Source organism: Trachurus trachurus, assembly GCF_905171665.1.
Source record: "Trachurus trachurus genome assembly, chromosome: 10".
In the NCBI taxonomy this organism is placed as follows: Eukaryota; Metazoa; Chordata; class Actinopteri; order Carangiformes; family Carangidae; genus Trachurus; species Trachurus trachurus.
Genome location: NC_139894.1, coordinates 9,869,066 through 10,157,423, shown reverse-complemented (window position 1 = coordinate 10,157,423; position 288,358 = coordinate 9,869,066). Strand labels below are relative to the sequence as shown.

Genomic DNA, 288,358 nt, shown 5'->3' with positions numbered 1-288,358 from the left:
TTTCTCGCAAGAACTGTTTTAATTTTTAATTCTGTTTTAGTTGCTTTGTCTGTTTGGGCCTTTGGCCGACTGTGTTTGTTTTCAAATAGGCTATACAAATAGGCTACATTTGACATTGTGTGGATAACAAACATCCTCTATAAACTGATAAAAAACACCATTGTATGGGAAGTTTATTTTCTGCTCCAGCTAAGATAAAGCAGACTTTACATTGCAACAGTTTCATGTCCTGTCTGTATTAAAATATAATGATAAGCTCACCACTGTTGACATTGACACCATATTACTAGAGTTGTCATTGCAGTGTTGCACTGTGAGATATGTTCATGTTGTCATATTGTGTTCATTTCTTGGTGACCGCTACAAATTTTGTGAAAATCACTGGTACGCACCACATCAGAGCAGATCGGTTCAAACGAGTGGTTTTTACATGAGTCTGTTTTATGTCATTGTTGAGTTTTTACATGATTTTGCCTCCATGTGATGAAGCACTGTGACGTGTTCTGACACCGATAAGTCAAATGCTTCTTGTCCTGGATCAGCTAAAACATGTCTTCAGTCTGGTATCCATTAACAAATTGCCAATGACAGTTCCAGTGTATTTGCCATTGTGATATAGATTACAGACATTATGAACATGACATAGAGGATTTTGTGCATCGTCCAAACTCTCGGTCATTGTTTCTCTTCATGTTGTTGTTGCCTTACAGCTTCTCTGAAGATTTTTCTACACGTTGCCAAAGATAATTTTAATGTTTCCAGTACGTTTCCACACAAACAGATCCAACAATTACATTTAGTCATTTTTCAAGACAGTTTCAAATGCAAGGTTTATGTGTTTGTCATAGATAATTGATCTTAAACTGAAAAGCTTTTGGGCTGATTGTCAAACAAAACAGGAAATTTTAAGACATGATTTTGAGCTCTGAATCATTATGATGCTCATTTTTCAATATTCCCTGACATGGGTTAAATGATGAAAATGATCTTTTAGTTGCAGCTTAAAGCCCAAGTTAAAACTCTTGTGTTTGAAACAGAGGAAGATGTATGATGTAACAAAGCTCAAAGTCTCTGCTCTCCATTACAGAACATGTAAACCCACTCACTGACCCGTATGTTTGGTACATTTCCTCCCTCCAGTCTACAGTATATGGTCACTCCCTTTGTTCTCTTATATTTCTCATCACTGTAACCTAGAACTACTTTTATGGACATCGCAGCAGAAACACATTGCCAAAGGGGCAGGAGCAGTTTATTGCATCTACAGGTTCAGATAAGGTTTTTTTTTTTTTTTTTTTTTTTTTTGAGAAGACCTTGTAAAAGCGCTCAGCCCTCCCAGCATCCTCCAGGAGCTTAGTCAGCTTATAGAAACAACAGCCCACTCCGCACCGACTCCACGTAACCCAATCGCCCATCGAGGAGAAATATTTTTGCAGCCTTGCTATCACAGTTGACATTGGCCCGATCAAAAACCAATTGCACCATGTTACGAGGTCGAAGCAGAGGAAGCGCGTCTCTATTGAAAATTGACGTAGAAAACAGGCGCGCCGCACAGCGGTGAGTGGGCGGCTGTTTTTTTTCTCAAGGTGTCGCTGGATCTTCCGAAAAAAGCACTTCCACCTTCCTTGGGTTGGGTTTGTGCAGAAACATGTGACGGATTGATTTAGCATGTGTCGCTGTCTGCGCTGCGGTGATTACAAACACAGTCGCAAAAAGTCTTGCTTTGTACGGACGGTGAGAACTTCTAAAAGTTTTCGCTGCTTTTTTCCTTTTTGTATTATTAATCAGCTGGGAGCACTTGATGTCAAGAGCCCGGGTTATTACACGCTGATTACAAGCTTTTAGGGGTGTAACGGTATATGTATTCGTCCCGTGCCGTCACGGTACGGGGGTCACGGTTCGGTGCACACAGTCACACGACGAATACGTCTGAATGAATATTAAAAAAAAAAAAAAAAAAAGTCGAGTCCTCACTCCAATCTAGGTGGCGGTAATGAGCCCCAAAGCTGCTACAACCGTCATAACAGACGAAGAAGAGAAGTGATGAGAGAGTGAAGTTAGAGGAGGAGAGCTGTCTGCTGCATTTATCTCACCGTGGCTTCTCAATGAAACACAACGGCGTCGGCGGCGGCTCGCGACCATAGACTTTGTCCGGTCCACCAGACAAAGTCCGTCGGCGATGTTTCACGGATGCGCGCTGCGTCGCTAGAAACGCATCAAACACGTAGCGCATGTTTACCCGCCTCCCCTCCCACATGTCAATCACTGGTGCAGGAAAAAGACAACTTGTGTGTGTAACAACTTATCCCGCTGCTTCTAAGCCTCTTGAGATGAACACAGACAGGACCAGAAACATCACCAAAGCAACTGGCATCTAGTCTAAATTAACTGTGTAAACCAACATTGATGTTAGTTTATTGTTTTTTTGTTTTTTTTAATAATAGTTGTCAGTTGTCAAGTGCAAGTTTTTTTTTCCTCTAGAATTAATGAATGGCATGATCTTAATGCACTTGTTTAATTTTATATTCTATTTTTTTTTTTTTATTAAACTTTTATAACACAAGACAAGATTTTAGTTTTACATTCAATAGTGTCTGTTGTACCGAAACCGTACCGAACCGTGACCCCTGAACCGAGGTACGTACCGAACCGTGACTTTTGTGTACCGTTACACCCCTACAAGCTTTAGTACAACGGTATCTATTACACATGTTTATTGAAGCCGTTTTCCCAAAGAAAATAGAGCCGTGGGGCCAACAGCTACAAAATCTGTACGATTATTTCAATGTATTTAAACAAGTTAAGCCTCAAACAATAGACGTGTTTACATTACATGCTTCTATTTCTTAATTTGAGTTCTTAAGTACAAGCACAGAAATGACTTTACGTCTGTTTTTCTCTTCCTTTATTTCCTCACACTCTGTGGTGCAGAAAACAAGACCACTGGGAGAGAAATGTAATCGCCCACACCTAGCTGAAAGTCAGACCTGTATATAACAACTTACAATCCCAGCAGTTTTTTTTTTTTTTCCTTTCGAAATTTGCTGATTTATCCACCATGTGCACATCCCAGTTCCTGAGACGGCTTTGCATAATATGGTATTTGACAGCCGGATGTGATATGAGGGAAAGGAAATAGGATAAAAAAAAAAATTATATATATATAAAAAAAAAAAATCCATTTCAGCCCTGGACTCTGAACTTGGAAGAGCTAATTCTTCTTTTTTTCATCTCCAAATTGCCAGGTGAAAATCCGTATTGGCTCTGGGCCTGACAGGATACAGTGAAGGGAGTGGGGTGAGGTGGTTGGGGGGAGGTGGGTAAAGTCTGCACTGTTCAAAAAGAGTGAGCTCCATTGAGTGGGAGTCCTGAAGTGACTTTTGATACGAGGAGTGTCAGTTATATCTCCCGGCTGCAGATGGATGAGGTCTGCTTTGATAGATAGGACTGCACCGAGCACCTGGACCACTTTTCTCCCCCCCAAAGAAAAACTCCAGAGAAATAAAGCTCAGGAGTTTATTACTACACGCATTAAAGTCAAAACTTTTGGCTCCTGGCTTATGTTTTAATGTCCACCTGGAACCGAGGCGCACAACGGTGAAACTTTTTCATAAAAGCTGCTCTTTTTAGAGTAGACGGCTTAAATAAAGAGAGGTGATGAAGAGGAAGAGGAGGAGGAGGAGTCCTGTCAGCTCTGTGTCTCACCACCAGTGTCTTTATTGAAGTAAAGTACTTTTATTATAACTTTTTTAATGTGGTTAGCAGTGATTGGCAGCGCTCCTCTGTCTGCTCATCTTCTAGTCATCATAACAAAGCAGGAATGAAATATCGAGGCCGACCGATAACACTGGGTATCTGCTCAGAGTCATTGACTTTATCATAAACACCACAGAAATGATATGTGACATGTTTGTACAACAGTTTCTCATTATTTAATTTGACTGTTGACAGAGCCAATGTGTTATAAACTGCAGTGACACCGGTCGATAACACAGGTCAGACTGCTTTCTGTCATTCCCACTGGGCTGAAAACAGCTAATTAGCTTCAAAATAACTTTCACCGCACCTGCTGCACAGTGGTAACTCACACTCGGAGGTCAGTTTATTACTGTAGGTACATCTAGTTAAAACAGCTGAAACTGCTTTGTTGATAATCCATTGTACAATCATCTAACTGTATTGAATAGGTGTTTGTGCCATTCAGCCTCATTGATATACAGTAAATTAGGTTAAATAATAGAATCATATGAGAAGAAACTAAACAAATCAGCTGTCTGAATAACTGATTTCAATACAGCACCAAAAACACCAGTCCTTATGGGTTCAGGATTAACCGTAGAAATGTTTCTGTATAAACAGGAAACTATGTTTTAAGATTAAATAATTAATATTTTTACAACTCATATCATTATATTGCAATAGCGCAATGAGATTGTATGTTGTATTAAAGTTGAAAGATATAAGATATTATTATAAGACAATGTTAGGACAATAAAGTTTGACATGATGTCGCAATATTGTTTTCTCTGTTGCAGTAATGTGCTTCTGTAATTTACGTATGATTTTATCTAATAAACACATGAAAGCTATTACAGATAATGATATATCAAGTGTAGTGTTGACCAGATCAGAGCTGCGGTCTTGAGCATGGTGTTGATCCATGATGTTTCATGAAGCAAATGTTTTAGTTTGTTCCCAAACAATATGCCTTTTCATTACCATAAACACTACACACTGTATGCTTATCACTGCTGATTTATTTGCCCTCTGTTTTTAATAGAGCCAGCAGCCAGTGTTTACAAAGGTTGGTGCAACTAGGGGTCAAAGTTGATTATTACTACTATTACTATACTACAAACCCTGATCACAATTTTCCAATTTCCTGAGAGAAGCAGGCGTCGAGTTAACATTTGAAAAATCTGATTTTCTGTTTTTCAATCTATTCCTGGAATTAACACGTAGAGTAAATCCTTTAGATATTCCTGTAAAACCCTGATAACAATCTGCTCTTACCGCCATCATGGATCAGTGATGTGACGACCACGAAAACTAAAAATCCAAGCACCGAGAAAATCTTAAAGATCACTGTACACTTAGAAACCCAATGCATGTACTCTTATGCCATGGGAGTGATTTGATACTATTAAGTAGATTTTTGCAAAATAAGGCACAATTGTCTTTACAGATCTCCCAAGATCCATTGCTTTTGGGAATGTGTGATAGTATCACAACCAAGCACTTTCAGATGGCGGGTAGCTGGAATTACTTCCAAATGGGCGTGGGGTTTTCCGGCCTTATCCCCCTTTTCCATACTTGTTTGACTTTTTTTTTTGTCTAAAAGGAGAGAAAACCAAACAGTGATTGTAGAGCCGGTTGAGGTCATTAGATAACAGGAGTTCCTCTCTTTCTTGTCAACTTTTCATTATCCTTTGGTTTTACAGCTGCACCTCTTCGCGTGATCTTGCAGAGTTCATCTGAGAACTTGAGGTTGGGCCTGAAAGCAGAGCAGGAGTCTGGTAACAATATCAAACAGCCAGTCGGGCTGCAAAGGGAGCTTTTTGTTCCCACCTCGGGTGTGACCATGTTGGCTTGATCTCCAATCAGAGCGCGACCACAATGAAACTGTTTTTTGTTTTTTTCTTTTTATTTATTGATAGCCAATACTGCATGAGGTCCACGCAGGGGATCTGCTGTATCACTGACATAATCAAAGCTGTGTGTGTGTGTGTTATTTTGCTCCTCTCTGAAAATAAATTTCACGGCACAGCCTCGTTGTTTCACAGGCGAGCGGCCGAGCTCCTGGTTGTTTTGTTTTGGGTGGTTCTCGGGATCGCCTGCCAGTGGTATCAACACGCTGAAAAGGAAACAGTCCGCAGGAGTACGTGGCCAATCTGGGCCCGCCGCGGGGTCCCCCCGGCTAAATAACAAGAACCAAATGTTTATGAGATACTTCTTTCTTTGACATGATGCCACTTGAACACGTCTTTGTGATCAATCGATCGGCCATTCGTCATAGGGGTACAGACTTGGGGCAAAATAAACACCCGCTTTTGCTGAAAGGTATTGACTGGTTGCAGAACATCTGTGAAACATTGCACTCCTGACAACCTCAACATCGCCACGTCTCGATAAATAACTGATCCAGAGCAGCTTCACGAGTCCAAGTTATGTATTTTTTTTTTACGTTTTTGAATAATTATTCAGCCTCAACAATAAATAAAGTGACAGAAATATCAAATGTTTACACGCTTAAATATTGCAGCTTTATGGAAGCTTTGCGGTGTTTGGGGTTTACATTGGTATTTAAAGATAACATTTCACATGCAGAGTTTGTCCACTGATGTAAACACAAAGAAAACATTGTTTAAACAGAACGGGCTCGACACTGTGAGGCGTTTAAAGACTTGGAGGCAAATCAAATCCGGTGCCATTCAGACCAGTAAAAAAGAAGCATCAGCTATAAAACCCTCCTCTGGAGCGACTGAAATTACCTTTCAGCGTTACTTTCTTAGCTTAGAGCAGAGCAGCAGCAGCTTTGATGGTGTGGAGAAACACTTGGAGAGTATGTGGGTCAATCCAGCTCACTGAAAACCACTGTGACAGTCCAAGAAACAAATCCAAAATGAACAGCACTTTGCATGAGACTGAAATGGATATACACACAGCACTACCAATGTGCTTCATAAAAATTCTTAAGAAAACAGTCCTGTGACCTCTCCTTTGAAACACGACTCCAAACTGTGAAAACCTTTATTTTGTATCTGCGGCATTCACCAAATTTGATTTGGAAGGAAAGTCTGAAACTCTGAGTTCTCTCTCTCTCTCTCTCTCTCTCTCTCTCTCTCTCTCTCTCTCTCTCTCTCTCTCTCTCTCTCTCTCTCTCTCTCTCTCTCTCTCTCTCTCTCTCTCTCTCTCTCTCTCTCTCTCTCTCTCTCTCTCTCTCTCTCTCTCTCTCTCTCTCTCTCTCTCTCTCTCTCTCTCTCTCTCTCTCTCTCTCTCTCTCTCTCTCTCTCTCGACATCTGAATTAATGCAACATCTGAGTCATGGCTCAGAAATGTATGGATGTCAATAGTTATGCCTTCAAGACATTTCTGACTGAGGTTTCAACCGCAGCAGCAAAAACAGAACATAAAACAGTAATAGTGAAGTATTTCAAATATATATACTGTACAGCCAGAGACCAGTTACGTAAACTGCGGATGCACCCCAGTACAACCTGCCCAGTACTCCATCCACTGGAGCAGTTGGGGAATTAAAGCTGCAACCTCCAATGATCCAATAATCTGATTTAGTGATTAATCTCCAAAATTTGTTGAAATTCCCCTTTGAATCAAGCAATAAATAAGTTTAAGAATAAATCACAGATACCGTGACATTCATGCTAAAAGTAGATCCTGATGCAAATGCTTGTAATGCACAGTTTGATATATTCTGCAATATATAGGAACAGGACAGGAAATTAAAACTTTTGCATTTCCATAAATTGGAAATCTATCTATGCTCTAAGGCTAAACACTGAGGCTGCGTTCAAGGAGACACTGTTTGCTGCACAGCGGGAGATGCTGGCAAGTCGTCTGAGCTCTGTGCCGTGTGATGAAAACTTTGATTTATTACAACTTGGATCATATTGTTTTTGGTTTTAGCAACCAGTTACATTGGTTATGATAACACTCTGCTTGCAGAGTTCAGAAGAAACACATAGTGATGTTAAATGAGCGTTTAACCTGAGGGAGAAAACTAAGGTGAGCTGTAAAAGCTGAGACCCAAACACCCATCAAAGTTTCCAGACCAACTTTTTTATTTTAACGTTCTTGTACTGGATTTTGCTGTAAATGTTTGAATTACCTGTGCAATTATGGATTATTGGGGCATTACATGTGTGCCCGCGCTTTTACTTTCTAATAAAAGTAATTAGCTAATCACACTGAAACAGTTTGGCTGGTTCACAATCTGTGTGATTGTGTGGCTGCTTGTGTTCCTTTGCCCCATCTGACCTCTTTAAAAGCAGCTTTATGTGTGGTTAATTGTTTCCAACACCATGACACAATGGACTGTAAATACAAACCAGCACCAACTCACGCTGGACAAATATTCCTCCAACTGTGACCTCACCGACGTTGTTTGTGTGTCGTCCTGCTCTTGGTTAGAAAAAGTCCATGTTGGTGAAGCGAGAAGAAAAATAAACTTAATGTATGGAAGCGAATTATTGCCATCGTCCTATTCATGGTTTGGAAACGGTGTCACTGACCAGGAAACTTCATAATTCATCTTCAAACCTTTTTTTCTCGATAGGCTATGTTTTCTATTATATTCAAAGCAACCATCAGATCAATCAATCAATCAATCAATCAATTTGTTTATTTTGGGCATGTCAATTTAAATCATCATCATCACACTTCATCTTAGTTCAAATAATACAATACACATGGCCGAAAGGGAAAGCGGGAGAAGCAAAAGCTTATCTAGTCCCGCCCCCATTGATCCTAACCCGGCCCACCTGTTAGTGGATATTGTAGGTGTTTCTTCACCTGAGGACTTTGTCTTAGTGTGCAAGTCGAGGTCCTTCAAGAAGGGGAGCTCGCTACTGTCACGGTGGGAAAATTAGTCAAAAACAAGACGGAAGAGCAACCATTTTATTAGCTATCGTTGTTGTTAGCATTGTTAGCTAATACCTGCTGATTATAAACTGCATTAATTTTCAATCTCTACAGGCAGAAGTTGCACAATACTGTTGGTGCGACTAATTTAATGACACAAAATAAGACTAAGTGTCTAATAAACAGTGTAATGTTCAGCTTTAATTCACAGTTAAAGCAGATATCAGCTTCACAGCCGTTTCGGCTAATGCTGCGTTCAAGGCAGGCTTTTGAAACCGTAAGTTACAGCTTCAAGTCACAACTACGACTTGGTAGCGTTCCAGGTAACCCGTAGCTCGTGTTTTTACCATCCTGTTGTCTGTGAAAGTTCCCTATAACGGCCACTCGTAACTTCCGACCCGTGAACTCGTACCAGATCGAACTGGTATGACTTCACAGGAAGGAAAAACACAAAGTACGAGTTTCTTTGAACGCACCATGAGTTAGCAGCCCCCGCCCTTGTCAGGCATCAATTGGTCCTCGTGCTACGTCACCACATTCACGCGCATCCCTTGGCTGCACACACAGCCCTTCATGCCGTTCTCTCTCCTCATTGGATAACACTTGTATCCCACAAGGAAAATTTTCTCCTCGGGTTACAGCAGAGCAGAGTGACGGAGAGACTCGTGTTTAGGCTGAAATACTTCATGTAAGTGATTGCTGACGGAAAATAGGACTATTTAGGACTTATATTAACAAAAACATTCCACTGATATCTGCTTTAATGCACAGAGTGGCCATCTTGGATTGCGAGCTTGAGGTTACTGAAATTCCCCCGAGTTTCTGAGTTGGAAGTCCTTCTTCAGGTGATACAGTTTGGACTTCTTATGGCATAGCCGACTTGGAACTTGGAAAATCTAACTTTCGAGGCCTTTACACTACAACACGTCAGCAAGGTGTAAGCACAGGTACAGGTCCGACGGTGCCAGCAGGGAAGCTGCAGGGTCATCAGCCGGGAACCACCCTTCATTGATGTTTTGCTCCATTATTCCCGGAACATGTCACTGTGGTGGAGCCAACGTTAGGGACGTCTCCCTACCGCCCCCTGCAGCTTCCCCTAGGACTCTTGTTTTCCCCACGACCTGTTCCTTTCTTTTCAATCAAAGCCAAAAGCTCGCTCTTTCCGCCTCTTCTACCAGCTCCTTGGAAGCTTTCTTCAGCTTTGGCCCTGACACTCCTACGTTCCTCAGGAACCGCTGGGTGGAGGCTCCGATGAACCCTCTGCAGCTAACCTCCACAGGGCAGGTGACGGTTGACCATCCCGCCTCTCAGCACTCGGCTGCTATAGCTCAGTGTATTTAGCCTTCTTTCTTTCGTAAGGGGACGGTCTCAGAGAAGTTGTTGTTATCTCGGTTGAGTCCTTGAGCTGCCGATCAATGTCCACTCTTTGATTCCAGTCAGCTCCAGATGTTAGTAATGATCTTCTCTACCTCTGGGCGATGTTCTGAGCCCCTGCTCCTTGTCCAACTAAATGGATCAGCTTCTGTGATGTTGCAGGATGTTCTTTGGCTGCTTCCAGCCTGCGTGCCTCAAGGACTTCTGCCAACTTCCGCAGGACCTGATCGTGATGCCACCCATTCCGACCCTGAGCCAGAGCTATCTACCTGCACACACTAAATGATAGAAATGTGTAGCACACGGTGTAAAAATCCATCCATCCCCTGACTGCATATTTACTTACTTGTTATTTATATGTTATGTGTCAGTCTTTCTTGTCCTTGTTTCCAAATCTATATCCATTCATATGTAGGTACCAAGAGTAATGAAAAAAAAAACACAGTCAGTAACCTTATGTAAATACTGACATAAAATAAACTAAAACAGATTCTGACTCTGATTCACCGACTGAATTCATTTTTACGATAGTGAGCCAAGTCTTTTTCCGTACTCTTGGAGAATAAAAGCGTTGCTCAAGTTTTAACTGATTGAACCGATGGTCCAATCTATAAAGAAGGATCCAAGTTGTAGTAAAGTTGAATCGTCCTTTAAACATGAGAATAGAAAGTAGAGAAATCAAGGCGGTTTTGTCACTCCATCATGAGCCACTGTTTCCATTGCTTGTGGTTGAGATTGTAGAGATAAAGGAAGGGGATGGTGTCGAAAGAAGGAGGTGTAAATGTTATACAAGTGTCCGAGGGCAACTGAAGGAGAAGTTGGCACACCTCAACTCTCAATTGACTCATGTTTTGTTTCTTAAAGCTGACAAGGAGACCATGAACCCAACGGAGCGGCCGGTCCAGATGTTGACAAAAGGTTTTTGGCGCAGCACAGAAATAGCGCCAGAAATCTTATGTCATGAGAACATGTTTCCAGGATTTCTCATGTTTTTGGAAATGTCACAGGGTTCAAGTGCATTTTGGGACAATAACCTCGACCCCCTTGTCCCAAATAAATACATCTGACCAATATTAACAAGCAACAACCTGACTGAAAGCAACTCATTGGTTCCCATTAGTTTTGACAGTCATTTAATCCTGTCAGGGCCCTCGAATCCTCCGTCATAATCCCTGTTTAATCAACTGGTCTTTAGCCTTCCCCAGTCATCAGTGACAGGATTATCATTTAGAGAGACACATCTGTGGCCAATTCAAGATGCTTGCTGTCATGTCAGTGACCCCGCGAGATGATACAGGAGATAAACTTGCCGCATTGAAGTCTCCCCCTCGGACGTAATCCTCTCAGATCTCAGCGCGGAACCACTAAGACGTATCGCATATCCGCTAATCATTTTCTAAATTGTTTATTGAAAATAAACGATATCTACCTTGTGTCTGGGAGACGGAGGGACTGAAGGGAGCAGGAGGAGGAGGAGGAGGCTTGTGGCTTGAGGTCATGTGGGGCGAGTGTTTCACCCATTAGATGCCGAACATTAGAAGGAGGCAGAGGCTTGTTAATGGAAACAATTATTGCTCCGGCTTCTTTGGTTCACTGACACAAATTCCCTCTGCAAAGACCTGCCTTGTATCAAGTATCTGTGGCGGCGCAGCAGCAACGTTGCAGTGCACTCCTGCAGGGGAGGCCAGTGCATTTAACAAATAAACAAACCATGACTGGAAACATTCAGTCATGTTGAAGGCACGTCGGCTCAAAAAAAAAAAAAAAAGGACAGTGATTCCTTTTCCTTTGCTTACCCCCCTCCTGTCCGGAAAACATTCATTTATGACATTAATCATTCCGCTGAGATGTTCGTGTCTCTTGAGAGATCAGGAGGAACAAACATTTGTCTACAAGTAGTTTGAGAATGAGATTAACCTGAATAACCTTTTCGTCTGGCGGCTCGGGAGATCTTTAGGTTTATTTTGGGGTCTCCTCAAAGCCGCTACAAATTTGAAGAGCAACAACAAAAAAAAAGGTTGGATTTGGACTTCTGTGTTTTGCCAGCACTGACGTTGTGTACTTTACACGGTGGAATAAAAAGAAACTGCCAGCGAGAGCAGCTGCACAAATGTGTATCTGGTAGAAATGTGTCATACCATCGTTGCAGTGAGGTGATTGATTTCCAGAATACAGACGGTTTGGACCGATCCTTTATCTCCATCTTACTGAAGTTATTGCAAACAGGCAGAAACAATATTTCAAGGCATAAAAAAATCAAAAAGGTCAAAAATCGGACTCCGACAGTTATCTCTCGCTCTAGGTTTTAATTTTCTGCCGTCATGCCTTAAAGCCATTACCGCAGCCTCTTGCCAAAACAGACACGGGACTCACTGCTGCATTCATGGGCTGTGTTCCTCACGTCGCCCACATCACAGTATCTCAAATGGTGCACGACTTCTCCTTCCAACCCCACACCCCTCCGCCACCACCCCCTTCCCCCTCGCTGGTTTCTCCCCATCATTTCATACAACATCTGGCGCTGTGGGGCCGGCTCCAAGCTCCGGTGGAGGTCTGTGTCGCGGCACGCTGCAACACATCTCTGAGAAGGACCCTCCGCAAGATGAAGACGGACTGCGCTGGCAGGTTCCTGCGTCTGAGCAGCCCGAGATGTTCGTCATGCATTAACATCTGTCCACAACTCGGCAGGATGCAAGAAAAAAAAATAAAAAAGAGAGCGAGAGAAAGGGCTCTCCTTTTCATTTGCAAGAGGAGAAGGGGCTGGTGCTCTGTTTTGTGTTTCTGTGCATGGTGGGGAATGGGTGCACTCGTGCTTGAAGACGATGATGCACTGCAGCATGGAAAGAGTTTGCTCCTGCGGTCACATCTTGGTACGAGAACAGTTGTGATTCATGGTTATTTTGCACACGTTTTGGCCGGACTACTGTAACACTGAAAATCCATACTGGTTTAATCTTGGATATCCTTTCCAGTCCTCCTGTGAGCAGTGTTCAGTAGTAGGAAGATAAGGCCCCCACTGACGTGTCTCAACGATGAGTTATGTGCGCAAGTTTTCGTTCGCTGGATGTGAGGAAGTGGAGTTCACCAAATCAGAGGATGTTCACGGTGTCTGTCCTTATAAACAGCGCAAGATTTATGTTGATTGGAAAAAAACTTCTGCAAGATAAAATAAAAATCTCAGCTCTCTTCCCAACTATTTCTCTAATGAAATTAGACTTCCCAGAAGTGGTTCTGTGGAATAATTACACACAGAGGTTTTAACGTGACAGTTAAATGACAGCTTTGGCTGTTGGTTCACTTCTGGCTGCACGAACCAATGTTTTCACAATCAGCAATGAATCAAATGACTGTAACATAAGAGGGATCAGTCAACTGAGACTTAATATCCAACTCCTCAGGTCATCTCAGTTCCCCTCGGCACTACAGAGCATCTTAGCATCTTTCAGCCTGTTGCTTCAGTTCAGAGACGTTTCCAGTGGCAACAGCTGCACAAGAGAGACTCGATCCTGCCTACTTAGCAAAAAACAGCCAACAGTTAAAGCTAGCGACCAGCTGGTGATCAGAGAACAAAATATTTATTGTTCAGGGGTTGGTTGAGAACAGAAAGACTCATCTCGGTGTTGATGACGCTCCATTTCTGCAGAAACATCTTCTACATCGTCCTGTTGATGGTGTTTTGAACAGTTTCTGGCACAAAGCTTGAAGAACTGGAACGACCTCTGGAGGCCTCCTCCGTCCATCTGATCTGTCATGTTATTCGTGCAGCAGAGTTTGGTTGGAGTGGATGGTTGTGTGGAAAAACTAAATGATTTGGACACATGAAATTTTCTCTTTTCATACCAGCTGTCTCTCCTAACCTTCGCCAAACCACTGTTCTTTTAACTGGACCGTGATGCTAAATCTAAAACCAAGTAGCTTCAGTTTCCCGAAAACCAACCAAACTTTTTTTTTTTCTTTTTTCATTTTATTCATAAATCGCAGATGAAATGATATTAAGGATTTTTAAAGGTCGTTTAACCTCTTTTAGGCAGAACATTAAAACTTTTGTCCTTCCAACATGGGTGGACAAATGAGAATCAAAAAAATCTGACCTAAGAACTCACCACCACCCGTTTCTACACCACATAAAATCATCAGGAAATGAATCACTGACCATTTTACAAGCTCTTTGATCACTAATTTGAGCAAACGTTAACTCATCTTACCTCAAACAGCTGGAAAGGTTTGCTGATTTGCTCAGTTTTATGTGACAATAAAGTGAAACCTACAGGTTTTTCTAGACCAGTGGTTGACCACTCAAAGTGGTCCTTTGAGAACCACCGGTTTAGGGGTCCTTCAGAGGGTTCAAGGGGGGCCCAGACTAATTCTCGAAATTTTACCACTTTTTTCCAGAAAAATTACTTCTTATTTTTTTTTTACGAAACTCCTCTAAATTTTTCCAAAAATTCACATCATTGGCCCTAATTTGAACGTACATTGACTAAAAAAGTAATATTATTCAGTCTTGGAACAAATTGTGTATTTCTGGTGTTTGTTTCAAAGTTTTGTCCAATGGGGGGGGGGGGGGTCTAATTTGTATCAGTTTAGAAGTCCTTGATGTAAAACAGTTTGAGAACCACTGTTCTGGTTGGTCAGATAATAGAACTTTTAAGACTTTACCATAGCTTTTAGGAAACTGTGTCCAGTTTTATTTACGGATTTCTACAGAAAATCAAAATAGTAAATGAAATGATGTGACCGTTGTGAATGTATTGTGAACATTTACAGGCCGGTTTACAGCACAAAGAGCCATAAAGATGGCGGACATGATGACAAATATAAAATGGAGGTTCAGATTTAGTGAAACTCTGTGGTTTGGATGAAAACATACAAGTGGAGGAAGAGGAGAGGAATCTACCTCAGTACAGCAGTACATTATTCTCCCTTGGTGTATTGGCTAATGTTGGCTAGCAGGTATTCCTGGCTTACAAGTGTCCAAAATACTGTTGTCCTTAAAGCAGAAGTGAGTGATATATTTGTGTTAATATAAGTCTTAAATAGTTATATCTTCCGACAGCAATCACTTACATAGAGTGTTTGGACTGAAACACAGGTCTCTCAGTCCCTCTGCTCTGCTCTGAGCCGAAGAGAAAACATTTATCGTATCCTACAGTTTTTATCCAATGAGGAGAGAGAACGGCATGCAGGGCTGTGTGTGCAGCCAAGGAACGCCGTGAATGTGGTGACGTAGCGACGAGGACTGTTATGGTGCGTTCAAGGAAACTCGTATTTTTCCGACCGTGAAGTGGTACCAGTTCGATCTGGTACGAGTTCACCGGTCGGAAGTTACGAGTGGCCGTTATAGTGACTTTCACCGGTAAAACAGGTCGGAAAAACACGAGTGGGTTGCCTGGAACGCTACAAAGTCGTAAGTTGTGACTTGAAGCTGTAATTTACGATTTCAAAAGCCTGCCTGGAACGCAGCATTAGCGAAAACGACCGGATCACTCACTTCTGCTTTAAGTCATTGAGTGCCAACCACGTAATTTCTCGTTTTTCGTTCCCATGCGTTGAGTGCCAAAAACAAGATTTTTCGTTTTTTGCTTTTTTTTTAAATTATGAAAATAGACACTTTAATACACATTATATGTAAATTTGGGGACTCTACGACGAGGAGAACTGAAATAGATGACGATCAAAGTCACATGACAGCTCATGATCTGGAAGTTTTTATCATAACTCGGCTTTTGCAAACGGAGTTCTGCATGTGGATGCAGCGCAGCTGCTCTGCTCTCACCCGCGAGGCTGCAGCAGCTGGGAGCTGAACCAGGAAGCTCTCAGCCGACAGTCCCGCCCGGTCTTCACCTCGAGCAACACCGTGTCCTCCCCAAAGTCCCCCCGCGGTAAAAATCTGATGGTCTCTGGGCCAAAGCAGACCGGCATCACCGACCCGTACCACAGAAGAACCGCGACCACCGGCGGGACCGGTCTTCCGGAGCTGCTGTGGCCGACAGACCCTCACGTTCCGCGGCGAGAGGCTGTGACACGGCACGGTGCGTCTGTGTTATTGTTGTTTAGTGGCGGCCCCCCCCCGCCCCCGCTGGTGGTTTTGTGAATAGAACAACAATTGTTGTATATATTTATCTTATACGAGCCCTTTGATCCAGAAATGCGAGTGTCAGAAGAGCGACAGGCACAAACAGAGCACCTTTAATAAAAGACGCTGTATCTCCTTTTCTAGAAAAAAAGGAGGGATTTTGGTGAAACCCAGCCATGTTTAGCTTGACTTTTCTCAGGAACGGAGGCACGTAGAAACAAACGGTTTGTGGTCATTTGAAGCATAAAGTTAAACCTTTCAATTGAGCTACAGTATGTGTTGGTGGCAATAATATAGAATACACTATGGCTCTACATAAAAAGTCAAAAATGGTCTAAATTGCCGGTACACTTGACTAAAACTTTGGAAAGGAGCGCGGCACTCAATGAGTTAAAAATCCACTCGAAGTCCAGGTGATGTTAGAAAAGATTTATTCCACAGGTGTCACTCAAGTATCCATAGACTTGGCTTTCTAAACAAAACAGGACGGGACACGGTAAAAAAACGTGTGTCTCCACTGCTAGCCTGGAGTTCACTACTCAGGTCAATGACCTCACTTCCTAGCGTCCGAGGCTGCTGACTCTTAAAGCTACAGTACCGCCAGCATTAAATTTAAAGGAATAGCCCGTTCTAGACAGAAAAGATGAACAAATAGCCATATTCAATTGAACTCACACATCAACGACTATTAGATCAATATATAAACTTCAGATCCAAAGTTACAGTACAAAATATAGGTAAATTACATAAGGAGAAATAAGAAATCAGCAAACCCATTATTGCCTCATACACTTGGCTTCACCTCTCTCTCTCTCTCCATACGAGCAGAAGAAGAAGAAGTGGGGTCTGGACTCGAGTCTCTTTCACCTCATTCCAGTAGAAATTTGCTCCCTCACCGACTCTAAATCTCGGGAGTTGAATGTAAATACGTCTGCTACCTGAAGTGACGTCCAGGCTTTGATGCCGGCTGCTCGGTAGCTTCCAGGCGTTGAAAGGAGATGAAGGAGACTGTCATAACAATGATAACGTAAAAATGGAGGAAATGTGGCTCCTGACGCGTGAAAACATACAAAATCAGCGAACTGGACACGAGCGAGCTGGAAGCACGAGACGGAGCGGTGGTTAGGTTTGTTTGAAAGTTGAGCGTGATGGGTCGGACAGTTTTTGGAAGAAAGTAACTCCGTGTGCTCCTCCTGAATGAAGCACAGAGGTTTTTTGGGGTTTTTTCTTACTGCAGTATCTTCATCCTCTGCCACTTTATCCTTTGCTACTGAGGCTCAGGAGGTAGAGCAGGTCGTGAAGAGGTGAACGCAGCGAGTATTGTAAAGTGCTTTGAGTGGTTATATAAATGCAGTGCAGACTTATAGTCCGCTACATTTATCTGACAGATATATTTACTACTAAGGTCTTACACACAAAACAGATGAGCAGCTCTCAAACTGCATTATTGAAGTGATTCTCAGCCTCTTTTTGAATCATGGGCCTTTATGATCAAAAGGTGGCTTTTATCTGTGAGTTGCTAAAGATGCATTTCTCTTCTAAAAATCTTGGTAACACTTTAATAAGTACACACTTTTAAGCATTAGTTAAGCATGAAATACTCAATTCATCATTTATAACACATCAATACTCATTAGTATGTTTATAAACACAGTTCAGATGTTTTAGTCATCATAAGCACTAACTATTTATAAACTACATACTAATGAGTATTCATGCGTTATAAATGAATAATTCAGTATTTATTAATGCTTAACTAATGCTTAATAGTGTGTACTTATTATAAAGTATTACCAAAATCTCACATAATTTAATTTCAGTAATTATTTCAAAAAGGGTAAAAATATAAAGAAACATTTCTGTCTCCGTTTCTTTATCACTCACATTTATCTTATGAATCTATAAAGTTAACCAGCTCCACCTGCAGTCAAATGATGCATCAGCGTTTATCGACATTATGTAAACAACATGTCGATCAGCAGCTGTTTTCTTGCAGAACAAATGTGTAATCTGTCAATAATTACAATTAAAGCCATGCATTCAAAAACCACCCACTATTGAGTCTGTTTGCACTTTCTCTTCCACCACTTTGCTGCATCTTCTCCGACACTTGCCGTAAGCTCTCTCACATTTGCATCAATGCCTCTGTCGTCTCTCCATCTCTGCAGCAGCGGGCCTGTGAAATGCATTGTGGTTGAGGTTCTGGAGGGCTGCGCTATGTCAAAACCAGGTGGTACACGTCTTAATGCAACGCGGCCCCACGTCAGGAGCTCGAGATCATCGCTCGCCATCAACCGTCTGCAGAGTGATTATTTATTATGAAGGAGGAGAGTGGCATACATTAAGTCAGACACGTGTTTATCTTCTTTTCTTTCTTTTTTTTAAATATCCCGACTGCCGGGCAGATACGGGGGCATTATCACAGAGATGTGTCCATGTTGGATACGAGAATCCTGACGAATGGCTCTTTAATGTGGTGGATGGCTCCCGCAGACCCGACTCCGAAAAGGAAGGAATTTTCTACTCGCATCCTTTCTCCCTGTCTGCATCTGACAGCGGGAGCAGCGGGGTAGCCTATCCATGGAAACTTCACCTCATGCAAAGATAAGAAAGAGGAGGGAGGAGGATGAAGGGAAGGGGGGAGGGGGAGGGGGAGGGGGAGAGGAAGGCGGTCTGCAGCTGGAAGACATTACGAGTACCAGTTAGCCTCGCTGGAGAAGAAATAGACAAGGAAGAAAAAGAAGAAACATGAAAATAAGAGACAACCTTCAGATATCCTCAGATGTTATTTATTAAAGAGGAGAAGCCCCCCCCCCATCCCTCCTCCACCTCCTCCTCCCTCTTCTTGCTCATTATTGGATGTTCTTGGCCTGGAGACCAAACTGTGCCGGATTCAGTCGTCTTTATGATGTGCACTGACTCAATAAAGATTTGTCAAACGCTTTCCTTCATTATCACCGTTTCATCACCTCTGGCTCTGATCACCTCACCGTCCCGTCCACAGCCGCAGGATCTGCAGCTCGCAGCCTCCGGAGACTTCAAGTGTTTTTGGAAACTCTATTTATAAAAAACTGTTTACAGCTCCTGTAGCTGCCTGTTTATCCTCCTTTGACCCAGGTGTTAATGCGTTTCTCCAGTTTCACTTTGCTTTGTACTGTCGGTTCTTTATTAAGGTCGCTGTGCTGTTTTTAAAAGGCTCTGTCTGCATAATGTTCGCACATAGACTTCTTCTCTTTTTTTATCTTCATCAGTTGTTTTTTTTTAAGGCGCTGGAGGTCAAAGCTGTTTCAAGACTTTGGAAGAAGCAGTTGAGGAAAACAAATAAACCAGATTTCATCTGACAATGAAGATCACGTCTGATATTCAGCAGCTCCAGAAGATTAACCATATGGATGTTCATGCTATAGCGAATTGTGAATGTAAATAAATAGAAAGTGTGTTATTCAAATCACAACAGCTATGGTCAGCATTTTAATCGCTGTGCTGCTACAGACATAGCCTGATGCATCAGCCGCTTACTTCATTACATTTCATATAGCGTCTGAACACGAGCCATAGGGATTCGTTTGCTTCCGGGAGGCGGTTGCTTACATTTGCTTCAACTAATCGCTGCTGCTTGGTGGTCACGTGTGCTATACACCGGTTAAGCTCATAGGTTAATCTTGAGCGCTTGAGTTCAACTTCATCGCCTTCACTTACCCGTCTGTTCGCTGATTGGTCCGTCCGCTCTGGCGGACGGAGCAAACCGAAACGCATTGCTAGTGTCCTGACTACATGTTTGAGGCAAATGAAATTTGCCGGAACCAGTAGGCGGCGCTAGCCTGGCTACTACAGACATGGCTTGAACAACAAATCATAAAAATCATATACATTTTGTCATCATCATCAAATTATCAATTTTATATTGTGTTTGACCGATGATAGAGTAAATACATGTACTGTATGGTCATTTCCACTGAAATCACATATTCCAATATCTGCCCAATGCAACGTGTCCTTTTTTTTGTTGTTTGTTTTTGCATATTGTGCAGCCCTTATTTATTTGGTTACAGACATGGTTCCAACTATACAGGGTGTGGTTGGGTGGGGTGGGGGGGTTGGTGGTCATGCAGTTAGAGCAAATCCCATGTCGGCATAGTCTGAAGCGGTGATCACCGGTTTGACTCCTTATCTATGCTGCGTTTCAACGTTACAAGACGGAGTTGTTGTCGAGGTAAATTCATGCAAAACAGTTGATGCACATTCCCGTCAGGGACAGTTTTTCATAGCCTGACTCTCGCCAGACCCTTGTAGTTCCGCAAAGCTACGCTGAGCTCCACACAAGGGTCTGGGACTGCTCCATAGGCGATTCATTTCAGAAGGCGGGGCCTTGTAAAAAAATCTTGTATGTGATTGGATAAACCACTTGTCCGTTATCTTGAATGACGTGCTACTTCAGCCACTCACTGCGAGCCGCCATTGTTGTTTGACTCAAACAGTCGCTTCAGTGCTACGTCACACCTCAGAAAGTCCCGCCCGGCGATCCTGATTGGTTCATTATTTTTTGCTCCGGGGAAGAAGTTTGCATTGGCCTCGAGTCCAGACCCTTGTGTGAAGCTGAGCGTAGCGCCTCTGGTGGAGCTTTGCGGAACTACAAGGGTCTGGCGAGAGCCAGGCTAAGTTTTTCAGCAAGCAGTCTCTGCATTTGCCTCTAAAACAACTCCGTCTCATGACGTTCTGTTATTATCTCATAGCGTGGTGAATGTGCAGGTCACAACTTGTCCACCAGAGCATTTTGGAGTTGTTGGATTGTGTATTTGATGAGTTTGATGAGGGAAACCAAGAAATCCCATTAGCCTCCGTAGCGTAGCTCTGAGCAGCTTGTGGCTCTGCTCCGCTGTTCTGAAAATAGCTTGCACCGACTATTAAAGGTAACAAACCTATACTCCTAAAACTATAGGGATTATGGTAATGGGCCAATTTGCCAAAATGTTGAACTATCCCTTTCACAGTCGCAGCACAGAGGATTGCAAAGCACACGTATCACTAAATGTACACACAAGGACCAACCAGCTCTAATTGAGTCAGATATCTAACCTCGCACATCCCAGTAAAGATGCACTCTGCTGTCCAACAATAGAAAAACTATAGTTACACAGTGAAGTTGCCCTATGTCAAAGCATGTCATTATCTAAAAGTGAAACTGGGTTTTTACTAAAAGAAGCACAACACTGTTCTCCAAGAGTGGAACCATGTGATTTACAGTCCTGTAAATATCTGTAGCATTGCACCACCAAACAAGTGTGAATATTAGTAAAGCTAAAGGGTTTCATGTTCGCCTCAAAGCGATACCACGCTCAGTAAACTCCCGTACAACAAAATGTACCGTACATGACGGTGTCCGCTGTTCCATGGCAGTGAGGCATGGTGGGAATTATCTCTCTGAATGTCTTCATTTACACCCAGAAGAGGTTTAATATCCCACTGTGAAAAGTGCGACCAAAGATTACCAGCCTCCATAATAACTCATCCAAATTTGCCTGGAACTGAACTTGTCAACACGTCTCCGTCTCCCTCCACCTCCTCCTCCTCCTCCTCCTTCTCCTCCGTCCTCTGGACAGCTCGGCGTTTCCACACTTCGTCTCGACATGTGAAGCTCGTATTATACGGGTTCTCCAGATGTACCCACAAGGCACCGGGAGAGGAAGTGCAACAGCCACGCGGTGATGATGAGGAAGCACACGTGGGCGTGACGGCAGCTCATGTGCTGTGTAACATTTTATAACGGCGAAGGCTTGTTCTCGCGGTGGAGAAAGAGGGCAGCTTCATTTCCTCACAGGGAGGCAGGCGTCTGAGGTCGGGCTCATTAGATGTGGGAAAGAGGCTTGCTTGGGTTTTTATGTGATACGAGATTAAAGAAAGGCTGAAACATTGACTTTGGAGGTAAAAAGAAGTTTAAGTGTTTCCGTTAAAAGGTTTTCACACTAAAACATGAACCAAATGTAACACAAGTGGATTTATTAAAGCAATATCAATAAATATGAGTATGAGCCAGCTGCTGTGTTGCTGGATAATCAACACAGCAGAATTGTGACAACAAATCTGAATTGTTACAACCTTATTGAGATAAATCAGTGGCACCATTTGGAGTCATAACAATCCAAGCTTGGTTTTCATTGTCGTTTTATCTCACTTTTGGTCCCCACCGACTCTTTTGGTTTTCTGATTTATTTTTTTACACGTGTATATAAATAAAAAAACATAAAAAACAAAAGGCGATTGTTTGTCTACTAATACCACTTGTAAAAGGAATTGTCCAAATGGTTACTGAATTAATATTGTAAAAGTGGTTGTGAGGAAATAATTTTAAAAAAAGAAATTGAAAAAAAACCCGAAAAAAAACATAGGCTATCTGGCTCTTTAACTGCTGGATCCTCCATGTTTAGCTCTTGATATTTACGTTAGCATTATTAATTGCTGTTAACAAACATCCGCTAACACCATTGTTGGCGCTTAGCTACAGTATACCACTCTTGGCCGCGTTTCCCAGATTTGTTAAGAAGCTCTTAGCGCTAAGTTCTTCTTTGGAGCGCTCTTAAGAACGCTGTGAAAGAAGAACGTGTTTCCCAGAGTCGCTCTTAGCTTAAGAAGATCTTTCACTAAGAAGGAAATGTAAGATCGAGCTGACCCACTCTTTCGAGTCTTCTTAGCGACTTTTTAGCACTTTTTCAAGGCAAATCAATATCACACTAAGCAAGATTTAAACAGTGCACATCGTATGTTTAAAACATATTAAATATGTGCCGAAATAAAAAATAGAGATAAAAAATAAAATAAGAACAATAAATAACCTAAATATGAGGAATAACGTGTGCTCTGCACATCAGGCACACAAATAAAATTAATCATCATGACTATCATTTATCATAATTTTTACGCACACATCCACGTCCCATATCTGCATGAACATCAAAAACACAGCCGTGCTTAAATCAACCCCTAGTGTCGCTGTTGCATCGTGTTTTTATGCAGTGGGCAGCTTCTTGGTGTGGTGGGGGCATCGCAAGCAAGGGTCAGTGTCACGGAGTGTGGCAGCCGTGACACCGATCCTCCCGTGCCATGTTATACTGGCACTAAAAAGACTGTCACGCATTAACACTCCACTGCCTAAATATATATGTAGCCTATATACATATGTATAGCATTGATCATTCAGTGATGATGAGAAAAGAAAAACGTGTTGACCACCAAAATAATTTTCTATTGGGTGGATTTGAACCCAGACCACAGCAATGCTTCAACTTGCAGTGGGGATACTCTATGAAGTGAGCTATTTGCTACCTTGTGGTTTCATCCTTCCTAGAGTTGTCTGGCTGTAAACCAGCCAGCCCCTGCGCACATTTTTATTTTCACACACATCAATCACATGGTCACGCAGCCGTCTGGCCGCATCTTTACGCGGCTGTGCCGTGTCACCTATACGGCCAGTCCGTCGCTGCCCGTGACCAACGCGGCAACAACAGCGGAGAAGTTTCTAATCAGGCCCGCCGACACCTGTGTTAACCCCATGTTTGACAAGTGGAAATCCCGTTTTCGGTTTATTCATCGCCCGTCGGTGCAGCTGCGCTTGTCACTGTGTGTGATTTATGCGCGTAATAGGTGGCGTGTGATATAATAATCGATTTGCCTGGCATCGATTGATTCAGTTTCAGTACTGTGATGGTGGTGGACAGCTCCCGTTAAGAGCTTCTTAAGAAGCTTCTTTGGCGTGATCTTAAGAAGGCAGTTAAGAACGCATCTGGGAAACACCCGTATCTTAGCGCTCCTTCTTAGCCGAACCCTTCTTAAGAGCCTTCTTAAGTCCTTAAGAAAGATCGAATCTGGGAAACGCGGCCCTTGTCTGTTAATTAAGTTAGCATGCTAGCTCACGTTTTTAATTATAACGACAACCATGATAGAACTACTACCCTCTTAGACACCATGTTTGCCAACAAAAAGAAAGTTACCAACAGGCCTTAGACCAGTAGCCTGCTAGCTTTGCCTTGAGGCTAGAAAACTCAGAGCAGCTGTTAACTGCCAAACTGGTGCTAATTTTTTGCAGATATGTCACCACAAGCTAACCTTGTTACATCACATGTAGTCAGTTAAGTCATGATAATCTACTTATTTCTTGTAATGTAATAGACATAAACACATAAAAACGTAACACTCGGATAATCATGCAGCTCGTAGGATCTGCCAAAGCATTACGACTTGTAATCAGGAGTAGATGTTGTTCTTGAAGTAGGCTATGTCTCATTTTGGATCAAAAACTTTCCTATTGTTTCTCCTGCATGACTTATTGAATGATATGTGTATCCACAATTAGATGACTGCACAGAGCGCAGCCAGTTTTGTCATCACCCACTTAAAGCGAACCAGTCGCCATGGATTTAGCGTCATTAGATCATCCTCTGGCAGAGCGCCATCCATCCAGTGTGGTGTCATAAAACGCAGTGGGCCGATGGTGGGAAATGATGAATTGGGGTGCAAAGGGGGCAGCTCAATCCCCTCTTCATCTCCAACCAATCCCACCACCCCAACCCCCACCCCAGTATAAATAGCAGCAAACATTGAGGACACATAGTAGATAAATCCACCAACTTACACATCAGTCCCCACGAACGCCGCGACGCGTACGGTTTCAATTCTCCAGCAGAGTTCGCTGCCAAATTTTTTACCGTCATACTTTGAGGGGACTGAGAGAAAAAAAATGGGGTCAGCGTCTCAAGAAGCTCTAGGAAAAGTCTGGGGGGATAAGGCACATTTGGGAGTTTGCTTTATGACAGCAATATAAGCATAGTGCGAGTCAGGTTTTATGATTTCTGATGTCATGTATTTCTGTTATGACTGTGGATGCTTGAGAAACGCTAAAGCCGTTTTACAGACCACTTTCTGTCTATATTTAGAAAAACATAACATACATTATGGATGTTGAAGGCCAAACTAATGAGCACGATATTAAGGTATATGTCACGGAAGGGGCACCAATTTCTAACACCGAATCCAAGTCTTTTGAAACTCAAACACACACCGGTTATACATTTTGAATGGTGGCTCTATATATTGTCCTTCAAAGACACTTTCTTCTGCATGAACTACTTTTTGTTCAAAAGGTTCAAAGAAACATTTAAGCTCTCTTCAAAGTGCTCCTCCGACATCACACACCTCTCCACTATCTACCTGTGAGCTTATCTGCTTTTATTTATCCGATTCCTACAGAAATGGAAGGTAACTGTCCTCGAATACAATTTTAAAAAGGTATCTCTTCTTGTCTATTTCTATTTTATGCTACTTTATGCTTCTACCTCATTGCTGTAATGACCCATGCCCTCTGCCCGTCAACCTGTTTTTGTCTGCCTGTCTTTCAGATACCTGGTGGGTGGGTCAGGGATTTGTCTGAGCCAACTTGCCATCACCTGGGCCTCGATGTTTGTTTGCTCCGGCTGCTGCTTCTGCTGCCAGTGTTTCTGTCTCACCTCCCCTGCAGGCAGCTGCTTGGTTATGATGCTCTACTTCTTTTCCTCTAGTTTGTTTTCATGCTCTTACAGCACTTACTATAAGACAACCACTGCCAACACCCATGTACATCCTGCCCCACTGATTCTACTGACATTCAGACTCCATGGATTACTGTGTGTTTATTTTGGATTTAAGTGCCCTCAATTTGTTTGATAAAAAAATGACTGAAAATGTAGCATATTTCACTCTTGTGAGATGTTATTCCACTCAAATTATTGTGTTTTTTTTTGCAGATTAAAAATGTACAGTAGCCTACATGCAAGATGCACTGTGTAATAAAAGGATGATAATGAGAGATAATAAGATTACACAGCCTATTATAAAGCTAAAATGTCATAATTAGCTAATTTTAGAATAAAAACAACACATTTTACAATTAAAATGACCTAATTAGCCAATCTATCGAAGCTGGCTAATTAGCATAGTAACCTGTAGAGCTAATGTTAGTGTTGCTGGCCACCAGTGGAGACAGGTGAGTAAAGGAATTCAAGTGTTTTGTTTATGATACATAAACTGCATTAATCAATATTTTTTTACATAACTGCTGGGCCTATTGATTATGTGAATCATGTTGCTCATAGTGACAAAATTAAATAGACTTATGGTCTGACTCTGAGGCTCCCTCAGCTCCATGTAGACGTAATTGTTTTCATTTTTACAGCTTTTGCACAACTTTTATGACTTTTGTTTTCAACACATAAAATCTGATAAAGCCACTGCACAGACATGGAGGAACTTTAATCAGTATGGACAAATGTTGGAAAAATGACTGTGCTCTGATCAGGCTGGCGAGAACAGTACATTTTCTGTGGTTTGCTGCTTTAAACATGGATCCATCCCATCCCACAGCCACATTAATAGAAACCGTCCATGGTGTGGCATTACAAAGACCAACAGCATCAATTTGTTTGACTGCTGCTAATTAACTGTGAGATTTCACTCCAACAATGGACTTTTATGAACTTCTGTGAGTGGAAACCACGAGGTGTAGGATGACACAGGCTATCTGATCTCTGAACACCAGCATCACCAACAAAGATCAGCTTTGTTGAGGAAAAAAAAAAAAAAAAAACCCAAGACAAGCTCTGGATGACATATATTTTGGCTGTGGGTGGGCTGGTGGCTTCATGCAAAATTACATGCATCCTACACAGCTGTCACTCACTGTGGACCTATAACACGGCTTTTATATGTTCGTCTGACATAGCAGTTTGTTAAACCTCCCCTCTTGGATCAAACCACTTCCTGTTGTTCGCCTGAGGCCGTCCAGGCTGATAGATTGCGATCTTGGGATTATACGCTTCCACTGTCATTATGCGTAAAATATTGGGTACTAAAGCTTACACGTCTAAGACAGGAGAAGTACTATCATGGGCAACTGTGTTTTAGAGAAACACGGGGGCCAACACAAAACATTAAATTTGACAGTGAAGAATGAAAATAGACCAAATATGGGGGAAATGTGGAATTACTGGAAGGCAACGCCAAAAAAAAGGTATGTTCGAGTTTATCTTTATCCGTCCCTTGAACATGATTATAGAGGCCCTCAACAACTGTGTGTCTTTAGCGTACGTTTGACCTTTTGCCTCACAAGCAGCATGGTAATCTTGGTGCACCACTTCGGTTCAGACTGACATGTATCTGAACAACTGATGGATGTCTTTGCTGATCCTCTCATTATCATTGTTACATGACTGACACCAGACGACTTCAACATACTGTCAGCCTACCTCTGTGTTTTAAGTTCCAACACTTAACATTGTTTTACATCAATAGAAACAAATGATATATAGTTGTGGTTTTAAGTACCAGAAATTGATATCAGATATGAACGACAACCCAAAATACACACCAAAGATCAAGACTAGTGTGGAGGTTATGTCCAGTAATTGATCATGTACTGTTTCCCATCTATTTAGTTTGCTGGATGTGTTGAACCAAAAAACATCTCAGCCTAGTTTTCCATCTCCTCTTTCAGCTTCTTTTTGGAGCTCTAGTAACAACAGGTTTGTGTCAGCCAATCAGAAGAGAGAATACTCTGAGACTCTCGTCTGATTGGCTGACTGTTTTCAGAGTGATCTAATAAAAAATAGAGCATATTTCAGAATAAAACGCTCAGAGAAACCAAATCCTGCAAGTTTTGGATGGTGGGTCCAGGTGGTGAGGGGGCGGAGCTTAGGGTGACTGCTTTGTTGTGACATCACAAAGTGACAGGAAGTCCTGACGGCTCAGTCAGGCATTTCTCTGTGGACTGAGGCTTTGATACTTTAACATAGATAGCTTTTTCAATCACACTACACATTTACATCTACATGTATACTGTATGGAGCTTTAATAATTGACTACCTTTATACTGTATGGAGCTTCAACACAAACATCTACCTTTATACTAAATGGGAAGTGCTGCCTCACAGAGCTGCTAGCATGGTTTTAACTCTTGTGTCTTGTTTTCCCATGTTTGCAACACGGCTGAAACAACATTAATGACCGCTAAACGGTTCTCAGTACTTATTTAAAATAAAAACCATTCGCAACTCCATTGCAATTGTTTTAATGATTCTGTCTCAATCTGGTTTCTGTTGCTCTCATGATAAATACTCCAACAAAATGACTCACTCTCTGCAGCACACCCCTATTTAAACACATGCACCAAACAACGAGCAAATGACTACACCAAACATAACAAGTACAGTATACGTCTGCATTTTGTTATGGAGGGGCTCAGCGAGGCTCACTCACCATGTCTATAAACCATTGTGTGTTTTTGTTTGACACACGGTGCTGGGAAACTCGACTTCCCGTCCCTTGATATTGGGATTGCCCAACAGGATTATTTCATCACCAATTTATAACCGTCTAATCCTGGAGATTTCTGTCTTGGCTTGGTGCTCCTTTCAAACAAACAAACAGAGCAGCATGGACACGGTGTACGGGGCCCTTAATCATCTGCTCCCCCGCCGATTCACCTCGATCTTCCTTCTCTTTCCTCATCAATGTTTAGCTCTTTCGGTTTTGTATGAAGGACGAAGCTCTCGTTACGCGTTCGTAATTAGGGGAACCGTCTCTAAGGTTTTGAATAGAATAGTGAAGGGATGTCGTCACAGCATATTCAACAAGTGCCTCATGTTCAAACAATGTACTGACAAACGAGAAGGACTGCATGTGGTAAAATAGGCCACATGTTGTAATCTTTAGTTTATTTAATAGAAAAGAAAAGTCAGAAATACGAGAACATGGTGAAATGAATGGTGACGGACGAGAAAGAAAAACCTAAAAACATCACATCAAGATGACTTTTACATTAAGCATCACACTTAACACTTGACCCTGGAGAGTGTAGTTCAACAACAATCCCAATTTAGCGTCCTCTGGAGCTTTCAGGCTTAACACGAGGTCCTCAATGGTTGAGTTCAGTCAGGCTGTCAGGTATTCCTGTCCATGTTGTATTGACGATAAGGCATTCTTAGTATTTTCTTGACATTCAATGCCACTATTCAAAATTTCACAGGAAAGATAGATATAAATACTTTATTTATCCCAAAGGAAATTCAGTTTTCCATTCAGAGATGATGGAAAATGAGTGGAGAAAGACAAAGAGTCAGTCCATGGTACAACATAAAATAGGGCGCACCCTTAAGGTGTTGTAGAAAATGCCAGGACAGCTGCTGAGCTGAAGTGAACTTTACTTTGTGTGAAAGGACCTTTAATTTGAGAGCAGAATCATGCAAACTACAAAATCTCATTAGTAGGAAAAGGTCTTTGCATAAACTTTGACTTGCTTCACAAGTTGATGAGCGTGATACATGAAAAAATGTTTAATAATCTCTGCAAACAGCAGCGGTTATTTATATTTTTACAGTTTGAAAAGGTGTTAAAATGAAAACAACCTCTGTCCTGTATACTTCACTATGTTTGTAGAGTATGTTGTTTTGATTTTCTGATTGTTTTACATGTTATAAAAAGGAGTTTATCGGTAGGGAAAGTGTGACTTTTTCCCTCAAGGTGTAAGTTTAGGTTGCTATTTCCAATTTATTCTCATCATTGAAGTAATTGATTTATGTTCTAATTGTAAATGTAGACTGTGGTGCATTATATATTTCACCCATGACCCGGCCAATAAAGGCGTCGTCTTGCAGTTGGCACGGCGATAAAGGAAACGGCTGTCGTCTCCAAAGTAGACACGTTTGGTAATTAGCACCTGTCTGCACATGCAGTGTAAGTGTGTGTGTGTGTTTTATGTGACTATCCACAAGCAGCTGTTCTTCTGGATCAACTGGACTGGAGATCCGTCTGGTTCTTTCAGACATGAGACTCCAGACTTTTTGTATTTAAATGGTGAAACCGAAGGAAAAAGTAGATCTTCCATTGGACACTTAAACTCAAAACCATCTCTGTTGTGTATTTGGAAGATGAAATTCTTCCTTTGTGTTTCCCTGGACAGTGTTTCCTAGCTGAGCCACAGAGGAGGGTTATAGTAGACTCATGTAGTTTTTTTTTCTTTAGTCTTTTTTCTTATGTTGAACCAAAACACTGGCAACAAGACCTCCCTGCGACTGCCAGGAAGGCTGCTGAAGCCTCATACTAAGCTTTGGCTAAACTTGAATGAAGTTTTGCCCGTCTTTGAAAGTAAAGTCACTTGAGGAGGTTTCACGTCAGGGTCAGGAATTATTGCAACAACCCGCCGTAACTCTCAATATCCATATGGCGTGCAATTATTGCTTTAAAATCGGCTTATGTTTTATTAATAATATAAAAAAAAGAAAAAGAAAACGTAAAAACTGTCTTGCTGCGCTTGTCCTGGACACATCCTAAAAAACAGGACTGTTACAGGAGTGAGGAAACTTTACTGGTCCTCACTGTCATGCGGCACTTATTGCCTAGACTAATAAGCACAGAGGGGTGATCCAACACAGTCAGGTTGATGAGCTTGTTGTGAATAATAGCCCTCAATTCACATATAGCAGACGAGCTAACAACTGCATCTGACAGACTCCAGACTGAGAGGAAAAGTAAAAAAAAAAAAAAAAAACTTGGAGTGGAGGGACTTCATGAGGAGGAGCCAGGCAATAAAAACGCAGCGAATGTATGTATTGGCCAACCTTGATTTAGTCTCTTAGCCATTACATTACTGCTCAAGGGCTCTCTGGGGTCAAGTCAGCAAAGCACAGAACAGAGTGTTTGGTCAAAAAATACAAAATGCATAAAATCAGTTGGAAGCTGAAACAATAATTTGCGTTAATTTCGCTGAAAAACCTCCTCTAAATTAACGTGCTGGACGCAACTCAAGGAGCTGCCATCCAAGCATAAGATATTTTTGGCGCAAGTTATTAAAGTGTGTTTCCACCATGTTTTTGTTTATTGCGCTCATGCAAATCGGCCGTTAGAGACTCCATTGGGCTTGAACTTTAACATGGAACTCGAAGCCGACTTTTCCCAATTGTTTGTTAATGTGGTTATAAATATTGAGAGAGGCCAATAACTGTGAGCTAAAGATCCATATTCCCATTTTTCCCCCTCCGTCTCTTTTCCCAGGCTCTTCTCCGAATGATGAACGGCGTCTTTTCAAAATAAAACGTACATTCCCTTTACACAGTGTGACATTAATTGAGAGATGAACTGAAAACTGAACTCGTGTTTGAGCGTTATTGGAGTTGATAGAGATCATCGGGCCTTTATTTGCAGTATGGCAGCGCTCTGCTTCAGTAATGAGCTGTGAATGCAGACGGACTGAGACTCCAGAGTGCGCACGTTCACAGTTCAGACAAAGGGAAATAGAACCCGATCACAATGAAATTAAATGACCTAGATTTTTCTGATCACACGACTGCGAGCTCGCGCAGCTTGTTCTGTATCCTCTCCAATGACCGCTTCTGAAAAAAAAAAAAAACTTTTTTCCACAACATTTTCCTCATCGTTTAACAGATTTTCCATCTTTATCCCCTCTTTGAGGAAATCACTCGTAGGAGCTGAGAGAGGGGGGGAATTCCCAGTATCCCGAGAAACACGAGACGCATCTCAGCTCACATCTGCATCCCCACATGACCCAGCATCCTCCTTGATTCTGTACGGTAGCTTGTATATCACAAAGGTTTTCCGTTTTTTTTTTTAGTTTTTCTTTTAATGGAGTGGAGCCCGAGTGGGTGAGTATGACGGTATCCAGTTAGTGCAGTGATAAACTTCACAGCCAAGGGCACAAAGTTCAGCGCTCAGATCCGCGGCCTGCGAGACATTACTTATCACCGCTCTGCTGAAAAACAGAACTCGCCCTTTAATGTGGCTTCTGCGATCACGCCAAGCTGCACAAAGCAGCCGTTCAACCGACAGCACCGTGCGGTTTCAGAGGAATCCCTTTACCCCCTACCCTTAAGCCTTCCCCTCAAACCCCCCCTTTGTCCCCTTTTTCTTCCCTCCCTCCTCCTCCTGGATGCTGCCTCGCCATTTCTTGGGGTACTGCAGATGTGGAGTTAGTGGCTGGCACCGGTTACAGTATATGACTGTGGGCTGCGAAGCCTCACTGTGGCAATCAGGGGTGCATTGGACTGGACTGCAGACACTAAGTGGGCTGCTGCCAGTGCTTTGAACTGTGAAAATAAATACTGAATAGGGCTACGTTGTGCTAGCCAGGCCTTGAGTCCTATAGTCATCTGTCTTGGTGTACACACCGGTGGGAGTGTTTGCCTTGGACTTAAGCCACGGCATGTGGTAGCTGCAAGATTTTTTTCACGCTGGATCACACTTTGTCGAGGGGCGAGTTTAATAAAACTGGCTGCCGAATACGAGGGGGCAAGAATTCAGGCTCATTTTTGCACATGTGATAAGTTTCCCCTCGCCTGTGCCTCCTCTCTCGTCCTTGTCGAGGATGAGATCTGCACAAACAGCCAACGGGTGAGAGTATCCCAGCGTCTGCTAGAGACGTTTGTTTGGGAGCCGAGAGAAAGAGAGAGAGGGAGAGAGGGATCACTGGGGTGAGAGGATGTGGGCCACGCAGAGGAAGGAGGCAAACGAAGCACCTGGGACAGGTTGATTTGGATGTTTGGACGTCGGAAGAGGGGAACTTGTCCGGCCGCCAACTGCTCTGTTTCCTCACAGAGATGAGGAGAACTGACAGAGCAGCGATGTCCGCCGCACAGTAGTTTTTTAAAACAAAGTGAGAACAGGAGGGTCGATGCCAGAATAAACCTACTCGGGTGCAGGTTCCCTCTGCCACCACCACATATCGCTTTATCTGCTGCAGCGCAGAGTGAATCCAACAAATCAGGAAGAAAACAGCACGAGAGACGGGATTAGACTTGTAGTGTTTGGGTTTAACTAGTTACAGGGAGGATTATAGGGTATTGCCATGCATACTTTGCGCTAAATACCGTACTCTGCAGTTTTGATTGGAATATCCCTCGGTGCTCAAATGTTAGTTTATTCGGTTTGGTAGCTGCACACACGCTGAGAAAACTCTCTACCGGTGTCATACCTCCAGTTTTGTACTCAGGTTTTGATTTATGGTTCTCTCCCTCGAGCCACATTTCACTCATCCCAAAAATGGATTTTTGCTATGAATGCATGCACTTTTTTAATTCCATATTACTTTACTACGCTAAAAGACATTCGCAGCTGGGAGTCGGCCAGTGCAACCGCATTCTTCTCCTGTTGGACACTAAACAGCTTCACTGGAGCAATTGGAATAATCCACACAACCCAGAGTCCTCACAACTGGCTTCATTTGAATTCAAAATGCAGCTGCATATGTTGGCAGTTTACATGGTCGAGTCCTACACCGGTGTTTATTTTACAGTAGTGTTGCATAGCTGTGTTTTGTCATGTGATTTCTACACTTTTTTTTTGCTTTTCCAGGCTGTTTTTTGTTATTTCATGGAAACATAAAATCTTTTTTGTTTAATTATGGAATAAACATTTTTGGAAACTCTGCAGCACTTGCTAATCTAAAAATATGTGAAAATATGCTCTATTATCCCATTTTGTGTGGTTATTGTGGTCCAACTGCTAAAAAAAACCCATCCCAAAAACAAGTAGAAAATACAAAACACACACTGGTACAACTAACTGTCACGCTATCTGTCTCTATGTGCATGAATGCTCGCTGCAATGTGAGCCACAAACTTGCACCCGTTTCTTTTTCTTTTTTTGTTTTTTTACATGAACCCTGTCCAGGCGGTTTTTGCATGTTTCCGTCGCACAAACAGACTCAGATCTGTCACCGCTGCTACTGCAAGATCACGCACAGCTTAAATGTCACTGGAGAACTCAGAGCACACTGCGATGCCAAGAGGAGGAGGCATCAAGTTCAATCAGAAGCTGATAGGAAACAGATCGGAGTCCAATTAGAAGAGTTCACATCAAGATCCTGGTGAGATTTTTTTTTTTTTTTTTTTCTCGGTACCAAGATGCATTGGGTTTCTTCTTCTTCATCCAGGATCAGATTGTCTTAGCTGGCAGACTTTGCTCTTTCTCCGTCTGTCTGGGACTCACTGCTGAAAATGAAATCTGAAATAAAAGAGACGCCTCCAACGGCCAGTTTGACTTTCTGCTAAACAGGTGTGGCAAAAGTTTCTCTTCACAAGTCTTCCGTATTTAGTACATTTCTAGAGTGCTGCTTGTGTCCTCTATTAAAAGACTTCATGGCAAACCATCAGAAAGAGGCTAAATGCTCAGATCTCTGACATGAAGGTGTTATGATAGAGATAAAAGCACCAGATGTTGATAATAAATCCATACAAAGGGAATATTTCCATGTGCAAAAAAACCCTATTAATATAAATGTCGGTGCTATTAGAGCCACAGAAATAGAAGTGTGAGATCCATCCAGTGTCTTGGCGTGAGCGCTGCAACTCTATAAACTCAAGATGCACAGGTAGAGCTGCAGTGGATCACCTGTTCTGCTCCAGGGTTCAAGTCCACGTCCTGAGAGTCCAGCCAGATTTATAAACTGAGTCAGAAGCAGGTGGCAGAGTCTCATTAAAGGAGATATTTGTACGTTTTTGTTGCAGCTACACAGCTAATATTAGCATTAATAGCCGTTTACTTACCAATTTAAAAGTAATGTGATAAAAACTAAAACTTTTGAAGTTGTGCCAAAAAGGTAAAATTTATGAAGTCAGTAAAAACAAAGTGTTGCAAACAAGACCATTAGAGGGTATTTTTTTTGTAACTTTCAACCATCACAGTGGTTGTGTGACAAGCACCAGTATAAAAATAAGCAAGTCCAGTTTGCGGATGAGATCAATAACACGCTTTGATGCTCACAAGACAGAAAAACACTGCACATCAGTTTATAATAGACGGAGTCAGGACCTTGGAAAGTTTTAATGGCAGCAGCCATTTTATCTTTTTTATTCCATTTCACTGTGACAAGAGCCTGGATCAACTCTGAGACCAGATGATCCACATTGTTTATCGTTTCGGTTCTTATTTGAATCAATGTAATTTGCTTTTTAAAAATATATTGTGATTGCAGAGACCACAGGTCAAACATCTCTGTCCATCTCCATCTTTATTCTGAGCTTACACAAATTAGCCAACATACAGCTCTTAGCAATCGTTAATGATTAACTGCAACATGTGGATATAACTTATGATATTTTAAAGTGATTACGAGGAGTTTCGGAAAGTGGAAGTGTTTTCACACTACATTTCCCATCAGCCTCCGCGCGCACGGTGAAATTCTTCGACCGGCGCAAGACGGACGAAAGCGAAAGCATTTGCCAAGAATGTTTTCATTAATCAAGAATGAAAGTCGGAGGTTTGAAGACGATCAGATACCGTCGAAGTTCCAACCATAAACGATGCCAAGTAGTGACCCAGCGGCGTTATTCCCATGACCCGCCGGGCAGCGTCCGGGAAACTAGGAAATTTTGGCCTAGTCAACCACTAAATATCAAAATAACCATAAAGACAATGATTTATTTATTGAAAATGGACCCATTAGCAAGTGTAGGTAATGTAGATTCATCAGCATTAATTATGAGACTCTTTCATAACCAAAAGCAAACTCCGCTTGGTCTCTTTAACTGTAAAAAGTAATAATCATCAGTAAATTTATTGCTGTTCATGGCCTTTTCTCTCTCAAACCAAACTAATTGAGGTTGATTGTAGGCTATATTGTTCATTTCTATTGAGAGATAAACCTTTGCGGCCATTCATCCTACTCGCTAGGTGGCGCTGTCTTTGAAAAACTGCAGTCCTATAGATGTCATCCTGCCATATTATTGGTTTTCCCCTTTGAGCCAGGTCTTGAACGCCATTTCTTTGCCTTAAAAACCAGAGGATGCAACAAGCTGCCATCCTCAAGGAGCGAGGGGCCCAATGTGGTTTTCATATCCACTCACTCAGTGACTTCATACAGCGACTGGGGACGCTCTCAACGTGCTTCATTACAAACAGTGATGGCGGGCAGAGGGGGTTTTAGTGGGGCGGAGAAACCCGACTCTGGTATATAACGGTAGTTTACCAAACCCCTGCCTGTTGTCTGTTAGGGAATCGAACGTGCGAGCAGCTGTTCCCGTGCTCAGGGACCACTCTCCAGCAGCAGACCGTGGTTGTTTTGTATGCCCGCTACAAAGTGCCAGGCAACGTTTGGCTGAACTCGCGCTGCCGCTAACCCTCTGCCACGCACGTGTCTTTGATTCCTGTTGTAAGGCTTGAATAGCAACATCTTCTCGACATTGCAGATGTTGGTCATTAATAGCACATGTCTGTCATCTTTTCCCTTTTCCCCCCCCCTGTATCCTAATAGCTCTTGAACTACCTTTTTTTTTTATAACACTTACGTTTCCTTTGTTTCTTGGAGGGACATCTGAGAAAGTGTTAAATGATTTAGTGCCTTGTTTGAATGAAGCTCACATGAGAAGAAGGGTATAATTTTGTCCTTGTGTGAAGGTTACGCCTCTCTTCATGATGACTAATGCCCATGTTACAAATGGTTGTTATTCAACTTCAACAATTAATTATGGAGACAAATGATAGGATGTGAGCAAGACTTTATAGTGATGCCTTCAAGGCCCCTGAGACATGCTCAACTCGACTTTCTTCTCCCTAATTGGTTCATTTTGTCGTCTTTCTTCTGCCTTTCCTCATTTGTAAACAGTATATGACAACAGGTAGGACTTTTAGGAAGTTTAAATAAGCTTGTCCTGATGTTTAGTACTCGTTCAGTTGGAGGTTTTCATTCCTCGGGATGAAAAATGTTTGTTATTCCAAAGAGAGCTTGGGCATATTTTTCCTATTATCATTATCCTACTGGTTGTGTTTACAGCTTTTGCATAATTGGCATGAGGTATGGTTACTTGAGACAACGGCAATCTTCGAAACTCATATACACTGTCTGCTTCGGTCTTTGTCAGCGAGGCCACGCACACGACTGTGTTTAGTGGAACGAGGGCGGGCGCGAGACAAACTACGGCAAAAAAAACTTCTCGGGGTTGAAATTAGACATTTTCCAGAGGAAGGAAACAGTGGGAGAAATCATACAACAAACATATTCAAAACACATGCTACAGCCGGCGACTCGGCAGAGAAAAGCCCTGAAACATGGCGAGCTGAAGTGGTTCAACAGGAACAGATCCATTCGCCTGGAGGAGTTGAACAACTGCAAATGAACAGAGGATTGTGGGTGCAGACTTTTAGGAAACAGTGGAATTAGCTCTGGATGAAAATGTGATCAAGAAGATACTGAACACATCCTTTAACTGGATAAACAAAGATGTTGCATGTTGTGTAAAAGTAGATGTCTCTATTAAAGCTTTATACGGTGTAAGGTAGATGTTTGTGTTAAAGCTCCATACAGTATAATGTTTGTGTTAAAGCTCCATACAGTATACAGGTATACAGTATAGATGTCCATGTGTAGTGTGATTATAAAGCAGCTCTAGGTTCTATATTAATACTGTGAAAGTATCAAAGCCTCAGTCCACAGAGAAATGCACACAGCCTGTATTCAGAAACTGAGCCTTAAAACCAGCCGTCAGGACTTCCTGTCACTTTGTGATGTCACAGCTGTCAATCTCAATCATTTTGGATTTGTTTTGTTTACCCATTGGCATTTTACCTGAAATCTGCTCTGCTTCTATTTTTTCACTTTTAGGAAACATGATTTATACATAATTGAGGGGCATGGCTGGTTTGAATGACAGGTGGGTGGGCATATGTTTGCCAAAAACAGTTTTTTATAAATAAAATACCATCTAAAACAGTGTGAGTATAACAAAACAGATACAGTATGAATTACTCTTATAATTCCAGTTACGCTTTGTTTAGCACATGTGATCATTTTTGTGACATTACTCAACTTTAAAAGTAATCACAGCTGCCATACGTTGATCACATTTTGTTCTTCTTTGTTAGATAATAGTTGATATATTCTCGATAGTTTGAAGCTTAAGTCTCATTTGCCTCAGAGGAAATGGTAACATTGAGCAAAAGAAAAACTTGGCCAAACTCTGTGTAAGGTCAGATCCAGCAGTGGAACCAGAGGAGGAGGTTGTAAATCAATGGGTTCCCAGCAGCACTGTTCAGCCTGTGACGACGCCATTTAAAACTGCTGGATTAAAAAAAAAACACTGCGATCACTGACAGAGGAAAAAGGTGCCGGGAGCTTTTCCCAGATGCTTCAGGTTTCATGACCGACCTCAAAGACACGAGGCCTCAATGTCTTTTGACACTGTTGCTCTGAAGTGCAACGATACAGGCCCTGCACGTAATTCCTGTTTACATCGTCATTTCCAGCTCCGTTTCACCAGAAACCGACTCGAGATGAAATGAACCTGAACTCCGCTATGTGTAACAACAGCATGTAAAGCGAGAGGCAGAAAAAGGAAAGAAAAAAAAAAGAGTACAGCATTTCATTTCCTGTTTAGACAAACTTATATGGAGACCACTCATTTTCCCACAAACCCTCAGTTTTCTCAAAGGCTGCTGCTTTTCTTCACTTCCTGAGGCCGTGAGGAGCTCGGCCCTCGACTGCAGCCTGACTAGCTGCAGCAGCCGTCGTCGGATTATCATCTTGTATCTCGTCTCTAATTGAATTTGTTGAAAGGAGCCGTCGGGAGAGATCAAGTTGGGAGCAGCAGCTGGCACGGCGAAGACGATGAGGACACCGGCTTCTTCCTGTCCCCGTTGGTTTGAATGGGTTTCCGCTAACCAGCAGCAGCGAGAGCTACTAATAAAGCCGAGGAGAGGTCACCGAGACTCTGAGGAAACCAGGCTCCGGAGAAAAAGACGTCTGTACTTTAAATCAGCAGTTTAAGCAATCGGCGAGGGCTCAGAGCCAGACTGTCCGGATTGTCTCCGGCTGTCTTCTGTCTCTTTCTTCTCTTTGTCTCTCACACCGTTGTTTTGAGTCCTCGATGCTTTCCCAGCCGCCGCGCCCTCACCACTCTCAGGGATGTTAGAACAACACAAGGGGAGTTATATCTGCCGCCATGCGTGAGCCCCGTGCTGTAGGTCGCCAAAGCCTCCGCTGAACCCGGGGGCTCGATCAGGTAGTTATGTAGGCTTAGCTAAATTAAAAGCCAAATATACTCCTGCCCCAGAAAGTAAATGGTTTTATCTGAAGCCAAACGGGCCGTGATCCCGTGAACTCATTATTCGCAAAACGCATGCCTGCCCGCATGCAATGCCACAAGGACACGCGCGCCATACGCCGCTCTCTCCCTCTGTGTGTGTGTGGCACCGTCTTGTACAAAAATAAAGCTTCTAATCACTCCGCTGAATAGGAGTTGTGTGCTCATGCTCACTCGGGATTTCCTGTGGTCTAGTCTCCCAATATTGCAGGGCTGGGGATCAACCCCCCGATCAGGAGGCCCTTATACAATGAAACATGTGAGATCTTTGGCACGCTGGCTTAGTCTCAGAGAACTGTGTCAAAAACATATTGTTTGGCTCTGGCAGAGGAGGCAGCAATAAAGACGGAGCATTACCTCGGTTATACAGTGGGAGATGCATCACATGCGATGGGAAACACCTGGTACGTGCAGGCTCGCCTCGGGGGGAAAGAGGGATAAGGCAACGAGCGGAGCGGAGCCAGGGTCAACAGGTGGATGCAAACGCACTCCAGAAACAGCCATCAAGGGTTTGCGTGTTAATGAGAGACGAGTGCTTTTTCTTCTTCTTCTTCTTCCTCCTCTCCTCCTTCTGGGTGACTCATTGAGAAACAGTCACTTCTGGTTCTCATTCCTCCTGAGTAGTTAACCCTTCCACGCGTGACTTGTGCAAGAAGCGGGGCCTCAAACAGATTTACTTAATGGCTCTTTCTGCTGTCTGTATGAAATTAGTGCTCATTTGGTTTCAAAGAAGCAGAATTAAGTGTGCGTTCCCATGCACAAATGTGGCTTAACCCCTTCTTTTGCAATAGTGTGTGTGGTTCTATAATGCAAAGGAGGTGCTAGTTTCTCCATCTATACACTGAAAACCCTACTTTCTATTCATTGATTCTTTACCAAAGTAATTACCTGGCAGCCTGGACCCGGTCTTTTTCAGTGCTGGGACCTGATTTTACAGCCTGAGCTAGAAGTTGACAGACTCCGAAAACTACTTTAAGTTTAGAGCAGCTCAGTTTCATCACCTCAAAAAAGTTCTTTAACGGTACTTAAGTAAAAGCCCTGGTGCAAAAAAATCAAAGATATAACGTGTCAGTCGGTAGAGTTCAGAAGTGCTGAGGTGCAGATTTTGTGCCCTGCAGACTGGAGCTTCCTGAGACTAAAGAGTCTTAGTCAACCAAGTTTTGACTAAGAAAAAAGAAAATCTAACTCCACAGGAAATGGCAAAACTCAGTCACACAGTTACTCACAGACAAGAGACGTGGTTCTTAGATAGAAGAAGATGACAAAAAATCATTCAAAATATACTCGGTAATCAAACAATAAAGAGGACACAGCGATGAAGCATCGTCATCAACAGCAGCAACAACTCTTTTATTTCATGTTTTACCATCTGCTGCAAACACAACTACTTGAGCCTTATGGCAGCTCTTAGGGGACACACTACCTGACATATCAAAACACACAGTAAACACAGGACTGTCTGTTACTGTAATTACAGATGTCTGGCAGGAGTCCAAAGTGTGGGATCATTTCAAGAGGGTAAAAGACGACCCCAGATATAGTGACACACAAACTCATCAACATGAATCATGGCTTATTTGGAAGTAGCTTGATGTTAGCAAGTTAGCACGGCCACTCACTCACTGACAGTTTTTACCACTGGTGGTTATGGCACATTTGCTATCACTGTTTCTTTTGTTGGTGTCAGTAACAGGAAGTTGGCTATTTTAAAGGGATAGTTCAACATTTTGGCAAATAGGCCCATTGCCACAATCCCTATAGTTTTAGGAGTAGATTCATTACCTCTAATTGTTGGTGCAAGGTATTTTTAGAATGGCAGAGCAGAGCCGCGAGCTGCTCAGAGCTACGCTACGGAGGCTCATGGGATTTCTTGGTTTCTCTCATCAAATACACAATCCAACAACTCCAAAATGCTCTGATGGACAGGTTGTGACCTGCACATTCACCACGCTATGAGAAAATAACGGAACGTTATGAGACAAAGTTGTTTTTGAGGTAAATTTATACAAAACCGCTGATGCGCGTTCCTGTCAGAGGCAGTTTCTCAGCAAGCAGTCTCTGCATGCTCTGGACAGACCAGGCTGGAGAAAGCTGGTTAACCTGGTTGGCTCCAGGCGCAAGAGAATTAAAGAAGAAGAAGAAGAAGTCTCTGCATTTGCCTCGAAAACGACTCTGTCTCGTAACGTTCCGTTATTATCTCATAGCGTGGTGAATGTGCAGGTCACAACTTGTCCATCAGAGCATTTTGAAAGAAAGACCAAGAAATCCCATGAGCCTCAGTGGCGTAGCTCTGAGCAGCTCACGGCTCTGCTCTGCCGTTCTAAATGTAGCTTGCACTGACAATTAAAGGTAACGAACCTACTGCTAAGACCTATAGGGATTATGACAATGGGCCAATTTGCCAAAATGTTGAACTATCCCTTTGAAATCATTGTTGCAGTGTCTTAGTATAATTAGTGTTAATTATATATTCTTTCTTATTCTAAATTATTAGCCACATAGAAAATCTTTGCTCCAATCTTTGTAATTGGCTGACTGATTTCAAAATGATCTAATAAAATTGTAGCAAATTTAAGAGACCAAATTGTGGGCAGGGTTTGGAGAGTGGCTGAGAGTGATCGCTGCTTTGTTGTGACATCACAAAGTGACAGGAAGTCCTGACGGCTGGTTTTAAGGCTTAGTTTCTGAATACAGGCAGGATTTTCTCTGTGGACTGAGGCTTTGATACTTTCACAGTATTAATATAGAACCTAGAGCTGCTTTATAATCACACTACACATCTCAACACAAATCTCACTTTACACTTGACCTTTAAGAATTAGTATAAATAAAGTCACTCTGATCAAGCTAAACACTTTTCCTAAATTAAACAGAATATTTTCAGGCCTCTTATTTTACAGAATAATGTATACCACTTGAATTTGATCTGCCCACCGTGAAATAACATTTAAACATAAACGCTGAGAGTTACAGGGGCAGCACAGAATAATACATTGTGATTCTCTCACCATAGACTCCATCAACTTAACCATAACACCATCTCTGGATGTGGCCACTGCCTCAGACAAATAATTCAGTGGAACCACAAGCAAACACAACATGTTATTTAATGTGAAAAAAGAGACATACCGCTTGCATATGGGATCCCCCACCACCAAGCTCCATTCCCAAAGCAATATAAAACAAACCTGTTGAAATGTTAACGGCACATGACTTTCTGTACACAGAGCTGGCCGAGCCTCCACACTGGGCTACTGTGCTCCAGTGCGGTGGGACCCGGTGGGACGATGGCGCTTCTGGGAGTTTTTTTTTTTTTTCCACCGAAACTGTCCGAACTACATTTCCTCTGTGCTGGGTCAGTGGAGCGTGAGCTGATGGAGTTTCGCGGAGGGCCTTGTTATTCCAATGCCGTTATTAATCTTTCGCTTTGAACTGAAAAATGATGTACAGACTGAAAGGTGCATGTTTGCTTTTGTCTGCCACATGTCAAGATGTTTCAACACATGCTGTACATTGGGCATTTTATTTTATGGTCACAGAGGAGCTGGTCTTTCTTTTTTTTTCTGACTCCATGATGTTGTTTAGGACTTCTATGGTAAGTTTGGACAATTGAAGAAGATGATTGAATTTCCTTCTTTTCTTCATCTTACAATAAATATTTGGGGGTTTTTGACTGTTGGTTGGAGAAAACAAGACATTCATTGTGGTTTCCACAAACTCTCTGATGGATGTTTTTCTCAATTTTTCTGATGTTTCATAGACTTAACAATTAAAAAAAAAGAAGTATTTGTAAGTTATTTGCTGCTGCTGCTATGAAGCCAAACATTAGCATCAACAGCTGTTTATTTACTGGCCTACGAGGAACAACGCGAGTTCAAACTTCACTCACCGACAGCTGTTGCCAGTGGTGGAAAAGCAACGGCAGTATATTAACTGTGGTCTGTATCACATCTTTTTCTTATGTTGACGTTAGCATGCTAAGCACTTAGCCTCAACCCTTTTTATCACTTTCCAGGCAGAGAAAATGTACAAAAAAGGTACAAATAACACTTTTAACCAATTAAGTTTGAAAATGATTTTCTTGATTCATGATGGAAATGATTGCAAATGACAATCAGACCATTTTAGTATTTTATTCATAACATATGTACATAGTTTAATATAGTGTATTTTTTTCCTTACTTTTCTGTGTTATTTTGCTCTTCTATTGCCCTCATATTATACGTATGTATGTCTGCGCTACTGGATACTTGCATTTCCTTAGGGATCAGTAAAGTATCTTTAAGTCTAATTTCTTATTTCTATATTATAATATTTCTTATTCCTGCATCCTATAGCGCAGTATTTCATTTTATCTGTTTATTCTTGATGCGACAGAGTTCCCTGGTTGAGTAAAATACGTACTCGGATGCAGTTACAACTTCCAAGGTCTTCTTCCAGTCGTCGAAACACTTTAGCTCGGCCTAATGAGTTTCACACGTCTAATCTTGACATACCAAAGACTTTTCCGAACTCCAAAACAACACCGCCGAGCTATAATAACAGGCCGAATCAATGAATTGACTTGTATTACCCTAGATGACACCCACAGAACCTAAATGGAGGGGTTGCATGTCAGGAGCAGCTGGCGGTTTACAGAGAGACACCTGTGCGGATTAGGCTCCGGTGTCCGGTTCAGTTACGTTCTCCCAGCGGCCCCCCGAGCCTAGACTGATAAATGACGCCCAGCTCTCTGGACGCATAGCTTACTGACACACATCTCACAGACATGCTACTCTGATTTCACAGTGGAAGTGGCCTGGATAGACCTAGATTGGAAATAGAACGGTTAGGTCATGTTGCTGATCCAGGAACCAGGACTATCGTGGTTAACTGTGGATTTGTTGCAGTCGTGTGCCTTTTTTAAGACGAGACTCCTGGAGGCCTCGGTTATTATTAAATGTCTTGGCTGTTTTCCATCAGTGTGAAAATCAATACCCTGTCGCTCACAGGTCCAAAGATACGTCAAAATACTATTCGACATCTAGAATGTATGGATATGCAAATGTTTTTCATTTCAGAGGGGTTTACTGCCCGACACAAGACGTCTCCTACTGCAATAAAAAAAAGTTGAGTCTTCATCTATGTGACCAGGAGGCTTCAGGTTTCCTACTGGACCACAACTGGCCTCCAAGCCACTTGTGATGTCACAAATACTGCTCAGAGGTTCATTGCTTTTTTTTATTGAAATAAAATTCCTGCCTGTGGGTTTGTAGTCTTTTTATTGAGCAGTTTTATTCTTTTTAATGGTGAATTGTTTCTTATATTTATCCGTTTTAGTTTTGGTCAGTGTTGTATTACAGTAGTTTCTTGTTTTATTAATCTAAATTATGTTGTTTATCTGTGAGAAAAATCACACTTATTATTTAAAGGATCATAGGGCAGGATTTGTGAGAAAACACCAATGCATTTTACGTTTTTTAAATAATAATGGGTGAGGAAGCGTTCAAAACCAAAAAGAACGAGCCCACCCGTGTATCTCTCCATTGCCTTGAACGGGGTCTGTACTGCAAAATGCGCTGCAATTCAGGGGGTGAATTTCGCGTGCTGGCCGGCGGACCTGACGTCAGCGCGTCCCCGACTGCCTTCGAATGGATCAATGGAATGGATACATGAAGAGGGCAACCGCGGCAGAGTGATTGATATAGTAACAGAGTGGCGACACTCCCTGTTCTATCAATTGCTCTGAACCACGGTGGATCTAGAGCACTGGAAAAGAGAGTAACGACACGCATTGGTTAAATGGAAGCGCCTCCTGATGGCGGAATATGGGTATTGCAAAAGCGCCCAAGAACTGACAACTCTGCATTGTTGGTGAATGAGTGAGTGTGGTATTTTCAATAATTTAAGGGCATTTATAGATTACCCATGTTAATAGCATCATTGAGGACCCTTTATAGTCTACTTGCCAACAATGAGTACCCGGAAATGTTGAGTACCCCAAAGTTTTATGTTAGAAATAGATAGTATGGGTCCCCAGTATTCAGAAACTGCCGGATGCTAACTTATATATATTGGACAATTAGCATAATTGACACAATTAGCATACATTAGCATAATTGCCTATATGGGCAATATTTCAACAAAATTGATTTGGCTGATCTGGGCAATATTGGAGTGGTTTTAGGGGTTATTGATGATGCTGAATCCATTTCTGACATTTTCAAAATCCAAAATGGCTGTCTAAACCGGAAGTGACCAGATTTTGAAATCCATCAAAAAACTGGCGGTTAAAATCTGGTCACTTCCGGTTTAGACAGCCATTTTGAAAATGTCAGAAATGGATGACATTTCTATACTGGACCGGGCGTAATCATCACATAGCGGTAGTGTAATAGGCGCCAGAAATCAAAAAGAGACAGATGACATGACGCAAACGACAATCACTGGCTTTTACGTTAGGCTTCCAGTGATTGGTTTAACAATCAATGAACTCAGCACGTTTAGCCTGTTACAAACAACAAGCGTCTTTATCTTTATATTATGTGTGTGTCTGTGAGAGAGAGAGAGAGAGAGAGAGAGAGAGAGAGAGAGAGAGAGAGAGCCTACAGTAAAATACCCCCCCCTCCCTCCTTGAGAGCAGATAGGAAAGACTGTAAAGAGTAAAACAGTGAAGTAAGTTAACAGTGAAGAGTCTGTGCGCGCTCCCGTGCCGGTGGCTTCGCAAAAGCTAAAAGGTTGGTTGGTGGCTCCAGGTGGTGGGCGGGGCTAGGTGACCACTTTGTTGTGACATCACACAGTCACAGGAAGTCCTGACGGCTCATTTTAAGGTTCAGGTCCTGGAGTAAGTTACATAACTTAACATTTGCATTGCTGTATGAGTGACCTCCATATGGAAACACTGGAGACACTTTGATGAAGTCTGTGGCACAAATAATGCAAAACTTAAGTAAAACTGAAGTACAAAGTGTATAATCCACACAGTCCCATTCATTCTGCTCCGCGTTTTTGACATTTATTTCCCTTTTCTTGCCTCTAATTATATACATGACAATAAAAGAGCAACAGGAAATATGAAAAGAGAAAACAGGGTTGACACGCAACAACAGCCCCTGACCAGACTTGAACCCAGATCGTTACGGTTTCTTGACATGTGTTTTAAACCACTGGGCCACCAGGACCCTGCTTTTGATGGTTTACTCGGTGGAGAGAAACAATGTTTGTCTTTGATGACTTTGTGCTGTGGTACCAATAATAACAATGATAATAAAGCACAGGGGTGGCATACTCACATGATCAACACAGGAAGAGCAAAACCACACCAGCACCGAGGCCGAGTGTTCGCCCCGTTCTTGAGGTTCAGTTCAGGAAGGAGGTGAACATGGCTGCTATAAAGCCACAGTCTGTTTGTCTTCAACATGTTTCTTAGGTGACATAAAGTTTAAACCGTTTGATTCACTGGAGGATTTCAGCGGAGAGGAAATTCATGAACCACAGACAGAGAACTGAAAACACTTCTCTGCATTCAAGGCCACAGCTCATTCACTTCAAGTAATAAGGTCAAACATCTTCAACACGTTGGATAATGTTAAACACAAGACCTTTTTCACTTCAAAAAAAAGCAGCGTAACATTTACAAATACTGTTTAAAGTGATGTTATCATTGTCTGTGATTCACCCTGATGAGACTATACAGACAAACAAAAGGCAGAGATTTGGAGGTCTGTGGTTTCACATCAGTACGGAGGAAGTTCAACCTTGATGCCGACCTGCTCTTTCTACAAAGCCAGAAAATTGCCACAGTGACAAGAGCTGAGGTTGCAGCTTGTGGGAAAGAGCACAATCGCTAAAAAGAAAAAAAAATGTTCAAAAGGTATTCCTGCTCATTCACACCAGACACACACACTGGAAAGTGTATTTGTGTGTGTTTTGAATCTCCTAGCTGCAAACCAATTTCCAAATAAGGTACAATCCACAAAGTTTGACATCTGAACTTTGAATTTCTCTTTCACATCCTCACAAGAGGCTGTGTGCCACGACGAAACCTTGAGTCTGCAGCAGTGTCCGAATCCAAGGTCTCATCTTTTCACCTTGGATAATCTTGTTTGTATTATTCTTAATCTATTTATCAAATGTCTTCTGCCAAAAAACTATTCCCAAAAAACTAATTGCAAAAGTCTGAGTCCTCGTCCTGAGTCCAACTCTGAGTTATCGGTGCTCGAGTCCAACTCATGAATCCTAAAAATGAGGAGCTGGACTCGGGTCCAAGCCCCGGGGTTAAGTCGTACAACACTGGAGAAAAGTATGTGAATCCGCAGGTCACAGTAAATTCCACTGAGCTGAATTACACTGTTGTTAAATCTGCTCCATCCGTCCCAAGCAAACAGTCTTCATCTCAGCTGTGCGTTATTAGAGGAAGTCGAGGCTCTGTCTCCAAGACCCGTCTCTGAGGTTACAACCACCTGGGATGTTAAAATCAAGGTAACAATGGAGCAAGTGTGATGAAGTCATAAAGGAACCAGTGATTAAGGTCTCGTGGGTCGATATGTCTCTCTGAACAAACACTTGCTGCAAACACTGCGATATATATGGACCTGTCATCGAGCCATCAGAGACTCTTTAGCGCTGAATTCCCCTCAAGTCGCCTCATGTGTTCAAGGACTTCATATTAATGTCGTCTGTAGCCCAGAATAAAAACGACAACTCTACTTTCTACTCTTTTTGCTTCACTTGCACTCGTCTCTCTGCTATTTTTCACAAAATATCCGTCCGCCGAGGAAGGAAAGAGCATTTTTTTCTTTACATGACACTGTGTCTGTGTATAATCTTTGCTTCAGCGCTTCAGATGCAGCCTGACTGACTGTGTGGTTAAAATGACACAGTCTTCGTAGTGATAGCAGGCATTAAAGGGATAGTTCAACATTTTGGCAAATTGGCCCATTGCCATAATCCCTATAGTCATAGCAGTAGGTTTGTTACCTTTAATTGTCGGTGCAAGCTATTTTTAGAACGGTGGAGCAGAGCCGTGAGCTGCTCAGAGCTACACTACAGAGGCTCATGGGATTTCTTGGTTTCCCTCATCAAACTCATCAAATACACAATCCAACAACTCCAAAACGCTCTGGTGGACAAGTTGTGACCTGCACATTCACCACGCTATGAGATAATAACAGAACGTTACGAGACAGAGTTGTTTTAGAGGTAAATTCATGCAAAACCGCTGATGCGTGTTCCTTTCGCCAAGCAGTCTCTGCATTTGCCTCGAAAACAACTCAGTCTCGTTATTATTTCATAGCGTGGTGAATGTGCAGGTCACAACTTGTCCACCAGAGCGTTTTGGAGTTGTTGGATTGTGTATTTGATGAGTTTGATGAGGGAAACCAAGAAATCCCATTAGCCTCCGTAGTGTAGCTCTGAGCAGCTCGCAGCTCTGCTCCGCCGTTCTAAAAATGGCTTGCAGCGACAATTAGAAGGTAACAAACCTACTGCTATGACTATAGCGATTATGGCAATGGGCCAATTTGCCAAAATGTTGAACTATCCCTTCAAGGATGCCTCGCAGCAACACAATCCAGTCAGCTTTTCACTATGGAAAAGTATGAGAGGCAAGAAAAGAGCGGTGAGGGAGGGGGGTGGAGGGAATTTGGGAGGAATCCCTTGACTAGTTAAGGAGTTAAATGAATAGTTAGAGATGACACATATGTGCCATGTGAACAATCCTCTCCCCCCTGCTCAAGGCTGATATATACTGTAAAAGGAGACATTTGAGACGGTTCACGTCTGCTGCGGTAGCAAACACAACTGAGGGGGCTGGGGGGTTGGGCTGGGGGGTTGTGTTGGGGGGTGCAATTCTCAACATAGCAGGAGCCCGTGATATGATGTCATGAGATTCCTGCGAGAGCCGAGAGCATAAATGAAAAACTACATAGCATGAGAGCGAACCCCCGAGAGTATATATTCCTCGTGTCACGTCTTAATTTTATGTTTCCAACGTGAAGAGACACAGAGAAACCGTCCTCCGGGGGGGTGCTGGTCCTGCAGGATCCACCGTTCCAGGATCGAGTTAGAGCACATCTGTTTCAGATGCAGAGCTAAGACTGTGGCAAATCATGGCTCGTTATGATTGGAAATTAAATTTATCGCAGACCATGTTTATTATGTATTCAGAATGTTTACGATATGGGCATAAATAAAACCTGAGTTGTCCTTAATTCTAAAATAAATGATGACCATGAGCAGCCCCGCTCTGCGCCCGCGGATCTTGTTACTCACGCTGGATTCTTCATTTACATATCAGGGGGAACTATTTTTGTCCCGCAGCATTGTCTGCATTTACATCAGCTAATTTCTGAAGTGTGGCAGGCTACCCTGCAAGTTTCTTTAACAAAAATGGGGCATCTGCTCTAAAATAAGAAAATAAAAAAATAAAATAATTAAAGTAAAAGTCTAGGATGCATTTAAAAGTTATCTTGAGGCAGAGACCAAAACATTTCAGAGGATGTAGTCATCTGTGCTTTGAGTTAAGGAGCACCAGTCTTTATTTCAGCAGCAGCATCTGTAGTGCTTCCCATGAAAGGCCTGAAGCTTGATCTGTTATGATAATCATGATAATGATAATAGGTCTGTCAATCACTTTAACTATTTATTGCAATTAATAGCAGGGGTGTCGCTAGTTAATCATGACTGATTGCAAATGAATCACACATTGTTGTCTGGCAGCATATTTGCTCCATCGGTGAATGCTTTAAAAGAAAATCACTTTAAGTTCCATTTTGAACAAATAAAAATGACAAATATTGTCCAGAATCTCTTGAAGGCATTTGGCAATGTGATGATAATATGAAAGATTTGTGTTCAAATTATTTCCATTAGTCTGAAAGTGTCTTAAAAAATAAACAGGTTTAAGGTTTTATATTGAATATTTCAAAAATTATGACAAATCTTATTAGAGATAACAAAACCAACATGTGTCTGTCTGTCTTTGACACTGGCGCCAGCATAAAGCCTTGAAAAAAGAGAGAGAAAAGAGAAAAAGACAATTTCCCCTTGTTGATTTCCCTAAAACAACTTCAGCCCAGGGGTTTCAATAAATGTTAATCAATGTCATGAATGTCGGTAGGCCTGCACGATATCAGCAAATTGTGCAATGACACTGTTCAACACTGCAATGACGATATGAGCTGCGATAAATAAGCTAATATTCAGGTGTGCATATTAGGCTAAACATTCCTTTGACTCAACACACTGTAGTACATACACCAGGCCTGTAGTGGTGCTGTAACGCTGGCTTTACAAACTCCAAATAAAAAGTTGTGCCAGTACAAATACAGACCTCGATGCCAGGTGGACGCTTTTCAGGCTGACAGAAGTCCGTTATATTACGTCTAGCAGTGTAGCTCAGGTTACAGGTATGAGGTGTATTAAACTTACTCAATCCATTTCAGGTAACCTTTTGCGATGTGTTTGTTTTGCATGTTAAAGGGATAGTTCAACATTTTGGCAAATTTGCACATTGCCATAATCCCTATAGTCTAAGGAGTCGGTTCGTTACCTTTAATTGACGGTGCAAGCTATTTTTAGAACACCTCGGAAACAACTCAGTCTCCTAACAATCCGTTATCTCATAGCGTGGTGGATGTGCAGGTCGCAACTTGTCCACCAGAGTGTTTTGGAGTTGTTGGATTGTGTATTTGATGAGTTTGATGAGGGAAACCAAGAAATCCCATTAGCCTCCGTAGCGTAGCTCTGAGCAGCTCGCGGCTCTGCTCCGCCATTCTAAAAATAGCAGGATGTCCAGGAGTCCTATGACTATAGGGATTATGGCAATGGGCCAATTTGCCAAAATGTTGAACTATCCCTTTAATATCGCAATGACGATGAAAATAAGATTAATTGGTCAGTACTCGGGATTGGCCGATATAATTCTTTCAGGGACTATACTGATACCAATTATTAGAAATTTGTGACCGATATTTAGAGCCAATATTTATTTACCGTGAAAAATTAAAATGTTGGTGTCAAAATTTAGAATAACACACCTGGGATTAGACTGAATACAGTTTACTGCTGGCTCACTGGAGCAGTCTGCTCCTCTTCCTTATCTGTGCATGTAGAGGCTTCAGTATTGATTGGCTATTGGCTATCACTTGTGCCATGTAACCAATCAGTGGAGGCTGTGGGCGGGACATTGTTACACAGCCAAGAGTGGTGACTTCAGGCATGGAGATGGATTCATCAGAGCCAAAGGAGTGAGTTATTTAAATTAACTTATTTTATTGGTTATCAGTGAACAAAATGTCTGATACCGATTATCGCAAAAATGCCAAATATCAGCCGATATTATCTACCATGCCAATAATGGGTTGACAGTCAGTACTATTAATCGGGGGCTGTTTTCATTGCTTCCATACACATTTGATGTCTATTTGTATGAATGCAACCACATGAAATGATGTTTACAGTCTGGAGCCCTGAGTTACACCACATGATCTCATCCTCTGCATTGTTGTCATTAAAACTGGTAATCAATAATCAATCAATCCCTGACATCCCTGATTGCAGCTCTATGGCAGAGGGGAAACTTTGAATACACAAACCATTATTAGTAGCAGTGGATGTTTGTGTTTTGTTTTGGTCTTTTTTCCTGAGCTTTGTTGACAATAACAAAAAAAAATACAAAGTACCTCCAGACTTATTTTCCAAACTTGTGCTAGAAATCAGACGGTAATAAACAGGTGTTGCGGTAACCCACAGGTCTGCTCGGCTTCCTCTCTAATGTCACAGCGAAGTAACGCAGCCGGTGCATGAGAATAATTCAGATGTGAGTCATCCTCTCTCTCTTCTACTCTCACAGTCACCAATTAGGAGGAAGAAAAGGGCCCTAAAACGCGTCGTTTATAAGTTCCAGTAGTGCAGGCTTTTAATTTTTGCCCAAGTTAACCCGTCTGCTTGAGTTAGACATCACTGTACAGTTCAGAGGACAAGCCCAGCGGGAGAGCCCCCGCCACAACAGAGCCCGGCCTTTGAACGGATTTGAAACAGTTCAGATGACACGGAGGGGGCAGGAAGTAGAATAGTGATGGCAATGCTCTTTAACACTGTAATCCTATTGTCAATTTCAAGGATTAATCTTCTTTCACTGCTGTTTATGTGTGTATGAGTGCATGTGTGTGCAGGGGTGGGGGATGGGGGGCGAGGACATGTCGACAGTTAATGGTCGAACCACAAATAATAAGAGGCTCACAGGCAATTACAGGTCAGTCCCTCTGAACCTTTGACAGCACCTGTTGCTGTGTAGGACAATTTTTTGTGTTGCACCAACAAAGCTCCAAAAACAGGAAAGAGTGTGGACGCCAGAAATAGTGCACAAGCGCCAGAAATGACCCCACGTACAGGAAATTCTTTATTTTCCGCCAGTGGGGGGAAGTTAGAGGAATTTTTTAGGAGTTTGTCTGCTGCAGCAATAATAATAGAGCATGTGAGATCTGTTTTTTTTTTTTGTTTTTTTTGCAAATTCATGAGGCAGAGATGCAGTGGAGGCACATAAATGAGTAAACATGGAGGTCATGTGCACACTTCTGTCCAACTGGCAAAATGATGGCGTTGACTTTCATATTCGACACATGAAAGGATGACTTCAGTTTATTATCCCCCAGATGTTGAGGTGTGAGGTCACCAGGAGACTCGACCCCTCCCTGGTGACCCACTTAGTCAGTGCTCAGTGAGTGAGGCCGTGTCCTGAAATCAGCCATCCATCCTCCAGTCTGAAAACACAGCTACAGTGTGAAGCATTTATCTGATCCCTGATCAGTTCAGCAAGTGGATGATGTTTGATCTGTATACAGTAACTGTATAAAGTTTGTCTGACTCATTCATAGCTAGATTTTATCCATGTGTTTATTGGTTGGTTATTTGCAACATTAGCTTAACTGTTATTGTCATGGCTATGGATGTAAACTAGATGGAGTGGAGTCAACACCGATTTGTTTGCAGGCCAAACTGATCTGTGTTCAGATGAGTGATTTGCAGCATTGTGCAAAAGTGTCTAGGCAGCACTTTAGCTGCTTTTGATCAATCACAGAGTGCCATCAGGGAGGCGTCTGATTGATCCCAGACTGACTCTGCGGCAGCACATGCAGCCCAAACACAGACGGTCTTATCTTCAGAGACCAGAAGAACAAGGGAGTCCTGCAACAGGAGAGCGGTAACAGGTTTTCCAAGACGTCTGGAACAACGGAGAGACCAAGAACATCGCAGGTGTAACCAAAGAACTGGGGAAATGGGGCAAAGGCAAATAGAAAACTGATTTGTTTTGGGGTTTTTCCAGTTTAATTCACTTCTGAATTGATAAATACTATTGATGACATCTCTACTTCCTTTCACTTGAGTTTCTGAAAACTTTCTCACAGTGCCGTGAATGGGAACGTGTAAAATGCGGATTAAAGCGCATCTGGATTTTATTCAGATATGAGATGACAAGTGGGAACAGGAACAGGAACAGGCTGGGTATCTATGAACCAATCAGCTGTTGTATTTTGCAGGTCAGCTGTACAATATAAATAACGGGGCTTGTTATTAAAAAAGTTATCAAACTTAAACTACTTGGTTAGTTTGTTGTGTGTCAGGTTATTTGTTAAAGCTTCCTATATGTATCGCGCTGAGGAAAGATGTCACACGTCAGCGTCTGTCTGTGATCTAACGCTGTCATAAAACAAAGTCTGGGTTCAATGAGGTGAGAAGGTTTTGCCAAAAATGGGAGAATAGCAGCCATTGTAAGCTGTGAGTCGAAGCAGGTGGAATGAAAATACATATTAATTTCATTTTGATAAGTTTCTGGAACGCATTAGTAACACTGAGAGTCGGAGGGGGCGGGGGGAGAAAAAAAATAGTACAAATACTCAATTTCACAGACTTTGTATTCAAAGAGGAATTACAGCCATTGTTTCAGAGGCCAAGTAGCCAAAACAGCTTATTACTCAGTGATTCAAAGGGGCTGGGAAACGACCGAACATCACATCACAGATGAAAGAAGCTGTGGGTGAGGGGGGATGGTGATGATGGCGAGGGGGGTGGGGGCGGGGGGAGGATCTGTTTTTGTCCTGAAACGAACAGGTGGAAACATTAACTGCAGTTGGCAGGTTGTGCTAACAAGCTGGAGGGTGTTTGGAGGCTCAGTGGGATGTGTGCGTCGGCACCGTGGCTAATTAATCACAGAGCACTGACACAGTTAAAACGAGGCAAACGACCGCGCTTCTCCAGGAACACAGGAATAAATGGGTGTTGCGCTCTTTTTTAATTGATTCCTCATTTTTTTCGCAGACTTCAAAAGCTTCGGGTTTTTAATCAGATTACAACTTCTGTGGATGATGATTCCAAATTTATCAGCCGCGTTAACAAATGTTAAATTTACTCCTGGAGGAGGAGGAGGAGCGCCGATCCGCCTCTTCACAATGTTGGGGATATAATGACCTGATGCTAATAATGCTCATAAAGAAATGACGGATAACCCCCCCCACACACACACACACACACACACACTATATCCCTCTGGGTTTTAAAATGCTGTTTTGGCTCAGATGGTCTTTCATGTCTTTGGGGTTCGTCCCACATTTATTCAAACGTAAGCAAACTTTTTTTGGGAAGAGTCACCGACGCTGCTCGGCGAGAAAGTCAAAGAGGGGATGGTCTCGCAGCACTTATTGAATTCCCACTTTATTACTTAGTTTACATAGCTTTAAATGTCCGCCATGGCAAACATCTGACATCCATTCAAACTATTTAGTTAACTGTGATTTAAGGCTAAACAAAAGCTGAGAAGGGGATTGGATATCAGTTGGTCTTGGATGTATGAGGCACATGTCATGAGTAAGCACTTTTATTTAGATAGCAGATATTTTTGTAAAAAAAAATGTGTCCAGATGTTGCATGATGATATGAGTTGGACCTTGTTTGCCACAATTCCAGTTGTTTATATGATCTTTAATATCCAAACATTTTGTTTATAGCGATTATGATTCAATTACCTTGCTGAGTTTTCACAAATCAACCCGTCTGCTGATGCTGGACCTCAATCAATGTCCATTTTATTTATTTAATTTTTTTCCCACTGGGGGGGCTGGCCTAGATGGATCTCCATTATCATCCTTATTTTTATTAAGAAATCTTCTTTGTGCATTTCAGTTGAGAGTATTTTTCCCGCTTCAAGGGCATGATTAATGATTAAGAAGTAGAACTTCTCATCTTTGAAGCTCTTAGAGACATCAAAGCTACGCTGCTTATTGTTAAACTTAGCTGTGCTTTAGGACATGAACCAACACTTGACTGCATTAAAAAAAGAGAGAGAGAGAGAGACTCATTGAATGTGAAGAGTGAAGAAAACTGGCAAGTGAACTGTAAGCTGTCAAGAATGTATTTCATTCACTATATTTACACCATGTATATTCAGTTGGGGGTTTAATGTGGTGTAACACTGATATGAGCACATAAATGTTTATAGTCGCATATACAGTGTTCCAGTAGGCGGTTAATGTTTAAGACCATTCTTAACATTAAATACAAGTCAGAAAAGACACATACAACATACTCATAAAGTAGCTACATGTATAAAGCACAAAAAGAGGGGAGCACTATAGTACAGTGGAAACTGCTTATATCCTTGTATTTATATAAAGAAAATATGAGCAGTGTATATTACTGACAATTTTTAAAGTTTAAATGTTGTACAAAGTGAGATTACCATTATAAACCAGGTCTAGGTGCTGTTCATGTAACTCTCAGGGGTTAAACTTGTTATTTTATATTTGGCAGTCCAATGGATTTGGTTTACATTAATCCATAAAAAGAAAACCACAAAAATATCCTGTTTAAGTTTGGAAAAGTGTTTCATTTGATGGTATGTTGAGACTAGGGTGAGTTTTTATTTTTCCAGAAACTCAAAGTTCTCATAGGGCAGCGTTTCTTTGCTCTGAATGACCTACATGGCCAGTTTGTACATCAATAACAACCAAGCAAGCCCTTTGGCAAAGTCAAATGCTCTGCTCTTTGTTCGCAGCGCATACAAGTTTTACTTTAACTTATCACAATCGAGCATCTCATCACTGCAGTTCTTTCTGCCACCGGGCATGAAATGTCGCGGAACAATAAAAAGGACTTAATTTAACTGTATTTGACACAGCACAACCCAAAAAAGAAGAGGACAGAGCTTTTATTTCCCCAGGCATCACAAATGGTCGACTGTGGACAACTGGAATAACTGTATTAACTACACAGCAATAGAAGAAGTGCTCAGTTGAGGAGGTAAAGAAGTTGAAGACAGAGTGATGGAAACCTTCCCCCATTCGTCCCAACAGATGGTCCAAGAGTTTTTCAATCAAAGAGCGAAATGCTTTTCTGATGCAGCTGCTCGTCTTTTGAACCGATGAGTCAACAGACAGTTTCACATCCACCCAAACCTCGAACGTCATCAACTGTTGAACACTGACAGGAAATGAATGGTGTTTATATTTGCAAAGATCTAGTCACTTCAAAAAAAGGACAACTCATACTGGATCAGAAAAACAAAAATCGTCATAGAGATTGTTTCTTCGTGATCAAACAAAGTATTTGTGGAACGGAAAGGTTTTTATGGTCCATTTTAGATTTATTTTTCTTTTTTTTTTTACTTTATTCCTCGAAGAAGAAATAACTTGGCTCTGGTTAAATAGGGCTGATCCGTGGGTTGCTGCAAGGGCACAGGTTTGGGTCTGACCAGGGCAAGGATGTACAATGTTTGAAAGCCCCAGTGGCCCCAGGTAACATCACTGATGATCACAAATATGTTTCTGAAAGTCATTAGCTGTGTCCAACTTCAGTGGCTGCAACCTTCGGAGAACAGCGGCTTTGGAGGCATCTCTGACGACCGTGTCGACCCTTGGTAAATTGGACAGTCTCGCCTTCGGAGAATTTCTTGATGGGTCTGAATGTAGTCAATGTCCTAACGTTAAACATTTGAGTGGCTCCTTATCTCGGGCTGTGCGGCTTGCAGAGATCCTGCTCAGCGGGCGACCGCGCCTCCAAGCCGGCCGCAGAGCAGGGCTACCATGGCTACAGCGCGGAGCCACCTCAACGTTCAATGGCTAGCATGCTAGGTGGCTAATAATAACGGCGCGCAAAAGGGAGGCCACGAAGGATAAGTGCAGTGCGCCCTCCTAGAACCGGCAAAGGAAGACCAGGTTCGTGGGACAGGCCTCGTCGCCGCTGAATTGGGAAACAGCTAGTGTATTAGGACACAAACACACCAGCATACACTACCAATCTAACATCATACTTGCAAAGCAACGTAGGCTTGAAGATAATGTAGTCTGACCTGACGGAAGTGTGTTGCTGCGATTAGCCTCTGATTGGCCGGAACGAGCCACCCAGCGGAAGTCCCGCCTCCGTGTTGCAGTTTTCACAGTCCGCCTGGTAAAGGGAAACATCAACAAACAACAACAGGAACCAAACAATGGATCTATTATACATCCATGTCAGAGGAAGAAATATCCGTAAGCGGTTGCCAACCGCCGTTAAACCGCAGACCCAAATCCAGTTTACACCTGGAAATATTTTGCAAGCGCACGGTTACTATGGCACCGACCACAACGTGATTGTGATTGTGAAGAATTCCAAACGGCAGAAGCGTTTTTTTATCGCAGAATCATAGGCGGACCAGCCAGACCCCACTTGGATATTGTACCTATTATATTGCAGAGTTCATAGAGTAGATTCACAGTAGATGAATAGAAACAGTAGCACATATTCTCAAGTTCTGATGTTGTTCGACTCCCCTGTCTGCACAGCAGTATTGTGTGATATCACTGTGAGTTGAAAGGATCTCTTGACACCAGGACCTTTTGCCGATTGTTACCTGCAGCCACATTTACCAGTGTGGTTTTGTGATTACATCAACTATTTGCAGGAGCATCATTTCCTTTCGCTGCCACCCAGTTTGTACCCCACAGGTTGAGCATCACGGCTGACCTGAGCTCAGCGTTCACTGCAGGCCTTTGGGGACGGAGACAATTCAAACCTCCTGGACGTTTGGACCCCCTCACATCCATCGGCTCTTCTCTTGTTTAGTCTCCTACAACAGACGGTTGAATTTGTCCCAAACCGACAATAACCAACAACAGACTCCATTAAGTGTGTCTCTTGTATCCACATGGTGCCCACAAGCATCTGCACTCACACTGGAATGTGTTTTTAATCCAAAATAAGGAGTCAAACAAAGGTCTCCGACCGATAAAAGTAATGCTCGGAGTAAGAGTATTGATGGTTGCCTAAAGGTTAGAAAGACAAGAAGGTCGTCCAAAAGGGCCGCATGTTTGAATCCTCCGAGAAAACTGTATGAGATGCATCTTTAGAACAATGAGAAAGGCTAAGAGCCCTTGAGCAAAGCACTTAAAGGAATAGTTCACCCGACAACGAAAAGTCAGCCCTCACAGAATCTGGATTAATCTCGTCACTCATGCCTGTGGTGAGTTTGAACAACGACCAAACCCAGAGCAGTTAGATACCTTTTTCTTTCAAAGCCAAGTCCTCTCTCGAAACATTAAAGTGATTGAGACCTGAATGTGAGCATAAAATAACCATCAAATATCTTTTAACAACAGTTACACAATGATCCAAGTGTGTTGCGTCCAAGCGTTTTTTTCTTTTGAGTCCAAAGGGCCTGAGATTAACTGCAGCATCTCGTGTTACCCTCAGAAACACTAAGTTCAGTGTGTCCATGATGAAACAGATATTTGTGGTGGTTTGAAACTACAATAACCTCTCTAATGGTGGAGAAGCTTTTCTGCATTTGTACCATTAATATTTATTGCTTGGTCAGTATTAGTACACAGGGTTATTCTGGGCTTTTTTGTAAACAGCTTATCCTAGTGCAGTATGTGCCATGCAGATAAAAATTTAACTTAAATTTGTATGATACATGTAAAGATGTGATATTGCCGGATTGATAATAAAATAGTAGGTGTTACTTCTAAGCTTCATGGATGAGTGACTTTACCATCCTAATCGCTGTCAAACTCAAACAGAGTTGATTTGCAGGTTTCAAACCACACTATTATGTCTGGTGGTCCACCATGCCTTTTAACTTACTGCTGCCATCAAAGTAACAAGATACTGTATATTGTGTTATCTTATGGTTAACTGTTTGACTATATGGTAGAGATCTAAAGAACAACTCTTGAGGAACTTGTGGCTGTGCTGGAAATATAATCTGGTTTTACATTGTTGTTCATTATGACCTTGAGGTTTCTTACAGAGACCCCAAGAAGTTTGCTTTTGGTTATAAAAGAGTCTCATATTAATGTGGATGAAATTAGATTACCCACAATTGTTAATGGGTCCATTTTCCATATTGTTTTGTCTCTATAGTTATTTTGATAATATTATTTAATGGTCGACTCGCCCAGCATTTCCTAGTTTCGGTTTCCCGGGCACAAGTTGGCATTGTTTAATGGTCGGAAATACGGCGGTATCTGATCGTCGTCGAACCTCAGATTTTCGTTGATTAATGAAAACATTCTTGGCAAATGCTTTCGCTATCGTCCGTCTTGCGCCAGTCCAAGAATATCACTGTGCACGCAGAGGCTCATGGGAAATGTAGTGTGAAAACACTTTGCTTTCCGAAACTCCTCGTAGTCCCTTTAAGTTTAAAGAAAACACAGGCAAACTGAAAAAAAAAACACAAACAAATTCATAAAACAAAATTAGTTTCACAACACAGCCACACATTTGCAAATACTCAACACAACAGAAGTGTTTCCAGGAGACAATAAAAAGTGGTGAACCCGGCTGGGACTTGTATGGATGTGCACATGTTATTCAGTTCTTTGATTAAATCCCCCCTGCCAGGTCTGTCATTTTTTACTGTCCTCTGGGAACACTTCCATTGTGTTGTGAGTCTTTGCACCGAATGTGTTGGTGATAAAAAAAAATTTAAAGAACAATTTAAACACCATGAAAGGGTTAAATTCATAACAATAAAGCACCACACTTTATCTTATAAGCCTCATTTGCATCATTGAGTTTATGAGCTGACCTCATCTCTGTCGTCATCATCATCATCATTATCATCATCATCATCAACAACGATAAACAGAACGATGCACATTTTCTCCTCACACAAACACACACTGACCACTTCATCCTTCATCCCCCTCTCCTGCTGGCAGCGACGCCACGTTCGGGTCAGAACTTCACCCCTAAAAAACTGAGGAGCAGTTTCCCCCCGGGGGCCGGAGCTAATAATAGCCCAGCTTGAGATCACTTCCACATCTAACATAAAATGTGGCTGCAGCGCGGTTACGATCATATCTGAGCCCGTTTTTTCCACTATTTTTTCTTTTTGCCATCATGAACCAATCTAAACCAAGCTGGGGAATGTTCCCTGGAATGACAATTAAACGAACAAAGACCAACCTGTGCAGTGAACCAAAACAAATGGGAAGAGTAGGTTGTTGCCAAAATCTATAACTGTGCGGTAACATTTTATGCAGAGTAAAAAAATAAAAAAATAAATGTTTTCATCTCGCATCATAGTAAGTGTGTGCGTTTCATTTTACAGTGTGCAGTCTGACATGATACGTCCCTCTCCACAGGTCACTCGGTGATGCGACAACTCAGGTCTTGTTTTTGTCTCTGATATTCCTGAGTCCTTAATTAAATAATCCAAATGGGATTAGGATGGCGGTCTTTGAAGTCCCGTGTTCTTTTTCCTCCGGTGAAATATCGAGACACGCTGCTTCTTTTGATCAGTGCAATCAAAATCAACTCTGGACTGGTCCCCGCTGTGTTGGACTCAGTCGAGGAACAGGAGCTTCCGCATGGCTTCATCTCCGCCGCGGAGGCCGAAGGGATTCCCTGATTCGCCGCAAAACGGTTGTTATGAGCTCATAATTGTAAACTGTTCAGCTGTTGTTTCATGTCTATGAGGTAATGCGTCTTTTTAATGACCAGATTGAGGTGAATTCATTTAACTGAGGTGAGCTTGTTCTTGCACTAAATTGGATGCGACACTTCACATCCTTTTTTTTTTCTTTTTTTCTTTTACACTTTCTCAGATCTTTAAGAAGAACAACAGCGTGTTATCCCCCCACCACCACCCATTCACCCACCCACCCCTCGTCTCCCGGGGTGCATCGGGGTGTGTATTCGTCCGGACATCTGAGCTAATTGGCGCTTTCTTCAGGGGTGGGGGGAGGTTGGGATTCTCGATCTATAGCTCGATTCACAAGCTTCACCTCTGGGGCTGTCGTGTGTGAGAACCGGCGTTTTCCAACTTGTTTTCGAGGCGAGTTCAAAGTTATTGAGAGAAGACGGAGCTTTGTGCTGCCTTTCATCGCTCTGAGGAGACTGAAAGGAGTGAAAAGCATCACCATGACGAGCTCAGTCATCTGTGAAAATAAGTGCCGCCGTATTTTCTCTATAATTAACACGTAGTCGCATGTGATGATGATGCAGGAAGATGTTTACGTAGAGGGAGGTGATGGTTTGAGTTTGTCATTTTTTTCCAAAGTGGCAAACAGTATAAAGAGGTAGATGAGTATAGATCAGCTATAGATTCTATATTAGTACTGTGAAAGTATTAAAGCCTCAGTCAAGCCTGTATTCAGGAATTGAGCTGTCAAGATCTATGCAACTTTATGATGTCACAACAAAGCACAGTCAAGCTCTGCCCACCATCCAACACTTGCAGGATTCAGTGATGAACTGCTATATTTTTCACTCAGAAAACAGTCAGCCAATCAAAAGTAAAAGTATTACAATATGGGACGTTTTAAAAATAAAAATGTTGAATATTTATGACCAAAAATGACCAATTCAATTCCAAAGTGATGGATTTAAATGTTTGGTTTTGTCCGACCAACAGTGGAAAACACAAAAATGTTCAGTTAAGAGCAGCAAATCAGATTTTTTGCTTTATTAAAAAATGATCAATTGATCGTCAAAAACACCTGCAGATTCATTCCTGTCAATCAACGAATCACCTTGTTGTTTCAGCTCTGATCTGATCCTCCTGCAGCAGTGAAGATGTGGGTAAGTTTGACAGCTGCTGATTGAAGGTGTTAATGTGCCATCTCATTGGATATTGCATGACAGGATATTCAGATTAACGCCTTTGTGTGTAGCTGTGTCAAACTCTTTCCACTTGTTTAATTTGAGTACTTAAAAAAAAAAAAAAAAAAGAAACCTGAGAATTCAGAACAGATTTCAGAGCTAAAAAGCACAGAGCAGAGTAACATTTTCTCATTTCACTTTTATTATAGAAACGCCTGGCACAGAATGAAACGAAGAGATGACATAATGAACTTGGGCATAAGGAAACGCTGCGGGCCCAATCAACTTTTACACGAGCACAAGCCCAGGTTAAGTAATGTGTGATGCATCAAAATCAGCCGAGAGTGCTCGCACATGGTGGAGTAACCGTGGTAGCTTTTGATGTCCTGAACGCCTTTGCAAGCTGATTAAACACAAGCTTTACAAGGCCTGTGAAACACTGGAGATGTCTCTCGGCAAAAAAAAACGGAACAGCATGTGGTGGTGTTGCAGTAATTAAGTTATTAAGTCCTTAGTTGAATGTCCATCCTCTGTTGCAAGGCAAAATTTATGGCCCAAATTAGATCCACAGCTTATTACAGCCCGAGTGGTATGGAGCAAATTTAGCATGGCGAGGAAGAAGTCGAGCGAAATCTTCTCAACAAGTGTATTTGTCCATATGGAGCTGTTTAAAGGCTGAAATGTGTTCCTTACATAGCGCGGCGCTCAAAGAGTTATGAATTACCCTGTGACATGCAAACAGGTGCACACGGGGCCAGAAATATCCTGCGACTAAAGCTAATGTTTACTCTGAGTGACTCACAGCAGGCATAATGATTATCATTCCACAACCTGTCCAAGATTCCTCGCACTGTATTAGCAACGTTACCAATCACTGTGTCATGCATGGTGTTGATATCCAATCAGCTCGTCTCAATGGTATCAAGATGTGTTGATCCCAGATGCTCAAACAAAATGAGAAAAAAAAAGAGGGGGAAATGTGGGTGAAGGGCCCCTAGTACTGAAATCTGAAACTTTCAGATTTTTTTTTTTTACCTCATCTTCGACTTGGCTGTTTCTGCTTATTGTAAAAATATTATGATTTATTCGTTTCAAAATTTCTGGAGTAATTTCATGAGTTTCATTTCTGAACTTTATGGTTTTTGGAAAATTTGGGTCAGAACTTGTTTTATAATCCAAAACAGGTGTTGGTTAAATTAAACAACAGCGTTTGCAGCAGAGCCTGGTGTGTTTATGTAAAGCAAGCTCATCCCGTCACGCTTCGCTATCTGTTCATCATTTCTCTGCACTGTGGAGAACAGGAAGGTTTCGTTTCAATGTCTGCAAATGTTGGAAAATACTGCACGAAATCCTTATGTCAATATTTTGACACCATCCTCCATAAGTAGCTGTTTTTTAAATGAAATGCAGACTCATCAATCAATATTCCAGCTGTAATGATCTGTCATAATTAAAACATCACAGGCCGGGGCCTTGTGCTGCTGCAGTCAAACTACTGAGCCGCTCTGCATTTGACACCACAAATAGGATAATCATAGATAAATGTTTGCTGCCTTTTAAAAGTGGAACTGCCAGTAGCTTTACCACACAACAAATCTGTGGATCTGAGGTCACTCGTTTTCAAAACACACAAATGGAAACAACATCAGCTCGGGATTAGGTTTGGATTCAGCTCTGTGCTTTGAGTTGCATTTGATGTTTTTTTGAAAGTGTGACAACGCTAATGAGCAAAGCTAATCTGACATTAAATCATTTATTCTATCGTGTCTCTGTACTTTATCCCTTATACTGTTTTAGGTGTTTGAGCCTAAATGTCTGTATGGAAAACAGCTGAAGAATAGTAACCTTTTTATATTCTTTTGCAACAAAATGAGGGCAAAGTAAAGTATTCAAAAGTTCACTGAACTTTTCCTAATATTAGATGGAGAAATCCGATCAGAGATCTGGTGAACAATCTATTTATCTATTTTCATTAATAAGATAAGAGATAAGATAAGAGGCCTTTATTGTCACTGCATTAAAATACAATGAAATTGCAACTGCCCATCACAGTGGTGGCAATGCCTTTATAATAGTGTTCTTGGACTTCTCTAAACGTGAAATTAATTTGTACATCAGCTGTTTTAGTATAGCTTCTATTAAAGGTCCTATTCAGTATAAAGGTAGATGTTTGTGTTAAAGCTCCATACGGTATAAAGGTAGATGTTTGTGTTAAAGCTCCATATGGTATAAAGGTAGATGTCCATGTGTAGTGTGATTATAAAGCAGCTCTCGGTTCTATATTAATACTGTGAAACTATCAAAGCCTCAGTCCACAGAGAAATGCACACAGCCTGTATTCAGAAACTGAGCCTTAAAACCAGCCGCCAGGACTTCCTGTCACTTTGTGATGTCACAACAGAGCAGCCACCAGGACCCACTATCTAACATTAAAGGAATTTGGTGTTAAACCCTATATTTTTACTCATCACTCACATTTGCATGGGAGAGATTCAAAACTTCCTCTCCACTGATTGGCCAAAGCCCTGCACACCTGGAGCCACCACAGCCTTATACTGTAGGATTTGGTTTCTCTTGACTTCTCTCAGCAAACAGTCCGCCGATCAAACCAAAAATATATTTTCTTATAGACATAACATCACACTTAAAAAAAAAACCCATAAATTTCAATTTCTAACTTTAAATACTTGACACTTCATATTAAGCCTTATAGACACATTTCTGTTGCTACATGGATTTAATGCTCAGAGGTTCCAAAAAATAAAGTTATTTGGAAAGTATCTAAAAACCTGATCAGTACCATCAGGCCTCGGAGCAGAGGGGAGTTTATTCCCTCAGACATCAGAGGAAGTAAAGATTAATAGCCGACACTTCCTGATCCTGCCGGTTGCTGTTCTGTCCTGGCTGCTCGCTCTTCCCTGCAGCTCTGATACAGCGCAGACATCACAACGTTTTTTTTTTTTTGTTGTTTTACACAGGGCTTTGTCACTGGAGTATCAGAGTTTCCTGCTCTCTGTTAGGTCCAGTGTTACCATTGGCATTCCCATGTGTTGACATTATCTCACAGCAGGCCGACATGCCAGCTGAGCCGCCGCTTGGCAGGACTGACCCCCGGACCCCGCCCGAGCTACTGGGGAGCTTTCCAGTTTGTAGCAGAGGTCACGTATCTTCTGGTGAATAGATTCATGTCTCCGATAAGATAAGCATGTAAAAAAATGGAGGGTTTTTGTGTATTTTGAAATCATACATGTTCACGTTGGTGTTTTAGGAGGATTCGAATGCCCCTAGAGTCGCTGCATATTCAAAAAAAAGAAAACCACAGAAACTTCAGCTCACTGTTACAACATAATGTATGGATGCTTGGATATAAAAGGGTGCTGGGTGCAGATGAATGCCGCCATGTGTCGGCCTTATTTGCTTTTTGACCTTATCTGTCATGCCAACATCTTAATTCACTCCTGCACAGCTGGAGTAACTGTTTTTACTGCACGATGGTTGTGCAGCCTCTGACCCCCAGAGATCCAGCTTTGTATCACTTTTTCATCTGAAGTGAGAAAAACTGACTTTAGAGGTTCCATTTTTTTGTTGTTTTTTTTAATGCAAATTTACTCGGTTGTCTTACAGCAGTTTGACAAAATATGCTTCTGCTGCAGAGGAATGCAAAAAGAAAAAACTTTCATTTACTGCATTGTGAAAGTCTCCTGGCAAAAGCTGCGATCGTTCGGTATTGCAAACGTGCTATTTAACTACACGTGGGAGAAAAATACAGAGAGAGAGAGAGAGAGGGAATTACAGAAAAAGGAAAAAAAAATATGTGAAATTTAGGAAGTAACGGTGATTTATCGTGACACCAAGCCCGAGGCGGAGCCATCGCAGAGGAATGTGGAAGAAATACTGGAGGTCGGTGTCAAAAACACGTCCAGGTTCTTTCAAAAAGCAGAGACAGTGCTGTAAATGATCTATTATCTCTGCTGTCTGGTTCACAGAGGGCAGGAGGTTAATCCACATGATGGAGTTTTAAAGATTGCTGTCCAAACATTAGACTCTTAAACTGATTTGCTTATCATCTCCAGGTATCTCTGCCCACATGCTCCGGAGCCTGCCAGAATAATACTGGGAGGCTCGGTTGCACGACGATAACATTTACATGTGTCTTTTTTTGCTGCAAACACAAAGTGCGGCCTGTGCAATAATATCTATATTTTTATTCTAAATCAAATAGATCTGCAAAACCACATACTGTATACGCCGCAAACTGCATCTCAACCTGATGACTAAACATTTTTGCAGAGAGTTTTTTTTTTTTTTTGCCTCGTTCTCCGGCTCCATATCCTCTTTGCCTCCTGCCTGCTCTGCTCTTCTCACTAAGGTTACCCTTGACATTTGGGGAGGGAGGTTGTGAAGTTTTTCATGGACTCCTGGGAAAGAGCCACACAGCCCTGGACAGGGAGGGCTCCTCCAAGGTGAGGGATGTAATGTGCTTTCCAGAAGTGATGAACTCTAAACTCTAAAACAGAGACACTGACGTGCGTTCGACGGCGCAGCAGCAAGGTAAATAGATTACAGTAAACCTTTGTTTTCACAGCGTTAAAGCATTAAAGTGACATCGTACCTGCACCGTCTTTGATCTTTAAAATGCTGCATATGAGATTTTCTTACTAATATTATATTCCTGACTCCTGCACATTCACCCTCATACGTTCACTTGATGTTTACATGTTCAACGCGCCTGCGACTGAGGATCTTATAAGAGTATTTTCTGCAGCTCCTGGAGCTCTGGTGCGCAGAAGAATTTGACTTCTGCAACAGCGATTTGTCCTTCAATCCACCAGCGCCCATATGGAAGAAATTGTTCAGCCGTCTGAGAGATTGAACACACAACGCTTTTTATTGTTAAGTCCCCTAATAGACCTCAGTGGAATCAAACCACGGCCGAGGCAGCATGTTTAGTATTATGCCATTCTCACACAACCGGCAGACCGGTCGCTGTTGTGTGGTTTATGTACACGCATGCGATTATATTTTATTTTAAAAAAGCAAGTCAGCTAAGTCGACTCAGATGGATTTCATTATTATGTGAATGTAGGATATGTACAAAGTTTGACATTTGACCTGCAGGTTCCCTGTCTGTGTCACAAAGTTCAGCAGGAAGCGGGTCAGACGGTGGTTATAACCATGAGGGGGTCATGAAGGTGGATGTGGAGCTGACCACTGATGGATGAAGTGCACCAGCATGATCACACAGGTATTTATGATATATTAGTTGGTTCACCGGCTGTCTGTCCATAAGCATCTATTGGTTTAAAGGGATAGTTCAACATTTTGGCAAATTGGCCCATTGCCATAATCCCTATAGCTTTAGTAGTACTGTAGGTTCATTACCTTTAATTGACGGGGCAAGCTATTTTAAAATCATCAAATGCACAATCCAACAACAACTTTGATGAGGGAAAACAAGAAATCCCATTAGCCTCCGAAGCGTAGCTCTGAGCAGCTTGCGGTTCTGCTCCGCCGTTCTAAAAATAGCTTGCACCGACAATTAAAGGTAACAAACCTAGTCATAAGACTATAGGCAATGGGGCAATTTGCCAAAATGTTGAATTATCCCTTTAAGTTTGAACATCAATGTCAACGTGACTTCAGAAAAGATGGGTTTGGCTTATGAATGCAAACATCTTATAGGATCGCTTAGGAGCTCATTAGACTTTGATGATAAAAGGTCAACTTCACGAAGCAATAATAAGCAATTTTTACACAAAGGGTCAAAGTTTTATACAATGATTCTTGATTAACAGAGATGTAACCTGGAACCAGTTTGAGAGTTGTACAACTGTGAGATTCAAGCTGTTTCAGTAAATTAAGTGCATGACTGAACCACTGGCCACTGATTGAAACATTAAATTTTCTTTCCTGAAGGTTATAGTGTTCACTTTTTAAGTGTTTGGCATCACAGAGAATATCATGTTTCGGTCCTTTAACCTAACTTCATTGGTGTAAATTTTAATAAAAACACCTGTTGGTATAACATAATACAACTCAACAGCTCCACAAACTGCAACAACCACAATTGACCCTATATTTGAAGGAGCATCTTCATTAAAAGAGGATTTATTGGAGACTATTGTATTAGGCTACATTCGAAGGTAGGTGTTCCTAATAAAGTGCCAACTGACTGTAGGGCTTCTGGTTTCCACTGCCAAAGTCTAAGTACAGGGCTCTTTAGTGGTTTCCTATAGGCAATAAATAGGAGCTCCGTCCTTTGTTTTTTGTTCTGGGCCGACTTGGTGAACTGGACGTTAATGCAACAGGATCACGGTAGCAAATGTACAAAAGCGTTGGTGGTGTGCGACATATTAGTCAGGATTAGACTGGTGTGCCAACGCTGTCAAAAGTAGATGTCAGCAAACAACCACCAATATTATGGGAGGTGCAGATGAGATTTGACTTTATGGGGTTTTACTTTATAGTTTTTTTTTTTTTGTTGCCAGTTTATAAAGCCAAGAGTGAAGCTCTGCCTTGAGAAGCTGTTAGGCCAAATAAAAAAAATCATTAGTTTAGCTTTAATAACTTTTCCACCCTGCAAAGAATACAACTCTGGAGGAAAAACAATGGATCCCCACAACTTTTTTTTGTGAAAGTTTATGGCAGAACATGGTCAGATTTATATAGGATTCTGGCACCAATTAGCTATCAGCTTCTGGCAGCTTCAATCTAAAACCATCACTGTCAGTATCAGCTTTCAAAAAATAACCTACTGGTTGAATAATTACTGAGCCTGGCGTGAGTGCATAACTTTCCTGGTTGTCTTCTCTACTGAGTTCCATTATCAGAGTATTGGAAGTTGGAAAAAGAGCAGGGAGGCACTGCACATAAATCCCATTGGCTGGTGGCAGCAAGGCCTCGCTGACTGTGTTTTGCCACTATTTCAGCTTCCATTTATAGTGTGGCAGCACTTCCTGCTATTGTGTGCCAGGAAAACCCAGGTCCTCTTGGCTGCTCTCTCTAATGTCCTGCCTGCCTGCCTCTCTTATCCAGCCTGAAACTCCAACACAGACATAGAAAGAAGAAGAAAAATCACACATGCACACATTGAGCTCTCTCTGGTGGAGTGCCTCTCAGCACCAGACAGATTTGTGAAGAGGGCTCTTGCATGGGCACAGCTAACAAAGTGCTTTCTCAAGTTGATAAAACCTGATGTTGAACTACTCAAAGTCAAACCAGCGGCCAAAGGTCCGTGACCAGGAAAAGTTCTGGATCCCCAAAGTCACTTGAGACTATAATTGAGATTGGAAACTTTTTTTTTTCTCCCTGATTTGGCAATAACTCCGGGGTCTGGATATCACAAACAGGCAGCCCCTGTCAGACACAGTATAGAGGAAGCATTTCATTGCTGCACCTCATCAATGTGCTGCACGGAGCGCGGATTACAGATTTAGACTCCAGGCTTCGCTCCTTTTCAGCTTCGTTCATGTCTCATCCATCTGAGCGAATGGCAGCACAGGCTCCCATTGTCTCCGACGCCAAGGTCCCAGAGTAGGGAAAACCATCAGGACACTGTAAATCATCTCTGGGGCTGAGTGTCAGCCAAAGTATTCTCAATTACTGGACCGCATCTCTGTGGATCACAGTTGTGGTCGACTCCTAACTGTACATGTCTTTTAACATCTCTCTTGTCTTTAAGTGGAAGGTCTGGCCTCTCAGCTAGAAAATGTGTTTTTGGAGATGATCTAATTACCGACTGAGACAGCTGATACTGACTGCAGAGTGATGAGGTGCAGCGGGCGACATGAGGAGGAGAGTCTCGGCTTGTGTTGCTTGACAGTTAAAAGGTGGGGAAAGTACAACTGAGATTCCAAGTCACTGATTATTTGTTTGCCATGAAAATAAAAAAACAAGTGTACAAAGGGACAAATGTCTATGTTCTGTCTGAATCGGTTAAGTAAATGTGTAAATGGCTTACTATAAGAAAGTACACAAACTGTCCGTGGAGGAAGTAAATATCCACACATTAACATTGACAAAATGATGAGTGTATAATATATCCATGCCACTTTTTCCAAAAGTAAAATCAAGTTTCACTGAAGCTGCTTGATCTGATTCCATGCACATCTCCATACGCAACGCAACTCAACACAACACAACAATATTTCAAACTGGGGTCCATCACAAGTTTCCAAAACAACACCCGTTTTATCAGTGATGGCATTTTTATGAGCTTCTTTCAAGGGGTTGGTGGTAAATAACAGGCAGTCGTCAAGTTGCACACTTGATGTGACTCATTTATGGCATCTGCAGAGCTTTACTTGGGTGACGGCTGCTTTGTATAAAACCAACAAAGACTTTGGCCATCTACAAAAATCAGACTCAAAACAATTCTAAGCTGCTGTTCAGATGTTTTGGATGTCTGAGCTCGCTAATGTCTCTTCTCCTGTCGGAGCAAACAACGTAATATTACCGGGTTATTGGGCATTTCACAGTTTTGAAAGCGCCACCTACTGGATCAGAGCCTATTGCACTTACCATAGACTGTACAAATTGAGTTTGAGTCATTATGTAATTTATAACACACATAGGCTACATGTCACTATTAGGCAACAACAATTACAGAATGAAAGAATGAGCGACCATGATGAGTAAAACAAGGTCACAGGACAAAGAAATTGCAGCAAATCATATTTAAATATTGATAAACAGGCTGCAGAGTGATATCTGCTGCAAGATACAGACAACCTGCTGTACAAAAGACAACAAACTTTTTTCCCCACTGCTTTACAGAAAATGAATGCTACATGCCGCCAAGTATAAGATAATGCTCTCCAGGGATTCTCTATGGTCTTATCTTTTTCTTCTCAGATACCATCAGGGACAGTGTGACCTGCAAATGCAGAAACATATCTCCACTTTACTATCACAAAACCTAGCCTATTGCCAGCATTTTTTTTTTCAATTCAAAACAATAAGCCAAAAAATGTATAAAAGTCATGCCTCTGTCACTGACCATTTATGTTTTCTTTTCATTTCCCTAATGGACAAGAACGTCTCAGTACAGCTAAACTATGTTATATTTAAGGGGTTAAACATAGAAAAGCACAAGAGCCTTTGTAGCAGCATTGCAATTTTTCATATCAGTTATTCGAGCCAGCCAACTCAAATAAAATGTAATAATTGTGCAAATAAAAATGTACAAAAAGTTCATATTATGTGTCTTAGGCTCTGACATTGTCATTTCCCACAAGTATGTATCAAGCTGCAGCTCGGCGGAGAACGGAGAAAATAAATTTCTCACCCCAAAACCCCATCACATACCAAGCCAGGCACCAGCCATTATGTACAATATACTACTGTACATGTTGGCCGGCAGCGCTGACCACACCACAATATGACCATTCCCCTGGTAGCCATCCGAGACCACAACGCAGCACTATAATGTGAGCGGTTCCCATGTGAGAGTCAAGCCACCATGTGGTCATTTCCCCAACAACTGCAAGATGTGCACTACAGTATGTTATCCACCTAACTGAGATGGACAGATAAATATCATTTTGGGGGCAAGAAAGAGAGAAGACAATCAAGGATATTGATGTAGCCTACAGTTAGCTTATTTGCAGCTCAACAGCAATGGCTTAAAATGTACAACAGCAGTTTAGATGTGGTGATAACATCACAGTAACACAAAGTGACAAATATATAAAAACAGCAAGCGTCTTCACAACCATGTTTTCAATTAGGCTACTCCAGTGATCTGTAACCAAGGCAATGGTCAACATTGCTAACAGTTAGCTAGCACATATGGTACCAGCACAACAGCTTAAAATGTAAAACAGCAGTTTAGATGTGAAGATAAAATGACATTAACACAGTGACAAATATAAAACAGGACATGTCTTTATAACCATGTTTTCAATTATCTGTATACAAAGCAACAGCCACTTCTAGAAACCTTCCTAACAGTTAACCAGCATAGATGCTACCACGACAACAGCTTAAAATGTAGGCTACAACAGCAGTACGGCCTGTTGTGATATAGCCTATTGCTTAATGCTAACAGTACAACAACAGCTTTAAATGTACAACAGCAGTTTAAATGTGATGAAAACATCACAGTAACACAAAGTTACAAATATATCAACAAAAAAAAACAGCGAGTGTCTTCCCAACCACGTTTTGCACAAAGCTATCCAAGGCAGCAGTCACTTGCTAACACAGATGCCACCAGCACAACAGTTTCAAATGCACAACAGCAGTTTAAATGTGATGTTAACATCACAGTAACACAAAGTTACAAATGCATAAAAGTTTTTTTGGGGGGGGGGACAGCAAGTGTGTAACCATGTTTTCCTCAAAGCTTATGTTACCCAAGGAAACCTGGCTAACAGCTAGCAGCACAGATGCTACCATCAACAACAACAACAACAACAAAAAACATATGCTCCACAACCGAGTTAGCCACAAAACACAGCAATACAACATGGCACACAATAACACCACAGCAGCATGAAGTCATAAATCAGCAGCAGCTAGCTTACCTTGATGGAGTAAAGCTGTAGCATCATCTCTGTAAATACTGGTAACTTCTTCAGGAAGACCAGTAACTCCAAACTTTTCCAACATGTCCGACAGGAGGATACGTGTCCCAAGGTGTGACAGCCAGGTGAATCTGAGGTCGACAGACAGGTGTTTATTCCTCCATGAAAAAGACATCCCGCAGCTTGTTTTTGACATGCAGGTTAATTAGCAATGGTGGCTAACGTTAGCAGGCAATGAGCAGCACAGGTGTAACTGAGGAGGCAGGTTAACCCTTTAGAGCGCCCGCCCTGCTTCAAGGGTGCGTTTGATTTAAGCAGCAGCAGCAAGTAGAGTCTGTCATGTGTGGCCAACCTGTCAGGTAGTCTTCAATTAATCACTTGGGCAGGTCTCAGTTTTTGTTGACGTTTTAGTCAAATAAAAAAATAATAATATTCAAATTCACTTCATAACACCTTGATGGACCAAAGAAACAATGGTAGCAGAAGGCTCCTCTCTCTTTGTTGCATACAGAAAGTATTCTATAGCTTACCCACAGCCATCGGACTTCATAATAATTCTTTGTTAAATAGATGAGCTTACGGACTTCTTTGAATTTCCCTTTGGGGATTATTAAAGATATTCTTATTCTTCTTAAATTAACCAACAGATTCAGATTACATAACCAATAATGTAAATAAATAGACTTATGATAGGCTATGCATACTACAATATATTAGACAAGTCCAGCAGTATAAAAGAAGAAAACTAATTTTCTCTCTTTTTTTTCACTTTTTCTCTTAACACCCATGCTATTAATTTTGAAGATTGTACAGTGTGACAGTTGAACAAGTAGCTATTGACAGTCAATGATAATGATTTAGTAGCAATAATAATTCAGTGTGTCTTTTCACGAGCCATTTCCTTTGGCTGTGAAATATAGTTTGATGGCAGTGATGTGATTTTTGAATAACAGAGGTCAACAATAAACTTTCATGATTTTCAGCTCTTTATTTTTTATGTAATTTTGCATACTAATGTCATATCATGATGTATATTGGTTTTGGACATGTAGACACATGAATAATACGCAGAACAAACTGGGAAGAGCAGTTGATGATATCTGTAATAATTCAGACAGTGAAGTCTGGTTTATTGTTGAGTGGAGGATTCATGTTTGGAAGGCAATCACCGATAAAATGTAGACTGACAACAAACTGATCCGAGGAGACCTATACTGATTGTTCCCTGGTTTAATGGCTTTGTGTCTGATTGAGAATGTGCATGTTTGCCATTTTCCTGATGATCTTCTTTGATTTTTCCACTAAAATTATTCCTTATCCATCGTTGTTCCTGCCTCGTAAAGACAGTAAAATTTACCAAGGCCCTGTTTGATGGAAAGTGGAAGTGCATGAAGTCACATTTCTTGGTTAATAAAGGTTATTGCATGTTAAGCAAAACCCTTTTTTGGATCAATGTAGGTTATGGCACAAAAACACTTCATTCAGCTTTTTTCTAAATGTTCTGTAAAACTCAAAGCGGTGATGCTGACATCAGCATCTACTGTCTCCAACTTTGATTACTTGAGTATCTGCTTGTCTCTGATGAATTATTTTGTTTTTGCCAGCAAAAGTAGCTTTCCATACTTATAGCCAGGGAGGACTTTGGAGGACCAGTAAACCTATCACAGCCCATTATATGTGCCCTTACTCAAGATAATGGCATGAAGCACAGGAATTTACTGCTATCTGTTAACCTCAGAGCCACCTCCATTTGCTATGTTGTAAAAACCTAAATGTAGACCATCCTGACTGTGGTACAGATGAACATTTGGGCCTGTGTGGGTTTCTGCATCTATACGGCGTCCATCTGATCAGATGATGTGTTTGCTGACACTGTTCAGCTAAAGACCGGTGCCACGAGTCCTTTGAACCATCTCATAAAAATACCTGAACTTAATCCAAGTTCGACTTGTTCAAGTGGTGGGTACAAAAAAAAGCATTAATAGATCTCATAATTGTTGCTATAGACTCTATGGCTTTCTGTCTCATTCAGAACTCCTTTGACAGTCCACACCCTGCTGCCAAATCTCAATAAATCTTTTTTCCAAATGGCTCGGAGCGCCCCGTTTCTCCACCTCGTCTCACCATCCCCAAAGACAGTTTTTAAGTATCAGCGTGTATTTTATATCTCAAAGAGCTGAAATCAAATAAGGAGGAAGATGCGGTATCCAAAGAAAGCAGATTGTGAGGATGGAATACGAACCAGGTGCAGAGTTTGGAGGGTCTTCACAAGACTCTCACCACTGGATTTAATTGCCTGGAAATATTCAGGCAAAGACTCCTTAGCCGACCTGCTGAACCCTCAGATGCTGCCTCTATTCTCAGAGCACTTATGAGTCTATTTGACATACATTTTTGTACAGTAGGATATAATGATGCCATTACTACAGCTGCATACTTGCGCAGATAATTTAAAATCAATCACAGAGCCCATATGTTCAGCTGCCGTGAAGGAAACAATGTTCAGTGTCTTGTTTTGAGATGTTAATAACTGCCTATCATAGAAGCTGCAGCTGGAAAGTACTTTTAGCCATGCACACATGCACAGTGCATTTGCACTGTTAGGCCAGTATGTAATTTTCTCTCCAAGAATTCCTCGTGTTTTGATTTATTACCATTGTTGCAGCACACCTGCCTCTGTTGGGATTGTCCGTCTTGTAAGCTAACTTAACCTTATTTCCAACTTGGAAGTTTCTGAATGGCTCACAAGGTCGGGTTAGCTTGCTACCATTTAGGAACATTTTTTTCTTTGGTGCTATACTTGCCAGCAAAGAAGCCAAAGTTCCACTAACAAAAGTGAGGAACTGTCAAATATTTATGTTACCAGGGAAAATACAAGCAGCATGAGAGCGACGTAGTTCTCAGAGGGTAGTCATCATGACATTGCGTTGACCCTATAGGACATTCTGGATATCTTCTGCGGAAAAACAAGATAAATCATACTTGCTTTATTAGATGGATGAAATCCAGTTTGATGTATTTATTGTCATTGCGCCATTTAAGTAAAACATGCAGACATAACAGTATTAAACTTTGTAGGAAAAGTGGGGTTGCATTAGTTGGGAGCATTTCACAGTCTGGTTTAATCGTGTGGAACTATATTAAAGGTCTCATATAGTATAAAAGGTAGATGTCCATTTGTAGTGTGATTATAAAGCAGGTCTGGGTTCTATATTAATGTGAAAGTATCAAAACCTCAGTCCAGCAAGAAACATGAACAGGCTGTGCAGTATTGCGAAACTGAGCCAGTTGTCAGGACTTCCTGTGGCTTCCAAAGAGGCAGTCACTAAGTGTGTTTTACCTAAAACCTGCTCGAATTTTTCATTAGGTTTCACAACCAATCTTAAAAAAAAAAGGGCCAGATCCTCCTCCCCTCTGATTGGCTGACACTGACCTGTTGATACTTAAGCTCCACAGAGAAGCTGAGAGAGGAGATGAAAAACTACACTGGGATGGGTTTTTCTTAAAACCATAAATATATCTCCTTATTGATGAAAACCACACAAAAAACTCAGGAGTAGGGCCTAAAGTACAAGATATTTGATACTGCGTATGTTTTTCTCTCAGATAAACAAAACAATTTAGATTTATAAGATAATGATGGTGGACTACCACATGTAACATCTAGAACAACAAAAGCACATGTATAATTCTGTATACAACACAGACCAAAAATCAAATAGATAAATATAAGAAGGAAGTCACCATTAAAAAGAATAAAACTACTCAATAAAAAGACAAAAAGCCCAAATTGGGTTTTAAAATCATAAAACACAACCTTGACTAATAAAAATGTAATTTTATTCAGTCTAGCAAAAATAAAATAGTCTAAAACCATGACCCACAGTCCCCAAGTTACAACATTGTTTGAAAAGCATTTAAAGAGATTCCCAAACGTTTATGTCTGACAAATTAAATAAACGGCCTGACATAACATGCAGCATCTAATTCAATATAATAAGCGGTAAATGGACTTCATTTATAGTGCTTTTATCCAAGTACAAAGCAAGATAGAGTGAAGGCTGTGGTTTTCTCTTTTTATTCCTGCAGCACCTGTGTTCTTGCCACACATGCATCAAATTAAGTTTATTCTGTTGTGGATCAAACAAGATAATATGTTCAAATTACCAGACTGAACATAAACCTGTTTGTCTCTCACCTGCTCAGAGCTCCAGCCACAAGATGCTGGACAATTTTCCAAGAATTCATCTCAGAGCCTGTCAAAAAATGTCATACGTTAAACTCTGATTCACTCTCACTGTGCCGTATCACATATCCAGATTTTGTTTATGCTTCATATGCACGACTGTGATGATTCTCAAACTATGGACGTATCCTTTGATTACCTTGAAGTACAACTTTTGATTTACGGTTTGCTGAACTTCAGCGGATGAAAGCTATCCAGTTGCAGGGAATCTTTCAGGAGACTGATACCGCCATTCAAACTGTAAAACCCTGCATTATGGAACCACAAAGGGAGGGTGAGGGAGGGAGGTTTTTATTCTGGATGTCATTTTATAGATCTTTCCAAAAGCTTCCCCACTCTTGGATTTTTAGCGGAGTGAGCTTTCCCAGCTGGAGATATAAAAGGGCTCCCACCAGCACGACCTGCAGTAATTGAGCTAAAGCTGTTGTGGCAAACTGTGTGGGCTCTGAGTCGACGCTCAGCAGAGGTGAGTGTATCAGCAGAAAACCTGGGTGGTACACTGAGAGGGAAGAGGAGTGCTTGTTTAGCATGAATTCCATTAGTTATTGACTCTTCCCTCTCTTAAGTATCACATGCAGGATAGCATTATCATCCCATGCATAAATAAGAGACTAAAAGCGAACCCTGAAGAGGCATCTGCTTACATTGGCAGTGACTTCGAGACAGAGCGGAGAGGTTCAGTGGCGGGTCAGCCATGATAGGAGCTTTGAAAAAGCAGGCTGAACTTCAGCATCTGCGGAGAAGCAAGGGATTTTTTTTTTTTGGTTCTTCTTTATGCATGATTTCATGGTGGCTGATGAGAAGGGGAGAACAATGTTTGGTTTGCTTTGATTGATCAACACGGAGAGGTGGTCTGGATTCAGTGTCCTAGACGAACACACAGTTGACCTCCACACAAACCCACTTGTGCTGGCCTCAGTCTCAGGAGGCAGACAAAGACAACTCACTGCCATCTATTTTCACCACACACTATAAAGAGGAAGGGTTCTCCAATAATGGGATGGGTTTTTTTGTTTTAATAGCTGCTAAAACACTTCAGAATAAAGACTCAAGGCGTTCCCTGGAAATCTTATCTGACTGATGTTTTTCTAAAATTATAGTGATATATTTCTCCTGTTCTCATGCAACTGAAGTGCAACACACTGATTGCAGCAAGTAGCACTGTGTTAATGCACATAGCAGACACTGAACACACAAAATAGCCTACAGTATACAGAGGAGGTAGCCATTACGCCATAAAAGCAGTCTGTCATTGTTGGCAAAATACACATATAACCATTAATAAAACCATAACATGCTGACTTTACTCGCGATTGTATCTCAATAGACATGATGCAATGCGGTATGTTTGAACTTGATGGATTAACCCTTTCAATAACAAACTAATTGTGACAGTTGACGGTCCTGTCACTATGCCTGCAATTGATCATGTGCCCTGGCTACTTGGCCACAGGGATGTCCATTTGGTCGAATGGCAAGCGTACATTAGCCTTACCCGGGAGACTGGGGTTCAAACTCCGCCCGGGCCCTCCTTCGTCCTGCCGCATAATGATTAAGCTAACCTCTAAGCTAACATGAAACTAGACTAATTAATACTTAGGCAAACCTCTATCTAAACTAACATCTAGCTAGATTCTAAAACTAACAACATCTTGCTCATATTTAATGGAAAGATATGGCCGTGGTATTGGGTAGATTTTCCCAAACTGTCCCACTATTCCTACAGTTTTCTGGCTGCACGTGTGCTGAACTCATTTTCTTGGCCTGTGCTGATCCACAATAAGTTCACCACCTCCAGGCTAACTTTGCTTTTAGCTGCACCGGACATGCAGGTTAGCCTATTTATCAGAATCTTCGACTGGGGATAATGATGACATTTATCTAGAGCATACATTTCATGCCATAAAATCAAACTGAAAAGGGCCATACAAAACTGAAAAGCTTAAGGAAGCAGTAAGTTGCAAGCTAATTCTCTCTGGGTATTACTTGTGACACCTTTGACATTGTATATGGTCATTTTAAACCCAGTATTAACTTTTTATATCCACATCATTATAACAGTCTGATTTTTAATGTATTTTTTGGGTGATAGAGTTATTTTATTTTCATTGAAACAATACCCCAAGTCCAACAGTGAAAGTTTTACAGCCAAACAAAACAGTAGAGCTAGAATCAAATGAAAGGACCTTTGCTTTTACTTTTGTGTAACCACACAACCTGCACCGCCCAAAACAACCCTGTGCACTAATCTATAAGGACACTTATTGGAAATCAGTGTGCTTTCCCCTCCACAACTTGGATGGAAATTACAATTAAGTCACTTCTTGGCATTTTAATGGCGGAATGACATCAACAGTGACCAAGGAAAATATTCAAACTGGAGAGGAGTTGTGGCTTATTATTGTAACCTTCCACGCCTGAGACTGGCAATTATAAATTGGAATTAGATGAATCGGAGCATGTAATAAAAGCTAAACTAGAAACCACAAGAGAACAAAAGATGTCTCAAAGTCAAATGGCAGGCCGAACCTCTGGCCAGACGTGTTGAAAGTGTGTGGGAAAAGACAGTGGAGAGTCACTGGATGTTGAGGTTTTAACCCTGAGGCGGCAAATAAGGAGAGCTAGTCCTCATGTAGCGTGGGAATGCCATCTTTAAACCTCATTATAATCATATTGTACTGGACAGGGGGATGAGACTGTAACCAACTGGTGCAGGTTTTGATCCTTGCCAGGTGACACACTGAAGCCTCAGATATGCAGTCTAAAATGTCCATTAGGGGTTAATAAAGGAGAGCAGCGGTGAGATATTGTTTCCATTTCTGGAGATTCCTGGTTTGTCTGATCAAAAACAATGTTTGAGAAGATGCTGGGAAAGAACCCTGATCCAACCTGATCCTCGCCTGCTTGTCTGTGTGTGACTTTATAACCCAAACCAGACAGAGTAGACTGTCTGCCCTTTATGAGCACCGCCACGCAGGACGGCTGGAAAACAAAACCTTTCAACCCGACGTGTGAAACTAACTCTGGCCACAGCGCTGCAGTACTTTCCCTCTCTGCCTCTGTTCCTAAATATAGATGAGTAAGAAAAAAATAAAAATCAATCCAGCTTTAATTTAATTGGCAACAGCAAGTCTAAAGAAACATTTTGTGGTGAAATAACTGCTGACGTTGATGATCGTGACCGGAGAGGTAAACTGGAGTCATTAGTTTGACGTGTCGCAGACGCCGTGCTGACAGTTTTGTGATACGGATCAAAATGATGCTGTGATGATATCACGATCAACTGGTTTCTGAGAGAACAGAAAATGCTGGTTTGTGTTTCCAAAATAAAAACACATGCGGATCATGCGTGCAAAAGAAAAAAAGAAGCAAATATTTATGAACCAGTTTTAATTAGCAAAGCAATTTCACTATGAAATTAAGCATCTCCATCATAACTGGAGCTCGTACGCAGAGAGGCCTGTACAACACACCACACTGAAAAAAAAATCCACAAAACGGGAACAAGAAATGATGTAGAAATAGCAACAATGTGGAAGCAATTTATGCTAATTAGACTTTTATTTATGGCCCAATAATTGGGTGCATTTGAATTGTTGATGATTCTTTTTCCTCCTTATTTTTCTCCCCGTGTTCCCCCATCGCTCTCCCTCTCGGAGAAGATCAAAGCCTGGTGCACTTGAATAGATGTTAATGGTGCATGGCTGTCGTCTTTTAGTCCTGAGTGGTTGCGATCTCTCCCAGTGAAAGAAAAACAGCCAATTCGGGGTCTACGAGGACACAATTAGCACAATTTATGTGCACCTTTTTTTCGTGATGGCACTCACCGTTTAACCCAGGAGAGCGAGGGAGATGTCGTAACTTTGGTTTTCATAACCTTCGCCTCCTTTTTTTTTTGTTTTTGGCCTTTTTCACTGCGTCTGAGATCTATAGATCAAACTTGCTGGCAGCAGCTGTGAGACACACTCGGACCCAGAGTGAAGTTAATTCAAAAATAACATGTACGATTCGGTAGCACTGCGGCGTGACATGATGGACTGCGTGATGGATGTTGGCATGAAGAGAGTTGCAGCTGAGAAATGAACACAACAGCAATCACATGCAACTCATCCTTCAAAAACGTCCCACCGGTCAGCCCACCCACAGAAGTTTTCCTCCAAAAATAGGGAAGCAAATCTTCTTTTTTTTCTTCCTCCTCCTCTTCTTATTTTTTCTTTTTGATTGTAGCTTTGCTTTGCATGGCCTTGCCCAGAGGCATTGCTTTTACAGTCCCTCTCCCTCCTGAATTTGAATGAGCCAAAAAATGGTGCAGCCCAGACTGAGCTGGGGAAACAAGGTGCATTATGTAGGTGGGAGGTAACCGTGCCATTGAGAGACAATTAGCATGAAGCCCAGACCTTTGGAAACGGCGCAGAGGCTGCCGAGAGCCGGCCTGACAGAATGAAAAGATTAAGACTTGAGAAAAGATAGCAGGGCATGGGAAAATCCAAAGGGAATCGGGCGACTGAAGTGGCCAATGAACAAAAGAGGGACAATGAGGCAATGAACGTTTTTTTTTTTTTTTCCCTTTCTTTCTTGGTGAAAATTAATGTGCTCCTATCAGCTGCCAAGTGTGTACGCATTCCTCCATACCTAAAAAGTGCCATTTGTTTGTACGTGACTTTTGTTTCCCGCTGCGTATACATGCGAGGCTGTCAGGAGGGTGAATGACGGTGAAGTGGAGGCTATTGCAAACTATTCAACTACGAAATTCCTCCAGGTGTTTAGCAGAACCCGGGGGAATCCGTCATTGGATCCTGGTTTAAATGGCTGTCATGTGTCAATGAGAAGCCCATAGTGTGTTAATGGTTTTAATGAGCCGTCCTTTCACGTGTTGCTGCGTTTTCTTGCCCTGGATTTTCCCAGTTTTGGTGGAGGTGGAGGTGGTGGTGGTGGTGGTGGGGCAGATAAATTCAATCTGTATAGCTGTGTAGCATAATAACGGGCGCAGCTCCATCGAAACTCTGCCAACTCCCAAGCCACCCGGCGCAGCCAATTTGAAATTTAGGAAACAGATTATCCACGCTCGTGTTGTGGATTGTGACATTTAGACTTTGCCATTTCCTACAGGCATCACAACTAATAACCATCCACAGGGTTTCAGGCTGGCCGAGAAGCAACGGAGAGGTCAGGAGGAGAGGAGCAGCTACAGCTGTTTTTCTTTTTTTGTGTATACAGTGTGCAAGCTGCTCACTGTGCTCATGCACCTCGATGTGTGAAGAGTTTACGTCCGGGCTTCACACCCTCAAAGCAGCAGATGAGGCACGAAACACTCGGGCTCCATAAACATCACAACAGCAGGCTGCAGGGAAATATGCAGTAATTACACATAGTGTACAGCAGCTGTTCCTGTGTTTTCCTCATACACTGAGAGGAGACTGAAAAAGTAACAATGAGTAAAAATCTCTGTGTGTGTTTGGACTGTTTAGTAGTTTCAACTAGAAAATCATTACAGTTGACCCTAACCCTAACCCTTGGACCTCTCAGGTCTTCTCTAAAGTTCACAGGTAAAATTTTGTCCATTATCTGTCAAGTTTGGGAAGAACTGGACTCAAAAGGCAGGATAAAACAAGAAGATAAATTAAATACACGGAGAACATGCAGGGAACAACACAGGAATCACATGAAGAACGCAGCGCATAGACAACAAACAAACTTGACAAAGGAAAAATATTGTGGTCTGCAAAAGCTTAAGCGAGTTTAAGGTTTTGTTCTACGACATAAAACATGACAGTAAATATCCTACCTGTGAATTTTGAAGCTTTTATGTGTTGTAAAAAAGGCAGTTGCTAACAAGTTGCTTAATACGACTACAAACCCTGTCTCCGCGATAGCAACAGGTGGTCACAGGGTAGTTGTTCACTATATAGTCACCATTGAATTCACTATTCAGTGAGTAAGAAGTAGGGAATGAGTGAGTGATTTCAGACACACCATCACTGTGGTAGGCTATTTAAATGTTTTTGCATGTGACATCTTGATATTTACACAAAATATTCATGTTACCTTATAAAAGAAAGCTGTCAATGTGCATTTCTGGGCTTCTTACTGTGTTTACATGTTTTATCCGTCTTTGTTTTTTGCTTTTTGTCTGTTTGAACTTTATGACTTCCTGCTCTTGAAAAGGTTGCTTTATAAATAAAGTTTTTCAACCATTTGTTTGAGGTCACTTCCTGATTTCACGTGTTTACCGTCTAACAGATTTCAAAAGACTTCTCAGGTTTGAGCTAAATGATAATGTCAGTATGCTAATTATACTGGTGACAACAAAGGTGAAGGTAAACTTTAGCAGGTGTAAAGTTTAGATCACATTCACCATGTTAAAGCAGAAGTAAGCGATCCGGTCGTTTTGGGTAATGCTGCTTTCCAGGTAGACTTTTGAAACCGTAAAGTACAGCTTCAAGTCACAACTTACGACTTTGTAGCGTTTCAGGCAACCCACTCGTGTTTTTCCGACCTGTTTTACCGGTGAAAGTGCACTATAACGGCCACTCGTAACTTCCGACCCGTGAACTCGTACCAGATCGAACTGGTACGACTTCACAGGTCGGAAAAACACGAGTTACGGGCTGCCTTGAACGCACCATAACAGTCCTCGTCCCTACGTCACCACATTCACGGCGTCCCTTGGCTGCACACACAGCCCTGCATGCCGTTCTCTCTCCTCATTGGATAAAAACGGTAGGATACGAGAAATGTTTTCTCCTCGGCTCAGAGCAGAGCAGATTGACAGAGAGACCCGTGTTTCGGTCCAAACACTCTATGTAAGTGATTGCTGTCGGAAGATATAACTATTTAAGACTTATATTAACACAAATATATCACTTATTTCTGCTTTAATGTAAGGATGGATAACAACAACCACAACAATATTGTTGAGTGCAGCCAGTGCAAGTGATCTTAACATCTCAGAGCTCATCACCATGGTAACCAACAACATGGACGGCCGTGTGTCTATCTCAGTTTGAGTGTTGTCCCTTTATCACGGCAGCGTTAACAACGTCAAACAATTTTTTGATAAAAATCAGAGCAGGGATGCTCGTCTATCGAACAGCAGCAGTGGTGATATTGTTGTCAGGAGATTGTTGTCATGGAAATAAAACCCAACTTCATGAAGCTCTGAGATGAAACTGTATCCTACCAGCTGTTTTCTCTCAGAGAAACACCATATGGACAACCACTGTAGTGTTACTGCATGTTGGCACAGTAACTAACCCTTGTCAGTTAAAGCAGCCCAGTAAGTTTATTGATCAGCAGTTTGACCATTAGGTTTGGATCTGATTATCTGAAGTTAAAGGGGACATATGATGGAAATGTCACTTTTTGAAGGCTCTTTAACATATATTTGGGTGTTTGTCTTGCCTTCCGGCCCCCAAAATTGACAAAAAAAAAAAATCTGTAATGTGCAGGCTCCCTAGGTTGAAATCCATGTGGTTTTACGAGCTGTTCCCTCAGTTGTCTGACAGTGATGTAACTAGGTTTCAAATTTGCATAATACCACTCCTACCTGGGACCAGTTAGGGGTGGGGCGGGGCAAGCAGTGGTTCATTTGCATTTAAAGGGACAGGCACTGAACCCAGCCGTTCTGAACAGGGCTGTTTTGAGAGTAGAACTGTGATGTTTGATCCTTGGAGTATTTTGACCAAAGCATGGCACCTGGAAACTATTTTAATTTGTGGAGAAGGGGTGTAATATGTCTCCTTTAAGCTTACAGTATTTGTTACCATGACACTAGCTCTTTTGTCTCATATTAAAAACTTCCAGCTTTGCATACTGTATAGCTAAATCACTGATTAATAACAGAAGAACAACAATTTCCAATGTTGTTTCAATGTTATTTCAATTGTATACAGCATGTTACCATGGTGATATACCCTGCTAAGAGGGGAACCACCATTGTATAACCATAAAATAAAAAAAAATAAAAAAAACTCTGGCCAAGTTAAACCTCATGTTCCTGCAGGTAGGAAACACATCCAACATGTTTGCTGAACCTGACAGATGCTCACACAGCGTTTTGGTGGGAAACTCTCAAAGTGGTTTGTTTACAGTAAAAACTCCACTGGGCGCCTTTTTAACAAACAGCCTGAACCCCTGTTCACCATTCACTGATCACTGATCCTTTGTCTTTATCATCATCATCCCCGCAGGGAAAAGCTCTCCTTGATGCAAACACACACACACACACACACACACACACACACACACACACACACACACACACACACACACACACACACACACACACACACACACACACACACACACACACACACACACACACACACACACACACACACACACACACACACACACACACACACACACACACACACACACACACACACACACACACACACACACACACACACACACACAAGCTGCAACAGAAAGACTCATAAACTGTCTTCATCATCCGTCGTAAAGCTGCATCACAATAGGAAAGTATAAACACTGAAAACAAACTCCCTGTTTACAGAGTGAGTAACATGTCAGTGCTGGGCTGTTTGAGGTGAACTATCCATGTGCTGCAGTGCTACACAGAAAAATAAACTCTCTTCACCCCTCCTGCTCCTCCTCCTGCACCCCCCCCCCCCCCCCCCCCCCCCCATCTTTTTTTTCTGCTGATGGGATCTGATTGTGGTTTGGACTGAACGACAACAACAGCCCTCCCTCGGCTCGTCGTGGATGTTTGTTTTGCTGAAGTAAGATTTTGGCAGCAGGAGCAGTATTGTTTTCAGTCCTCGGTATAATCTTCTCCCCAACTCAGCACAATAAAAGAAACGCTACTGTCCTGACCAAACCTGTGGCACACACACACACACATACACCCACACACAAACACACGCCCACACATTGCTACAGTATAAGCCTCCAAAATCCACAGGAAATGTGCCAAAATACAAGACTGAACACACTTCCCCTTCAAGGTAGAGGAGGACAGGTAAAAGCCGAGGATCTTACGGCACTTATTTATTTGTCGTCAATAAAAAACAAGTTACGAAATTGCAATATTGAAGCGTTCAGTTTCATTTCCTGTCGAAAATAACATAAGCAATGTGGATTCAAGCTGCACAAGAGCAATTAAATAATCCACTTCCTCAAGTTTAAGACAAATCCAGGCCAATAGTGATTAAGATTTGTGGTGCTGGGATCAGACGTAAAGCTTTTTTTATTTTTTATTTTTTATGCTTTCCATTAAATTGCAGCCGAGGCCTTCAAAAGTGGGTGTGAGGACGACGCAGTGGCTGGAGGAACTGTAAACATTTAGATAGCCAGTCCACCCACACCAGGCATATTTGGCCACACGGAGAGACTTATGTGTGTGTGTGTGTGTGTTATATTCTGGTCTTGAGGTTTGGACTCTGCTCTTGTTGACCATCATCGAGGCCGTGTATTTTTTTATCTGCAAGCCACACACATCATGAGTGATTCTTAGCAGACTCCTCACATGCTGTGGTCCGCCCGAACCTCGGCCGTGATTAAAGAGCATGAATTCAAAACCCCCCTGATGAAGGCACAAAGTTTGAAAAATGTCCACCCTCACCCTCATGGACGAGGCCGTAACAATATGTAACGTGTGGAAACAGTGACGCATCGGTCGTATCCAAGGTTGTAAAAAATAATGCAGATCTTTATTTTTCAAAATAAAATGACGCCACATGCTAAAGCGATTAAATAACAGAAACGACTGGTTCGATTTGACAAATGCTAAAATCTTGATCCTCTAATGTATCTCAGACTATTTTTCTGAACAGTGAAAGTAAAACGGCACAAATGTTTCTAACGTAAGCAGGCCGGGGTCCTGCAGGGAGTTCATTGCGGACAGGATGCATTGTGGGATTTGGACGAACCCCAGAGCTCACCGGGTGCAGGGGACACAAGGACGAAGGCGGAGGTTCAGCTGAGTGTCACAGATTCATGTGGTCAAATGTGCAGGAGAATAAAGAGCACAAAGAGACATTGAGGACACACTGTTGTCCAGGTGAGAGAAAGCTGTGGTGTGTTTGTCTCACTAGTGTGTGATGGATGTAAAAAGATGTGATGACATAATGACAGGGGAGATCATTTCAAAATAAGATTAGAGTCGATTACTTGCTACAGCTGGTGGAGTTTAATATGATGAAACCAGATATAAATTTAATCTCATTTCATTTCATAATAAAAAATTGAGTTAGATTATGTAAATATTGGCTGAATATTAGAAAAACCAACAGATGAGTGAGTTCAGTGCAGGTCTGAATGACTGAGGTCCAGACTGATCCTGGATCTGCTCAGTCTCATGATCAGATGTGGTGTTGCTCCAGTTTATTGTCATGTTGCAAACTGACATGTTTGTGTTAATATGATTATTAAAGAGCTGCAGCACTTTAAAGGGGACATATTATGGAAATATCACTTTTTGAAGGCTCTTAATATAGGGTGTTTGTCTTGCCTTCCAGCTCCCAAAATGTGAGAATTTACAAAAAAATCTGTAATTTTCAGGCTCCTGAGGTTGAAATTCATGTGGTTCCCTCAGTTGTCATACAATGACAAAGATCATTAGTTTTCAAATTTGCATACCGTAATATCACTCCTAATTGTGAGTACCTGTACTGGTAGAAGGGGCGGGGCGGGGCAAGCAGTGGCTCATTTACATTTAAAGGGACAGGCACTGAAACCAGCCGGTCTGAACAGGGCTGTTTTGAACAGATGAAAACAGCTGTGATGTTTGATCCTTGGGGTATTTTGACAAAAGAATGCCACAGACATCTCTCTAACTAAATTTGTGGAAAGGGGGGCATAATATGTCTTCTTTAAGGTTAATGTAAGTGTGTGAGGTTGTTGGTCTCCACATGTTGGCCCTGTGATGGACTGGACTCTGAACCAGACCTTGCCCTCTCCCTGTGCCCCCACAAACCTGCATGAGATAAGCGGCCCAGACAATGGTTAGATGAAGTTTCCTCACTTTCTGCAACATCTACATGTTCTCATCAACTGAACAAACCTAACATCCTGATGAAGACCATGTGATGAGGTCAAAGACTCGATGAGAGGATGTTGAGTTCAGATGTTTCCACGGTATAAGCTAAGTATTGAACTGAAAATATGAACTGATTTAATTTCTTTATACATTTCATTTCCTTCTTTTTTCCTGAAATAACAACATAATTAATTAGAGATGTGCCTGAAACCTCTGTCACACAGTAGGTGGTATCGCCTGGTATCCATGGAGATGCCCAGAGTCTCAAATCTGGTCATCTATGTAGTGAACAAGACATCAAGCTCATTAAAGCTGTGATGAAGCCTCCCTAACCTCTGCTTAGATGATGACAAGCACTATTTATAAAGTCTATAGATATAAAACTGTTGCTAAAGTGAATGATGTTTCCTTTAATGAACAGACTTGGACGTCGTCTTCTTATGTAAAGTTAATTACAACGTTATCTCAAGTCCAGATCTCATGATCAAATGTATGAATCTACTGTTTGTCCACTCAGGGCTTCCGTACTTCTGCACAGATGAAACATCCAGAGTCATTGTTAATCCCGCCTGGTTCAGTCTTCTGCAGGGTGGACTCGTGCAAACAGTGACTGTGTGTTTGTGTGTGTTAGTCACTGACCCCCTCCGCACCCCCACTCTGACCCCCCCCCCTGCTGTGTTCACTTTAACCACCGTCAGTGTAAACAATATCAACATCTGCTTTGTCAAAGCAGCAGAAAGCTGACGGGACCAGCTGGGACACTCTGCTCCTTCTTTTTCTCTTTCCTCCAGAAGGAGTGACAGCTCCGGCTGCTGCCAAACACACAGTGAGTGAGTTAACCGGCACTTAAGTCAGCAGCATCTCCCCGAATTAGAAAACAAAACAAAAACCCCCCGAAATCGCTGAGGCAGCAGAATGTCACCGGGGGGATCAGAACCAGATGTGCTGCCTCTCTCACTCTCTCTCTCTCTCTCTCTCTCTCTCTCGGTGGAGGCTCTGCCTGCCTGACAGTCAGCACAGTGACACCCGAGCCAGCAGGGCCCCGTCGCTGATGACGATGCTCTCTGTTTAGCATCCATCACACACTTCTATAAATGTTCTCAAGCTGGTGGCAACCAGAGCCGCGGTTAATCCAAGGCCCTCGACGCTGGAGCGAAACCACAGAGTTTTACAGCGATAGAGGAAGAAGGCACTTTTCCAAAGATGGGACAGTCATCGTCTTCCTCTCACACACACATATAAAAACACATACAAACACCCTCTCTCTCTCACACACACACACACATACATACACACATCTTTCCCTTTCATTTCCCAACAGCTCCGGCTGCTCATTGAAGCTTTCATGTGTGTTGAAAGGCACCGGCTGGCTGCAGTACACACAGCATTAAAGAACACTTATCGGAGACGAGCCTCGCAGCTTTGATGCAGATGTGGGACGGAGGAGAGCCCCCGAGGACCGGACGATAATGAAGTGGAGCGTTGATGTTGTTTCAAGCATTTGCAGAGGATGAGTCGGGCCATTTGTCCGTCAAGCCGCTCGCACGTTTAAAGACTCTGCTAATGAAGAGGAGGGGGAGGTAACTGTAAAAACCCTCGCATCTGTAAGGAGTGACAAAGGCTGTGTGATGGTCACATCTGGCTCTTAATGAAGGGCGTGTTCATGTTTTTATGTCTGGTGGTAAAGTTCATCTAGTGTCTTTGACCTCGGTGATTAAAGCTTTGTTGAAAAGCTGAAGCTAATGATGACAGCGTTAAAGTGTGACATCACCAACTTTACACATCAATTTCTGTCAGATTCAGGTGTAACACGACACCAACATGTGGACATGCAGATGGAAACAGGCAGGGTGAAAACAAAAGATTTACGTTAAACTCACGGATTTAACCACAGGAACACGCAGAGGGACAAACAGGAACATGACAACGCAGCGCGCAGGACAACCGATGAACTGAGGTTAAACACACAGGTGCTGCAATCAGACACAGGTGAGACACAGCAGGTAATGACAAGAGGAAGACAAGACTGGAACTTCAAAATAAAACAGGAAGATCAGAGACAAACCACGGCAGATTTAAGTTAATTGAAGGTTTCTTAACTCTGAGGAATAAAATCCGGTGTTATTTTATGATGCATTCACAGAAGTAGGATTTTAAAACTTCCTATGTGGATGAGTCATGAGAAACACCACCAACTCAGAAACTGCATGAGCTCATGATCCAAGATGGCTGCTCTGTGAATCATCAGTGAATAAAACCTGAACATCTAATGTGTCATATACTGACATCATTGTGCAACTTTTAACTGTTGACATTTTTCAAGTGCAAACAACTGTATCACCCACTTGTTACCAGAAACGTGGTCATTTTAAGCTCAGAATTATAACATCTGAGGTAAATTAAACGCAGCATGGATAAAAACCTGATCAATAAACTAGGTGAATGGAGGTTGGAGGACCCAACCCGAAACACTTACAGCTAACACTACTGTAGCATTACAGAAAACAAGTGAACAATTGACTGTCATTTGAATATTTTGAATATGAATTCATTTATTTTTGTGCCATGTGTGTTATATTCCATGTATATTTTGTAATAAGTGAATCTCAGGAGCTGCTGCTAATAGAGATCTGATTAAAGAAGAAAAAAAATAAGTAACATGGTAAAATCAATCCACACATTCTTGTTGATTGTAGGATGCAGCTTCCACATCTGGACCAATTCAAGCACACACACATAGAAAAGTCAATATGGGAGGATAACAGCTGGAACTTGCCCAGATGTGGGAGTGTGTGGGGCCAACTCAGGCCGAGGACCCAGTGCTCATGTTGAGCCAAAAGTTGAATGTTGTTATCTGAGAGTAGGGAGTGGATGTCAGAACCAATCTTTATCAAATCTGCTTCTTATAAAACCATTTAACTTCTAATACTAATACGACTAATGGATGAAGTTGAAGATGTATCAGGTGAAATCAAACTGCAGGGAGGTAAACTGTGATGTTTGGTTTTAGCTCGAGCTGAACACAACAATGACAGAGACTGAGCCACGTCAACCAAAGCTCTGCACTTCTTTGTGTATTTATTATGTGTGTAAGTCACCAACATGGGTGGGAAGATGTGCCAGATGTGCTCTGAATCATGGGAAATTTAAACATCTCCAGTCCTGTGACAACACGGCAACAGCTACACTCAATCTGCTCTAATAAAACCCATGTAATGCAGTCAAAAGCTCCAGAACAAGTGGACAAGTGGACCTACAGTTGAGACTTGTTTTGTCAGCTGCTTCCAGAAGATTTAAGAAAAACGAACCGTTAAGCTCAATCAATAAATAATTTAAGTCATTTATCAAGCAAAAGAAAGAAAAAAGCCAAACATTTCACTGGCTCCAGCTTCTGTAATGTAGGAGATTTGCTGCTTTTTATCCGTTTTATGTGAGTTTACTTTGGTTTTTTTTTGTGCCGTTAAAACAGTTTGAGGGAGTTTATCTCAAATATTAAAGATTAACAACAACAGAGATGATTGATAATGAATGAATGAATGAACGGCCTGAGCTGTGGTCCTTAAAGTGGATGCATGTGGTTCTTGAGGAGGTTTCTTTGGGGTCCCCAGAATAAGAAGGAAAAGAAAGAGTGTGTGTGTGGGGGGGTCATTTATTATTTATGAGAAACATAACGACAGGATGTGGCCAAGTGGGGTTTCAGACATGATCTGGAATAAAACATCTAAGAGCACAAATCTTATCGGGAAAAAACAAGAAAAGAAAAGAAAAGGGGGGGATCTGTGGTCTAATTTGTGTCAGTTTCAGGGTCCTTGATGTTGTGAAGACGTTTGAGAGAACGACGGGTTCTGGAGGAGTCAGCTCCTCCACTGGTTTTTCATTGATGAACATCTCTGCTGCGGTTAGCGAGCTGCCATGAAGATTTTCTGGAGCTCTTCTGTCTTGATTTTGATGGAAACAGTGGGAAATGAGAGGAGAGGAGGAGGATGACGAGGAGGATGGATGAGGGATGTTGTGATTATATACGACTCAGGATTTACTACCGCTTTTTTTTCTTTGTCACATATCTGACGGCTGGAATCATTTTTGAACTTCTCTTTTGTCTCGTCCACATTCGGATCCAACATCTATCAATACCAGCCAACGAGAGGAGGAGGAGTGAAGCGAAGTGAAATGAAATGTGTCTTCTGTTCCAGCGACAAATGTGCTTTTAATCACGAGCTGTGTGATTACGGCGAGGCTCGGGATAATCAATCTCTATAAACACGCTTTTCAAGGGGGAGGAGGAGGAGGATTTTTCTTTTTCGGGAGAAGAACTTTTCTGTTGCAAGGAAGTCGAACTCAGCTCGCTGCCACATCCTTTCATAAATACTGAGGAAACTCTTGAGTCAACATGGAAATCATCTTAATGGGAATTATGTTTTGATGACATTTGTGGATTCGGTTGGTGGAGGAAAAAAAAAAGAAGCTCATGACTCTTGTTGTGTGTCTGTGGTGGTGGGAGCTCCTTGGGAAATCGGCCGGCGCCTCTTTTGCACCTTCGTTCAAGATTAATATGTGCAGATCTGCAGAACACATTATGGCTGAAACCAGTTTGTTCCAAATTTGAGCTGATTTTTGCAACTCACACACACACATACGATCACTCTTCTGCAGAACGAGTGTGTGTGTTCCTATTGTGTCTTTTCTAACTCAACCCAGAGACAACAGCCATCTCGACTCAACTGGGAGTTTTACATATGTTGTTTTTGTTTCCCTATAATGTAGCATGCAATGTTCACACTTTGGATAAATATCGCAATTAATCCAAACACATCATAAGCTCCTCTGTCCGTTCTGTGAAGTCCAGCAGCAGCAGCAGCAGCAGCATCTGGATATCGTCCAAAAACAGCAGCACCCCCCTCCTCCACCACCACCTCCAAAACCATCTACCACACACCATACGCCCCCCTGCTGCCCCTAAGAAAATCAGGAAGACAGATTCATGTCAGTCCTCATGAGTGTTTTACATCCTATAGTGCTGTGGAACAATGTGCCCTTTGTGTATACAAGCTTGTCCTGCTCACCTATAGGGAGGAGGAGGAGGAGGAGGAGGAGGAGGAGGAGGAGGAGGAGGAGGAGGAGGAGGAGGAGGAGGAGGAGGAGGAGGAAGCTGCTCCTGAAGTCGCCTGAAATCCTGTCATGGGACACCAGAAGAGACGCTGTGAGGTTTATTTGAATTCACCTCCTATTTACTTGGTCCACCACCACCCACCTACACACACACACACACACACACACACACACACACACACACACACACACACACACACACACACACACACACACACACACTCATTACCATTGTGAATGTTGTTTCTACCCCAGCATCACTGCTCTCTCTCTCTCATACCCAGATTCGAGCTGTCACTCTTCGCCCGGTTCACGGCTCCCTGCGTTTTCTCTCGTGGCCTCTCTCCCCACGATGACGGAGGAGATAAGCATGTTACACACCGAGTCACTGAGCTATGACAAAAAAAAAAAAAAAAAAAAAGGTTCTGCTCAATAAACCAGATGTAAATAATTGCTAAAAGCAATATAAGCCTCAGCATCGAGGACTCTGCTTGATGTTTGGCTTGGCTCTGAAAGAGGTGGCTCGGTTTCGTTTCAGGTCCTAAAATGCCCTTTCGAAATGTTTTGTTTTGACTCGGTTTGGTTCAAAGGCGGCGCAGAGTGAGTCCTGAATATAGAACAACACCTTACCACGCAAATGATGAGGGGAGAGGAGGTCATCTGGCTATTTTTAAAAGAAACACCCAACGCTTACATGCAGAGATTTGGGTGAGATGCTTTACTTCTGCAGGACAGAAACAAGACTGGATCAAAACCCACTTTAAGTCTGCGCTGCGCTGATGGGTTCATCAAACACATTTAAAGACATTGTCAACTTCAGAAAGTGAGAGTAACCAGCAGGTGTTTAATTCTAACTCCCTCTGTTTGATAAGTAGAGTTGGTCCCAGACAGTGGCATTTTAGTTTTCAGTCACTTCTATTTGGCACTTCCTGTAGTCGTTTCAAAGTAAAAGCCCTCTAAAAAGCATCTCAGTGGGCAGGAACAATTTTTTTTTTTTGGAAGTTGCAGGTGGGATTCGAACCCAAGGCCACTGCAGTTTTAGGACAAAGCCTACATGGTGCATGTTCCACCAGGTCCCCACCAAGCATTTATTACTTAATGATCTAGTGTTGATCTGCTAGCTTATTTAGCTTAGCAGTTTGCTTTGACTTCTCTGCTCTCTGTCTTAGTTTGAGGTTTTCCTCTGCTTTTTTATTTAGTTAAAATGATTCACTATACTGTAAAGGTAGGGGAGAGTGGGGCAATGTGATACACTGGGTAATGTGAGACACCCCCTGTTGCAGCTTTACTGGTGTGCAAACCAAGCGCACCTTTACTACGTCCAGCAGTTGTCAATGGGCTGATTGCCTGCTGGGGGCGTGGCTTAGTTTACAAATGTTTGTCATTCATGTTTGTCTTTGTGTGTGAAAAGCAAGTAAAAAACCCAAAAGCAATGGAATCTGTCTGTCGTTCTTCATTGAGAAGTTGAATTTGTTATGCAACACCCCCTGTATTTAGAAAACGGAACACATTAATGTCTCACTTTACCCCACTCTCCCCTACTTTTTTAAGGCTCAGTGTACTGGAAGTGCTCCTCTGCTTCCCTGCATTTTGCAAGCAGTTGGGAAACCTGAGGGGCCGAGTAGACCAGAGCGTTGAGCTGCTAGCTTCTCTAGACTTCTCGACTTACAGTATTTGCTCTCTGTCTTATTTTTTTTTAGTTTTTCCTCTACCTTATTTAGTAATCCCTATCTCAGTGTACTGGAAGTGCTTCTCTGCTTCCCTGCATTTCACAAGCAGGGCCGGGAAACATGAGTGATTCAACAGACTCGCCCTGAGACTAGTTTTGTTTGGAAAAAAGTCTCTAAATCTAGTGACAATGCACTAAGTTGGCAACAGTGCAGCTCTGAACACCAACTAATAAAAGCTGCTCGTACCAAGAAGCGAAGAAGAAGTCAAACATGAGTGATTAAACATTCCGGTTACCAGTGTTTGAAACATGATCACTCAGTCATTCAGATTTCAGATCGTAGACCTGGCCCTGCTAAAAAAAAAAAAAAAAGTTCCTAAGCAGCTTTTAAATAAATACTTTTTTTATTCTGTTATTGGCTTTTTACAGGTACAAAGCATACAGCATGTTATAGTTTTATCAAAAGTGGAAAATACTGATGTTACATATGTAACAAATGTAAAAAATAAGTCTTCAATCTTACTTTCCCCGAAAGTAAGAAACATACATTTCAGCATATGAAAATATCCATAAAAACACAGCTTAAGTAATTTAAGTTAATAAACAGTACAAAAATGTAGAAACCATACATGTCAAAATAATGGACAAGGACACCAACGACAAATGACTCCATGATTTCTCATGAATTAAAAAAATTTACACAAGTTCATAGTGTTTTTAGTTGGGGTCATGTTTTTATAGGATCATCATCATCATCATACATCATCAACATTTATCATCATCATTGTTGCCTGAAAAACACTTGGCTGGTCAGAAAATGCAAATCTGTGACAGACAACACTACCCCTCCCCCCCTCCCTCTCCCAAAAAAACCCTCCTACTGAACTTAGGCCAGAAAAACAGGAGGAGGAAAAGTTCTTCCTCCCCCCCACACCTTGTACTGAAATCCTCAAATGTCTGTAAGGCAGGAGACTCGATTAATCCTCACTCTTGGAGCATTTAGCCAGTCTTCTGTGAGAAAACACACCGGGCGGGCCCAGAGACAGAGTGAAAAAGGGGGGTGGGGGTGGGGGTGGGGGTGGTGGATTACAGCGTTTGGTGGGGCCTGCGATACGAGCGTGCAAGCTCTACGGTGTACTTAACTTTCACACCGACGGCTGCATCCTGTCGCTACAGGTGCAGTCGGATCAAACACACATGCTTCCTTTCAAGCAAATAAAAAAAATTGAAAAGAGACGAAGACTGGGAGTTTTTCATTTGCTTTTTTACGACCCGTTGGAATTCACTTCCTATGAGCGTTAATATTATCGAGCGACTTATCTCTCAGCTGTGAATGTGACAGAAGTTTCTGGAAAAGGAGAGAGGCAATATCGGTAATATAAAACAGAAATGTTTGATCAAGATAATGCGAATGGAGCTTTGCAGTCACTAAATTGAATTCAGACGTGGATTTCTCTTTTTTTTCTGTCCTTTTTTTTTGTTTTTGAAACCATTCGGTGTGAATGGATTCGTTGTGATGAGGCCTCGGAGAAAGATGAATGCACAATTGTATAGTTTGAGTTTGGACCTAGAAAAAAAAAAGACTGGTCAACTGTTCCAAGGTGATGAAGTCTGTCATGTTGCAGGTGCCATTTTTCTGCCTTACTGCATTAAAAGTCGTCTTATTATTTTTGAATAATGTAAAAAAAACAAACAAACATGGAGTCCAATGCTTTCTCCAAATATACAGTCTTTCTTTTTTTTTTAAATGGAGAACATCACCATATTCTACAACATCATAATAAATAGTCTCATACATATTGCTCAGCTTCTCCTTCGTTAAGAATGGTCACCGAACCATCTCCACTGTTCATTTCAATGTCTTTTGCCGCCGCGTTCTCGGGAAGCAAGGCTAAGTCCTTGAACACGTCTACATAATGTCCGAAGCCGGGGCCCCAGTTCAACAGATTGTCCCAGTTGAAGCCCCCGGCTTGTTGGCCCAGCTTGTGGGGCAGGGTGTAGTGCTGGTCGGTGGGGGGCATCTGGGCGACGCCAGGCCCTCCCTCTGCTCTCCGACTGGAGTAGCGCCGCTGCTTGAGCCGCCCGCCGTACTCCTCGTCGTCAGCGTCTGACTCGTTGACTTGCGAGAGCTTGGGGACGCGGGAGCTGTAAGAGACCGGTTTGTCCCGGTCGTACTCCATCTCCGAGCAGGTGAAGGAGTCGTGAGAGTCACTTTCCGAGGAGGACTCCGGGGCCGGGATGCCGTCGGCCGGGTTGCGGACCCTCGACAACGGCCTGCGGCAGTCCTCCTCCGAGCTGGAGCGCCCGTGGTCGGCGCTGCAGATGCTGGGGTTGCGAGGGCGAGGAGTGTTCAGCCGCTCCACCTCCTCGATGGACAGCCCCACCGGAGGCCCCGTCTCCAGGGGGATCTGCTCGATCGGCTGCTTCAGCCGGCTGCTGGGCCGGGAGGCGTGGCCGTGGCTCGCCATGGTCTGCGGACTCTTGCTGCGCCGTCCCAGCCGGGTGGCGTAGTTGAACATGGGCGGCGGCTGGCACATGTCGTTGTGCAGGTCCAGCGGGCTGCCGTCCCTCCGGGCCAGGTTGAGCTCCCTGGTGGGGGTGTTCCTGTAGAAGGAGGAGGGCTTGGTGAACGGGGCGGGGGAGTGTCTGGACAGCGGGTTGGGGGTGGGGCAGGCGGAGTGGGAGTGGCTCAGCGGCGTGGACCTCAGCGCCTGCGTGTACTGAGGCTGGTAGGTGTAGCTGGTCGCTCCCAGCGGCAGCGGCGACTGTCTGGCGAAGCCCAGCGGGCTGTGTCTCTGGATGGAGAACTTGGGCGTGTGGCTGCGGAACTGTTTGTAGTGCTGGATGATGTCGGCGTCCGACGGGGCGATGCTGCTGGCGTTGTCGATGTCGTAGTGTTCGATGTCGGCCTCGGGGCCGGTGCAGGGGGCGCAGGGAGCGCTGGGGACGGTCTCGTTGTTGTGGGGGATGTCGGTCTCGTCGTAGATCAGGTAGGGGTTCTCCCTCTCGATGATGTCCGGCTTGGGGTTTCCCTCCGGCTGCTTCCGTACCGTCATGTCGTCTCCGTACGGCGGGATGTTGTCCGGGTCGTCGAACGCTACGTTCTCGCTGCCCTTCTTCTTTTTCTTCTTCTTCTCCTTGGGTTTCTTCTCCTTGGGTTCCTTTGGCACTTTGGTCTTGTTGCGGTCCTTGCAGTGGTTGCACAGGATCAGGCTGAGGACCACCAAGGCCAGGACGGTGGCACAGCTGCCGACGATGGCGGGCACGGCCCAGATGGGGAGGACCATGGTCTCGGCCGTGGGACTGGGGCTGCAGACGAAGCCGCCGTTGTTGGCCGTTCTGCAAACGGTACCCTGAGGACACTGGACTCCCAGACAGGCCACCAAGGTCTCGCACGTCTTTCCCGTGTACGACTCGGAGCAGACGCAGGTGAAGCCCGAGTGGGGGTCCGGCACACAGCTGCCCTGGTTCTGACAGGGGTTGGAGGTGCAGTCGCCGGGCGGGACGCACTGGTACGTGTACCACTGGTTGACGCACATGAGGCCGTCCCAGCACGGACTGCTCTCGCACAGGTTGGGACCTCTGCAGCCGATCTTGACGGACGAGCTGGTCTTGGTCAAGGTGACGAGGTTGTGGTCTCCGGAGAACGGCAGGTTCTCCCCGTTGTACTTCACGTAGGCCAGACAGCCGTCGAAACCTGCAGATGAATGAGAGAGAGAGAGAGAGAAACAACTGGATCAGATGAAGGAGAAACAGCCAACAGCAGCTAACGAGGACATAACAGGGGCCTGGAGGGAGATCGTTTCCGATGGACGGGTTTCCAAAGATGTCTGCCGACTCTGGATCGACTGCTTGTAAATAACAGAAACTGGGAGCTGTAATCAGAGCTCAAGGAATTTTGTTTAGATGGATAATTGGTTCAAGCTTAAGACCAAAAAAACAAAACAAAAAACGAGAAATTTCCTGGTGGAAAGCACCTCCTTAAAATATCCATATTTTAAAAAACGGGCCAAATCAATCATCAGCCAATTTGAGAGAAGAAATATGATTTTTTTTTTTTTTTCTAAAGCAGAGAATCCATCGTCGGAGCCATTATAGCTTCAAGACATACATCTGGGTTGGATGAATGTCTCTGTGCCTAATTCAATCTTTTGCATTGTGTATTGCCTAACAGCACGGCCTCGCTAATGTAAATAGATTTTTATTGAATTTATCCCAGTGCAGATTAAATCCATTTGTGTAGTTTCATTAGCTCTTGAAAAGTGAGCACACGGGAGAGCTCGACTGCTCCGACACACACACACACACACACTGAGGTATGAGCCGGTTTAACAGGCAGCCTGCCACAGATCTGCGTGCTCAGCATATGTTTGTTTTGAAATATGCCCCGGTCCTTGTGTAAAAGAGGTCGACAAATCATCCAAATTGCTCATTTTTACCATATTAGTCCATAGTATTGGGTTGGTTTTTCCCTCCCCTGAAATTCTTAAATTAACTGTGTTGCATTACCTCCCCGTGGAAACCCTCTCCTTCACCTTTTCCAAAATCTGCTCTCAACTCATGTTTCAGGACGTCTCATCGGTGATTTAAGCCCCAAACTCTGATGAGAGCCCATGGAAATAAGAACAAAAAACACTAAACGTTCCTTAAAAACTCAAGTCAAATTGAATTAATATTTGTTATTTTGCCCATATACGATGCTGTGATGCTATGAAGAAACGGTTATTCAACTACTGTAAATTTCATAGCAGGTAAATCTCTGTAGTGTCAAATAGAAACAGATTTCAGGCCGGTTCCATAGAGTCCTGTTGGACGGCCACCAAATATGGTCAGCAGTTTGAGCAGCGCACTATTAATTCATTTGGGGGAGAAAAGATGAAGTTTGTGCAGGATTTATGACGGCCCACGAGCTCATGAGTGCTGGGTCACACATGCTGCATGTGCGCACACACACACACACACACACACAAACACAATGGAGGAGGTTTCCATAACACGTGAAAACGCTGCTGCATCAGTGATAATTTACAGTGGGTAAAGAGTGGGTGAGTTTCTTGGTGTTTGAGAGCTTCAGCATGTGTGTATTTCACAACATGCACAGTCAGTCAACTATAGTGCAAATAAAACAAGAGTTTGACCTAAACCAAGTTTTTTTCTCCTTTAAATACGAAGATTTTTTATCAAAAAAGTACAAAAATCCATTAAAATGTTGTCTTGAAAATGCAAAAAAGAGCATTTGGATGATTATTAGACACTAAAACTGTATAAAACTCACAATAATGATAATAATATGACATTCTTCTGCTTCTTTGGACAATGCAAAAACCTCTCGTGTCAAATCTTTGTGTCTGTATCAAACCAGCCATCTTCCAATCAGAAGATAAATAAAAACTACTATAATAATAATAAACCCTCTTTAGACAGAAGCAGCGTCCAGTCTCACCTGCTGCTGTTTTCTGCTGAGCAGGTCCAGGTGGGATTCCTCCCAGGGAGAAGGTTAAAACGCCCAGACCTCCGAAGTCCTGCGTGGCGTGCTGGATCACCCGGTGGTGGCCGCCGTCCACCTGCATCACGGTGGCCGAGCCGTTCTTGACCAGCTGCAGCGTGTGCCACTGACCGTCCGACAGCACCGCTTCCCCCACGGTGCGCTCCACCTTCCCCCCGAGGCCTGCGTCCGAGATGTAGTGGACGTTGCCGTTCCTCAGCTGAGAGAAGAGGAGAAAGGAAGAGGAGGAGATATGATGAAGATGAAGAGTAGATGAGTCAGTTTTTTGGTGCTTTGATTTTCTTGGCTGCAGTAAAAACACGTTTTACTGGGTGGAAGACGAACAGGAGCGGCTTTGAATCAGAGCTGAAGTGCATGACAAATGATTTAATCCTATTTATTGGTCTTTTTTAATGAGATATATCACATTATGAAACCATTTAAATCACATGGTAAAAAGTTAAACTGGTGCGTTTTACTGCGGCAAAGTTTTTTTTTACAACGGTTTAAGATCACACACTGTGATGGACTTTGGTAAAACATCAGGAAATCTTGATAATAGTTGTCCAAACAAGAATGAACAACCATGCTAACGAATATATGGAGCTGTATTTAGGCTCCTCATGATCAATCAATCAATCAATCAATCAAGTTTATTTATAGAGCACATTTAAAAACAACCCAAGCTGACCAAAGTGCTGTACAGTTAAAATAAATAATATAATAATAATACAAATAATTTAAGTGATAGACAGAACAAAAGCAGCAACCAACAAAAAGATCAAAACAGTAAAACAAAGATCAAGAGGATTTTAAAGCTAAGGTGAGTTTTTAGCCTGGATTTAAAAGAGTCGATGGAGGGGGGTAAGTTGGATGCTGTTCCAGAGTCTGGGGGCAAAGGCTGAGGCGGTCGCTGCGAACATAAAGCTAATAAGTAGAGTGTTTATAATCTGAGTTGTTGCCAATTTGCACCGAAGAAGAAGTTCTGCCATCATTTTTTTTAAAGTAAATTAACAAACCAATTAAATTTTGAACTTGAATGTCTGAATGTTAAACTTTGAAGGTAATCAATCAATTAGTTTGACAGGATGGTAATACGCTGATACATGGATTCAAATGTGTAATCTACTCATTTACTCTCAGTTAAGTAACTATGGTAATAAGTTCCTGTGTTAACAGACATGTATCACAGATCATAAATTGATAAAAACATAAACTAATAAATCACCCGCTGTATTAAATCTGTGCTCTGATACGACTCTTAGTTTCATGCAATCGATAAATAACGTTCTCTGAGGAGACTTTACATAAACCAGAGTTGATAATACAAGTTTCAAAAAGTTTTTTTCTTTCTGATCATTATAATGACGGCTCATGTCGGCGTCAATCAAACTGAAGCGATAAGAGGAAGCGTCTTGATTCAGCCTCCACCACCACGCTGCCTCTCCAATCTGCTGCTGCCGCTGAGGTCAGAGATTGAAAACAAAAATGCAGCTTGACGCTCGTAAATCTTTTCCCCCAGCGGGACACACCACAGTTAATCATGTTCTCACGACTTGTGCGTGTGTGTCTATGTGTGTGTGTGTGTGTGTGTGTGTGTGTGTGTAGCTCAGTTATTCAGCCAGATGACGAACAACAAATTCAGGCTCATTCAGGAGGAGGAGGCCCTCGTCAGGACAGAGTGTGTCTCTTAAAGGAAACTAATCAAGCTCACTCTGGCATGGGCAGCAAATTTGCGGCTTACAACGCGTATGATAATCTCATATGTGCACTCCCCCCACTTCGATGGAAAAGTAATCCCACTCTCCTCCCTTTTCAAAAGACCCCAGAAATCAGCAATGATAAGTAGCTTCCGGAAGAATTGATTTAAAATGGGAAAAGCAGAAATTCCCCCAAGCCAAAGAATACTGAGTGCTCCAAACCTGGAAAACTAATCACCGAGTTTATCTATTAAACATCTTGTTTTTATATATCTCAGTATATATAGTTCTCCCTCTAAACATATGTACATATAGTGGATGTATTCCCCCGATGCCTCGGCCCTTTTTTTCAGCACTTATAATACTTTTCTTCACCGTTTCAGAGGCTGTGATGGTGATTCGATGAGCACCAGGAGCCGGCAAACAAAATCATAAGAGAGAAAGTCTGATACTTAAAGGTGGGGAGGAGGGGTTTGGTGGTGGTGGTGGTGGTGGTGGTGGTGAGGTCTAAACAGGAAAACTCTCTGGGCAGCTGCCCAGGATCAGTCAGTCGGCGGAGGAGGAGGAGGAGGAGGAAGAGGAGGAGGTGTGGGAGGGGGGTGCTGAACAGGATGAGAGGAGTAGAAAGAGGAATGGGACTAAAGGGAGGCGGCTGAGATGGACTCGTGTAGTTTTAGCTTATAGTTTGGACTGGGAGAGTGTGTGTGGTGATGATTTGTGGCGGAAGAGTTAAAACATAGTGAGCAGACGGACGGTGTGTGTGCGGATGTGTCGACACGTTTGTACTCTCATCTTACACACTGTACACACACATGATATCAAACGTTATAATGTCGGGATCCTGGGGTCCAGATATTCAAGGGGACCTCTCTCTCTCTCTCTTTCTCTGCAAACACAGACACACTCATACACACACACATGCTCCGTGAAGTGCAGATGCTTTTTGGTGACGCAACTTATCATCTGGCAGCCACATTGTTTCAACTTCAGTTCTGTCATCTCTAATAAATGGATGAGTCAAAGTTTGATTTGTGTCCTGGCACCGGCCGAGAACTGATCGTGATCACGAACGCCCTTTCAAAGTCCCCGCTGCGCGTCTGGCAGCTGCTGTTGATGATGATGATGATGCTAACGCTCTAACGCTGGCTGGTTTACTAAACAACCATAAGCACGTCACGTAGGTGCGAGAGGTTATTTAAAAAGCAGCATCAGTGAAAAACAGAGTCGACTGTGAACCGACTCCAAAACCACAAAAGTTTATTCAGAAAAACAATCTGATCCAAGTTGGATCCTCATCAGGGCTTCGTCAGTGCTGATCCTGATGGATCTGATGTGGATCGATGGCTTTGGCATCAGCGTGCACGGAGCTAGTTCACCGAACTTTAATGGTGCATGTGGCTTAAAGGAGATTTGTAATGCAAATGCAAAAAGCTGCACATAAGAGAGACTGTGCTTTGGTTTAATTTCAGTTCTTTATAAAAATCAGAGCCAAGATGTTTGTGAGAGGTCGAGCTGCAACCAGTTCAAAGGTATTAAGATGAGGCTTTTATTGTGAAGTGAAGTGCAGATTTATTATTCATGTTGCTGTTCTGCTGGATGAAATACAATGAAATGTACGTTATGTTGAATAAATTGTGGGCACAGATACTTCATTTGACCTCGGTTTTAAAAAAAATACAGATCTCTTGTACTGTACCTTCACAGTCGTGTAGTTGCTGCTCTCCTGCACGTGCAGCAGGGTGCCGGTCTTGCTGCGCGTCCTGAACTTGACCTCCAGGCTGCTGGGCCCGGCGGGGGTGGAGGGTCCGCCCTGGAGCGACTGCCTGAGCAGGACGTCGCGTTTAGGGCCCGGCTTCAGGGAGTAATCCAGACGGCCGGTGCCATCCAGAGACAGGGCAGTGTCAGCCGTCATGTCTGTGGGAACAACGGTTAAAAAAAAAAATCCTCAATCCTCTCTGACTTCACTCAAGCTTCAGAGGGAACTCTGAAATATTAAAATATCAAATATATTTCCACTCTGCTGCTGCTGCTGCTGCTGGCGAATGGACGGGTCCAAATGGTTTTCCTAATCCCACTGCCATAACCACAAATTGGTCTTCACATTCTCACCGGAGGTTACAAATATCTTCCTATGTCTGCAAGATGGAGGCTAATGCCCAGCGCAGACAACGTGCCATTGAGCAAGACACTAGATGTAAACCTATACTGTCCAGAGGTGGGAGCTTTAATAGCATTTAAATCCCTGGGATGCAAATAAAATGCTTTAAGGATTTAACTTGAAGGTGTGGATTTCAGCTGTGTAAAGCCCTTAGCTTAAAATTACATATAATATATTTTTCTACACATGCCATTCAGTAATTTGGTACAAACCAAACTTTATTGAGAAGCAAAGTGACTTCTCTTTCTAAACTGATGTCACTGTTATTATAAAAAATACAAAGACAAAGCTATTGTTGCTAATTAGCTGCTGGCTACTGCTCCATTAAAGCTAAAGAGTTTGTAAACAGTTATCTGGCAGGTGTTGATGTATATATACGACTTTTGAATAATTATAGAGGTTTTATTAGCCTGTTAGCAAACAGACTTGCTAAGCATATGCATGGCTTGTAAGCATTGCAGTGGTTATCTCGCTGGCTAGCCCTTTAATTATTCACTTAGCGTCAAACACCATTTATGTTGAGACCAACAGGATATTTTTAAAACTTGGGTCTCTTATAACAAAACTAGGATAACAAATAACGGTGACGCTTCGTTAAATGTATACCAGCTAACCAAGAAGATAACGGACAGCCTGTTCTTGTTCTTATCGCAGTTGTTGTAATAATAGCACAGACTTGTTTTTGGGACCTGGACTTTTCTGAACTCTGTATATTTTTTAGTATTTTTGCAGCTAAAGCACACAACGCTCCATTTGTGTCAGAGGAACATGGTGCTCAGTCTGATCCTGTGTTTTTCTGTGCTGCAAATCAAACCAGCAGATCTCCCACAAAATCAAACCTGATGGCGGACAGAGTAAAAATCCAGAGTGGATTTGTTGTGGAAATTCCCATTTTACTCAGTAATGATCTTGTTTGTTTCCAGTAATAATATGAATAACATTGCTCATACTCTTTCTTTTTTTTGCGACTTCCACAGAAGCTAGGGTACAACTTCTCTGGCAGGTTTTATGAGCCTTGAAGGTTTCTCCGGTCTGTTTCAGTCCTCTGGTGTCGAGTCGTTATATATTTAAATACACAATTGCTTTGAAATAAAGCTCAGAATGCAGCAGTGTGGCCTATATTAAGCTACATGGTGCAGTTTGATGACTCATGAGGGGAGGATCATAAATAATCATGATAGAAATATATACTCCTTAGTAAGTGCAACCTCAGCAATTAAAAAGACACTTCAAAGGCACATATATACTTACATTTCTCACAGTATTTGCCAGTGAAGCCGTCCACGCACTGGCACTGCTGCCAAGACCAGTGGTCCAAACAGGTGCCCCCGTGTCTGCAGGGGCTGGTGGTGCAGGCTCCTTCCAGTCTTGGACATCTACAGACACAAAACATACACAATCAAGACAGTCAGCTTGACAAGTCAGCAGCCGAAGGGAGGGGAGGGGGGTCCGCCACCGAAAAAGAAAAAAGAAACCCCCATAAAAAAAGAGGGGCAGATGAGCTGTGATTTCTCTCAATACAAAAAAAAAAACCTCATAATGGACCCAAGGGAATTAGCATATTAAAAGATCCATCCTCGCCTCGCTATTCACGGGTAAGACAGAAAAGTAAAAAAAAAAAAAAAAAAAATCTCTGGAATTCTGCTGTTGGTTTCGCTCGTCAAAAATCTGTCGTTTGTATGAAAAAAAAAGAAAAAACATCTTTTTAAAAACCGTTTGAGAGTGTGAACAGATGTCCCACAGCGAGAGTCGAGGAGGTTAGAGGAGACGGACAGATGACGAGGAAGAGGAAGGAGAAAGCAGGAATAGACGGGGTGGGGTTGGAGAGAAGAGGAGGAGAGGTGGGGGTGTTGGTGGTTGTATGTGTGTGTGTGTGTGTGTGAGAGGGGGGGTGGGTACGGACCTGTCAAGGATGCCACGCGATGCCAGCGCCTGACTGGGCTCCAGTGGGCGGCCATTGACGGCGAACTCCATGATGCAGCCGACAAAGTCGTGGGTGGCGACCTGACCGCGCCGATGAAGGACAGGTTCTATTGACCTGACGCCTCCCACAGAGAGTCTGTTGGGCTGCACGTCCAGGATCCTGCACACACACACACACACACACAGACACACACACAGAGACACACACATGCACACAAAGACTTTAATGCACAGAAATCCAAAAGCTCACAAATGCATTCAAGTCGTCAGAGGTATGCACGCACATACACACTCACACGCACACACTTACAACAGAAAGACACTGTGGGTCAGTGAGTTTCACAACAACATGCTCCCAAGACCCTTACAAAATAAACCTTGTGCAGACCTTTCTGGCCACTTCCTTGTCTGGCAAATCGATCTCTCTCTCTTTTTCACTCTCAAACTCACACAAACACACTAACACACACACGGTCAAATACACACAAAAACACATGCACAGTGTCAAGTTTTCCCCCCACAGGGCCTGGCTCGGAGCGGTCCGTGTGTTCAGGCTGTGATCATCCAGTAATTTAATGAAGGTTTACATCATATATTGTATATTTACAACAGATGACTTCATTTTTTTTTAACTTAGAGTCTCTGCCTCTTTTTTTTTTTTTGTAATGTCATTGTAAAAATATGTCGGGCAGCTCCATATAATATTTAAAGAAATTTGCTTTCATCCCGATCCTCCCACAATGAGGCAGTAATTAAAAAAAAAACAAAAGGAGAAATGCTTTGATTTTTTTTTTTTTAAACATCTGCACCGGATTCTCAGAAACTCTCATTCATAATGACAAATTAACACAAACTTATGACTGAACCACCAGAGGAGGTTCAAGGATGATCAGAGCAAATCTAAATGTCATTGGAGAAGCCATTATGCACCGAATCTCACCCTGGATCTTAAGATGAATATGAGGGGTGCATGTGAATTAAATTCATTCAGATGTTTGCTTTTCTCCTTTAAATTACATGTTTGTTTGTGGCTCGTTTTTACCTCTTAAAGAGATAAACCCATAGATTTTTCTGAAGTTAAAGGGGTAGTTCAACATTTTGGCCAATTGGCCCATTGCCATAATCCCTGTAGTCATAGCAGTAGGTTTGTTACCTTCAAATGTCGGTGCAAGCTATTTTTAGAATGGCAGAGCAGAGCCGTGAGCTGCTCAGAGCTACGCTATGGAGGCTAATGGGATTTCTTGGTTTCCCACATCAAACTCATCAAATACACAATCCAACAACTCCAAAATGCTCTGGTGGACAAGTTGTGACCTGCACATTCACCACGCTATGAGATAATAACAGAACGTTATGAAACAAGAGTTTTTTTTAAGAGGCAAATGCAGAGACTGCTTGCTGAAAAACTGCCCCCGACGGGAACGTGAATCAGTTTCCGATCAGTGCATCGGTTTTGCATGAATTTACCTAGAAAACAACTCTGTCTGGTAATGTTATGTTCTTATCTCATAGCGTGGTGAATGTGCAGGTCACAACTTGTCCACCAGAGCGTTTTGGAGTTGTTGGATTGTGTATTTGATGAGTTTGATGAGGGAAACCAAGAAATCCTATTAGCCTCCATAGTGTAGCTCTGAGCGGCTTGCGGCTCTGCTCCGCCGTTCTAAAAATAGCTTGCACCGACAATTAAAGGTAACGAACCTACTGCTAAAACTATAGGGATTAGGCAATGGGCCAATTTGCCAAAATGTTGAACTACCCCTTTAACTTCAGAAAAATCTAAATTAAACTGTCAAACTGTGTAGATATGAAACCAGCGATGACAGCTCAAAAGTAGAGCTGCTTTATTTTGCTTTTTTTTTAAGTTAAAGGGACAACGAGGAGTTTCTATTCGGTTATAAAAAAGTCTCGCATTAATGTGGACGAATCTCCGCTACCCACACTTGTTAATGGGCCCATTTTCGATAAATATATCGTTTTGTCTCTATCGTTATTTTGTTATTATTAGTGGCGGCGGAAACGCTGGTCGAGCCGACCAGCGTTTCCTTCGTGGTGAGTCATGAGAATAACGCCGCCGAATCGCCGTTTATGGTCGGAACTACGGTGGTATGTGAACCTCTTTGAACCTCTGACTTTAATTATTGATGAATGAAAACATGAGTCCGTCTTGCGCCCGGTCAAAGAAATGTACGGTGCGTGCGGAGGGTCATAAATGTAGTGTGAAAACGCTTCGCTTTTCCAAAACTCCTCGTTGTCCCTTTAAAATGTCCATCAGTTGATGAGAAACACTGTTGTTCTGTGTTGAATAAAACCTCCACACAGCCGACTGCAGACTGAGGGAGAGATTGTTGTCAGTTCAGACTGCGCCGAGGGAACAGCTGCAAGAAATTAGGCAAATATGTCCAGACCAGGTACATAAAAACTCATCAGTCCTGTTATTATTATTATTTTCCATAATTTTTTGTGCGAGACATGGAAAATGTCATTATTCATTGTAGTTTTTCCAGACGCTGGAGTGAAGTGAAACATCAACAGTGTTTTAACATGTACGGCCGGCCGGTCGGTCGGTTGCATGATGGATGATTATCTTACCAGTCGGTGTGCACTGCCACGTTGCTCACAGCACAGTAGCCTGGTTCCTGGTCCTCGCCACACAGGTCCACAGTCAGGGAGGCCGCCTGCATGACGACACACAGAAACACACATTAATACTTCAGCTGCAGAATCACAACGCTTCAAATTATTATGAAATTGACAAGTATTTGGATAACACTTCTGTCAGAGTGCGGTCGACACGGCTGCTTGCAGATGATGAGCGCTAACAGTCTGTGTCGGTCACTGCTGCTCTGTGGCATCTGGTGACCCATCAAACACTCAGTCAATATCAGTCACTCTGTTGCTGCCTCTTTATAATCAGGCTCATATGGGAGTGTGTTTTCAACTTGTGGTGGTTCAGTGTTAAAAAAAAACAAAACACACAGCCGCTTAGCAAACTTCACAAAACATTTTTTGTTAAGAAATATTTATAACGATGACGATATCACATTGGTTCGTGTGGATCTGCACTCATTCAGCCCCCAAAAGGCAGACTGTGTTAGATGTTACGATTTACTGATGTTCCTTGAATGCAACATCAGGTGCAGCAGCAGTGGAGGTTTAGTCACTGCAAAAAGGTGCCAATATGAGGGCCCCTATTCTCCTCGGAGGCCTCCTAACGGGGCCCCTCTGAGTCAGTCTGTGGTCTTTATGATAGTAATCAAAACAAATAACAGTAATTTTATTTCGGGTGTGTTTAGATAGTTGAGTTGTGGTGGAGAAAACTCTTTAAAACATGGTGGCTGCAGAACAACTCTTACAGTTTTATTTCATCTGAATAAATATAATGTGTTTTTTTTTCTTCTTTTCTTTGTTTGTTTATTGGATTTTTGCTCATATCAGAGCTGTAAATACGTCTGAACATACATCCAAGCTGGTAATTGACTAATTTGAGTCATGCGCTGGGGGAAAAAAAGTTAAACTCTTTTCCTTTAAAAGCTCGTTATAGATCTAATAATACGTACATGTGACCAGATTCAAACGCGCTTAAAGACGCCTCTTGTTCAGACGACGACGACGCCAACGCCGTGTCTCAACTTGACTTTTATTGCGTGCACATCCTCAAAAACCCACGAGAGCCTCCTCAGCCTCAGACCGAGAGTCTTCTCAGGGATCGACTGTGGGCACGGACGTTCGCTCCGGGGTTCTGGTTCCACCCATTCATTTCTCACCGAGTATTTGTGTAACTAAGTCATGTTCGACGGTTAGCGCGAAGCCTTTTGTCCACCGCAAGGCACGCAGGCCAATTATTTTTCATCATTCCATTACAGTGGCTGATGGGAGAGTGGCACAGAAAAATGCCATACATTACAGCAAACATTTCCTATTTCCCGTTAATGGCACTAAATCTTTTGCCCAGATGTTGCTTATTCTCTCTCTCTCTCTCTCTTTGTGCCCTGTGAGTCGGAACGACCTTATGAGGAAGAAAAGAAATGGGGCTGGTGAGGAAACTGTCCGGAAAAGTGTGTGAAAGTGTTGAAAAACCGGGGCAATCACGCTCCACCTCTCCTGGATCTTAAGTAAACACGGACCACACCGGCCCCGGATCTCTGACACAAATCATGTGGGAGTGCACGACCCCACCAAGAGCACACACACACACACACACACACACACACACACACACTTTCCCTGCAGCAAACTTGACACATATGCAGAACAAAACAAGACTAAAACACACACACACACACACACACACACACACACACACACACACACACACACACACACACACACACACACACACACACACACACACACACACACACATAGTGACAGCAGTGAGGAACAATGGGAGGTTCGTGACTCTCTGATGCTCCATAAAGAGCCACATGAACATTTTATTAATGTCTTTCGCTGTGATCAAAGACAGCACAGAGAGGCCATACACACACTGTACTTACTGTCAAGTGTCTTACACTGTGGTGGAGGAAATATTTAAAAACATTTTTCTCAAGGAGTCCAACCCCCCCGTCCCGGCATCCTGCCCCCTCCTCCTCCTCCTCCCTCTCTTGTTTGGAAATTAATGCCGAATGTAACACGAGAGTAACAAAGGGTGAGCCGTGTTTTTGTGTTTGGCTGACACTGAGGAAAGTGAAGAAAACACCAGTGGAGATGTTGTTTTAACTGTGACTAATACAACAGAGGGACCTCAGCATCGCTGTCTGCTGTGGTGCAGGCGCTGAGTAACCGATGTTATGCTTTTTTTTTTTTTTTCTTTAAATATAGTTTTGTGCTTGTTGCAAATAATTCCAGCTAATCAAACGCTCGTTGATTCGCTCGCTGGTGCTCATCAGGTACGGCCAGTCCTGATCTGTCAAACCAGATTTGCGAACAGACGACTCGGTTGTTTGATCTGACTTGAAGCTCTTGATTTAAAACAAACTACCCCGAGCTCCGGCTCACATGTTCTCAGCTGGGACTTTTTATCCAAACAGTCGAGGCTGCTGTCACACGGTCACGCCAACGTGTCATTTCTGCAATGTTTTTATTTCTCCTTAACAGTTATCAGGGCATGCAGGCCTGCTTTTATTTTCTATTATCCAGGTTTTAAGACTCCTGCCTTTGTCCTGTGACACAGTGGAGGTGCATGTGATTTACATTTGTGGAGCTGACAGCGTTGACAAATAGCATTTGAAAAACGTCATTTCTGAAAAATTGGGTCTGAAACCACTCAGATTTGTTCTTTTAGTAGAGCAAACAAAGTGAGATAAGAGAATTTTATAACTGAGTGTTTTTGCCATCATCACGTCAAGTCAAATCCTCATCTGTTCATATTTGACAACAGGATTTCAAGCTCAGTTGTGTGAAGACGTCTCTTTATTCTTCTGTGACACTTAGCGGAGACTGTAGCAGAAGGCCGGCGTCAGATCTGCTCATGGCTCATCTATGCAACTGGAACAAGACATTTAGGACAAGTTGGTATAGCTGGGGCTCAGTGCACAATAAAGCCTTAAATCATTGGTCCTCACCGGGGCAGGTTCGAGTCTGACCCGTGGCCATGTCTCTCCCTGACTTTAGTGTCTCTCTTTCACCGTGACTTTCAAAGTAAAGGCAAAAAAATTACTTTAAAATCTCAAACCTAACATGAAAAAGGAGGAGGCTGGGACCCAGTGACTTTGATTAAAGCCCCAAATGTGGAAAACAGTGAGAAAAAAAGCACTTAAATTGACTCTTTTAAAGAGAAAATATCAATATACTTTTCTTCAGAGATTAGATTTCCTCATCATTTCACTTGTATTTGAAAACTCCTCAAAAAACCAAAGGGACACTGGTCACATGTTGAGTTTTGGAAGTTAAGATTTTGACTGATATTTTGTATGATTTGAAGCTGCCAGCAGTTTCATGCCAACATCCTGCATATTTAAAAAGAAGAAGAAAAAAACATCTCTAAAACTTTCCGTTGAAACATTTTCCCTGTGCGCAATCAAGTCAAAGCTGCAACTCCACTTCTCTCCCGTCTGTATTTAAGACGTTTCTTCCTTATGTATTGGCAAACAGGGGAACTGGTGTGACTCAAACTCCGACACGAGGTCCTGTTGTTGGAAAGTTTGTGTTACATTTATTGTAGCGGACAATTAAAGTGCCTCAGACTGTGATTGTTACAGTGTCTGTGAACTCTCCGTTCCCTCTGATTACCCGGTTGGATGTCTCACGGCGAAGCGGTGCACGACCCGTGTCTGTGGTTTCTCTCTTGTTTTTGACGCTGGCTCAGCATTAAGGCTCAGGAGGAGCCGAGCACAGACCTCAGCTCCGACCACCGCAATGACCCGCGGCACCTTTAACTGCAAACAACACGACGATCCGGTTTTTTGCTTTTAACGCCACCTGTGGGAGTTGGCACTTTGGACCCAAACACAACCCACCGCTCTGCACGCCGTTCGCAGGGCACCGACAGAATCACGGCTCGCCCTCTACGTGTGCTGTATTCCTTTTCCATCCCGTCACTCTGCACCATCTCAAAACTGACAATTTAACGATTTTACCAGCTTCCTATGAAACTCCCAGCGCACGGTGAGAAATGACAGATTTGAAGTCCAGCAGGAGAACTACATTATAGAGGGTCTGACAGGGGCCGGGTCGGGTTTTCCCCCCCTCCTCCTCCTCCTCCTCCCTCCCTGTCTCTCTCTTTCCTTGCCACTGCGCTGCTGGCAGGGAGAAGCTGCTCTTTCAGAGCAGAGGAGACAGAAGTCCAACTTTCAGGGCCATTTTGGATCCATGTATTATAAATCACAACGGGCAATAAAATATAATTACAAACCATGAAAACCATCAAGCTGAGCTACCCGTGGTTTTGGGGGGAGTTTAATTATCATCCAATGGTGCAAAAAAGTAAATTTGGATGCAGCTTTCTGGTGTAAAAGGCCCCAAACATAAACGCTATTGAATATGCAGTGAGCGCACAGTTAAACTCAATAACATGTGGCGTTTCTCAGATTTTCCTCAATGTTTCTGCTACTAGACCCATAAGAGTTACAAAGTCACTCAATGAAAAGTTTTATGAGAATGCATGATGAGAAACCACTTAGCATGTGAGCTAATTCCTGTCGTATAAATAAAAGGCGTTTCTTACCATCCCGGCTCTCCTGGCGATGACGGTGTGGAAGTGCCCATCCGCCACTTTTATCATGGTCATCAGTTTGTACGTCCCGCTCCCCAGGTTGAAGGAGAAACGCATCCGTCCCTCGAAGATCTCCAGCGCCAGGAACTCGGCCTTGTCTCCGGTCTGGTTGTCGTGGTTGTACATGAGCAGCGCGTTGCTCTGCAGGGTTGCAAACTTAATGTATATGTAGTTGTTGTTGGGATCCAGAGACGGAAACTCCATGTAGGAGAGCTCCTCAAAGCCATAGCTGTTGAGTTCGCAGTGTTTGCCGAAAACCCCTGAGGACAAAAAACAGAGGAGGAATCAGGGAGGAGGAAGCCAATGAATGATTCACGGTGATAAAAATATCTGCAGATAAAATGCAATCTTCAGTGTGTTGCAGATATCCCTGCTTTGTTAATGCTGCCAGATCATAATCTTCAAAAAAGTTTAAGCAGGCTAATTAAAGACAGCAGCAAACACAAAGCATGAAGAATGGAGACACGAAACGAAATGACAGCGTCCACATTTGCTTAAGAAATCAAGGGATAACTTTTTTCTCTTCTTGTCCATCTTGCTTTTCAATTTAGCAGAGCTCACTCACTAACGCCCTGAAAAAAAAAGAAAAAAGTTTCCTACTATTACTTACCGAACGGACAATGACAGTAATATCCATCCACCCGATTCTGACAGGACCCGCCATTAAAACATGGGTTACACTCACAGTGATTGATGATGGAATCACACGTTTTGCCTGGGTTCACAGAACAACACAAATTAAAATGGATGGAGTGGCAGACAACACAGGAAAAACCCCCGAGGGGAACACAGTTCACTCCCCCCACAGGCCAAGTCATGCAGGCCTTTCATCACCTCGCAGCTGAGGAACTGCACTGCAGGAAAAGAAACCCAAAACAAATCTTTTAACCTTGTATGGAGTCTTAAAGTCTTACTTTTTCAATCAAAGAACCATAAAACATATAATTTGAAGGTGTAATTTCACCTGTTTTACTCATTCGAGAAAATTCCTTTAAACAAGTGATGCTATTTAGGAAGAGCTTGGATCGCTTTATCAAAAGATGACATAATTTGATCCAAAACAGCATCTTGAAACTTTCAGAGGGGGAAAAAAAAAGAAAAAAGAAATGATCTCACTCAATTGGCAGATTCTTCTCACTAACAATAATCAGATTTTCAAACCCATTTCAAAATCAAATTAGGTTTGGATAGGGTTGTTGTTTCTTTTTTTCTCACAGTGCAGAAAGACAAGAAAACAGGTGCATGAATGTACATGAGTCGTCGCCACATGTGCAGGTGAACGGTTTAACATCATGATAAAGAAGGTGACATTCACAATAAAATAATAAGACTCAGGGAAAAAGAAAAAGAAACAATAAATGACTGGGACATGGTACAACACAGAAAGAGACACTGACAATGAACCAATATATTTTAGGCTGTAAATCCCGAGACACGTTGCCTAATGGAGATAAATTCCACCGCCAAAAAACCAGGCGGAGCAAACAGGAAGTTGAGAGTTCACTGCGAGGGCATGCAAACTACTGTAAGTCAATAGGTGCATTTCTTCAGCAGAGACATCCATCTTGATGAAACCTACAGATCTGGGGTCATTTTTTATCGTCATAATAAAAAGGGACAGTAATGACTTGACTTGAGGCAAATCGCCTGCTTTGAAAATGTCTTTCAGATGCTGCAGTCGGCAGCTGGACAACATGCAGCCTTTAAATGACTGCTCTAAGTAATTCCACTTAAAATCCACTCCCCTTTTATCAAGGGTAATAATGCAGCGTATTAATTACATTTCCAAACTAAAAGGCCTGACTGGAGCTTTTATAAAGCTGCTCATTTGTCATACAACTCAAAACAAGAGCCAAATGAGAAATCCTTGATTAAGAAATCCTTCTGTATACAGTTGGATTAGAAAAGTATCTGTGTGTGGTCACGAAAAGCTGCATGCACACGAAGGCACACTGAGAAATGTGATACCGGTGAACTGTGTGTGGAGTCTGCGCTCACAAGTCTTGACTGGGGTCAGCTTCGCATCATCTTTTTTATTAAAGCAAACATGGCAGGCTGATACGCATCACAGCTGATACCCCCCAACTAGTAATCCGAAAACCAAACTGTTTCTGGCATCGCTGCTTGTATGCTATGGCTACAACACCTCCTGGAAAGAGTCAGAGGCAAATATTTTCCTTGGACCTAAAGCTGTGTCTGTGACTACATTACAGTGTGTGTGTCCCCATGTGCTTTTTTTTTCCAGGCCCAACTCGAGCGACTGTGCGGTCAGACATAAAACGCATATGTGTGTGTGTCGTACCTGCAAAACCGGACTTGCAGAGGCAGTTGAAGCCGCCGGGGAAGTTCTGGCACAGCGCTCCATTCTTGCAGGGATTGGAAAGGCATTCGTTGATGTCTCTCTCGCAGGCCATCCCGGTGAAACCTTCGGGACAGGTGCAGGAGAAACCTCCCACCAGATTGTGGCAGGTGCCGCCGTTGTGGCACGGCGACGGCTGGCACTCGTCGATGTCGGTCTCGCACAGAGCTCCTGTGTATCCCGGCCTGCAGCTGCAGGCGTAGGGCTGCAGGGGGTGGTTGGAAACAAGGATCACTGGGACACTTTCTTCTGTCTTCATATCGGGCCCGACACTGAGACGCCTCTTGCAGCTGCCTCCGTTCTGGCATGGGTTATGCGTGCACGGATCATGGTCCACCGCATCTATTTGCACCCCGCTCTGTCTATATAAAATGTCTTTGATACTCTGGAAGAATGTGGCCACGCCGCTGGGGTTGACATATTGTCCGTGGCCCCGTTTCACAGCTGCCATCAGGAAGGTCTGATTGTTGAGCTCAAACGCTCCATACAGCAGCACCCCCGTGCCCAGTCCTGCCAGCTGAGAGTTGGCAATGCGTAAGAAGCTGAGGTAGTGGTTTGTAAGGAAGTCTTTCACTCCTTGAGAGTTGAGTCTTATGAGTATGCTGTTGTCCACCGTGGCGTTGGTGAAGCCCATGAAGAGGACTCTGGCTGTGTTGCTGACTGAACCGTGGACGCCGTCGCTGCTCCGGACTGTCAGTTCAAACGTCCCGTCCGTCGATCGGGCTTTGGAGTTGAGGTTGCACGTTCCGGTGGGAATACTAAACAGACCGGAGGATGGAGGGATGAGGGAGCAGTGGAACCGGTCCTGAATATCGGGGTCTTGAGGTTTGACGTCGCCCAAGGAGCCACCAGGGAACATGTTCCCGTAGTAGTGGACGTAGATCTCCATGGACCTGGGTTCGGAGGGGTTGTCGTTCTGATCGTTTATTTTGACGTGGACGGTTCCTGTGGAGGACATCTGAGGAACGCCGGAGTCCTTGATCACCACCGAGAGGTAAAAGTCGCTGATCTGCTCCCTGTCGATCTCCCGGCTCGTCGTCAGCACTCCGGCCGGACTGAGGCTGAAGTAGCTGTTGGCAGAGCCGGAGCTGAGGAGGCTGAACAGGAAAGGCCCTCTGTTGGGTGCTAAATCTGGGTCAGAGGCTGTCAGCGTTGTCACCGGGGTGCCAGCTCTCTGGTTCTCCATTACTTCAGCGTAGGCGGTTGTCAGAGTCGGGCCGTTGTCGTTGATATCTTCCAGGTTCACTATCACGATGGCGCTTCCTGTTGCGGGAGGCGTGCCAGTATCCACAGCCAGAACAGTCAGGTTATACACAGGAGTCGTCTCTCTGTCCAGCTCCGCGGAAACAGACACTTGGCCGGTTTTGGGGTTGATAGTAAAAACATTCTTATCGAAGTCAGGAGCGATGGAGTAAGAAAACCTGCTCCAGCTCGGGACGGAGTCTGAGTCCTCGGCGCTCACGAAGGTGACCAGACCTCCTGGCGAGAGGCCTTCGCTGACCTGCACGTCGTACAGCTCTTGGCTGAAAACAGGGGGGTCGTTGGCATCGAGGATCGTGATGTTCACAAACACCTCGTCGATGTCCGCCCCTCGGATGCTTCCTGCGTTTTTGGCCAGCACCTTCAGCGAGATCTTTTCCTCTTTTTCACGGTCTAGAGTTCCCGTGACATAAATCTGGCCCGTCTTCCTGTTGATGCCGAAGCCTTTCTTTCTGCTCTTCCCGAAAATGAGGTAGTGAACCACTCCGTCGTCTCCCTGGTCCCGGTCGCTGGCGAACACTTCCCCAACCACTGTGCCTTTTGGAGCGGCTTCAGAGATTTCAAAGTAGTACTGTTTGGAGACGAAGCGTGGTACGTATTCGTTGGCTCCCTTCAGCTGGATGTTGACGTTGGCGAAGCTGCAGCGCTCCTCGTCTGGGACGTTGAAGGCCTTCACTGTTAAATGGTAGACCTGCTTCGCCTCGTAGTCCAAGAAGCCCTGGGTGGTGATGGTGCCCGTGTTTGGGTCAATAACAAAGAGGTCGCTGTCTGATGACTGGATCACATACGCCATGACGGCGTTGGCTCCCGAATCGCGGTCTATGGCGTTCATTTTGACCACGGTGGTGCCGCTGGGGACGTTCTCCTGCACGATGGGGAAGTACTCGTCGGGCTCGAACACAGGCGGGTTGTCGTTCACGTCGGTTACGTGTACTGTGACGGAGACGTAGCTGGTTTTCGCGATCCAGCCGCCGTCTGTGGCCGAAACCCGGAGGTCGTGCTGCTGCTTCTCTTCAAAGTCCAGAGGCTGAGCGAGCGACAACACGCCAGTTTTACTGTTGAGCACAAACAGACCGTTGTCGTTGCCTGAGGTGATGTTATATGTGATGAGGCCGTTCATGTCTTTGTCTTTGTCTCTGGCCGACAGAGTCCGGATCGCCGTTCCCACAGCGAGGCTTTCAGGTACGGTGGCCGAGATTTGGCTTTGTGAGAACTCGGGCGTGTGGTGGTTTTCCTCCGTGACTGCGATCCGCACCGACGTCCGCGCCGACAGAGGAGGATTTCCTTTGTCGCTCGCCGTGATGCCGATGAGGAATATCTTCCTCATGTCGGACGTGAGAGAGGAGGCGACGGTGATCCATCCGCTCGTTTTATCTAGTTTGAATTTACTCGAGCTGTTTCCTCCCGTTATCAAATACTCAACTTCAGAATTAAGGCCAAAGTCTTTTTTGTCTTGAGCTATGACTCTGATCAGTCTGGTGCCGACCTTCACGCTTTTGGTGACAGGGGTGAAGTAATCAGGGGAATCGAACTCGGGAGGGTTATCGTTACTGTCTACGATGTTTACCATCACCGTCGTCTCGCTCATCAGAGGCTTGACCGCCCGGTCCGAAGCCGTCACTATGAAGCTGTGGCGGTTTATGTTTATACTACTGGCGCCTGTTGAGTTCTGATACTTCAATTGCTGCTTCACAAATATCTCCCCGGTGCTGGCGTTGATTCTGAAATACTCCGACTGCGAGCGAATGAAATAGAAGATCTTGCCGTTGAATCCCTCGTCGGGGTCGGTGGCGGACACCTGCGTCACTAGAGAGCCCACCTCTGTGAGCTCGGGGTAGTCCAGGTAGTAGGAGGGGCGACTGAACCTCGGGGCGTTGTCGTTAATGTCCGTTATGAATATGGTGACGTCGGTGCTGACGGTCCAACCAGAGTCGTGGGCGGAGACTTTGACGATGTAATGATCCGTGTCTTCTCTGTTGAGAGGCCGGCTGATGGTTATATCGCCTGTGTTGGCGTTGATATTGAACGGGAGGCTCGTGTCCGTGATTGAGTATCGGCTGATGGCGTTGGAACCGGCGTCCTCGTCCGTGGTGGTGACCCTGGTGACGGTGTAGCCCACCGGGGCGTTTTCAGCCACCGTGGCGCTGAAGATCTTAGAAAACCTCGGGGCGTTGTCGTTCACATCCAGGACGCTGATCACCACTTTGACCACTGAGTTTTTGGGCGGCAACCCCCGGTCCGTGGCTTTGACCTTCAGCGCGTACTGAGCCGCCTTCTCTCGGTCCAGCGGCCGCGTGGTTCGTATTTCACCGGTCGCACGGTTGATGCTGAAGCTGTTCTCCTTGTTGCCGTCGATGATGGCGTAATCCAGCTGTCCGTTGGGCCCGTTGTCCTGATCGACAGCGGAGACCATCAACACGCGCTGAGGCGAGAGGTTCTCCAGGATCTCGGCGTGGAAAGGATCCTTATCGAACACCGGGTGGTTGTCATTGACGTCCAGAACCGTTATCTCCACTTTCTCGTAGGAGGAATACGGCGGGAAGCCCTGATCGCGAGCCTCGACCCAGAGGACGTACTTCTGGATGTGTTCATAGTCCAGCGGGTGTCTGATCGACAGCTCGCCAGACAGCTGGTCGATGTGAAAAGCGTAATCCAGGTTCCCGCTGGCGATGTAGTACGACAGCGGCCCGCCCCTCATCGAGGACCCGGTCACCGTGGTAACGACGTGGTTTGTCGGCTGGCTCTCGGGGAAGGTGAACATGCGCTCCTTCACCTTGATGATGGGGAAGTTTCCCCCGGTGACGAAGCGGACGGTCACGGTGGTCGTGTCCGTTTTGGGATTGGCGCCGCCGTCCTTCACTCTGACGGTGAGGGTGACCTCGGAGCTTCCAGTCAGCTTCTCGTTGGCCGTGATGGCGCCTCTGACGGGGTCGATCTTGAACTTGTCGGAGTTGCGCCCCGTCAGGGAGTAGTGCAGCTGGGCGTTGGAGCCCGAGTCCTCGTCGGTGACGGTGACAGCAAAGACCAGAGACCCTGAGGAAACAGATGAGAATAAATTCGTTTTTATTACATTTAGTGCAAAAGTTTAGTTTAGTTTATTTCGGTTTTGACATGGCACCTCATTGTACAATAGAAATTACAGCTCAACATACAGCAGCTAGACAAGGTGTAAGAAATGTGACAAAACAAGAAATACACAGATCAAAGTAAACAATAAGTAAATAAATAAAGTGTACAATAGCCATTTAGAGTGAAAAGGTGTAGGCTGAAACTGAATTGCCTTGTTGTTTACAATTACTTAAGGGTAGAAAACCAGCACGTAATTTGAATGAGAACAACAGTAACGAACGAGAGTTTATCATGTTTTTCACGCCCTATCACTGTTTAGACAAATCTGAAATGACTGAAGAGACATTACTATCTGTGTGTGTGTTTTGTGTTGCTATGTATTTATTCAGTTTTGGGGAATCACGGTGTCTAGAAAGCAACAGTGGCTGCAGCTGACCGGGACAGCTAACGGCAGTAGATAAGCTAACGGCAGTAGCAACGCTAACATCAGGACGTCAACTGTTAAAACCCTCCCGTTGTCGGACACATCGTGAAACTTTATGAAAATATATTGAGTCACTGAGTTATTAAAGTTAAACAGGTAACCGTTAGCCCGGCTAATCTATGATAACCATGACTAATTACAAAAATGTGCACACAGATATTAATGTTTGTCCAATCATTGGTGTTATAGACTTTACAAACATCAGATTAGTCTAAACGGTGATATAGTGACGTGAAAAATGACATAAACTCTCGTCTGTCACTGTTGTTCTCATGCTGGTTTTCTACCTGGAAGTAGTTGTAAACAACAAGGCGATTTTACAAATCAGGTTGTATTAAAAACTATGCAATAAACCGTTTCATTTTCAAGTCAAAAGTGCAGCTATGGTTTAATTTATAAAGAAAGAAAAACTTCTATTTGTTCAAAAGTACAGTAAAAGTCATTTTAAAAACCTGTAGGTGTCCTATTATTCCAAACAAAGCGCCCACACGGTCAAGCAATGACTCACAGCCCGGCGCTGACATTTTAATTACACCCTGTATAAGAGCACAGTGGCATTTCGCAGGTGCCTTTACAGTAAAGGGCGCGCACTCACCTGCAGCAGTGGAGGCCGGGATGTGGGTGACGTAGGGATGGTGGTGGAAGCGTGGTGGGTTGTCGTTGATGTCTGCCACTGTCACGGACACGGTGGCGGAGCTGGACAGGCCCTCGGGCTGCCCTCCGTCGGTCGCCACCACCAGCAGCTGGTAATTAGCCCTGTCTTCACGGTCCAGCAGAGAGCTGGTGATAATCTGTCCTGTGGCGGGGTTGATGGAGAACTGGCCGTGTCCTCCACTCAGACTGTAGCTGTGGGACGGATGAGAAAAGGACAAATTAGGGTGAGAACTTTTTCTCCCGTGAAGCCCATTTTCTAATTAATATCCTGAACAGTAATTTGACACTGTCATTTTCATTTCCTAACTACAACTAACCAGATCTGACAACACACAAAGTCTCTTGTCTCCACATCTTCTGCTGCAAATCAGTGACTCTCTCTTCTTGTGAATGTGAATTTCAATTTGTGTGAGTGTCACTCCTCTATAATGAAATCTAACAAGAAGAGAAAGTAAATCCAGAAAAGATGATAAGAGGGCTCTAACAGGTTTTTAAATTGATTTTAGTGAAGCCGCATAATTAAGATCTGTATAGGTTCCATATTTTTGTTAAAATGTGTCTTTGAGTCAATTAAATTATCCTTGTTACCTTCATTTAGAGGCTTTGGACTACTTTGGTTCCTGCTTTATGAGCACATGTCTTATTATAGCTGTTTCTAATGTAAATACAGGCTGACAGGTGATGCATGAGTCACTCCCCTGAAACAAGTCTCTCTACACCTTGTTTTTTGCTCCGTCACTGGCTGAAGCACCGTCACAGTCTGCTCTATAGAGGGCACTGTTTCAAGCTCCACATGAAAACCAGAGAGTTAACACAGAAACATGCAGCAATATGCTTATTAATGGTCACCATATTGTAGTGGCGTGACGTCAAATCACTGAGTTAACTGAGCGAGGCATCCAGCCTCATGTTGTATTAAATGCAGCAACTGTTTTCTGCTTCACTGCTCTCAGGGAGAGTCTGTGTGGTTTAGACTGCCACTGTCCTTTATTTGATTTATCCCATTCGGTTTAATTCATATTATAAAGGAACAGGCTACTTGTAAAGAGATAAAAAAGAAAAGAAAGATCAATAGCTATGAAACTATATATCACATACAACCCAAATAAAGTGAACATAAAGCACATACATACATAACATCACACAACATAAAACTCATCAGGACTGAGGGGCCGCAGTCTCTGGCTTTCAAACAAATATCATGTTTCACCCAGTATCTCACAAGTCTCCAGCAGGACCAGACGTAAATGTAAACTGACACATACATGTACACACCAGTGCATATTTTAAAAAGGCTTCTTGAAAAAGCATCCCCCTCCAGAGATGGGACGACAAATTACAGAACAACGTGTGAACGCAGTTTGGACACAGGGAACGGAGTGTTTGGACCTCGTCGTAAACATAAACCGTCCGCAGATGCTTGTGGTCTGAACGCGGTCCAGGGACAAAGTCCAGGATTAAGGACCCGCATTTAATGGGCTGTGAGAATCAAAACTAATAACTGTAGGGGTTAACCTGGTTCTGGTCTCCATTAAAGGGCCCAGAACCCCCTGATGGGCACAACTCGCACTGTCATAGACAATTAACATCCTCATTATCGTGTTTTGGGAAACTGGAGCGCAGTACGGTACCCCCCAATGTGTAACCCAGTGGGGTTTACCCAGGAGAGAGGAGGGGTCGCGCTCCAGTCAGCGTCCGGCTTGAGAAGAGACCGACCAGAAGCTCTTACACGCTCCCCCATGGAGCAGAGGGGTTGGTGGGGTAAGAAGAGAGAGAGAGAGAGAGAGAGAGAGAGAGAGAGGAGGGGTGGGTGTGAAAAAGCTGTGTCGTCCAGCTTGAGAACAGAACAGCAACCCAAACAATGACTTTGGGTGTTGACTACAGCGCCACACTCTCTCTCCTGACGCCTAAACTCCTGTCATCGGTTGCAACATCAGCCTGGAATTTCACAGAGTCGGTGATGATGAAGCTTCACCGAAACCGCGGGACAAAAAAAAACAAAAAAGGAAAAAACCTGGGTCATTTTCTCACTGGGTAATCAAAGCAAACTAGAATTGACCTGATTCTTCTCTGTGGTAACTGGAGGCGAACAAACTGTGACACAGACTGTAAAACTCAAAAGGCTCAACTATTCTGATGTGTGCACGGGGGATTTATTATTATTCCTTAATTTATCTGCCTGTTGTAAAGTCAAATTTGTGATAACTCTTCAGGTGAATTGTGTTTTGTTCCCTGAAATACATTTATTCAAACCAAGTAATAGTTTTAATCTAAAAATCTTAAAGCCGCTGTGGCTCAAATAGTAAAGTACTATCATAAAGGCTCTGACTCTGGTTTAAGTCCAACCTGTTGCTCTTTGCCTGCGTTTCCTGTCTTGTATCCAAATAAAAGCAGCCAAAAATGTTGAATTCTGATAATTATAAGACACTTCCATTGACGTTTCTCAAAATTTCATTGCAACGCTGTAAATTTCCCCATTGTGGGACAAAAAAAGGATTATCTCATCTTATCTTATTATTAAGCCCTGTTACTTTGTACAAATAGTTCCTTAGACGGTCAGAGAGATCATTTGTGTTTCATGCTTGATATAGACGTCAGGGCTCCACCGATACGTAAACAGTGACATTTGTGTGTTGCCACATCTCAATCCCAAACTCTGTAATTAAAGCATAAAAAAAGCAGCGCCACAAGAAAATATATGTATATATACAAAAGAAAAACCCACAAGCTACAACAAACAGAGATTTGAAGAGATGAATCATGTCTTTTATGAGGATCAAAAGTGGAAAACCCTGTGAAGTGAGGACATGTTCACGAAGAATTGGTTCTCAGGAGTAGAAAAAGGCGTTCCCGATAAATAAATGAATGAATAAATGAATGATCTAGAGAAGTGACAAGGCCTCTTCTTTCATCGCTACCTTATGACGCCATTGACGCCCACGTCAGCGTCCGAGCTGTTGACCAGCAGCACGTCCGTCCCCGTCGGGGCGTCCTCCGTGATGGTGGTGTGGAAGGTGGAGGAGGTGAAGACGGGGACATTGTCGTTCACGTCGTCCACCAGAACCGTCACCGTGCCCGTCCCGCTCAGAGACGGAGAACCTGTGAGGTGGAGGAAAGGAAGGGGAGGGAGGGGGGAGAGGAAAAGAAAAAGAAAGAGAGAAAATTAACTTTGACTGACAATGGCAGTTTAGTTTTTCCTCGAGGAAAACGAAAAAGCTAAAAAGAAGTGAAGGAGAAATCGCCTGAGTCGCCAGGACAGAAGCGATTCATTACAATTTCCATTCACATGACAAGACCTGAACATGGCAGAGTTTTCAGCTGACAGGATTAGAGACTCATTTCTGTGCCACAATGGGCTGGTGGTGGAGGTGGGGGAATTGGGGGGGAGACAGTGACACGTCATTTCAACACTGAACCAATTCATCAAAAAAAAAAAAAAAGGTTCAGTTGCAATATTCCTGCTGCAATTCAACTGGAGCGCTGAAATGTCTCTACTGGCCACCGGTTTGGGTTTCCATCACGGGCCGCCATGCACTGCCACATCGACACGCATCAGCACAGCACAGGACAGGACAGGACAGGCAGGACAGGACGCCGCGTCAAAAAAAAAAGAAAAAAAAGGGGGCTCAATGTCTCTGAAACTGAATCTTTCAGGCGTCCTTCATCCTTCCTGGGCTCCTGGACGTACAGATTTAATCTCCGTCCGTAGAGAGGAGAGGGTTTATCTATTTTGAGGTGCAGCTAGAAAGAAATGATCTATTTTCAGCCAAAAACGTCTTTTTTTTTTTTTGTTCCTTCCAGAGCGGGTGACGAAACGGGACTCGCCAAGCCCTCCCTCCCCAACACCAACCCCCGAGGGTATGGAGTTAAATCAATAGCAGATGAAAACATGCCGCAATGCAGAAAAACCTGAAGAGAAAAAAAGCGATTCAGACATCTGCCTTCCTTCATCTGCCTTTTTCTTCTTTCATAATCCTTCCTTAAACGGCACGTTCAACTCCTGGATCGACATTTCCAAACGTAAACACACACAGTTCAGCCTCATTACTGAAAGTCACAACACGACATGTTGGGGACATCACTAAAGGTATTTCTAAACTCTCCTTGACTTTGCACGTCCAGAGAGCACCTGAGGATCGAGGCTCTTCTTCTCCTACCTCCAACATGATGTTACCCCCCCCCACCCCCCACCCCCCCTGCAGCTCTGCTCCCCAGGAATCCATGAGAACGATATCTGCTTCAATATAACACCAAAATAAAAACATACACAATCCAGAGTTTGTGTCTCCTGCGCCTGTGTATACTCAGCTGTTGAAAACATTAGATGTTTGAACTCGTGTACCGTGTGTGTGTGTGTGTGTGTGTGTGTGTGTGTGTGTGTGGGGGGGGGTGGATTAATAAAAGATAATAAAAAACATTTGGACGGTGGCCACCAGATTTCTCTCTTAATGTGGAGCAGCGCTAAAACAAAACATAAAGAATCTGAGAGAAGAGGGTGTTGAGGGGTGGAGAGGTCGGAGAGGAAGAGCTTCAGGGACGCTGCAGCTCTGTTGCTCAGCCAGTGAGGATTATCTTATAAGTGAGGGAGAATCAGAACAATATGCTCATTATGTTCGGTGCCAATTATTCTCATTTGAAAGTCAGATGAATGATCTTTCCCCCTCAGTGTGGGCTCCTGAGACGACACACGAGCAGAGCTGATAATAGTCTGACTCCTCTCCATCACATTACATGTCAATACACGAAGGTACAGAGGGGAAACAATGGAGGACGCACTGAGATTCAGGTGCATTTACATTTAAAGGTCCCTATAGTGTATAAAGGTAGATGTTTGTATTAAAGCTCCATAGAGTATAAAGGTAGATGTTTGTATTAAAGCTCCATACAGTATAAAGGTAGGTTTCCATGTCTGTTTTGATTATTAAGTAGCTCTAGGTTCTATATTAATACTGTCCAAAAAGATATGCACATATAAACTGAGCCTTAAAACCAGACGTCAGGACTTCCTGTGACTTTGTGATGTCACAACAAAGCAGTCACCCAAAGCCCCGCCCACCACCACCTGAACCAACCATCCAACACTTTGCAGGATTTAGTTACTCTGAGAGTTTTATCTGAAATCTGCTCTACTTTTATTGGATCAGTCAGAAAACAGTCAGCCAATCAGAAGAGAGGCAGCTCGGAGTTTCCTATCTTCTGATTGGCTGACACCGATCTGTTGTTATTCCACCTCCAGAGAAAAATCTAAAAGAGGAGATGTAAAACTACTACTAAGATCTCAAAATAGAGTCTTATAAAACCACAAATGTGTCTGCTGCTTATGATCGACACTTTAAAATAAAAGACAGGAAAAGTGTGAAATGTGGGGCCTTTAACTTCCCAGATGTGAAATATTTTCTTAGCAACTGCAGTCTGGGTGAGAAAACAGTCGAAAATGTGCAGAATTAAAAATATAAACCAGGAAATATCGCTCAGTTTAGTTTAATTTCATGTGGTTTGTTTGTGAAGGACAAGCACAGGGAAACAATGACAGCTGCAGAAACAGGATCTCATGTACTGTGCATGTGTGTATACAGCCAAATCTTTTCAATCAGTGTCCCCTATATGGACATAGATGAGTCAAAATCAGTGCAAATAATCGTGAGCAGCAAGAACAGAAGATTAAATCTGACAATTGATTTAATCATTTTGAAACTGGTTTAAGTTTTCAACACTTCTACTGAGGTGTAGAGATTCATAGAAACAAGATTTAAACCTCCTTAAACTCTGCCCCCGCCTACTGAAGTGTCCTTGAGCAAGAAATGAAACCCCATACGAGCTCTGCAGCTGCTGTTCAAAAACCGCCAACGCTAAACTGTGGGGAAGAGACAGACACAGAGAGAGAGGGAGAGAGACTTTCCTCACAAAGATCAACAAATTTGAACATTATTGTGGGGTTTGGAGACCACCGCAGCCTCTTTCAGGAGGGCAGGGGGGGGGGGGGGATTCCTCCCAAAATGAGATTTGAGATAATTTACTGCAACATCACTTCGCTGCCCCGGCTTTACGATAATAAACAGCAGACATCCAACGTTGAGCTTGTCATGTGTCCAGGTTTTTCTGGTCAGAACAGAAGTGGCTAACATGCGCGTTCAGGGTAAACACAGCTGAATTCCAGAAGCAAAATAAATGACACAAACAGAGGTAACAGTAAACAGCGTTTTATCCTCCGAAAAGAGGTTGAGAAGCCATAAGGCACAGGCAGATCTTTTAGTGACTCATGACCAAAATGAGTCATGTCCTCTGCAGTTCGAGCGAAAAAGTTTGCTTTATAACCAAATATGGGAAATGTTTGAAGTGATTATGCATTTCCACCTTTTTCCACCGAAAATTTCTTGTAAACCAAATATTCCAAGAAAGCATCTGCGCTTCATCCGCAAAGAATAAAAAAAAAGCTGCAGTAACACAACGCAAGGCGGGAAATGTAAATTTCGGTAGCAATTTAGGTAGCAAATGCAGCCTTTACTATGACATCATCATCATCATTATCACGGGGCCTATGATGTAATCACAGGACCACAACATGTGGCTCAGAGCCCAAACAAGTGTAGTCAGCAGGATTACTTAATCAAAATCATACATACTTGATTGTGGCTTTTCTAATCTGCACACACACACACACACAAATTGGGTTGCCATAGCAACAGATTAGGGCAGCTCCTCCTTGGCGATCCTTTCTTTTAATTGGTGGAGGTCCAACCAAGGTGTCTGTATCAGTTTAAGTTGGCGGGGCGTGGAGCAAAGTGTGTTTGACAAGCAGCAGCTCGCTAAGACTGTTGTTGATCAAAGATGTTCTGTTGCCGAGCCGATAAGTGGCTCTGGGAGCTAAGTGGCTTTTGTCTACATACAACAACACACATACAGCAGAGAGAGAGAGAGAGCAAGAGAGAGAGTGAGTGAATGAAGAAATAAAATATTTGGTTTTGAATATGAAGCCAGCTGCTTTATTTTCGCCCGGAGTCAAAAAGCGGCCGTCTGTTGCACAGCGAGAGCGGCTGCTGCTTTTCAATGGCATTGTTTCGCCCTCACTAAGAGCGGAAGCCGGCCGAGCTACGAGCCCGTGTACAGTGTGTGTGTGTGTCTGTGTGTGTTTGGAGCACACACACACACATACACACACTCCTCCTCCCTTCAGGCGTTTCACTCTTGGACAGGATGTGATGTCACAACCTGTTTACAGCCTCGGGACAAGGAATGACCACCTCCTCCTCCTCCTTCTCCTCCTTCGCTGCAACAACCATTTGTGTGACCTTTGACCCGCACTGACCTCTGTCATCGAACGCATCACCGTGGCTGAGACGCCGTCGGCCGGACTAATCCTGAGTAAGACATCCCACCTGCCCCACCACCTCCTCCTCCTCCTCCTCCTTTCTCTGATGCTGCTCTGTGTGAACCCGCGCTGACCCCGGCGGTGGTGTTGTCGACGACGACCTGGCGTGCGCTCAGTCGGGAGGATTTCTCACATCTTTTTTTTTTTTCTCTCTCGCTGTATCCCTCCCTTCTCCCTCTCCGACTCTGTGCAGCCCCCGGGACGTGTCGCCGTGCCTTCTTCTTCTTCTCAGCCTCCTGGGGTTCACCGATATCACATAACCCCCTGGCAGCTGTCCCCCCCCCCCCCCCCCCCCCCCTCCTCCTCAAAAAAAACCAACCTCCTGTCCGATGTGTAAATAGTCCAGATCTATCTTGTTACATCGCGTGGGCTGACAGATTTAGTCATCAAGGAACACTATATCTTCAGAGCTATGCAAATGTATGTAAATGACAGTTGTTTCAAATAGCACCGGTCGGCGGTGAGACATTCCTGAGATGGCTCGGTGGCGGCCGCTAAATAACAGGGTCAACATCGCAGCTGGGGCACGCCGTCTGTTTCCGATTCTTAAATGTCTCCTGAATGCCGTACCTGTAATAGAAAGAAAAACAAACCTAGAGCACTTTCTATGTACAAAATAACCTCCATCTCCTCCTTTTTCTGTCTTTTTTGGGGGGGAGGGAGTGACTCAACAGGAGAGGAATGCTCTCCAAGAGTGCTGAGAAATGCCAGCATCTCCTCCAAACAGTCTTTACTGGAATCTGGCAAAGCCGAGGGAAGAGTGTCAGGGTCAATGATTTAGACGGCTGCAGCCTGGGGGGGGGGGGGGGGGGGGGGGGCGGGCGGGTGTCACCCCCTCGTGCACCGTGGCTCAAGCCGAGGGGGTAGATACAGTACGCCTATATCTGGCGCAAAAAAAAAAAAAAATGACATCATTTCGCCATGGAAAGAGAGCTGGTGGAAAGTTGCAGCAGCAGGAAGTCAGCTGCCTACCGGCGACTGCCATGCACTGTGGTTAGCAAAGTATTTTTTCCATTGGCAAATCCTGCCCCCAGACCCTTTGTTCTTCTTTTTTTCTTTTCTTTCTACACTCGTTCTGTAAATTTTACACTTTTTTTCTTTTTTTTTTATGAGGTTGCATACGACCGCAGTCTGAAGACACAGCCATAATGTCATCAGTCCCAATGAAACGCAGCCACGCCACAGGTAAAAAAAAAAAAAAAAAGTCCATCGCCGCTGCTTTCGTGCGTGGCTCCTCAAAGAAAAAGAAAAGAAAAGAAAGTGAGGAGCTATAAATGTTTGCATTCTTATGAGCATTCAGCCTAAAGAGCTGTAATTTGTAGATGAGATGTTGGCCAAAACAGATAAGGCAATCAAGGCACTACCTCACCTCTTGTCTGAAGTTTGTGCCATGAGCATAATCTTATTTCAGGGGTTAATCTGGGGTCAGTTAGGAAAGCAAACCGCCATGACCTGACACTAACTCTGCTGGTGATTACAGCCTCACATCGTCGGTATTTACCTCACGCCGAGAAGTTATCAACAAACTCCAGATAAACTGAAAAACTGAACATGTTTTGGAAGCGAATGCCACTCATCGCTTACACTCAAAGTGTGTGTATCCAAATTCATCTCATAATGGCACCACACACACAAGGAAATGGGGGTTTGGGTCCAGAGGAGCATGCTCCTTCAATCAGTAAAGAAAATAGTGGCCGTTGTGGTCCCGTGTTTCCATGAGGTGGTTTCTTCCCCCAGAGAGCTGCACCGAGCCGCTGAGCTCTCAAGTGGTATGGATACCATAAAGAGTAAGTCCGAGCTAAGTCCCGGTGATAACCCCGTCTCCGATGGGAAGACATCAGACTGATGGTATTCAGATAACCGTTTCTCTTTTTTTTTTCGTCTTTAACCTCATGAGCAGTTGTTACACTGTGGGATAAAGTAAAAAGATGCTGCATGGCGTCAGCCGCTCATCGTTTCACGCCGGCGGAGCTCAAAGCGCTCGGGGCCCGCACGAGGATTCCTCCCTGCTTTAATTGAATCTGGAAACACCATTACCATTTAATTAAACACAGCACAGTCTCCTTAGATCTGGGTGGTGGTGGTGGTGGTGGTGCACAAAAAAACAACCCAACCAGAGCCCTGCGTGTTTGAAATTTCACAATAAATAATACCAGAGGAAGGAGAAGAGGAAGAAATGAAGGCGGTTGGTTGTCAGTGACATTCGGTTTTTGTCTTTCATCGCTCAGATCTCGGCGGTTTGTTCCGCTGCGGATCACGTTTTGGGAGAAAATGGGAAGGACCCAGGATAACCCCTCCAGAAGAAGAAGAAGAATCTGCATCCAAAATAACAAGCTTTCCTCGCTAAACACGACCAGCTGACCATCTGCTGCCTCCTCGTCCCTCCTAAAGACCCACAGACAGTTTTCTCTCTAAGCCTCTCAGCCCCAGAAAGCATTGTCTAGCGTAAACATATGGCCGGGGTCTAAGCACCTTATTAGTGTACATTACCAGCGGACAAATCACATTAACCTCCAAGAAGGTGCTGCGGCCATACCTCCCGAACCGGAGGGGGGGCTCAAATACATGTGTTAATGACGATTAAGCTATCTGTTTTCTGACCTGCTGCAGCTGCTACGAGGGCGCTCGCTTGCTGTGAGAGCCTCGCAGGGCAAGAAGGGGAGTGGGGGGGGGGGTTGGTTTGTAGGCGACAGCAGCAGCAGCATCACCCCACCTCCTCCTGGGAAAAGGCTGCGAGCTGCTGAGTCTAAGCTGAGCTAAGAAGCAGGTTTGAGTGTGAGATAATCTCTCCCTTCAATATACGATGATTGAACGACTGATGTTTTATCAAACACAAGAGGAGTCATGGCTGCACACACACACACACACACACAGGGAGGGAGGATAAAGCCCGGGTGGTGTCCAAACAACTGGGTTCATTAAACCAGGAAGTCCAGGACAGGTTGACTCAGGGGGGGTAAAAGGGGGGAAGGAAGCTAGGGGAGACGGATGATTGTGTAAATTTATGAGACAGCCCATCTGTAGCCCGAAGCTTAGGGCTAAACGGTTAATTACGGTTTATGGACTGCAGCTAGATTGTGCTCTTAAGAGACAGCGTAAATAAAACATCATTACTCAGGGGAGGGGTGGTGGTGGTGGTGGTGGAATTGGCCCAACATGGAGGCTGAAAATTGACATTTTTCTGCCTCTGAGAACCTGTTGCTTTGCGACAAAGCTCCTTTTAATGCGACCCCGTCCGAGCACCCATGAAAGGCCCACGGTGGAGCCGAGGGTGTAAGGGTGCGAGCTGAGCTGTCTCCCACCGCATCGTCTGCCAAACACGACAGAGTAAACAGAGGTTTTCTCACAGTTAACAAGCAGCAGAGTGAAAGGGATATTTGAGCACCCAGCGCTCCTACACCCAGCAGCAGCAGCAGTGTACGTATATAAAAAGGGAAGTGGGGGCAGAATATTTCTAATAATACAGCAATCTCAGAGGCATTCGTCAAATTAAACCTAAAATGTTATACAGCTTGCAAAGTTATTTATGGAGTGCTACATCTGAATGCTTTTGCATAATTTCTTCCCCATATGTTACGAGTAGGGGTTTGGCGGTTTGCAAGGCAAGCGAGGGAAAGCATATTGACAGACAAAAAAAGAAGAAAAAAAAGAAAATGCAGTGTGTTTTTTCTTCTATTTCTTCTTTTTCTCATATTTTAAAGCCTGTGGTGAAATTTAATGAAGTGACTTTTTCTTTTTGTGTTGTTTTACTACAATGGGCGCTTTTATTTTATTTGCCTTATTGTTGAATATTTGGAAATCTCCATTAGGCCGTGCATCTGTCGACCATTCAGCGACTGTTTTCTATTTTACGGTGACAGAGCAGCAGCAGCAGCAGCAACATCGACGGATCATAACCAGCACGAGAGGTGGGGAGGAAAGAAAAAAAAAGCGCACACACACACACACACACACGCTGGAAGCATCACTCGCTCATAACACAAGTCTATAATGTTCATACATGGGTCATATAAATCTAAATATGACTTTGGAGAAGTGTTTAAGAGTGAGCACATGCACACTTGCACACTTGAGGAGCGAGTTAGGAACTGCTACGACTAGTTCTGATAAAATTAGCTTTGTGGGAACATGCTGTGCTAACCAGGGTCCTAAGAGAAACAGAGCAAATAAACATCATTAAAACCTGGATCTTGCCAGTGCTGAAGCTCTAATCATCCAACCCACACCACACCACCTTTTACTTTTTCTTTCTTTTCTTTTTAAAAAAAAAAAAAAAAAACCCACATTACTTACCAAAGCTATTTACACAAACATTCAGATCCAGCAATTGTTAAAGGGTGTATGTACCAGGGAGTGGAAAAGAGAAAACAGGCGATAGGAAAAAACTCTGCAAGACCACATTGTTACTGCAGCGTTTTTTAAGAGCTGATCCAGAATGTTACTGCTCTGTTAAAGTTCATTTGAGGAACCTGATATTTTATTTGGCTTCGTCCTGTGTTGCCACTAGACTGCAGACTGGCTCAAAAAAAAAAAAAAAAAAACCTTCAGAAATGGACCCCGTTAAAGATTTATAGTGGCAATGGCAGCGGACAGCGATGTAGCAACACTTCAACGCGGTGTTATCAGTGTTCATACAGGACCGAGGCTCCGAGGTGGGCAGATATACGTGTGATAATATGTGTGTGTATGTGTGTGTATGTGTGTGTTCAGGTTAAAGACCGGAGATTGACAGATCATTTATTCAGCCAAGGGGGTTTACACACCGGGATTCATGGGAGCCTTTTAAGAGAATAAAAGATTCTGCTTTTAATTAGGGGAAGGTCATTAAAATTCTTTATCTACTAAGCGGTCGTTTACTTCCCCTCATCCACCCGACCCCCCCCTTCCTCTCCGACTCCACCAGCCAAAGAGGCCGTATACAAACAGCCGCGCCGCGATGGAAGCTATGTGCTGGAGGGATGTGAAAGGGATTTCTATGCGACCGTATCCGCTGCAATAGACAAGGGCCAAGGGATTTACTGTGCCTCCCTCTTTAATAAATGTGACCAAACGCGGTGCATGTCGATGCAGCCCCGAGGACGCTCTCACCACCACACGCAGACTCTCGCACAAACTTGGGAGGCAGCACACGTGACTAACATGAAGAAGAAAATGCAAACACGCACACAAACACACAAACACATAAAAGAGAAAAAAGAAAAGAAAATGAGCATTAATGCAGTTATGCACAGACAGAGGCCTGCGCACACAACCTCACACGCATCACACGAGCTCGTTTATCGCTTCAGTTTAATCTAAACTTTTCATCAGTTCTGGTCAATTTGGACTAAATTCTCCCACACGAGTTATCCCAGTTTAGCTTGAATACTTTCATTGTAATTTGAGTTATTTAAAGATTTTAAAGAGGGAGGTTAATGTGTTGGTGTTTATTTCCAACGTGATTTAGGACGTCAAAAACTGAGATAAACAGAACTTTTAACACGAGACCTTTAATTTTAAAGGTCTTATATTGTGTTAAATGAGATGTCCGTGTGTAGTGTGATTATAAAGCAGCATTAGCTTCTATATTAATACTGTGAAAGTATTAAAGCCTCAGTCCACAGATGAATGCCTGTACACAGCCTGTACTGAGCCTTAAAAACCAGCCGTCAGGACTTCCTGTCACCTTGTGATGTCACAAAAAAAGCAGTGACAACACTCCGGCCGTGCACCAAGCCCCGCCCACCTACACCCGCCTTCCAACCTTGCAGGATTTGGTCTTTCACCTGAAATCCGCCTTTATTATCATTCGATCAATCAGCCAATCAGTGGAGAGGCTCGGAGCCTCCTCTCTTCTGATTGGTTGACACTGACCTGTTGTTACTTGAGCTCCAGAGAGAAGCTGAGAAAAGAGATGTGAAACTACACTGAGATAGTCTTTGGTTCTTAAAACCAGAAATATATCACTTTAATATTAAAGCAGAAGTAAGTGGTCCGGTCGTTTTCGCTAATGCTGCGTTCCAGGCCGGCTTTTGAAATCGTAAATTACAGCTTCAAGTCACAACTTACGACTTTGTAGCGTTCCAGGCAACCCACTCGTGTTTTTCCGACCTGTTTTACCTGTGAAAGTCACTATAACGGCCACTCGTAACTTCTGACCCGTGAACTCGTACCAGATCAAACTGATACGACTTCACAGGTCGGAGTTACGAGTTTCCTTGAACGCACCATAACAGTCCTCGTCCCTACGTCGCCACATTCACGGCGTCCCTTGGCTGCACACACAGCCCTGCATGCCGTTCTCTCTCCTCATTGGATAAAAACTGTAGGATACGATAAATGTTTTCTCCTCGACTCAGAGCAGAGCAGAGGGACTGACAGACCCGTGTTTCGGTTCAAACACTCTATGTAAGTGATTGCTGTCGGAAGATATAACTATTTAAGACTTATATTAACACAAATATATCACTCACTTCTGCTTTAATTATAATATAGCACTTTAAATATAACACAGAAAAAAAACCTAAAATATGAATAAAAATCATAAAAACCCAAATTACACAAGTGCAAACATCCATATTGATCATTAATTATAAGTAAACATCTGACTGTTGACTCCAGAAGCCTGACTCATAGCTCACATCTGGACTTCTCTGCATGAGGAGGACACCAGTAACAAACAAGACTTCTGGCTACATTTGTTCTAAACAGAAAAAGGTGGAACCAGTGTCCTCATATGTAAAGTTGTTACGGCTATCAGCGCTGATGAGAGCAGACGTGTTTAGAGAACAGAAAGAATGCTAACAAACTTTAAGGTCCCTTTCCTTAAAAAAAAAGGGAATCAGCTGCAAGAACCCACAAGTGAGCAGCTGCAACCTGTATAAAAATATGTTTTCTACAACCATGGATGCCGATTTAAAACCGTTCCAGCAACATGGCTTGGCAAAAGTATTTTACTGTGCGACTCTGTTGGAGATCTCATTGTTTTACATTCTTGCAGGCAGGCATAACTTGTATGTTGCTAAGCAGTGGCTTAAAAATCTGATTTGCCTGCAGCTGATCCAGATGTTGGCTGAACAGTAAGATCAGCCAGGGACCCTGCAGAACTCCCTGAATATCTGCCTCTATCTGCTCGACTGGTTGACTCAGAAATGTTGCAAACAACTTTCCATAAACAAGGACGAGAGAGTGAAAGAAAGAGGGGGAGGAAAGCTGAAATATTCCAGGTCTGATCTTCAAGTTTCCTCTCAACAAGACGCCTTGTAAAACACCTTAATGCAGCTTGTATGGATTTCAGGGAAAGGCTTGTGCTTAAAAGTCTTTTAAATAATGTCAGAACTTCGCCAAATTCACCCAAGCCAGAGCCCATTAGGAGAAACCAGCACCCGGTAAACTCTTTTGTTTCCATGCACTTCAGGACAGATTTCAGTCTGAGCCACAGAGAGAGAGCTCCCGAAGCTCCACTCAGGCCTCGATTAATGAGTTTACCTTCACTGAAACTACTGCAAAATGTCCCAGGAGGGAGGACGGGCCACATGCAGCACAGGCGAGGCGACACGAGGCCTGCAACCCCCGAAATGTGCAAAACAGTCAATGATCCATTTGTGGAACGAGTTAAAAGAGAAAAGAAAAAGGGAAAGCTGTGATCTATGTGATCAAAAGACGTGTTGCACTTGTGTTAAAACACAAAATTATCTCCTGTGGTCATGATGAAGTGTTTGCAGCAGCAGGACTCCGTCTGGGCTTTCCCATAAACACTAAAGACATGACAATACGATTCGATATATATTTATATATAAACACTTTGGTGCAGGTTTAAATCAGCGGCCGGGCAGAATAACACTTTACCAGACCCACAGACTCTTTTTTTTTCTCTGTTACACAATGTTTCAGACACAAACGGTAGCACGGGTAGATAAAGGCAGACTTCGACATGTTAAGATGAATGTCTGCGGTTGAAAATGGGTCATGGTAGACAGCAGAGTCGGAGACATGTCTGCACCAATCCACCTTCAACTGTTTCCTGCCAGATAGCGCCTGGGAGAACCATTTCCCCCCACTGTCTCAGCCGAGGCCTCAAAAATGTGAGAAAATGCTGCTGGGTAATGTGGCCTGTACTATGATTATGGGTTTTTCTTTTTTCTTTCTTTCTCTCTCTCTTTTTTTTTTTTTTTGATATTTTGATATTCTACCCCCAAATCCTTCTTTCTGCCTCTCACCAACATTGTACTGAAACGTCCTGTCAAAATATTTTGGAATTGTTGTCAGGGCTCTAAATATGGAGTCCCTCTGAAGCGCACAAAAAGGGATCGAATCCTAATTAGTATGTTCGCTTGTTGGGCAACTTTGTCCATGTGGCACAGGCCTCTAAACAGCATGTGAAGCAAGAGCAAGCTTGAGCAAGGGGGGGAAAAATATACTTTTATTCTGAAAAGCTGTTTGACTTTTATCAATATCCTCTTTCGGAAAAAAAAAGCTCCTCGCACTGAAACCATCATCCTCCTCCTCCTCTTCCACAAGAATGAGAATTATTCAAACACTTATGTCAGAGATTTATGTCGTGTATCTAACGTCTTTCCATGCAACATCCGTCCACATTCTCACCGAGACGCTTGTGCACAGTCAAAAATACACGAGCGTGATGAACGGTCACATGGTCAAAGTCCAGGAATGACACAGAACCGCCCTCAGACCATGACGGCTGTGCCAGAGCAGCTCGAGGAAACATATACTTAACTGGGATACCATGTGATTTGGCTACAACGGGGATACGCATGTACTCCTTTAACTGCACATTAACTGGCCTCTATGCAATAACAAGTTAACCTTTTATCTGGCTATAACAAGCTCTACCGCCGTATCCAAATAAACAGAGGATGCTATTCAATCGGGACCCGCTGAAAGCTCTGCTGGGGAATAGGTCAAAAAAACCGCCCACTGTTTCGCAGGCTAAAAACTCCTGAATGTTTAGGTTGTCGTTGCCACACAAGAAAGAGCGCTGTGCACACTGTGAAATCAAAATGCTTGTTTGTTGACATTGCTGTTAGTTTATGAAAATATTCTTTTTCAGCTCGGTTTTTGAAGCATGATTACAAAATATCTGTCTCGCTTCGCTGAGATTTCAACAAAAGCTCCATGTAAGGACTCGTGACACAGCGCTGAGTCCTCACCAGATCCGTCAGATCGGGCGATGATAAGTCGAATGTGGTACGAGTTCAGACATAAACAACTGAAACATGATGCTGCAGAGTCAGAATAAAAAACAAAAAAAACACATATTTTACTTAAAAACCAATCAGACGTCTTCCCTTGGCGCCGTCGTACCTGAGTCGGTGGCTGTGATCAGCAGGATGTATTTCCCCTGAGCCTCGCGATCCAGAGTCTGGGTGAGACTGAGCTGACCGCTGGACGACAGGCTGAACGCGCCCTCGTCGTTCCCACCGCTCAGCATGTAGCTCAGCTGACTGTTGGCACCTTGGTCGTCGTCTCTGGCAACAACCTGCGGAAAAAAAAACCAAACAGAAACATTTGCGGTTCATATCTTTCGTTACTTTTAAGATTAAGATTTTTTTTAAACTTTTGTATATAGTAAATAAAACTGACAGAAGACAAATGAATCTAAATGAATGAAATCTAACACTGACAGAGCCCAGTGGATGTGCACTTTAAAGATAATAACAGCTCCATTCTTTTAATTAACTAACATATTTTAATCAATATTAATTAAACATTGTATTCAGAACTTTTGCCTGTGACAAAGCATGTTCTAAAATAAGGTTTTTCCTTATGTAAAATTAAAGTCTAATCATCAGGAATATCTTGTACTGTACATTGTACAGTACAATATCAAAAGTGAAGATGCTACTGTTGAATATTCACTTTAAGAGCATTACCATCACGTGTTCTGTGTTGGATTATTAAGGGATTAAAACATAATCAGCTTTTAAATGTAGTAACGGTTTAACTCTGCTGTTAATGACGTTAAATCTATAACAATGCATCATGTTCTGGCTGTTGATGCGTAAAATCTTAATGTATAAGTATCGATAACTCTCCAGTAGAAGCAGTAAAACACAAACAGAACAATAATTCATATAATTCATTCAATAATTCAGTCTAGTCTATGAAAGTGTTGAAAAGAGAAAACTAAGTTGAATGTATCTCGAGAAGTAGCTTGTAGCTTGTTTTCAGGCTGTATTAAAATCGCCCTGAGATATTATCTGACATGAGCCACTGTGTCGCTGTTATTCATTTAAATTTTTAGTTTAGCCGTTTTTCTTTTGCAGAAGACCGAACGTTGGTTAAAATTCACACGACTCAGACCTGGCTGGGAGAGAAACTCGGTGTGCAACCTCCACCTCCACCTCCACCTCCCTCACTTAAGTCTTTTCCACTGGAGCAGCTGAGGGTTAATTACCATCACGGTGCTCAGCGGCACCATGAAGGTAATTGTGGAGGGGAGGAAGATCATTACTTATTCACTTTGTCTAATCAGACTTTCCCAGGGAACCCACAAAAAAAAACAAAAAAAAAAAACAGAAACGCATCCTCCGGCCTTTAAGCTGCTCTGGGGCTCAGGACACACACACACTCAGCATTCAGAGTATGAAACTCTTAAGAAACTTTACTCTTGTTTAAACTAAACTGCACCTAAACCACAAACCGGTGAGCCCAAATGCATTGTGGGTTCTTCCCCTGCTGTGCGTGCAGCCAGGTCGGTGCACAGACCTGCTCTTGTGTGGCGAAAACCCACCGCGTCTGGACCTTTTCCCGCCACATAACTGTGCTCTCATTTCCTCAGAAGGTACACATGCAAAATTAAAATGGAATCGCTCCGTCACTGGGAATCAGTCCTCGCCTTACTATTTCTTTTTTCTTTTTTTAAACTGTTGTATGGCTCATTTAGTCATCAGGGGCGGTTTGAATGCTAATTGCCTCGTCACGCAATTTAGTCGAGTTTCATATTTCGGTGAAACCTTATAAAGCCCTAATTGTGCAGAGCAAATTGCAGCCATATATCATGTCTTTATCATTGCAGTCAGGTATTTGTCATGGCATTTAGCAAAATAAGACCACCATGGTGCAGCACGCCGATGCCGCTCACATACCTGCGCTTATTAAGTTAGTATTACAACAAATTCGGTTATGGTATTAGTCTGTTTAAGGTCTCAGGACTGTCATTCAAAAAAGGCTCCTGTCTGTGAATGTTAATGACGCTCTAACCGGCTTAAACGTAAGCAAAATGTTCTGGCCGCAGAAAAAACAAAAACAACCGACCTGCAGGATGGTTTTGGGAAGGTTCTCCTGGTTCTCCTGGACGTTGACGGTGTACGGCGAGAGCTCGAAGAGCGGCGAGCAGTCGTTGACGTCCAGCAGCACGATGTTGACGGTGGCGCGGTCCACCCTGGGGCTGCTGCCTCGATCCGCGGCCTGGACCACCAGCGAGTAGGAGGAGCGAGCTTCGCGGTCCAGCTGCTTCGCCACCGAGATCACCCCGGTGACCGAGTCGATCCTGAAGTCGGAGTTGGCGTTGCCTCCCGAGATGGAAAACCGGATCTGGCCGTTGGTGCCCTCGTCGGCGTCGCTGGCGAACACCTGGATGACGTCGGTGCCGGTCAAGGTGTTCTCCTCGATCTCGATGTCGTAGATGTTTTGCGAGAAGCTCGGCGTGTTGTCGTTGACGTCCAGAACCATCATGGTCACGTCCATGGTCGAAGACAGAGGAGGTTCTCCTTTATCCGTGGCCACGACGGTGAGGGAGTAGTTGGAAAACTCCTCGCGGTCCAGCTCCCCGACCAGCCGCACGTCTCCGTCCACCGTGCCGATGCTGAACTTGTTGCCGTAGGGACCTCTGAGCGAGTACTCCACGTAGCTGTTGGGCCCGCTGTCGGCGTCCGTGGCGTGGGCCTTGAACACCACCGTGTCCACGGGCGTGTTCTCCTGGATGTAGGTCATCTTCTGCGACGTGAAGGTCGGAGGGCAGTCGTTGACGTCCAGCAGGATGATGGACACCTGGGCGGTGCTGGTGAAGCGGGCCATGGGAGGCGGAGCCAGGTCGTTGACGGTGATCACCAGGTTGTAGAAGGACTGAGTCTCTCGGTCCAACGCCTTCTTGGTCTGGAGGACGCCCTCCTTGGAGATGACGAAGTGACCCTGAGGATCTCCAGAGGCGATCTTGTAGAGGAGCTGGGCATTTGGACCTGGAAGACGAACAGAGAGGGAATTAGAAAGCATAATGTTTCATTGATGGTGACCTTCTAAAGCGACACTGGGTAACTGATCAGCTCCACATGCTATTGATCTTCACCTACTGTTATATTTGTCTTCATCTACTAATAGCTCTTTCTATAAAATATCAGCAGAGAGAACAAATATCTGTTTTGATTTGTCAAACCATTACTTCAAACTTCATATTTCCTCTTATTATGATAAAGAAAAGCAAGAAGTTTCATCTGTCACACGTTGGTATTTCTGCTTTAACAGGGACTAAAATGAGAATTTGACTTGCCGAGTCATTTTATGTCCAACAGCTTATGGCTGCAGCTCCCAGAAGGAGGTGATTTACACATTAAGCTACTGAACATCAACGAACCAGACTGACAAATGAGGATTTGCATTTTGCTTCCAGGCATTAAAATGTGTGTGTTGCTTTTCCCCACGGTGAACAAGACGAAACTGTGTTGGAGCAGACGCTGAAGTTTACTTGGATGCACTCTCTGGTGGTGCATCCCCCTACTTTGTCCAGCTCGTCTGACAGGTTGTATTTTTAAAATAAAGAATAGTGTCACAGTGCCAAAAAGACAAGAAACTCTTCAGTATGACCCCGTATTAAAAAAAGAAAAATAACACAGATAACAGACAGAGTGATGGAGGTCAAATGCTGATATTCCTGCCTGGAAACCATTGTTCCACATGTAATTGTTAAATATGCTGTATATTTGTCTGAATTAGGCACCTATATGCGTTATCAACATCCATTTCCACATATTGTACATGTGCGGCAGCTGCTCTCGCGCGTCCTCCAAGTGAACGACGCATTCATGTAGAGATGACAGATTGCTATCAGAGGAGAAACCACCACCACCACAAAAAAACCACTTCCTAAAACTGATAGTGGTGTTTTGGAAAAAAAAAAAATCCCCCTCACAACTCAAACGTTTTGTTTGAAATGACATAACCACGGTGTGACCGAGGGGAATGGACGCAAGGGAAGTATCTAACCTTGAAATCTGGCCTAATCCGCAGCTCTCCTCCACTCTGAACTTGGTTGAAGAGGAGAGGGGGGGGGGGCGTTAAAATGAGCTTAAATTGAGCGTCTGTAATTCAACTCAACGGGGTATTCATGTGGAAAGCGGCCGGCACCTTCCCACACTCCGGCGTGTATTTACAGTACACAAGTAATCCCTTATCAAAAGCCTGAGTGCTACTTCCACTCCAGTTTAGGCTACGCCGTCTAGAGACAAAGTCTGAGGAGGTTGAGGGTCAGGGCTTAGGAAGTGCTAACAATGGCGGTGTTTTATTTTGACAGTGGAAAAGCGGCAGCTATATATCTGAGAGGATGACGCGGTCAGATTATGTGGACGGTAGGAGGAAGAAGCCAGACTCTGGTTGAGAACTAGGCAGCATATTTCCCAGGAATGTAGGTCACTATAACCACATTAGGCCTGGGTGAAGCGGTAATTACAGCGGAGGAGAAGCAGCGGTGACTGTTCAAATACCGCACGGCACTTCACAAACACGAATCCCCCTACCACCTGAAACGCAGAAATAACTCCGGCCACTTAATCATACGCCGAAGACGTTGTGTTTCATCAACTCGGCCATGCGTGACAGAAAATAAAAATGAAAAATAAAATGTAGGTTCGAGAGCTCGCTGCGTAACCGGCTGTCATAACAAAATGACAGGCCTACATTAAATAAATCTTCTATGGCCAACTCACACTTGATTTATACACTTTGAAAAGTACATTAGTGCTCTAAACTTTCTTCCAGATATGTTTTCTCTAAATATACCCACATCTCAGGGATACTAGACCAGGATTTATCTTGATTAAACTGGGATTTATACTACAATTTAAAATATGACGTGTATTTTTCTTGCCCTAATGCAACTTATCTTGATTTGGCAGCTCAGAAAAATGTGTCTAAATTTAGTATATTGTTAAAAATACTTCTCTTTGAATCAAAGTATGGAGTCAAATCAGTAAAAAAAGTTCCTACATGTGGTTTTATTTCTGAAGAATGTCGAACTGTCAACCAACCTTACACTTTTAAAATATGATGTCAATAATAATCAAAAAGAACTATTGAAATATAAACAAAAGTAAAACTGGGGAATATTAAAAACATGATTTTATATAGGGATCTTTCAGATCAAATCTAGACACAAGCTTACCAAGAACAGAATAGTCCAGTACATGAGTCTGATCAATATTAGTTGATGTTGGTGTATTATATATACTGTATATTACTGATTTATAGGCTGAATTGTTCCCTATATTTGAAACTCTTTATGAATTTAAAATATATATATATACTTTTTGTTGTATAAATTAATGGTTGCTGTTTCATTTCCAGTCAAAATTAAGGTTCATATTTTGACGTTATCATGTATTTACAGTTAGTTTCAGCTCTGCGATGACATGTTACTCAACTATTATGATAATAAAAATGTCATATTTGTCAATATAAATTTCTAATTCTCAAATATTACGAATGAAATTGACCTAAAATCCTATTATTGTTTGTGTTCTTGTCTTTTCCACGTACCATCATCAGCATCTTTGGCCCCCACAGTGATGATACTGGACCCGGGCGGCAGACTCTCAGAGACGGAGGCGCTGTACGTGGTGGTGTTGAAGACGGGCGCGTTGTCGTTCACGTCCAGGACGTTGAAGTACACTCTGACCGTGCTGGCCTGGCCGCCGCCGTCCTGCGCCCTCGCCGTCAGGATGTAGTACTGCTGAGTCTCGTAGTCCAGGGAGCGCGTCACGTTGAAAACCCCCGTCACCGGGTTGAGGAGGAACGTCTCATCCTCTTCGTCCTCCTCCAGCGAGTAGGTGACCTCTCCGTTCACCCCTGAGTCAGAGTCGCTGGCCAGGATCGCCGCCACGATGGAGCCTGCGAGTCAGACAGGCGAGTTGTAACACAGAGGCGAGAAGTTACTTTTTTACTGCCCTGTAGAACAAAAACGCCTTTCATATATCTGCAGGGGGGGGTTTATTAGGGTTCGTTATTAATACCAGTGACTCACTAATCACTGCCAGTTTCTACAACAACATTATTTAAACTCACTCTGGAGGTGTTTAAAAGATGAAGATGTTATAATAAAGGGCTTTTTTACAAGTACTTTGCATGATTTTTTTTTATAATTACATCTTATTTGAGTATGAAACTCTTTGGCCCTGTCTTGTGATCAGAGCAGTGACAGGGATAAAGAAGCTGTGCCAGGCCAGTTGTCAGTGTTGCTGTAAATCCTGCAGCCTGCTGATAGATTTCCATATAAATCAAATATCAGTTACTGTGTCTTTGACCTATTAAACTCATAATTTCCCCCTTAAGGAAGATACAGAGGATTTGGGAGAGATACAACAGACATATAAAAGCAGTTGAAAGAATGCAAGAAGAAAAAGTTCTCGTATAAACGACTACAAAGAAGCCGCTACTAATAATTTAGGCTCCTGATGACCTTAACAGAGCCGGGGCGAGTGCAGTCTGAGGGCGGAGGGGACAAAAACATTGCATCTGACTCTACAGTCTTTTACCGTGTGTCTACACAGCTCAATGCTTTTTTAATTCAGCTGCAACTGGACACTCTCCCGTCGGTGATAGCACAACACCTTACCTGGCGCCATGTCTTCAGCGATGTCGAACGAATACGTGGAGCGGGAGAACTTGGGCGTGTGGTCGTTGACATCCTTGACGGTGATGTTCAGCCTCATGTCCGACGACTGCTTTCCGTCGTCCGCACGCACCAGGAGGGAATATTTCGAGCGGCGTTCCCGGTCCAGCTTCTTGGTGGCGATCAGATCCCCGGACTCTGGGTCGATACGGAAGCTGTCGTCGGCCCCGCTGACGATGGTGTAGGTCACCAGAGCGTTGGGGCCCTGAGGCGGAGACAGAAAAATAAAAATGTTATAGGTTATGGACTTTATCGAGTATAAATAAGTTAAAGGGATAGTTCAACATTTTGGCAAATTGGCCCATTGCCATAACAAACAACTCCAAAACGCTCGGTGGACAAGTTGTGACCTGCACATTCACCACGCTATGAGATAATAAGGGAACATTACAAGACAGAGTTGTTTTAGAGGTAAATTCAGAGACTGCTTGCTGAAAAACTGCCCCTTCAGCAGTTTTGCATGAATTTAGCTCGAAAACAACTCCGTCTCGTAACGTTCTGTTAGGGTTAGGGTTATCTCATAGCGTGGTGAATGTGCAGGTCACAATTTGTCCACCAGAGCGTTTTGGAGTTGTTGGATTGTGTATTTGATGAGTTTACACCAACAAATAAAGGTAACGAACCAACCCCTAAGAATATAGGGATTATGGCAATGTTTCTGAGCTGAACTGAGCACTCCACCATTTTCTCTCTAGTTTCCCACAATGTTGCCTCGACTTTGCTTCCTCTAAAAAAACGGGGCCAGTAGCTGAAGCTGTTACCTCGCTGAACTTTTGCTTCAGATCCACGTTCTCAGGCCAGGGGGAGAGAGGAAAAGCGCCGTGATTACAAGCATCAAAGCAACTCTATCTGGTAGGAAATCAGATTGTTTACCACACATGTTAGCGTGTCAGCAAGGTCTCCAGATCAAACCACCTACTTGTCTCGCATGAATGAAGCCCTTCACTGTGACTTCTTCACAGAGGGACACTCCATGAAGGAAGGGCTTGTGGGTTTTTGAGAAAGGCCGTGCGATAGATTACAAATCAAGATGGAGATACCAGTGGAAGGAGAGAGCAGATGTACAGGGATAAATACCGGCTGACCTGCACAAACACGAGATGAACTTCAAAACTAACTTGGATTGAAAGAAACTGGACAAACATGCTGACAAGACAATGTTGGAAATCAATACTGAAGATCTGAAAACTCAAAAAACTCTGTTTATATCAAATTGTAAATTGAAAGAATCGGAAAAATGATATTTTAATTCCACAAGACTTGGAAATAGTTCAAGATCATGTCACTAAATTGGTCTTTTGCTTTGCTTCTAAAGAGAAAATATGACTTTTAGGATTTAATGAGACAGAATTTGGTTGATGCAGAGCTCAGCAGGACAGTAAGAATACGTGATGCATCATTTATAAAACGTATATAAAAGTGCACCGGTCATACATAGAGACAGAAGAATACAAAAGGCTGAATAGCGACGTTCTGGTGAGACTTTGAACTTTTGGCGTTCCTCTATAAATGCAACTAACAGATCCCCTGTTACCTCGGACTAGTACGAGCGCCATGACACATGTGATAGCTATAGCGCCGAGGCTTTGGAAGAAGAGAGGTGCACTGAATGCGATATGACAACTGAATGAGTCCGACGACAGAGCTTGACATTTATATTTGTGCCGGGGACAATAAGAGATCAGACAACTGTCTCACTCGGTGTCTTCTGCCAAAAAAGAAAGAGCAACATCAAAAAGCTGCAGCTATTCACTGAGATTGAAGCGAGAGCTCCGGTTACAGCTGGTTAAGAGCGAAGCTAAAAGAGACTCTTTCAGCTATGCCTGATGTTTGTGTGATGCTTTTTGATCCCGCCAGGACAATGAGAGGGCTTACAAAGAGAGGAGCTGCACTAAGCTGCTGCTGCTCCATCTGCATATTGACACGTTTACTGCCAAGGTGGACAATGGCGCTCACATGACAATCAGTATCTTAAATAACCTGCAGGCATGCAATAACGCTGAAGGTGATGATAGCAGCTGTGCATTGTGATACAAAGAGACACAGTGTCTCTCAACTCGCTTTTAATTTGCAGCTTGCACAGCTACAATAACACAACTCTTTCTTTGGCAACACAAACACTTCATTTCAACCCATTAGCATAAAGATAGAAGTTTCCAAACTCCCTATTGTCACACAGCTTGTTGCTACTTAGAATCCTTGCCTCTCTCTTGACACTTGCACTTCCTTGTGTAGCAGGTTTAAAATAAAAATGGCTGACACTCCTGTGTTTCTTGCTGCTGCCCCTCAACTCCGTGGAGCAATTTTAGCATCTTTGTTTCTGTTTGTTTCAGTCAAAAAAACCACACAACCTGCTGACAGAGTTAACCACTAGCTGGTGAATGTAGAGTTGCGCTAAAGGCAGGCAGGAGGCTGGTGGAGACCCAAATAGAGTGAATACTGGACCCCCATTTGCCAAGATGTTGGCTAATGTTGTGTTTGTTGGTTGTTTAACAAGAAATGTCAAATGAATTAGCTCTGTGGGGAGTTACTATATTTGTATTCATTAGCCTAAGTGTTTACACTGCCTCAAACTGTTAAAAATATATATCAATGAATGTTTGGTCGCCATACAATGTTTTAAAGCTGTTATTCCTTGAGATGACAACATTGACTAAAAAGACAGGAGCTTAATCAGTTGATTTATATACAGTGTGAATACAAAGTATCAGCAGGCTGTGAAAGTTATAAACACTGTGTTAGCATAGGACTGAACAAAACCAAAGTAGACAGTTCTGTATTTTGCTTCTTTCCAGTTGGAAACAGTTTGATCAGATTCTGTCAGTCGTCAAAACACAATAGATATTCTCCGACTCTTGTATCTTTAACAGACTTTTTTTTGCAGAAGTGCTAATGCACCAAGCAGTCTGAACATGGCGGACATTGCCAAACGCTTTAGACGGAGTCAATATTGTAAGGCCAAGTTCATGACTTGCTCTTATCTCTTTCCCGTGGCCTGTTTTTACAAACGGATAAAACCTCAGTCTCCTTGACCTCGGCTCTCATTGCATTACCAGAGACCCGCTCTGAGATCCAGGGCCCATTAAAACAAAACAAAAAAAAGAGGGGGAGAGTCAAGGAGGATGGAGTGAGTGAGGCTCTGCTCATCGAAGGACCCTGCTGTCATCAATCAGAGGCTCCAGATCTGGCAATCCCATCAGCCACCTGGGCTGCTGCCCGGAACCCAACACCCATGGTTTGCCAATTAATTTTCTGATAGGGTTCAAAGGCAGAGCAAGGCAGGTGGGACAGGCCGAGCAGAGAGAGGGGGTGAGGTGGAGGTGGAGGTGGGGGGGCATTAACACTCATTTTAATGCACTAATTTCTCAGACTGGTTCCTTCTGTCTATGTTAAACTAACACATGTAATTAAGATGTTACACACACCACCACTGGTTGCCCTTTTGACCTCTCCACTCAAGAGTCCTGACTCCTTTACAGCTCTCTAAAGACAAGGCTGGTTGTTGGGAGAGAGAGAGAGGGGGGAAAAAAAGCAGGCTGACCAATTAAACAGCAGCGGTCCAGAGAGGAGAGTGTACCAGACTGGAGCAGAAGGAAACTCATTTAGCAGATGAGTGGTTTTCGGGAGCAAGGCTGTTGTTCCTATGAGAGGCAAGAGGTGCGAAGCAGACAGCGTCGGCAGCTTCCTGTATACAGCACCACCACACAGCGAGTTAAGCCAATCATAACACAGACTCCTGAAAAACAAAGCGTTGTCACCGAGAGGCTTTCATATAAAGCCTTTTGAACGTTAAGGGATGGCCCGACCGGCTGCAGAGCTCTGTGCGAGTGTGTGTATGTGTGTGTAAATCTGTTTCACAACAGCAAAAAAAAAAAAAAAAAAAACTACTTGCAGAGGATTTGTAGGCCTCTGGAACACATTACTTCTCATTTTGAGGCTGCGCTTGCTTTCAAAGACTCCCTCCTAAAACACCCATTGTTGCACTTTTCTTCATTAAAATAAAAAAAAGAAAAGAGTTTTCTTTTCTTTTCTTTTCTGTTTTTTTTTTTTTTACCTGTGACATATTTTCCACATAAGGTCAGAGCTCTACTCTCTAATAAAACCTTCAGTCTTTCCAAAAGCACAAAAGGCAGCATATTTCTCTCAAATGAGGTGAGAAACATTTTCAGAGAGGCCTGTACGAGACAAAAAAAGACCAAAGTTTTATATTGATTTTCTTTCATACCTCATGTACAGCCCCTTTCATTCTTAGTTCGGGGGTGGAAATGGGCACAGCAATGAACGGATGCGTAGAAACAGCATTTTAATACTCTCACACATGAATCCCACATGTAGCACTGTTAAATTGGATAGGATCATTATGATGTCTGAATTCAGCCCCGTCAGCTGGCCAACAGCTTGCACTCTTGGCTACTCCGCACTGGCTCACACATGTGGCTTTTTTCTCAACCCGGGGCTCCAATGCGTTCCGTACGCTTAGTGTCAGCGCAACTTAAGTTTCCTGCGCAAGGATGTGGGCAAAGACTTGGCTGCACCCGTTAACTGGCTTCGAGTCGGAGCTGGAATGAGGTGCAGGCTTCTATTTAGCAACCTATTCATGGCAGTGCTGAAGTTTGGAGTAAACATTTCTAGGATCTGTAATTCCTGCAGAGACTCGTCTACAGTCTCTTTAAGTGTCCCTGTGTTTTCTTTTGCATCCGACTGAAGGATGAATGTAGCTTCTTTTGCAAGACGTGTCTCTAGTCTGGTCATTTTTTGGGGAAAGAAAAAAAAAACGACATGCATATACTGTATGTGCATGAAGAGATGAATGCTGAAGTTTCATCCCAGCAACCGCAGCACAGGCTGACGCTCCTTTTCACTTCAGATGTGAGGAAAAAGTGAACAACTGCACAGTTTGATTTCAATACCATATGCTAAACCTTTCAAGATCAAAGCTGTGAATTCTTTGGTGCTGAAAAAAGAAACTAATCAAATAATGTCCTTAAAATCCCCCTACTGAAAAGACTGACCTGTTTCCAGGTCTAAGATTTACAGTCAATATACTGTTTCGATAAAAGAAAAATGGCCAGGAGTGGGACTTTATGTATGACTTTTTCTCACATCGGGAGTGAAGAGAAGGGGGTTAGGCAACAGCTGTGCAATAAAAAACGTGTGGCCTCATAAGTTAACGTTAAATTTGAGTCCATATTCCTGCTTTCTAATCTCTCTCCCCTCCATGGCCTGACTTTTTCCGTTCATTTCCACTGTGTCCTTTGGCATCGGTGAGAGGGGACCGCAGCCCTCGGAGATGCCGACAGGGTCTGCGTTTTCCTCGCTGCAGGATTTAATGTCCATATCCTGCCTCGAGCAGCTCGAGATGAAGGTTTTAACTAATTGAAGGTGATGCTGTGTGATGTAACATGAACTATACGGTGACCGTGGAGGGACTATCAGAGCGGCAGGGCGAAAAAAATCAATCGCGGGCCGCCGCCACCTCCTCCAGGCTTCACGACACCGGTGGCCTCGACACGTCTCAGATAACGTCAACACGTGAGATACAGTAGACTCTATCACATGTGTAGTGAATGATTGAAATTGAAAATATCTCAATTATAATATTCAAAAATTACTGTAAATCAACAGCATGTGACATAATGACAACACACCCCCTAACCTTCACATGCCAACTAGCTAGCCTTCATAACACATCTTTGACAATTCTCTGATGTATTATAAAACTTCTTTTCATTAACTAATGACTCCCACTTCCTAAGATGTCAGAAATGTCCTTCGCTACCTCCTGTGTTTTTATCAATGTTCACTCTGATTAATCACTAATTATCAAAATAGTTGCTGATTAGTTTCTGTCATCCAGTGACAAATTAAAAACATTACTTAACACTTCTAGCGCTTTCTATTTGACACAAGTGTTTTATATCTGATGTAAAAAAAAAAACACATAACCATAAAAACTCTTCCTGTGGCTCCACCCTGCACTTTGCTAACCCCTATTACACATACAGTAACTCCCAATCCACATATTGGTCTGAGAGCGATTGAGGCTGAAATGGGTGATATTTAATACATCTGCGTTTCAACGCCAGTGAGATTTATAAAATTGTATCAAATCAGTGGCACTTAATAAAAGGATACTGGAACAGAGTGGTCATGTTTTACTGCTCAAAGGCTTTAACAGGTCTGAGGTCATTGATCCAGTATCTATCTACAGTATCTGTACAGAGTCTGCATTATAATGAAGAGAGACATTTGCTGTCTTTGGCCCCGAATCTTTGGAAAAGTTTACCTCTTCAATAAAAACAATCTTCTCAAGACTCCCATCTATCTCCTCGTTATTCTTAACTGATGTTTTTACTCTTTTGTTTTATGTTATTTTGGATTTTATCACATTTTGTTTTTCTTGTGCCTGTTACAATCCCATCACTTTAATAATGTGATTTTGCAGCTTTGTTAAAAAAACATATATTCACTTAGTTACCTACTTTATCAAAATAATAATGTATGTGGTATCACCCTTTCCTTCATTATAAATATTACAGGCTTACCAGCTTCCCCAGGGACAGGAGCATTTTCCTACCATGCCTTTGAATAAGTGGTTGTTTTTTTTGTTTTTTTGGCATGAAAATGTTCCAACAAAAAGACGCTAAACGTCGACTTAGCTCTGTTTCAACACTGACAGCTACATTACCCTCAGAAACCTATTTAAATCTATAGTGATTTCTATGTCGTAGGAACAAAAAATTTAGAGCATATTTTTTAATTCAAATCACTCCCAGGATATCAATTCAGAAAGCAGCGGAGCGGAAAACGGCCGCAGAAAAGTACAAAAACACTGTCAGAGCGAATAGAAACTTGGGGAGCTATTACCTCGTCTGCATCCGTGGCTGTTAGCTGCATTATCTTGAAGCCATCTCCGACGTTCTCCTCAATGGTCACATCAAGGATATCATTAGGGAAAACAGGCGGGTTGTCATTGACGTCCTGCAGCGTGATCTCCACCTGCAGAGGAAGAATAAACACCACAGTTTCCGTTAAAGCTCTGCCAGACTCGGCCTGCTACAGTTGTTAAGGATGGCTGCAAACAAAATAAAAAAAATGAAAAAGGCGCCCATTACAGTTGACAGAGCCGCTGCACAATACAGTAAGTGGAAAGTTATTCTCTGACTCCACAGAGGCTGCAAGGGAAAAAGTGTGAAATGTGTATTGATTTTTAACGGTCAGAAAGACGTTATAGTTCTATTGTGCAAGTTTTGGGTAAAACAGTTTGTAAAATTTGCAAAAAGTACAAAACACAGCGAAAAACTTGAGGAGAACTACAGTGATTTTGCTGCTGTGAGCTTTGAGCTTGCTAGTTGATGCATGCAATTATGCATTCAACATATTAATATCAACATGAATAAAGAGACATAAATAAAGCAGGTGCTAAATGAAGTGTCTAGAGGAAAAAGTTAGCTTAGCCCGAGTTGCAATAACGCCAAAAGTCTAAGTGATTGGCTAAAATTTAGCATGGAAAAGCTACCTTTGATTCACGTATTTAACCACATTTAATTACAGATTCATTCATTAACACTGCTCATTAGTTCAAACAGGGCTGAAGAAGAAACAAAGGCATCTGTTTGTACTTCCCTACAAGGAAAAAATGCTATATAGGGTCGGAATTGAGCGATGAGTTACTGCGTAATTTGAAGGGGAAAAAAGCATGTAAAGTTTTTAAAACTGGAAAACAGCTGTAAAAACCCAAATTAGGAGGTGAATGCACTCCAGCTTGTTAAAGCCAAGTGTTGAGAAAAAGTCTTACCTAAGACTAATTTACCCACTTTTTCCTACCTGTTTGTAGAAAAAAGCACAACTACTGTAGATAGTTTTGCTAAAAGCTAACTAGCGGAGCTTTGCAGAGTAGCAGACACTATTAGCTATGCCTTTGACGGACGTTTGAGGTGGCTAAGCTAACTTTATATCACATATTTATTATAGATTGATCCATTAGTGATATATTAATAATTAGTTTAAATAGTGTCGCTCCATAAACTAACACAGAAGGAACTGATGTGTGGGTCTCTGGTAGGCCTCATACACCCCTGTCACTGGAGCTTATGGAAAACTGTACAATTCACAAATTGACTTGAGGCTCTTTTCCATAGAGACATACAGTGAGTGTAACAGTAGAGCAAACTAAACTGCAGCTCAGGGATTTTCACTTTCATGTCGTAGAAACCAAAATAAACGCACATTATTACTTCAGACCACAGACCCCCCATGTGGATGAACGTGGTTCCATGTTGCACTCCGTGATAGGTTGGATTTAATGCAAGACGCAGAGTGGAAATATGTAGATTTATCATTGTTATGCAATTTCAGAATGTCATTTACCTTTTTCTCATATATAAAAAAACCCTTTAAAGATCCCAACAACTCTCTGTCACCAGCTAGTGGCTAATACACTATATGACCAAAATTATATGGACACTATTCTTGCATGCTGTCTTGTTCCTTTTTGCTCTTGATGGCTCTGGCAAGACAATAAAATATTTTTGACAATGCTATTCTTCTAATTCTATGGCAACACTTAAGTGGTGGCTGTTTCCTGTTTGAGTGTAACAATGACCCACCGAACAAAGCAAAGTCTATGAAAAGACTGTTTTAAAAAGTTTACCCTGACCTCAACCCCATCCAGCAGCTCTTGGCTGACGAGGAAAACCAACTTTACACATGTTTGGCATGAAAACACACATTTGAAAAGCACAATAATTAAAAATATCTGATTAATACCAGAGCAATGGTTTTGTATTATATGTTTCCACAGGACTTTCAAGAAACCACCTAACCTATAGCAGCAGCACAATGAGACGATGCAGTTACACAAGCTCAGTTATGCAAATGTCTGAGGGAAAGTGGAAACCTTGGAGACAGTGAGAGTGAGACATTTATGGTTTCAGATGTTCTGCGTCTAGTGTGGCGATATTACATTTCCACTCATATCCCACAACTTAAACTGCGATCCCCTCCGCCTCATCCACTAACCCAAATATGCATTTCAAAGCCAGTAAACACGACTCGCTTTTGAATCATAACAGACATTTTGCTGCGCATTCTCTGTTTATTGCTTCTATAAATATGGAAAAGCCGTGTTTAAATTCTCCAGTGATAGGATCTCCATTAATGTTGACAGTGATTATGGTAATTCTTGTGCCAGGCATAAGATGCCCCCACCTCTCTTTCACAATCCCTTGAAACACATACACAGATGAAACTAGGCATTATAGCGAGGAGAAATAGGAAATGGGAAAAGAGCAGTTGTCAGAAGTCGACAATGGCTGCAGCTTTTTTGTATTTTGAGGCAACATGAGTTTCCCAGCAGGCATCTAGAAGCAGACAATGGGCCTCAAGGCCGAACGACCACCAACGTATTCATGCCCAGCTATTGACAGGAAAAGCAGACTTCACGTGTCCCACAAATCTGCTTTTGCGAACCAACAGAAGGAGGAAACTCTTCACAACAGCTGCTGCCGACTCCTTTGAGAAAAAAAGTTTAGATCATTAAGGATGACCCAGAATAAAAGGGGCTTGAGGGGGGGGACGTGGCTGAAATTGTGTCACACTGTCAAACTGAATAAAATATGCTCCTTACTGTTTACCACTGTGACACCGCCGCCGCCGCTATACTGCTGCAGCAGGGGCAAGGTCACAATTACGACAAATCTCATCACTGAACACGTATTCATTTGCGCCGGGACAAGGATGTTGTCCTCTTATTAAACCGACTCTGAGCTGGTGTCTGTGTGTCTGCATGAGTGGAGATAATTACGGAAGAACAAGACAGATTATGTCCGGAGCAGCCAGCGATGCAGAAGCCGTACAAACACAGCCACAATGACAGCGGCTCTCGACTCAACTTGCGCCTGAGCCGGGGGACCGGGGCAAAGTCAACAAACAATGAATATTTATCTCCCACCCAGTGTGTGTGTGTGTCCCCTTGATGTGTAAATAATGCAAGGCCCACTTCTGAGGAGTGAACTAATTAGGGTAGAAGTGCAGTTTTGAGAAATAATTACGCCTCATGCTTCCAGTTTGCATTACCCAGGCTCCCACGGGACGGGAATATATCAAAGAGCGTTGGTGAAAAATTCATTGGAGGAAGAGGAAGCAAGGTCAGGAGGGGAGGGGGGTTGGGGGTGCAGGCCAGAGAGAGGCAGTAAGAGCGGTTTTTGTTCCCTCTACCTGTCTGTGGAGGACCCAGACTGCCCCGGCTGAGGCAGGTGAAACACATTAGTTTACAAGGTAAAAGATTGTGTTTCACGAACTACTGTTTCAAGTTGCAGGTGCTGCTAACTGGCTGCCAGGGTTTTATTATTTATGGAGAGGTATGAATGATTCACGCGTCAAGTGGTTCCTGAGCGCTGTCGATTATGAGACCTTAAGTGATGGAAGGTATTTGTCCAAGAGGTTGAAGCTGGAGTCTCGGTACTCAGCAGTGATAAATTAATCCTGTCGCAAAAGATTCCCAGAGCTTGCATGAAATACGAAGGAATGACAGGTGGGATAATTTAGACGTCTGAGCTCATGTTATGTAATCTAGTCTCCTTTCGCACTCATAAAAGTTAAATTTAAAGGGCTAGTTCATCCATATTAGAATGAGACATTTTTCTCCATGCAGCTCTATGCAGATAGTTTTTCTTTTCTTTTTTTCTCTCTCTTTTGTGCAGAGGGTTCAATATATCCACGTCTGGGATTTCTGCAGTGACCCCAATATAATGGTGGTGAATGGAATCTCATTTCATTTGTGGGGCGAGAATCATGGGAAAGTGCATTTAAAAAAAAAAAAAAAAAAATCAAAAACAACTCGTCTTCCAGAAATAATGTCCCATTTATTTTGGATACTTTACAGACCTCACTGGAGCTACTTTTCTCCACAGATATAAAATCCTCTATGAAATCCGTTGATACTGAGGTCCGAGGATTTAAAAAGCACCACACATGAAACTCGGTTCACTTCTATTGACACTTGTCCAGCGACTTTTTATCCATAAGAAGATATATCTGTGGTTTTAAGAAGTTAAGACCATGTTAGTGTAGTTTACATGACCTCTCTCAGCTTCTCTCTGGAGCTTTAACCACAGGTCGGTGTCAGCCAATCAGGAGCGAGGAGGCTCTGAGTCTTTAATCTGATCGCTGGCTGCCTGTTTTCTGATTTATTGATTGAATATAAATAAAAGTTATTTCAGAGCTGAGTGGTGGATTCAGGTGGGCGGGGCTTAGGGCATTGTTGAATGTGTTGAATGTAAACTTTATGTGCTGCCATTCTTGGCCAGGTCTCTCTTGCAAAAGAGATCTTGGATCTCAATGGGACAAACCTGGTTAAATAAAGGTTATAATAATAATAGTATACTGTATTATTGTGACATCACAAAGTTGCATAAGTCCTGACAACTCATTTTAAGACTCTGAATAACAGCCATGTGCATTTCTCTGTGAACTGGAGCTTTGATACTTCCTCAGAATTAATATTGAAGCTAGACCTGTTTTATAATCAAAGAGGACATGGAAGTTTCACTTTATACAATATGGGAATATTCCCCTGAAGAACCATCAAAGCGTTGCTGCAGCTCCTTTCATTCACATTTTGTAATTCTGACACTCCACATTTATCCATCTTTAAAAAAAAAAAAAGACTTGCTACTGGAAGCAAAACCACAGACATCAAAGTACAGACTTTTACCTCAAAAGTATCAGGATGTACTGAAATAAATTTTCCGACGTGTGAGGAGAAACCAGAGTTGTGGTTACAGCTGACGGTGAAAACATCACCTGCATCATGGAGAGCAAACAAACTCTTTTGCCGTTTCCCCCCCAATATCTAAAAAGTGGAAGTAACCCCAGTTTTCATATGTTTCCCACTTTAAAAAAAAACACTTCTCATACTTGCAGTCCTGCCAAATCCTCTGCAGACAGAAGGACCAGGGGGAGAGTCACTGCAGGAGCGAGAGATGTATTATTTGAGCGCAATCCCGTGTAGGCTGTGCACATATTTTGTCAGTTACCGACTCAGTTGTTTTTAATAACCGGTAGAGGGGTCTGATTAATTAAGTGAGCGATGGTTTGCATTACAGATGAGTAATACAGTGCATACTTTGCTCCATTGAACACCATGAATCTCTGAGTGAAAAGGTTGAAATTCACATCATTAGCACAAACATTTCTTCCAAAGCAGAGCTCGCTGGAAGACAAAAAAAAAAAAAAAAACTCACACTCACACACGATGTGACCTCCGAGTGCAACTGATGCAACACTTGGCCTGTAAACGTTCAACTCATCTGATCGTAAAAAACCGGAGCAGGGTGCGCCGCCTCCTGCAGGAAACAGTCATTTCACTATGATTAAATGTCTCATTAGTTGCCGTTGACGAGTCGGGGTCGAGGGTTGGGGGGAGGAGGGGGGGGGGCACTATAGACTTCCAGCTCTCGTTAGACTCCGCGGCCTCTGAGATTGAACGATTCCACTTTGCATCATCCGCTTTCGCCCGATGTGCACACGAGCGCACGAGGTCGTGTTGAAAAAAATTTGGAAATCACGGATCGATTCCAAATATAACACTTCATCATAGAATCAAAGCCTGGATCATACGCTGTTAAAAGAAATGACTCAGGCTTTTGGCGCAGTATAAACAGTGAAATGGCACAAAGGAATTTTTGCAATGCTATAAAACAAAGTCAGCACCGAAAGGGCTTTTTGAAAACGTGCTGATTCAACCGATGTATAATAAATAAATAAGCAAAACCAATTCAATCTGAGGTATAATTTGATGTTTGTTTACAACGACATGATGGTTATCTACGGTTACACTGGGTCCGGTGCCTTGTGTAACGTGAGGACAGTGAGACTTTGAGGCTGAGGAGGGTTGAAGGAGCGCTGGTACAGCTTGGGCTGGTTAGCGGCGACGGGCAGAGAGGCAGGAAAACATAACCCGAGTGCCCGATTGCTGCGCCCCCCCCCCCACCCCAACAGGAGCAGGGGAGTCATCACCGAGCACTTCTCATATTCAGACGGAGAGGTTGCATCCCGTCCAAACTGCTGACTGACTGACTGCGAAACCTTCGGAGGAGCCGCACCCATGCAGGTCAGTAAGGACGAACGAGAACAAACTCCTGCTGCAACTGCTTCCGCAAAAGGAGAAAGAGTTTTTTTTTTTTTCTTCCCACAATCATCCTTTTACCCCAAAGTCCCTGCACTATTTAGGAGCCAGAGTACATTGTATGAAAGAAACTGTCATCCCCTCAACTTTGGGAATGGATTAGTGACCAGTGTCTAGAGAGAAAGGCCAGACCCCAGGTCTGTGTTTGCACTGCTGCTTGATCTGAAAACCGTACGGTTGGTGTCATCTGCGCACATCTGATGAATGCCCTGCTGTGTTGGAGAATTTGTAAAAGTGGGACTGGGAGTGATAGAGTGCCACATTGGACATAATTCATCCCCTGCAACTCGGGGAGACAAAGACCATTGTTACTTCACTTCATCTTCACTTCCCTTCCTACGTCTCCTTGTGGTCGTTCCGACTGTTTAGATGTAACGTCGTCGACTCTCGGCTTTAGATTTATGGAGTTTAAGAAATCCACGACTTCTCCCGGGTTCAAGGACGCTGGTAGAAATACTATTTTGGCTCCGACTTTTCTTTACAACAAAGGGAAACACAACTAAATAATTAAGACAAGGTCAAACTGATCTCTTCCGTACGGCTTCTTTAACACGTGTGCGAGTCGCAATGGCTCGATCTGTCAAACAAACGCCTGCAGAGTAATTCATCTCCCAACCGCAGCCCGTGAGGCTCGGCAAAGTGCAACGCGCGCTCTGGAGACAGGAATTTGAGCACGCCGGAGATGGGAATGCGCCCGGGAAAAGCAGACAAAGCTGGACGATAGCCAAACCTCAGCACACACTGCGCGAGAGAGAGAGAGAGAGAAAGAGAGAAAGAAGTCAGGATACGATCATACCCCTCTGCATCAAGCCCCCCCTCACCAAAAAAAAAAAAAAAACCTTCTGCAGTCCCATGGAAAGGAAAAAAAAAAAGAGCAAGAGAAAGAGACAGACAAAACAAAACAGGAGAGCCTGCAAACGATCACAAAGCACCTTGGCCTTATGTAACCAACAAGGGGAGAGAGAGGAGAGACAATGTTGGACAAGTGGTTTTTATAAAGGGGATCACTGTCCTCTCAGTGGACCACTTCACCGACCGTTAAAAGATTGTTTGTCTACAGCAGGCCCCTTCAAGCCCTCTGCAAATCCCTGCCAAGCGAGGTTCCCTCTGAGCATTTCTGGTGGGATATATAATCCAAGAGAACGAAATAACCCCACCAGGTCATCTGGACCAGCGCATTGTTTCACTGAAGGCTCGCGGGCGCGCAGACATCTCAGTACACAGGAGAGTGGAAACAAATCATGATGGATTGCCGTTTTTAATGGTCCCATATCCGGCCGTGTGCAGAGAACAACTGGGGTTCTTCTTCTTCTTCGTCTTCTTCTTCACCACCGTAACTCTTTCCCAATTACTCCTACCTGGGAGAGTTCGACGGAAAGTTTAATTAGACCTTGTGCAAGATCAGAGTAGAGATAATGGAGGCGAGACAAGATTTAGCTCTCCTTGAAGCCGGAGCACAATTCAAAGCCATCATCGGAAAATTACCATAGCCTATTAAACGCAGCACGTTTCTGCATCCGCGGATTATAAGGTTAGAAGAACATCAAAACAAGCATTTTCTCCTTCGTGTGAGATGAAAGGTAAAAAACAAAATAATTAGCCTATTTGTGAAAACTATGCTTTGAAGATGTAAGGACAGAAATGTATTTTGTTTTTTTTTATCAGTTGTCTGTCTTTCTTTTTTCTTTATAAGACTGTTTTTTAAATAAATGGAAGGAGACCAGAACTGGAGTCAGCCGTCTACCGGGCTGCATGTTGGTGCCACTGGCTCTGCGTCAGTCTACGGCCTTATCACTCCGCTCTCTCCACAATTACCTCCAATTACGGCATTCAAACCACGCAGACCATGGAAAGGAGCGAAACTGAGAAACACAGCACTTTGTAATTGCTCATAAAAAAAAACTCAAAATAGATCAAAAACTATTTGATTGTTTGGGTTTTTTAATCATTTCTGGGACTAAAAACCTTCAAAATTGAGATGGAATACACTTATTTTTCTCTTTTTTCCCCCAACACTGACGGCTGCGAGTACTATGTTGCCAAAAAACATTTTACATTCAGCATGAGATAAGCTCATTTGTAGTTTTCAGATAACAATGACAACTTTTCGGGGGCCTGCCTAATGCTAATCTAGATGGAAATATACGTTTGACATCGTTTTACATACGGATAAGGGGCGCGGGAATGTTTTTCCAGACTGTAGATGAGCGTGTAATCCTTCAACTGATATGAAAGAGAAGGAAAATCCCCAACATCGGAGATACGAGCTTCAGCTTTCACCCGACAGCTGCAACATAGCACGTCGCTCGGAGTTTAAACGAAGCAGTCGGAGCCGTCTTGACCTGGATCACTTACTGTACAGCATTAAAAAAAAACTGAGCTTACAGGTTAATGCATAAATAACGTCACACTCTGAAAGGGGTCATTTCTCACTTTAAGTACATGCACTTTTCTTTTTATACCTTTGTGTACTTCACTCCTGGATCACACTCATGCTTAAATAAGAGATCTGAGCGCCTCTCCGATCGATGGGCCAAGAGAGTCGTATTATTTTGATGCAAACTTAATTTGATTTGTCGGGAGCCGTCATAAATACGGTGAAAGCCGGGGGAATGTTGTTCCAAATGGCCCCGGTTTGTAACGTTCAGGCTTCACCCATCAGGAGGATTTGAACAGATAAACGCTAAATCTAAGTGAGATACAGTAGATATCAAGCATCTTCTTCTAAAGCCGCTGTTGGTTTCCAAGACTTCTAGGGGAGGCTTTAAAGACTATTATGGCATCCATTTCATAGTTGCTGTCAACCGGTGATAAATGCCTGAGATTTACAGGAGCTGGGGGGGACAGAAAAACGCATTAGTGGAAGATCTCTGTCTGGATTTGACCTAATTATTAAGAAGTCACATCTGTGATGACATCCCACCCCACTACCCCCCCAACAACCCCCAACAACCCCCATGCAACGAGCTAATTCTGCAGCCTGGATATCTAGGCTAAACAATTAGCCTACTGTAATGATGTTTGGAGCTGATTTGATTATCAATTCATTAGATGTAATTTCCATTCTGGTTATCAGACAGCATCAAAGATATGTTCTAATGTTGTTCCCAGACTTTGACCCAGCTGCTATAGTTATAGTTTTGAAATCTTGTCTGCTGTCAGTTTTGGGGCCAAGAAAAAGACAAATTGTTTCCACTGTCTATTTGTATATCAGCAGATTAGTGAGACTGATATGTAAGCCGGTTTCTATACAGACCATAAAGTCAGAACTAAAGGTGATGTGAACTCATCAGGTCACAAAGCTAAGACTGTTTACTTCATTCAAACAAACATGCGGAGAGGATGAATCAGGAATTTGTGTGTGTGCGTGTGTGTGTGTATGTGAAGGTTGGTGTGTAAACCAGCTTTAATCCAAAACAGGACCCGGGTTGTTGTGTGAAAAGCCCCAGGCACCCCCCGCAGCAGCAGAGTATGTGAAAAACACCCGAAAACATTAACAAAGGGAGGAGTAACAGGGTGGGTGGTGTGTGTATGTGTGTGTGCGTGTGTGTGTGTGTGTGTGTGTGAACAGGCGGGGGAGAGACGGTAGTCGTACTCGTGTCTGACCTCTGCTCCAGGAGGAAACCTGACAGCCACCCACAGCTCCTGCAGACCAAACTCCACGCACACAGGAGCCGAGGTGACGATGGAGGACGAAGGACAGAAGTTTAGATTGTGTACAACTGCAGCCTGTTGTTTCGTTTTTTTTGTTGTTTTTTTTCAGGGATGCCATGATGATACATTTTTCTCGGTATGAACATTTGATTTCTTTGTGCTGCAACAGTTCTGCACCATTTCATTTTATCATTACGCTACAAGAAATTCTCTTATAAGAATTCAACTATCTGCGGTAATGCTCCCTCGCCAAGTCTCAGTTGAAACGATCAAAACCCACAGATCTCATATTATGTTTTCAATCAGGAGCTGGAGCTGGGAAATGATGAGCTCAGTCACTGCTGGTACGTTTACAGTCAACAAATCCAGCCACCTCACACTTCTGCTGTTTGTCTCACTGAGACGTCAGAGCAACCAGCTGCTGTGTGACAAGTTGTAGCGTATAACCAGAAACTTACTTTACATTTTATGCAGATTAAACAATTGAGAGAGTGTGTTAATTATAGTTAGATGTGTTCATAGGTAGCTACAGTAGCTGTTCCCATTTAGACCTCCCAGTCACAATTAGGGAAAGCAGCACTTTTACCATGTTCAAGGGAAAACTAAAAGCATGGTTACAAGCAAACCAGACATGTGACCACCTGTAACCTGTATATAACAACTTCTGGGGCACCATTTGAGTTTCTATTTTTCAGTTAATTGTACACAATGTTTTTTGTGTATGTCATTTTGGTTCTAGAAGTACTTACATAATTACAATTATGTATAGGATCTACACACTTCTGCTTGTGCAACTACAATGGGCATCATGCAATACAACCTGTCCCTTTAAACTGATGTGCACTTTAGGGCATCGTGCAATACAACCTGGTACCTATGCACTCCTGTACTTTAGCACTTATGCAGTTTATCTCCCAGAAACTCTTATGGTCCCCCATTGAACGTGTTTGTCAATATGTTTTTTATTGTCATAGTCGTCTTGTTGTCTTTTTGTTGTCTACATTATTATGTGTACTGTCATTGAACTGTTTTTATGTATATGGGACTCCGGATGGAAATTAGCACTTTTGCTACAATCCGGCACATTTACATGTTTTTATGTCCGTTAATGTGAACTGTCCCATCCAAATAAACAAATAAAGTCAGTAAGTAAAAACCAAGTCTTCATGCTATCTTAGCTAACTGTCCCTTGTTTCCAGTTCTACATTGACCTTATCTAATCTCATCTAATCTAGCAAAAATCTCCCTTAAAGTCACATGATATACTTTGTTCCATCATCTATGACGCAATGTAGCCTTGTCTAGCTCTTTAATGTTTGTTTTATATCAGATTAACTGTGGTTTAGCCTCAGATGAACCAGTAAACCCACTGTTCGATACCTGCAAAGCTTCAAAGTAGCAGATACCTGTCGATGATAATAATACAACATCTCATAAAATCAGAGCTTCACACCATCTAATTTTACCCCCCATCCAGGCAACAACCCTTTCTTTCTTTTTTAGCCCCATCGTCATGAAGGCTACTGCTCTTTTTGGTGCGCCATACATCTGCGGCGGTCATTTAGGCCTCAGCAGGAAACAGCTTGGCAAGAAAACCTGATCTGAAGACATTCTGAGGGGCAAAAAGAAAGAAGTAAAAAAAAAAAAATGACGGAGAAATGTTGATGAATTTAACATGAGGTGGCGTAAAAAGGACTTCTGCCAAATAACTTGACAATGAGGGACAGTTTCCCCCCGCTGGGGCCATTCATGGAAACAGACTGGAGGGCCTCGAGATGGCTCTGCTCCTCTTTTCTCTTTCACACTCACACAGACGTACAAATGGGTGAAAATGTGAACCAATCACACGGTAGGATATGACAAGCGCATTCATACATGTGGCCGTAAAAGGCACCAAGCTTCCCTTCAGTGCCGCCGCAGCAGCACACATACCTCCACACGCACTTCTTCCACGCTACACGGAGGTCTAACAAGGCTCCACATGTTTAACTCTCTCTTATTATCATGAAGATGGGCTTTTTAGAAGTACCATCCATCTTAATTAACAAGCCATTTGTATGCACTTCAGCCCCCCCCGAGACAAAATAGCATGGGAAGAAATCCTGTGGCCAAAAAAGACAAATTCTAGGGCTCTAAGACATCATTAGCGGATTAAAAAAAAAACTTCAATAGCCTTCCCATGTTGCCTGCACATTTCATTATCTCCCACTGATTCCCAGCTTCATCCTTTTGCACTTTTATCCAGAACTTTCTCCGGCCTCGCTCGTCATTCCTTTGGAGTTCCACATAATTTGAGGCGCTCTCTTCTCAAAGTTAAAGCACGACGGCCATGACATCAATGCATCACTGTGTGGAAAGCAAAAAAATATGAAAAAATAAAAGAGCGACTGACGTATAGCATGTCGCTCTGCGGCTACTGAAATGAGCGAATATAATTTCTGCCTTCAGACGTCAAGCACGAACAAACAAATGTCACACTCAATACGTTCTGTTTTCTCTCACCGGTCCCACAGCATAAAAAAAAAAGAAAAAAAAAAAGCGCCGCAATAAGAGGAGTTGTTGAAAGATCACTATTTTATAGTGGCTCTGTTTTGGCAGATGTCTGGCGTTTTCAAAATGGTCACTAAAGAGTGTAAGTGTATGTGTGTATGTGAGTCTGTGAGTATGGGGGTCTTCCCATAGGGCATATGTCTGCAAAACAAAAAGGAAATGTTTCAAAAACAGCCTTACGGGTGATTCGCTCTCGCAGCCATCGCTTTTTTCTTTTCTTCTTTCTTTCTTTTTTTTTTTGTTTGGCGGCACGCTTGAACGCAGCTGAATAGCCAAGAGACAATTCGTCTCAATTCCCCATTCAGGAAACCTACAGAGACTATTAATTGTCAACTCATAAAGGGCCCATAGACGCCCCCATGAGAGAGGAAACAGCTCATACTCTTAAGACTTTTTTTCTCACTCTCCTCTTCCTTTCTCTTGGTTTCTCACTATCATCCATAACACCTTTAGGTTTTCTCCAGGGTTTAAAGGGTCAGCGCGCGAGGTCAGGAGGTGATGATTAATTCCGCAGAGCAGTTGCATTGTGGGAGCTAAGGTCAAAACCCCAGTTTAGCACAAGGGTGTGATTTGTTAGTTGACCTCTCCAGCAGCCCTGACATGTACTTTGTGCCATCGGGGGGAAGAAGACGAAGAAGAAGAAGAGGATGAAGCAGATGACTTCTGTTCTTCATTTCTATCACTTCTTCCTTTAAATAAATCCGCCAGACTTTTACCCCCCTCCAAAAAAAATAAGAGACAGACCGCCCGCCCAGACAACAGGACTTGTGGGTATTTGGGAATTTGACAGAAAGAAATACTCAGACAACAAAAGACCAATGCTGTCCTTCTCCTGCTCTGACTTGGGAAGTGAAACCAGCAATCAGCAATCACTCAAACAAAGGCCCCTCTTAAAAAACACCGAACAACCAAAAAGTCCGACAAAAGTTGGTGTTTTCTAGCCGGGGAGTTGTTTAGTCTGGGCGCAACAGCAACAACAAAATTCAAAACTCATTATCAATATCTGCGGCAAACAACGTGGGGATGAAACCTAAGATACACAAAAGTATCCGCAAAGTCACTCCACGCCCAGGCGAACACACAAACACAGCCCTGACAAGTGACATATTAATTCAACATTTACACAACATTTTAAACAGTGCGTCCAACGGAGAAGAGTGGCGGATCGTGTTCGGCACCAAAAATCTTCATGAGATATGTTTAGACAGGACAGCGCCGGATAACACAAATACACAAGTTTCTTCTTTGGGAAACACGCAAGAGAGGCTTATCTTTAGCTTTCGTATCCCAAGGCACATACTGTACGGTGTTATAGAATAAGATCTGTTTTTTTCTATGTGAGTGCACTGGACAGTTTCAAAAGGACGTCCTCCTCATAATTAAAAAAATATTTACCCACAAACTGTCTGCACCACTTTCGTGCCTTGTTATGGACTCCGGGAAAAAAACATCGGTACGACCACAAGCTGTGCCAGTATCACTACCATACGAGCGGTTGCGGACTCCACGTCAGGAAATCAAAACATTGGTCTGACGGTTGCACGTCATCCAGGGCAGTAGGGGGAAGAGAAAAAAGAAGAAAAAAAAGAAAGCGACTAAGGTCTAAGCCTGTGGACGTCTGGTCGGTGTCAGTCAGTGCAGAGGGGAGGATTTAAGAAGGGCTGCGCCAGGGTAAAAGGGCTTACAGTGTCACATATGATCTAGTCACCGACAGGAGCAGTCACCACCTTCACCTCCACCGGCATGCATGGACGTAACCAACCACTTGGCTCCACAAAAGGGTGAGAGAGGGAGAAGAGAGTTGGGGGAGGAGGTGAGAGAGTGGAAAAGGGGAATGAGGGCAGCAATTGAGAGACCAGAAAAAGACAAGTGAGGCCCTAAAGTCAATCGGGCCTCTTGTCTCTGCTTCTTTTCTCCCTCTTTATTCTCCCCTCCTCTTAACCTCCCTTTCTTTCCTCCTGAACCCCCCTCCACACTTTTTTTTTTTTGCAGCTCCCTCTCTCAGCTGTACTGCCGCCTTTGTTCTATGGTGTTAGACCAAACATGTTGTGCCAATACCAGCCCTTTTACTAAATATCACATATCATAGGTTGGATGCTTCATTCCCCAACCACAGCTACAATAATGACTCATCAACATCATTTTAAAAAAGTCAAGCTAATAAAATCTGTAAGTCTTTTTGAACAGTCCCACCCTCCTGCCGAACTAAGTGGTTTATATTTACATGGATCCCTCATTGTATTACGTCCCGCCTACATCCTGTTTCTACAGGAAATAAATCACATTAAGGAAGCAATACTTTTTCTTGCGACCTTAAAGGGGCACTCGTAAAAAAAAAAAAAAAAGGAGAAAAAAAAACTATCCACCTATGCACAAGGTCAACTTAGTCTTTTACTACCCACTGCATGTGAAAGCAGTTGCATGTGTGAAATCTGTGGAGAAAGAAACCCCGGATGATTTCCGGTTTAATCTTAAATTCGGTTTGAAAAAGCTAATATTTGATAGAGAGTCTGCAACTGGGAACATGGAGCTTAGGAAGGATGAGGGCATTTAAAAGCACATAACGAGGAAGAAGAGTCAAGAATTCCCCATGATGACCGGCTAAAACAAGCAAATCCAACCAGAATCCCTAAATATAACATGATAATGAAGACATGCAGCAGGAAAAAATGTCAGCTCTTGGCAAAACAAACATGTTAGAAACCTTCAATATCCACTGTCAGTCTCACTAATGTCATGTCTCTCTGGTTTTTACTTCGTCCAATCTCTTCCCTACCCTCGTGCACAGCCCTGCAGACTCCTCTCCCCTCTCTGGGTCTTAATTCCTGTTTCTATTTTTCCACTGCACACGAGAGCTCCTCTTTCATTTGAGATTCCTTTGACATGTAGCTCAGGTTTCTAGTAAATCCAGCAGCGGGCCACCACCGTTAATACCCGTTTAAACAATAGCCAGGTCATTAAGAGAAATAATAAAACAATCTACACCAAAATAAATGCTACTGTGCTTCCCAAACCCCCTCTGTGTAATTTAGCAGGCCAGACGGTCCCACAGTGAGGGGTTTATTTTCCATTACACTGATATAATTTCCATCTGACGCGAGGCTCGGTTCGTCGGTGAACCATTGAATCCTCGTCCTTTTCCCAGGCAGAGAAAGGTTTTTGCTGAGCACACACTCACTCACCTGCCTCACATTCACACAGCTACACACATTCACACCTGGGAGCTGCCTGGCCGGTGCAGGCACAGCCATCCACTGTTGGCAACTGAGAGGCTTTATTCAAGCACTTGTGGCTTGAATAAGCAGTTAAGTGCTTTTCTCAAGGGCAGCTAAATGTTATTTATTGTAGAGGTGTTTCTCATTCAAGTTAGTCTCTTCACGTTTTCCCAGTCAGCGCACAGATTCAAACTGTGACTGTGTGGTTCAAGTTGCTGTAGCGGTTTTTTGAACTCAGCACAATCATTTCATTGATTTTTTTTCTTACATATTCAAACGTTTAAGCATAGAGCTAGGGAAATGTGAAAATTAGAGACAAAGATTGAGCCCTTCTTATTTCCAGTCTATTTTTTGTTACAATAAAAAACAACAACAAAAACAAAAAAACATAGGCTACAAGTGGCACTGGAAACTTAAATTGCATATAAGTTAACAACACTAAAAATATAACTGAAAATGTCATTGTGCAAGTCATGTATAACCAATAACTGATGGTACTGGAGGTAAAGCACGCTTGACTTTTCCTTGACAGCAGTGGGCTAAAGTGGCTAATTTCCCTTATGTAGCAAGCTGCCCAAGCCCAATAAAAGGCTAGCTGTTGAGACTTAGCACTCTCTGTGGCTAGCTTTTTTAGTTGTAAGTAATTTATAACCAGATATTAATCATTTTTGGAACTGCTTATCTTTACAGTCAAGGGCTAAAATGGCTAATTTGAGGTTAGCATGTTACCTAGACAGCCCTCTTTCATCAGGAATCTGAGTTAGCAAGATACCTAAATACACAAAGAAGCTAACCTAGCACTTTCTTTTGTATATTTTAGCTTCTAAGTCATTCATAATCATTACCAATAATCACTGACTACATTGGTTTGGGGTTAAAACAAATTAAATATGAACCTTCCCTTTACCACAGTGTCCTGTAATGGCTGCGGGCTAACAAAAAAAAAGGAAGCTAGAGAGGGCGCTGTGCCTTTCACAGTCAATCTAACCTCACTATATAATACAGTTCTTTGTCACTGTGCATAAAGCAACTCATGCAAAAAAAAAATTATACTTCTGAGGAATGTTTTCATAGTTAAGGCCCGACACTGCCTTTCAGAGAGAGTCTTTCTAACCCTTTAGCTACCGCCACTCTGTATGTCTCCACATTGTCTAGGAATGCCTTTGCATTGCACGGTAGCCCTAAGACTTGGTAGGCCAAAAGAATCTCTCCAGGCCAGATGGTTTGGCCGGACAGCCAGAGGCCTGGATTCCCACGGAGGAAACACTGAAGCTGGAGCTTTTTTCAGTTACGCTTCGAGCCTCCCTGCCGCACTCTAATGCCATGATTCAAACTCATTGGGCTGCGTGATGTTTAATTGAACCACAAGCTGTTAATCCAAGGAAAGAAAATCAACTAATCCAGATTAAGGTCAGACAGACGGGGGGAAGGAATTGTCAAAAGCACTCCCTGGCCTGCTTGTTACCTTTACAGATCGGGCTCATTACTCGAAAGCCAAACATGCTCACGTGAAACAAACACCAAACGGACCGGAGGGGGGGGGGAGTTTGTTGCGCCGTGAGAAGATTTTGACATAATCTCACACCAATGACTGCTTGTTTGTTTGTTTTCTGCTGAACTAAGGATCTGAATCAGGGGGGAAAAGACTACTCTGACCCATGAATGGTGTTTTAACAAGAGGAGAGAGTTGTTAGGTGTGAGAGTTGAGCAGACAGAGGGTGATACGATAGCGTTAGCAGATGCAGTTGGCAGACATATCAGCTCCACTGCTAAAACCTCCTTATCTAAGACGTAACGCAAACACACACACTTTCTCACTCAGTACTTTTTCCCCGAAAAACATACGTCTACAGTTTATCTCCGTTTCTCTTTCACCGTCTTTCTTATCATCTCTCTCTCAAAAAAGAGGACAACCGGGCCAACGGCGTATCTTCATAAACGCGGCGTTGACAGGCAAAATTCGAAAATAGTTGCTCCGTTGCTCTGGTGACAATCCTGTTCTCAAGAGAAAATTGCAAGATTGTGTCATGTCTGTTCATTAGATCAATGCAACAGCGGGATATTTTGGCCCGGCGGTGTGTGTGAAAGCATAAAAAAGCGAATGCATCAATACAGCTGGACCTTTCTTTTACACTTAAAGTGGAGGAATCGACTTTGAATAATAAAAAACATTCCAGAAGTTTGGATCAGAGTTTAGATCAACTCGACCCTATTTGACTATTTATAAGCAACACACTGATTTAATAGTCACAATGGTGCAATTGTATAAAGGCATTTAAAAGTGTATTTATGTGCAGTGTACTAGTAAGCAACTTTATACAATCATAACTGTAATTCACCATATTTTCATTAAATATTGTCTCCTTATATTGTAGTTTAAAGGCCAGACGTGGCTCAATAATCCTCATACTGTGATAACTTTTCTCAAAAAGTTTCTTCCCTACAAAATAAAACTTTCTACACTTTGGAACAAAAACTTTCCATTCGCTAAAAATTCAAAATGAGTCTGAGTCTGAGTCTCCAACCTCAGATCAGCGGTCTCAGACAGTCCAATTGAGACACAGCCAGTGGGACTTTTTTTTTTTTTTTTTTTTTTTTAACTTTGAATGGATAAAACATTTTCTCACACAATCACAAATCAGTATCATTAGTTTATATTTCAGTTTTTCGGTTTTCCTTTGTTTGTAGGAGTTTATATGGGTCCATCAAGCCATCAAGACATTGTATTTGATATATTGTGTACATATATTTGATGAAAGCATGAACAGCAATTCTTATAATTCCAACTCCAGGTCCAAGAACTAGCTTTTTCAGGGACTTTCAACCGCTTCACATGGTCTTCATTTGGAGGTGGCTTATTTGTATTGGACTTTGCAGTGATAGTACTGTATGTTGTATCTTTTCTACATTTTCCTACTGATTCTGTACCTCAATTAACAAGTTTACTTGATCCCTCTGTGGTCAAACACTGACTCATGGTGTATTTCTGTGTTTGGAGCTCTGAAGGAAGAAATCTATTCTATTTGTCATGTTGTATACTCTACTAATGCCAACGATTAGTTCATGTTATTAATGAACAAACTTGGTTTACTGCGTCACTCTGAGTAACTGCGGACCATTTTAGCTCTGTGATTAGAGTGTATCATGCACAAGGCCAGATCTGAAAAGGTCTCGTGGCGCTGTGAGGTGCTTTGGATTAATCTGTCAAACAATGACAAATGGCATCAAGTGCTGTACTTTGCATTCTCTGGCTATTACTGCATACCAGAGGGGACTAACTAGTAAAAGAACCCAAGTATGTGGGGGCAAGACCATGGTAATGTAGCATACAGGCAGCCAATACTGAATGTAGACCCTTAAATGTAACTTTATGGTTCGTTCAAGCCAGTTACCATGGACAACACTGGTTCGCATTACGTATAATGTACTGTAAAGCTACATTGCAATAAATTAAAGCAGTAAACCTTGAAAACGAGCTTTGCAAAATTCCTTATTTAGCTGACTCAACTGTACATGTTCAGAAAACAATGTTAAGGCTTTAAGGTATGTCAACAGATGGTACGACTGCTCGATAATTTACAGTTCAGGACGGTCAAGCGGTGCTCCAGAGGCAGACATGGATAATGCATCCCACACTGTATCCCGTACGGCACTTCTCCACACACCACTGAGTGATTTCAGGTGGGCTGGACACTAACATTTATCCACAATGTCTACGTTTTTTCTTGGGGCAGCGGGGTAGAGAGAGAAAAAAAGAAGAGGGATCTAAATCTGACTAGGCAGCTGTGTTTGGGAAAGGAAACTATTTATCAAAATCGGGGATGATGTATGCCATCCTCTCCGTGCTGAGCCGAACCTTAGGGTGCGTCGTCTCATCTACGACCGGTCTCATCTGCAACTGTTCTCAGAGATCCATCACGACCCTCACAAGACAGATCCGGGCGCTCCGAGGCCTCCGCAATTAGTGCGTCAACAGCTGGGGGGACCATTAGACACTCCTGGGTGTTTGCTTCATCTCCTTTGTTTAGAAACGGCTGAACGGCATGGACAAATACGGGACCACTAATGAATGGTGTCTGTCACTGCGAGTGGGAACGCCTGGGCCTGGGGAGTCGGAAAAGGGGGAGAACGTTTTCTAAGGGGGACAATGTGAGATTTCGGGGTAGAAATGGCGAAGGAAAGGGTTCGGAGGGGTGGTGGTGGTGGTGGACGTAGGGGCTCGATGATGTCAAACAAAACTATGGAGGGCCTTTTGGAAAATGTTATTAAGATGTGTAATTTTTACAGATGTTCATTATTCTTTGGCCAGAGGTTAAGAAAATAAGTGGTATTACAGTTTTGCCGTTTTGTCTTTGGAGAATAGATCACTGGCTGAAGTCTTGACTATGAGCCATTCGAGGCCACTGCACTGTGGTGCGCGTGAGCCAATTAGACCCAAATGTGAACATATAGCACCGCACTGGCGAGATGAATACTCTATGTGTACGCTGAATGTCTATTCAGAGCACTTAAAGTAACCCAACGGGTCGTGTTACCGGTGTTTGGCTGGTTACGACGCTTCTGAGCTCAATCATCTGCATCGACGCCAAGTTCCCATCGCTGACATCAACGTACACGCACGCAGACTTTACAGGTAGGATCCAAGGAAGGCAGCACCGTGAAAGAGCCAGAGTGTGGGAGTCTGAGAACTGTCCACCTTATCTTAAAGAATTAAGATAACCCAGAAGTGAATCACTCAACATGGTCTAAACCTAATCTAAGCCCTGGGCTGACGTATTCTGCGTTATCTCACCTACACTCACAAACACATCGTGCACACACTCACACACACACACACGTATAAAAACAAACAATGATTACACATGCCATTTATCCTCAATAAGTCAAACTGAGGGCACGGTACAGTGTATGCACACATGATAAAACCTTTACCCCAAATACCCTAAATGTGGTTTAGTCTGCCTTTGTGGAGATAGTAAGAGCGATGAGATAAAGGCAGGAGTGTTGTGTGCACGTCGCTGCCAAGAGAACGACAGTCATCAGCTTTTTTTGTTTTGTTTTGTTTTGTTTTATTGGGCAGATTTCAGGTTCAGGTTGTAAATGTAATCCATCCAAAGAAGAGTGCACTCCTCTCTGCAACAGACTCCCCCTCGATGTTGTTATTGGCAAACACCGTGGAGCTGGCAATCGAAAAGAGTGATGCTATTTTCTGTTAAACAGTCGTTTTTCTCTTCTTTTTTTGTTTCTCTCTTCTCATCTATTCCTGAAATGTTATACAGTAAATATGTTGGTTCTTCGGTCGAATGTGGGCTAGAAATCGAAGGCCTGTAATCAGTTTTCCAAACCTCTCCGCCTTCGCTTGGCCCGGCTGTTTATTTCTATCTTGATGACATTGTCCAAAGTTGGTTCATGTGTAAGTATGAAACGTAAAGACTTCCAAATCCACGCTGCTGTATTATGATTAAAATGTATGTATGTCAGAATGAGCCTGCTCTGTGTTACCATCAAATATAAAACAGCAGAAATACAGAGTATAAGGATTAACCTTCTCTCCCTGTGTGATCAAGATCTATTCGCTGAGTATGGGGATGTCAAATTTTAGGGTACTACATCTTGGTCATTTTCCACGCATTCCACAAGTGTAACACAAGTGTATTTATACAGCGCTGCACGCTGGCCATAATCTATGACATGAAAACGAATGGGATAATTAAACCACTATTGACACTAATTAAACGTTCTCCAGCATCCAGATTTAGAAGATAAACAGAGCTTAGCCAGATTTAGTTCAAACTGTAACTGACTGTGGCCATCGTGTCTGTAAATCAGCTTTACAACCAGCATTTGGGATTTACAACCTAAACCAATGCTACTCACCACTGGAGGCTATATGCTCATATAATACATACTATAAGTGTGGAGATTAACAGCAGAGAATAAAAAGTTTGAATGCTGCAACGCCCCACTTCATTTTTTAAGAAAATATTTGAGATCCATGGTGGGCTCGTGGGGAGGGGAGACAACAGCTGGCTCAATTATCCATCACAACAGTGTTTATAAAAGGCAAAAAATAACCCAACAAAATAACTCATCCGTTTACCGTGATGTCGAGAGTCATTTATTCAGAGAGAAATGTGACAAGAGTTTTCAAATAGCGCCTTTTCCCCCATTTCAGAACAAGAGGTTTCAAAGGAGGAAAAGCTTTTAGCAGAGACCACTTTCACAAATTACTTGGAGGATTGTTGCATGGAAAAAAAAAGATGCTTCGGACTCAAGTGAGGAAGATCTGAGATGGCACCAAGAGTTTCCAAGGCAAACTCCACTTCTGCTTTTGCAATAAACTAACGCACAGCACAAGAAAAAAAAAGAAGGACACTGAGAAAGTGCAGCTGAGGCTGAAACCTTGCAACAATCCAGAATACGGACATGTTTTCTGTCTGTTTTTATTGTCTTTTGTACAAAGGACGCACTCCACTACTTTCCCTTCTTTGGTCTTTACTTCTAAATCAGGAAAAAAAAAAGAAAAAAACTGAAGAAACAAACAATTCCCTGAGTCACAATGTGTCTGAGACAATACCCAGTGCCACTGCTCAGTGTCAAACCGCTCGGGGCCACATCTGACCGAGGCGACACGAGGCTGAAGGAGGTCGTAAAGTTAAGTCAGCAGAAGGAGGGAAGGGAACGAAACACAAGGGTGGGGATTGTTGGAATCCACTGAGCGCAGCCAGCGCAGCTTCCTGTTATTTGTTTTGTAGTAAATGCTGAGTCTCAGGGGGATATGACTGACCGTTTACTGCTGGACACAAGTCGCCGTCTGTCCTCCGACCGGCCTCTGTTGTCTGGTGCGACAGTGTGTTTGAAAGCACAGGTATGAATGTAGGACAAACTGTGTACGTGTCTTTGAGTATTTCATGTTTCTGATCTAGGTTTTTTCACGTGTGTGTCTGTGTTTGTGTTGTTTTAAAAAGTGAACAAAGACTGAGGTTATATCTGAATGGTAAACACGTTCCATGTGTGCCACTGTATACGCTGCAATTCTACCTCCAGACTGAAGAGGAGGTTAATGAATGATGCTGCTGCTAATTGTGCTATAAACACATGCACATACGGAGAGAAGATGTAATCATGGCACAGCGGGCGAGATGTGCCAATCTGAGGAGCGAATGCAATAAAATCTGTGTTTTTCTGGATAGTTAACAGCCTTAAACTCACAATTACACATCAAGATGCTGCGGTGTTGCCCTTCACACTAATTAAAGTCTCAGTCCCTAATCTACACAGTGAAACTTGGGCTGTCTGCTTCCTATTGGACCTAAATTGGTCACCAAACTAACAGTGGAAAGCTGAGCTACAGAGCCGTTGGACATTATTCTCCAGCTGCGGTAACACACCCAACAGCCTCTGAAGTTTTAATGGTTAAAATTAATGCTGGTTATTAGATTCCAATCATCTAAAATCACACTTCCCTTCCTTTTCTTTCTTGTTGGCGACATAAGAGCAGGTTTCCTTCCGTTCAGACGGAGCAATTTACCGGCATTTAGTCTTCTATTGAAACCAAAACAACTTCCGCCCACACAGCAAACGATCAGATCTGAGTAAACATGGTTTAACGACACTTTCAGAAAACCAATAATGTGCATTAAACAACACGTAGGCTACCACACTGCTGCTGCTGATCTGTGCTGCAGAGCTGCTCCTGCATGTGCATGTGACCCTGAGACTCATCGTATCAATATGTTTACCAGTGATTTGACTCAGCTGACTCGACACCATGAAAACATAAAGAGTCATACAGATCCGCGGATCTACTCCATCGAAAGCTAATGGGCCGGGAACCTTTCCTCGGCTCATTATCTGGTTCTGCTCCTTCTTAGCAAAATAAGAGAGAGACGGGAAAAGGAATTAAAAATAGAGAAGGAGAAGACAGATCGCATAGGAAAGTTAAACTTATAAGTGGTAGGGAGGGATGTTGAAAACTATAGTATATGACACAGTGAGAAGAAACAAAAATAAAGAAATAGCAAGAGACAAAGTGAGAAATGAGCCGAAATGAGCGGAAAATGGGGGAAAAATGGAAGAGAAAGAAAACTGGAAGGGGCTGATAAAGCAAAGAAAACAAAACAGAAGAGTAAGAAATAACGTAATGAGGTGGACGACTTTTTTAAAAAATGAGGGAAAGAAAACAAAATAAGGACAAAGCGGTGCAGTGAGAGCAGGCCCAGAAGGACTGAGCAGACTCCACGGCGTGAGTTTTATTGTCTAACTATTTAATTGTAAATAACAGGCCAACGCGATGTGAACGACCATTCATTCGGCCAGACAGAGTGATTAATCCATGCTGGGCTTTGGGAAGAGTGGGCAATGACTGTGTGTGTGTGTGTGTGTGTGTGTGTGAGTGAGTGTTTGAGTGTGTGAAAGAGGGAGAGAGAGAAAGAGAAGGGTCTTTCTTTTCCTTTCTTGTCTCTATCTCACTACCCTGCAGGTCCTAATTGGTTAATTTCATAAACTTCTCAAAGGGGTGCTCACTGAAGCCCTCCCTCCCTCCGACTTATTGGGAAAAAAGAAAAAAAACAGGAGCCGGTTTAGCATCAGCGCTACCTGTAGCTCCTCTGGTCTTTGTTGCAGAGGGGGGATGAGAGTCAGACGGCGTCCACAGGGGTTCCTTCACAGGGAAATACAGCAGGGGGAGGGAGCCGCGGCGCCGGGAAGCTGAAGCTGGTCACTTTGCAGTGTTTTATCCACGGGAAGAGTCGACTATGACCTGCTCATTATTTCACTCTGGGCTGCTGCCGTGATATCATAGTTAACAAGCTGGTCGGGGGAAAGTGAGTAAATCACACGTAGTGAAAAGGTGCTATCCAACAACACACTGCCTGTTTGTTTTTTTTCTTACTGTGCCACTGCTCTGAGCTCCTCTCTGGGTTTAAACTTAGTCTGGTCGTGATCTCTGGAGATTTAAGCCATTATGAAACTGCAGTTTAATAGGTTGCACAGAAATTAGAGATTAGACGTAGAGATTAGTCGTTGCAGTGCCTGTTGTGCAGCTCTAGCTTAACTAGCTGTGTGACAAAACAAACGTCAGCTTGCTAATGAACTGTTTAGTTTGGAGTCTGGAGACAGTTTTATAATGATGTGAACTGGAACTGGAATAAAAATCCAACAATAAACAAACAAATTACACAAATATCATGTTAATAAAAGTCCGTAATGATCGTAAAGGTTAGCATAGATGGACATGTCCAATTTAAGCCAAAGTAGCTACATATATTTTTCCATATATCAATTCAAGAAGTGTTAAGAAGTTATATACTGTACAACTGAGTAGTCGTGTAAGGACTGCTTGTTGTTGAGATAAAGCTACTATGATGATGTCTTGGCTAACTGTGGCCATTATTTTTGGTTTGACAGTGTTTTCCATAAAAAGTTTTCAATTGTTCAGCTATTTCTGAAGTTTAATCACAGTTTCATCACAAGTTTGATTCTTGCTACTAAACTTTACAAGCTGATGGAACCCCTTATATATCACCACAATAAATTTCTATTGTGTGGTTTTCTCTTGATAACAGAAAATACAGATTTTTGCTCCAGCCGCATTGTTTTCATGCAAGGGAGTCATTTGGCTTCATGCACAAAAAGTGTTAATGTTTGTTTTCCAACCGACGAGGGAAGTTGTTTCTTCTATATGAGGCTGAAAATAGATTTGATATGCTTGAAATAACATTCAATGAATGAACCATAATTGTGCATTACCAAAACAGCCCACAATAATCACCCAATAATAACTGCAATAAATGGCCGCCATCAAAATTGGTGCGGCCAGACATTGAAACGTCTACATCAGTTACTTTGCCTGCAGGAGTCGCCATGTAAATGCTGCTCTCTTGGAAGAAAGGCATTATGGAAACCTCCCTATCACGGCTCGGGATCACAGTCTTTAAAGTGTTTTTGCTCCTAAAATGAGCGACTGAGCCGAAGCTCTGAGGTCCGTGTTTACACTCCCCCTTCAAGGAAAGTGGACCCTGCATGTATGTCTGGTCCAGAGTCAGGAGGAGATACCATCGAAGCCCCCTTTTTCTGTTGCATGCGACGGGCGCACCGCTGCCTTTCCACCCACCTTGACCGATTATTCCGTTCATTTATTTATTTACGTGATTTTTGCACCGCTGCATCAAGCTTTTTACAAGAGGAATTCCAGCCTTTGTATGGCGGAGGGCCCTTCGCAACAGATAAAAACTCTAAAAGTATAAACAAGCTCCCATTAGGGAACTGGCGGCCAACCAGCCCTTACCTCAAAGGGGATCTGTGTTATCTGCAAAGCTGCCTCGGCCCGAGTCTGAGTGATTCACTGCATGGGTTCGCTGCAGAGGACTTTTGAGATGAGCCAGGTCTAGGTGCAACCACGGTCTAAAGGCCAATCTGTCTCCATAAACTTGACTCGTACACCCCTCCCTCCCCTCCTCCGAATGAAAGGACAAAGGGTGTCAGCATGTTTGGATCCATGCGCGTCGTCTCTTAAAAGCAATCCTACACTTTGGGTATGTGTGAACTTTGCGTTTTAGGGGTGCATTAAATCAACAAGTATGAGCCTCATGGACCATTAAGAGTGCAGCATTCTCATGAAACAGCAAGACACAGACCTGAAACGAATGAATTTCCCTCAGGTGGCATTTGGCTTTGGGCTGTTTCACTTAAGGGTTGATAAATATTGTCTCGGGTTTGGTATTGAAGGGGATTTTAAATCGACCCCCCCCCTGCTGCCATGTGCAACACTAGAGGTACTGTACCGCTGCTGCCATCCATCAGCATCACCAGAGCAGTTTACAGTTCTATAAAAGTGTTACTGTGTCTTTGCCTATCTGTAAATCAGGTGTGCAGAAGACTGACATCATAAGAAACATAAGACTAATAAACCAGCGACCAAATCTGAAGGAGTTTCATAAATAATGTATATTCAGAAAGGTAAGGCAATAAAAATGGAGACTGGTGCACCATGGGAATGCTGTCCTGCTGCTGAGTCTTGAGTCTTGCGAAAGGATATTTAAAGATTTCAGCGAGATTCAGAGGCAAAGTCGGTTCGAGAAGAGATGGAGTTGGAACGTGAGCTGTGAAATGAGCTAGCAAAAAAAAAAAAAAAAAGGTTTGCAGGAGGATGTGTTTCAGTGAGGGAGCAGAAACACAAACATTCACATCTGCAACTTTCTTTCATCTCAACTTTTCCGTGCCGTTAGCCATGACCACTGTTCAACATTTGCATTTACATATGCGACTCTGCAAAAGCCATCTTTTTTTTTTTTTTTTTGCTTATTGGGGGCCGCTTATCAGTTGCTGTTCCCAACTCGGCATAAATCCTGAGGATTAAAGGACTTCAAAAAAAAAAAAAAAAAAAAAGGAGAAGAAGTTTTTGAGGGTGTAGGAGGAGGAGGAGGAGGAGGAGGAGGGTGGTGGTGGAGGGTGGAGGGAGGGGTGTAGGGAGGCTGACAGGATGAAAAGAAGTTGGGGGCCCATAGAAATGCTAAGGAAGTGGCCCTCTTTTTTTTTTTTCTCCCCCAAAGTTGCTCAGGGGTAGGAAGTTCCCAGCTCCGCCACTTCATTAATTCATGCTATTTAACAAGTGGGATTGTGGTGGGGCTTCTTCGGCCCCCTTCACACTGGAACCAACAACAGTGCCATCAGTAACTGACAACCCCCCGGGCGGAGGGGCTATGGCCTCCGGGGTCCACGCTGCAAACAGAGCCACGGGAAGCAGAACCTTGCCATTCAAGAGTTCAGCCTTTATTTGTCATCCCTGGTTTCTCCCCACCATACACATCCCCAATCATGGGCCTCCGGGGGTGGACGGCGGATTGGAGGATGAATCTGTCCTGTTTCCTATTAGGACAGAATAGAATAAGGAGGAGGGGGAGGATGGAGGGAGGGGGTGGGGGGTTGCTCATCTGAGGAATCAGTATGCTCATCCATAACTTCTTAACGTTCGCTGACCACAGGGTTTGTGAGATGCTGAGAGAAGAGGACGAGGAGGAGGAGGAGGAGGAGGAGGAGGAGGAGGAGGAGGAGGAGGAGGAGAGTCGAGGTGGCAACTGCCAGAAAAAGAAAGAAAAAGAAACAAAAACGAGCGATGTGCTTACAGACCAGATCATCCAAACTTTTGTGGCAGATTTTTTTTTTTTTTTTTGCTATGTTTTTTTTGTGGCTAAATGACTCACGGGGTGTTTTCTCTTCCAGGAGCAATGAAACAACAATAATCAAAGTCCCACTAACAAAAAAAAAAAAAAAAAAAAATTAACAGTCTTTGAAAAACGCAACAGCTCCGGCTCCATTTAGACAATTCTTCACAGATAGAGTTGATTATGTGCCACAGTAGAAACACAGAACATCAACAACTGCACTTTTGTCTGGCTTGTCGTCGTCGTAGTTGTTGTTGTTGGCAACTGAACCAGAGTCATGGTATTAATTTAAAACTAAACAAGACAGGAGAGATACAAGAAACTGAATACTAGAAAATGAGATAAACAATCAACTCAATTACTGTATGAGAGCAGAGCTGAAGCTGTGGCCGTGATCTAACTCAATGTTTCCCAGGCTGGGGGGGAGTCAGGATCCCTGGATGGGTTATAAAATGTGACCTGATCCAGCAAAATGAGTCACTGTGATGCAAATTTCAAAATTGAGATTTTGGTATCAATGTAAAGGGGAGAAAATAAGCTTTAAAATGATACCCTATCATACATTGGATAGTTTTCAATATATGGCCATTTGAATTATGATCTTTCACTCTCTTTTTCCGATTGAAAACCTGAGAAAACTGCGTTTAAACAATATAGAACATCTCTGGTTTAAAGGCCAGCGGACTCTGGGGTCTGTTCCTATACCACGTGATTACACACTGTCACAGAGGCACCATTCAATGACCCTCGGAAAGCAGAGAATCTAACAATTCACATGCTGCCTCTATCATAAATGTTTCAGAAGTTATAATGTTTTGTTGATGTTTTGTAAAAAGAGTGGGTCACAAATGATGACAATAAAGAAAAAACGTCACTCTCATGCAAAATTATATGATATATTTGTGACTTTTTTGCTTCATGCCATATCTTTTATTCAAATTCTTAGGTATTAGACTGAATCTGGGTCATCCACTCAGCGAATTTGTCAAAAATCAAATTGCGTTGATGCCTGTCAGAAGGAACATTACCCAGAATCCCTCTGGAGATGCTGCCTGCCTGGGCCCCACATCACAAGGTGTTGAAATGAGGAGGGGGGGCGGGGGGGTATGGGAAGAAATTCCCATATCTGTAACCACCACAGCCTGTACGCTTCGGTCGACCTCGGCCATCCCACGATCTGCTCATTTATTATATTGCGCAACCTCCGAAGGGGAAAGCGACCGAAAATAAACACGGCGCATAGTGTTATATAGGCGAAGTGACATTATCTGGAGTCTGCTATCTATTATGGTGAGACCATAATGAATGAGGGTTAAAGAGTACACGGATGATGTCTTCTCAGAGCCGCAGTCGGCCCAGATCAGGGGGGAAAGAAGAGGGGGTACGAAGTTGTAAGGAGGCGGCCGCAGGCTCCGATCGCGGCTCGGCCTCATCTCTTAATTACTGATATAGTTATTAAAGCGCTGCCGCCGGTGGGAGGGGGGGAGAGACCACCAGAGAAGGATTGTCCCTGAATTATCACAGTCGCCTTTCATGGCCGTGGAAATCCTCTAAAGGCCGGTGATTCAGCGTCACACAAGGCTTTTATCGTCGTCACACTGGGGCCCGCGAGGATCCCCACTAAGACCTACAAAGCAGCGCACCAGTACACACACACAAGTGATCACACATACACTCAAAACACTGGTGTGACAATATACATATATACACAGATCGATTATATAACTCCTCACAGTTTTGTCCGTGTTGTGAAATATTAATTGATTAAGTGATCAGCAGATTAATGGAAATAAAAGCGGAAACTACTTTGATGATCAATTCTTCATCACAGTCACTTTTTCCTGTGTGACCGGAGCTTTTTTTGTGTGTGTGTGTTTTCCCACCATTTACCAGATCAAACAGTTTGCTGATCAACGGAGAGAAGAATCAGCCGATTAATCAAACTAATGCTGCTTCATCTCTGATCGTGCTGTTGATTAACACCAATCTCCCACAATGCAATGCACAAAGGGGAAAGAAAAAGCTATTTACAGCAGAAACAAAGTTAGAAAAAGCTGCGGGAGCGTCAAATACATTTATCTTATCATTTATCCTTCTGATGTTAAATTGTCCAGAGTCAGAGTTTGAGTCATGTGCGCATTTATTTCTTGTATGCAAACTTCAAAAGCTGCAAAGATAGAAATAATAATATCAGGAGGTAGTTCAGAGTCAGACTCTGAAATGGGGATGGGGACGTTTAGTTATGAGCGTGTTTTCCACAGACAGAACTTTCTGAGAAGTTGAAGCATCAAAGCTTCACACAGACACGACTCTGCTGCGTCTCTGGAGGAGACGGCTGAAATTAATGGCACGGTTTCATTTTAAAGAGAGGTCATCTTTTAGCTGCAACAGATCTGAGAAGAATCAAAAGTGCTGTTTATCCTTCAGATGTACACAAAGCCGAATGGAAACGCTGCCAATTATAACACACCAACACACACACACGCACACACACATCTCTCTCCTCCTTTAGTAAACTTTATTCCTGTTGCACGGTGACAGATGTAGAAAAGAGTACGGACCATTTAGGACAACAGCTTCTTCTCTTCCATTTTCCTCACGTCTCTGTTTTAAAACATTTCCCAGGATGGGACACATCTTTTCTGAATGAAGTAATGAGCATTACGGACGCCGCTGCCCTCAGCAACCCCCTTTTTTTTTTCCTCCAACTGGCTGATGACTTTAACATACATGGATGGGTAGAATGGGTAGACGCTACTCCCCCCCCCACCTCCTCCTTAGCCAAACAAGGGGAAATGCCTGGGAATTACCTGTTGGACCCAAGAGATCTTGGCAAGGCCCCCATGCCAGGGCGAAAGGGCCGCAGTGAAAACACTCACTTTAACAAACAAAGACAGAGGCGTCTCAGGTCTCGGGGGCAAAATTCGCTCATTAATTCCACTTAGCTCGATTTTGCACGGTTTTCACTGAGCAATGACTGACAGAGCTTCCTACAAAGACAGCATTGAGACATCTTCACCGAAAAAAAAACGCCTGATAAGGGTTACTGTCACGCTGCAGCAGTAGCAGAGGAACTGCGACTTTGACCACCAATTTGGCCAGGAAAAAGTTTCCGATCTGCCCCCCCCCCCCCCCCCCCCCCTTACGAAAACTTAAAGCTAAAGAGCACGGAGTCCTTAACACACTTTTTCCAAATTAAACGCAATATGCCGTTACATCTGATTGCTGGAGCAAGCCTTTGCTCAGCTGGGTTAAGTTAACCATCAAGACGGGTCAGTGCTTTTTAATGTAACTTTGTTGCCAGGAAGGACAGCGGCCCGCAATTAATTGTCAAAGGGAGAAGCGGAAATCCTGCAATAAGAGTTTCTAGGACAGTCCAGACTTGTCAATAGGCTGTAAAATGAGATGGAAAGAAAGAAAGGAGGAAAAATTTGGCCGAGCAGATGTGTCGCAGTTCATGACTCTTTTAGTCTTTTCCCCTTCCCGAATTCTCTGCCCCTTCATTCACTCATTGTTTCATCTGAGTCATTTTGAAAAGTAATGGAGGAAAAGGGCTGATCAGGCGTCTCTTTGAAGGTATCAAAAGCCCCCGCGGGCTTGTGACATCTCGGCCTGGTAACACGTAATCTCGGCGGTCCCAGGCTGTGCCACTATTAGCGTGGCAGCAGCAGCAGCAGCAGCAGCAGCGGTGTGTGTGCGCAGTGCAGAGAGAGAGCCGGCCGACCCCTGTGCTCGCTCAAACCTCGGCTAAATCTGTCTGATTCTCATCAAACGCCGAGGAGGGGGAGAGAGGAGGCTGAAAATGGATGGAGGAGGAGGAGGTGGAGGGTGAAAAAACTCAAGCCTAGACTCAATACAGACACTGCACCACACAACTCGCCTGGCAGGCAAAGCTGTCACCATTCAGTTTACTCCAGTCCTCCAAAGAGACAAGCCAGCTACGAAAACAGTCTGCTGTTGCTGGTGCCGTGAATCATGAGAGGGGAGAGAGGGAGAGACAGGGGGTGAGGTAATCTCAACTTAATGGAGTATGATAAGGAAAAAGTGTCTTTACCAAAACAAGGCAGGGTGACAATTGAAAGGTTAATTCTAATGAGGTTATCTCAACTTTTTTTCTCTGTCCTCCGTTTTTATGCTTGTGATGAACGCTTGACCTCAAGTTTCTGCAAAGTTTCACTTCTCTTCAAGTGGGACAAGATATTTCTTTGCCCCTTTCGTGTGACCTATATATATATTTTTTTACCACCGCGATCCGTCCACCACGTTCTCTCGCTCGCTCTGACCGCTTTTGTATTTTTACCCCCCTCCCCTCCTCTTCAAGGGGTTTAACCCCAGGTCACCACTAACTTCTTAATCAGTTCAGCACATGACCGTTCTTTTCAATCCCTGCATACCAGGAGAGAAGCACTCCCTGATACAGTATATTACAATAAAGAGCTCAGGACCCAAAAATCGAGGGACCATATCCCCCCCATATGAAAGCCGGGGCCCTGATACATCAATAGGCAGATTTGGGTGTTGGGCGGTGGGGAAGGGCTGCCGAAGCACTTCTCCAGAAAATCCACACTTCAAAAGAAGCGAGTATTAGATTGAGAAGGGGTGTGTGTGTGTGTGTGTGTGTTCGGAGGATAGAGTCCCTCTACAAAGTCTGCCATGCCAATCCACTGTGGTCACCGAGAGAAAAGAAAGAAAAGGGGAAAGAAAAAATCTGAAGGGAACCGAGATGTTAATGTGTGTGTTCTCGAAATTCTTTGAAGGATACGACGGGGCCGAGTTTCAAACAGCATAATGGTTACCAGTTGGCTTATCATCATTTCTGATGTCTTAAAAAAAAAAAAAAAAAAGCAGAATTCATGGGCTGCGATCTCCCACTGTCAACGCGGTATGATTTCACAGCATCCGACTCTCCCATTGTGATCTCATTACCGCGCCTTTCACCAAATGTCGGAAAGATGGTACTGAGGAGCGGGCGTTGACTGCGCTGTCAGAAAGAGGAGCCCGGGACCGTTTCCTGGGTCAGTCAAACAGCTCAAAGGGTTAGAGGTCGGAAAGCGCCCTGAAAGGTTGGAAGCCAAGTCAGGAGGGGAGGTTAGAGTTCAGCCCTTGCAGTTGTATTTCTTTTTCCTGCTCATAAAATCCCACAGAGAGCCCCACTCCCCCTCCCTACCCCCCATCAATCCAACCTACAAGCACAACTAGCAGTCGCGCCTTTCATCCACCCATTATCTCTAATCATATAATTCCTCCTGTTTAGTATGTTCTCTTAATCTGTCTGCAAGATTACAGATTGAGCTGTGAAAAGCCACGAGATAAATTGCACTAACATGCAATGACAAACAACGGGATTAAGTCACAGCGATAAAAAATGTGTGTTTTTTTTTTAACTTAATTTCTTTTTTCTATATTATTCACTGTATCTGTAGGAATCTGTAGGTGAAACAATGACACGATGAGGTCAGGAACTCGCTTTGAGTTTGCACCTAAAAACTTCAGTGCCGCATTCTTCGGCATCAAATCATAGTCGAAAAATTATTTTTGGCAAGCCGTGGCGATATATTAGTTAGTGTTTTGGAACACACTGAAACACGCACAAGCAGAAATTATTCCATCCTTCACACAACCTGGACGTCTGCCCGGACTGAGCCCACATACAGTATTTATCAGCAGGGAAACAGAGCCAGTGCTCACTTCAAAGGAGAGCCTTCGATAAGACTGACCTGATAACCTTAAACTTAGACCAGTGTACTACACACTCTGAAGAGTGGCCAGGGCTCTTTTGGCTGACACAGACTTGTAAAAAACAACAGCAAGTGCCTGAGAGCAGGACTTGCCCGGCGTTGAACTCAACAAATGTTGGGTTTTTTTTTTCTTTTTTTGGACAGCTGCTACCTTTTGTTATTATTTAGAAAAGAAAGTTTATGAGTTAGGATAAGTACTAGAAATTTTATGTTTTGCAGATTCTCAGTGCTTTGATCTAAAGTTTTTATTCCTAACAGAGTGAAGCCTTTAAATCAGCAGTTAGCCATGCTAATGAAAAGTAAAAGGCAAGACGTCATAATACATCTGAGGAACACAAACATGTTTTGTGATACAGAATAAAAAATCTGATTCGTCAAAATGAGTCAAGTCACTGAAATTCAGGAGTTTAGTCCAGTTTTGACAGAGTAGCTGGAAAAACTTAAAGGTGACATGTTGTATAGAATGAGACTCATGTGTTTTTTGATTATAAAGCAGGTTAGGTATCAAAACACATGGTCCACCGAGAAAGTTTATGTATTAAAAAAACAGCCTTAAAACAAGCTGTCAAGACTTCTGTGACATTGTGATGTCATAATGAAGTCATGTAAATAAAAGAAACCATGCAGCAAAGCTCCACCCACCGCAATCCACCATGCAGCCTCTTGAGCGTTTTACCTGAAGTCTGATTTGACCACACAAAAAAAACACAACGGCCAATCAGAAGAGAGGCTGAGGGCTTCCTCTTTTCTGATTGGCTGACTGATGTGTTGATATTGGAGCTCCAGAGAGAAGCCCGAGAGACGCAGGTTTCATCACATCTTCCTGGAGACATTAATTAAAAGTATTTTAGGGAAATTATACAGTATCCACATCACATCTCCATGATTAGCTGTGAGTCGTGATGCAACTATTTGATGCACTGGAACGGCATCAGGAGCAATATTGACTCTATTCAGTGAATCAGTCATCAACCAGATGTGACTGAAACAGATTAAATGGTGTTTCTTAGTCGCTGTAGCAACACAATGTCATAAACTCTCAAGACCAGCACAGTTAAAATTACAGAGTCTTAATGCACAGAACGTCTGGACTCCTACATTTTCCATATTAGAACCAACAGAGCAAAGCTTTGTCAGAAACTTTCTACCCTGTAAATGCCAACGTCTTTCAACTTTGTCCCTCGGGGAATTAAAAGATTTGTAGTTTCTGTTTGATGGAGTTAGAAGTGATGTATATTAGTATTGGTATTGGATCAGTCCTCAGAAGTGACGACTACAAAATGATTATGTACCAATAGAGTCAATATTGGAAGAGGCAACGCAAGACCAGTGTGTCCCTACAGGCGAGGAAAGACACAGTAAAGTACTGGTCTACACCCACTTGAGAACATCAGTGAGGCTCCCTGTTTGTGAAGATGAACAAAGTGAAGAGCGCTCTCCTCCTCCCGCAAATGAAGATGACAAACAACCTCTGCACTCGGAGGCGATGGGACTCGGGAGGGAGAGTGTCAGGGGTCAGGGAATGAAACGGCAACACCTCTGCTGCCACTTGACAGGATGAAGAAAGAGCGGGAGACCGGGGGGTGGCGGGGTGTTTGAGAGAGAGGGGTGGGAGTATAGCACTTGAGGCCAGAATGGAAGACACAAGCCTCCCAGCAGCAGCAGTCAGAGGCAAGGGGACACAGGGGCTACTGTTCCCATTGAGGTCTTTGTCTCCCAAGCGATCTCTTGTTTTTCCTCAGCAAACCGTGGGCACAATGAAGGCGGCATGCTCCCCTCCCCTCGCGCAAAAGGGGCTGTCAATACTGGACCTATCAGACCCTGAATGGCCAAATCAGCCTTCCCATGAAAATCAAGTCAATGACCTGCTTCCCCCTGGCTCTCCTCCTTGTGAAGTGGGTGACAGCTATAATTTCAATAAGTAAAACAAGAAGGAGAAAGAGAGGGAGCAAGAGAGAGGGAGAGAGAGAGCAAGGAGAGGGTAATAAGGAGAGAGGGTAGGGAGTTTTCTCACATGTTGCTGAGGGGACTTTGCCCCAGACTCGGCATCCTCATATAAAATGCATTAATTCCTTCGCTGTGAGCTCACCGTAAATGATTTGATTGTGGCCGATTCGACATACTTTTCCAAGCTTCCCTGAGCGCCATTTAAAAAAAAAAAAAAAGAGGAAGGAAAAGAAAACACACACACACATAAAGAAAAAAAAAACATGACGCTGGGAATGCTAAGACAATTTTGAACCAAACATTTAACTTCAGCCTTCTGACCCAATCAAGTGGAAGAGAAGACAGGCTTTGTCCACCTTGGCCCATCCAAGAAAAGTTAAGGGAAAGGAGGGAGGGGGGGAAGAGAGGAGGAAAAGAAATGTAAAGATTTTGCCAAGCTTTTGTCACGCCTTAAGGACTGGCTTAGTCAATTGCTGTCAGATCAAGAAGACAGAAAGAAAAACAGCCGTGGTTGCCTTATATAAAAAAACACTTTCTCTCGCGGCCAAGTCGGGAGAGTCCCCATAGACAGAATTACACAGTTACTTTTAAAGGATTTGCATTTAAAAGATTGCGTACAGGCCTGAATGCGGGTCGTTTCCCCGTGACCATAGAAACACTAGAAAAGGTGGAAAATTCAGTCCGCTGAACTTTAAACGACTTTATTAAAGTGTCACTAATCAGACGTGAAAGACACAAGGTTTTAGTGTTTGGGCAAACTTACAGAAAACTTAAAAAAAAAAAAAAAAAGCTTAATGACCTGTTAAGAGCATTACTTTGAAAAGCCGTGTTGATGTCCCATTCCATAATAAAAAGAAAAGCCCCCGTTGCTCACGTCGTCGATGTCGGAGGAGGAGGAGAAAGAAAGGAAAAGAAAAAATTAATACCTAAGATATTCCAAGAATTTGACTTAAGTGTTGCGAGGGGGAATTCTGACATCAGGCCAGAGGTGTTGTAAAAACAATCCTTTAATACCTGCCTCTCATCTCGTTTCCAACCATTGTGATCGCAGCTATTTAAATGCACGCTGGCGTTTTTTTTTTTTTTTGCCCACTCGAAGCTGAACCTGCTTTTACATTCATATACAGGATATCACCGTCTCCGTGGGAAACAAATATTGTTCATCCAAACAGCCACCAGCCGTGGAAATGTAATCTAACAGTTTTGAGGAAAAAAAATACAAATTACCGATGATAAATGCTTGATTCAGAAACATGCTGGCGTGTACACCCCCCGCCCTGCCGCCAACCACCGCCACCCACCCTCCGTCTTCTCCACACCCCCAAGAAAATGCCAAATTCCTAAGCAGAAAATTGCTACCATTACAGTGTAATGGGATAACAACCCGAAGAATAATCCCTCGCTAACAATGCTGAGGTTTGAAAAGACTCCTGTGAGTCCTGTTTGGTGTCTGCCAGTGGAGCGCCGCATTTTACAGCCTCCAACCGGCGATGTAATCTCCGCTCAATGGAGGACCTGGAGAGAGAGCCTCCACACTGGGGTCTCTATCCGACCATCCATTGATCTATCCATCCAACCCCTAAAGAAATGATAGACCTCATTTCCATTCAACACCAAACCGCGTGAAGAGGTTGAGGGAGTCGGGGAAGAGGAGGAGGGAGGGAGGGAGGGAGGGGGGTCTTATGATTGGAAAGAATAAAAGTCTCAACAAGACAGGAAGGGATGGGGGGGGGGGGGGGGGGGTGGCAGGGATTTGGGGGTTGGTAGATGAATTAGCATCGGTGCTACAGAATAAAAAGAGCCTCTGATCTTCCCGGCTGGTCCTAATCATATACACACTAAATGAACCATCCCGGGACTTCTCCCAAGTTAATTTCGGTGCAAGAATTAATTAAAGCGAGAGCTGAGCTGATGTATGCAGAGCAGCAGAAAAACAACAATGTAAACAACACCGACAATGGGGTAATGATTGCAGGGGGCTAATTTGTGTCATAATGATATGAATTTGATTTTGTGAGGAGAAGAATAAGATTAATGAGCGAAACAAAAACGCTTTTTTTTTCTCTTTTAAGGAGATGAGAGGTCTCCGAGGGATATTCATTTCACCTCATTAGCATAATTCCTGAATAATGCGCTCTGCATTGTGATGCACCGGAACAATGTGCAGGAATTTCATGGTTTTGCTGCTGAGAACTGAGGTATCCTGATTTGACACCAATGTCATCCTGTTCTATTGCTCTGACGTCCAAATGTTATCCAATATAACAAAAAAAAAAAAAAAAAAAGCCTGAACAACCTTGCCTCTGACAAACGCACAACTAATGATTTGAATAATGTCTCAAATAACCAATTTCCCTTCTCGAGGTCAGGAATGAATGCTGAGGCCAAAGTGGACAAAAAGTCCTTACAATGTTCAGAAAACTTTAAACTAGTTCGTCTATGTACACCTTTATGGTAAGTGGGCCAACTCCATCTGCTGATGAAGACCAGGTAATAAGGCTGAAAGCTCCAGGACAGCTACAGAGCAGATCCTGTGCTGAGACTGTTTTGTTTTCCAAGATCAAGAACGAACACTGGCAAATAACTTGTCATGGCAACAACAGTTTTATCTGCACTTCAAACTTCAATGACATCAATGGTTAATAATTTTGTTGATGGTTGTTAAACTGCTCATCTCACAAGATCTTTGACTTGTCTTACACAATTATCCTTAACAAAGCCATACCACACACAAGAAACAGCCAATATAACTTTTATGAACTGTCTTTATGTCAATCTGCTTTTAATTCATGACAGAAAGAGACAGGATTAGGAGAGAGTAGTATGACAATGACAGCACCAGCGGACACCTTCTGTACATTTAACACAATAAAGTCAGAATTTACTTGGCGTCAATGTCAAATCCACTTCATCCCCCAACATCTGCCCCCTCAGTCATCTAACTCCCACGTGGGAAAAGAGGAGGTGGATACACAATCCTGGCTCTTGTGAGAGACCCGAGTCGTTGTTGTGTTAATACCGAACAGCACCATGTCCACATATGGAGTCGTACACTCGGGGCAGACGGGGCACTTTTGACAGTCAGGGGATCAAACTGGTTCCATATGACCACAGCTGGCATTACTCAAGGCCCGGGGGCAACTATGGCTTCCTCGCAGTCCGAATAAAAGGACTCGTGCAAACACGACAGCGGGAGTCGTGTATAAAGCCTGCGAATAAATCTTGAGTTTCAAAGGCGATCCGAAACCCGATGCCCATGCCCTATTACGATTGATTTCCATGCGGGGCGTTTAAGTCCTGAGGAGGATACTCGCAGTGGACTTGATCTCCTTCGATTAAAGCTGCTCTGGCTGGAATTTTATGTGTTAAAAGAAACAATCATTATAACAACTGGTGATGTATAAATTACATGTTTATGCTATAGTTTTCCATTCCCAGTGTCCTAGCACGTCAATATGCAACAGTGGATTATTTTACACAACCACTAGGGGACAGCGAAGAATCTTGAAAAGCGACACATGGTGGCTCTATCTATACATGTATTTTAGGTCAGTTAGAACAATTAATGCAAATATTGACTGAGATAGCTTTCAAATATTATGAACTAGTCAAACTTGACTTGTTTTTGTGAAACCAGAACAAGCTGTAAACACAATAGTGATGTGTCAGCAACATTAGCACTAAAATCAAATCAAATGGGTCACATTTTTGCTCTGTTTTGGTCCCCTGAGGAAAATCTGGCTCTTTGCAGCAGCGAGCATTAAGCTGTGTTCATTAAAAACCAAAACAATAACCTTAAAGGAATAGTTCAACATTTTCGCAAATTGTCCGATTGCCATGATCCTATAGTCATAGCAGTAGGTCACAACTTGTCCACCAGAGCGTTTTGGAGTTGTTGGATTGTGTATTTGATGAGTTTGATGAGGCAAACCAAGAAATCCCATGAGCCTCCGTAGCGTAGCTCTGAGCAGCTCGCGACTCTGCTCCGCCGTTCTAAAAATAGCTTGCACCGACAATTAAAGGTAACAAACCTACTCCTAAAACTATAGGGATTATGGCAATGGGCCAATTTGCCAAAATGTTGAACTATCCCTTTAAGCTGTGTTCATTAAAAACCAAAACAATGAGCTTAAAGAAGCTCAAACGCAACAACGACACTAACAATTCATTAGCAGGAGCCATGGATGAGGATGTTATGGTGATGACATTTGTGTGTTTCCTCTCAGAACTTGTAATTAATCATTACTAAAATACAAATAACTTGTCATCTCTGTAACTCTAAAACAATATCACATTCCTTCATGACAGGACGGAAATAGAGAGGTTCCTATTTTAATGTGTGACAGGATAATATGATGAAATCACACTTCAAACTTGAGGAGAGGGAAGCGAATGACGTCCCACGAGTGCGTCACTTAAGCGTCTCTACCGAGTACAGACGTTTTCATCAAAGAGCAGCAAAGTGCCGGCCTCCATAGGCAGCTCACGAGGGACAAAGAGAATATACTGCACTCTTTTACTGCCCGGCCTGCAGTGAGGCATGATGGGAAGTAATAACCACATCATTACCAACAGCGCCTCAGCCTTGTCAGACGTCAGAGGAATAAAGGAAGCATGCAGAGTTCACGCATCGGGCTGCCAGTCTACCGCACCGTAGGGCTCTGTCGCACATGTGGACGCTGCTCACACACACACACACACACACACATACACAAACATCCTTTGGCCTGATGAAACAACAATCACAGTTTCTAAGAGTTTATCCACACACTTACTGACTGACACACATAGCCGGTTGTTGAGCTGCCAAGACGAAGAGGCAGCTCTGCTTCCGCTCTGAGTTCTGCCAAGGCGGGGTCAAAGGTCGCATGATTCACTGGGAAGAGTCCTGAGAGTGTTGCTTTTCCATTGGATCACTCACTCATTATCAAATAACTGCATCAAATGGCAAGAAGCCTCAGCTGGACCATGTGTAAATCTGCAAGTGGAGGGATTAGCACCGGGGCAGCTGGCGTGACTGAGGACTGCAGCCGGTTTAGGGAAAGATCATGATGCGAAACACACTCACACACACACACACACACACACACGGAGACACACACTACACACAGCGTGCAGAGACACATGTCTAGCCAACTTTCTCCCTCACACACCCCAGACTTTTCTGCTACTGCCTCAAAGTCTTGTGCATGTGTAATAATTCACATTTAGTTCAGGACAAATAACCAGAGAACTAAAAAAAAGTCAATTCCAGAAAACACTACAGTACATCGGCCATAATGCATCTCTACAGTCTTAATTGGTCAAAAAAAAGTCTAGTTAATGAATATTGGAACAAAAGATGAAGTCGTTTAAAGTGTTTTTTTTGCGTGTGCAGCTACTGTTCTTGCCTAATTCTTATTTCATGGACACTGACATTTATTTCTACTTCATTTGTATTGGAAACAGCTTTAAACACTGCTACTGCTCTGAGTTTCTATAGGGAGCAATGACTTCATAATTTATAGATTTTTGCACAGTGGAAAGCATTTGAAGAAGATATTTAAGAGGTAAGAAGTTTCATGTGGTGCCTTGTTGTTGTACAGCTCTCTCTCATCTACCCATAGTCCTTTATAGCACTCGCTCTGCAGACCTCAGTATAAGTGAAACCCCACTAGCAGCGGCAGACCCCTGGAGCAGATAGAGACATAATGTAATATCTGATCACCCTCCATGTAATACCATAAGAACACAATGTCCTGGGAGAGAGACTTCATTACGATCTGTCTGTCAACAGCAGGGCAGCCAAGTTTAGACAAACTTTTGGATGATTCATTTTTTTCAGTGGGCTGTTTTTTTTTTTTTTTTCTTTCTTCCTTCTTCTTCATCTTCATCTCGGTGAGCTACGTGTCAGTGCCAGAGACGCCAAGCGGGATAACTGCAAAAAAAATGAGGAAAGGGGGCGCCAAGATTTGGTAGATTGTGTAAAAAGTATGCGAGAGCTGCGCTGTTTGGGGCTCAAGGCATGTAACTGTTATAAGAAGGTATGCATGTGAGTGTGTGCATGCGCGCACGCACACACACACACACACACACACACACACACACACACACACACACACACACACACAAAGACACACACATAAACAATGCAAAGGATGTCAAAATAGCTCAGTGTTTGAAAGGAAAGACCATAAAGTCAACTTCAAGGACGCCACTTTGTGAAATTACACCTCAACGTCCCCACACGATTGAGCCTGATGAAATTAGGCCACTTCACCCATTTGCATAGGAAAATCACAGGGTGGGCGAAAAAAGAGAGAGAAACAGAGAGAGGGAGAAAGGGAGAGGACTTAAAAAGAGTAAAAATAGCACATTGTCAACGAATGTAATCGAAACCAGAGCCGCAGCTTTCTCTTTCACGCTTTAAGAGCTCAAATCAGTCAGACTTTGCTCTCGGTTTGCAGCTCAAGACTTCACCAGCTTTGATAGAAACATAACTTCAGTCTGACAGCAGAGCCGACGGAGGGAGGGCAGCTCAGGTATACCTCCACTTGAGAGTCTACAGAGCCTCAGTCACGTTGACTGGACCCGCACTTTTGCTACCCAGAACCCTGCCTGAGCAGCTGGTTTCAATTAAACAGCCCCAAGTGGAGAGAGGAGGGGGGGGCGGAGAGGAAGGCCACACTCACCAAAATGGTTGGCTATTTCCAGCCAGGAGTTCTCTCTGCTCTCTGTTTCTGACAGCAGATCAGTTGTTCGAAAATTTGTGTAAACACGGTGTTTTGTTTGCTGCGCAGGGGCCAGGCCTTCCACCCGCTGCCATGCACGGCCATACAATACGGCATGCAAAGATGGAAATGCTTGAAGGGCGAAGCTTGCATCCAGTGTGCTTTATGATATTTCACTTTAAAGAAGAAGAAGAAGAAAAAAAAGATGCTTTAGGATTATTGCCCTGGAAATAGAGAGCAGCAGCGCCAACACAGAGTCCGACTCTGATCCAAGAATCTCTTCGAATGAGATAATAATCCTCCAAAGTGAGGCTCATGCTCCGCAGTTATTGTCTTGGTGACCACAAGCTATTTTTCCCCGAGACGTTCCACTCGGCTACATTCTCAAACAACCACAGCCTTTCTGTAAAACGACCCATGGGAGGATGATGTGTACGGGCAATTTAACGAGGGAGGAAACTCGTGTGCTCTGGACGACGTCTGCAAGGTGCTTCAGAGTCAACAACGCTGCGCAGAGACACCTGATGAGTAGAAGCACCTGTCACTCCAGAGAAAAGCTTAAAAAGGGTCAGTTCATGTAAAACTCCAAGAAATATATTTACCCTGTGATGCATATCTGGTGTAATTTGGCCTTCTTTGTCATGGAGTAATGGAAGAAACGTCCAGCAGTGTGAACTCAGGCTTTAATACGTTCACAGTATTAATAAAGACCTGGTTTATAATCAAAACAGACATGGAAATCTCACTTCATACAGAATGGGCTCTTTTAATGTGAAGTGAAGTTCTGTGGGTTTGAACAATGTCTGGCTGGGGAGGCTTGACTTTTAAATGACTTGCCCCTCGCTGGGTCAATAAACTCTCTGCAGAAGACGGGTACAAAAAACTGAAAACAAACATTTAAATCAGCTATAACAAGGGGGGGAAAACCCATTAGATCACACTGGATGGCTCAGGATATTTTCAAGGTCCAGGACAAGGCCAACAAGCTGTCGAACGAAGAGCACGAGTAGAGTTACGACTAACACTCTCTCTGCATGATTTGAACAAAAAAAAAAACTTAACAACTTGCATAGACATCGAGTGCAGGAAAAGTCATGCAGGGACATTTTGAGAGCTGAAATATTTCAATTTCCAAAATTGAAACCAGCTGCTAATCGACTGTGGCTTGGCTTATTCATCGGACTTAAGACCTGCACAGCAGAGAGCGCAGGAGAAGGCGCACGATTTTTCCGAGCTTGAAAAGCAATAATCACAACAAACACGGCGTGAAAACATAAAAAAAAAAGAAAAGAAAAGAATGCATTCGGTGCAAAATGCTAAATCACAGTCTGGTTAACCTCTGTGTAAAGCGAGCGGAGGGCAGGAGCTGCAGCAGATCTCCTGATGGAAAACTCATAAAATAAGAGGGGAGATAACAATAACACGGGCTCTCGCTCTCTGGTGCCAGTCTATCTTTGCTTGTCTCTCGTCTCTGACACTAAAGCTCTACTCCGGCTCTCCTCCTTCCCCGCCTCCCAGCTCCAACCTCCCTGCCTCACCCCCGCCCCTTTTCCTCCCTCCTTCCATCCTTCCCTCCTTCCCTCCTTCCTCCATCCAGCTCCTAAATTATCTGTCCGAGGCTGAAGGAGATACCCCCCCCCCCCCCTTCCTGCCTGGGGGTCGCTTGCTTACCACAGGCTGCCGGGGTGAGGGTGAGGGTGAGGTGTGTGTGCGAGCGTGCGCCTGAGAACAGTGCAGACGAAGCAGAAAACGCACTATTCCACCTCTCGTTTGATGTCCCAGGAGGTGGGAGGATCCGCGAAGGAGGCAGGCAACCGCACTAAATGTCACTTTGGAGGTGCCGTTGATGGACGGCCGGCGGGGAAGTGAGATGTGCAAAAGAGCAGGAGAGAGAAAGAAAAAGAGAGAGAGAAAAAGAGAGAGAGACAGGTCAACCAGGCAGCACAGTGAAGTCTGAGCTCTGAAAACAATGGAAATTTGCAGTGTGTGTTTCTGCATGTGGATGTGCTCGAGTGTTTGTTGACGCTAGAGAGCTCGGTAAGTCACGTGTAAGAACAAATCATTCTGTAGCTGGGATCCATTATTACCGCAGAGGAAACGTGCCAAAATCAACCCTCCGCTCTCCCTCGCTCTCTCTCCATCCCTCTCTAACTCCCTGCATTTTACAAGTGAAAGTAGTGGAACATTATTTTTTTTTATTTATTTATTTTTCAAACTTTCAAAGCTGGACAGACTCGGTCATATTTTACGGTCCCTTCACAGTCGGAGCAAGAGAGAGAGAGAAGTGATGAAGAAGTCTGTGCTGAGGCAGAGATCCGTCTGCAGGACCAGGTCAGGGAAAATGTACAATCACACTGTAGCTCTACCTGATCATTCCTACTCTCAGCTACTTCCCAATCAACCTTGCTGTGGTTGAGTGACTGTAAAGCTTGGAAACTTTAGATCACAGCTTCTGATGGACCTTTCTGATTGCAGCTGAAGGAACCCCTCCCCTCCTCTCCTCCCGGTGCAAAACGGTAAACGGCTCCCCTTTTGATCACGCCTGATTCTGCAGACCAAAGGAGAAAGGCATTTCTCGGAGGCCGAGATTAATACTATTTCTGTCGCACATTTGGTCTGAACATGTGCGCTTAAAGACGGTGGAATGACCCCCCCCACCCCCCCTCCTCCTCTCCCAAATGAGGCATGACAATCAAAGTCACAGAACAAGAGAAATGTATCTCTGATGTGAAAATAAACCTGATGATGCAAAACTCTGCCGAGCATGCACAGCTATGGCCACATCCATTTATTATTCTAACCCAAGGCCCTGTATTGACTTTGCATGAGGCAGAAAAGGGGCAAAAAAATGAAATGAACAAAAAGAAAAAGCTTTTTGCGGACAGTCGACCACAGAGCTGAGAGAGTTTTCTTTTAATATTTGCATACATTCCCCTTTATAAACACAATTCAGCGGCAAACCAGGTTTAAAAATAGTGTGTGTAAATAATTTTTTCTGTCTTAACCTGTTTAGAGAAGCAGTGGGGTGGGGTTACCACACCAGGACAATTCAGTTTGCCACAAAACACAAGACCATGATTTCTACAAAGTTAAAACAATACCAGAGAAATCTCAAGGTTGTTTATAGTTTTTTTTTCCTCTTCAGTTTACTTTGACTAAATCTGACGCTGCAAAACTCACGCAGGGTCCAAGGCCTGGGACTGAACCTCAATACACAACAGGATTAAAACACACCAAAAACTGCGAATAACAACTATAGATACACAAACCTGATTTAAACCAATGCTATGCCATCCATCCATCCATCCATCCATCCATCCATCCATCCCTCCATCCATCCATCCATCCATCCATCCATCCATCCATCCATCCATCCATCCATCCATCCATCGTCTATACTGCTGATCCATGCAGGGTCATGGGAGGGAACCAAACCCAGGTGACATAAGGCGACAGGTTGCCAGTCTATTGCAGGGTCATTCACTATTATCAAGCAAAATCATACTAATTGCTTGTTTAGAGATATTAAAGGGGCCAAATTGTGTCTGTGTTTCTTTAAAATGTTGATATCAGTGATAAAATGCTTTGTTTCTAAAACCAAAAACCATCTCAGTGCAGTTGTTGGCTGCTTTGCTGTGACATCACAAAGTCACAAAAGCCTTGACGTCTCATTTCAAGGCTCAGTTTCTGAATACAGGCTGTGTGCATTTCTCTGTGGATTGAGGCTTTGATACTTTCACAGTATTATTTGCGACCACAGACCTGCTTTATAATCCAGCCAACAACCAGGCAGTGTTAAAAGAAAAGCCAACCATGATAAACATGGATGATAAATTCAACTCAGCCATGTATAAACATCTGAATCTCCCCTACAATTAAGAAAAAATAAAAAGAATTTTATCTGCTTGGTTGGTTAGATATTGAAAATGAGTGGTGAATTATGGGATTTAACAGACTTTGTGGCTTGTTGCCAAAAAAATAAAAGTTTTGTTCTTCCATTACTAATGTGATGCTTGGCTTAACTTTATAGAACATGGCACAGCAGAACAATATGACCCCGTCTCTGACCTTTCAGCCAACAGCTTGACAAACTGCTTGTGCCAGTCGCTGCTGCTTTCTGGTGTGAGAAAGTACGAGACAGCTGGTTGGACACCTATGGTTTTAAACTTCAATCAGTAAGAGAGCTCTATAGGAAAAAAAAAAGCACAAAGCACAGTAACTTTAATATTCATCTAATGTGGTCAAACGAACTGGAGAGCAGCCAGAAGTGCTTAACACTTCTCCAAACAAAGTTCCACTGTGCCACAAAATAAATGGAACAAAACAAACACTAACAAACAGTCTCATGTAATAAAGAGGACGTAAACCACTAACGTCATTAAAAAGCCTCCAGTCTGAATCTGCAGAATGTACGGTACATCACAAAGTATCCCAGCGATCTTATTTGACAGGAACATAATCATAATAATCTCAATGAAGCTGAATTATTTTGACTGTGGCTACCATTTTAAGTTTTCCTGCACTTGAGAAGGAGTTTGAACTTGTGGTCAGTGTGCATGCATGGGTGTGTGTGTGTGGGAGTGCACTCCTGGCAGCATTTGCTTGCATGCATCTATGCATGACCGAACGTTTATCTAACTTTTATGGCGATTGTCTCGTAAAAATGGACAGACGCTCTGGGACAACCGGCGCTGCGCAGCACCGGCCTCGCTCACACACACACACACACACACACCCCGCAGGTTCACCCGAAGCGACCACCTACCAGGACGGCGCCCCGGCGGCAGATGCAGATGCGTCAGCTCCAGCGTGTCCGGCCAGATTACCGGGGTGAATTACAACCCCTTGTCTCGACTGGGGCGCGATAGCACCGGCGTTTCTTCGACACATGTGCACGAGGAAAGACGAGCGAGCTCAAAAACACGGCAATTAGACCATGAATTACAATACACAAGGATGCCGTTTGTTCTGCATGGTTCCTCGTCCAGTTCTTGTAAAATGGGCCTTCTGAGGAACATGAAATTTTTAATACTGAGCTTGTGGATAATTCAAATGTAATCAAGGCCTTTTTTTTTCTATTCAATTTGATTCGATAAGGAACATTGAAAGCAGCTCTTATGGGGGCTATCTGTAACACTGTTCGACCTTTCTCTGGAAACAGCACTCATCAATATTTCAGCTTTTATTAATACTCACACACAGACACTAATACACAAACAAAAACCAGCATCCGTATCATATTGTCCGGCTGTACATGACCTTCTCCTCCCGGACTGCTCGACCTGGCTGCCTGTGCAGGTTTTATATTTCAGAGCCTTTTTTTTTTGCCCCCTCCATTTCCTCTGATGCCCTAATCACATTACCCTCCAAGTTCATGTTGGAGGAGGTTCAGCATCACCCAAACACAGAGAAAGCAAATGAGGGAATGAAAAGAGAGAGTCAGACAGCGAAAGCAAAGAGACTTTGAAGTCGGCTGCCAATGAGATTTATGAATCAGACTGATCCACAACACAGAGACGGAGACCCAAACAGCTTCCCAGAGACACAAAACAGGGCAGGCGGACACAAAGGAGATGCAGAAGACACGGAGATACACGGCTTAACCAGGAGGAGGATGAACATAATGGAGCTCAGGCTATCCATAGCAACAAAAAGATCAACTCTAATTTCTATATCTGACTCAGCCATCTGCATTCCCCGACTGTGATGTACAAAAGCCTCCGGGGCAGGGAGATGGAGCCCCTCTTGCCCCCACCTTCTTAGGACATGATCCTGAGCCCTGTCCTCGCCTCCTTTCCTTTGCTAATATGCCTGTGTCTGCAGCTTCCCCTCCACCAGCAGCACCACTCCTCTTCCTTCATTCCCACAACTCCCAATAACACAGTCTGACATGTGCAGAACCCTCCCAACATAAAATCCTTCTTCCCTTCAGTCCACACAGCTTCTAACGTAACGTAACGTACATCCCTTAGCGGTGAGGGGAGAGTGGGGTGGGTGGGAGGAAAGGTGGCTGACAGGGGGCATCCACACACACTCCTAAATCTGCCACGGCAAAGACGCTGGCACAGACTGAAAAATAACAAGAACGCCTCCCGAATCGCAGGCCGGGGCTGCGCAACACTTTATCTGCGGAGGAAAAACAAAGGAAGGCCCGCTGAGCTGCTCCGGCTTTGTTTACTTTCAAGGGGGGGGGAACAATGCCTTTAAGAGGAGGGGGCAAGGACTGATGTTGCACTTGAGGGCCTCTCTGAGAAAAAAAAAACACTTAATTCACAGTGAGTTTAAGAAAACAGTGTGTAGCAGTCTGGTCTATAGGAGCTGAGGTGTCAGGGAGATTCCTATAATGTCTTCATCCTTCTGTGAAAGTATTTCACTTCTACACTCCATGAAAAACCTTCCTGTGTGACTGAAAAACGGACTTGTGTGCTGCTCATGAGTGACAAATGTAAACAGCTGACTACAGCAACAAACACACCACAGTTGATGTGTGTCCAGGAGTCTTTCAAAATAAGGTTCAGATCCTAAGATATCAAATAAGAAAATCACAAAGAGGAGTATTTAACAACATTCTTGCATATTTTGGCAGAAGGATACGAACCTACTGAAGCAGAGTGGAGAGGGGAGTTACACTGCAGGAGCATTTTGATACCGCTCATTGCTATGAGAAGGTCCTAATATATCTGTTGTGGAACTAAGCTGATTACAGCTGCAGGCTTATGATGTTTTAGGTGGAGTATCCCTTTAAGATCTGCCTCTCATACAACTATTTAAGTAATTCATTCTTCCTATATCTCCTTTTTAAAGTTAAATACAGCTACAGTGAACTGAAAACTGACCTGTAGAGTAATCTGTGACGGAAAGAAAGGCTCCCAGGATCGACCTCTGCACTTGTTTTCATCTGACATCTCCAATTAAAAACTAACTCCGCATGTTGGAAATGGACCAAATGTGTCAAAACAATGAGCCTTGCATGATAAAACTTCCTTTAACTAACAACAGGGGGAAAGAATCATTTCAAGGGTAAGTTCATGCTCAGTCACATGAGCAGATATTATCTTCCTCATTTCCCTCTAATAGCTGAAACCTTCAAACATGCTCTGCGCATCGCTGCCCCCGGTGCAGGTGCTTTGTCTCTGCCCGCTGATGTGAAACACCTGCTGTCACATCACTGATTAAGACCGCTGCCAACAGTGCAACCAACACCTGAAAGTTTCAACTCGCAGTCTGCCACAGGTGATACAGTGTGACTTTACCCAGTGTGAGTTATGGGAGGGGGAGATCGGAGGGGGGTCGTCACTGCAGGATGTGATGAATCAAAACCTCGAGTGAGATAGAAAACATCCTCCTGAAAACTATGAATGGAATCTGGATTCACGCACAATGGATGAACCTGTTGCCAAAACTTTTTTTTTTTTTTTTTTTTTATCAGCGTCTCATCATCTCCCGACCAGTTAGTGAGAGGAAAAAACAGGGATTTCTGGGAATGACGTCATTCGAATAGAAGTCCAAAACTGCCAGACAGAAGCTACTGAAGTACAACAACCGTATTTTACCGTCTTAAAGTCTCTGCACAACCACATGTTGGCTTAAAGAAACATCCATCACACCTTTAGACATGGCCCAGATACAGTATGAGACACAAGGGCACATACAGTACAGTCCTGCATGCAACAAGTGATCTGATCAGTCATCGCTGAGGTGCCAAACAGGTCAGGAAATAACCCAGAATCCTCTGTTGCGGGCCCAGCGAGGTCCTGTGTTGTTTAAGATCACGGCCATCGATAAAGCATGTCCAGCTAAACTCCCTTTGTTTGAGTGTTTCCAAAACATCACACATGGTGCATAGCTGAGGGAAGAGAAAGAAAAAAAATGCCACTTTTTCCCCCTCATGCATCCAATCAATGGGGAGAATGGGAAATGGAGAATGTGAAAGGGTCACAACCCCAGGGATGGAAATAATCCCCCGGTTGCTACCGGGTATATGGTGTATAAACACTGCACTGGAAAAACATTAGTCTAAGTGAAGGTTTACACTATTGTACCACAGAGCGCTTTGAGGTTTCATTGACAGAGGAGATCGAAATAGTCTGAGTGTACGAGTCCGACCTGTTCATTTGTGCTGTTAAAAATATAGCTATAAACGCCTGCCCACTCAGAAATATAAAAGAGAAAAAAAAGAAAAATACAGCCCATATTTCCAAATGTGGAAGGTCATTTGAATTCCTCTGAGTTATTAGATCTCACGCTTCTCATAGTGGAGTGATTGACTATTCAGCCAGGTGGTATGGTAAAGCCATCTCTCTAAGGGGTGAGAAAGTTCAAGCAAAGCATGAAAGCAATCTAGAGTTTAAAGTTTGGGAATGGAGCACCGCAGCGCTATATTCTCTCATTAGCCCGACAGTAGAGTCTGCAGGAAAGCAGATTGCCATCTTCGCTGCAGGCAAAGCGAGAGAACATTTGATATTCCCATTTGGCCCGAGCGAAACCCTTTAAGTTAACTTAGCTAACACGATTTTGCCAAGTAATCCTTGATTTCAATAATATGCGCGTTTGTCTCCAAATAACTGATTGCTGTATTGGATTTCAGATTCAATATCTGCAGTAGTTGAAAAGGCATCAATAACAACTGTCAGAGGCACCCCGCAAATCTAAAAGTCTTTTATCATTTCACATCAGGCATTTTTTTTTCTGAAAAGCAGTAACACAAAGCACATTTATGAAGAAAAGGAGAAGGTGGCACCTTTATTGGGCTCTGATGAAGTATGTGTGTCATCAAGCCTGTAATAACGTGGCATTTTAAGCCCCTGGTTGAAATTTCCAAAGCATATATAGAATCACATTTGTTTTTCATTTAGGCCTCGGCCACACAAAACTATGTTTAGACTTCCTGCACAACACTTTAGAGTATTTAACACCATTTTTTTAAGGGAGGTGCACAGCATAATGCAAACTCAGAGGACAGCTTAAGTTTCACTCTCTCTGCCCTCAGCGTCTTTTCACTGAGTCTTAAGAGGTCACCCAATTTTAATGGTCACTTATTGCCTGTGGAGCAGTTCCTGGTGGTATAAAGGCACCCCACAAGACCACCCCAGTGCCAAAATAGCCTCCGGCTCAAAGGCTCAAAGTAATACTGGTACTGATGATGCATACCTGGAAGACCATATGAATTACTCACTTTTTCATTTCTACTTGAGACACTGAGGAAACCATCACAGGCTTTGAACCTGAAACAGGAGCCTTGAATGATTTATGCCTACAGTGGGGAAATTAAAATTGCTCTTTTTTTTTCTTTTTTTGATTTGTGCAGTTCATATCCGCTGATAAGAACATTTCTGTTCATGAGAGCACCAGAGGAGGCTGTGGAGAAGACATGCAACACTCATTTCCCCTTGCCAGACTGCTTCGATATTAGAGGAGGCACATTCAAGATGAATTGTTATGGCTAGTATGTTTTTTGGAAAGGGGGAACAATAAAGTTATCATGCCAAAGAACAAGACCTTCTTACTGCCTGTCCAAGAAAATTATGATTTAATATAACGCAGAACCGTGCGTGAAAAAAGGAATTTAATTAATGAGCAGACAAATGCAAGAGGTGGCTCTGTTCTTTGTGTGACTTGGACAGTCTCACCGCCCGTTTTTTTTTTTTTTTTCCAGTTCTAACCTTGATCTCATTACACTTATTCCATCCAAATGTCTCTTGTAAATGCCAGTGGGTGAGTTCATGCCCTCTCCTTGCCAAACAGATCAAATAGACCAATAACACAAAATATAAGGTGGCTTTCCAGTACCTGTAGAGAATAGAAAAGTCAGCAGTACACTAACCTCAGCACGCTGTGTTCTGGGCTGGCTGGCGTCTGTCTCGATGGCGTACACATCCACCAGGTAGAGGTCGGAGCCTTGTTCTCGGTCCAGCTCTGCAGCCGTCTGTATCACTCCTGTGCTGCGGCCGATGGTGAAAAGGCGCCCCACGGCTTTCCCACCGCTGCGCACTGCCACGATGAAATACTCCACTTTGGTGGTGGAGCCGCGTGGGCTCGACGCGTCCAGGGAGATGACGTTGGTGCCCGGCGGCTGGCCTTCTTTCAGGATGGTGATGTATTTGGACTGGGAGAAAACGGGCCCGTCCAGTCCTTGGAGGATGACGGTCAGCTCGGTTCTGGAGGTCTTGCGGTCGTTGCCGTGGTCGGTCGCCGACACCGTGAGGGTGTACATGAGTCGGGACGGCACCAGCTGGGAGGCCAGGCGGATATCGCCGCTGTACCTGTCCATGATGAAGGTGTCCGAGTCTCCTTCCACCAGCTCGTACTCCACTTCCCCATTGGCGCCCTCATCAGGGTCAGTAGCGCTGACCGTTGTCAGGATGGAGCCGATGACTATGTTGGGCTCAGCAACATAAGCATTCGGCGATATGAAAGTGGGAACGTTATCATTCAGGTCCGTGACCCATATTGTGACGTTTTTCAGGGCAAAGCGGCGGAATTCAACAGGAACCGCCTGGTCGGTGGCTTTGACCGTCAGCTCAAACAGGTTGGAGAACTCCCTGTCGATTTCCCTGGCGGTATAAATGAGCCCAGAGCTCGAGTCGATGCTGAAGTGGCTCCCTCGTGGGATCTGCTGCACTATGGAGTACTCCAGCTGCCCGTTGATGTCTGCATCCGTGTCATGAGCTGTGATTGTCATGACTGAGGCTGAGACGGGAAGGTTTTCAGGGATGGATTTGAAAATGTCACCGGGGGTAAATATAGGGGGGTTATCGTTGAAATCCCTGACCTGAATGACCACGGGGATGGAGGAGGAGCGGGGTGGTCTGCCATTGTCCTTAGCAGTGATGTTGAGTTTGTAAAAGGACTGAGTTTCATAGTCCAGCCTTTTAACTAAGAAGATGCTGCCGGTGTTGGGGCTGATGCTGAAGGTGCCGTGGTTGTTTGTGGCTGTGATGCTGTATGTTATGTCTGCATTTTGGCCTGAATCTGCGTCAGTGGCGGTCACAGAGGCCACCAGCTCTCCTATCCTCATGTTCTCCAAAACATCCACAGACAGCGAGGATTTGGGGAAGGAGGGGGAGTTGTCATTCTCATCCAGGATGCTGATGCTAAGCATGCAAGAGGAGGACAAAGGCACGGCTCCAGCGTCGACAGCAATGATTTTCAAAGAATAGGAGGATGTTGATTCATAGTCCAGCTTTCCAACTAATGTGACCTGTCCAGAGCCGCCATCAATAGTGAACTGCCCCTCCTCGTTGCCCTCGGTGACGTGATAACGCACCAGTCCGTTTTTGTTCTCATCCACATCAGAGGCCGAGACTCTCAGCAACTGTGTCATGTTCTGCGCCGACTCTGAGATGGAGGCCTGGTAAATGTCTTTGGTGAATTTAGGCGGGTTGTCGTTGATGTCTTGTATGTAAACTTGCACTTTGGCCTGGTCTCTGAGGGGCTTGGGGAGACCCTGGTCTGACGAGACGACAACGAAGCTGAACACGGCGGCGCCTCTTTGTCTCATGAGGGACTCGCGGTCCAGCTGCAGAGTGCTGGTCAACTCCCCCGTGATGGCGTTCAGCTCAAAGTTGGACTGCGGAGTCTCAAACGTGTATCTGATCTCGCTGTTTGGGCCAAAGTCCTTATCCTCGGCGAAAACCCGCCCGACCAGGGACCCCCTCTTCTGCTCTTCCTCAAAGCGAAACACGTAATTGGTGCTGTTAAAGAGAGGCCGGTTGTCGTTTACGTCGTCTAGAATCACAGTGACATTGACAGTGGCGCTCAGCGGCTCCACAGCTCTGTCTTTGGCCACGACCACCAAGTTGAATCTGTCCTGTATCTCTCTGTCCAGCTCCGCTTTGATGTACAACTGCCCGTCTGGAAAAATGCCAAACACATCACCTGTGTTGCCACCAGCGATGTCGTACATAATCTCCCCATTTAGACCGGAGTCTTTGTCGGTGGCCTCCACTTTGAAAAAGCGGCTGTTGACGGGCTCAGACTCCAGGATGATGACCTCGTACGAGAGCTGGTCAAACACCGGCGAGTTGTCGTTCACGTCATAGACGCTGACGATGAGGACGAGGCTGGAGGTGTGCTGGGGGACCCCCATGTCTGATGCGATGACCTCGACCTCGTAAGAGCTGGTGGTGACCTCCAGCGGCCCGGTCAGCGTGATGAGGCCGTGCTTCTCATGAATATGAAACAGGCCCTTGGGGTTTTGTTTGAGGCTGTAGACCACCATGCCGTTGGTGCCTTCGTCAGGATCTGAAGCTTTGGCCTGGAATATGACGTGACCTGTGATCCAGTTCTCCACTGCGCTCACATGCTCCACAGCGTGAATAAAATGAGGAGCATTATCATTCAAGTCCTTCACAGTGATGTTGACAAAAGCCTCTCCTGTGATCTCCCCAGCTCTGGCTACAACTTTCAGCTGATAAAACCCCTGCTCCTCTCTGTCTATCTGACTGGACGCTGTGATCTGACCTGCGCTGTTTACAGCAAAAAGCCCCCTCTGGTCCCCTGAGGTGATTAGATATGAAATATTAGTGTTCAAATCTACAGTGGTGGCTGACACCGTCCCTATCACTGTTCCTATGCCAACATTTTCAAACATGACAAAGCTGTAGACTTTCTGGCTGAACACCGGTGGGTTGTCCTGTGTGTCTATGACAGTTACAGTCACGATGGCTTGGGTGTGAGAGCGCAGGCCGCTGCCATCTGCAGCTGTCACCTGCAGCTGGTAAGCAGTCTTCTCCTCTCTATCCAGGGGAACTAGTGTGGTTATTTTCCCCGTGTTGCTATTAATGCGGAATTTGGAAGCATCTCCTGCTGTAATTATATACTTGACTGTGCCATTTCGACCCAAATCGGGGTCTGTGGCTGAAACCGTGGTTACATAAGAGCCCGAGGGCTCGTTCTCTTTCACATTGGCGAAATACTGCACAGGGTAGAAAACGGGCCTATTGTCATTGATATCTTTCAGGGTGATGTTGACTTTTCCTACAGAGTGCAGAGGGGGGCTGCCTGCGTCTGCTGCCTGGATGTGGAGTAAGTAAGAGGCCTGATCCTCCCTGTCTAGCTCCACGGCTGTGCTTAATCGCCCTGACACGGCATCCAGGCGAAACAGCTCCTGGACGCTGGCTGGAGTCTCTGCATCAAATGAGAACCGGATAGTTCCGTTGGCCCCGAGGTCGTCATCTGAAGCAGAGAGCAGCACCAGCTCAGTGCCAGCAGGAGCGTGCTCCACCAGAGAAACATGATATGTGCTCTGCGTAAATGTGGGCACTTGGTCGTTCACATCAGTGATGTTGACTATCAGCTTAGTGTAAGAAATCTTGGGCTGCAGCCCCTGGTCTTTGGCACTAATGTTGAGCACAATTTCAGATGCTTTTTCCCTATCCAGCAAAGCGGCGCTGGTAACCAGACCACTGTTTTCACTGATGGAGAACCAGCCCAAAGCGTTTCCAGACACCAGGGAGTAGCGCAGGTTGGCATTCTGCCCAGAGTCGCCATCTGTTGCAGAAACCCCTTTAATGTAGCTGCCTTTTGGTATGTCTTCACTGATATCTACTCTGTACAGTGTTTCCTGAAATATGGGTGGGTGATCATTGATATCATTCACAAAAATAACTAGACTGGCAAAGGAGGAGCGAGCCATGGGCTTGCCATTGTCTGACACAGACACAGTCAGGTTGTATGAGGAGATTCTCTCTCTGTCTAACACACTGGCCACTTTGATCAGACTCAAATTGGGCACAGAGGACGTGTGCACTTCAAAGTGTCTCTGCTCGTTGCCTCCTAAGATTGAAACAGATATGTTTCCATTAGCAGTCGGGGAGTCTGAATCTGAGACAGTGAGTAAAGCCACAACCGTGCCAATCTGTGCATTTTCATCTACGGAGGCAAATTTAGAAGTTGTGGGAAAATACCTGAACTTCACCACGGGGTCATTGTCATTCACATCTAAAAGTTTTATTGTGGCTTCTGTTCTGCCAGACAGAGCAGGCACCCCGTTATCTATTGCATGAATAGTCAGAGAATATTCTTTTTTACTCTCATAATCCAAACCCTCTTTTATAATAATAGTACCTGCTTTAGGGTCAATTTGAAAAGGCGTCCCCTCATCTAAAAAGTACCTGATTTCAGCATTGGCTCCCTCATCCTGATCTGATGCTGTGATCTGCAGAATACTGGAACCCACTGCTGCATCCTCAAAAACACTGGTTTGATACTGGTCTTGCTCAAACATAGGGGGGTTGTCATTGATATCTTGAATGGTGACGTTTACTTGCAAGTAGCCAAACTTTTTGGGCTCTCCTTTGTCCTCCACTTCAATCAGCAGCTGGTAGAAGGGAGTAACTTCCCTGTCTAAGCCTCCGGTTGAAACAAGGTGCAAGAATGCCCCCTCTCCACTAGGATTGACTGTAATATCCAAGCGGAATTTCCTCTGCTCGTTGCCTTTCACTATTCTGTACGTGGTGTGATCGACTCCGTTACTTCCAATGTCTGAATCAGTGGCGGTGTCCAGGATGACTTGTCTGCCGCTGCTGGCGTCCTCCTTGAACGACACGACAATCGACGCGTCTGGAAACACCGGGGAGTTGTCGTTAATATCCAAAACTACTATCCTCACCTCCGTGGGGTACGTGGGTTGGCTGGACAGCACCACGACGTTGATCACATCACTTTGCAAAAGCTCCCTGTCAATCACCGACGAGGTGTAAATGACTCCCGTGGTGCCGTTAATTGCAAAAAGTTTGTGGTTCTCGCTGAAGCGGTACGTGAAGCTCGGCTTGGTCTCTATCGTGCCCACGTAGGTCCCGATGGGCTGCTCCTCCGGGACCCGAAACTCTTGACGGACTTGGCTGGATGCTGAGTACTGCGACAGAGTCCATAACATCAGTAAAATCAAATGAAACCGGCCTAAACTCATACCTGCGAGCGCCATGGTCAGTGAGCCAGTCCACCTTTCTCAGACAGAGTCCATGCCTATGATGCATCAACTTTACTGAGGCTGGACGAGACACTAAAGCATTGTATTCCAACAAAAAAGTGCAGAGAAAAGTCAATGGTAAAAACCCAGCAGCAGCAGCGGCAGCTCTCCACACTTCTTCAGTGTCCCAGAGTTACTCCAGGGGTGCTCCTGCTTGGTCCTGCGCTGCGCACTGTCTCAGCGCAACAATGTCATCTGAATGGAGAGAATGATTCCTGCAGATCAGGGAAGTTTCATTTCAACTCCAGCTCAAATTTTGCATTTTCGAGACAAAATCAAACAATTCCTTAAAAAAGGCGAAACAAAACTAAAGCTCCGTGCTCCGTGGAAGAAAGAAAAAAAAAGTTTATCCAAAGTTAGGGCGCAAGGAGTGTGTGCAGGCGGCTGAGCCTATACGCACCGTCCCGTGGAATAACGGTGCAGGCGCTTCAGTCATATTGTACTCAGGAGTCCCACTAAGTTAGGACAAAGCTGGAGTTCGGCAAACTCCCTCCCATCACTGATCCCATTGGATAGCGGCTCTCCTGCCCGCCCTCACACCGCCTTTCTCTCTCTCCATTGTGCAGCGCAGCCCCGTTGTCCTCCCGCTTGTGGAAGAGGATGTCAATCAAAAGAGACAGGTAACGATGCCTGGAGTGCTTTTAATTACCACCATCACAGATAATAATAGATTAAAATGTTAACACAGGGACGCAGGAGCTGAAAACAAAAAAAGAAAGACACACAGTGATGTGATCATGTGAGAGAAAGACTTCACACATCTTTACAATTAAGCCATATTACAAATATTGGTGGTTAAACTCGGCATTAATGTGAAAATGTAACTTTAAAATCACATTTGAATAGCAACATGTCCTATCTGAGATATTATAACGTTGCTTTAAATTACATAAAAGAGTTAAAATATCACAATGATGTACCATAATAAACATGATAAAGTCTACATGAATATATTAAAGACAGTGATGCCAGTTAAAGAGCAGAGGCAGTATAAGTTTATTGGTGAATTATTAAATGCAAATATATTTGTACTGCAGATTTTAAGAAAAACAATGATTTTCTTTAACATTAAGTTAAAAATTAACAATCTACTGTATACCTGAAGCCTATTGTCTCCTCTAAAGGAAACTGTAACTATATGATCTATATTCACTTATTTTGGCCAACTCCTGTTAGTATGAATATCTTCCAGTGGCGATTATGTGGCTAATTGAGCCTCATGTTGATGCTTTTTCCTCCAGTGGTCCTCCCATCAAGTTCTTAACTGTGAGTAAATAGCTCCATCTAGCGGCCAGATCGTGGTAGTGCTGTGTTGCACCGAGGTCCTGTAAAGAGCAGGGGGCAAATGTTTAAACATGTGTGTGACCAACATTTAAATTAAATAAAAGGCTGGTAGTTTTTAGACTTTGAGGTACTTTTTAAAAAATATAAATAATCATACACACATGTACAAATGATGTAAGCACACGGCTGTCAGGAAACAAAAATCAGACGCCAGAGTTAGAGCCGAACTTCTCTGATTAAGGTTAGTTATTTATAATTCTACTTATGTAAGAGTAGTGGTTGACCCTGCCTGTGATGTAACATGACATCATCCATATTGACTATTGATTCCTCTGACCATATCTTTCAACAGAAGAACAAGATTCACCAGAGGATAGATAACTTCTATCACCGCAAACTACAACCTGGACGACGGAGCACATCTTTTGCAGATTCACGTTTAATGGCAGCTGGTTTTGATTTTCAGAGATGAGGCAGAGATCTCGGTGTCCTCCGTGACATTTTCCAGATGTACTTTCTGTGAAAACCAGTTATTAAATGTTCAAAAAGCCACGGATATGAAAGCTAATTTTTCCAGCTTCACTGGCTTCACGTTGAGTAAAATATAAATACGCAAAAACACAGAAGAGACATTTAGAGCTGGAGCGATGCAAAATTATATGTTGGTTACAACAGCATTTGGATGAGGTAAGAATTACAACAAATAGATTATAGACAATCTGGACTGCAGATTTTTTTTTTTTTCATATTTACAAAATATTAAACAATACTATCATCCAAGCAAATGATGTGGTTTCATAGTCAGCCTTCAGATCATTCTCACCACTATCCACAGAGCCGTTTCAATTTTACAAAGAAATAAAATGTCAGACAGAAAGAAATGCAGATTATGTTTCAACTTTCAAGATAAAACATCTTTAACCACAATGTATAAATCTAAGGCCTTGCATATTTGACTCCTAATTGCACGAATACATGATTGCATACCGGCTGATCACTTCTACAGGCCAGTGTTTATAGGCTCGGTGAAGAGGTTGGGCTCAGGTCAGACAAGTTCATTGAAAAGTCTAATTGCAGCAGGAAGAACTGTTTGAATTTTTCTGTGCAGATGATCCAGGAAATAAACCCCGGTGCTGAACTCCTGCGCTGCACTTCATCTGTCCTATGAAATAACATTACAGAGGATAATTATAACCCTCCTGGTTTTGAGAGACATAAATGTTTATTCAGGTTCGGTATTTGACAATTTGTGGCTTCCGTAATCAGGCCGTTGGCTGCCTGGATGTTAAGTAGGACATGAGTCAACTAATGTAATTGAATTAGAGACTGGGTTGGACTGGTGGTAGCTGCTCAGCCGGCGCAGCCTGACACAGATTCAATGTTTTGGTAGCAAGACGGAGCATCAAAGTAGATTACTTCCTCACAGGAGACATTTAGCTAACCTGATTACTCTGGCTAAGCCTGGAGCTCTCAGGATGCTTTTGATATAAATATCAAGTTGTTGTTATGTTGGAGCTAATTCCCCGATGCCTGACTGATGCTTTCGAGCGCTGTCACCGAGCAGAGTATTAATGTTGACGGAGTTGGAAGGAGATGTTGCACTGGAAACATGAAAATACAGTCGTGAAAAGACCTGAGATGATGATGCTGTGTGTGTGAACCCTTTCACTACAGACAGTAAAGATGCCTATGAATGATTCTGCTATCACGTCTCGTCTCATCATAGAAATGCTGTGATAGTGAAGTCTCAGTCTCAGAGCTAAACGGTGGTTAAGTCATTTGGTAAAGAAGTATATATGACCTAATATTTAGGTAAACCCCTGACTATTAGTTTGGCGGCACCATAAACTCCAAGTCTCCACTTTTCAGGAAAAAAACATTGGTATTTTCTGTCAAAATGAAAGGGCTCATATTCAAATAAATCAGACTAGATGTTTTTGGTGCTGCCTAAACTTTCCTCCAGTGCCACATTCAGACAAATGTTCCAGTGTTCAAATCCTCTCGGCCACTAAAACTATCAAAACCATATGGGCAGTGTGGTAAGAAAGTTGATGTCATGCTCATCCTCTGGGAACTCTATGCAAAAGCCTCCACCGCCACCGTGTGGCAGAAATGTGAACAACTTTGTTCCTCTGTGAACTTGTCATGAATATGCTCTGAATGACAATAAAATGAATTGTCTTATTTTATCATGGTCTTTCCTCTAGGACAAACATGTTACATTCTTATGTTTATCTTAGCTCCTTTGCAGCTGATAAGAGGTTATACTAGAGCATTAGCATTAGCTAGATTTATCCCTTTGAGTTACATGATGTAAAGCAAAAAACAAGGTTGTTATGAAAAGCTTGTCTCTGTATTTCATGCTCCACTGTAGCAACATGTCTGAAGGACCAATCAGACAACCCAAGTCTGTAACCGAGTGTCCTCAGGCGTCCTCAAGCAAACTACTGAACTCAAACTGCTCCTGGTGGGTAAACCTGAGCCTTGACACTTGGCCTGTTATTGAAGTAGAAGTTTGAGAGGAAAGATTTTAAAAGCTATCTACCATTTACCATTTACCAAATGCCTTTGAGCTCTAAGATCTGTGACTGACCGTTTGACCTCTCTATAGAAAAAGGCTCTGTACTTATAAAGTATCTCATTATCGTACCGCAATAGATAAACTGCGAACAGCATGAGCACACTCGTGTTATCATGACCTTACATGAAAGGTAATGAAGGAGACAACAGATCTGAGACTCATGGATAAAGCTGCCTCGGTTCTGACGGAGACAGTTTGTACTCTAACATTATATAATCTAATCTGACAGACACTTTTATTCCAAGACAATTTTCTACAGAGTAATTGTGGGTTCAGTGTTACAATGACACTTCAACAGGGTCAAACTCTCCGTCACCTGAGTACAACCACTCTAAAGTTTGGTCCCGTCACTTTTACAAACTTCAACTTGTGGTTGAGGCTGCTCACAGCTCACATCATTGGACTTTGACATTAGGTAGCCGTCACTGACACCAGCCATGCGCTAACCTTCATCTTTTTGACCGTGATTGTGGAAGAAAAAAAAAATTCCCGGAGGCCGAGCAGAAATTTGCACACAAAACAAGTTTATGAGGACGACAAAATGAAAGTGAAATGAGATTTTCTTTGGCGCTGTCGATAACCAAGCATGTGGAGCGGGCAGACAAGACGTCAGATAGAAAAGTGAAATCCCCTCAATAAGATTACTCCAGACCATCAAAGGCTGTTTCCTCCACTCTAAAAAAGCTCAGTGCGAGTACAGTGCCTACTCTCATAAAATCCATCAACATATTGTAAAGTCAAAGCTCGGTCATAAAGATCAAATGCAGGAGTCAATGAGAAGATGAAGGGCTGCAGTAATCCAAAGCAGCCATTCATGCACCATGTTCTGTCTCCTGTGAAGTGCAGGGAAACGGGATCTGACCTGAATGAACTGAAGCAACACAAAAAAAAAGAAAAGAAGAAAAAAGACAATCAAGTTTGAAGTGTAACTTGAGTTAAATAAAGTATGAGGACAGATAACGCGATGCTAATCATCATCTTCTCATTCAGTGGCACTTGAGTGTAGCACAGTTTTCAGGGTCAGGGGGGTTCTCATCCTTCAAGGCGTGGAGAAACCCGCCTTTTTTTTTCTTTTTCTTTTTTTTTTTACAAGCGAATCGTTGGTTCCAGTCTCAGGCAACAGGAGTTGAGTTGAATAGGCTTTTAAAAAGTGACCCACAAAAAGGTTATTGTATGCCTCTGGGTAGCAAGAGCCAGCAAAACAACGCTGCCCTCTTCTCTAATAACGAGTGTGTGAACGGCCCGAGCATTAACGCTGACAGTGGATCTATTGCATGTCTGTATTTGTTTAACATGCTTCTGGCTTCTAAATTGTCGTCCTGGTTTTCTGTTCAGTTTTCCCAGCGACCCCGAGCTTGTTGCAGAGTCTTAATGTGAGGCCCTGCTGTTTCCTATAGCGTGCTCGCCCCCTCTCCCGGTTTCCACCTCCCTCCCGTCAGCTCACGCAAAGGAAATCTCAGTGTGAGGAAATAAATATCAATCAGTAAACTCCGCTGTTGGGTACATTAGATGGGCGTTGTTGGAGATATCGTTTGCACCGGCATCTGCCAAACAAACCAAACAGTCATTCATTTTTTGGAGCGGAGGGGGGCCCGAACATCGCAGCTATGTTGAAATGTCGAAATGTTGAAATGTGCAGTTTTCGGTATACAAACATTTCAGATGAAATATACAGGAGGTGCGTTCATGTTGGAGTGAGTCAGAGGCAGGAAAGGGTGGGATGATGATGACATGTGATGGAGCGGTTGACCCCATTATAAACCACAGCTAACTCTCCAAAGAAGCTGCTTTGCATGAATCAGTGTCTAGTCTGAAGACATTAAAGTTTATTCACTCCACACCTGGTGACAGTTAAGGCAGATAAATGCAAAGAAAGTGGACATTCCCGTCTAATAATTGTGTGTTTTTTTTCCCATCCAAAGTTTGAGTGGAAGACCTTGAGAGTTCAACCTAACCTATCACCTTTGAGATGAGGTCTAATACCAATGGAGAGCCAAACATCATTCAATATCAGTGTATAAACTCACTGAGAGCTCTTTTCAGCCAAATTGTTCCAGAAATAGTTGAACCAGAGGAGGAAATTCAAGAGCAAAATGTCTTTTTTACCAACAACTATTAATTCCAGATACCTTTTCCTTCAGGATCTAAAAGGTTCCTTTGGCCCATTGTTGTCTGCGTTTCCACCATGGTCCTTAAATCCCGCGAAGATTATGCAAATCAGCCAGATGACGTAAACCGTTCCCAATGAAAAACGCTTTCAGCTGGCTGATTCCAATTCCTGGTGGACATAATCTTCCACACAGGAAGAGCAGGGCCTGCACCTCAGTGTCTCTCCCATACACATTCTTCTGGGATCCCATCTAGAACCACAATGTAACAAACAGTCTTGAATCAGAGGCAAAATAGTCTAAGGTTTAAACATGGCGGCTGAAATAAAATGCAGTAAGAACTTGATCAATCATAAACATTCAATACTGCAGACCAAACTGACCAAAGTTGGGTTTAGATCAGTGATCCCAAAAGTAAGTTTAGACCATGGTTCCTTTGGTTCTTGAGGAAAGTTCCTTTAGTTGAACTTAGGGGTTTCTCTCTTTATCAAACTTGTATTTTCAATACATCACTTGAATACAGCTCCTCTCTCGCTTACTGAGCTTAGTGAGTTTCAGCTCAGTGTTTAGCTTTCACATTTCTCATAGCTTTGTTTTTGCCTGCAGGTGGAAACTGTTTTCAGCCACAGTTTGCAGCTGATGGAAATAGACGATTTCCATCGAGACGAGAAAAAGAAGATTTAGCTGTTCAAGTGCCAGATACAGTATTTCCCTAAAGAGTTGATAAAAGCCAAAAACTGAGTGAAAGGAGCTTGAGTATCGGTTTGCATTCACCTCTTGGCCAGATACTCGACTCCAACTGAATGTTAATGTTTCTCTGTAATTGCTGGATGTGTGAATGAGCAGCGAACAGGTTCATATCAGCTTTGAAGGTGATGATGAGATCATGTTTACAACTTCCACTGCCGCCAGAAATTGTCAGTCACGGTTTAAACTAGTTGGGAAGGCAAAGAACACAACCAAACATTGTTTTTAATATCTCTGTATGTGCCTCCTTCATTACTGAATTAAGTTTTACATCAGTTGTAGCAACTGTCTTTAACTGATCAGCTCCATCATCATCATGACAGCGCCAAAAACCATCAGAAAGTCCTCTACTTTTCCTCTGTATTTTGAATGCAATGCAATAAAAGCTCAGTTAGATAGGTCAATCATCATTATCATTCTATCTTTTTACAAGACAGGGGGCATCACATCACTCACATCTAGAAAAATATATTAGGTACCATGAGGTCCAAGACTCCCTCTGTTCTTAGTTTAGCAAAGCTGCAGCAGATTAGTGATATGATATTATCACAACCCAACACATTAAATACCAATATCCATAATCAAATATGAGGGGTTTCAGGGAGGAATAACGTGGAAATAATAATGAGAAGTGAATGCCGGCCACTCTTCCTACAGTACCTCAGCTCACCCACAGGTGTCACTGTGGTATCATTCAAACAAACTTATCTCTAACAGTGACATTAAAGGCTTTGCTAAGCACAATTACATAGTTTTTGAATTTCTACCCCCTACCAAGACTGTTTATTCCTCAGGACACGGGGGCTGTTTATAGCAGAGTCATGCTGATGGAAATCTGGAAAACTCCAAAAAATATTTTTGTGGGAGTCCAGCGGGGAATGGGCAGTTCTGCCTTTTCATCTCAAAGCCCCTCAGAAAGTTACCCCACAGGCAGAGAGACCATATCTGTTAATTAAACAAGTAATTTTCTAATTAGTGTGTCAACAAAGAAAAGGCATGTGTCAAACACAGAAAATAGCCCACTTAATTTTGTAAGTTTTTTCGTTTTTATTTAACATGTCGCTCCTTTGGATGTATTTGGAGAGACTGAGGTATATTCCCATATGTTTGCATGAAAATGTTGCAGAACAGTACCTAATTAAAAGTAAATATGATAAGCCTTATGCAACGTGACTCATTTAAATGTTTTCATATTCCAGACACCAAAACCCACACATTTATGCACTGAAAAAAAAAAAAATTAAATTGAGTTTTCGGTGGCATCTGTTGTTGCCGATGGCCAATGAATGCACCATTTAATAAAAAAAGGTATCTAAATATCTTCCGGATGTCAACTGAGAACAGTAGCTCGGGTTGTTATCATATTAATTTTCGCTGTGTTATCGTTATGAAATGCTTCCCACATCCTCTGATGCAGGTTACACAAACCAAACAATCTGAAGTAATTGAAGTCATTTCAATAACAATCTGACCTTTGATAGATACAGATGAGGAGCATCTTGCACATACACACACACACCACAAATTGCTTTGCTCGTTGCAGTTTATCCTGATTGAAGATAAGAAAATGAAGAGGGCTGTGCTCTTTGATTCCTTTGAAACTAATACGAAACTCAACACTGAGGCTGCGGAGGAGTGAGGCGGACAGTGACAAATTGCAGCGAGTGGAGTGTGGTACTGTTCATTAGACCCCTTATCCCATTTCACACTTGCACTGGACCTTTTTTTTTTTTTTTGCTGGATGCCCTTTCAAGGCACAGTCATGAGGTTTGAGAGTTTCTTCAAACACCCTGAGGGTCTGGAGACAAATCTGTACAAGACAATTGTTAAAACTGTAAGAGTTTTGTTTTGGAGAAATTTCCTTGTCTCACAGGATTAGAGTTTGAGAGCTGCCTGCTTGTTTCATTATGTTGCAGCTATGAACACACATTTTACAGCAGTTTATGTCTAGAATAGAGTAATCTCTTGCAATTACCATCAATCCACGTACCTGTTCCTGAAATTATTGCTTGCCACTGCTACTTTCATAGCATTTTGCCCAATGTCAACATGTTTTAAGATAATTACAAAGTAGGCTAATACAAGTTTCTGATGGCTATCATGTCCAAAACTATTTCACAACTTCTCAAACAACACTCTGACCACTGCTCACCAGCAGGCCCCCGAAAAAACTATACGATAGGCAAGCTATCATTTGCACTAGCTGGGAGCTAGTCAGCTAAAGCTAACGGCTGAACAGTTATACTAGGTTGTTGTATTATTGCTTGAGCTAGCAAATTGCTCAAGCTAGCAAATAAGATACCAAAAAGATATCAAACTTTGAAAAAGCTAAAAAAAAAAAAAAAAGCTAGCACTGACAGGGCTAGTAAACTGCTGCCCAATGTTTGTCCATCTTTAAAGAGGAACTACTGTATGTAAGTTCAGTCAGCTGTTTTGCTAACCCTCCTGACCATGTGCATTTGTTTACAACAAAGCCGGCAAGAAATCAATCAATAGAGCGGTAGATAATGTTACTGTATATATCATATACATTATACAATGTTACAACGTGTATATTTGTGTAGTCATTAACAAGGGATTATGGGTTACGGGGCGCATTTGTGTTGCGGTGTGCAGCTGGGATACCGGGGCGGCGGCCCTGATCTTACAAAGTTGTTTTTCGGCCAAGAGACGCTAGGTGGAAGGCAGAGAGCCTCCATTCTCCCTGTAACAAGTTAATCCATTTATTAAACCATTACAATTACTCCAAAACTATTTAATTGGGGTAAAAATGTAGCATGGTTAAGATACAAGTCCTGCACTGTTTACAGGGAGAAAAAGCGCCCATTGTTTATGTTACAGCTTCATAGGATTATAGTTCATTTGAATACAGACTTTCTCAATTTGCATGGATGTCACAAACTGCAACTTCCAGCCTTAATCTTTCACGTCCACTTTATTGTCATTCGTATATGCAGTTGCTTTGGCTCATGTGATATACATTTAGTTTTTAACACCCCTGAGGTTGTTCTGTGTATAAACCTCTAGCTATGCAGGGAAAGCTAAAGTTGCAACTCACTAACAGTTAAGCTAAGTGGTGAGAAAAGGAACCAACCGTTAATTAAAGTGACTCCAATAAAAGCGTTGACCTTTCTCTTCTTCCTCTATGTAATTATCCCTCTCTACATCAAGAAACCTCCTGCAGATTATTTTCCACCTCCTGTAGATTATTCTCACATATACCACGAGCTTGTTGTTTTTCTCATCTTCTCACATATTCTGACTGAATTAGGCAATGCAACTACAAATATACGACTACGAATATAAGTTTGTACCTTTATAGCTATGAGGTCCCTCTACTGCTAAGGTGTTAAGGATGTAGCCTATGATAAAGTAGGTCCCTTGTCTCAAATAAAGGTAATGACTTGGCAAAAAGTGAAATGAAAGTGTTATGCACCTCATCAGAAGACACACCGTTTTCAAAAGCCATGAAAATATCCCATTTGCAGGAAACTGTACTTAGGAAGGTTTATGATGTTGGTTTAATGACACAGGCTCGTATAGGAGATGTGAACGCCACACTGGATTTGTTGTCAGATTGATGACATCTTGGGTTAAGCACTATACTCAGGTGATTCACTTGAGCCTGCCCTCGATTGCCCTTTAATATCAGTTCACATCTGAATTATCCTCAGGACTATTTCACTGTTTTGCGTGGACCGAAGGATCAATACATGTCATCTTGATTTCAGATAATACAGCACTTCCTCCAGGACCTGGCTTGCTTAAATGTGTTTTACTGATGGAATAATCTCCACTAAGAGGCACAAAAGCAATTTCTGCAATTAGATTTTAACACTAGACTTGATGACTATAGCAGCATCATTGTAGAGGCTTATGAGGAGGATTGTGGTTATGGCTGAGTAACCTTTCCCTGCTGTTACAAGATCAAGAAACACAGTCTAATTGTTATCACTGCACAAGCTCTCAGTGTGATACTGCATCTTTATTTAGTGTTTCTCATTATGTCACAACATTTTAAATGAAAATGTTTTACTTCAGTTTTTACTCACTATGTTCTCTGTTACTAAAATTGCAGAGTATCAAGGAGGCATTAACATTAAATATGATACAGCTACCCTTCATTATATAGTTAGTCAGAATCTGAATTAGCACCACACCTACCAGACCCACCATTAAAATGAGGTTTACACGTAAAAGCATCACTAATAATTACAATCCAAAATAATAATATACCACCAGCAGGGACCATTCATACGTGTTCTCGTGTTTCTCTGATAATTAAACTGTAATTTGGTGATTTTAGTTCCTTTAGGTCGTTTGATAGCAGCAAATGCAGCTGAAAGAATAACATCACTTTCACATCATGGAGGCTTTTCTTTCTTTCTTTCTTTCTTTTTTTTAATAATGAGACCTGCCGCCTGCTGTGGATGGAAACAGGGTTGATGACAGCGAAGTTATGACCAATATAACATCATGAAGGAAAAGAGGCCAGAGGGAAACTCTGTGGGTACCGTACTGTAGTCTATACCAAACTATTGATCAGTGCAGCTTTTGAATGCAGGTCTTCTACTTGAAAAAACAATATTCTTACGTTATGATATTGCTACTCTGAGTTATAACAGTGCTAATTGATATAATTGATATTGATATATATGGGACAATAAAACTTACCTCTAAAGACAACATATTAGCCATATTACTATCTCATGTGTTTGCAATTTGCATCTTGTCTATGTCAATTTAACAAGTATACTCATTCTTTCTCTGAATGCACCACAATGCTACTGTAAGCTTGTCTGCAACAAATCTTCAAACCTGAACAATGATGTATTTTTCTTCCTTCATTTCTACCTGTCAGATGTACCAAACCTTGGTTGTCATGGTTACAATGATAAACAGATGCACAGTGAGCACAGTCAGAGCAGCATAGAGCATGGAAACTATAATAATGGTCATACAGTAGCTTGGTTAGGTTTAGGCACAATTGATTAGATTGCAAAACGATTTTGACTGAAATATTACTTCGTCAATATTTGATGAGCTATGTTGTCATGAATGAATGATTTTATTTTATTTTTTCTTTCGTGTCATGCCACCATTGTGGCCCATCCCATATGGGATTACAAGAAACATTTACTGACAAATGAAAAACTAGACAGTCCTTCCTGTTGGTATTATCCGCCACACAAGTGTGACACATAAATAAACAACATAGGATACTTTCAATTATCTGTATATCGCTCTTCGTCTCATTGCCCAGGCCTTTTCAAGAAATAAAGAAAATGCAAATATTTTCCACTGAAAAAGATGTTTTAGCTTCTCAGCATCGTCCAACAAAACATAATTTTCTGGGGCAAAAACCTGCTTTATTTCACAGTAAGTAGGCAGCTTTGGTTTACCCCAAAGTGTCCATCTATTTTTATTTTGTGGAAAAATAATTTATTTTAATACATTAATCTCCACTTTCTCTTTGTTATAATAATGGCCTTCATATCCAGCTCTCAGCAAGATGTCATATACAGTATGTCCCTTTGCCATGCCCCATTAGTTATGGTTACAACTACAACTTCAAGAAAGGGCAATAAAAACAACATAAGCAGCTATTTTCACATGAAAATTCATGTGAGAAGTCATATTGGTGTGTTTTGCCGACTCATCCATCCACTACAACCCTCGGCTGACATGGACTTTATCGCTCTTTAACTATGTCACCCGCACTTTTCCTATTTGCTCCCGTCACACTAGATGTCACAGAGCCACAAAATGGAGCTACGGGTCACAATAACCTGCTGCAGAGACGACCTGTGACCTTGTTCTTTTCACAGGACCGTCTCTGAAACGAACCGAGGGCTGTAAAAGCACAACAATGAGCTGAAAGAAGCGAAAACCCTCTGCACAGGCGGGTGAAAGTTCTCCATGACCTCTCTCACATTACATATATACTTGATCCATTGTTAAGGCAAAGCTATTGATCAGTGCAGCTTTAAGCAAAGAATCTGACACAACCGCAAGCTCTACAGTACAGTACATGATAAGACAAACGCATCACGCAGCAGAGATTACACAGCGTTGTTATCTATTAACCGAGATGCGAAACATGCAGTTCTGTACAGTACGAGTGTGTCGCCGTCAGTCAGTGGCCATGTGAGAGCTGTGTATCATTCACAGATAAAAGCCTGAAGCTGTCCGAGGAGAAGTGCGTAAATCTCCTGCTGTACTGTACTGTACATTGAGCCACCTCTTAAAAAACGTCTCCTGCAGTTTTATTATTACCAGGGGATAGATTTCATGTTTGTCAAGGCAGAAAATAATAGCTCTGAAAGTGTTACCTTCATCCATGAAAAATGTGGGAAAAAAAAGCCTCTGTCTGTTAAAATGTGCTGACTGTGGGTGAGCGCCTCCTCTACCTCCCACAAGGGAGAGGGGATCCCTTGATTTGTGTCCCTCGATTAAGTGATCACATATCATAAATGGCGTCTTGGTGGGGGGGGGGTGGAGAGAAAAAAAAGAAGTGAGGTGCAGATGGATCCCTGAGGCACCCCATTAAGCAAAGTTTAACATCGTAAGCATTTCTTGAGTTACACCAGTATCATATGCATTGCCGTCTATGAAGAGCCTGGGGATATGCTTTTAAAGTATGAAAAAAAAAAAAAAAGTACATTCAGACTAAGGCCTTGAGCTATTGCGAGGAGAAAAACGTTGAATAAGGATAAAAACCCTATTTATAACATCACTTTTTTTTACCGTGCTCAGTATGAAGAAAACTAAACATCACATCCATCTCCTGTATACGACAAAAATTAGAAACAACCTTTGGCCGAGAGGTCTGTTTAGCTTTTTAAAAAAAGGGGGGGAAATGGGAGCTTCATTAGGCCGCAGGAAGCTGCTCCTGAAAGTTGGCGAGCTCCTGCAGAGAGTTCCACTGAGGTTGGGAGATGTTCTGTAATTTCCGACCCCGAGCTAATCTGTACAGCATGCTCTGTGGTGAGAATGTGATTTCCACTCGGGGCGGTGGGATGACGGATTCGCTGCATTTGAACTCCCTCATGTCTTCCTCTTGTCACATCTGTAATTAAAAATGCGCTCCCTGGGAGACAGTGGGGTTCTGGGTAATAAAAGAACGCCTTGTGAGCCTCTACCTCTCTCTCTCTCTCTCTCTTTCTCCTTCTTCTGCTGTTAGTTCATGTTTGTCTGCATAGTGACAAACCCTCAGACACTCTTAACATGGAATTTAAACGCTTGCAAAGTTAATCTCTCTATCTGCCAAGTGCTATATCTGCTCCAACCAGACAGCACCAGTTGTTAGTGCATCTGAACAATCTTGTCTAATCTTAACTAAACAACTGGAACAGACGTCTCCTTTCATACAACTCGGCTAGAATGCGAAACATGTGGAAATATTTTTTCTTTTTTAAAAATGGTGGTATTTCATGTTTTTACAACAAATTGCTTCGACTACTGTGCGTCACTTTTTTACCAAAGTTTGTTGGGTTGGTTTTAAGCTCCAGACGATTTGATTGGCATGTGTTGTTAACATAATAACAGCTCTTGTGACCTGCCACTCTGCAGCAGGGTATGAGGGCTCCATCTGATTTTATTCAGACAGTCAGGGCTGGATTTGGTGTTACATCATTTACTACTCTATTCATTTATTTAGTTTAGCTTTGGTATGTTCTTTTAGACTCGTTGAAAGCGTTTTCAATTACTGCTGCAAATTATTACATTAAATTCTATGATAAAGAACTTTGTTTGTTTGTTTGTTTTGGAGTAATGGGTTAGGTCTCGTTCACCTAACTGGCCAAATTCAATGAGAAGACAATAAGCAACTTTTCTATTCTCCATGTCACGATTACTTGTTTTCACAATTAATCGTGGTATTAAACGCCACAATTAATTGATCGTAAAAAATTCCTAAATACCGCCACTTTCCGAAAAAGATTATGTCGGAACTTTTATATCAGCAGATGTGCACCAAAGTAAAGGAAAATGCACAGATATTGGTCCATTTATCTAATGTAACACTTAATTGATAGGAATTTAAATGTTAGCGTGTCATTTGTAATTTACTTTTTTTTTTTTTAAATAAACTTCAACATTTGGTATAGATGACAATTAATGACTTAAATATTTCAAACACTTTCCACTGGGGATTAAATGACTGGTCCTATATTAAGAGATTAGTAATGTAATTATATTTTGACTATATTTGATTTTACACATTCATAGTGTTGTGAAATTTATTAACGTATAATAATCGTGATAACCATGATTATTTTTCTGACAATAATCGTACCAAGAAAATCTATAATCGTGACATCCCTATTCTCCACCAACACATCGTTAGTTTTGTGACTCGTGTCACCACACGAGAAACTTCTGCTTTGTAGTTTGTAAATCTGCAGTTAGATGAAGTGCTGCTTCTTTTTTCTTTCTTTTTTTTTTAAAGCTCTTCATGACGTTTATGCATCTGAAGCTGAATGGCTACCTGAGACTTGTACAATAGCTTGTGTGTGGGAACAATTACTGCATATGGCTGGTTGCAGGAAAGAGAGCAGATTTCTACTTCATTCATTTCACAGAGCTACAAATATAGGAGTCAATGTAAACATAAGTCAGACCATGCACTGAAGTTGGTTTTCACAAAGATTCTCCAAAACAAGTTGAGACATTACAAGCAGAAGTTGTATGAAGCGGTACACACTTCCTGTCTTGATAATGGGCTTGGCTTTTATTGCTTGTCTCTGTCAAAAAAAAATAATACAACATTAGACACCACAAATCCAATACAAGATCATATCAGTCTCTGGTGGTATTTGATTTTTTTCCCCCGTCAGTTAAATAATGATATTATTTAGCAAAGAAACAAATGTTTAATGTAAGTTTTAAGTTTTAATTCATCGTTTCATGAGACATAACAGTCGTAAAAGGTCTACATCATCGGTTTAATTTGCATAATAGCAGGATTTTCAGGAAAGGCAGAGACAACAATGGAACAGAAACCACAGGAACCTTTTAGCTCCTGAAGAAAATGCACCTGATCAATGGTTGGCATGACAACACAACACAACGGACGAAAAAAAAAAAGGCACAAATGTCATCTTCAACTGAACGGTGTCACCGGTACTACCCACTTACATGTCTGTTGAAAAAAGCCACAATATATTATATATACAGTCATTGACAAAAGTCTTGTCGCTTATCCATATTGTAGGAACAACAAATAATAACTTGACTTAGAAAGTAGACTCTCTCACTGGATGACTTTTATTTATAAATCTACTCTTGGACTTTTGCCTACATATTTGTGTTTACGTGTTTGTGTCAGAACGGAACTGGACAAAAAGGCTTTTAAATTTTCTGCCCCGTCTACTTGGAACGATGTGCAGAAGGACTTGAAATTGACCCATTTTGTAACTCTGGGGGAATTCAAGTCAATTATAAGAGACAGGGAAATGAGCTCAATCGGATCTTGTGGTTGCATTGTCTAACCATGTAATCCCACTTTTTCCTGAAATGTGTGATTGTATTTTATTTATGTCTTGTGTGTTTGGTGTAACTATTCTGCTTTTGTGCTGCTGTCTTGGCCAGGTCACTCTTGGAAAAGAGGTTTTAAATCTCAATGAGTTTTTGCCTGGTTAAATAAAGGATATTGATTGATTGAGAAATGGTTTATATGAAAGGTTAAGCCCTCTAGAATATTTTTATTTTACCAAAATAAAGTTTAATATCATTCATTGAGATTGATCATTTAATTAGGACAGAAAGGTCAGATTTTGTTGGACAAAAGTCTTGTCGCATACGAAAATAATGTAAAGATTATTCTGTAGTCAAGTTATTATTTGTTGTTCCTACAATATGGATAAGCCAAAAATAATTTTGTCAATGACTGTATAAAAGCCTCCTCATTATTCAGTGTCACTTCTTAATTAAAGGTGCCATATGTAAGAATGTGGCCAAAATCGGTTACTGCAGTCAAATTCAAAACACAGCGATCTTGTTTTTTCTCCCAGCCGTAGCGGCAGCTCAGTGGAAGCAGACTGAGGCTGAAACGCCACTGACGCCGCCGTGACTGGGAGAGAGGGCTAGGTGGTGCAACACGCCAACACGTAAATTCAAAACATAAACATGATTAACAGTCTGCAAAAAAAGATTTTTAATGCGAATACTCTGGCTGTACTATTGTTGTTGGTGAGTTCATCATGTTATATGAACATTATTCCTGAGTCTCTGTGACATATTAGGAGCATTTTACGGCCAGTTGCGTTAGATTTCTTACATATTGTACCTTTAAAGTTTCAAGTCTTCATATTTGTGACAAGTTCCAAGTGTTGAGTCTAACAAGTTTGAGTTGAGTTCAATTTATCAACGTGTGAACTCATATCCAGGTCAGAACAAGAACAAAGAAGTAGAAACAGATTTCTACTTGAACAGCAATTAAAAACAAGCATTTCTAAAGTATCCCCTTTAAAGTTACATGATATCAGGACCAAAACGATTAATTCATTTGTACACAAACAGGGAGGGGGGACAGTACATGCAACACGATAGTTGTGTTACATGTTTTCACAATGGAAGTAAATTAAGTTCCAACAATGTGTGCCTTACAGTCCCCCTCCAGTTGACATAACTGGCCATAAATCCAGTTTTATCGCTGCTGCATTCCTGGGGATAAATGTCCTCTCTACAAAGCAGTATTAGGTATCACTGTGCAAACACAAAACCGATGATATCTCCTCCATCACATGCATTGCTCAAACAGTATCTCTGTGATCGGGGCTGAGGGGTCGTTTTGCGCCGCGCGTTTATCTCGTATTTCATCTGCCTTTTATAACAACATGAAAAGCAGCTGCTCTCTGATTTGTCCTCTCGCTCCACTGATGCAGGTTTATCATTGCTCTTTTGTCAGCAGTTTCACACACACACACACAGCAGTAATAACCGTGCTAAGCTATTGTGCCTCTACTGTATAGCATGAATTACTGTCTTCAATGTACATTTCCCATGTCCTCATAATGCACCAACACAAGAGACGCGCATCTTAATTTCCATCAGAGTGGAAAATGAATACTGGCTCTGATATTGCCATTTTGACAGCCTTTCCAAGATCATATTTCAGATCGTACATGCGCTTTCCCTTCAGCGTAAATGACTATACAGTATGTGCAAGGAAGTGGAATACATTCCCCCACAAACTGCCCGCGCTCATATCATATCTCAACTTTCATCAGACTGGATAATGCGCTGTGGTTCCACTCTGATGCTATTGAGATTGCAGTTTCTACAAAAAAAGAAAAGAAAAAAAAAAGCCCAGTGTGAGGAAAACGCAGTGTTTATCATATCTGCCCTGATGCGTGTGCTGCTGTGTCAGAACGTGGATCCCGTGTTGCTCCGTACACAAACTCGGGGCCGTTTATCAAACTTGTTATGATGGACTTGGGTTTGTGTTGTCAACCCAGCAAATGATCTGTGACCAAGTCTGTCTCGGAGCCCTGCACATGCACTTTCCTCGGTAAAAGCATGTTTATTACTTATGTTTTGGGATTTATTTCCTTGAAAGGAAAAGTTTATACATGTGTCGTCGAGAATTTATTTATTTTTCTGAAAAATCTGTGGCGAAAGGAGAAAAACAGCGTTCTATTTTTCCAAATGTCCGATCCATTTTCAAATGGGGATATTTTTAACCTGTTTTGCTAAAAACCACTCATCATAACACAATATAATATTACATAACAATAATTATACATGGTATTGTTCCCTCTAAACATTTTGACTTGCTTGTAATGCCAAAGTCAACCTATAATAATAATATTTTGACTGTGACTTGATTTCTACCTCGCTCCTACTGGCTTGAATAGCCTACTGTATGTGGAGGGTGGGGGTGGGGGCTATGGGGGGCAAACAGCTGTGTTTTTGATTTCATAAATCCACAGTTCTGTCTCTGCTAGCTTCAATAGACAGGTGGACGACCCGTCTCCACTGCAGCCATCCATGGTGGGGGCATGTGGAGCCCACACTTCAGCGCATGCCAGCTGGTGGCAATCATACACTCACCCATCTGTCAGACAGCGCTGACCTGCCCTCAAGCATGAGCATTGATTCAGGTGAGTTGTTGATAATTTCACCATGAAGGCGGAAATCAACCATGGAGACCAAAACAGTTCATGTACCAGGCTGTAAACATGTTTATCTTATCTGGGTCCTTTAAAGGGATAGTTCAACATTTTGGTAAATTTGCCCATTGCCATATCATATCCCTATAGTCATAGTAGTAGGTTCTTTACCTTTATTTCTTGAGACTGAGTTGTTTTAGAGTAAATTCATGCAAAACCGCTGATGCACGTTCCCGTTGGGGACAGTTCTTCGGCAAGCAGTCTCTGCATTTGCCTCTAAAACAACTCTGTCTGGTAACGATCCGTTATTATCTCATAGCGTGGTGAATGTGCAGGTCACAACTTGTCCACCAGAGCGTTTTGGAGTTGTTGGATTGTGTATTTGATGAGTTTGGGAAACCAAGAAATCCCATGAGCCTCCGTAGTGTAGCTCTGAGCAGCTCACGGCTCTGCTCCGCCGTTCTAAAAATAGCCTGCACCGACAATTAAACGTAACGAACCTACTGCTATGACTATAGGGATTATGCCAATGGGCCAATTTGCCAAAATGTTGAACTATCCCTTTAACATGGGAGTCTATGTGACTCTAGTGGTCATTCAAAGAAGTGCAGTCTTTGGTGCTCCCATGTTGGTGTCATTTTTTTCAACCTTGGACGCTGCTACTTGGTCGTCAACAAACACCTCGACATCCAGATACTTCAGATGGAAACTCAAGATCCAGGATTAGAGGTCCTGGTCGAGGTCAGGGGTGTCAAACGTGCGGCCCACTGGCCAAAATCTGCCAATCCATCCAATTTACCAAGTGTGAAAATGACATAGAAGACAGAAGAGGCATAATATTGTTGAAATTCCACATATTTTTATCAAGCAATTTCAGGTTATTCATAACATGTTTTGTAAAAGGATAGTTGATTAAATGTATACATCTAAGTAATGTAATAATACAAAGGGGAAAATGCAAAGTTATTTTTATTCATAGGTTATCATGCTATTGTTTTACAATATATTTTAGGGTTAATGATTTTGCTATTAGCTGTTCTATATTCTCTGTGGAATAGTTACTGTGTATGTTGTTTGTATCACGTTCTTATATCAACAAGGATCTATGTAATTATATGTACATACTTCCTCTTTATGTTTGTTCTAAAAATGAGATTAAACAGCAATGTACAAATCAGAATAGATTATGTTGCTATGGTTACCTGCAGGTTCACCTTCCTTGCATTCAAAATCCAAGCCTGTGTTTGAGGTCGTACTCACACAGTATAATGTTTTATAGGCACCTACAGCTGAGATCGTCAGCCAATCCCAAAATTACATTTTTTTGTGACAGAGATGTCAAGGACTTTGGTCAATTTTATGTTTATATGGTTAAAAAAGATTTTAGTTAATTATATTATGGTTTGTTTACTACTGTAAAAGGAACGGGGAGAAGTGGAGGTTAATCATTATCAATGATTCAACATTTGCTGGAAGAGTATTATTCAAGAGTATTATTTTTCATTTTTGGGGGGGGGGACTAAATGGCAAATTAAATATTGAGACAAGAAGAAACACTGTGACTAATGGTTAGTGGAAGCCTTAGAGATGGTTTGCTGCTTCTTTGGTTGGAAAACTAATTGAACAGTCACAACTCTGAAGGTGTAATTAAGAACATGAAGAAAGTAAATGCCACTTAGATTCATTAGACCAGACAGAATCATATCAAATTAACTTCCGGAAAAAAACTACAACTCTTACATCAACAGTATTGAAAATGACAACAGCAGGGCGGATATATCACTCGTTACCGATTACTCGGGCAATTTAGCCACAAAATCATCGTTATTTATTGATTAACATTACGCAGAATGTGAGGCTGAACAAGGAAGTGCAGCTAAACAGCAGCAGCCTGAAGACTGGAGGCGTAGAAAACATCATTATAGAAACATTTTGGGAAGTCTGACTGGAAGTCTCTGCTTCTCGCCCCTTTTCAGCCTCTGAACAAAAGGACAGATCAGGACAGATCAGCAAGTGAGAAAGCTGTCGTTATCAAGCCAGAAACACAAACAAGTTTTCTATTCCTGTATCGATGTTGTCGCTGCTCTGCTGTAATGGGGGGAGTCGTAGGAGTGGGTTTGCTGTAATATGCTTTAAATTCAGGCCACTACGGTTCATAGGAACAGAAGCGCGGCGGAGGACGTGGAGTTTAAAATTAATGAAAGAGAGTTTGTCCTATTGTTGCTTATGCTGCTGCTTATTTTCCAGCCGGTGCAGCAGCTCTAATTCACAGGCCTTCTGGGTAATCTACACAAACAATGTAATGATTAACACTTTTCTAATCTAATCAAGCTTCAACGTTCCCACTTGGACAAACAATTTGTTTAATTGATAAAATAATGTCCTGGGTTGGTGTTTAAAATCACCCGGAGGTGTGGTTTCTGCTTTTATTGGCCATAATGTGACTTGACTGTGGATGATGGTGCGAGTCCAGCAGCTTATTTCCCAACATCAGCGCCAGGTTATTCCTCCATTACCCCAAACCGGTTCAGAGCTGTCTTTAAGGGACACATTTGGGCCACGAGCCAACACAGTCATTTTCAACTCTGCTGCTCTACGAGATGACTCACAATTAGCTCCATTGAGGTAACTGTCAACGCACTAATCTCTGGCTTTTTTCGGAGTATAATTAAAGGAGAGGCTTTTCACGGTGTTTACACTAAAACATGATCAGATTCTTGGGAACAGTGGCCCCCCCCCCCCCCCCCCCCCCCCCTCACTTCCCTCAGGAAGAAGAGGGTGGTGGACAGATGAGTGTTGACTAAGTGCTGCTGACTCGCCATCTCTCGCCTACCTCTGTTTGCATGCTGTGGCTTAAAAATCTGCATGTTTGTGATGTTGCACAACAATATTTAACCAATAATGCAATGTTTTTTTGTTTTCCAGTCTGAACAGGACCAAGACAAATATATCTGCTAATGCATGCATGCTTTAGTTTGAATATTTTCACTGCTTAATCTTGCTGTAAAAACAACACTTTCCTTTTGGGAATGCATATTTCAACCACTAAACTACACACAATTGCACCTATGCTTAGCTCTGTCTGCCTCAAACAGCTGATTTGCAGAGAAACACAGTGCACGCTGTGGTTCACAATAGTTCACAAATTGGCATACACTTTTTTTATGGGTATTTTTTCCAAAGTAGCTAAAACACCCATCCACAGGATCACGTCACTCAGCCTCTGTGCCAGTTCTTCCTGCTGCTTCTGTAAACTGAAGCTATACATCAATATTTCACAGAACCTCACGTCAAATAACCTGAACTATCACAACAACCACAACACATAAAAGACTCAGGCTAAAGCTACATGTATAGCCTACACATCCAGGAGAAAAGCAGCCAGGTGCTAATCCATGTATTCATAGGATCATTGGCCCTAATCATGGATATAATAAATTGTATAGTGATGTTAATGTCTGGTATTATAACTATAGATAACTAGGTTACTTCAAAGGCCAGTATGTAATAACATCTGCAGCTTATAGAGAAGTGAAGAGAAATACACAATATGTGTGTGTAAATATGTGCGTTTGTGTTGCCATTGTCAGGAGACGCGTTGTTGTCATTGTGTTGTGTGTTTCCCCACTTGCACTGACAATCTTTGCGGCGAAGTTTCTAATGGGAAAATACAGTTTTGATTTGATTTGATACATCAATAGACACATATTCCTCATACTTTTCACTGTTCAGATGTGATAATAATATGTATCTAGGGCTGCAACTAACGATTAGTTTCATTATCCATTAATCTGTTGATAATGCAAACGATTAATCGATTAGTTGTTTGGTCAGATTATTATCATGTTAGTCAGTGTTTCTCAAACCATAAGATGAAATATCAAATGTCTTGTTTTGTCCACAAACCAAAGAGATACTCAGTATATTGTCATAAAGGAACAAAGAAAACAGAAATATACACATTGAAGAAGTTGAAATCAGAGAATTCTGACTATTTTTCTTAAAAAAAAACTACCCAAACTGATTATTTGATTATCAAAATAGTTGACGATTAATTTAATAATCGATTATTGTTCAATTAATCGATTGATTTTTGCGGCTCTAATATATATCTGCTTAATGCTAACATGATCTGTATATCATATACAACATTTTTGGAGAGAAGAATGAAAAGAGGATGAAGGCAAAGGCGAGCGAAGTCAGAGAGGAGAGGAGAGTGAATAAGGATCAGAGAGAAAAATAGAAAGGAGAAGTGGAAGGAGAAAGAGCAGAGCAGCAGAGGGGAGGAGAGAAGAAGAAGAGAGCGAGGGGGGAGCTCCAGGCCAAAAGGCAGTGGGATAGCTAGCTGTCGGATTAGGGTTACCACCCTCAGAGGCTCTTTGTGAGCGAGGCCGGTGCTGGTAGGGGGTTAGGGGTTGAGACCGGGCCTGTACCTGTGACTCACTGACCACAGGTGTCAATCAAATCCATCCTGGCTGCCAGAGGAATGTGGTAAACAAGCCCGTGTGGTCCCGGAGACGAGAGCACCGAGAGCAAAAGGGGGGGGGGGGGGGGTCTGATGGCGGCCGGCGGTGCAGCATCGTGACGGCTGAATCAGACGCTCAAGCTGCTGCTCGCCACAGTGAAGGCAACACACCTGGAGGTGAGGCAGGTAGAAAATACACCCCTATCTCTGCTGCCTTTGCTTTTTGTGTGTCTGTGTGTTTTTTTTTTACTGGGGGTGGGGGGTTGTAATCGTATGCCAGGTCCTCCAGCCCGGAGGCGCTGTGTGCTGCAGAGGTTATTGTTCAGTCATCTAACAGCGCACCTTTCCTCCTTCTCAGGTTCCACTCCAGCACTTTCATTTGTCTGCTCTCTGTCTACAAGATACTATTATTTCTACAGGCGTAAAACACTGATCTAAGACCTGCATCACATTCATCCTTCACCTGCTTCACAAGGTCATAAAATTGTCAGTTTGATAATATATCATAAACTTGAATATGTGCTATTTTTGTATCTTTATAAAAAAAAAAACTTGTGCTCACTCTCTTCTTTGTATGGGTTTTATATAACATGTTGTAAGAATATCTGCCATCATTTAATATTTTGTTTATATTATATAGTCACATTTATTAAAATCATAATGCTATAGGTTTGTCTTATTGATTTCAAATTCATTTTAAACAAGTGTACAACATATTTGACATATATTTACAATATAATATTATATACATAAAATATAGGCTAGATATAGGTGATTATGAAACTGCTTCAATTCTAGGCTACATGCATACTTTTTGAATACATGATTTAGTTTATATATGTAGATTAGTGTCAGACTTTTTTGCTTTGTGACACTGAGCATTATCCTGCTGGAAGGAGCCCAATGGGATCATGCACATGGTCAGCAACAAGACTCAGGGACGCTGTGGCATTCAAAACTATGATTGATTGGTTTTAAAGTGTTGTCAAGAAAACCACCATCACCATCACCACCTGTTTGGACTGCTAACACAAGCAAGGCAAACCAGGTGAGCTTTACTGATGATGATGCTTCTGTCAGCTCTCTGACTAAGGCACACGTGTTTCTTTCTTTGCATTATTGCGAGTAAAACTTCCAGAAACTGTTGTAGGCCTATGTGCAAATCTTAGAGGATCAACAGTTTCAGAAATATTACCAATAAAAAAAACAGCCTGTCTGTCACCAACATGGAGAAAGAGATCACATTGAACTGAAGCTCCCAACGCTGCACTAACTTTACACTATAGGCCTATAAGATGAAGATAAGAAGACTTCATTGTCCAGTGGTTTAAAGTTTGCCTTTGGCACCTTGACAGTTAGCTTACAGCAACAGCAACAACAACAACAACAACAACAACAACAACAACAACAACAACAACTGCAAAACCAGCACAAAATAAACACATAGAAACAACAGCAGCAGATTCATTGGCTAAGAGATTTAGGATGGAGATAGGGCTCAGTTAGGGCTCCATGACGGGGCTCTGGAGGGTTTCTCAATCTCACCAGTAAACTGACCAGTAAATGATTAGGCTCATTGTTTGTCAATAGGTATAAACAAGCTGCACCTCGTTAGGACGGTAAGAGTCTCTGCAATACAAATATTCAGTCCATTTTGCGCTAATAACGAGCACATACGTGCGATTTTTCAATATCTATAAGCTGAACCAGCACTGTAATGTTCACAGATAACATAGGCCTACCTGTTGTTGGATGTTGTAGAAGCTCCTAGAAGTCGGACTCTGCTGCATGTTACTCCATTGTTTACACTCCTAAGCTCCGCCGGTCACAAAATCAAAAGGTGTTTTTTTTTTTTTATACATAAAGGTATTCCAAGTCATAAATTGTCCAAAACAATTCAAACTCCCGCGCAATGGCAGCTCTCAGGTGATTCGTCTTCCTCTTCTTCCTCTGAGTTTAACGGTGCACACCGCCCCCTACGGTAGGTCATTTTACTCCATTTCTTAAAGGGATAGTTCAACATTTTGGCAAATTCGCCTATTGCCATAATAGTCATAGGCTCATTATCTTTGATTGTCGGTGCAAGTTATTTTGAGATCAGCGGGTCAGGGACGCAAGCTGCTCAGTGAACACAATGGAGGTGAATGGTACAGGTCCCCTGTCCCTCATCAAACTCATCAAATACACAATCCATCAACTCCAAAACGCTCTGGTGGACAAGTTGTGACCTGCACATTCACCACGCTATGAGATAATCATGTAACATTAGGAGACAGAGTTGTTTTCGGGGCAAATGCAGCCAGAACTACATCAAGACATGGCTGCTGGGTGGAGTGATTTCAAAAGCACACGTTTAGTGCAGTTACTCCCGTTTGCTCAATAAAGTAGTTCTGAGTATTTATTTTATTTTATTTACATAATTATAGGCTACATTATTATTTCATAACGTGGCGAATGTGCATGTCACAAATTGTCCACGAGAGCATTTTGGAGTTGTTGAATCATGAGTTTGATGAGGGACAGGGGACCTGTACCGTTCACTGAGCAGCTCGCATCTCTGTCCCGCGGATCTTAATACAACATGCACCGATAATTAAAGGTAATGAACCTACTACTGCTATGACTATAGGGATTATGGCAATAGGCACATTTGCCAAAATGTTGAACTATCCCTTTAAACTAAACAAAATTTAGTGTAGGGGTAATTTGATAAAGTAAATAAAGCCTCTCCATCACTGTCTACTGTTCTCCTCCTGCTGCAGTTGTACAGCTGTTCAGACGTTACTTTTCAAGCTAAGAAATGGCGGCCTCTCTGTAAAGATGAGGAGCCGTCTGATTTCACTGCAGGGGAGGACAGGTGGCGTCAGTGAGTGCCATGACACAATGATACAAGTTTTTTATTTTCTTTACAATTTTTTTTTTCCTTTTCAAATGTGAAGGAGCATTAAAGCAGATATCAGCTTCACAGCCGTTTCGGCTAATGCTGCGTTCAAGGCAGGCTTTTGAAACCGTAAGTTACAGCTTCAAGTCACAACTACGACTTGGTAGCGTTCCAGGTAACCCGTAGCTCGTGTTTTTACCATCCTGTTGTCTGTGAAAGTTCCCTATAACGGCCACTCGTAACTTCCGACCCGTGAACTCGTACCAGATCGAACTGGTATGACTTCACAGGAAAGAAAAACACAAAGTACGAGTTTCTTTGAACGCACCATGAGTTAGCAGCCCCCGCCCTTGTCAGGCATCAATTGGTCCTCGTGCTACGTCACCACATTCACGCGCATCCCTTGGCTGCACACACAGCCCTTCATGCCGTTCTCTCTCCTCATTGGATAACACTTGTATCCCACAAGGAAAATTTTCTCCTCGGGTTACAGCAGAGCAGAGTGACGGAGAGACTCGTGTTTAGGCTGAAATACTTCATGTAAGTGATTGCTGACGGAAAATAGGACTATTTAGGACTTATATTAACAAAAACATTCCACTGATATCTGCTTTAATAACTCATTTTTAAATTACATTTATTGACAGCAATATATAACACCACCAGTCCGACATAATTTATCCTTCTTCCCTAACCACACAAGTTTGAGTAAACAGGACTGATTAAATAGAAAAAAACAACAATGTATTATATTCAGATATAAGTATAACGTCTCCTGTTGTGAACATATTTATATAATTTTGTTAAGTAAGGAAAATACGTTTTTTGCGCACTCCACAATGGCCACCCCATTGTGGAGTGCACAAAAAACTAATTTTAGGTTTAGTTCAACATGATTGCAACAATCAACGATTATAATTATGGTATTGTTAACAACATATGCAATACATTTATTTCCCAAGTATATTATGACGATAGCTGGGTTAGCTAATGTGTGAAATTCACTTGTAAATGTGCTGTAAATAAGTGATGACATATGGTCCATACATATACACAAAACCACTGGAGTGAAAGCAGCGGGTGGTTTTCTGGCTAATTTATTACTTCTATACAGAAAACAGACAGTGGACATTGAACTGTGACAGAGACTTGATGGAGCCGCGGTGCAGCTGCAATGTGTCGCAACCACATCTGGTCGACATAAGGAACAACACTCCACACTAACACACTGGTGGTAACACACTCATCTGAGCTACTACTGTCCTTTCTCTTATAGTCTTTTGTTTCCTCTTTGGTTTGTGATGTACGCAATATGCCACAGTTTGCATGTTCTTAGTTCATTGTACCTCTGTTATCCTTTCACTCAGGGTTTTATTATAGTTCACTTATTGGAAAAAACTTGCTGTGTTGTACAGTGAACAAGCAGCTCGGCGTCACTGCTCCTCCTCACTTGACCTCGGCCTGCAAAAGTGCTGATGTTTACTGCATGTTTGTTTGAACATTTTGCTCCGGTTCTTCACTTCCTGTTCTCACCGTTTTCCTCCACCTCCAGATTTTCTATCTCGTGCTGTGGCTGTAGAAAGGAATTTGATAAATAACACAAGCAGACACACCACATTAGATACTGATAAGCATAATGTTTTTATCTTATTATGTAAATGTGTGAAATGTACCGAAATGTGAACTTTCTTTGCAGAAAACTCTCATTATTTATATTAAAAAAAAGCTGTTGCAGGTTACTTTAAATGGAGGTGTGATGTGACCCTGGACTAATTTAACAGAAGCAACATCATTGCTGCTCATAGTTTTAGAAAACAAGCAAAAAGCAGGACTCCACTGTTCATGCTGCCTTTTATAAAACATTCTTTGTACTGTATTTGTTGAACATTGTGTATTTATCATTTGTTTTTATCTGGGGAGGAAATGTATAGCTATTTTTTAATCTTATTCTTTATTCAGTTTAAACATATTTTCCTTTCTGTCCCATTAGACTTTTGTGAAATAAATCAACAGAATATATTATTGACTGTTTTTGCAGAAAAATGCCATGAGGGGAACAAGCGCTCTTAAAATAGCACTTGTTACTTAAAGCAGAAGTGAGTGATATATTTGTGTTAATATAAGTCTTAAGTAGTTATATCTTCCGACAGCAATCACTTACATAGAGTGTTTGGACTGAAACACGGGTCTGTCAGTCCCTCTGCTCTGCTCTGAGCCGAAGAGAAAACATTTATCGTATCCTACAGTTTTTATCCAATGAGGAGAGAGAACGGCATGCAGGGCTGTGTGTGCAGCCAAGGGACGCCGTGAATGTGGTGACGTAGGGACGAGTGACTGTTATGGTGCGTTCAAGGAAACTCGTATTTTTCCGACCGTAAAGTGGTACCAGTTCGATCTGGTACGAGTTCACCGGTCGGAAGTTACGAGTGGCCGTTATAGTGACTTTCACCGGTTAAACAGGTCGGAAAAACACGAGTGGGTTGCCTGAAACGCTACAAAGTCGTAAGTCGTGACTTGAAGCTGTAATTTACGATTTCAAAAGCCTGCCTGGAACGCAGCATTAGCGAAAACGACCGGACCACTCACTTCTGCTTTAACGGAAGAGAAGCTGGTATGGATTTAAACTAAAATAGATTCCCCCTTTATCTTGGGGATGTAAACAACATACAGTGTCTCACATTACTTTTCTATTTTTTTAATCAGCTTTTCATTCAGATTATTATTTCAACTACAAAAAAAAGATGATAATCAGTTAAATCTTTCCACTAGATATACTTCTCAAGAAAAATGCCAATGTTAAACTGTTGGTGATGCAAAAGAAGAAATCTAGAGGTTCATTTTTTATTTAAGGGATTTATTCATTGATCAACATAATAATAGAATAATCAGCACATTAATAAGTGATAAAAAAAACAAGCATTAGTTTCAGCCCTCATGAAAACATTTTCATTGAAATTACATATACAGTAAGTTGATAAAACACAATGTAAAACTTGTGAAACATATGAATGAAGATATTCCTCTTTCAGTGTGCGAGTGACTAGAATATTCCCCCAGAAATGTGTGTGTACTGCACTGCACTGTGTGTATGCATGTGTGTGTTTGTCAGTTTTATTTGCTCCCTGGTTCTGGCCTTATAAAAGCAGATTTATCAGCTATGTGTGAAATTCAGGTAAATACTTCCCCCATCTGTCCCCCTTGGATTTTCAAGCATGAAGATTGGCACCTGCACATCTTCCACAGGTGTCTCTATATGTATATATATCTGTGTGTAACATTGCCTCTGGGCTCCATGTGTGTGTGTGTTTGCTGTGAATCAACTTCTCTCCCTTTCACTGCACAAGCATCTTAATGTCTTAAAAGATCCAGGGCTGATTTATTCTGCAGCCTTCCACCTGAGTGAGCCTGTATTTCATTCAAGCTGTTCAAATATTTCACTTCCTACAGTGTGAGGTATGATTATGAATTGTGATTATGAAGGATTTTAGGGCACACTCAGTAAGCAGCAGTTCATTTGTCATTTGGCCAAGATCTATAGTCTTGGCCCCCGATTCTCTCCGACTGCTTGAGAGCTTATAGGCTCAGTTTTGACTTTGCGTTTAGCTTTTATCTTATTTTTATTTTATGGCCACTCTGGCACACGGTGCATGAATGATTCTGCTGCCTTGGCCCAAACTCTAATAAGAGTTTAAATATCAATGTGGTTAAGTAAAAGCAAAATGAACTACTGCAGCAGTTAATCATGTCTTCTTGGATGAGGTTTGTAATAGCTGCAGCACGTGTGCAGCATGTTTATGTACAATTGTTTAAGATGAGGTGAAGATTTTTTTCAGGGGTGTCTGTTGGTCTGTCCAGAAGATTTGATTTTATGAATAGAGATTATTAACACCAAGATGTTGGACTCAGTGACCTGTCAGGATTTCTGTCTCAGAGCTGTTTGTTATTGCTGATGCCCCTCTCCATCCATCCGTTAGCTATGCTGCCAATCCAGAGTTGGCCCAATGCATAAGCGAACTAATCATCTACTTAGGGCCCCTTGACCACAATACGGGATGATCCAGTATTGTTATCAGTTTATCCATTATGTTAACCATGTTTTAGGCAATTCCTGTGTAATTACTATGTTATATCTGTGTAATAACCCAAGCACGCAGTTCTTGGGGGTTGGGGCCAATGCGAAGGCCCTGTGTGCACAGGCCGTTCAAAAAATTCAACTTCGGCGAAATATTCGCGTGACACTGTGTCGGGACAGCCTCTCAGCGTTGAGATTCTCCTCAGGCAAGACGCCTTGCTAGATACAGTCAATATTGATTTAAATAAATCATTAATCATCTTCATAACTCATTAGATAAGAAATGTATTGATGTTGATGTATATATATATTAGGGCCGGGACTTTAACGCATTAATTACAATTAATTAATTACACAAACTTTTTTTTTTTTTTTTTTTTCTCACGTGTGTCTACGTGCGGTGCGCCCGCACGCGAGAGAGGCGGCAGTTTGAGAGGCTGACTGGCAGAGATGAGAGCTGGTGAAACTCTAGCATGGTTATTTAAAACACCATCTCTGATCTCTGCCTGCACATAGATACACAGACACGGGCGCACGCTAAATGCGCTATATAGCGCTAATTGCTCAGCTGCAGCACTATATCTATGACCTGTCACTGTCACAGGTGCAGCTCATCTCATTATGATAGGACTTCACCCTCAGAGCTGTCTGTCTTCAGACTGTCCTGACCTGTCCCTGAACATCACACAGACAACATGGAGCTGACTGTGTGGTTGGTTACTGAGTTTTATTAATGTTTACATCAGGCTGAGTTCAACAAATCAGTTTATGCTACTGTGATTTAAGTAGCCTAGTTAAATACTACAGTAATCATCATAGTGTATTGGAAGGAAAGACCATTGAATCTGTATGTATCAAATATCGATTAATGAATTAATCGATAATTTGCATCCCTAGTCTGTTGGTCTTGGTTAAGTACCACCTTGAATGCTTAAGCTTACTGTATGTATTCAGTCATTCAATGGTATACTAAAATCCATGTGAAAAAAAAATGCTTCTCATCGTTCTCAGGTCAAATATTTATATGCGATTAAAATGTGATTCATTGCGATTAATTAATTACAAAGCCTCTAATTAATTCGATTAATTTTTTTAATCGAGTCCCAGCCCTAATATATATATATATATCCAAGAGCTGCAGGTTGTAGCAGACATTACTCAGAAGGAAATACTACATTTATGAAGGATTATTTTCATTTGAGGATGATTAATTTGGGACGATATGGTGTGTGTGCGCACGGGTGTGTGTGTGTGGTTGAATAATCTACAGTGTGTGTATTAAGGATATTAAAGGAACATGTCAGTGCAGTGCAACAGTGTAGCTCAATGATGTGTTTTTTAATAGTTTGTGCACAACAATGGAGCTCTGTGGCACACAGGAATAATATGAACACACACAAACACATTTGTGGTTTCACTTTCGTCGTTTCATGGCGTTTGTTGACTGCTGAACAACTAAGATCATCGCCACCAGGCTTATAAACATGGAAGATAAACATTAGCCGGTCCAGAGCCACGCCCCCTTTTGTTCCCCAGTGTAAACCACTGTGATCTTACTGCTCACAGATCCAGCTCTGCTCGGCGAAGCAGCCGTCGTCGTTCCACTCTCCAGTCGTCGAAGTCTGCACAAGTTCTGCACAGTCCTGGTTCCCGTTGAAGCTGTTGGGCTGGCCGGGCTGCCAGAACCTGGCACACAGGGAAACACACACAAGGAAACACACACACATTAAAGATTTTTACAGCGCCCACTTCAGAGAAAATCTGATGTTTAAAAATGCCACTCTTACATTGACTGCAGTTGTTCCCATGAGGAGGAGGAGGAGGAGGAGGAGGAGGAGGAGGAGGAGGAGGAGGAGGAGGAGAAGAAGAAGAAGAAGAAGAAGAAGAAGAAGAAGAAGAAGAAGAAGAAGAAGAAGAAGAAGAAGAAGAAGAAGAAGAAGAAGAAGAAGAAGAAGAAGAAGAAGACCTAGGAATACAATAGGCTCCTGGCTGTTTAGCAGCCCGGACCCTAATAACTTACTGCATGGTGACCGGGGTCCCGTCCACCCACGTCCATTTCCCCTCCATGAGACTGTCCGTCAGACCGATCCAGACGTTCTGGCCTTTCGTCAGTTTGTTGTTAATAAACACCTGTTAATGTGAAACAGAACGATCAGAAATGTGTGCTGGGCCTCAGTTCACCCTCAGCAGTGATGCCAACATTGGCTCGTACGCTGTGCCCCAATTCAGGGGTCCCATCCTTGGTGGCTGAAGTGAAATGAGACAGACTACCACTGGAATAGTGTAGCTCTTATCGCTTCACAACCTTGAAGCACATAACATTTTTCACAAGAACTTGAGGTTTGAGGGAGCAGCAATCTCCAAGGCTGAAAAGTGCAGCCAACAGGTAAGTAACCAACAGAAATAAACATGTTTACAGCCTGGTACAAATACAGTTTTGTTCTCCGAGGCTCATCTCCTCATTCATGACGTCTGTTTGCGGGGTGAATTTTTAAAACTCACCTGTTTAAGTTTTATTAGAGCTGAAATCTCTGCATAATTAAGGCTGTGGCACTTGGAGAAAGAGGTGAGGTGAGCATATAGGCTACCTGCCACAAGCCGGGTTGCACCAGAGTCTTGAGTCACCTCTTTTGTACATTTTGCACATCCTTATACCCAGACTGTAGCTTTTAAAGCCATTGGTTTTAAGAGTTGCACCAATTGAAGTTATACTACTGCCCTTAAAGGAGAATTCTGGCCATTTTTGACCCTTAAATTGTTTTCCTGATGGTCACCCAGTGTTGGGGGGAGCATATAACGCGGTCTTGGGAAAGCGACAATGCTAACCTATGGGGGCAATTCTTTCAATCACAACAAACACTCAAAAAACAATCAAATTTCAATGGTACATGACTGGAATCCTTACGAGACACCACTGAACTCATATAGTGTACAGTATAAACAGTATAAACTTTGTGTTTTTGCATGTAATCACTCTGAGGTGAGTGATTAACTCGGAAACATCCTGGAAAGACATTACTATCCGATCGCAGAGTGCCTTCTCCCCGCCACAGAAACAAACACTTTTTCCTTGTTGTGATGATTTCTTTACAAAAATAAACGGTCTGAGATATTTTGGAAATACCACTGCACTGCTCAACCGTTTATTTTTGTAAAGAAATCATCACAACAAGGAAAAAGTGTTCGTTTCTGTTCTCATTTCGGCAGGCGCTCTGTGATCGGATAGTAATGTCTTTCCAGGATGTTTCAGAGTTAGGCTATCTGAGGTGAGTGATTACATGCAAAAACACAAAGTTTATACTGTTTATACTGTACAGTTTATGAGTTCAGTCGTGTCTCGTGAGGATTCGAGTCATGTACCATAGATATTTGATTGTTTTTTGAGTGTTTGTTGTGATTGAAAGAATTGCCCCCATGGGTTAGTGTTGTCGCTGCCCCGAGTGCCGGGTAGCCATGGTGTAACTCCATCAATTGTCGCGTTTTTTGCTCCCCGCAACACTGGGTGGCCATCAGGAAAACAATTTAGGGGTCAAAAATGGCCGGGATTCTCCTTTAAGTCTGACCCTTGACCCCTATCTCCGTGTTGTTTACTGCCATAGTATTTCCATCACCTCCATACAATGGAGCACAGAGTGGATTTAGCAAATGAATCCTCCCTGAATCGGGGCACAGCTGTAAATCTCCCCCATCGTCTCACCTGTTCCTCTCTGCTGTCCAACACCACCAGATCTGCCCCCTGAGTCTTGCAGGCTTTCCTGCTTTCTGTCCAGTTCCTCTTCGAGGTTGAAAAGAAATAACAAGTAAATTCAAACTTGGTCCAGCCCGACCTACAGGGTTTGGCTGCAACATAAGAAAACAGAGAGAGAGAAAAAATATCACAACAATTATCAAAGCACAAAAATTATAGTTTTAAATACATGGAAAAATCATACCTCTTAATTTCGCAATCAGCCTGTCAGTCTCGTCTCTGTCCGTCACCAAAAGGCTGTAATTGGCCTGTAACCTGCTGTTTGTTCTCAACAGAGAATTATACGTGTTTTGCAATCCGTCTTTTTCTTTCCACAGTGAATTGTAGCTGCTCTCCAGGTTATTCTTACTCGCACTCAGGCTGTTGTAGCTTCTTTGCAACTTGTCCATGTCCTTCTTCAGTGAGGAGTAATTGCTCCGAATCTGATCTCTGTTTGTCATCAAAGTCCAATAACGACCCTGTAAGTTGTCATTTTCTCTTTGCAGGTTGTTGTACTTGGTCTGTAGCTGGTCTTTAGTCGCCGTCACATTGTTGTGTGTTGTCTGTAAATTGTCAAGTTTCCTCTGCATGTCGTCGTAGTTCACCCGTAACTGGTCGCTCTGTTGTTTTAAGGTGTTGAACTTTACCTGCAACTGGTCACGTACGTTTTCCATATCGCTGAAACTGGCGTTGAACTTATCTCTTTGTTCGGAGACAGAAGTGAAGTTCTGCTGCAGGTCGTCATTTTCTTTCCACAGTGAATTGTAGCTGCTCTCCAGGTTATTCTTACTTGCACTCAGGCTGTTGTAGCTTCTTTGCAACTTGTCCATGTCCTTCTTCAGTGAGGAGTAATTGGTCAGAATCTGATCTCTGTTTGTCATCAAAGTCCAATAACGACCCTGTAAGTTGTCATTTTCTCTCTGCAGGTTGTTGTACGTGGTCTGTAGCTGGTCTTTAGTCGCCGTCACATTGTTGTTTGTCGTCTGTAAACTGTCAAGATTCCTCTGCATGTCGTCATAGTTCACCCGTAACTGGTCGCTCTGTTGTTTTAAGGTGTTGAACTTTACCTGCAACTGGTCACGTACGTTTTCCATATCGCTGAAACTGGCCTTGAACTTATCTCTTTGTTCGGAGACAGAAGTGAAGTTTTGCTGCAGCTCGTCATTTTCTTCACTCAGGTTGCTCAGCTTGGCCTCTAATTGTTTCCTCTCTGCAGTTAAAGAAGCATAACTGCTCTGCAGGTCGTCTCTGTCTGCTCTCAGGGCGTCACTTTCATTTTGGAGATGCTCCGTCCCCTGAGCGGCCTGCTGGGGAGCTGCCGACGACCGGCCGCTGATTATCTCATCTGTGAAACAAAAAGAAATAATTTATTCATATATTTGCAAAGATGTGTTAGATTTAAGTTTTTTAGTTTGTCTAGTTCTGTGTAAAAAAAAACATCACTCACAGTAGATGATCTGTGCGATATTACCCATCATCAGGACAGCACACAGTAACCCCAGACACAGAGTTGCACAGCTCCATGACTTTTTTCCTCTCTGGAAATCTACTGAATCAAAAAATAAGAAACCAGTTACATTTCTTTTCTTTTCTTTTCTTTTCTTTTCTTTTCTTTTCTTTTCTTTTCTTTTCTATTCTATTCTATTGCTGAAAGCATTCACACTAATTATGAATTATTTCAACAATTAACACATCAAATTGTGCAGCTTCTTTGGGACATGTGTGCTATTACTTTTTCATATCTTCTACCGTTCTTGAGATAAATCCTTTCCAAGCATTTCTGACCAATTTCACACTTTTCATTGAGTGTGTATGGAGTCGCTCAGAGTGAGTGACATCATTGTTAGAGTGGACCAGAGCCAAAAAAGTTACTGGACCTTTTCTTCTTAGTCTGCCACCGAACCCACAAATGACACTCTACACTCAAGATTTTTGTGAAACCTGCCTGAGCAACCCTGTATTAGCTTCTTCCAACTTTAACTACTACCACTAGGTCTGGCTTATTTTCAGATTTTGCATGCGAGCAACCTTGATTTTCTCTTTACCTCTCTCTATCTTGGTTTGTCTGAACATGTTTCTTGTTTATACCGCTCTTCTAAGATTGAAATGCACTGGAACTTTGAAAACCAAGAAAGCAGCAGAGACAAAGCACAGCTCTTGAATGATTTGCATTCATCATTTTTGTCCTACGCTGCCCACTAATGGATATCGCAGGCAGAATTCACCTCTCCTCCCCCACCTGTGGTCACAACTCGTTAGGAGACTCATTGACTGCTTGTACCACAGTTTGCAGCACATAATCACATTAGAATGAATGACAAAAGTCTTGACAACTGTGTGCTGTCTGTGGCCTAGTGGCAGAGTAAAGGTTTACTAATCATGAGCTCGTGGGTTTGATTCCCACTTCAGTCATGCCTTACCATGTCAAGCACTACTTTCGCTATTTGTCAATTGCGTTTGCTAATTCAGCAATGGCGGTTAGCTGCTTTCAGCATTCACATGTATTTCCTTCGGGAAATATAATTTCTAGTTTTGATATTGTGCTCATAGTTTTCACCACTTAAAAATCAAGTGTTAGAGACGTTATCTCTGCATCTCTTACTTCAGCTCTGTCTATAGAAATCATTTGCGACAGCAAATACTTTTCTAAATAGAAACACAAAATGCCTTGATTATATTCTCCATTGATTATTGAGAAACGTTTTATAGTTAGACCAACTATTGTTTGGTTTGGAAAAAGTCATGAAACACAATGTGAAAATCAACACTAAACCAAAACCAGACCACCTGTGACTGATCTCCACCAAAAAGCTTTTATTGCCTAAACCTAACCAGACCAGGCCTGGAGGCTAATTCCAGACTCTGGTGTCAAGGTCCTGCCCTGCGTGTGTCCATCATGCAGCTCAGTTATGTTGTGCTGGCAAAAACGTAATTTAGTAATATGTAAACGTAATTTCCAGGAGAAATTAATCTCTTCCCTGTGCAACAGGCAGCAGCCTCATTCTTCTGTAGAAAGCACAATACAAAAGGATCAAAAATATTCTTTTCCTAAGAAATTTAACACTTTTGTTTAAAAGCACAAGAACATTAAATTAATTGTACCCAACATACATTATTGTCTGCCTGCACATGTGTTTGTGGGGTGTTTACCTCTGGTGGTCAGCCCATCCATTGTGAGGGTCTTATTTATATATATGTCATCATCAAGCTCCATTGCATCCATTCTGACAGTTTCACTGTTAAAACCACAGAGAAACACTGGTTTTAGGTTTTCAATAAAAATTACATAAAGTTTTCTTAACATCCTTCATATTTTAAAACAGGTTTCAGTCACTTGTTAAATTCTTTCAATTAAATGGAATACATTGATTAATACTCAGTGCTAAAGTCTAAAATCCTTTTTATGGTTTGTAATCCAAGTATTTAAGTTTTAATGAGATCATTTAAATCTACTTCTCTTCATAATATCAGCCATATTTAGTCTAAGCTGATTGAAATGAAGCTGAAAAATACTCTGTTGCATTCAATATTCAAACATCTGAGTGGAAAACCAACACACCTACCTTGGATCGGTGTTGTTACGACTGCATCCACGGAGTTACAAGAAAGCAGTAGTGAAGATTGTATGTTTTAAAAGCGTATTCATTGTCATCAAATGTTTGACTTAAACTCACCTCTGATCTCTGGTCTAAGGGAATCTTTTCACTGCATTATCAGGTCAGATTTGAAGTCAATTAGGCCAAAAAATCTCAGGGAAATGCTTTTGCTTTGATTCATGATTTCCTTCCGCTCATTCTCTCTCAGGCTTAACACTTTCATTTCTGTTCCCTTTTCTCACAGAATTACTTCCCACTGAGTTCAAATGAGTGGCAGTTTTACATGACAGAGACACGAGCTAAGCTATAATGCAAATTTTAAAAACTGCAAACTCAGAGGAGAACGCTGCCCAGTTCAGCGAAACAACACTTACATTAACTTGAAGACCTTACAGAGTTAAAACTGTTGTTAGGGTCCGGGCAGCTAAGCTGCCGGGACACTATTGTATTCCTAGGAATTCTTCTTTCTTTCTTCTTCCAAGGAAGTCATACTTCCCATGGGCGTAAACTCACCAAACTTCACAGAAACATCCGACCCCCATGCCAGATTCACTCAACTCCAAGGACATGTGACAATAAGCGTTTAAATTTAAAAACTTAAAAAATTCCTACCAAACCAACAGTAGATGCTACAGTTTTGAAACTTTACCACTATGTAGCCTCAATACTGCTGAAACTTTTGTCCACTTAAACTCATTACAAATTATGAAGTCCATCACTCTGTTTTTTTCAATAACTGTAAAACTTTTAAAATGTATCTCCTCCCACAATTTTTGCTCAATTGACACCAAACTTGCTACAGAGCATCTCCAGACTGTCCTCCACAAAACTTGTTTCTCGGATTTTTGATTAAGCAAAAATTGAGCCTACAGTGCAAGAGAACGTTTGACTGTAAACAGTACTGTAAACATATACCATCAAATTCTTGCTAAATACATTTTCAAACTTCCTGAAAAAAAATGACAATATTTTGGAGTCATGGTTGATGAAGTTTAGCAAATATCATAATTTTAATTCAAAAATTGAATTTTTGAGAACATTTTGAATTCTGCTCTCATGGGAACAACTGCAATCAATGTGAGTGTGGAATTTTTAAACATCAGATTTTCTCTTATGAAGCAAAACACTTATCATTAAAAACAAATCACCAACATTTTCATGCTGTCAAGATGCAATTTATGTATTATCAGATTTTTGTTTAGATGACTGAATTTCTGAAATTTTGACCATTTCATCACAACAGCTGCCCGGGCACTGACTCACCTGAGTGGATAAATGAAGCTACACAGCAGGTCTCACTACCAGCTAATTAGCTCAGCGAATTAGGAGCTGGTTCTTAGTGTCAGAGTTTGTGAGTTCGAGACCCAGCAAGGGTGATGATGACAGATCAAAATGTCAGATGTCCTCAAGCTGTTTTGCTGTCTAAATGCAAATTTATGTATTAACAGATTTTTGTTTAGATAACAGAATTTCTGACTTTTTGACCATTTTTGAAATCTGCCTTTACAACAGCTGCCCGGGCATTGACCCCCTGAGTCGATAAATGAAGCTACACAGCGGGTCTCACTACCAGCCAATTAGCTCAGCGAGTTAGGAGCTGGTTCTTGGTGTCAGAGGTTGTGGGTTCGAGACCCAGCAAGGGTGATGATGATGATGACAGACCAAAATGTCAGTTGTCCTCAACACGAAACACAAGACAATTGTCCTAATGGTGGCATCACAGCAAGCTTCTAATTTTAAAAATCCAAATGGCTTGGACTGGACCATGTGCGAAGGCTCCTAACATCTTAGAGTCACAGTAGATGTTTAACAAATACATATAATTACCTCAAAAACTGATTTTTCTTTTTACTGTGGTTTCAAATCTGCCTACACGACAGTGAATGGCTTACTCAATTTGTGAAGCCACTGTTGCACTGCCACTTGTCAATTAGCTCAGTGCGATAGACAACAGTCTTTGGTTCCCGAGGTTGTGGGTTCAATCCTCAAATGGTGCAAATTGGACATTATAAGGACAACTGTCTTGTCTTCCTATACTCCTGTTTGTTGCTCAGAATTGCCTAAATTTGCCCAAAAGTAGCCTGGACCCGACCCATCGCTGCGCAGCAGCTATAATTTTCTTTTTGACTTTTGACTGAAGCTGATGGATTTTGCAGATATTTGGTCACAATTGACAAGCAGAATCAATGGCAATCTGTTCTATAGTTGTTAAGGCTTTAAAAACTGACAAATGTGAGTGTTACAGTAAAAAAAACAACAACAAAGTCACATGATTCATCCTCAGATCCTCATATTTCACAGGATATGTCAAAACACTGACCTGTTGGCACTACAGAAAAACAAAAAGCTTTAAAATATAACTGCAATCCATCCAACAGTTGTTGACTTATTACCAAATTCATTGTTCATTGTTGTTGTATTTGAGTGATCAAAAAAGTGAAAGGACTGACACAGCGCGTTGAAGAGCCTGCCTGTGCGGAGGAATACCGAGTGAGTTGGTTAGTTCCAGATAAACGGGGGGTTAGGGTTAGGGGGTTGGGGGGGGGAGTCCAAGTAATTTGACATATTTGAACATTAAAAAAGCAACAGAATAGGGGCGCCACATGTGTAGAGGCAGTCCTCACTGCAGGCAGCCCCGGTTCAAATCCCACATCGGGCGGCCCTTTCCTGCATGTTGTTCCCCCTCTCTCTGCTTCCCCATTTCCTATCTCTCTCATAAAGGCATGAAAAGCCAAAGAATATACTTTAAAAAAGTAACATAATACTTACTTTCCTGGTAATTACTTACTTTTATAATGCCCTTACAGAAAATACACATGAACTTCACATGTGAAAAATTTTGCACATGGGAAACATGTGGTTTTGGCCCAATTCTATGTGAATCACATGTGAAATCCCATGTGAACCCATTTTCCACATGTGGTAACATGTTTTACACATGTCCTCTAACACATGCAATAACAATTTGAATCACATGTGAAGTTCGTGTGGTTTTTCTACTAAGTTACTTTTTGGGGGAGGTAATGAGTAACTAATTACTTTTCAAAACTATCGTGCCCAACACTGATCACAACTCAGTTTGCCTCAGAAACAAAAAAGCCTCATACAGCAACCTGCTCTCCAGCGGCACAAGGCCTTTGTTATAAAATACAGCTGCAGCACAGACGTCGGCCTCGGTGGCAGCTGCAGCTGAATTCTGGGAAAAGATGCAGCGAAACACGACCGCAAAAAAATGTGTCATTTGTCGAAATTTTCAAAACCACAGAAAGGGGCTGTCAAGTTGACATGTGCCAGACCTCTGAACAGTTGATGTTTTGATTTTTGCTCGCTGCTGTGTGAGACAGTACGGAGGGAGGAGTGGGGGTGAAGAAGACAGGTTGACAGGGCAGCTGCTGTGCTGTACTTAGCTATTGATCCTTCCCTCCACTTGGAGCACTTAGTGCCGTCTCTCACATGTTGCAGGGAACAGAGCTGAGAGTCTCTCTGGTTCTAGCAGACTGAACTGTTCTGAACTGCTTCACAGAGATTAGATAGTGCACAGCAGCCTTGTTGTGCTCGATCTCAGGTCTGTAACTACATACAGTTCAGTAGGTACCAACCGCAAAAGTATCAGTGCCTCAACTGGAAGATTTACTCGCTTTACTGTAAGTTGGAAGCACAACAGAGGTAAGCAGACTCACACAACTGCTCTGTTAATAACAAACTGTTGTGTAAAACACTGAATAAGAGCATGTATGTCTTAACAGGCAGGGAATGAAGAAACTATGAAAAGCTTACTGTCATCATTCAGCCTTTTTATAGAAAAACATATAGGGGGTGAGACCCTGTGCAGATATGACAGTCTATATGTTATTTAATAACACATTCATCATTGTTTAAATAGTATACATGCTAACTGGATGGATCTGCACTAAAACACAGGGAGCAGGGTTCAAACACATCTTTCCTTGGTGAAATTCCTTGCAGCGATCAAACTGAATTATTCAGCAGATCTCTTCAGAGGATGCTGCTCTGAATGAAGCAGTACTTTAAAAAAAAATTAATTTGCAAAATGACCTTCATTTTGAAATGTTGACAACTTATCGGGTTTTCAAACAGTATAGTACTCCGAACAACTGGTCAGTGGCAACTGCAGGGTACAGAGATACGTTTTCTTTCATGTTCTGACTCTAGCTGTGTTTCCTCTGTAGGGTTTTTCCACAGGAACCAGGAACCTTTGGAGGAACTCTGTGTGTTTCCACCGCAGGGACCCGGGCTTCAAATTAGGTTCTGCGAAGATTTTCTACCCCTGTGTGGCCATGTAGTTCCCTGAGCTATTACATCAGCATGCGAGCAGGCACAGCACTGCAAGAACATGGAAAAATCCCTTATTAATCTCTAGAGGCCAATATGCATGCGTTTGCGATTTTGTAGTGATGTCTGAATGTATAGTGAGAATGATTCTATGTTGTGCACATTAAATTAATTAGTGTTGGTAATAAGTTGGAAAAACAACCATCTTATTAGCTGATTCAACACGACATGCAAGCAACATAACATCTCTACTTCAGTCAGACAACTCACAATTAAAAATGTTTTTTGCAGGGCGTCGCGTGGTGTAGTGGTTAGAGCGGGCGCCCCATGTGTAGAGGCACAGTCCTCGCTGCAGTCAGCCCTGGTTCAAGTCCCGCGTCGGGCGCCATTTGCTGCGTGTCCTCTACCTCCCCGTTTCCTGTCTGTCTCAACTGTACTATCTATAAAGGCATAAATGCCCCAAAAATATACTTAAAAAAAAAAAGTCTATTGCAGCTTCATTATGTATTTGAGTTTGGCGTCAAGGCTACGACTTCATCTCTCCCAGAGAATAGGATTTCATTAAAGTATGGGAGGGATGCCTACAGGTGGATGCTGGGATGGTGGTGGGGCAGAGAAGAATAAGGTAGAGCTGAGAGATGCTGCTGTGTCATATAGACGAGTAAAGAGGATGATGGGTAAGGCATCCATCTTAAAGGGATAGTTCAACATTTTGGCAAATTGGCCCATTGCCATAATTGCTATAGTCATAGCAGTAGGTTTGTTACCTTTATTTGTCAGTGTAAGCTATTTTTAGAACGGCGGAGCAGAGCCGCGTGCTGCTCAGAGCTACGCTACGGAGGCTCATGGGATTTCTTGGTTTCCCTCATCAAACTCATCAAATACACAATCCAACAAGTCCAAAACGCTGTCGTGGACAAGTTGTGACCTGCACATTCACCACGCTATGAGATAATAATGGAGCGTTACGAGACAAGAGAGTCGTTTTAGAGGTAAATTCATGCAAAACCGCTGATGCGCGCTGCCTTTACCTCGAAAACAACTCCGTCTCGTATGTTCCATTATCAGGGGTCACATACACACAGAAATATATAAGGATTCATCTTCAGGATAATGAATTTGGTAATAAGTCAGCAACTGTTGGATGGATCGATTACAGTTATATTTTATAGGTTTTTGATTTTCTGTAGTGCCAACAGGTCAGTGTTTTGATATATCCCATGAAATATGAGGATCTGAGGATGAATCATGTGACTTTGTTGATCCATTGGCTTTTTTTTTTTTTTACTGTAACACTCACATTTGTCAGTTTTTAATGCCATAACAACTATAGATTTCCATTGATTCTGCTTGTCAATTGTGACCAAATATCTGCAAAACCCATCTGCTTCAGTCAAAAGTCAAAAAGAAAACATCAGTTTTAACTCTGTAAGGTCTTCAGACATGGAAGCCCTCAATAGTTAATGTACTTGAAGTGTTGCTTAGGTGAACTGGGCAGCGTTCTCCTCTGAGTTTGCAGTTTTTAAAATTTGCATTATAGCTTAGCTCGTGTCTCTGTCATGTAAAACTGCCACTCATTTAAACTCAGTGGGAAGTAATTCTGTGAGAAAAGGGAACAGAAATAGCCTGAGAGAGAATGAGCGGAAGGAAATCATGAATCAAACCAAAAGCATTTCCCTGAGATAATCAAATCTTTTTGGCCTATATTCACCTCCAATCTGACCTGATAATGCCGTGAAAAGATTCTCTTAGACCAATCAGAGGTGAGTTTAAGTCAAACATTTGATGGCCTTGAGGAATATGCTTTTAAAACACACAATCTTCACTGCTACTTTCTTGTAACTCTGTGGATGCAGTCGTAACAACACCGATCCAAGGTAGGTGCGTTGGTTTTCCACTCAGATGTTTGAATATTGAATGTAACAGAGTATTTTTCAGCTTCATTTCAATCAGCTTAAACTATATAGGGCTGATATTATGAAGAGTAGATCTCATTAAAAACTTAAATACTTGGATTACAAATCATAACAAGGATTTTAGACATTAGCACTGTTAGTATTAATCAGTTTATTCCATTTAATTGAAAGTATTTAACATAAGTGATTGAAATCTGTTTTAAAATATAAAGGATGTTAAGAAAATTGTATGAAATATTTATTGGAAACCTAAAACCAGTGTCTCTATGTGGTTTTAACAGTGAAACTGTCAGAATGGATGCAATGGAGATTGATGATGACATATATATAAATAGGACCCTCACAATGGATGGGCTGACCACCAGAGGTACAGTATAAACACCACAAACACATGTGCAGGCAGAAAATAATGTATGTTGGGTACAATTAATTTAATGTTCTTGTGCTTTTTGAAACTAAAGTGTTAGATTTCTTAGGAAAATAATATTTTTTTCACAAGTAGTTCATAAAAGCTTTTGTATTGTGCTTTCTACAGAAGAATGAGGCTCTTTCACAAGGAAGAGATTAACTTGTCTCCTGGAAATTATGTTTACATATTACGAAATTACGTTTTTGCCAGCACAACATAACTGAGCTGCATGATGGACACACGAAGGGCAGGACCTTGACACCAGAGTCTGGAATTAGCCTCCAGGCCTGGTCTGGTTAGGTTTAGGCAATAAAAGCTCTTTGGTGGAGGTCAGTCACAGCTGGTCTGGTTTTGGTTTACAGTTGATTTTCACATTGTGTTTCATGACTTTTTCCTTTATAAAACCAAACAATAGTCTTTCCACTTTGTCTAACTCTAAAAAGTTTCTCAACAGTCAATGGAGAATGTAATCAAGGCATATTTGTGTTTCTTCTTAGAAAAGTATTTACTGTTGCATATTATTTCTATAGACAGAGCAGAAATGCAGAGATAACATCTTGGTATTCATCACGAGATAAACCAATAATTGTCTAACAATGGATTTGTGGTGAAATAATATGAGCACAATATCAACATTATGAAGAATAGAATAGAATAGAATAGATTAGAATAGAATAGAAATGTAACTGGTTTCTTATTTTTTGATTCAGTAGATTTCCAGAGAGGAAAAAAGTCATGGAGCTGTGCAACTCTGTGTCTGGGGTTACTGTGTGCTGTCCTGATGATGGGTAATATCGCACAGATCATCTACTGTGAGTGATGCTTTTTTTTTTTTTACACAGAACCAGGAAATCTAAAAAAGTTAAATCTGACACATCTTAGCAAATACATGAATAAATTATTTATTTTTGTTTCACAGATGAGATAATCAGCGGCCGGTCGTCGGCAGCTCCCCAGCAGGCCGCTCAGGGGACGGAGCATCTCCAAAATGAAAGCGACGCCCTGAGAGCAGACAGAGACGAACTGCAGAGCAGTTATGCTTCTGTAACTGCAGAGAGGAAACAATTAGAGGCCAAGCTGAGCAACCTGAGTGAAGAAAATGACGAGCTGCAGCAGAACTTCACTTCTGTCTCCGAACAAAGAGATAAGTTCAAGGCCAGTTTCAGCGATATGGAAAACGTACGTGACCAATTGCAGGTAAAGTTCAACACCTTAAAACAACAGAGCGACCAGTTACGGGTAAACTACGACGACATGCAGAGGAATCTTGACAGTTTACAGACGACAAACAACAATGTGACGGCGACTAAAGACCAGCTACAGACCACGTACAACAACCTGCAGAGAGAAAATGACAACTTACAAGGTCGTTATTGGACTTTGATGACAAACAGAGATCAGATTCTGACCAATTACTCCTCACTGAAGAAGGACATGGACAAGTTGCAAAGAAGCTACAACAGCCTGAGTGCGAGTAAGAATAACCTGGAGAGCAGCTACAATTCACTGTGGAAAGAAAAAGACGGATTGCAAAACACGTATAATTCTCTGTGGAGAACAAACAGCTGGTTACAGGCCAATTACAGCCTTTTGGTGACGGACAGAGACGCAATACAGAACAAGACTGACAGGCTGATGGAGAAATTAAGAGGTACGATTTGTTCATACAGTACAATTATAATTTGTGCTTTGATAATTGTTGTGATATTTTTTCTCTCTGTTTTCTTATGTTGCAGCCAAAGCCTGTAGTTCAGGCTGGACCAAGTTTGGTTTTACCTGTTATTTATTTTCAACCGTAAAGAGGAACTGGACAGAAAGCAGGAAAGCCTGCAAGACTCAGGGGGCAGATCTGGTGGTGTTGGACAGCAGAGAGGAACAGGTGAGACGATGGGGGAGATTTACAGCTGTGCCCTGATTCAGAGAGGATGAATTTGCTAAATCCACTCTGTGCTCCATTGCATAAAGGTGATGGAAATACTATGGCAGTAAACAACACGGAGATAGGGGTCAAGGGTCAGACTTAAGGGTAGTAGCAGAACTTCAAATCTCTTAAAACCAATGGCTTTAAAAGCTACAGTCTGGGTATAAGGATGTGCAAAATGTACAAAAGAGGTGACTCAAGACTCTGGTGCAACCCGGCTTGTGGCAGGTAGCCTATATGCTCACCCCACCCGTGTCTCCAAGTGCCACAGCCTTAATTATGCAGAAATTTCAATTCTAATAAAACTTAAACAGGTGAGTTTTAAAAATTCACCCTGCAAACAGTCGTCATGAATGAGGAGATGAGCCTCGGAGAACAAAACTGTATTTGTACCAGGCTGTGAACATGTTTATTTCTGTTGGTTACTTACCTGTTGGCTGCACTTTTCAGCCTTGGAGATGCTCCTTCAAACCTCAAATTTCTTGTGAAAAAAATGTTATGTGCTTCAAGGTTGTGAAGCGATAAGAGCTACACTATTCCAGTGGTAGTCTGTCTCATTTCACTTGAGCCACCAAGGATGGGACCCCTGAATTGGGGCACAGCGTACGAGCCAATGTTGGCATCACTGCTGAGGGTGAACTGAGGCCCAGCACACATTTCTGATTGTTCTGTTTCACATTAACAGGTGTTTATTAACAACAAACTGAAGAAAGGCCAGAACGTCTGGATCGGTCTGACGGACAGTCTCGTGGAGGGGAAATGGACGTGGGTGGACGGGACCCCGATCACCATGCAGTAAGTTATAACTGTTTCTACATTCATACATTTATTCTAACACCAGAAGGGTTGTCATTTGAGGCCGTGTGGCTAGTGTTAAGGAATCAGACAAAAAAAGGAGTTCAACGTAAAGTAGCGCTTTAATGCAGCTTCTTAAAAGGCTCAGGCTTTGTTAAAACCAAAACAATTGTGGCTTTAATTTTGATTCTTATGCATGAAGTCACTCCCAGTAAATCAGGATCAAAATTCAAACTCAAAACTTCCCTGGTCCCAATGGGTTTTTTCTCCCCCCCCCCCCCCCCCGGTGTTCTCCAGCCAGTTTGTCTGTGTCCTCCCTCCCTTGATTAGGAATCCCCAACCATTGTGGGAACTACGCCCTCCATGACATATATAAATATATTAAATAATATCTTGTCTGATACCTTGGTCAAAGTTATCTTAGCTCAAGTCTCCTAGGTTTCCCATTCTTCTGCAGTCTGCTGCTTTGTTTCCCTTTTTCACTCTAAAACTGTGGAAAACAAAATACAACACTGATATTGCTTAAAATATTGCAAAAGAGTGTTTCATGTTTAACTTTATGCATTTTGGAGATCATTTCATCTTCTACTTGCTTAACTGTTCACATTAACATAAATTTTGACCAGGGGTGCCCAAACTTTTGCATGCCACTGTGAACGTCATCTGATCATGACGTTTGATCACGGTGCACAGGCTCCTTTTATCAATCATATCTAATGATGAATACATTTTAAAAATCTGCAGTTTTGTCTCACTGTTCATATATCTAAGCGTACCAAAGATTCCCAACTTTTACAGTTGTTGAAGTGACCCGGGGCAAGATATCAAAACCCACATTGGCAGTCGTTGTTGGATGAGTATCTCATGTGACTTGCACTTGAATTTCTTATAAAATCTACGTTGGTTTCGTTCCTGGGAAACATGGAGGAAGGTTTTGTTGTTGTGCGCTCCCACAAAGTGCTTCCAGTGAAATGAATCATCTTGTGGAAATGTGTTTGAAAACACACAGAGGTGGTGGGGGTTCAAAGTTTCACAATGGCCCAACTTTATTCTATGCAAATGAGCCTGGATTTCCCCCCGTTCCCACCCAGTTTGGGTCAGAACCGACAAGGACACGGCAGCTGAGGAAGAAAAAACAACAAGAAGTGGGCGCTGTAAAAATCTTTAATGTGTGTGTGTTTCCTTGTGTGTGTTTCCCTGTGTGCCAGGTTCTGGCAGCCCGGCCAGCCCAACAGCTTCAACGGGAACCAGGACTGTGCAGAACTTGTGCAGAATTCGACGACTGGAGAGTGGAACGACGACGGCTGCTTCGCCGAGCAGAGCTGGATCTGTGAGCAGTAAGATCACAGTGGTTTACACTGGGGCACAAAAGGGGGCGTGGCTCTGGACCGGCTAATGTTTATCTTCCATGTTTATAAGCCTGGTGGCGATGATCTTAGTTGTTCAGCAGTCAACAAACGCCATGAAAAGACGAAAGTGAAACCACAAATGTGTTTGTGTGTGTGTTTATATTATTCCTGTGTGCCACAGAGCTCCACTGTTGTGCACAAACTATTAAAAACACATCATCGAGCTACACTGTTGCACTGCACTGACATGTTCCTTTATTATACTTAATACACACTGTAGGTTATTGCTGACAACCACACACACACACAATATCGTCCAAAATTAATCATCCACAGATGAAAATAATCCTTCATAAATGTAGTATTTCCTTCTATATGAGTAAATGTCTGTTACAACCTGCAGCTCTTGGATATTTCAGGAAATTACAGACCTTTTCTTTTTTTCTTCTTCTTTTTTAAAGATAACACACAAGATTTTCACTTTCTTTTTTTTTGTTCTGTGGGAACCAGACGACTCGGAGCCAAAGTCGGAAAGTACCGAGAGACTAACACATCAGTGGTTTTGGACTTCTCAGGGAATGTATTGACTGTTAAAGGGCCAGTTCACCCAAATTACAACTAAACTTACATCTCATATTTCCATAGTTTACTTTTTTTTTCGTTACCTCGTCCTGTAGACAGTTTCGCTAAGATTAGAAATTGAATTTGCATCTGTGGTAACAGTTATTCTGGCTAATGAACAGAAATCAATGTGAAGTTTTATACATTTTGAGTATTTCTTTATTTTTCATTCCAGCTGCATTTTATAACATGCATTTCTTTAAAGCTGTGATCCTTTAACATACACATCACAGGCAGGGTTCATGCAGTGCAACAATCCAAATGTAAATGTCTGCACATGTATTTGCATTTTTTAAAAACCTTTTGTGATTTCTGACATTTAAACTTTGCAGAGAATAACTAATTGATGATTTGAGTTTGATTTAAAGAATTATTAATTTCCCTCTCCTATAATATTCTGTGGCCTTTACCATAGATAAGTTTGCTTGAGAATCTGTGTGATTAATTAATTATTGTATTTTTTATGGATGTATGTAACAAATTATACATGCCACAAATACAACGTAAATACAACATTTGCATACGATATCAATTATTTACTCCTCCGCTCTGTATTGATTACATGAAATACGCTCGGTAGCACAAACTAATTTCCCTCTGTGTTTTTCCCAAGGAAACGGCTGTTTGAGTTTGAGTTGTGTGAGCAATTAGATATCATAGTTAAATTAATTATTAATTCTCCTCCCTGGGAATTTAAATGCCAACTATCCCCTGAATGTTTACAATTAATTCAGCAACAAGAGCCAGAGAAAGTTTTCTTACAATAACTGAATTAGAAACATGACGAAAGTCAAACAAGTGTACTGTAAGATCTAACTGTTAATACAGATACAGATTCAAATGTTTTGCTCTTTGCTTTGCTTTCTTTTCTTTTCAGGTATTTCAGTTACCTTAAAATGCTTTGTGCTTATGTAATGCACATTGAGTTGCCTCTTGGTATGAAATGAGCTATATAAATACCGTAAAGATGCCTTGCCTTAACTATTTCTCGGGTCAATATGCAGATATCATGAGCAGGTAAAAATAATCCACTCCGACAGATCTGGCCTGCTCCCATGTATGAAAGACGCCTCTGTTGCCTGGAAACATTTATGTTATCCTCCATCAAACCTGCACACTGAGCAAGGCGTTGGCTGAACTGTTTGTACTTCTTATTTTGCTGCAATGTAAATTAATATGTGTATATACTGTAGTAAATGGTAATGACAAAGTAGTAATGAAAGGTTTGCATTAATGCTGCAGCAGCGTTGGTATAGCAGAGAAACCAGTGAGGCACCAGTAGCTCATACATGGTTGGTGGTGCCACCTGCACACACAGCGGGGGGGTGATGGAGAGTAACTAGAGCGACAGTGTTAATCTCTGCATGTCACGGCTTCCTGCTGAGAGGAAATGACTGAAACCAACATGTGTAGAGATGAAACAGGTGTGTTTCTCTCTGTCACACAGTTCACATCCTCATCATCAGGTCGAGAGCGGGGTTAATGAGTGACAAAAAGTCATGGCTGAACTTTCACGCTCCAATATTTTGATCTCCTCAATGCACGTAAGATCTTGCTGAGAATCCGATTCCATAATTATAATAAAGAATCACATTAACTCTCAGCACTGTAGTGTTTATGTGCATGATTACATTATATCACACAGGTGTCCGCCCCCGCATGTCATCTGGCTGCACGCTCAACACATGTCAAAGCACTGACACACAAGCGCACAATGGCGTCTCCTGCCGTCACACCAGACCACACGTTACATAACACGGTGTGAGGAGAAGACGCAGCACGTTTCTCAAATCACTACCATGTGAGCAGGATCCAGTGCAGATTGTATTTAGCGGGCAGAGACACCACGCTCCGGCATGTGGCTCTCTCTGGGTGTGGTGGCGGTTGCATCGAGTGCGGCTGCTCTTCAAGGGGGCATCGCAACCATTAATTGGACGAAGCCTTTTGATTCCCCTCCCCAGAGATGAGTCCGATCCAAACCGTCTGTGGTCGGGTGGTGAGATGGGGCTCCCCCCAGGACGTAGGCGGGTTGTGAGGTTACGCTTTAGGCAGCATGGCTAAAAATAAAAAAAGATCAAGGAGCCTTCACCAGACATGTTGGTCTGGTTAGACTCACAGAGCTGGAAAAAGGTCTTTAAAAACGGTTGAAAGGTTGTTGCATGTGCATTAGCTTTGATGACCTAATGTAGTAAATTGAATGCGGTTATTTTCGGTACATAGCAACAGAGTGAGCAGTCATAACATCATAAAGTTTAAATGCAACTGATGATGGCGCACATATTATGCATAGTTTTAAGTAAAAAAAAAAAAAAGTTGACAAAAACATTTTGTTCATGGAGGTAACAAACGTACTGGTGGCCTTGCAAGGAAATATGAGGTGTGTTTTCTCCCAATTTTACAATTTAAGACATTCATTGTTATAGTTAATCTTTGTGAGAACCTGAAGGTTGAATTTCATATGGAAGTAGGCCTAGAACCTAGTTAGCTAGAATAGCTTGCTACTAGTTAAAGTGCATACTGAACTCTCTTGCTGTGTCTCAATTTGCACACTTTACACTGACAAGAATGGTGTGTACTGTTAGTACCTGGATACACCTTCAATGATTGCCACATTGGCTAGCTACGTAGAGGAAGGGGAGGGACCACAAGTTAACGGTTAAGGGTTTTGCCGTACACATGCAAAAGTCCTCTACAGCTACGGTACTACATCAGCTGGTGATAGTTGGCTGTAAAATTCAATGGACAAATGTTGCAGTCTAATTTAGTGCACAATATTCGATTTGAGACAACACTACCCTGTCGAAATTTAAGCACTATGGAAGTATATAGTGTCGTTGTATACTTCATGAAAGTGTACGTAATTGAGACACTGGGTCTCACAAGTGGAGGCTATTAGCCTAGCTCATTACTACCCTATCCCTGCTACTCATTGGCAGCTTCTGTAAAATTTGGTGGCTATATGCTATATTTTTACCCTAATTAAAAAGCTCTGGAGTAATTGTGATAGATATGACTTGTTACGAGTGAGAACGGATCCTCTCTGCCTTCCACCTGGCATCTCTTGGCTGAAAACCAACCAACCCTGCAGTGTAGTACCTGGCCGCCGTCGGTGTCCCAACTCTCGTCTCTGCGCACTGCTCCGGAACTGGCAATCTTTTGTTTATGGCAGTTAAGACTACACAGATATACACGTCATAACATTGTATATGTTATATCCAGCTCCATGTATTGATTTTTCGCCGGCTTCGTTGTAAACAAATGCACATGGCCAGGCGGAGGGTTAGCAAAACAGAGGAAATGCGATCGGACTTGCATAGTTCCTCTTGAAATAAAGGTATTAGTTCTAGTGTTTGGGTCACAGTAGGCAGTGTTTAATTCCCCTTTCGAGCGTTCGGGTTAGCAAAGGGATAAAAAAAGATAAGAGAACGTGCATGTGGTTGGTGTGCAGCATCTGTGCAGAGATCTTTCTCAGGTTTTCATCTGCAAAACTGTGGAGGTTGAGACATGTAAATACAGACCAGGGTTTCATTTAGGTAAACTAAAAGGTCTCATTTATTTATATAGGTTGACAGACAGATATATTTTACAAGCTAACCTCTGCTGCTACTCCATATACTGTATAAATGTTGTCGGTATGATTGGATTTCTTTTATTTTTGTAAAGTTCAAGCTCTTTCTACCCCCAGAGGCTGGAGGAATCCATTTCAGCTGAGATTTAAAAAATAATAATATATGACATTTTCCGCACACAAAACTCTCAGTGCAACAGTTAAAATAAACCCTTGGAGCAAAAATGTCACTTACACATCACACCATCAAGCCTGCAGAATTACATGCAAATGGGAAACCCAAACCACTTGTCTGAAAAATGAAATTAAGATTAATGTGTGCTCCCCTGATCGCATACAGATTAACTCACATTACTAAACAAAGGCTTTGTTTGTAAGAGCATTATCTGTTACTGATGCCATTCACATGCCCTGTTGCTGCTGAATGCTGCAAAATGGATTATAGTTAACGCATGCTTTCAGACAAATAATAGCCTGGCAGTGGTACAAGATTTAAAGCCATGTGGCAACTGGAGGTGATGGGCGTGCCCAGTGGTCTCTTTATATGGGTCAATGCACGTTTATGTGCTGGGCTGAAGACACAGATTTGGGTTGTTTGTTTCTTATCCACCTGCTGTTTGGAATTACATCAAAATACCTGGTTTTGCTTGGGTTTAAAAAAGATGTTCCCAACATTCAACCTGGCTCCCAACTTACAAGAAATAGGCACATAACATCTTTAGTTTGCTTTCATGCCCAGTTCCACAGCCTCATATGTCATGATGATCTAATAACAATAATGATATTTTAAAAGTATTGCACTGTGGCTCTTAGCCTTTGGCTCTTATTCTGTCTGTAGACATCAGTCACCTGCAGTCTTGATCTTTCTTTCTGAGAGGTTGAGGAGACTCAGGCTGAAACTGTAACTGAGCCCAACTGCTCAGAAAGCAGATAAAACCTGGATCTATTTATACTGGCCGGGCTGAGTTTCCTAATCACCTACAGGTCTCCTGAATGAATAATGAATAGTATCTTGTCCAAACCAGGCTGAGCATCCAAACATGTCCGTGGTGGAAAATGGCTCCAAATCAGACCAATTTAATAGCTGATAGCATTTCTTTTCTTTCTAAAATGTATTGTTCTTCTGTGACCGCAGCGGTGACCATTATCATGCAGCCGTACACATCTCCCATCCAAACTACAGGGAGGCTGTAAATGAAGAGGGTGAAGTTGCTGAGTGTCTGATGGAGATAAGGGGAAATGACTGTGGATGAGAGACACCATCCTTCAGCCTGTCACACTCTGCACAGCCCATATTAATTAGCCTCTATAACTCAGAGCTGATCTGAAAACAGCCTCTTCAGGAAAAAAAAAAAAGGAGGAGAGGACTTATCGACATCTCAGTGTCCTGCTATCAGCGCACAACAACAACATATTTTACTTCTGTGATACTCGGCGATACTTATTTGATTGATTGAAGTTGATTATAATAAATAATAATAATGCATGTATATGTGCATCTTGTCATGAAAATTACTTTCATACCACTGAGTCTTATATGGTATTATTACAATTAATATAATTAAACCAATTCCTCTTAAGTTGGAGAACGTGAAAACCAAAATATTATGAAATAATATTTTGTTTAATATTAAATAACAATTGGTCTTTTTTCCCCAACAAATTCCTAATGAGTTTGGCAAAAAGAATAAGGGCTAACTCTTTGGTAAATTAAATTTTACATGAACTTAAATTCAAATTCATTTAAAATCAGTAATGAAAAACACGTGTGTGAAGTTTCTAATGCAGGGACTTTTCGCTGGAGTTTCTCTGTTAATGTGATTATTTTGTCAGTGACCATGTTCACGTCTGCACTGCAGTGGTTCATTGTTTATTGTTTATTTGTTGCCCGGGCAACAACTGCTCATTTGGTTCCTGGTGGTCTGCAGTTCACAAACAGAGAGACGTCTGGATCACATCCGAGAGCTCCTGATGAAAATTTCAAGCTGTGTCATCATGAAATGAGCAGCTATACTCCAAAGGAAGCTCCCATTTCACATGTGAGATCCTCACGACCTCTGGAGAGAAGTTTGGAGATGAAGACGGCAGCTGCAACCTGCCTGGATTTCAGCAACGACCCAAATGGTAATGTGTGGCTAAATATACAGTAGCTAAATTAATTACATTTCTCATGAGCTTTGTTTGCTGTTTAGTCACTAATGACCCATACAAAGGTCAACAGGTCCTGCAGCTTCAGTGAAGGTCACACCACCATGTTTACAGCATTGCTTCAGGTTTTGGGTCAAATGGTGACCATCCGTTCCACACAGAAATCCACAAACTTTGCAACTTTCTGCAGAGTCTGTATCCGACAACAATCAAGATATTTTACACTGTTTTATTATGTTTCTGCAACTACACAATATTAAGCAATAGTTAAGCTTTATTAAATACTAGATTCATCATTTATAAAGCGTTCATTCTACACTGATTAGCATGTCATTTATAAACTCAGTTCTAAATGTTTACCTCTGGATTAACGAGTTAATTTATAATAAAACATTTATTAACACACATACTAACATGCACATCTATATATGTATAAGTGCAACATTATACAGTTAAATAATTTGTTCATCATTTACTAACACTTTATAAATGATCTTATGCTTTTCTAAATGCTGAATCCATCATCTATTAAGTATGTAAATACAATATTTAGCCCTATATTATAGATTAGACCAAATTGAAATATAATTAAACACAATTATATGTTGCTAAAAAAGGTTTGACTCTCTCCTTAATTTACAAAAAAAAATATTTCAAGGCAGTTAAATGTTAAAATTAATGAATGCAATGCTTTGTGTCCTTCACCACTGAGTCTTTACAGAGACATACACTGATGTTAAAGCTGTGACTTGCAGGTGATGTTATGCAGATCACATTTCAGAACATACCCGAGGCCTTTTCTCTATATATCACATTAGCTCATGACTCAAGCTCCAGCGCCGCCCTCCCCCATAAGACACTGCCTCTGTTTCACTCACAACCTTGAGATGAGAGCGCTCACAGTTCCCCCGAGGAGGTACTGGAGGAGGGGTCGTTATCATTTTTGGCCGTCCTCCCATGTAAACCCAAAGGCCCTCCTCCATATTCATCAGTGGTGATTATGTGCTGACCTCCGCCTGCCGTTAATCCTGAGCTGATGTATGGCCACCAGGCAGCTATCATGGAGGAGGGCGAGCAAACCCGACACCCCAGCCAATTAGGTGTCTACGAGGTGAGAGAGGGTGGGTAACATTAGATGTGCAAAATGATTTAATTCTGCTTCTAAATTTAATTTCTGATTGCTTTAATGAATCTATATTTTATTATTTATTGTGTCATTTAAACAACTCTGAGCTCAGACACACCGTAAACAAGCACCTGCTCATAGAAAACCTGTAATTTCCCACCGTTCCCTAGGTGATTTGCTTCTGTGTCTGTTTCAAGAGGTTGGAGATAAATAAATTTTTTTCCCACACTGGTAACATGTTATTTTCTGTTCTATGTTGAAAAAAAATTCACCTCCCTTTGAAATGCAGATTGAATAACCCTGGCCTCTGGGGATTCACCAGCCTATGAATGATAATCACTCGTAATTAACGCTCAGCTGAGTTTCCCTGTCTCCAAACGGGTGAGTTAAAATCAGCCTCTCCTCCGTTCTCCTGCAGCCTTTGACACCAACACCCAGATTACGTAAATTGCCAGTTTGAAAACACTAAACAACTCAATTAAAACTGCCGGACTCCATCAGAGGACGATGGCCACAAATCCAGTCTGCTGATTTGCAGCAGGCAGATTCTGTCTGAAAACAGGTCACGGTTGTCGTGTGTTTTTCACTTCATGTGCGAAGGTTAAGTGCCTGTCCGGTTCAATCAGGGATGGGGGGTGAGCTACAGGGCTGATGAAATGAACCAAATATTACTAATTTACAGCTAATGTGTTTGCGTTATTATTCTTTAATTAAAAGAGCCTTTGTACAGCAGCCAAAGACCTTTTTTTTCAGCAGGTTATTACAACCCATAATGACATTGTGTTGCCAGGCGACACCTAGTGGTTGTAGTAATTATTACAGGAGCAAACATCAAGTACTTTTCCAAAAAAACATCAAGTAGTTTTTGTGTATAAAAAACTAATGAAACCATGATTGTTATTGGTGAACTTGCCAAATAATGAATGAGTGTTAAAAAAAAAAACGTTACTAAACTTAAAGCAGAAGTAAGCGGAATGTTTGTGTTAATATAAGTCTTAAATAGTTATATCTTCTGACAGCAATCTTACATAGAGTGTTTGGTCCGAAACACGGGTCTGTCAGTCACTCTGCTCTGCTGTAAGCCGAGGAGAAAACTTTCCTTGTATCCTACAACCTTTATCCAATGAGGAGAGAGAACGGCATAAAGGAGCGGTCCTCTCTGTGTGTGCAGCCAAGGGATGCGCGTGAATGTGGTGACGTGGGGACGAGGGCGGGGACTGCTAACTCCATCGGCTGACAAGAAGTTAGCCAAAACGACCGGATCGCTTACTTCTGCTGGGCCTGAGCCAACTGCGCTCTTTGTCCTGCCTTATTTGAAAACACCTGAAATTATCCACAAACCAAAACTCAAACAGTGCTTCAATGCTGAAACAAAAAAAAAGTTGTTGAAAGAGTTTCACATAGGAAATGTTAGCATCTATTAGCATTAATCAATCCAAACCTTCATGATATTAGCTAGATACTGTCACTATTGACACACCTATGGGAGGTGCTGGATTGAAAAAAGGACCTATAAGGTTGTTTAGGTAGGAGGACTTGTTGTCCACTCTGTCCTCCCTCTCCTCCTCGGTGTGGCCCTGAAAAGTAAAACACCTCATCTGCGAACAGAGCAGCTCGTTAGCAGAGAGTGTCAGTAAGCCTCTCAGCAAGGGTATTTGGGTAATTGGTATAGGCTTACATTTGCCACAGAGAATAGACTAGAGTGGATCTAAATTTGCCAACAGTTCAATTTTTTGATTTCGTGAAACTTTTTAATGAAGGAGCATGGTGTTGGGAACACGCAGGTTGGTAAAATAATAAATCCTGATAAACAAGATTGTTGCCAAAGAAATAAAACATTTTTTAGTTTATTTGGATTTTTTTCTTTTTATTTTTTTTCTTGCCAAGAATTAGATATGAACACTGATACCACTCTCCTGACTATCTCTTTAATTATTGAGCAGCAGCCAGGAGGGGATTAGCTTAGCTTAGTTTAGTTTACAAGAAAGTGCAGCTCTTTCCAAAGCTATAAAATCCATCTACTTGCACACAGCTTTCAAAATAACACTTTTTTTTTTTTTTTTACTGTGATTGTTAAAAGACAAAACAAGAAATAGTTACATACTGTATCTAACAAATTTACATGTGCAAAAATAATTTACTTACCTCTTTAGCGTATGTCATCAATTAGGAGACTTCACATATTAGCCTACATAAAATTTCCAGTGAAGGATTTATATTCAACAAACATCTTCATGAGATATAAAAAGTCATCTCTAATATAATTCAAACATCTTAAAAGTACATTTACAACAAGTGGGAAAGGAGTTACTTAGCCTACTTTAAAACTTAGGCCTACATTAAAGAAATAAAAAGGTAAATACACATGCACACACACTGATCATTAGGTATTAAAACATAAATAAGTGGGTCTAAACCTCAACATTTGTTTTGTGATTACTTATATTTTCATTTTTAATTTGTTCTTTTCTGTTTTTCTAATAGGAAATTTAATCCTGGATGCTAAACAAACAACTTGTGTTTGAAAACATCAAGGATGTTTCTTTTTCTATTACAACAGACGTTTTGACATGTCCACCACAGGTGTGATTAATAACAATAATGGCTACATGTAATTTAGCTGTCTCACTTCCAAGGCTGTGCTATTGTTCACGCTGACTCACAAGGGGCACTTAAATTAATGTTATTAGTTCCACCTGTGCTCTTCTTGCTATGACAAGTCCAACGCTGTGGTGTGAAAAAGGCTCTTTGTGTTTGGTTTCATGCTTTGTTAAAGTCCCTCCATCTGTTTGGACAGAGGATTTAGAGAGCCGGAGCCTGTGCTGTACAGTGTGTGTGTGTAAACACCAACCCCTTTTATATGGTGTGCAGGTAAATACTTGAAATGTTAAGTCTGTGGATTTACGGCGAAAACCTCAGGAGTTCTCATTTCAGGACTTTGACTGCTGCTGCTTTTCCTTTTGCTGTACTTTTTTATGCATGAAACTTTTATCCCTCTGTACACAGAGAATGTGATGGACAGCTGCCGACTGTGCAGCTGATAGGATGAGGCCTTCCTCCTCACTGTATGTGATGGTGGTAACTCAGTGAACCCTCACTCCCCTGAGCCTGCTGTGTTGCTTTATTTATAATTTAGGTGTTGGAGGTGGTGTGTCAGGTGGTGCCCCCCGCCTCAACATCCCCTCCAATCATTCAGCCTGAGGTAAACCTGCAAAAGTTTTCTGAGTAAATAAAAAAAACTGGGATGCAAGTGTCTTAGGCTCAGCTGGCCAATACAAAAACATAGAAATTAGTCCTAACACCTGGAAATGAGTTAGCATTTTAGCATGTTAGCAGTTACTGTTCCCTCATTGTTGCTGTTTTCATGTTCCCTCAATCTCATGGACAGAACATCATAATTAAAGCAGAAGTAAGTGATATATTTGTGTTAATATAAGTCTTAAATAGTTATATCTTCCGACAGCAATCACTTACATAGAGTGTTTGGACTGAAACACGGGTCTGTCAGTCCCTCTGCTCTGCTCTGAGCCGAGGAGAAAACATTTATCGTATCCTACAGTTTTTATCCAATGAGGAGAGAGAACGGCATGCAGGGCTGTGTGTGCAGCCAAGGGACGCCGTGAATGTGGTGACGTAGGGACGAGGACTGTTATGGTGCGTTCAAGGAAACTCGTATTTTTCCGACCGTGAAGTCATACCAGTTCGATCTGGTACGAGTTCACCGGTCGGAAGTTACGAGTGGCCGTTATAGTGACTTTCACAGGTAAAACAGGTCGGAAAAACACGAGGTTGCCTGGAACGCTACAAAGTCGTAAGTTGTGACTTGAAGCTGTAATTTACGGTTTCAAACGCCTACCTGGAACGCAGCATTAGCGAAAACGACCACTTACTTCTGCTTTAATAATGCCTCAAGCAACTTTCTTAAAATTTGGATGATGAAAAACTCATTATATTTAGGTGGCTAAAGGTCAAAGCTCAAGGGTAGGATCACCTCACACCTTGGTGAATCTCATATCCCTATTCTTATTTCGTTTGTGAAACACTAATAATCTCAATTTTACAGAGGGATCCAAAGTTTTACATTAATAAAGCCACAGGTCTCTGCAGTGACGACATGCAGAACAGAGGAAAAGGGCATGGGAAATGACTTTGTGCTGTTTTCAGCAATTAATCACTCCTTCTTAATTCATTCCTAATCAGTGTTTCTGAGTCATTGTGTCATTTCTATAACATAAACCAGACTGATTCCTCAGCTGACCGCCCACCAAAAAAAAAAAAAAAAAAAGTCTAATTATAAGAGTAAGAGTGAAATGATTCTTGTTGTTTGCTTTAACCTCCGTAATGGATGGGCGAGGTTCACCACAAAGCATAACACAAAGAGTGCCAGAAAGCTGAGACAATAACGGGAAAAGTATTTGAATGTCAGTTTGACATTATCTGATTTGTGTCTAACTCCCACACGTCTGGCCACTTGCAACACACAGAGATGGTGGTTCGCATGTAACTGACCAGGGGTCAGTTCAGTTCAGGTAACAGGGGTTAACATCTGCTCCTCTTCTCAGCCTCTGTTGACTCTTTTGACATGTTTACAGACCTGACTGCCATGGTTTAGGGAAAGAGTCTGTAGGTCAACTGGTCCTCAAATGCATCACAGTAAAAATGGCAAAGCATAGGCTACATATTTTAAAAAAGGACTTATTACAGGATAGACGTCTAAATGATACATGAAGTAAACAAATTATAAGCCGTAGCAACAATATTTTTTTATTTTGTAAATTAATTCATAATATTTATAACTGTTCCTGTGGCATATTGAACAGTTTGTAGATGTTAATTTACAATTTGGCTAAATAATCTTGGTTCATGTCACCATCTTCATCAACAGATGGCGTTTGCTCAGTCGTCATGGAGATGGCCACAGCAACACCATGACAAATGGACACCTGCTGGTGAAGCCTGGTAGATGTGCTACTATTGCCCCACTATTTTTGCCAAATTCCTATTTCTATTTATTCCTTAAATATGTGAGTGGTGACACCTGTGATCTGTGGAAATTGATACTTTTGTAAGTGAGATGAACAGTTAACATTAACAGGAGTATTCTCAAAAATGCTGCATTATGTCAAGGTATCCAGATTGAAGCACAGTTTCTAATTTTTCTGCTTTTTAAGAACAGAAACAAAAAATGGATTTAAATTTAGCACATACAGAGCTGGTCCAGGGCATGAGCGAACTAAGCCCCTTGACCACTATGGCTGTGGTCATATAATGCAGACAACATAGTGGCGAATATTCCTGCAAATCCACATGTTGGCTTCATGTGGAGTCAAGTGACACATGTGATGTCAGATAATAGTATGGTGGAGCAAAGGGCCCAACCACTGCTGCTAAAGAGGTCAGTGGCTGATGCTGTTGACTTTGGAGTGAGAGGCTGTGGTTTCAAATCCTACTCATGGTTGAAGTGATGGGATGTCCTGCTCTGTGGGGTGAGACTGCAGAGCATTTTAGTCCTTTGTCCCAACACGATGTCCCCCCACAATTTGATTATCTCCAGGTTTGTATGCTTTTTAAAAAAAAAATTTGCTCTAGTTTTCAAGACGCCATTGCAAGACTTTTAAGATATATATAATTTCATTCTAAAGGCCCTTTCACACCGGGGATGTGACAAATAAATGGCACGAAATTCAAATCAACGATCAGCAACGTGATTATGTGACAGATGCGACAATTATAAAAAAAAAAAGTTTTCCTCTGTGTCTGGTGGTTCTTCGCCTCCACGTCCTGCCTTAAATCCATTCAACACAACTACTCATTGATTATTCCTCACGTATTCAACACCTGCTGTGCCACTGTCTTGTTACCAACTTTACTATATCAACACAGCAGCTCACTATCTGATCACTGTCTGATCAATATCTGATCACTGTCCTTCATTTCGTTGTCTTGGTGGTGAGCATAGACTGTATATAATAAGAGGTGGTGAGAGCAAATATTGCTATTTCTAAACCGTCTTTGGTGAGAGACACAAGTTGTTTACATTGTTGTCATGGTGTTGTGACGTAGCCTACCTCCCTTTCACGCTACATGATTGGTTGATGCGTTTATTCGCCGAGCGAAAGCTCAGAAAAATTTACCTCAATTATGTCGCATTTTCGCCGCGTAACATTCGTGGTCGATCAGTGTGAATTTAAGGACTTGTGATGAAAACCGGCATTCAAAAAGAAATATTGACACGCAAATTATTCACACGAAAAATACGTGCCCGGTGTGAAAGAGCCTTTACTAATCATTTGTGCCTCCTAGACAGTGTGATTTATTTCTCAATACAGGATGATCAGTTTATTTACGTAACATGTTTAAAGCCCCAGGCCTCGTGGTCCCTAGCTGACGCTCTCAGGAGGGATTGGGCCGGTGTGAGGCTGAGCCTCAGGCCTCGTGGCCGCCGGCTGCTGGTGGCTGCAACAAGAAAATGCAGACAGGTTGACAGCTTCTTCATGTCAGTGGTCAGAGAGAGTGAGATGATCATGTGTCTGTTCAGCTCTGTACAACGTGTGACTCCTTCTTTTACTGTAAGGTCATGGGTTTGATTCCCATGTAAACAGAGATCTTACCTTGGCAACACCCCCAATGGCTCAAAATTTATATGAGGAAATTTTCTACTTTGTAATGCATCCTGCATTTGGAGGATGGAAGCACCATTGGTATAAGTAAAATCTTAAAATTAAAAAAAACCCAAAAAACTATAGATAGATAGATAGATAGATAGATAGATAGATAGATAGATAGATAGATAGATAGATAGATAGATAGAGATAGATAGATAGCCCTAACCAGTACTAGAGGGCCCCATGGAGGCTTGGGCCGGCGCTGAGCACATATAAACAGGATGACATGGGTTTATTTACTGATTGGAACAAAAGCCAGGTAGTGTGAGCAACAGATGTAATCAAACACTGAAAAGAAGAAGAAAAAACTCCAGTTCTCCACGTGGCTGAAGGAAACATGATGAAAACACTGGACGTAAATTTAAGCTGGCAGGTATGCACTTTCTATTTTTGTTAGTCTGGGGCAGTTTTTTTTATGATTTGAACAATGGTTGTTTCTGATTTCAAGGCAGAACTTGTAATTCTTACCATTGTGGATGAACAAGCACATAGTTTACTCTGACTGCTTTATCGCCTCAGCCTTTATGTTTTTGGAGGATACTCCTGCTGCAGAATAAAAGTGTCTTTGTAGTTTTGTATGGGCGAGAAAACTATTGAGCAAGCTGTTTTGAAATCCTTGATGTTCCTGACACACAGCTACTTTGGTGTTTCCAGTTTTATCACTTAGGGTTGACTGCGACTTTACTGTTCTTTTGTTATTTCACAAGTGGCTCCAGACTTTCTCCCGAGGTTTGCAGATGTGGAGAGAGTTGTGTCTCCTCGCAGATACGATCTGAGCAGCTGTAGTCAAAACAAACACAGGGGCGAGGGCAAACTCCAAGGATGCACAAGAGAGGCAGTGAGATAATCATCACAACAGATCAGTGTTTGGCCACGTGTAGAGGACACGTCTGCTCTCGACATGTCATGTCAGTGTCTTGATTCGGTGCGTGAAAAGATGGCGCCGCACTGGTGGCTGCAAGTCACAGCAGCTGCTCTTATCTTTTCGATTGTGTGTTTTGTATTAAGGTTCTTCATTTGTGGCATGTTGTATTCTATCTGGTTATGTAAATATAAACATCTAGTGTGTGATTCAGTCTGTTTTCATACACTATCTGACTGAAGACTGACGTGCAGCTACACAGTGATGTTACATCAGACTGCTGTGCTACATAGTGATGAGTAACATGGCACGCAATGGCTGGTGTAGGCTGATTTTATAGCAATAGTTGGCTTCAGCTAGGTATCCATAGCTGAAAAGGCTAATGCTCTTTGTAGCTATCACTGTTGTCAATTGAATAGCTTATTCGTAACTATTACATAGCAAATGTTAAAGGGATAGTTCAACATTTTGGCAAGCGGTCTCTGCATTTGCCTCGAAAACCACTCTGTCTGGTAACGTTCGTTATTATCTCATAGCGTGGTGAATGTGCAGGTCACAACTTGTCCACCAGAGCGTTTTGGAGTTGTTGGATTGTGTATTTGATTAGTTTGATGAGGGAAACCAAGAAATCCCATCAGGCTCCGTAGCGTAACTCTGAGCAGCTTGCGGCTCTGCTCCGCCGTTCTAAAAATAGCTTGCACCGACAAATATCGAACTGCTATGACTACAGGGATTATGGCAATGGGGCAATTTGCCAAAATGTTGAACTATCCCTTTAACAATAACAGCTGTCAACCCAAATAATTTGTGTTTATATCTCTTCCTTTCCTCTACTGTAGTTACTAGCTCTTAAGTGGTCGGCCTGTCTTGTTCTGTCACTTTCTGATAGTGGTGAGTCAAAAGATTTATGTTAACTTCTTGTCTGGTAAAGCAACAGTTGAAACTCTTGGCAAGACTGGTAGTTAATTAATAAGGTATGTGCTAATGTTACTAATGAAACTGTTACTGCCAAGTAGTGACAACAAAATTAGCTTCCTCAAGCTAGCCTCAGAGCAAACACAATAATGTAAGAAAAAGAGAACTTTGTGTGAGGAAAAAAGATAAATGAATAAATAAAAGCCAAGACCAAAGTCAGCATGTGAAAGATAAAAGTAGTGAAAAAAAAACCCACAACACCTAAAATCAAATTATCTTTCTAAACTTTGCCCATTGCCAACTGGAGAGAAGGGGTTCATCCAGGGTAATATTGATAATGTTCACTGACATTAGCTCAGCCTTAAGCAGAAAACTCTTGATTGTGAAGCTGATTGAGTCAGGTCTTCCTCTGTCACTGGGTCCTGGACTTTCTCACTGGACCTCGCACCATCAGTCCACCCCTGATGTTGCCCCCCTCCACCATCCTGAACGTTTGCACCACTGGCTGCAAGAGACCTTAGAACCAACAGTGAACAGAGCAGGAAAAATATGTACTTCTTCCCTCTCCATGCAACATGCATGAAGCCTGGTGCACCAAGAGGCCCTCAGGGTCACAGGGTCCCAACTGATCGAGCTGCAGCCTCTTCAGCTCCTGACATCCAGCAGGAGGAACCATAGCATCACAACCTCTTCAGGACTGCACCCTGGCCTGCACCTCCAACCTTTAGTTGGTCCATGAGAAACAAGATTATATAGCTACATTTATAAACTGAAAATAAAGAAGCTTGAACTTTGGACCATAGGATCTTTTCATCACTGACTGGTGATTACAGAATAAAGTTTTTATATTTTCTTTCTACAGACATTATAGTTATTGATTTATTCATTGTTCTTTGTGGTTTGATAACCTTTCAGCCTTTTTCCTATGTTTTCATTTTGATTTTTCCGACTCAGTTCACGCTGTAATCTTGCAATTTTGAATTATTTCCTGTGTATAAACAGGGGAAAAAAGAGCAATACCACATTTCATCACGGGCACCCCATGATTTCAACGGAAGAAAAAGTCAGCTAAACAATTACAGATGGATTTGTCTTAAAGAAATATCACTGAGCTCCAATGTGAATTGTACAGTGTCATTTCGACACAGATTTTCCATCAGAGCTGTATTTAGTTTGCTCCACAGTGTGGGAGTCCATTTCCACCACATGTGCTCGTATTTCACTTAAAGCTGCAGAAAATTCTTCCAAGGTGGTAAATCTTGAAATAATTGTCTTGTTGCACGCTGAGGAATTAAATCTGAAACTGAGTTTGGTGCATGATGATTACCACAGCTAGTGTAACTTATTGTACAATAATTGTACAACTGTGCAGTGTAAAGGCAACACTACAAGTAGTCTTTTTCTTATTACACTCTCAGATGTATTCTCCATCCACAGTTCAAACAGGGTTTCATGTATTCTCTTTGGGCCTTCGCAGTCCGAGGAAGACTCAAAAAATAGAAACAGCATAGCCTGCAATTATGCTATCTAAGGCATTGAAATATGGATGACAGAGACGGGTGAAACCGATCGCAATCTGCATAAATAGACATGAAAGAGGAATGACTCACATGCACCATGCTCATTTGCCTACCAAGGTTTAGTTTTAATGTAAATGAATTTGTCTGTGTAACGCTCGATGCTGGCACAAGCAACTCGATGTTGTGGGCTGATTTTAGCTCGGAAGTCTGCAGCTTCAGAGGAGAAACGGCGGTTTGTGTGGATTGGAATAAAAAGACTGGGTTGATATATTGTAGTATGAACATGGATGAAAAGACAAGGAACCGTCACCGCCAACAGAAACTCAATCTGTATGAACATAAATCCACAGAACAAGGCGTCTGAGTGCAGCTAGTACATACCGTGGTAAGTTTTACATCTACACATGTCAACTTTCTTTTCTGGTTTGAATAATGAATTCATAAAAATAGCACACAAAAACTTTAAGGTATTTGCTCAAGATTGCACATTTTTATGGAAACATGAGTAATGCATGAGTAGAAGAGTTTTGCTATAAATACTTCAAAGACAAATAGTGGCAGCAGAGACTTCGACAGCTCCTCTGCAGACATGCATGGTCTCTTATTCCAACAGTAAAGATCCTGGTTGAACAGAGCTGTGCGGAGCAGACAGTGGATGAGAAAGCAGCTGCTGTTGTGCCATATCAGCTTGATCTGCACCAGTTAACCCCAGTCTGCAGCCCAGTCTCTCTCTAATGGAGGCTGTCAGATGGCAGATCTGGATTTTTCTCAGCACCACTCCCCCCTCTCCCCTTCCACTGCACATTATTCCTCCACACACTCTGGTGTTTGTGGCCGCTGCTGTAAAAGCCTCACATCTCCCCACAAAGTCAGTTTCAGGGAAACAGGCTCATCTCAGGATTAATGAATCTGTAGTTTTGAAAATAAACAGCGGCCTGTGAGATGGTTTCATGCTCTGAGATTCGGGGTCAGATCATTTTTTACTGGTTTAAAACTAACTGAGGACGTTGTACTTTCTCAGTTGCACAATATACAGCAGAGGCAACTTTCTGTTCATAGTGAACTGAGCCAAGATGTCACAACTAATCCAGGTTAAGTTATATCTGTTCATTTCTAGTGTCGATCTTTATCATTTACTGTTCTTGTTCTTGTTTTGACCAGTTTTTGTGATGGACCTTACCTTTGCCCCCAGCCTGGCCCTTTTGTACTAAACCCTGAATTCACTAACAACCTTTGGAATTTGTGTCCAGTTTTGTGTTTTATTGCACAATTTCTGCCCGTTTGGTGCTAAAGATGTTAGCTGCAGCTTGCTGGATGGTGGACACACCAACTGAAGTTTTTCGGAGTGGATGTGATGTCTCGTTTTGTTATTCTCCTGCAGTTTCTTTAACTTTCTACTGTACATCTTCAATAGATTCTTGGAATAAGCACAGGCTGTGTGGCTTCACCTCCATTTGCAGTATCTCAGTCCAATGACAGTTAGTAGTTTTCACCTATTTACATCTTTGCATTGACAAACCATTCATTTTATCTGAACACAGCTTCGGTATCATGTTCACCTCCTTCTCTTGGTGTTATCTGACAGTGTTAGAGTGTGAATCTTCAAATGAGGAGGTGTGAAAATTTAATGCCAATGCAGTGTTCAATGTCTACATGCACTGAGGTTAACAAATACAAAACCTGAGGCTACGTCCAAAATAAATTTTTCATTTTAAAGCATTTTCACTGTGTGTCAACGATGTGCAGTTTGCAAACTAAAAATACAACAGAGATTTCAGAATAAAATGCAGTCAGTAGCGTTTTAGAAAGTCCAGTCTGCAGTAATCAGTTTGATTCATGCATAATTGCATATACTGTAGCACTGACTCATGCTGATAAATGAGCAGAAACAAACCATTTAATTAATAAGAGTCAATCTATTTTACTGACATTATCCCGATGTCTGGCATCATGTGAATGTGTCCCTGTGTTAACTCCAGTCTTGGAGGTTTTCCTGTTATAGATTTTAGAAAAGTTTCACAGTCACCTTGGGCTTTAAAGAAGCTTTCAAAACCCAGTAGAAATAAGTGGAAACTGTGTGGAGCTAAACAAGATGTTTCTTTTTTTTTTCCTTCCTGAAAAGTTCAGTTTCATAAAGTTTTGACTGGACATTGACATTCAGCGAGTCAACTCCCAGACTCCGAATTTCATATGACACAAAATGTGAGTGAACAGAAAGACATCTCTGATTGGAAAAACAAGATTGTTCACAAGTTTAGAGGGACGACTTACCTGAGCCAACTGACAGATATTATTTTTTGCTTCACCTCTTTCGCACAACACGCACACACACACACAAACAAAGCACAAAACAGACTGTGTAACGCCATGACAGATAAAAATCACTGTTTTTGTCGTAGTGCTGAATCTGCCTGACAGCTAGAGGATGCAGTGAAGACTTGTTCTGCTGTATCCGCACTGTGACTGCCAAGATAAATTTGTTCCCACTTCATGGCGGCACTCGCTGTGAATCTGGCGTACAGTCCTGGCCTAGAAAATACACACAGCGAGATGCATCATTTCACATTTTTTCAGCGACAGAGCCGAAAAACATTACTCCTGGCCTGCGAGAGCGTGTGTTCCAAACATCCTTTTGAAAAGTGCCGTGTCTCTTCCTGTTGCCCTACTTATGTCGACCGGCCTTTTGAAAAAAAAAAAAAAAAAAAAAAAGAGGGGAAAAGGGGCAAAACACACACATATGGTTTACTTTCTCTATCCAGTGTTTAAAAAAGAAAAAAAAAGTGTGTCAGAGTAGAAACAGCTATCCACACCGGCCTTCCCAGTGCATGTTCCCTCATGTAGCTTCAACTAAGGAAGCTGAGCTTGCAGAGTGCATGCTCTGTAGCTGTAGTAAGGAAAAGTAATCTTAAAATGAAATGAAAATAAAATAAACATGTCAAAAAAGTCCATAGGTATCATTCCATAAGCAGCATCCACTGCTCTGCCATTGATCTGTTTGCGAGATAAAAAAAACTTTCCATAGTAAGTCCACATGAGGTGAGTGTTAGTAGAGAGAACAACTTTCATTCAGATACAAGTCTGTCAAGTCCCTGTTGGTCCCTTAATTAAGAAACTCAATGGTGAAAGAGCCTGATGTATATATTTTCATTTTTTTTTTATAAACAAGGGATCAAATGTTTCTTTTATTTAAACAAAGTTTTTATTTGCAAGTGTTGACCCATTGGAAAAGATATATACTATACTGTATGCATAATTTGAAGTACCAAAAACTCTTATAAGATCTTATATGAGCCTTGTCTCTGGAGCTCTACATCAACAGGTCTGTGAGCCAATCAGAATACAGAAGGCTCTCTTCTGATTGGCTGAATGAATGTGTTCTGACTGGTCCAATAAAAATGTAGCAAACACATTTCAGGAGAATACAAATCCTGAGAGTGTTGGATGGTGAGTCCAGGGAGTGGGCGGAGCTTGGTTACTGCTTTCTTGTGACATCATAATGTCACAGGAAGTCCCGACAGCTCATTTTTAAGGCTCAGTTTCTGCATTTCCCTAAGGAACTAAGGCTCTTCACACTTTTCCCCTTTGCTCCTGCCATAATTACAAGCACTATATGTCGCCTAGCAACAAAACGTAGGTCACAAACCCACTGTTGGCTTGTTTTTTTTTTCTAATCTTTTTTTTTTTTTTTTTTTTTACATGAGGACGGTCTAACAATTATAATACACAGCAGCAAATTACAGATGGAGACGCTGAACGCAGTGAAACATATCTCTGATTTAAATATGTACATACTGAGATGATACAAATCAAAGTGTTTTTACTCTGAGCCGTGTGATTAGCATTGGCCTCGTGCTGCTGCATCGGGCTTGATATTCATTATATAACCGTATTATGCAAATAAATAGCTGCTGCTGTGACGATGTGTTTGCTCAGCGGGCCTGACTGAGTGACAAGGGCTCCACTCCCACACTTGTTTACTGGCTGAGATGTTTTGGCAGTTACTGTAACGAATCATTATTAGCTGTGGGAGTTCTGTGCATCATTGTCATTCACTCTCTCCGGCTTTCTGAGGGAACATGAGTTTTTATTTTTTCCTATTCCTTTGTTTCCTTGAATCTCGCAAACAGACACACACAGCCCTCACCCTTGTGCAAAGTGGAGGTGGTTTGATTGGATGTGAAAGGAAGTGTGTGTGAGCGGAGCAGCGGCAGCAGAGTATTCTCCCGTCCTGCTGTGTAAGGCCCAGGTGAAAACCTAATTACTTGTGTCTGTGGGAGATGGATGCGTTTGGCTCGTCAGCAGAGAGGCAGCCAGAGATTTAGGGGCTTCGACGGCACTCTGCAGCACGGCCGCAAGGCATTCTGGGAAAGCTGCACCTGTCAAGAGGACCACTGACAGCTTGTCCTGCTCTTGTTATACAGCCATGCGTGATCCCTCCCATTAGCAGGCCAATGACACAGTTGACTTGCTGTCTACAGGAGGGCGAGGGGCCGGAGGGAGAAGCTCTTTACCGGGCATGATGCTCCTGTTTGGTGCATTAAAGCTGTCACTGCAACCTGGTTCACAACACCAGCAGAAAACTGTGTAATTCCTTTGCATGTTTCTTTGTATCTAGGTGGTAATACAAGGTTACCATTCAGGGATTTCATTCAATTTACAAAAAATCGGTAAGACTTAGATTTTTTAGATAGAGATTTGAAGCCTATCTCTATAACACATTATAACCATACTTATACATACTTAACCATGTTATAATGCAGTTATAGCACTGTATAACTATAGTTATAAACACTTATAAATTCATTCATTCAAATCATAATGCTTCATAACAATAATCATAACACACTCTATTATGATATAATATAAATAAAGCCATTATAAAATGCTCTATAATGTTGTGATTTCTGTTATAAATAAAGCATTATGATCATTTATGAGTGTTTATAACTATAGTTATACAGTGCTATAACTGCATTATAACTCATTATAAGTATGGTTATAATGTGTTATAGAGATAGGCTTCAAATGAAGTGTTACCAAATCTTCTTTTGTGAATCTTTTGCATGCAAAAGTTGTTCATCCATAAAGATAAATATTTGCAGTTAAAAGAATCAAAAATCATCACTTTAGTTTTACATTTCTTCTCTCAGGCGTCTCTCTGGGGCTCTAGGTCAGTGTTAGCCAATCAGAGTGTCATGATTGCCTGACAGCAGCATATTTCTGGTAAATCTTTCTGAAAAACAAATTCCTGCAGGTTGGATGGTTAACAGGTGTTTACTAGTCTACATATTTTATTATTTGGTCTTTTACTGTTCAGTATGGAAGTACCAAAACTGCAGTTCCTCAAATGAGTCTCCAACATATATTTACAGCACAGGACAAAACCAGTTTTACTCTCTACGACTAATTTCTTCCTTCATGACGACTGTATTTTAATTCTCACCAGTTAGTGTCTGTTCAGTTCAGGTTTCTGTACTTGTCTTCAGAATTCCTGTTTTATTTTGAAGTCTGGTGTCATCCTTGTCTTCCTGTCAAGTTTCCCATCTGTGTGACTGTATTGCTGCCCTAATGTGTTCCACCTGTGTCTCATTGTCTCCCTCTCCCTTATACTATATCTGAATATTTCCTAGTGAGTGTATGACCAGTTCCTTTGTTTATTGACCTCTGAGCCTCCTTAGTGATTTTGTACCTCTGCCTGATTATCTGCCTGTCTGGTTTTGATTCGGACTGAATACACTGACTCTGTTCTGTGTCTGTGTGTCCAAGCCTTTAAGTACTGAGTCATTAAGCACTGAGCCAGTCATTGCTATATTTTCCATTTCCAAATGTTCTTATAGCACCATATTTTTGATAAATTCAAAATCAGTTCTCTCAGTTTTTACATCATTAAAATATCATAATCAATATGTTGCTATTTTGTCATAATGAAAATGTGTTGATCATCAGAAAAACAAAACTAGTGACCCATTAAATAAAGTTATGATGTCATTGGTTTGAATTCCCTGAAGGAAACAATGGATCAATGGAAGCAGTGGAGTGATATTCACTCCTCTGCCCTGTTGCCCTTGAGCAAACCATTTACCCACTAACTGCTCCAGTGAAGCAGCTCAGTACCCGGCAGCAGCAGAAGGCTCGAGCTCCAGCCTGCTGCGTTTTGTATGAGCTCAGTGTTTACCTGCAGCCATCCTGACAGCCCACTTCCTACAAACCAGAGTTTCTCCTTTGTTAAATGTCCAGTTAAATTCATTGTTTAAAAAAATAAAATAAAAAATACAATTTCGTCTCTTGCCAGCTCTGCTCCGTGCTCGGGGCGGCGTGCGGCCATCTGCATTTGACAGTTAGATGTCAGAAGTGAAGACGCCACACAGGGTGGAGATGTTTTCTGGAGATGCACAGCTGGTGGACGTGTTTCCACTCAGGTGGTTGTTGAGTTTGGGGATGACCTGATCGTCCGCACGGCAGGAGGCTGTTTTTACAAAAGGACAGCTGATTTCAGAGACGCCACCCGACTCCACTGGTCACCCACCGCGCTGCTTGTTGTGACAGCAGAGACCTCTGTGTGTGTTTCATCATGTATTTCAATTTTTCATGTATTTCTTTTCCATTTTTTTCCACTTATAAAGCCTCATTCTGGTCAGTGCAGCATTCCTTATCTGCCAATCACTTTGATCTCCCACCAACATGCTTCACATTCTCAGACGAACCCTCCTTCTCCTTCTGGTGGAAGACAGACTGATTAATGGCAGCGCAAAGCAAACAGGCACACTCACACAAACTGCCGTGTGAAATATGACGATCATGTGAACCAGTGACATTGTTGGTTATTTGTAAGTCTCTGGAACAGAATAAATTATACATTCTGATGTTTTTCTCGATCAGACCACGATGCCACGCACTGCTGGTGCAACATATTTTCCCCCCACACACATGGAACATATTACCTTATAGTCATTTAATAATCACATTCTGCCTGGTGCAATCAGCGTCTACAGTCTGCAGTGTATTTGACATTAAATGACTCATTTTATGTTCCGGTTTTTTGAAACTGAAGTTCTGCATTCATTGAAAGCGATGGAACAACAGTCCTTGAACGCATCCCACTGTCCGCTTTATCCTCTCTCTTCTGGCCTCCCCCTCACCTGGAAACACTATTCACATCCTCACAACAGAGCAGCATGTTATATTAACAATGAAAAGGAACCTACTACTGTTGTTTTGTTCTAGTCTATTGTCCTGGTTCATTATTTTATGGCTATTTTTATTGATTTAATTAGCTTGGTTTAAGCCGTTGTTTGGGTGTTCTTGGATTATAGCAGATGGACTGTTCTTAGATCTTGTGTGTTTTTTTAGTTACATTTTTTTGTTTATTCAAGTCTCTTTTCTTTCTCACCAGTTTAGTATTTGTCCTCATTTACTGTTCTCTCATTTTTAGGACACTGTTGATTGAATCCACCCGGTGCCTGGTGGATGACTGTGGCCTTTTCTCCCGGCTGCACACTGGTGGTTATTGCTCATTAACCCTTTTGTTTTGGGATGCTGTATTCACTGTGTGTTTGTGCGCTGTCATAGTTGTAGGTGAGGTTTTGGCCCCACTTTTTTATTTTATTTTATAACCTGGCCCTGTTCCCAGAAGTTAATCGGCACCCTGGAACCCTTTATCATTTCAGTCCTTGTTAAAACTCATTGTGCCACGATGTGCCAAACCATGGAGACACACAATAGGTATTCTAAGGCCAAACAATGCCGACCCTGGAACCAAATCAAATGATATTTCCACCTCTGCACAGCCACAAACATCTGTATTAGAGAGGGACTGCAGCCTAAAGTCACAAACACAGAAAGGGTCCTGAAAATATTTCTTAAAATCTGTCACCTGACCACGACTATAGAGTTTGTACCTGCTGCTATGCAAAAGAGGAAAGACTCCATAATTGGTGCACACTCTTTCTTCAAAGGCACTCACGATGTTGCATCTGCACTCATGAAAAGTGGTGGAATTAGTTGGACAGTTGTGAGTGCATTTGCTTGTTAGAAAAGCTACAGAAATTGTCAAATGCTGATCTTAAAAATCCATCTTTTGGATGATCACCATAGTTTTTTTCATCTCGTTTCCTCATCACCAACAGTCGCCATCAGTTTCCTGAGCAACCTCATTAAACACTGAGGTGTCAGATCCGCAAAACACCCATATGACATGTGGTGTGTTTAATTCCTCTTTGGTTGAAGTTGTAGGCCTATAACACTTCTGGCTTATATGTTTTCCAGATGACACAATAAAAAAAAAAAAAAAAAAAACAGGTTTCCGATCTACAATAGAAACCCCAACTCTGATTTGAAGGTTGAGCAGCATCAAAATAAAAAGAAAAAGAAAAAAGAATGAATTCCTGTTTGTGTTTGGAGACTCACAGATGGCGATCGCTGACCACTCATACTGTAACGCTGACGTCTTTTGCCTCTCGAGCTGCAGTCAGACAATCGACGCCTTATGAGCCATCACACATACTTCACATGCCGCTGAAGTGCTGGCAGGAAAACTCTGCCTTCATTTGTTTTGTATCAGTGCTCAGTACTTGTGATGAAGGACTCCCACAGTCAGATGACCTCTCACTCTTTTCCCATGTGACACTGTGTTGCTGAACAGTGAAACCATGATCAACCATTATTCTGTTCACAACTCCACTACGATAAGATGTGACCTGTTGTTGTTGTTGTTGCTGTGAATTTTAGCATATAAAAAGACCTAAAACATTAAAAAATAGGTTTGTTTGTCAGTTTGTGATTGTGAAACCAGCTCTTTGTCTTCAGATTTCATCATCTACTGTAGAAAAAGCATTTATATTTGCTTTTAATATGAAGGGCTGAATACTGACATACTGTATTTAGGATCTGCTGCTGTATTGTCTGAAAGCTAAAATTAGGTCATCACAAAATACACATCCTCCAACCTTAAAAAACAAGCCCATACATCCTCAAACCCTCCGATATGACTCATAGATGTGTCCCCTGTTGCCATTGTTTCCATAATAAACATGCCACAGTATCATGAGCGACTTATAGGATTGTTGTCATGGTTTCTACATATGATAACAGACAGTATAGGCTATACAAAAGAGTTTGGGTCAGGTCTGCTGCGGTTCGAACCGTGTTTTTTCTGACCAATTAGAGAAGAGTTTGTTAAGTTGTATTGGTTTAGTTGCTGAATCAGAACGAAGCAGGTGCAAATGTGCCATACAAGATGGTCCATCAATATTTTTTTTTAACAACTCATGTCTTTTTCTGTAAAAATATCAGAAAAAATATCTCAGTGGATTATTGTAAACTGAAAATCCTGACAAATCCTTTAGAAACAGACCTTCTGTTACTCAGTTCCAGCAAATAGTAAGAACATTGGATTTATAGATTGTATAAAGAGCTGTGGTGGCAAAAACAGTAAAATCACATGTTACATTGTCTCACTAATTTCACAGTGATCCAGTCGACATGTTTAATAAGGAGATGATGAAGTAACTTTGTAAACAACAGAACAATAAAACCTACTTTTCAGTTTCTACTGCTCCACGGAAGGTGTCGGGTTTGTGGGAGAACGTGGGAGTAAAGTGCAACTCTCTCAGGGCTTCAAACGATGATGATCCATTTTATATGAAAAAGCATTTTGTATTTTGAAAAAGCATTTTGTCAACCAATTTAATGCAGCAACACTCACTGCTGTCATTTCATATCAGATATTGTAGGATATGTCAGTTGGGTAAATATATAGCCATTTAAATTTAAGATTATAAACCCCAGAAATGTCCATCTGTTATGGCTGCAGATTATGTTGCATCATCATCATATATTTTTTTGTTTATAAAAGTGAAACGGATCACGAGGGAGTGAGGAAGCGAGTCGGATGTAAAACCACACGTCGATCTCATTTATTCATTCTGGAGATTTAAAGGGATAGTTCACCCAAAATTGTAATTTCACTCGTTATCTACTCACCCTCATGTCGACTAAGAGCTGTGAGAATTTTCAGAGTCCTCCGTGCCTTCTCTGAGTTACGGGGGGTCCGCGCAGCAGTATTTGTCCATATAATGGTTGTGAATGGATACCACTTTTCTTCATCCAAAAAGACACACCAAAAAACATCCAAATACCTCCATACTGCTCGTCTGTAATGTCCCTCTTGTATTGAAGCCCCGACATGAGAAATTGTCCCGAAAAAAAAATTAAATAAGTATATATCAGTGTTGTTTTCGTTAACGATGATGATTACGAAATATTTTCATTGACGCCCCTTTTTTTCATAATTCTCACAGCTCTTAGTCGACATGAGGGTGAGTAGATAATGAGTGAAATTAGAATTTTGGGTTTAACATGAGCTGTGAGCAGTTCATCCCCGGCCCCATCCCACCCTCCTTCCTCACCCCACCAGCTTGTTTCCTGATATAAGGTTCACACAGGCCATATGCCCCGGCATCGCTCCCTGCACAAACGCATAGACTCACACTCAACATACCCAACACACACTCACTGTACATACATCCACACACACACACATCTCTAACATATCACCTACAGGTCTCCAGATTACATCACCAGATGGTGCGAGGAACATGGTGGAGCCAGGCTCGTTGTGACTGACTTCCAGGCCTCCGCTTTTCTAAGCTTCTCTGTTACAGCGTCTAAATGTATTCATGAAACTTAATTTTACAGGAACAAATGGAAGGAGATAGAAAAATCTGAAATTGAAAAAGTTAATTCTGTAAAATGTAGAACTTAATTGAGACTAATTTGAAAACACAAGATCACATGGAAACAAATGCTTGTTTTGTGTATGATATTTATTGAATCTGCTCACAATAATTTGTTAATAAATGCAAACACACGGACCTTTTATCCATCTATAATTTTGTTGTATAGAAATTAACTGGTACTGTGTCTCTGTGGTCACGTGCTGGATATGAGCTGCATATGAGCTGCATTTCAATACACAATTCAATTGTCAATAATAAATTCAATAATGTCACGATGGCTCGTCCTCCCCCTAAAGGTTTTTACTTTTAATCAACTAATTTGTCTATTGTACTGTATCAAGTCTCAATCGACTTAATGTGTCTCTGCTGCTCAACAAAATATCCTGCTAATTAAATAAAATAAATTGCTGCAACTCATTAAGGTGGATGGATTTAAGTAGTTTGCAAGTCAAAGGAGATAAACAGCAACACCGTGAGTTTAAAAAAAAAAAGTTAATTTGTTGAAATACGTCAGATAAAAGGTGCCCTCTGAATTTTCATAAACAACAACATATACAGGCTTAAATGACAGAGACATGTATCCAGATGCTTTCAGGTGAAGGAGGTGATTAATTTATTCTAATAACAGAATTAAATTAAGATGGAAATATATATACAGCCCTAGCCTTCCTCAGATTTGTTATTACACAGACATATCACAGTAATTACACACAACCTGCCTAAAACAAGATTTAACATGATGAATAAACTGATAATAATACTGGATCATCCTTTACAATATGAGATCATCCTGTGTTGAAAAATAAAATGCACTGTCCCTTACTGATTCATTACAGGATGCTCACCCTATATGCTATACCTACTTCGTTTTCACTTGCATGGTATAACATTAGAAACAAGAAAACCAAAAGTTTCATGAGACATAGTGGAGAATACTGAATCAGAAGGTGAGGCAAGTTGTCTGTTACCATCAGTGGCGTCCCTAGGCTAAAACATTCGGGGCTAAAGCCCCGGATGTTTTTTAATTAGCCCCGAATATTAATTTTCAAAAAAAAAAAAAAAAAAAAAAAATTTTTTTTTTTTTTTAAGATCACATCCTCAAACTACGGTTATCTTATGTTGATGCTTCGATAAAACAGTGTTTTTGGACAGGTTTGAGTAACAATTAATTATATTTTTAAAAAGCCACTACTTTGGCTTTGGCACACAAGTGGTTAACACCTCCAGGTCGCACTTGACGTCATTCACCCAAAACAGCGGCGCATTTAACTTGACAACAAATACCTGACAGCAGGCAGGTTTGACAACAGCAAGCTGCAGCTGTCTTTTGGTAGCTAGTAGCAGCTAAAGTGTATCAAGATGCCACAAAAAAGATTTCCATGTTTTCCCCCAAAGGTGGTCAGCAATCAAAAAGGTAATGGGAATAGAAATTATGTAAAAATGTATAATTTCGAAAAGAGTGTTGCAGCTGGAACTACAAGAGGGTAGTAGCTAACGTTAGCTAGCTAGCAGCTAGTTGATATTGCTCTGGTTGATATTACATGAGAAAAAAAGCAATCTGTAATTATTGGCATAGTAAATGCAATTGTAGGGTGTGAGAATTGTGTACCTAGAAATAACTAAGTTTGGGCTTCTTCTAGAGGGGAAAGTTGCTGAAGTTAATGTGCTATAACATCGAACCATCTTGTTTATTTTCTTTTTCATGCATGATAGCAGCTAGTTAGCAGACAGGGATCCCGCACAGCCTGCCTCTTTTACTGTAGCTGCTAATGTGTTAAATGGAAACACAATGTGTTGTTACGTAGCTAGCTAATGTCAGTACATAGAACTAAATTCAAAATGGGTCATTCATTTGATGATCTGTGGATTGCATCGTTTTCACCTTTTTCACCAATGATGGAGAATGTCTCTATGCCTAAAAATTTCGGCGCGCGCTCTGCGCGCGCATATATTGCATGTGTCACTCTTCCGGGCTAAGCCCCGGATGTGTCAAAATCCTAGAGACGCCCCTGGTTACCATCTATGAAAAAAGTGGCAATGAAAAGTCAGGGGGTAGGGGCCCACTTCAGTATTTTTTCTGGATTACTAGCAAGAGCCCCACTGGTTCATACAGTTACTGTAATACTCAAAGTTTTTGCCATTGCATATGATGTATGTGCAAATAAACAGAATATAGGGAATATATTACTCTTATAAATGAGAATATAGGGATCAGCGCACTCAGATGTTGCTCCACACTGCCCCCAGTGGTCAAACACACTTTGTCTATAAATTAGTCTGCTCCCAAAATTAAGAAAATCATATTTATAAACTGACCAAAGAAATAGCTGATGAGACGGCTTACTAAAAGCTATAGTAGAAGATATTTAGTCCTCATCTTGCCTCAACACAAAAGAAAAAATCACTTTGGAATTTACAGCCGGCTTGGCATCTCTTCAACTCCTCATGTGGGAACTCTGTGAGCGCTCTTCAGCTCGAGGGAAGTTTTTCTCTCCTCTCACAAGAATCAGCTTTTTCACATTTTAACAAGAGGCAATCTTTATATAACAAGCATCTCAATGCTACAGTGTGTCTGCCAGTGTTGGTGGCTGGTGCCACTGACCAGGAGAAAATAAACAAGCTATATAGAAAACCCCCTGCAGACTCTGCGTATCTCTGAATACTGCATTGTTGCTTCAAACTGTACACAAAGGGAAGGCATTGTATGAGACCCAGATGGGTAAAATGAAAATGACTGTAGTATGTTTGACCACAATGAAGTCCCACATTTAACATGATTCTTAGGGATGTACTTCAGACAATAGTGAATGAGCCGCACTAGGAGGCAGGATATCGCTTCTTCTCACAAACATGCTCGTCTCTGCCACTTTGCCGAAAAGTAAAGATTGTCATTGCATCATCAACTCGTGTTCATGTACAGTTTATAAACATTAGTATAGATGTAGATGATTTATAGCGCAGTGAATCACCGTGTTCTGTAGCTATTTATAAATCCATCTAATGACGATATATCCTGTAACAGGGGCCGCCTTAAATGATGATTCTTATGCAAATTATAATTATTGAGACTGTAACCTTGCAAGGAAAAAAAAATGCAGTTCACACAGCTACATTTTTTATTTTCTTTACTGCCATGGAAGGCAAGTTTTGCCTTGAAGATTTTGTGTAATGCATTGGACAATCTCTTTTATTTTGGTAAAATGCTCCCAAACTTTCGAGCTCCGTTGCTGGCTAGCCATGATACTGTTTGGGCATAACTTTCTGCATGTGCGTCAAGGACAGAAAGGCAGACGAGGCAGCGGAAGGTACAGCGGTAGTTTTGAGAGAAAAACAAAGGGTGAATTCCAATTCTCCCCTTAGCCCTAGCCCTTGGCCCTAACCCTTCGTTTTGCGCGTTCACGTGAAGTGGTAGGGGTGTCCCAATTCTGGTTCAGACCAGGTTCAGACGAGGGTTAGGGGGGAGTGGTAGGGCTATCTCGCCC

General features: G+C 42.4%; 3 protein-coding genes across 3 annotated transcripts; 1 reads left to right on the top strand and 2 right to left on the bottom strand.

Moving 5' to 3' along the window:
* Window positions 1–96,556: 96,556 nt before the first annotated feature.
* On the bottom strand, window positions 96,557–208,413 carry fat4 (FAT atypical cadherin 4; the record flags this gene model as incomplete). The annotated part of the gene is made up of 17 exons (XM_083980035.1): window positions 96,557–98,463; window positions 100,210–100,471; window positions 103,648–103,865; window positions 105,361–105,485; window positions 106,013–106,192; window positions 108,622–108,707; window positions 113,198–113,505; window positions 113,856–113,960; window positions 115,548–119,897; window positions 121,013–121,263; window positions 123,990–124,170; window positions 137,744–137,918; window positions 139,697–140,619; window positions 143,189–143,539; window positions 144,264–144,525; window positions 151,188–151,319; window positions 203,311–208,413. The coding sequence occupies 17 exons, from the start codon at window positions 208,411–208,413 to the stop codon at window positions 96,557–96,559; spliced, it is 14,919 nt and encodes a 4,972-aa protein (XP_083836161.1).
* Window positions 208,414–240,241: 31,828 nt separating this feature from the next.
* Window positions 240,242–243,593, bottom strand: LOC310992368 (uncharacterized protein). Its single transcript, XM_083980394.1, has 4 exons — window positions 242,642–243,593; window positions 242,407–242,549; window positions 240,730–240,839; window positions 240,242–240,395 (listed from the first exon to the last, which is right to left on the bottom strand). Exons 1-4 carry the CDS (start codon window positions 243,528–243,530, stop codon window positions 240,263–240,265), a joined length of 1,275 nt encoding a protein of 424 aa, XP_083836520.1. The 5' UTR covers window positions 243,531–243,593; the 3' UTR covers window positions 240,242–240,262.
* A 9,789-nt stretch (window positions 243,594–253,382) lies between these two features.
* LOC310992969 (uncharacterized protein) lies at window positions 253,383–257,099 on the top strand. The gene is made up of 5 exons (XM_083981197.1): window positions 253,383–253,462; window positions 253,570–254,301; window positions 254,387–254,529; window positions 255,257–255,366; window positions 256,575–257,099. Exons 1-5 carry the CDS (start codon window positions 253,432–253,434, stop codon window positions 256,705–256,707), a joined length of 1,149 nt encoding a protein of 382 aa, XP_083837323.1. The 5' UTR covers window positions 253,383–253,431; the 3' UTR covers window positions 256,708–257,099.
* The last annotated feature ends 31,259 nt before the right edge of the window (window positions 257,100–288,358 follow it).

Coding starts and splice junctions, on each gene's coding strand:
- LOC310992368 (XM_083980394.1), bottom strand. CDS start 243,530: ATGGAAAACGTACGTGACCAGTTGCAGGTAAAGTTCAACACCTTAAAA. Junction 240,840..242,406: donor TGGACAGCAGAGAGGAACAG/GTGAGACGATGG, acceptor TCACATTAACAG/GTGTTTATTAACAACAAACT. Junction 240,396..240,729: donor GGGACCCCGGTCACCATGCA/GTAAGTTATTAG, acceptor CCTGTGTGCCAG/GTTCTGGCAGCCCGGCCAGC.
- LOC310992969 (XM_083981197.1), top strand. CDS start 253,432: ATGATGGGTAATATCGCACAGATCATCTACT. Junction 253,463..253,569: donor TATCGCACAGATCATCTACT/GTGAGTGATGCT, acceptor TTTGTTTCACAG/ATGAGATAATCAGCGGCCGG. Junction 255,367..256,574: donor GGGACCCCGATCACCATGCA/GTAAGTTATAAC, acceptor CCTGTGTGCCAG/GTTCTGGCAGCCCGGCCAGC.